Source organism: Haemaphysalis longicornis, unplaced genomic scaffold (genome assembly GCF_048455015.1).
Source record: "Haemaphysalis longicornis isolate Haplotype H1 unplaced genomic scaffold, Haemaphysalis longicornis Haplotype H1 scaffold_7, whole genome shotgun sequence".
In the NCBI taxonomy this organism is placed as follows: domain Eukaryota; kingdom Metazoa; phylum Arthropoda; class Arachnida; order Ixodida; family Ixodidae; genus Haemaphysalis; species Haemaphysalis longicornis.
The window spans coordinates 73027624-73285029 of NW_027526422.1; the positions used below are offsets into that span (position 1 = coordinate 73027624).

Genomic DNA, 257406 nt, shown 5'->3' on the forward strand with positions numbered 1-257406 from the left:
TTGTTAGAAGTGAAGCCGTCTTTTGGAAAATCGTCGTAGGCTGGTCTGCGTAAGACGGCTTTTTCCCATTGTGGGTTGCACCGTGAAGACTACTTGTAAACAGCTGGAACGCTGCGGAAGAAGACCACCGACGATGATCGGGTCGCAGATGTCAAGCGTCAGCGCGATGCCCACGGTGACTCGAAATACTGCGAGACGAAAAACAAGACGGTGCGGTTTGAGCGGGAATGTGAGTGAACCAATGCCCCACAAACAGCTCCGCTGGACATCCAACTTGGCAGAGTGGACTGGCACTGATTTTAAAAAAGAAAAACTAGATGACAATGCTTCCTCTAGTCGGACCTTGCTCCCGCACAAAATTATTTGCTTCCAAGAATACAAAGGAACACTGAAAAACATCGTTTTCAAGTTGCGTAGTAGGTGACAAGAAAACAATGGAGCAGCCAAAGGATATCTCTTTGCGAGAGTTCTACAACGTGCAGTCTTAACTGTCTAAAAATTCCCCGCATTTCCCCGAGGGGAAGAATGTGAAAGTGCGAATGCACGAGTTGAATTTGCGCGGTTCGGTAATGTTCGCGAAAGAGAGATCACACACACACACACAACTACAAAGAAAATTCCCCGCATTTCCCCGAGGGGAAGAATGTGAAAGTGCGAATGCACGAGTTGAATTTGCGCGGTTCGGTAATGTTCGCGAAAGAGAGATCACACACACACACACACAACTACAAAGAAAGAAAGATGCATTTATTCACAGACACCTATTTGTGTTGTCGTTGTACATGATTGCTAGAGCGGATCTCAGCTTTGAAATTTCGTGTCAGTACTCCTTTAAGCAGGTGCATTAGCCCTTTTCACGCCCGATTCTTGGCCAATCCCCCACGTGGGTATGTGCCATGTCAGCGGCCAGGCAGCGCGCGCCCATCTCCCCCCGTTGCCAAGGAAGACGAGGAGATTCCTGGCCAATCCCCCACGTGGGTATGTGCCATGTCAGCGGCGAGGCTGCGCGCGCCCATCTCCACGGGCGCGGACATCGCCGGTGGACGCAGGTTCAGGGTCGCTTACGAAGTGCATTCGCACTTAAAAAGCCGTTGGACGCGTGTGACCACCTTTTAAGGGCGAAGCCCCTTAGAGGTTAGGGCTGTCGGTGTCTTGTGTAGTCACGCTACTAAAACACGAGGACACTCGTGTTCCAACGCCTCCCACGAGAACTTAGCTTGTGTTAAAAGAAAAATGTACAATGAATGAAACCGGTTAAAAATAAAGTAACGTGATTTAAATATCTGTGGAACGCTCTCTGTCCGCTTCAGCAATCGTCTAGCACAAGCAGAAGCTGTTTGTAGGCGGGTTATAGTTTCTGTTACACTCAAATACCAACCGGCGACTTTAGGCCTGATCGGGTCGGGTGGCAGGTCGAAGCAAGAAAAGTAATATTTACGCAGTGCCTCGTTTATCCCCGAGGGCGAGCCCCCATGTGCGAGGCGCGGGCATTACAACCCGCTTTGCCGAAGTGTTCGGCGCCCAGCAGTTCGAGGAGTGCGCGTTGAACCGCGTTTGCGGGAACGCTCCAAGTGAACGAACGAAACATTTACGTCTTACTTTGTAGGAAGCAGGCGTGAAGGGGATGCGGCTTCCTACACTTATTTAGGTCACGTAGACCCGGCCAGAACGAGTGGCCGCCAAGCTGCTGAGTCCTTTCCTTTTATGAGGTTACGTCTCATTGCCGCCTCTCCGGCGGTGTACTGCCCCCTGCACACCCGGCGATCTCTCACACCGAAGAACGCCTATGGCGCTTAGTGCAAACGCACACCCTTCCTTGCCTCTCCCGCCTGCACCGCATGTGCCCCACTCTGTACTGCTCACCCCACTGCCCCGCGTGTGGGGTGGTCCAAACCATGGATCACCTCTTCTGGCAATGCCCCCAAAACCCATTCCCCCCATATCAAGATGGTGAGCACTGGGCGAGAGCGTTGGGCAGCTCGGATTCGGCGGTGCAAGAAGCCATCGTCGCCCGGGTTGCCAAAGTCACCGGGGACCTTCCTCCCTCGGTAACCACCCCTCCCCCGAATTAGCCCTTGCGGCAATAAAAGTTTTGTCTCTCTCTCTCTCGCGTTCCAACTGTGTCGCATGGAACTGCCCTCATGCCAGTCCACTCCGCAGATGATGATCGTGGTGCTGATGGGGACGATGGCGATGGTGACGCTAGAGGGCTCCCTCCCTAGCGCGTTAAGATGAAAAATCGATTACATGGGTGGCGCGAAACAAAAAATAAACTATGTGCAGGTAGATGTGTCCGCGGGCAATGTCCTTATGCTGTCCTAGTCGGTCCTGGAAGGGCGTCCTGTGAGTTTATTTCCCTCGGGGGGCCTTGCCTGGGAGTGGCGCAGAGGCCGCTAGCGGAAACAAGCGTCGTGTGGGGCGGAAGCTGCTAGCAGCGCCCAGCTCTGGGGTGGAGTGATGTTTCACAAAGCTGGAGTGCACTCTCCGGGCTACAAGGTGGTCCAGAGAAACGGGTGCAGATGGCTTTCGCGTGTAGGACGGCTCCGTACTGCCGCCAGCTTTGTTGTTCCACAGACCACGGCAGCATGTGCGGAGGGAGTGACGCAGTCGACGCCGTGTTCGTCTACGGATGAGTGACCAATGGGACATTGACCGCCGTGATAGCTCGAAGCTATGTGCGAAGGCCCATGATACACCTAGAAGGGTGGTGAATGCTTTGCGAACTCGAACGTGTTGCTGTCGAAGGTTGCGGGAAAAAATTGCCTCCGCGGAACTTCTCACTCCCGCACTGTCATGAAAGAAGCCATTTGACGGGGAGCAACAAGTCGGTCGCAAGGTGCATGATGTTTGTGTGGTCTAATGCGGCGTTGACGGCACGAAGCAGAAGACGCGGCGCCCGCAAGGGAAGAAACAGGTAAGAGTGCACGTGATGGATCACTCGGAGGCCGACTGCGGTCTTCTTTGTTCTGGTCCGCCTAACCCGTCAATGTTTTGGACACAGGTAGTTGGAGGGTATCCATCTTTGCTCGTTGAGCCCTTACTAGCCCAAGTGCTTCCTTGGAGGAGTCACGCGGCTCCTGCACATTCACCAAGACGGAAGACGTAATGTCATCACGGCAGATGATTGGTGCATCGATGGGAGTCTCGTCGGTGGCGCACTGTACATGTAGTGTATATCATTCAGGTGGCTGCGTTGCGAAGTACACGTTGTGGAGGGGTGTCAGGAAAGGGCTCACAGTGGGCTTAGATGGGGGTGGCGTCAACTGTGTAGGAAGGGAGGTCACCGCCTCGGTGCTCTGCGGGTCACCGGTGCCTTCTGGGGGTGTGGTAGTAGTGGACAAAGCAGACGGTGGTTGGTGAGCGTCTGCGATGGCGTCAGTGGCAAGTTTTGTCACTGATGGTGCGGCTGCAGCTCTGGATGTGGGGGCCAGGGGGACAACATTAGTGGCAGGGGACGACACCGATGGCGAAGAGCGTGCAATTAGCGGTGGCGATGCGTGCGCGGAGCGTGCGGGCACCTCTTCAACTGCAGGCCGAAACAGGTCGTCCCGAAAGACGTAGTGCGCGAGCACGGCAGCCCGACATCATCATAGGGCGTTTCGCTGGGTGGTGGTAGGGCGAGAACGCAGCGCAGCTCGAGGGGAAGCGTCTCTCAAAGGATGGAGTGCTTGAATGACTGTATGGTGACATAGTTCAGGGAGAACGTAGCCTCAAGCTTAATGAACCAACATTGGATGTTGCGTCGCTCCAATTCCGGTATCGGTGGGTCCCCCCACGTCACCATGTCGGTGTGCCGCTGGCCGGGTGACAGAAGCGGAACGTCCGGGCCACCAGTTTGTAGGAAGCAGGCGTGAAGCTTGCTTCTTACAGAGGGGTGACCTGGACTTCTATGACGTTTTGTCATAGCTATACGTGAACACGTCACTGATTGCTTGTGTTTTGCCTACGACAAAGTAGTAGGGGTCTATTGATCGAGATGTGTCATTGATGGCCTCTTCATAATGCGCCTGAATCCGGAATGTGCGGATTTAGAGAGGAAAGCAAACGCTTGCCACCAAACTAGACGTTCGCAACATCCCCAAGACCTCGGTGCAGTAACGAAGGCCCTTTCTAAGCACTTCAGGAATGAAAAATTCTATCCCTGTTCTCTGTGTAACCGCTTGTGCTTCCATGTCTATTTGAAACCGTTGCCAGATGCCTCTGCACTCAGCTTTAAACAGCGTTTCCGGGAGCGGACCTGGGGACATCTTGTGTGCTCAGCACGTTTCCGTTTCAGCGGAAACATGCTCAGCTCAGCGAAAACGCGCGTTGCGGTTCAGCGGAACCGCAACGCGCTATCCTCCTCAACCCCACATAGACACTCCTCAAGCTGTTAGCGTACAACAAAGTACAAGGACGCAGTCAAGCATGACAAGGCACGGCGCAAACGTCAGGATCCACCGCATGAGTCAACTCTGGAAGCTCCCGAGGAGGTAATAAAAATTGAAAAGCGGATTGCTACGCTCCAGGAAGAGGTCCAATGTCTTCGGCACCGAAGGACTCTTCTTTCCCGCTCTTCTCGGCGCTCAGCAACCACTTACTCTCGGTCGTCTGCTCCTGCTACGCCTGTCGCACCTGCGTCATTGCCAGCTGGCAAGCTGTCGCCAATCGAGCTCATCTGTTTTGTGGCGCAGCAACTGCAACAGCTCTCGTCCGTTTTGCTGACTCACCTTTCATCGTTGCAGTGATCCAAACGAACTACAATTGCGTGCTTCAGTGGTACTGCCGAGGACTCGCAAATACGGCCGGGGAGCTTCGCTACCGTATACTTATCGGAGGTCTCCCCGTTTGGGCTCTGCTCCTGCAAGAGACCAACCCGGGTACAACGGCTACACCTCGCCCACCATTCCGCATCGTCGGTGTATAACAGTGAATGAACCTCCAGACAAGGCTGCTGTCTATGTCGCCAACTGTTACCCCAGGCTCAGCCGAAATTAGAACCGTGGTGCAATGATGGCAGGAGGTAGTGGCCGTGTTAGTGCGCCTCCCTAAAACTGATATCATACTGGTGTCGTGTTACGTGCGCCCGCACAACAGACGTTCCCCCGTGTTGCTTCTCAATTGAATTGAAAATCTCCGCACGCACCCGGGGTGCGGAGTGCTGATAGGTGGAGATTTCAACACACCGCATCCGACTTGGGGATACCCCTACTCAAGCACACGAGGAGGTCTGGTGTTGGGCGCGTTCACCGATGCGCACTTTGTGCTCCTTAACCCGGTCGACACTCGAATTCGTCGACGTGACCACCCGCGCAGCCCTTCGTACTCCCCGGTCCTTTCTTGGTGGCTTGGAGCGCAGCCTGTATCTTTGGATCGGGAGCCGGACTGCTGGGGCAGTGATCATTATACCATCCGAATCGGCTTGGCTCCCGTTGTAAAACGTCCGCACCACCGCCGCTGCTGTGTCACAGACTGGGGCTTGTTTCGGAAAGGTATGAACACCTCAGTTAATGAAGACAGATCTGATCCCCTGTACGTGCTATGTGCCACCTTTTGGGAGGCCACGCGGACTTCTTGGATAGAAGAAAACAAGCGAACACCAGAACTACATCTCTTAAATTTTTGGGGTGCTCGCCGCCGAGCGGAACTGGCAGCCAATAGAGGTCCTTCAAATCCGGAATTGCGCACCTCGCTCACCGTCTTACGGCTGCAGCTCGCTGCCATGTGAAGTCTCTATCTCGGCAACGGTGGCTGGACTGGTGTGCCTCACTAGGGCCATCCTCTTCCACTGCGTCTATATTTCGCACGTTTCGTATTATGGAGCTCGGTGAACGCCCCCAAGAACCCGCTGCAACTGCGTGATTTCGCGTCTGGACGGACCCCGTGCCAGTTTGCTCAGCAAGTGGCCAAGGAGTTCTTCCCGAAGCACGACCAAGCTCCACCACCACTTGCCTGCTCACCTACTCTGCCACCAGAGGCTGGTTCGCCTCCCAGTCAGGAAGACCTTGACGGGATTCAGGCACCATTCACCATGGCTGAGTTTATGGCGGTTATAGACAAGGAGAAGTTACGCACAGCACCACGCCTGGGCGGTGTGACTTACGAAGCGTTCAAGGACACCGACGATCCCAGTCTACAGTGGCTACTCGACTGGCTGAACACTATCTGGGCCTCTGGTGACGTTCCGGTCGCCTTGAAGCACGCCGAAATAGTGCCGATAGCGAAACCCGGGAAGCCTCCTGACCATCTGAGGAATCTTCGCCAATCGCACTAACATCGACCGTCTGTAAGTTCCTTGAACGGATGCTAGCCACGCGCCTTACATGGTGGCTAGAACAATACGGACGGTATTGGGTTTCCTACGCACCTGGGCACAGAAGACGGCCTAGACCACCTCTCATCTATGGTGCTCCTAGGTGGCAGATCGAACAAAAGCCGTACCATCCTGGCTATGGACGTCCAAAAGGCCTATGACAACGTGAGTCACTCTGCAATTATCAGTATTCTACAGTGGCTCCTCCTTCCACCAGCAGTATGCCGTTTCGTTGCGTCTTTTCTTCAGATCCGCTCCTTCTCCATCCGCATTGGAAAAGAACGCGTCGGACACTTGGTTTCGAAACGAAGCGTGCCTCAACGCTCTGTGCTGCCTCCAGTGTTATTTAACGTGGCCATGCTGCCTTTGACATGGAAGCTGGCTGAAATACTGGACAGTTTCTGCCTCGTATATGCAGGCGATGTGACTGTGTGGTCTGTGCACAATCAACTGCACCGGCAACAGGCAGGTCTACAGGCTGCCTTGGACATTACTTCATGGTGGTGCTCAATGATTGGATTGAATCTGTCCCCTTCAAAGACTACATACATGTCAGTCACCAATCGTAGGGGCCGACGCCGGTTGTCGCAGACACCAATATGCCTGTCATTGAATGGGGAACCCCTGGATACTGCTGCTCATATTCATGTATTGGGGTTAGAAATAAGCGCAGCAGGTTTTGCAGCTTCATGGGTCCGTGCCACTCGAAAAAATGCTGCCACCATGTTACACTTGTTCCGCTGCATCGGCCATAAGTCAGGGGGTGCCTGCTCCCCGGTCTTGCGTGTATTAGTGCGGGCAGTCTTTCAGCCTCGTTTCGTCTACCAAGCCCAGTTCCAGCATCTCACTTTGCGCGACTTGGATAGTTTGGAAACCGCAAACAGGGAAGCAATGCGAGTCATCACCGGCCTTCCTCGTATGACCTGTATTCCAACCCTGAAAGCGGAGGCAGAAATTAACACATTGGACGAACTTGTACACCAGCGTCGATCGGCTCGTCTTATAAAAACTAAATCGATTCCTGCCGCCGCCGCCCTAGGGCACTACTATGACCCCGCATCACCTCTCATACCGCAGGCAGCTGAGCCACCACCATGGCACCACCCACAGGCCACCGACAACCAGGCTCTCGGGTGTATAAAAAGTATTCTTCCAGGGCAGCAGACCAACCCACCCCTCCTTATCGACACACCAGATGGCCTCCAGGCCCATGTAGATGCAGGGGTGAACAATGGCATCATCCACATGAGCCTAGTTTGCCCTGATATTTGTTTTCTGTGCATAACACCATCCAAATCACCAATGAATTTGTCTTGGTACTCCAAGGTTATTACAACATGCGGATTCTTGCTCTTGAAGGCTCTCACACATTACGTTATATTGCAAGCAGGGTGTAGAGGAAGGAATAGGAAAGATCTGCTGGCTTTAACTATTCAGTCTTGACTACCATGCCTTGCAGGTGTGCGAGCTGCACTTCAAACCGGAGTATCTGCTGACAACTACCTCGTACACAGATCAGAACGGCAGGACGATATAAGCTGTCATGGGCCTTACGAGGCTCAGTTAAGATGCAATACCAACGGTGTTTCCGAATAGCCCTTCTTATTTGTCTGACTGCGCACCCTCCCGTGAGGAGCCAGAGTCAAAGAGAAACCGCCTTGAAGATAATCAGCTCCAGGAAGCCATTCAGCTGTCAGTCGAATCCCATGAGGATGAAGAGCAGCAGAACACTGTGTCATCGTTTGAACAGCTGGTGTCGTTACTGCCAGGCTACGCAGTTTCTGATTTCTCGATCGTAAAGAAGCTGGAAACTGTCATTCTGTTCTTCCACGCTGATTATAATAGCGGGCAGCCTAGCGCAGTTGCGGATATTCCTTAAAAGCGGAGGAGCCTTAAGGTATTAAGCAGACCTGGTTGTCTTTGCCAGCTTGTTTTATACCATTTCTCCTCATGCGTACAAATTTGTGCGAAGCACTGGAAACCACGAGACACGAGCCTCATTATTGTAGACATCAGTACCTTAATACCTTAAGGCTCCTCCACCTTTAAGGAATATGCGCAACTGCGCTACCATGAATGAAAGGGCTTCTTTTTTCTCTCAAAAGGCCCTCGCTTGAAATGTCATCCAGAAGTGAGAAAAGGAGCTGAAAACAGGCTTCCCAGTTTTCATTTTTCGCGGCAATCCGCTGCTTTAAGTGTTCCAGTAAAGGTTCTTTCCTTTCGTTGTTGTTGAAGGTGGTGATGATCTGCGTTGGTGCCTGATGGTTGTGGCACTGATGACACGACGACGATGGTTGATGGAGGGGTTTTTCAAAACTGTATATTTAGGCGAGAGACATATACAGGATATTTACAGACTGAAGTAGACAGAGTAATAAATAAAGTGGGCTTCTAGGTCAGCTAAGACTTTGTGCCCGCGGCGCCCCTGTCAGGGACGGACCCTGACCTCCTCCCTAGCCTGACCTGGCTAGCCCGGCAATGCGCCGGCCGTGCATAGCACATTAAACCCTGAGGATTCAACCCCGAGACCTCGTGTCTCGTGGTTGTAGACATCAGTGTAAAATAATGAGGCTTTGCAGAGACTAAAATACGACTCTTGCAATGGAGCAAATAGGTCAAGGCTTCTTAAGGTACATAAAGAAACGAGCAAAGGTTTTGGAGCCACATGAATGATACGTTGTGGTGATGATGGACACATCCATCAGTACTTTGCGTACAAAGGTGGCTCACTTACAGGCATGGCCTCTAACTCATCGGAAGCAGCCAAAACTCACACATGTTCATGACACAATGCCTGCTTTAATCCCACAAGGATGTAGCCCACATTCTTCCTGTATTCAGGATTGACGCCTGCCAGTTCATCAAGTGCTTCGAAAAGTCATTTTACGCCTTGGAAAAGCCGGGCTCATGGTAGTGGAATTTGTGACTGACAACAATTCCATGAACAGGAAGGTAATGTCCATGTTTCCGACTCTTCACATCCCGCTGACTCTTCACAGCCCCTATTGTACGTTGTAGATTCAGTGCACTTATTAAAGTGCAGCACGAACAAATGGCTTAACCAAGAGCATCTGGGGACCTGCATTTTCTACCCCCAGTTCAACAGGACAAGTGCACCTGTTCCCGCCAACGGAGGCTCATTCAAGACCCTTCGAGACCGTCAAACGTCAGAACCATAGAGTCTTTCAAAGTTTGGATATTGATTAACGTACAAGGCTTTGCATCCCTCAAACCTTGAATGACAGAACGTGCAGCTGGCACTTAAGGTAATAGGTCCGTTTTTTGCAGAAGCCCTGAGAACTCTTGGAGCAGAGCTTAACTTGTTTCACGCCCCATGCCGCCCTCAAGAAACTGTCTTGTGAATCGTGCGCATTGAACCTCACAGCTGAAGAAAGGGAGCTACAACGGGACAGAAACATCCTTTTTGAAAATTTCTCCAGAGGTTCCCTGAAGTTTCCGCAGCCAGTGGTCGTGAATGCTGTTTTGCAGACGCAGCTTGCCTTGGAAAGCTGTCTGAAAAAAAAATGCCACCTGGTTCCATGCAACAGGAAACCAACGAGAATGGCTGCTCTGCTCATCGAAGCACTTCCTTTCGGACAACGAGGATTTGGATGTTTGCTTGAATGGACACCACCCGGACACGGTGCTTCACAATGTCTTGAACGCAGCCGCGAACACTCTGCTGAAGAACTACGTGAACATCAGAACAAACGAACTGAGCGAAAAAAAGGTGAAGAAGCAACAGAGGAAAGTGAGAACGCTTAAGTAACGCACTTGAAGGAAGCGAAAAAAAGTAGTAAGTGAACGTATGGTTAGAGACATCAGGTGTCGAAGATGATCAAAATAAAGGTGTGGAAAGAAAACCTGTGTACGCGTTTTTATTTCCAACAGAAAAAAATTCTAGTAAGCTAGGAGTAAGCAGACGCAGAACAGTGTGTTGCCCCTCCCATCAGCCATTTGTAAACATTTTAACAAGTTTTTCAGAGAGTAATCAAATGTTAACTGAGTGCCCTTGTTTAGTTAAAACGGCGCTAAATGTTGACAACGGGAACAGACCCATACAGATACACAGGGCGTTGCGCGTAAACAAATGTCGGTGGGCGATTTTTGCCGCGCGACTCGGTCAAGGTGTGTGACGTAACGAACATGGTGCAGAGGCCTTGAAATCTAGATGGCGTTGGTACTGCACACCGTACATCGGACAAAGCGGCCGATGTGTAAAAGACCGCCTAAGGGAACATTATCTTTCCATAAAGAATGACACCTGGTCGCACTCGCCCCACCACTGCCTCGAGTGTGGCAATTGATCCTTATAGGAAAACATTCAATATAGGAAATATTCGTGGCACTGTAGTGCGAGAACTGCATGAAGCGCATTTCACCCAAAAAAACAGCGCAGGCTATATCAGTGAAACATGGTTATCACTGTTTTTGAATGAGTACCGGTTTCTAGACAACATGCGGTAAAAAGAAGTGATTCTTGTCTTCCCCTGTGGCTAATTTCTTCTATCGTATCTTTTTAGATCTCGCGCTTTTGTTGGGTGTGTGTGTGTGTTTGTAGACAAGCTGCTTATACCACTGTCTTTCCTTGGAATAAATCAGTTGTTAGTACTAAGCGCATCTTTCTCGTCGTTATTCGTGTTTTCTGTCCAGGTTTTTAGCGCTCTTTCTCTTTAAGGTTGTTTTATTCGAAACATGTGGTGTTTTATAGTGCCCCCAGCGATGATCCGCCAAAAAACGATGCTTTTATCACTGAGAATTTAAACAATTTCAGCCAATATTTTGATTCTCCCGCTGAATCATTTTTTTCGGGCCGTCCGTGATCGCGTATCCAGGGAAGGTACCTAAGCGAACTTTGTTATGCTGACTACGATTGCAGTTAACCGCGAAACGCCTTATTTACCGTCACTTATTCTAGGTGGCGCTGCAATGCTGCTCAGGACAGCGGTCCGCACTAACTTTTTTTACCGGATTTGTATCTGGATAGTTATTGTTATGATGAATACTAATGGCTTCGTGAAGCATTGGGTATGTTCGAGAAAGAGAGTCAGAGAAGACAATGTCACTTATGCCACTCGGCCAGTGTAAGCTAAACGTACCCGACGGCTGTGCAGCTACTACCGGCATAGTGCCCGCAGTATGCGCTAATTCTTCTATGTTTGCATGTGTGCTCGTAACTTCTTTCCTTCACCTCACAATTCTTACTGCGATAAACTATTATCCACTAAATTTAAGCGCAAACAGCCCGTTCTGCAAGCTTACAAGCCCTGCCTAACATGCGTTTGCTTTTGCCAGCACCAGCCAATCCCACAACTGCCCATAATACGTCATAGGTTTTAGCACGGGATATAAAATAGTGGGTCGAATGGCAATTCTGTTTTTCACTTATTATAAAGTTCATTTTAGTGAAGTTTAGGTTAAAAGTGGTGACAGTGCTACTCTTACGCGGCAACCTTTCGAATGAACGAAACTTCATTCATGGCCCTTTTGAGCATGTGCAGGATAAGCTGTTCCTCCAGGTTTAGGTCGAGCTGAGCATGCAGCACGAGAGCAGTTGTCGCAGGTTTCTGCAGCAAGATATCTGATGGAGACAGCTGCAGGGAGGAACTCTCGGTGGTGGTGTGCTCGTCCATTGCTCCAGTAGGCAGAGCCCAAGGGATGGATGTTATGCAACCAGAATCTATAGCGAGCAGCGGAAGAAGCGAAGAGTCCAGCTCTGAATTTTCTTCGTTTGTCTGTTGCTTTCCTTGACTCAAGGCACGTAGACACGTGGGGTATTGGTAAAGGAATGGGAGGTCGAGTCATGTGAGTAAGGCAGTGGTGGTGGGCTTGTGGTGGAAAGCGCTGATGGGAAAGAGGGTCAGTGATCAGAGCCAGCAGTGAAGAAACATAGGGGGAGTTCATACCAAATGGTTTCAGTCCGTATGGTGGTCATAGAGAGGATGGGAATTCTTTATTGGCGCAACAAACAGTCCTCTTCAGTTTCTCCCGCTAGCACCCCTTGTCGCGTACTCACACATTCCATCTCTAGTTGTCAAAAGGCTTACCAAAACAGGGTGCAGCAGCATAAAACCTCAGCGCAGTGCTTTTTGGAGTTAGCCTCAACGTTACTACGAAATGCATGTCCATCGCAACAAACATGAGGTGAACTGACTTCGCGAAGTACGTGCAAAACAATTTTATTCGTTCAGGGCAAAAATTTTCACAGGAAATTAGTTTTTTTCTAGTCTGCTACAAGAGGGATCGCGTCAACAGGTTCGTTCTCTGCTGAGCTGACAGCAGAGATCCTCGCAGTAGGTTGGTTTCCTACTGCGTTCTCAACAGGAATTCCGGTAATATGGTCGCTTTCTCCTGCTATGTCAGCAGGTATCGGGAAACTAGGTTCGTTTCCTACCGTTATGTCGAGAGGGACTGGGGCAATATCTTCGCTGTTCACCGTGCTAACGAATCGGCGCATGAGGCGCATCATCGGTTCGTAGACTTGGCGTCTGGCGAACACTCCAAAGTTGAAATCGAGGTGCGTGAACCGCGGGTCAGGAACCTGCAGTTTGTTTGGAACAGGAATAATAAGCGTAGGCAAACAACTACGGATAGCAAAAATGGTTAGGCAATGACTTTCAACGGTCTGTTTTGGACGTTTTTGTAAGCCGTGTAGCGTTACGTTACGTTATTCTTCATTGCGTTGTTTGGGCTCAACCTTAAATTTTGTCGTCATGCGTTTGTGCAGCTAGCGCAAATACTTTTGTTTTTGTAGTTGTTATTTGCTGAAGTTTTATTAGCTTAGGCACAATATTCCTGTAGCATTTAGTTCCACGAAAAACTTTAAAAGTGGGAGTTTTATGCGAGCCTGTGTAAATCAAGTTTCGATTAAAAGGAGGAAGAGTATTCACTTATACTGGAGGATTAGCTGACGCACTCAAATATCCTTTCAAAATTTAGTCAGTGTATAAAAAAGGAAGTTTGAAAAAGTAAAAATTCAGGGTAGTCTAAAGTCAATAAACATCCCCGGTAGATATAACTTTTTAATCGTTCGCAATGTGCTGGTACCGGCCTCTTTATGAAGGATATGAAGGACCGTTGAGCAAGAAACACCTGTAACCCGTTGCAAAAAGTTTAGTAATACCAAACAACCTTTGCTCCTACAGCCTTCCGGTGGCGGCTCGTCTGCTAGCAAAGTCCACTCCCGTTGTCTTGCATGCAAACGCAGGCCACGCCGGTAAAGTACTTTTGTGTGCTGTAGAACATTCAATCCGTACGATTTACGTTACTGAACATCATAGGTTGATGATAGTTTTCACTTATTTGCTGGAGAAATCGTCTCCTTTTGTATGATGTGAACCCGTATTAGTTCATGCGAATTTGAAATGCAGTGACGCAAGTGCAAGGAAACCGGCGTCTTACCTGGTAACTTAGCACTACATTCGGTAGTTTTTCTTCCAGCTGGCGGACGTCCCTGAGGTCGCAGAACCAGTCATTCCGGCCGTAGAAGATGGCTACCGGAGCCGTCACTTTGGTCAAGTCGTATTCAGGAGGACGTCTCTGCAAATATATCGAGAAAGGAAACGCTGTACATTTATTTTAGTAGGACTTTGTACCTTGTTATGTACCTACATACACGATTTCTCACTCTATCGCCATGGGTGTCAGATCAAGTACTGAGCGCTACAACATCTAATTTGTGATCAAAGATAGGAGTCGCGGACACCACTAATGTGTTTTAGCGTGCTACAAACTACAGTTCGATACCTATTGACATTTGTTTTAACCACAAATATTTCCCAAAGCCGCAGCTGAATGATACACTGGCGGAAATCAGCGGTTTAAATGCTGTGACTCGGTCAGTGACAGCGATTACATCTAGGTCGGCAATATTATATTCTACGCGGTTCTTCTCACTACCATGTACACGTGGCAGTACATCCACCGCGTTGTGCGCGCAGCCTTGTTACTATTGTTACGAAGCAGTGCACCGCTGTGCTTCGAGCTTCCTGCAGCGTTCTTCTGCTTTGTGGCGGAGCCACCACTACACCGTCCTTCCGTGTGGGCGCCGCTGTGTCGGTGGCTCAGGCTTGCAACGTCAGCCAACGTATCCCAACAATCCGAAACATGCATGAGAAAGGGCGGATCGCTGGCGCCACGCTGAAGCCTCGCTGTCTGCTTGATTCAAACTTTGGCGGCGGCAAACGTCATGTGTGACTACACGTCAGAAGAACGCGGAGACCGTTGCGGAGACCTCCTCTCTCCCTTCTCTCGGACTCACCGTGCGTTACTACTACCGACACCTCACGAACACTGGAAAGACCGGTGTGTGTGTTTGTACCATGTCGCGCCGAGTGCAAAAGCAGGGGGAACGCTTGTTTAACGTTAGTGGATTGAATATAAATGCGAGCCTCAAGCGCCGAAGTGCATTCCTGTTGGAGCAGCGAATCAATGCTGTCCCTCTGCTCGAGTTCTGTACTGTAACCACGCCCGTCGGGGCATTGTTCCTGTCTTGCTTCGGCCCATCTCTGACCATGCAGTAAACCAGTTAAGTTTGGGTTCGGATTCTTGTCATCTTCATGGCAGCAGCATTTGCTGGCCATTCGCTTTACCACGCTACCACACGCATGACGAAGACGACGGAGTGCGGCTCGGGGCCGCCTGCCCGAATGCAACTACGGTTTGCCAGCGGTCGGATGGCAGCTTCGTAACACTATCCATAGTCATGCGTCCGTCCCAAGGTCAAGACACATGCTCGATTGATCATGCGCGGACGAAAAATGCCTTTGCAAGACGTAAGTTCTGGTGATTCAACCCACACTCTTTGTATTGCGAAGCAGGTGTTATAACAGCTCTGCCAAAAATTTGCCTTTTATAAAACCTTCAGTAAACTTATTAACGCCGTATATACCCTGGACAGCCGGAAAAATACGTTCAAAGAATCAATACGACAGAAAATGCGTCTGATGACTCGCTCTCGTCACACTTGGCAGCACATCGTTGTTCGAGAGACAGAAGAGAAAAAAATTCTTCATATAGGGCTCTTTTATGCGGGGCGGGTGACCAGCAGCCGCAGCTGCTCAGTGACCTTGACTACTCTGTCAATCAGTTTTTCTTGTGAGGCCTGGATTTTGGGGTATGCACCATGGGAACGTGTTGAATACAAATAAACTACACAAAGAACTACTAAAGGCAACGCACAAGAGCGGAGAAAAATGAACGGTGAAAACATCCTTGACTGGAACTTGGCTGTTTGCTAAAGGGGCCTAATTTTCTTTAATTTGAAGGGTGCCGCAAATTTGCCCCAATATCCCCGTGCCTCGTGCGTTTCTTCATCTGAGTCGTCGCCAGAGGGCGCTCACGGGCTTATACGCCTTGTGTACAGAATACTTCCGCTAAGACAAACATTAAAAAGCATGAGTTGTTGGCCGTCAGAGTGAGTAAATACCTTGTACAAAGACTGAGATCAGGTGAAAGCGGGATTCCTAATCTACAAGGATGTATGGAATGCCCTGTGATGAATTTATGCTATGAAATCGTGTGCCGAATAAGAATCCCAAAAATCCTTGGTCGTGTATTCACATAACCACACCGTATCCTCCTCAACAAATCCGCACCCCCTGCACCTACTGCCCACCCCCTGGATCTCTATACCACCTGATGAGATATAGTGCCAGCAGTCCCCATCTTTATCTCCCATACCAAACCTTAGCTCGGATCAGTGGGTGCACCTGCTGACAAATTCCGACCATGTGGAGCGAAAGAAGCACACTCCTACAAGACCACGGCATTCCGAGCAATCTCCGCACACAACGGGGCTGGTGCCCCTGCCATCTTGCGCCAAAATGCTCAAATGGAAAACTGCTCACTCCTCCGACTGCAGCAGACGTGTTCAGAAATTTCTCCGACCTTACAAATTTCCTGCGTATTGTGGGAAAGGTTGTCCTTCTTTTAGTGTTGGTAGCACGAAAGTGTCCTTCGAACCCGCTGGTACTCTATTCATGTGCGGTGCGCTGTCGGTAAATTGGTGGTAAAAGAAGGCTTTCTTGTTACGTTCTGGTAAAGTTTTCTTGGTTTTGTAAAAAAGAGGTGCTTGTAGAGAAGTGTCGCTAACGGTAGCTAAGGCACACCCTATTAAGTATAAATTGCGAGGGCAGACGACATAGTTACATAATCGTTCATCTGGCCATGGTGTAACCTTCCCCGACTCCAAATGTGTGTAACCTTACGTCTGACTTTGTATTCAGAGGACAGGAACGGCTCAATCTCTGAAGTAAACGAAAAACTAAATATTCACGTTCAGCTCCATGTTCCAGATACTGATGCTTCCACACAACTTAATCGGAAACAGGTTTTTCCGGCGCATCGGTTGATGACTAACGCGCCAAAGAACGCCCCAGTTATCTTGTTCACCCTACCGGCATAGGTGATAATGCGGTACTCACCGTAGAATAGGCTTATAACAAGTGCTATAATTAGGGTTTTGTAATCAGGCTTTGTGGTTTGTTAGAATTCCAATGATAATAAACAAACATTTCGCATAACGTACATTTCGCAGAGAAAATGAAAATAGTAACTCAAATAACACATGTTCGGGCTACTTTAGACCCGCGCCCACGCACACACGACCCATGACAAATACCGCACGCAGAATTCACCAAAAACGCAGAGCCACTACTTCACTTTAACAGCTGGGTGGCTCCTCCCTAATGTCAAGACCCACATCTGCACACATGGCACATACCAATGCTCATGGCTTCGGTCTGTTGTAGAGAGATAACTACAGCTACGAAACAGGGTCTTTGAAGAACCATTCGATGAGCTTGGGTGAGCTAACAGCTGTAGCTTCAGGTTGTATCATCTCGAGGCGATTGTTTGTTGTTTTTTGTTACTAAATCATTTACGCTATTGGAAGCTTTTATTTACAATTGAGATGAATAATATGTGGTTGTTTGAACTCTTTTACTGCACTTATTGTTTGTTTTCTTACTGGAGCCTGTAAAAATAAATTATAGCCAGCGTCTACCAATCGACGCATCGCACAAATATGCTAAGTTTGTATTGACGAGTTTTCACGAATGGTTGGACAATTGCATGTATACACACTGACACATACCCAGCTTTCTCACTCAAAATTTCGACCTCTCACGAACCAAGCAAAAGGTCCCCAGGAAAGTAATATTTAGCATGATGCAAAAAGTCAACGTAGAAATCTAAACTCCAAAGGACATTCCAGGATTAGGAATATTTTTTGCGTAATTCGCTGTCAAATCTTACTCCCCATGCATTTCTATGGGATAGTTTCCATGGCTATGGAGCTTAGTGGAAACGTGCTAGTCTTGAAACTGTGCACAAAGGAAGTTTTCTACCCCAATATTAGCTGCGCGAAAATATTTAATTTTCGCTAAATAACTGCAGAGTAATCACGGTTAAAAGATCGCCATGAGCGGGAAAGCTGCACATGTCTAAATAATTGTGCCCGCATCCTGATGAGCGTCCCGGTGACATAACATTCCCCTCCATGGAGTGCAGCCGCTACTGTGGAAAAGCATTTCAACAAAGCAATTCACTGAAGCTTACCTGACCATAAAACAGGAAGTTTTTCAGGCGGCCGTAGTCATACTTCTGGAAGCGCTTGCTCTGGATAAGCTGTTGGGACGAGAAAGAAAATTCGGCTGGCGAAAAATAATCAAAACAATAGTCGGCATTTTCGCTGAGGGTATAGCAATCCAACAAATACGCGTATGCCCCAATTTTCTTTACTTGTGCTGGTGAGCACTTCTTACGTATTTCGTGCTCCCTTAGCCTATTTGTACACCCGAAGCTGTTCGCGAAGAAATTGAATATACTTGGCAAACGTTGCAATACATATGTAAAAACAATAAATGAAAATACTTCAGTTCGGGAATAACGCTACGCATTTGTACACGTGGGCAGTCTTAAGTATTTCTGCGGAATTTCGCCTGCATACTTTACCTGACCGTAATGTGCAACGTTTTTGCAAGACGTCCCGGCAGGAAAATGGCTTATGATGACTGGCAGTCGGGTCTGAAAAAATGAAAGATAATTTCTTGTTGGCGTCCATAAAACGAATTCATATTGCGTAAGAATAACTGCAGTTCACATAAATTGCACTAAAACACCTTTTTCACTAAAAAACAATATTTCCCCAACTGAACATTCTTACGCACCGTAGGAACCCGCCGCAGGGATTCACTGGCTGAGGCTTTGTGCTACTGAGCCCAGGGAGGCGGGCGTGATGCTTGCCGAGCCGCCGGTTTTTTTTGTGAAGCGCAAACTAGAACACCCTGTGTAGATATTTTACGGCACGGTGAGTATTCCAAGGTAGCCAAATTGATCCGGAGTCCACCCCCCCCCCCTTACTAAGGGGGGCATTAAAGCCAGGGTGATAAGCAATTCGAGGTTCTCCATAGATGCTGTCCGACAACTATGGTGAAAACTTAAAATTGATAGAGATATTAAATTTATATTACAAAATTTACTATGATGCAGAACTCTATAAGGAAACAGGTTTGCACAAGTTGGCGCACCGGGCTTCGAACTAGACGAGAATAAACTCAAGCGGGGTCTATTCAAGCGGGACTCAAGAGAGGTCCGCAGCCTGCTCATGCGGCATTTGCCGTTCGGCAACGTATACCCAGAATGAACTTGTTTCGTTTTAGATGCGAAGAATCTTTTGATCGGGGGGATGTCCCGCGTCCGTGCCCCGTCCGCAGCGCCTCTGATGGTGATTGTGGCAGGATGCCCCTAGGGATTGGCCAACCAAAGAATTCATCACGAGATAGCTTCGCGTTCAACCACCGTCGTCATCTCCAGGTAGGGGAATCGCTGAAGAAGAAGCAAGAGAAGAAGACAAAGCTGCGAAGAGGAGGGCGTATACGTTGCTCTCAGCCGGTGCACCAACGTCAACAACCTTTACCTCACCAACGCTGACGGAGACTACCGATTCTATCACAAAGACGACAACATCGACAAGAACATGATGGACGAATTTCGGCGCCTCGAGAACCACCGCCTACTCACCGTAACACCACAATACTTGTGTGCCTTTGCCACCGGTGTGGACCCGGACGCGGAATTCCCTCTGGGGCTTCTAAACACCAGATCACTCAACAAAACGGCAACACAATGGAACCACACGGAAACCCCATGATGCTTCGCATCCTCATCATGGTTTCCCACGGGAAGATGGTGTAATTTTGTGTATTTACCTTTAATTTTTCTTTCCTTGCTCCTCAAGCTCTATTCGCTGCTTCTTAAATATCCTTTGTTTCGTTTTAAATCCCTTCTTCCTCAGTTCCCATGCTTAGGGTAGCCAACCGGACTGTAACTTGGCTAACCTCCCTGCTTTTTATGCACTGTATTATCCTCCATCCTCCTCCTTTCACCAGGCCTAACCATACTATGTACTGACGCCAACATTCCAAACAGTGTGGCTGCCACTTTCTTCCGAACTATCAGCCGCCACGCCCTCAACAAGAGGTCACGATTTAAGGTCGCCGAAACTCCGTCATCGTTCTGTGGGAAACTAATTGCGATACGAGATGCGGAACCATTGTACAGCCCGGAGCAGTAATCGTAACTCGAACCAATGCTCTTTAGGTGGATTAAATAATTCGCTTAGGCACTGGTAGCCCCACGCTGATCCAGAGAATTTACCATCATGCGGCCGATAATGATCACGAAATCCAAGTTGAGTGTATTCCGCGCCACATGCTGCCACCTCAATGCAAATCAGATGTCACAGCGCGAATAGCAACCTCTGTTCTATTGCCGTCTTCCCCAATATAGGGCTGGATAATGCCATCCCTCTGCTAATAACAGAAGAATACCTCCGGCGCCGCCCGTAAACTTTTATTCTACGTAGCGCTGTCGGGCTCAATCCTTGTCTTATACGTGCGAACGAGTAAGACAAGGTTGCGATTGGGAGGATTCGGGTAAGGGTGGCCCGAACCGCGGCCGTGCCCCCCTCCCCATGCCCCCATTTCGTAGCTGGTTGTTTCAAATCTCAATTCCCCTACCTGTTACTGCGGTGATGTGGCAGCCCACCTCCACCATTTATTGGGATGCTGTCTCGCCTTGCGTCGGACGAGAATGCGACATCTTGCGACAACGGCACTCCGCGTGGACCCGGCGTCACGTTACATTTCGTGGACAGATGGAGCCCTGGTATAGTTTTCTTCTAAACTTCATCAATGAAGTTAACGTTTTCAAGTTCGTTTGATCACCTTTCTCCATCAGGGCAAACTTTTATGTGCGCCCTGCGGAAACAGAAGAACTCAAAACAAAGCTGTTCAACAGTACCGTAGGTACATAGCACCGGAAAACGATACAAGAATTCGACCCCAAGGCATCAGAGTTTCACGTTGTGAAGGGCTTCAGACATGTCGCCTTCTCAACATACGCCAAGTACCACGTCCTCTGCAGCATGTCGGCCCCTTCAACGCGCTATCCAGAAGAAAAAAATGATTCGACATCTTGTCCTCGTGTAAGTGGATATCCAGCGAAGCTGTTGCAAATTCACAACACCCGCTGATGGGCTAGTATTGGTAGTACGAACAACTTTGTGGCGAACACAAAATCCACGCAAAATGGCCACTTAGTGTTTCGTTGATTGTGGAGTCTTAGTAGCAAACGAGTTTAAAGTTTCCTACGACAGAAGCCAGTGAGCAGCTGGTCTTGTCGTGTTTCACAATGTCAACAATAGAGTTGCCGATCCTGAACACTGGTATGTCTCGTTCTTGTTTCACCCTGTAGAGTGCTGATGCATGAAATGGTCGACATCCGTTTTAAATTTTCTAGAGGGATCATATAGTTCTATATTAGCATTCCGGCACTGCGCGTTACGCAAGAGATATTCGCACGCGTAGACGGTGGCATTGGTTTCGGGCTTCAGCACCAGCGGGTACAAGCGCGCAGCGCTATGTTTGTCGCATTGCGTGACTTTTGGGACTCATACAAAACGAAAAATCAAGTGTTGGGCAATGCAACCCTGCGGGCATACGTACTGCATTGGGGTGTGCAACACTGTGTACATTTTGCGTAAAAAAATGGAGCACGCTGACACTTACGTGTAAGACTTGAAAGTAGCGAAACTCTACGTAACCTTCACGACCATCCCGAAGGTTTAAATCCTTGATTGCAGCCGATTTGCGTCTTCCTCGCTGCTGGAACGACCTTCACTCCACCAGTGTTGCTACAAGTGTGTGAGCTTTCATTTCTTTCGATGTTTGGACAATGATTGGACATCACATTGGAGGGGCGTAGACTTTGACGCGTCTTTCTGATTCCGAGCAAGTGTTGCCACGATAACGGCGAACGCAGAGGCTCTCGTTCCGAGCAAGCATTGCTACGATTACTGTGAACGTTCGAGTTTTCTGTCTTTTTTTTTGCCAATCTTTGTCAATATCCTTAAGTGGGTATTCTAGCTTGACAAACGGGCTCTGGGGACGCTGGGCGGTAGCCGTGAAGTGCGCATACACGAGCGCTAGGCATTTTCTTGGTTTTATTTGTTGCCTGGCGGTCGCCGCGAGGTCCGCGCTCACGTGCACGCGCTCGGAAACTTCTCGGTATTTTTAACTGCAGACGCGAAAAATTTCGATTTTCCAACCAGATTCGCCATTAAAATCAGAATCACGAGTGTGTTTAATACACCACCACGGGTGAGTGCTTGGGTTACTCTAACGTTAAGCCTCATGTCCTGCCGAACTTCTAACGCACCACGTCAAGTTCCGGGTATACCCGCTAACGTCTTCAGGGCCCGAAAGCATGACGTTTGGTCTAACGTCCGGAAAATTCCGGATGAAAGCAATGGCTTGTGCGTCTGCCGCTGTGGGCTACTCGGTGTGGATGCAAAACTTTGGGTGTTTTTGCTCACACAGGGAAGCTGAAAAAAAATACACGGCCAACTGACAGCTGCAAGCAGTCAAAAGAAATAAAAATTGTAGGACAACCATGCAGTCTTTATGATGTAGTGGGCGCGAAATGGTTAACACGTGGACTCGTCGAGCCGATATGGCTGTATTATATGCGCGGCCATGTTGCACTTGATCGATGACGTCATGGCGTGCGTGATTATTCCTGGAAATGGTACTGCTTGGACGCCATGTGTTGGGGTAGTTTCGTTTCAGATTAGTCCCGCACCAACTGCTGCTGACGTATAAACATCATAGTCTAATTAATTAGCTTCAGCTTTTTCGCGGTTGCCCCTCCTACTTCTTTCACGCCATCTACACTGCCCATTATCGCCGTTCTTCGCCGAGGGCAATCACAGGTCCCTGGGCGCTGGGTTAGTCGCTACCTTGGCTGCCTTCGACGCCGCGTTCCGCCACTTCTGATCCTATTCAGCGCTGGATCTGCCTTGTCCGAACACGTTTCACCGATACTTCAGGTTCCATCTGCCTATACACCACACCGACTGAACTTAAACAAAAAAAGGCCGCCCATCTGCCGATTTCGCGGCAAATGTCAAATCTTCTGCCGCATCTGCCCCGTAAATGCGTCTCCTCTCTTCCCCGCCCACCTCTCATGCTCTTCCCCTCCCTTTCGATCCTGCCTCGGTAAACAAAGAGGAAGTTTGCTAAAGTCAATTCAATTTTCCCCCGTTCCGATGCTCGCGCCGTCTATTGGGACCTTCTTTTACTCTTGGAACACTGCCACGTGGCGTAGGATCGCGCGAGCTCTTTTTTGTGTTTTGGGGTAAAAATATTGTTTTCAACGTGTACTTTTTTATTCCCTATCGCAAAAATCAAGCAGCCGTGTATATTTAATTAAAACAACACTGCAAACACCAGTTGTGAGTTTGTTATGCCTCAAACATGGCTAATGCTTTTTTTTCGAGCAATATTGACAAGTATAAAATATGTGTCCAGATTCAGGGGTTCAGAAATGTTTTGCCTACATGAAACTCTCGTTCCAGTATTCTGTTAACTTTTGGCCGTAAGGCTGTTAACATTCCTGTATTCTGTTAACTTTTGGCCGTAAGACAGACAGACAGACAGACAGACAGACAGACACGTTCTGGTTGAAGTAGCCCAAGAAAGACTATCGTTTTTCAGTGTGTCGTGCAGCAGGTATCACGCACTTCTTAGGTGCAACCATTAGGTGGTACCTTCAGCGGCCCTACCTTTTCCACATCGACTTAGTCGCATCGTGCGCAGTGGTACGTCTGTGTCCTTCCATTAGGGCTATTCTTCTTTCCCAATTGCGCCTTTTTTTCTATCTACGTCGCTACGGCTGAAAGGCTTGACCAATCATCCTGGTTAGCACTCTGTTTGGGCAACCGTCCTTTGCTGATTGCTTAATTGCTACTTCCGCTAATAGCAGGCTGAAATATTTTGGCAGGCCGGAGAGCATGTCTTGACACCATGCTTCAAAGACAAATGCCACAACTCCCAGTCAGTATGCCCACGGGGAAACGTTGCGCTTTGGTGGTTCAGGGATTCCGTTCTAGTCTCGCATTCCGCAAGACATTGGCTCGAATCCCACCCAGAGCCAAAATTACGCAATATTGTCACGTAGCCAAATACGACGCAGCTGTCTTGAAGAAAAAACAAGTTTATTGGAGCGAACTTGTGCTCCCCTAACAACTCAAAGAATATACAGGCGGCGAAACAGCAGTCAACAAAGTGACGTGCGTAGACTGGTGTTGGCGATTAGAATGCCGCGGCATCTTCTCAGCGGGAATTAATCACTCGGCGCGAGGGTTTCTCAAATAGTCGAATTGTATCCAGAACACTGTAGATCAACGAAGATTATTCTAGCCTGTTCACATTCGTTCGGAACGCTCTCTATAAGAAGAGATAACACATGCGGCACAGAAAGAAAGAACGGAACACGCGCCTCCCTTGGCACAGAGACAACAGCGATAACACAGGCCGGCGCTGCCGGGCAGCTAAAGCAAAACACAAATAAACAAACCCAATGCATGGTTCACGGCAATATCCTTTCCAACGCAATTAGGCTTCTTGATTATAGGAGCTTCCCTAAGAAATAGGGCGCCGTTCTTAGAATTCGTTGAGGCCATCGTTATTCCTTGGGAGGCGGCCAATTTATGTGCCATTCGTCTGCCATTTTTTGCGACCTTTTTTTGTTGTTTTCTTCACCCTAAAGCCTGTGATTTCGACCTACACAGTTAAGTAATGCTTTCGAGTTAAAAAAAAGCTCAAACGCGGCTTTAGCGTGTACAGTGTCACTGCTGCGCCTAGGTGCTTGACCGCTCAAACTGCTCAAATCAAGCACATGTCGACTACTTAAAGTCCGCTACGTTCGTCTCCATACCATAGGGTCATATGTAGGTAGGTAGGTTAACTGGTTTATTCAGTGGAGAGCTTGGAAGCTAATATGGCCCAGGCTACTCCATTTTAACACAGGAAGAGTCTTAGACCCAGTTAAAGAAATCGCAAGTTCCCGACGAAGTTCATAACTTCTATATGGTGCCCATAAAATGTCCTCCTAGGTTCGCTTTCACGGATTCGCGGTGAAAGGTGCATACATTCAGTAAAGTATTCCAGTAATTCCAGTGATTCCAGTAAGCCAGTAATTCATAGTAAATAATTCAGTAAATGAAATCACAGCTTGTACACTGCAACCAGTGAAAACTACCGTAACTGTTAAACCGTGGCTTACCATGTTAAGGCTGCGTTCCTCCATTCCAGCAATCACAAACATGGCAGTTTCGCAGAAGCGCCGGCTGAATCGCCTGTTGCACGATGTTCTGGCTGCAAACTTCACGACCCGGCTGTTTTTCACGAAGTGGTGGCGGCCGAAGAAACCTAGCACCCGCTGCGATAAAAAGTGGGGAGAGCCGATGCACTGATACTTGGAACGACGCCAACACCCTGTTCACATGCAGAAGCTAATTGCACAAATTTCTTGCAGGAGATCTGAAATGGTGATCGCACTGGTACTTCGAAATAAAAGCACCGCGGTGAAGCTGATGCAGATGTTTTATTCGATTTTCACAATTCGCTATACTCGCGCTTTCTTGTACGACCGCCAAACGAATATGAATAGATATCCTGCAACGTGTCTGCTCAAAATATCGAGTATACGAACAAAGGTTGGTTCTGGTTTGACACAATGATTTCTAACAAAGGTTCAGTGAATTTGGTCCTCCGTCTCAGGATTCGTGGATACGCAGGCGACAATTCAAAAACTAATCGCGAGGGGGGGGGGGGGGATTTCATCTGCAATAATCGAGGGACTAAGTCGTGCGGGAAATGGCATTGACAACGAGCCCAACTTCTGGTTACGCCTGCAGCTCATTCTGTTGATCCTTAATACAACGTTAAAAGCAACAGGACAAAAGTGATGCTTACCTTTATGCTAGCTCCAATAGGAGCAAGAAGTCGCATAGGGGAGATCATGTATGTTACGGTCGTCACTGGTGCCAGGGCACAAAATAACGTAATCTGAAATGACAGCAGTACACATAGCAGATAGGAGACTGCGACATAGCAGATTGCGACATGTGGGCAGTGAGACCACTCGGCCACCGTGCTCTCTGGTAGCAAGAAAATGATTTCATCGCCCTATATATGCATAGGAAAGGGATGCCCATGCTTGTTAAAGTGAAATTAGAGAAAACACTCGTAACAGCACAATCATTGTAATCGAAATACCTTTTTTATTGAAGTGCAACGCAGTCATCACCAAAATAAAGGCATTTCAGATCAGAGAACTGGAGGAACGTCGACAGCTCGCTCCGCTTTAATGTGTAACATTCGATTCCCAGCCATCCTTATGCATGCAAAAAGCCGCAAAGGTAACCGTTATATAGCTACAGAATGGAAAGTTTGGGAGTTGGTAGGTATTCATGTTGAAATTTAACAGCGCAAGAAACGATGAGGGACACAGGAAAATTTCACTGTGTCCCTCTTCGTTTCTTGCGCTGTTAAATTTCAACATGAAGCTTAATATGGGTTTTCAATCCCCCTAGCTGTACAATCAAGCAACTATATTTTCATTATTTGATGCTGAATTTAAAAAAAACTAGACTATCAAGGTACTGAAAGGCAGTATGCTAAATTCGAATCACGTTAATTAAGAGTGCGGGGTTCTCACGGCCTGACTAATTGTGCTGAGTAAAAAGACAACTTGACGAAATATAAGAAGCGTGAGCCACCTTTTGATTGTATTCGGGTCTTTCTGAGAGAAGTCCAAAAAGTATCATGGTCCCTTGGGAGTGTCCCACGTAGAAAAGTCTTCTACTATTGGTCTTTTCGAGCACGTAATCAATCATCGCTGGTAGATCAAAGGTAATCATATCGTCAAAGCTGCGGACGAAACGAAAAAATGGTGGAATCATGTTGCCTTACGGTGGAAAAAGAGAATTCCGCAGCAGGAATTCTTGTTGGTTTTGTCTACAACAGCTGCATAAACGGTAATTGTTTTACGAGAGTTCCCCTACAACAAGAAGGAAATAAAATTGCGCTACAAGGACGGGGCGAAACAAAAGCTCGTAAAGGGTGGCTCGACAGATGTCACCGTGCTTGGCAGCCGCCACGTGCGGCTTTAATCCTTTACAAAGTTTTCTTTCCTTCTGCTGAGTCTGCCGTTTTCATCGTGCCCGAATAGCAGATTTATTCTTAGAAATATCGCATAATGTTATATCATACACAACAGGGGCGTCCCTAGTTAACAAAGTGGCTTTATCAAAACGCTCTCATTTGCTATCAAAACGCTCTCATTTGCAAGAGCGGCTGCTTGTTAAACTTTTCTTGGGAAAAAGGATTAATTCAGCTGTGTTTTACGATTTACAAAGGCCCAATGGGCTCGAAAAATGTCTCATGGAACTCAGTAGGGACACGCTCCCCAAAACACTTCAAGGTAGGTGGCCGGGCACTACTAACACAACTTGTAGTCTCTCTAGGTCAAATTAACGATTTACGAAATGAATCGCATTCACAAAGCTATGCAAAAATGCGACGGAATGTTCGAAAAGCTCGTAAAGGGTGGCTCGACTAATGTCACCGTGCTTGGCAGCCGTCACGTGCTGCTTTAATTCTTTACAGTTTTCTTTCTTTCTGCTGAGCATGCCTTTTTCATCGTGCCGAATAGTAGATTTATTCTTAGAAATATCGCACAAAGTTATATCATAAACAACTTTCCCCTTCTAGTAGGACGCGCAAGAGTTGAACTGGAAAGCAGTGTTTGAATAAAGTACGAGGAATGATTTATATGGAGATAAGTTCAATTATTTTGCGTCGAATAGTCTACTTCGGGAACAGGCTAACTAATTATTGTATTTACAACTTCCCCAAACAAACACGCAAAGCCCCCCCCCCCTTTTTGTGGCCGAGTTTATTCAAGTAAAGATCTTATAACCTCATGAAACTGATACCGCTAACAAGTACCAGCAATAGAAGTATGTGTGTGTGGCGTGGATCACTTTCTGGGACGTTAACTGGAGGTTCCAGCGAACACTGAACGACTTTCATTGCACTGACGAGGCATAAATAGGTGTTATCGCGGGTCAACATGCATCATATCAGTACGACGTAGCCTATTAGCGCCATTGAGGCTTAGAGGTCGCCCTTCACATGTGTTTTACAAGGTTCGAAGACAAGCTTCAAATGCATTATGAACAGCCACTTCATCAACAGCTAGTCAAAGTACGGCGCCTGTCAATAATTAATAGCCAGTAGTGCACCGCCACGTTATTGCAAGTACAAAAATGTGTGACAAAAATTGACGTACATACCAGAAATCCCAAAACTTGCTGTTTGTCTTGTCTAAACTGACGTGACTTGAGTACATGTTGCCGCGGATATTTCCCAACCAGACGTCATATCCAGCGTCGGCCAGAATGTAGGCTGAAAAAACAATGGAGTCCTTGTTTGCTTGCGGAATCTGTGCCACGTCCGCATACCAGGCCTGCAAATGAATGAAAACAGCCTGCGAAAAATACTTACTTTATGCCTTTAAACAGGACAACCCTGGTAAGATTTCAAACACTTCACGTCACAGAAAGCCACAACCCGTGACCACTTCGAATCCTTAATTTTTGCATCGGAACTTTTTAGCCACTAATATGGTTCCTATGTCAATTCTATGCCTGTTACAGTTGACTTTGTGAAATTAAAAATTTATAGCGTCATTTTTCGCCATTCTTTCCCTGCTTTGAATATACTTTTAGAGTATCTTACCGTAAAATAATGAATAAGAATGCGACAGTTGGTTGCAGATCTGTTGAAGGTGCGTAAGCGTTGATGCTCGACATCGCGTGCTCAACATTTGGCTTCGGTATTCGTTGATCGTCCGGGTCCATTCAAACTGACGCATGCCACCGCTGGGAGCCTACGCTTAGTTTTGGGCTCCTTCACCCGACGCCTCATTCGTCGTTTTTTACACGGCTCGCTTCGGCTTCTGGCTAGCGAGACTGCGCGTTACCGATACGCCGCCGATATCTTGCTCCTCCACTGCGCAAGCGAGCTCCGAAGGACAAGCTCTTGCCGGCCTTTGTTTGTTCATGCGAGAGAGATTCAGCCGGTTTGGGCACCCTATGTTTACGCATAAAATAAACAAAATGTTGCGCTCTGCTTGAACAGTTGAACATTTTCAATATTTGCGACGTTCAAATTACTCCAGAAGCCTCACTTGTGGTTTTGGTGACTGTCCAGGGTTTATGTCATGCGAAGCTGCATAATATGCCTAATGGGACTGTTTCCGGTCAGCGGATACGAATTTTTTCCATAGCTTGCCCCTTTGTCCCAATTGACTAGTTGAGAAAATTTGAACATCATTATTACGTGTTTGGAACTGCCATAGGCCGCCCTCTCCCGCCCTCTAAAACAAGAAGGCATTATTTGGGCAGTCCCACAAATACGCCAAAACGACTTGTAAACAACTGGCTACAGACACTCGATGAATGAGGGGTCCGTGCATGATAGTGTAGCCGTAGTCTTTGCATCATAGCATACTTATCATAGTAGATAGTAGCAGGTCTAGTTGGCCGACTCAATTTGAGTTAGACGCCTGTGCACCTCCCTAAGTGTGTGCATCTATCAGCGCAATAAGTAGCTTCCGATTGAACGTGGGATCGCACCGAGGCTCTGGTGAGGCAGATTGATGACCCAATCCGCGGCCGAGCACACTAGTCCGTGCTGAAGGAAGACGACTGGCCTCCTGCGTAGACCGGGGCCCATGAGACCCCATGGGATGCGGATGACGGTAAGAATGTAGCCATCTTCGGTTATCACATTATGCTCCTCCACTGGGTAGCCCTTGGCTGAGATGATCTCCGTCTGCATTGCATGAAAAAAAGTAAACCGCGATAGATTGATTAATTATGAAATGCTGCCGCTTTCGTTGCGGATTTTCCAGCTTCGAAGCAGTTTGCATACTTTTGTAAGACTGTTTATACATTTTAACTAGATGGTTTATGGTGATACTAATTGGTGCTGAATGTCACACAAGCATAAATAGTCTGTCATGCGACAACATAACTACAAAAAAATTCACAAATCCTTATGAACTAATATTGCAATTTTCAGAGTTACATAGAGCGATAAGGAATGATAACGCTAATGACAAAATGCCTTTCGCATGCACTAGTCGTCATGAAGCCGGTAGTTAGAGACTTGTCCGAATTAACTCAAACGCCCAATGGGTCAGGTACACGCACACGTCGTGGCAGCCGCAAGTACGAAGTGGAACTCATGTTTGTCCCGCATGAGAATTTTTCGCAATACACGCTTTGAATGCACCTCCAACAAACACGCCTAACCATATTCTCCCCGTCAAAATAGCTTTGTTCTGTCAAAGATATGAGACGGGAGGAGATGTTGAGAGCAGTACGTGAAACTAGGCCCGTCGTGGATATCGGTTTCCCAGCCATGGATATAAGGAGTGGTGTTCTCACGTGATAGCAACTGCATCACATAACAGCACCGGAGATTCGGTCATAGGTGTGATAACGTGCCATCGTGCGGCTGCATAATAATGCGATACGGCTGCTTAATTACTATTGTCATATTAGTAGAGAACACACGAGGATTCAGATTCATGGATAACACACGAGATAGGCCGAGTACAGCTAACGCGCGTTGAAACTTGCCCACTGCTTCCGAATCATAATCAAAGTTGCGGCAAAAAAAATTCGTGATATATGCCTTTTTTGGCATGTTGGGCCATCTCCAGTAAAAATGCGGCACATAATTACGATAAGTAGGCAATAGCCATAATAGCGGCCTTCGCGGCTTTTATGAGGCAAATCTACATGGTGTAATTGCTATTCAAACTTGCATCAGTGCAAAAATTAAAAGTCATATTGATTAGTTATGCGATGGGCTCATAAAAAATGCAAGCAGTTATATCTATCTTGGTCAGGTTGTTCGTGGAGAGGCGAGTTAGAAAAAAAAATTGGACGCAAAATGAGCATGGGATTGGCTGCCTTCCGTATTTTAAAAACGTGTTGAGTACGCTACCTCTTTCACAATAGAATTGAAGAACACCTCCCTCCAGAAACGGGGGTTCACGCGATGCTTGACCTCAGTGAAAACAAAAACGAAAAAATCAAAATGCAATTACCGGAATGAAAACGCAAGACCATCAATCAGCAAAAAAGCCCCTTTCATTTCGCTGAAGTTCACCTTAACGCAAATGTTCGGTATACGTTATTGTAGATCATTCTTCCGCAATTTTCGGGAACATCTACATTCTTCAGTTGCTGCCCGCTGTTCGAGGGGCGAACCACGCGCGGCCTACTCATGCCGCGCTGAAAGGTGAACTGTTTGATGGGAGCAAGTGACCGCACCTGCGATGTGGCGTGACGCGAGAAACGGTGCTTATTGGCTGCCATTGTGGCGTGAGGGCGGACACTTGTGCGGGCGCGCCACCAACTCCGCACGGCAAGCTTCAATAACCTATCTATCAGTTCCAACAGGGGCACAATAAATGCTTCATCCTTGCCCAACAGCCCCCAGTGGGTAAGTTCCAAGCACTCCAACGCTCATCATCATCATATAAGCTCCGCAGTAAAAACTTCAATGACGTCATCATCAACATAAGATCACGTGGATAAAGTTGGCTTTGCCACATGGCGTTTCTACGTACGGCATCACCTACAGCGCAAGTCCGCCAATACAAACTTTGCTTGAAAAGACACGCGTGCAACAAATATGTATTTCCGGTTACCATACGGAGTGGAAGCTTGTGAACCTACTAATTACCTCGAAAAAAACTTCAGGCCGGGTCGGCAAGCCACGGGAAAAACATTCTCGGGGGATAATCGTGCAGATATCTTAAAATTACTATTAGGCCCAAAATCTAGAAAAATTATTTGCTGTAAAGGGTTATTTCGCAATGAGCAAGTAGTCAACTTGAGTATAAAAACTCAAAAAATAGTTTGCACAACTGGTGTTACTTGTCGTAAAAACTGCTGCCGAAAAACTCAAAGACGATAGCTTTCATGGCTGCGAAACGTGGTAGATAAACGTGTTTAACTTGTATGCGGGCACGAATCAATCATTTGGCCTTAATATTCACTATGCAAAAATGCGTGTCATTACACGGAGTAACGTCACCGTAATCACACCTGAAAGAACAACGATGACACGGAAAGTTCCATCTCAGAAAACTGCGTCACAGATTAGACGTGTGTTGGGGAAGGAAGGAAGAAAGACTTTGTTGAATGCCTGCAACAGACACAGCGTGTACACTGCGCCCGGACGTGGCCACTCATCGATCCCGACGTCATCCCTACTCGGACAACCCCTTCGCTACTCGCTACGGGGTTGGACGCCGCTGCCCCGTAAGGGAGGGCGTCGCCCCGCAGCTTTCGCTCCGGTGCTGCTTTTCGAGGGCCGCCAGGACCTGCTGGACGGCTGATAGTTGGGTGTCCTTGTCACAACTGCGCACTGCTTCTTGGATCGGTCATGTAATGCGAACGACAGATGACCGGTGGACCATCCGTATAACGCAATTGTTACCAAGAGATTGCAGGGAAAACAGGAGTTGACAAAAGTCCTGATGGAGACATTAAGTCCAAAAATTTCTGGGAAGAGTGTGGATTCGTAAAACACGCGATAACAATGGCTGGAAATGTCCGGAACAACTTTTGTCCTGCAGTAGAATCACTGGAGTCTCTAGGCGACGTTAATATTTCATGTTCCTTGACCCAGAAAATGTTTTGGCTGGAGCAAAGTTGTATGTCGCCGTAATGAAATCTGAATGGTAGGTGTTAAATTTCCTTGTTCTTGTTCTTCGTCCTAGAAAAGAAAGTTTCAAGTTACCCTTCCTGCATCCTTGCTCTAAAAAACGGTGATTGCTAAAGTCCTGTGACAAAATAGCCTGATAAAAATACAGAAGACGCTTTTAATAGTCATAAAGAGTATGCGTACGAGGTTCGAACTTTGAAAGAATTTCTTCACAGGCCTCTTTCCTAGAACAAACAAGTGTTTGTCAAGCGGACGGCAAAAATTCATGAACTCGAGCGAACCAAGAATATTTGGCAAACCCGCCAGTAGGCATACTCCAATGCAACGTCAATTGGCGGGCACTGCAAAACTTGCAGAAAAACAGCAGGCGGTACGCTGGGGCGAAATCGCGAGGCTGAGACCTGTGTCAGGCCACACCCGCCTTTTGTCTTAGCCTCCTGTATGTTTCGCAGAGGAGTAAAAATCAAATCAAATCAGATAAAGTCAAACAGATCAAAATGTTCTACTCTTGAAACTTTGTATACTAATTAAGCCACGTTCTCTTACAACGCCTTGTTGCATCCACTCAACATGAATCCTCTTGCGGGCTGGTTCCTGCCAACTGACTTCTCTGACATGCTCAGGAAAATGGCTGCGTATAAATAGTCCTCCCGGCAAATTTTCGTTTTCTACGCAATTAGTAATGCCCCTGGAATCCACGAACCGGTATAAATTGGCTAAGCTGCTGACTCAAGCTGCGGCAAATTCGTTCTCTGGCTGCGGGAAATTTCTCCCTATTCGACATATTTGTGGCGTCATCGATCTTGAATTCCGCCTCTCATTGCCTTTTCGGTCACCACCATCTAATAATGCTGCGTGCGGTGTCTGACTTTCCATGAACAGTAAACTGCACCGGTAGAATTTATATTTGATTATTCTTGAAATACGAGGCATTCATTGCCCGAGGAGAATTTCTCCCTCTTGCAGGAGTGCACAGAAAGGAATTCCTAAGGAAGATTGATTGATTGATTGTAGGGTTAAAGCACCAACGCGACGCAGGCGATGAGGCGCGCCGTAGTGGAGGGCTCCGGATTAATTTCGACCACCTGGGGATGTTTAAAGTGCGTCGAAATCTCGTACACACGGGCGTTTTTGCTTTTCACAGAAAAGCGGCTGCCGCGGCCGGGAATCGAACCCGCGACCTAGTGCTCAGCAACGCAACGCCTTAGCCACTGAGCAACCGCGGCGGGTCTAAGGAAGAAATCCTGAAGTGTGTGCAATGGTAGGGGTATTAGTAGACAGTGCATGCACCGCATTATATAGTACCACCGTTCGCTATACCAAAGTTATACTGAGTGAGTGAGTGAGTGCTTTATTGATATAGAAAGTAGAAAAAAGGAAACTGGGGATATCTTGAACTCATTCTGCTTTAGTGCAGCCATTACATGCAAGCCGATGGTATAAGTTTAGAAACGTAACCAGGCAGCAAATTAAAACCGGCATTACCAGGCAAGAATGACTCCTTATTATATAGAGACATGTATTCCTGTGTGTCCTTTGGTCAGAGACTATTGTGGCCTATGTATTAGTTCAAGGCTTCATTATAACGAGTCTTCACAGAAACCACATATGTACCGGTCGCCGTTCTATTAAATATATGTATATGCTTACCACGTTCCGGCAGGCATCCAAGACGACCTTTCCTCTGCATTTCTCCAGCCGGTCACCAGTGCCTACGACCGACGTCAACAAAAGAGTAGCAAGCCCAGCTAGTGCCAGACCATTGGTTCTTGTGGCCAGGGCCGCTAGTCTGTCAATCCCCATGTCGTTGTAGGGAAATTCACGCAGAATTTTCCTTTGTTTAGTCTGTGGAATCAGCTCCTCTTCTCTCAGGTTGTCTGCACAAACCGCAATGCCGGGAGTTTCTTGTGCAAGCTTTTGCAAACAGTTTAAGTAGCCAAGTGAGAATACCGTGGATACTAATTTAAATTACTGCAGTTTTGAACTGCTCTGACAGGCGAAAAACAAAAATAGAAGCGAGGATTTGCATGAACTTCATTTGTGGGTGACGAGCAACTTCTTAAAGGATTTTTTTTGGCAGAATACTGTTTAGTGTAAGCAAAAAAAAAATCTGCAGAAATTCACAGAATAATCTACTAATGCGTTGCATCCTTATTCCTTTAGTCTTGAATGAGAGTTTCGTACAGCAAAAATTTTTGATTTGTTAAATCCTGCCAGACCTATTGCCTCCATTTACGCTATTATAATGATTACGGGTGAAACTTTCGCGAAGCTCGCTTTATCTATAGAGCGTGTTGAACCCAGCGTTTAGAGTAGAAACCTGATTCCGCTTTCCTCCTCACAGCCCCTTTCCTTATGCAACATTTTCCTTGTAGTTTTGTACCATTTCTTCACTGTTCTGATACATTGTTGCGCCTCTTGGATTGCCTGTGGGTTATCTCATGTTTTTTGGTTATCTTATGTATGCGCCCGGCCGTCAATGAGAATAAAAAGCAAGGATGCTCAAAACAGCACGCCACCATGTTTATCACCGGCAAAGTTGGCGCCATTTACAGCATTCCTTTGTCCCGCGGCAAATGTCACGTATATGTAGGTCAGAAGGGGCGCTGCTTAAATGATCGTCTGAGGAAGAACTGGGCAGCAGTGTCATTGCTTGCCGCAGAAGGCCATTTGGGCGACCATTGCAAGTGGTGTCCTGGGTGTGTCCCGACATTTGATGCCGCACGTGTTTTAGGCAGCCGGCGTGATCAAGTGAAAAGAGAGACTTGTGGGGCCTTCCATATTCACAGGGAGGCAGATAACTATCAGCGTGCCATCCATCGCTCTTACGGCAAAAGAGCTAAGCTTCTTGCAAGGGCGCATGCACGCGACGTATAGATTGGTACTGTGGGGTGGCACGCGTCTAGGACTGTATATTGTTTCGTTTAATTTGTAAGTTTCTTTCTTCTTCGTTTACTTTTGTTTTTAGCTTTCTCTGTTAGCAATATTTGTTATTACGTGTCCCAAGTAAAGCTGTTCAGTTGAAGTCTAGCGATTTCCCTGTTCGCTTCTCTCTCTAGGTCCCAGTCGTTTTTCGCTGGTAAAATGGTTCTATTTCTCACTCTAGTTTCCCATTTATATCCTTCCTTAGTCCGCTTCCTGGTGATCCGCGAATGAACATGAAATAAACTTCTATTCTTTATGCACGTAACTGGACTACATGCTCACCTGTAGCCTCAACCACTGTTATCGGGTTCGTGACTATCTTTCATTTTAGGGTCGACCCCTCTCTTTGCTTTCCTACGTTCTTCTCTTTATCTTGCCTTCCTACTTTCTTCTCTCTTTCAAATTTAAACCTCCTCCCTTGTGCAGCCTTCAGAAATACGGAACGAGAAAAATGAAGCGCGTATAGCCTGGCTTCGTTGGAAAAGCTTTTTGGATACTTCTCACCAAAATTATCTGGCGAAGCAGCATCTCATTCAACTTCCAGTAAGGATAAATTGCTTACTGATGCCTCTAACATGGCAAGTTTTACTCTGGCGGCGAGCATTGCAAGCCGGTGAGTTATTTGGGGAAATAAAGAATACTTGACTGGGGAACCTTGGCGGATTTGAAAACTTTCCTAGTATAAATAACAAGCCCGTAATACGAGAGTGACGACCAATGTTTTAGGTTCTTAAAGTCCACAATGTGCCCCACGACAATAGCGCTCTTACCTGTTGGGCAGCAGCTAGCGCACTTTTCGAATCCCGGCCTTGTTTGCGTAGAAGACGTGCCTGTTTCCATAAAGATAGTGTACATTATTTATGGCCACAAAGGGGTCGAAGCTTCAAAGCTTCGGACGGCACTTGTTTTTTAAGAAAACAGCACGCAGTGGCAGCGTATTTGTTGTATTCTTCTGTCCGAACTATCAAAGGAGCTCCGATGTAGCACCAGCCCTTGGTTCGCTGGCAAATAGAAACTATTCTCTTGTATATTGTTTTAGCAGAAAAATGTGTTCTTTACAAACAAATGTTTGTGCGATTTAGGGAATTCTTTGACAAGGGTAGTTAGCGTGAAGCTCAAGGAAAAGAAAGAAGAAAACTTTAATAAACAGGAAGACACAGAGGTCGTGCTGAGATAGTTCTCTGGCCAGGGCGGGAAGAGAAGAAGCCAAAGCGGGGATAAATAAGGTGATTATTGTGGAAAACATCGTTAATGCAGAGTGACGACCCAGTTGACGACCCAGTAGGGACTTCCGATGTGGACTCTCATGAAAATCCAAACATTACACAATAAGGATGAAGGGTGATGACTGTAGAAGAATTATAGCTGTCTGTGTCTGCGTGTCTGAAAGCAATGACACAAGCTCCGGAGAACATTCACCGTAGTGTCTTCAGATGTGAGTCGCGGTGGCGTTACTTTGTCGTCGAGGCGGTGTTTTGAAACGGAGCCGCTGCAGTCCCCATGAGTGTTCTCGAACGGCTAAAGGCCAGCTGAGAGAGCGATTCTTGCAGCGACGGCTTTAAAGCATGCTGTAGAATAAAAAGAAATACCGGTTCGGTTCGGGCTCTGGTTCGAGTGAAGTAATTTCGCGAACAGGTTAGCTAAGTTGAGTTACCAAGTGTGAAGAAAAATAAATTTTTAGTCGAAAGCAACAGTAAAGACAAGATACAAGTTTAGCCCATTGAAAAGAGTGAGTGCACTGTCCCCTTAAATTGCTGCCATTTTCTAGCCAGGTTAACTTTCCTGCCTTCCTTCTACACCCTTCCTTCCGTAACGTCAACTTCACTCAATTAGGCCTGAAAATGGAGGAAACAGAGTGACAATACGCAATCCACTTTCCCGCCAAGAGCCCACGTCGTGACAGGGTTGCCTTAGGCGGCAGTTTCCCACTAATGCAACCACCAAGAAACAGGACCGTATTATTTACTGGGGCCTTTAGTTCCGTGGAATCGTATAAGTTAAATGGTGCAAATAAATCAAAACACCACTAACGCTGTATTTTTCCTGGCAGGGCACTGCTGACTTGTTTTATAAAATTTGAAGATGTTCCGTTATTTATCTTCGGGGTGAAAACGCCGTAGTTCAAGGCCAGAATGAAGTTGAGTGAGCTCCCAAATGCTAGTTATATTTTGCCTTCGTGAACCCTCAGTCAACTTATGCCAAACATTTTGGGAAACACAACAGAGAAATGGTGCCGACGACTACGTTTGTGCTTTCGGCATCGACTTGCCTTCAACGCCAGAAATGGGTTTCACGAATATATAGGGAGGCTACCTGCATCCCCATAGATTCATTCCTTATAGAAAGGAACGTACTCGCTATTAATTTTTTTGACACCCAATATAACTCAGGGTACCTGGGCCGGTGGCTGTATCAGAAACAAATAAAATAAATGATTTCTGGTTATATTCATTGTGGAGCAATAATAAGGGTGCGTACCTGTCGTCGGTTCTGAAGGCGTTGATCAGGGTCAGTAAGGCGGGGTAGACGTAGCGCCTGTCCAAGACACTCAGCATGAAGTCGCCTGCCAGAAGTCAGGATCTATACCTGCAAAAATGGGTGTTCTAGAACGTGAGACATCGTACTGCGCTAGTAAAGCAAAGGCTCGAAGAAGGCAGTGCTATGGCGACATGGTCTTAACGATTTCCTGAGCGATACGGGCAAATCATATTTGAGTGGGCATCCGTTTAATTCTTACACAACCATACAGGGCCAAGGTACAACCAAATATGCGTAGAGAGGAGGATATTTGATGCCTTCTCCTTTGCGCTTTTCATGGTGTTTTCACCGATTTGCCGCTGCGCCAGCAATAGCGCCTAGCTGCCTGTCTCGTGTACCACGTGGAGGAAGGCTTCAATTGTGTCACTGTCTTCGATCGACCCTGGGCCAATAGCAATGATTCATCCTTAGGGACAACAATTATGTTGCGGTTTATGCGACATTCTGAACTAGACTAAACTTTGAAATTCTTTCATCGCGCACATGGCTACATCTGTGCGCGTTTGCGCCTTCATGTACGCTTTTTCTCCTATTTGTTGTTAAGCGCTCTGTGCTTCCTGGGCACCATTCGCTCTTCTTTTTTGCTGAACTTTATTTACAGTTTTTTCCTTGCATTTCATTGCGTGCCAGTTTTATTTACATTTGTTTCCTCTTTAATATTGTCTTCCAAATATATTACATTCACTTCACCGCATTGTAATCATCCAAATCTAGCGTAGCAAGCACTACAGCTAGCAGAGCTGACCTCTCCAGTCCACATTAAAAAGTTATCTGTCTCTCTTTTTGGACTTGCTTAGAACACCACCCAGATGACCTGCAAACAAGCGGGAGCGGGCTAAAAAATTACTGCGAATAAAAATTACGACACAGCGCATTTATTATTCATTTCGTGAAAAAAGACTCGGTCATGTTATTAGCTCGCCCTAGCCGACAGGTTAATATATTGAGATTTATTTACACTGCTGCTAATTTAACATCCCCTTTCAAAAAGACGGTGTAGCTGGAAGAACGGAAGGATTTGCTGAATGATGACACGCACTTTGTTTTGAATCTCTGATGTCCAACAATCTGTAAAAATGAATAAGATAAACTCGTGATGGTTATAAAATAAACATTAATGAGTGTTTAAGAGATCAGTTCTGCTTACTACAGTTGCACCAGGTTTGCTTACAGCAGAGGCTGAAAAATCGTACTGAAGTCGTCTCAGCTGTCAGTCCATGGTTTGTCTTACCAGAATGCCGTTTCAAACTGCTTTCGCTACCACTTTTTTTGGGGAGGAACTCGCTAAAAGGCAAGTGACCGATAGAAACCAGAATTTTCACATGCACCTACAACTCAACCGGGAACTATACATAGTAGGACACCTTTATTCAACCGTGTTGTGCCACCGAGGCTGTGGTTATGGCTGCGCCGGATATGCGACGCTTGTTCAGTTCAAGAGTGAAATCTACTGCGCATGCGCAGTCCTTCCGCGCTCTCACGCTCTGAGTGTTGCAGTATCGTATACGTAAACCACTGCAATAATATAGGAGGCCAATATTAGAACTTCATTTACAATATATGTGTATTGCAACATGAGTGAAATGTTGCGGCATAAACACTCCTTGTGTATTCAGTCTGAGCCGGCCGATACTGGGACCGCGCGTATAGTTGAAGCTGGGGTAGTTTAAAACAGTGTAGAATTTGAATGCTTACTCTTGCGCTGTGAAGGTTTTTATGGGGTTATTGTATATGGTACTAGCTGTTTACTAATTTTTGTGCACTCTTAAGTTCGCGTAGTTTTGACAGATAAGCCATACAAATAGCAGGTTCAGGCTCTGCTTAATCCAATTTTAGCACTGAGGGTACGAAGTGCGTACAACTGGTCTCAGAAAACTACTTCGCGTGCGTTCTGAGCATAACACATTTTGCTGCCCTAATTCGTTTAAATATTTGCATCTAATGTTCTAAACATTTTTTTTCTAGATTATTATTCATAGCTTGTCAGGAAGGCGTGTTTATAAAGCTTTATGGGGAAGGATCATGCCGGCGAATCAATGGGGAATGTTTAAGCCACCTGAGATCTGAGGATGACATCGTCGTGCTGAGTCAGACCGGTCAGAAGGCGCAAGAATTCTTAGAGAATCATATTCGATGGATTTCGTTGCTGAGATAAAGTTAAACACCGAAAAATAAAAAAAAGAGTCATGCTTAATAGTTATTTTTAAGTGGCGCTCTTTCAAGGTGGGTAACGAAATACAAGAAATACGAACAACTATATCAGTCTTTGTCAGGTTTGTGTGGACCCTACATACGAAAGAAAAATTGGATGCAGAATGAGCGTGGGGTTGGTTGCCTTGGGAATTCCGAGAATGTGTGCCGTAAGCTACGTTCCTTACATAAAAGACGCGTATGCAACCAATCTGCTCTTCCGGCTGATAATGATACGAAGAGGAAAGTCGTGAACTTACTTATTACTTTGAAAACAAAAAGGATAGGTCTGATAAACAAGCCATAGAAAGGAAAATTCCGATGTGACAATTATGTAGACATCCGCAGCTTTCTCGCTTAAAATACTGACAACTCAGAAACCTATTAAAACTATTGCTGGAAAGAGATATTTCACATCGAGCAAATATTCACCGTGGATATCAACACTGAAAAGAGTATTTTGCAAACATTTTATGTAGATATTGTGTTAGTTATCGTCAAAAGTTGCTGCCGAGACATATAAAGGCGATAGTTTCCACGGGAACAACGTGCTCAAATTAGAACTGGGCCCATAACATTCATTTTCCTTTAGTATTCCTTGTGTGAAAATACTTAGCACTGCGCTGAGTAACTAAGAGCAATCATTTCTTAAAGGGGTCCTGAAATACCTTCCGCCGATGCATGGATGTATATGTAACCAAATAAAGCAATGTATTAGCAAGCTCCTCCCGCAAAAATTTTGTTAAAGCGATGAGTATTAGCTGAGAAATCGTAAATAAAAAACCGCGCACTCTCGTCGCGCCGCGTTTCCTCCTCCTTTCGCTGTTGACGGCGCGCGAGCCTTCCCCCCTATGATGCTGCGCTCCTCAGCGGTGACGTACTTCCGCTATTGCGCTCCGCAGACTGCCGTCTGCTACGGGCAAGCTTTGTTGACACTATGAATTCCGCACTCCGCTCAAGGCTGGACAAGCGAACGAAAAATCTGGCCGCATGTGTGCGGCGGCCTGGCCTTGTCCTTTCGCGGTGTACGTTGCTGCAGTTGCTATCGGCGGCACGTGACTTTTTATCGGCGGCGAATTCGCAGCCGCTCGGGGAGGATCGTGCGCTCGGTCCCTTTCATGCACCGCGCACTGTTTATCCAAAAAGCGCCGTATCAGATGGGGCCCCGCTGGTGCCGGGTCTTATTTTTCGGCGGTGGTTATTCCTGCCGGCGGCATGTGAAAAAGACATTTTAAACCAATACAGAACCCCAGCACAAAACGCTTCAATCATGTGACCAGTTCAGCTTGGCGCGACGCGTGGTGGAGAGCAGCAACGTTGGCAAAACATGCTCCGGCGTGGCTCTGAGCTTTCTAGCGCTGGAGCGAGCGCCATTTCTTTGACAATCTCAAACGTCGGTTGTCTTGGCAACAAGGCGCAAACCGCTTCACAAGCCAGTTACGTTTATGTGATCCCGGTTCAGCTGGGGGCCCCACCTCGCGACATGTGGACACTGCAGGAGTACCGCTCACTCCCATTGGGAAGTGCGAGATGCGTTCGGCATTACAGGATGCGATGGTGTGTCTGTTGTGGACGCCTTTGTTTCGCGACGAAATGCGACATTGTGCTTCTGCGGGTGGATAGTGCTTCCCATGGTCTGGATTATCTTTCTCGAGCGACGTACGACTCAACCTTGCATGGGGTATGTGCAGTGTGCGTGGCTTGTGCGCCAGAGTTAAGTAACTTGCTGTTCGTCCCCGCAAACCGCGCGCGAGGTGAGTGCCGAATTTACGACGGGCAGGAGGGGGCAACCCATCGTCTGTCAATCGCGGTTCAGACTTGCAACGCACGTTGTGACGTTGTGTTCGTTCGAAACGCATCTCTGGATTGTTTTTAAGTTGAATAAAATGTATGCGTCAAACCCGGGCACTAGGCTCAGGGCGTTCTCTGCGATTGCACGAAAGAAGTGCAACAGGGCTTCAACGCTTTCTTTAGGAAACGTGCTCAGGTAAGAGAATATTCATGTCGTGTTATGGCCAAGGAGGTTGTATAAAACTTCTGGAGTGGAGATGGCGCTCAAAAACTGACGCCGACGGCCGCCATCTTGACGCGGGCAGAAAACTCGTTCCGTCGTAGCAGACGCATTGCACCCGTCGGATCATGTACTTGTTTTTGCATAGTGAACAAATGTAGCGCAGCAGAAACACAAGGGACGGAAAAGAATACACACGGATGAGCGCTCGTCCGCGTGTATTCTTTTCCGTCCCTTGTGTTTCTGCTGCGCTACATTTGTTCACTATGAATTACCAACTAGCCCAGTCTACAGCTTTACTTACTTGTTTTTGTGGCGGCTTACGTCACACCTTTGCTTCCGTTCTTTTTTTTGTTTTGTTTTGTTTTGTTTTGCAAGTTGATTTTCTTATGCGGCTAGCTTTAACCGCACCGAGTTTTTCTTGTGCGGTTTCATTTCGACGCACGTGGTTTCGGTTATCCTCCGCTCTTCGTGTTTCTAGTTAAGCGCTAGGCACGTCTCTTGCGCGTGCTCCGGTGGCCGCACACATCTGCTGATTGTTTACATTCTTGGGCGCAAACAACTAAAATACTCAGAAGCCACAATGACACTTTTTTTTCTGCCCCATGTGTTGTTCATTAGAGTTCTCTCTTGCCAAAAAGCGGTACTCATGTTCGTTCAATCGTCGTTCGCGGATGCAAGCTCCAAAGGAGTAGAAAGGAGAAATGGTCTGCTCGTTCGTCGCGTTCGGCTGTGTTAATCGCGCGACGAAGGCGTCGGGGATCACCTTTCATCTGTAAGTACTGAGGGTCTCTGTTTGTTTTGGGTCTCGAGGACATTACTAAAATTATAACGTTATAAGTGCACTTATATCGTTATAATACACACACACACATAGTGCACACTTGCCCGCCGTTTGTGCGTGATGTAAAGAGAAAGTTCGCTGTAGCACCTGCCCTCCGTTTACTGAGCATACCGTATACTCGCTTGTTTACGCAGGTATGCGAATGTTTTTGCTCGTAGTTGTGGTGGTCCTGTAGTCAGTTGACTGCGCAAAATCACATGTTTGTAAATATGTGGGCCGCATATTGTTTTTCCGCAGTAACGTAAATACAGAGTATTGCTCAGGCAGTTACCGTAAAAAATCAAGGCACTCTTGTTTAATATATTTCATTTTCATCCGGCCCTACGTGAATACTCAGACGTTTCTCGTTAGCGCTGTTTCGTAGAAGTCTGATGCCCCGCAATGCTCTCCCGCGTTCTTCGTCCTCGTGATTTTCTTATTAATAGCACGCTGCTCACGTACGAACGTGCGCGGTCAACGAGGTTGTGAATGTGATTGAGTAACCTCCTAGTTAAATTTCGCCTCTCCATCTTCTTGGCGAACTGATGGAGGCGAAATAGTGATGTTCTTTTGATGTGCGAGCCGAGAGGACGATCTCGACTCGCTCCGATGACCGACGACCGATGCTTGGAGCGGGTAAGGGATGAGGACTGCCTTCCTTGCTGGATATTAGGTTTATTTACATTATTTACATGACTCCACGTTTACATCACGTCAGAGTGACGGCTACATTGTCACTCTGACAGCAGCAGCCTGTTCGGCCGAGATCTATCCTGAACTAGATCCCCTCTCGACCGACCAGGCTGCTGCTGTCAGAGTGACAATGTAGCCGTCACTCTGACGTGATGTAAACGTGGAGTCATGTAAATAATGTAAATAAACCTAATATCCAGCAAGGAAGGCAGTCCTCATCCCTTACCCGCTCCAAGCATCGGTCGTCGGTCATCGGAGCGAGTCGAGATCGTCCTCTCGGCTCGCACATCAAAAGAACATCACTATTTCGCCTCCATCAGTTCGCCAAGAAGATGGAGAGGCGAAATTTAACTGGCGCAGTCGGCAGGATGACCACGACCATGGGCTGGAGCTGGTGGGGCATTGCGGAGAGACTCCTTCAACGCAAGGTTCGGCTCCGACCAACGACGAGCCAGACTCCAAGCATCGACGGGGCGACACCTCAGCGGGAGGCCTCGTGAGCTTCGGCTCAGTGCGGCAGCAGCCGCGATTCAACGGCAACGGGGCGACACCTCAGCGGGAGGCCTCGTGGGCTCCGGCCCAGGGCGGCGCAAGGCGCGGTTCAACGGGGCGACACCTGAGCGGGAGGCCTCGTGGGCTACGGCCCAGGGCGGCGAAAGCCGCGGTTCAACGGGGTGACACCTCAGCGGGAGGCCTCGTGGGCTCTGGCCCAGGGCGGCGTAAGCCGCGGTTCAACGGGGCGACACCTCAGCGGGAGGCCTCGTGGGCTTCGGCCCAGGGCGGCGTAAGCCGCGGTTCAACGGGGCGACACCTCAGCGGGAGGCCTCGTGGGCTCGGGCCCAGGGCGGCGTAAGCCGCGGTTCAACGGGGCGACACCTCAGCGGGAGGCCTCGGGGGCTCTGGCCCAGGGAGCACGGCCCCATCCCAGCGGCGAGAGCGGCGCATCGGGTCCACGAGCTGCTGCACCAGCGACACTGCGACTCGGCCGAACCCGGAGCGGGCACAGGTGGGCTCTGACTTACTTCCTCCGGGTTCACCATGGCCACTATGCTAACGGGATGCCGCGGCACCGACCGAAAGGTTAGTCCCATTGTGCTCGAGATTGAGGAGTTGAGAGCGGAGATAGCTCTCAAAAATGCCCAGCACGCTTTAGAAAAAGCAAGGCTAGCGGGTAGCCGGGGCGCGGGTAGCCCGTCCGCATGGGCAGCTGAAGAGCTTAGCGCTCAATTAGCCCAAGGGCGAGCGGAGATCGCTTATGAAAAAGCGAAGCTTCGCAAGATTGGTGGCCTCGAAGAGGACGCCAATGTCTTCACCGTGTTCGTTCCATCATGGGCGTTTCGAACGCCACAGGATGAGGAGAGTGGGAATGCAGTTGAGGGGGCTGAAACCACTCCAGTTGTAGAGAAACCCCTTAGCGTTCCCACTGCGAGAGATGAGATTACGGGACTGCGCGAGACAGCTGTCCCAGCTCCGGAAATTCTCTTTGTGGAGGCGCGCTATGTACAGCCGTCTGTCGCCGAGGCAGCGCAAGGGGCATGCAAGGGCAGCGGAACGGCGTGCCTGATTGTTGAGCTTCCGTGCGCAAAGCATGAAGGTGCAGGCGGCCCGCGGCGTCTTGCGCGTAGGGCGATTCCGACGGGCCCAAGAACGCGGAGTGCGGGGGCAGGTGTGGCGGCGCGGGTGCGACATCGTCGTACGCGCTACCGCCGAGTAGGGTGTTCCTTCTCTCCAGGGAGCACAGGACACCGCGAGCCGAACCAGGGTTCGTGTAGGATCAGCTGGTGGCGCACAACACGGAATCAGCTTCCGTGCGACGGTCGGTCAAGAGGGGATCTAGTTTAGTATAGATCTCGGCCGAACAGGCTGCTGCTGTCAGAGTGACAATGTAACTGTCACTCTGACCTGATGTAAACTTGGAGTAATGTAAATAATGTAAATAAACCTAATATCCAGCAAGGAAGGCAGTCCTCATCCCTCACCCGCTCCAAGCATCGGTCGTCGGTCATCGGAGCGAGTCGAGATCATCCTTTCGGCTCGCGCATCAAAAGAACATCCCTATTTCGCCTCCATCAGTTCGCCAAGAAGATGGAGAGGCGAAATTTAACTCTCCTGCACGTAGTTTTTTTATCAATAGCACGCTGCTATCGTGCGGACATGTGCTGTTAATGTAGTCGTGCGTTCAATGACGTAACCTTCTATATTTGAAAAATAAAAAAAGTCAGTGCGAGTGAGAAATGTAAGTGTGATGATCATGCTTTCTGTAAAGTACACACGAAATAAAAAAAAACCTGCTTTAATGAGCTTCAGTGTGTGCCTAATCCATTTTGCAAAATGCGATTGAAAAGCTGGAAATAGACACGCCGTGGTGGCTCAGTGGTTAAGGCATTGTACTGCTCATCTCTAGAACGCAAGTTCGATTCCAGGCCGTGGCGGCGGCTTTTCTGATGCAGGACAAAAGCGAAAACTCTTGTGTGTACGAGATTTCGGCGCGCGTTAAAGATCCCCAGGTGGTCAAATTTAATCCGGAGCCCTCCACTACGGCTCGCCTCATCGCCTGCGTTGCGCCGGCGCGTTAAATCAATCAATCAATCAATCAATCAATCAATCAATCAATCAATCAATCAATCAATCAATCAATCAATCAATCAATCAATCAATCAATCAATCAATCAATCAATCAATCAATCAATCAATCAAAAGTTCGTGCTTAATTTGGTCTTTTTCGGCAAGGGCAAAACTGGCCATGTTGTTTAAACCAGAAAACGTGCATGTGCAGCACACATAAAGATTGCAATATCCTGATGCATATGATTCCTTGCAGTACTGCCTAAAAACTATTGGAACCGCTAAACTATGTGTACAGAGCTTGCTTGGGTGAGAGCTGCGTTATTATGCATTATTCATTTATGAATAAGCGTTCATTATTCCACGCAATGCCGCTAAAAGAAGCAAGCGTCAAATAACAGCGCTGTCACGTGTCCTGCACTTTCAGCGTAAAATCACGGCCAATAGTAACCTTATACCGCGGCATCTCTTGCCATGGCGTGCACCATGCGGTAATTTTATTGTTAAGGGGGGCGGCCTATACCCTTAGTTATACAGAATAAACGCTTATTGAAATAAAAGCAGGGGTGGGGTCTTTAGCCAAGCGCTACGTGTTTTCCCGCGGCGACAGCTCTGTTCACCACGGTAAGATATACACACGCGAACTCGCTGCTTGAACAATATCTTACGTCCATACCATCCGCGTAGGGCAATATTCAGGCTGCCCTCAAATATCGCAATCGATAAACCAGCTTACCCATCGTTTTCTCCCTTGTAAAGCCAAAAAAACACGACGGCACTTAACGTCCCTGCCGGCTCAGCACCTTTTCTGCCCACGGCAATATGGCCGCGGACTGGTTCGCCCGGCTTCACCTCCCCGCGTTGCCCGCTATGGGCGGCCTCAACTCCGGAAGTTTTATACAACCTCCTTGGTTTTGGCCGTTTTGGATTCAATACACACGGTTAAGCCTTTGTGTACACTTGTTTCGTTTGTCGTAAAATGTCCAAGCACTCCAGCACTCCGCTGGCAGATCAGCCGGCGAGCCCAAGCTGAGCAGACGACTCATCTCTGGGCCGGAAGTGCGTGAAAAAGCCGCCCAATAGCAGGACGTCTAGCTTATGACGAACATCTGGGAATCGATGGTGTAGAAATGTGAAGATGGCGGCGTCCAAAAACACGAAGGAAAGGGTGAGAAAAAAGCGACAAACTTTGCAACAAAAGTGTGAGCTTTCCGCTGCGCGTAAAAGAGTAATATTTGGCACAGATGACGTTGACGACCCAATCTAACGATTGCGCTACTTCATCTATAGTGTGCTCAAAACGGCTTTCAGGGCCCCTTTAAAGAATTACGACGATCCGCCGGAGTAAATTGCGCCCCATACTAGGCAGAAAACACAGGTCAGAGTCGTAAATCTGCTTGAGCGGAAAAAAAAGTGTGTTTTGTGGAGGTCCTGCAACGCCAACGAACGACAGGTGGGGGACCATTCGTTTAACACAATTGTTATCAAGAGATTGCCGACGAAACTGGGGAATACAAAAGTTCTGATGGAAGTACTAAATTAAAAAAAAAATGAAGTGAATGACTGGACATGGCAAACACGTCACAGGAGTCGTTAGAAACCCTTGAAGAATCCATTGTTCTGCTGTCGACTCAGTGCGCTTCACATGACGTTAGTATATTTTTATTCGGCCACGAAGTTTTCTGACCGAAGGAAACATGTACGCCGGCGGAATGATCGCAGGAACCCTGCGTATTACGTAGAACGCCAGAGCTTATTTTTCGTCCTTCGAAAAAAATATTTTGAGGTCGGTAACTTGTCTGTCTCCTTACTCTAGAAAACGGCGCTTGCGAAATTTGTCATCCTCACAAAATACAGAACGAAGTTTCCATAAATACAAAGAAAGAGTGTGCGAACGGCTTATGAATTTTTAAACAGGTTTTTATAGTTTCACTTTGCTGTCACGATCTGTCCGTGCCCAATGTGCGACCCTAGGAAATTGTGAACTCGACAGAATAACAAATATTTCGCTAACCCGCCAGTGGACAGACTCCGATGTGACGTGAATATGGCGGTATTAATAACCCTTCCGGAGAATCAGCAGAATCGTACCATGGAAAAAATCTTGCAATATTGCCACTTTTTTTACTAAGCCACATATAAATCCCAACACCTTGTATCCATACAGAATCAAAGCTTTCCCGTGCTGGATCGTGCCAAGTTCCAACTTACTTCTCTCAGGGTATGCGTAATCATTTCAAGAAAGGTTTTTTTCCCTATACAGAATTGACAATTCCCAGGAATCAATGAAGCAGTATAAATTGGCTAAACCACTGACACATGAACGGGGTAATGCCTTCCCTTGCGGCTCAAAATTTCTGAAAATGTGACATGTTCTCGGCGATAGGCCTGCAGCATGAGGTTGTGCTACATACGTCCATGAATCCCTCCCATTTCCATTTTGTTACCACATTCCAAGAACGCAGCGGGCGGCGTCTTACTGCCAATGAGCAGTAGAAAAGACGGCACAGAGAAAAAGATCCTGTTAAAATTATTGTTCGATTATTGCTGAAATGCGAAGCATTCGTTGGCTTAGGAGAATCGCCCCCTATTAGAGCCCACAGAAAGGGATTCCTTGAGAGTGAAAAGGAACGCGTCATGTAGTGCGCGCTGTGTGATGAGTACCAGTACAGTAATATGCTCCACATTGGTCACAACATTCGCTTCACCACAGTACTACTTTTCTTGCAGTGGTGCGGTCTTTATAGGAAAGCCGGGGATCTGTTGTTAGAAACCCCACCAGCCAGAAAATTGGAGGCCAACCCGGCGAGAAGAGCTGCTAAATGGAAAAAGAATCCTCTAGTTCTATATGTTCAAGAGGCACACACATTCCAGGGTTTATACACTTAGTTCAAGGCCTCGGTATAACATGAAAGTAGAGAAATCGCGTATATACCAGTAGGCGCTGTGTGTGTTGATTTATACTTCCCACGTTCCTGCTTGCGTACGAGTCCAGTTTTCCTCTGAATTTCTCCAGCCGGTCATCAGCACCCACGACTGCCGCCAAGAAATTAGCGGCAAAGCACGCGAGTGCCAGATTTTTAGTTATTGTTGCCAGGGCCGCCATATCGCCCTTACCCAAACCACCTCCAAGATTATATTGACGGACTCGCAAGCCGCCTGCCGCAGGCTCTTGTCGGGACGGGTGGCCCCCGCCACAAACCGACTTTTGAATGAACATCCGCCTGCCCATCGGGTGGACATTGTGTGGACTCCCGCCCACTCTGCACTGACAGGCAACAATTTTGCTCATCAACAGGCTCGAGACCTCACTCACCGAGCCGCTGAGACCGGGGCTGTTTCCGCACCTCTCCTCACCTACCAAGATATCACCCAATACTACCGAACCACGAGACAGACCTTCCCTAGTCCTCACACATCTTTGACCAAAAGCTAAGAAATCACACTCAGATAAATTCAAGGAGGTACTTTTCCCCACCCCATCCGTATGCATTTACTCTTTCCTACACAGTACTCTGATAAGTGTAAATTCTGCCACGCACCAGGAACTCTGGCACACATATTATTTGACTGCACAAAAAACTCGGACCTTCCGCCTCTGAACCCGTCCCCTTCCCCTGAGCAGTGGAAGATACTGCTGTCCAGCTGTCGACCTGAGGACCAGCTCCTGCTTGTGACCAGGGCTACGGCAGCCGGAGGAACCACTCTCGCATTATTGCGTAATAAAGTTGTCTCTCTCTCTCTCTCTGCGAAAAGTGTTGAAGCCAAATTCCCGCGGAATTTTCTTTCGCTTATTATGTGGCCTCGACTCCTGTTCTCTGGGGTTAGCTGCACAAAGCGTAACTGGCGCGAGTTGGTTTCACGAAAGTTTGTACTATCCAAATCAGAATACCGTGTTTACTTTAGAACGCCATTAACATTCACTGTGTGTGTTCGTGCGAAACAAACGTGCCCACAGTCTTTTGACCTGAAGCTCTTCGATGAATGGCGCGGCATTACTCAAAGGGTTTCAGTAGGTCAATTACTGTGCCGTGTGAGCAGTTAATTTGTTCCACGTAGTACATACTCACTGCAAATGGACGCTTGATAGGATTGAACACCTACAGGCGCGGTGACGATAATGCTTGCCGTTTACACGCGTCTTTTCGATTTGATGACCTGTGAGAACTGGCTCAGACCGAGCAGCATTCCTTTAATCCAAATGAAGTTACAGTATACTGCGGCTGTCGTTTTCTCGTGAACAGTAAAGTTGTATAACAGTAATCCCGGGATCGTGTAGCGCTTAGTACGTGCGAAGTTGTAAAGCGACGCGTTGACGCCCTTTCATAGTTTGTACATTTGGTGGACCCACTCCTTGGCTTGATCGCTGGGTTGTCTGCTGCGGTAGTTGCGTCACAAAATCCGCGAACGACTGCAGCGGAGGTATGCGCACAACAGGCGCTCTTTATTAGGGATCAAAAAAGTATTGAATATTGCCAAACGTTTCCTTGAGCTGACCGATTGGGTGATGAGAAAACCTTCATCTTTGCGCCCCCAATTCCCAGATAGCGTGACGCTATTACCTCAGCTGGAATCTGAGTGGTAGAAAGCTTTAGGGAGTGTGTCCGCGAAGCGTATTTCCAAAGGCTTATCTGCAAAGCGCCCCACGTGACATGCGTATTCGCGCGGTACAGAACGTTCATTAAACAGGGTCATAGGACCCGCCCTGAACCTAAAGCGACCTAAATCATACCAAATCCCTATTCATAACAAAAAACGCGAATTATTGAGTTCTTTGCCAGTAAAAACAGAATTGAGTTTAGAAAAAAAAAAAAAAAACTCGCTAAAAAATTAAGTACATCTTTTGAGGCTCGAATCCACGTCGCCGGAGCAAGTACACATAACTCTACCTGGAGGCCACACAGCCCGAACGACGGGGTCGTTTTAGCAGCACCTCAATAGAACAGTACGCGCAGTAACACCACACACATCACGTGGGAAGCGATACGCATGTAAACACGCGTCCGCTAAAGGAGTGAACTGTAAGTGTGCCCCAGCCTCTCACCAGAGCGCTCAGTTGGTACGGAGCTGCACGCAGTCCTGTTTTTAACAGCGCAACTATTGTACGGCCATCGTCCTCGTCAGTCTTCTGTAGGTCGTGCGTCACGAAGGGGCACGGAGAAAGAACACGTATAGGAGACAAAACAGCCAGCTGCGGCAAGAGCAGGCGAGTGACCGGATATTCCCACAACGAAAACAGACCCGGACTACAAATCTTTGTAACTGCTGAGGCGAAGGAGACGGTAACGGAACCCGATCGATCAAATGATAGCGACCACAGTTCGTTCCGGGCTGCGCAGTGAAAATCCGATTGCGGCGGCCGCGCATTTTCTCCCGCAACCGATGCCGCTAGCTTAACCTAAGCCAATTGCTTGTGACGTTATCTGGTGCCCTAGAAAGAGCCATATTCCACTCCTGCCAGTTCCTTACTCCGTGCACAGGGGTAGGAGCAGGCTCCCAGAACGGCCGATGTCGTCGCAGAAATTGGTTCCCAGACCCACTGTTACAGGGCGCAGAGGTATGCAGGGTCGGGTTTCTCTCCCTCCCGCGAGGGTAGGGATTGGGGATGGAGCGTCTCGCCGCTGACATTTAGCTGCCGATTTTTTTGCGCGAACCGTAGAGTTTGCTCGGTGACAGCGCTGCCCTTCTAGGGCAAGCATCCGTTGACGTTAGGGTATACACAGGAGAACCACAGCTGCGCTGTTTCAGCAGATTTCGCATCGGGTGGAACTGGGTCTAAGTAACACATTTTTTTGTTATAAAGCTTTTGACTGCACTTTCAGGCGGTACAGTTCAGGGCAGAGCAAGTTGACCGATTACCCTGCGCTTTTCGAAGCGAAGGTGCGTCTTAAGTTAAAAAAATTCCTCTGACACTTAAACCTCCTTACGTGGTTCGACGGCGAACGGCTAAAGAGCATTGAAAACTTCTCGACCGCTACAAAGTGTGTGCTTAATTCTCTTTCTTCTATTTTTTTTTGTTTTTTGACGAAACTTAGACCGGAAAATTGGCCTCACGTCATGCTGCAGTTTCGCCACAGTTAGCGCTTTCCTCTACGTGCACCTGTCACGGCGTTCGCACAAGGCTAATACTGGTTACAATCTGTGGGCGGGCCGGTTTAGCCCTCTGGATTAGAGCACTTAGCAGCCGCTCCTCTGGCAATCCGGGTTCAAAGTGTTATATCTGGTTTAGCTGTACTTCGTCACTAAAATAATCATTTCTGCCAAGTTTAGAACAGTGAATACCCAATTGCAAACAATTAATACGTCCCGTAGCCAATATTGAAAAACGAAATATATGATGCTCCTGGTCACATTCACCGTTAGCACGAATTAAAACGAGGCACACAAAACAAAAAAAAAGTGTGAATGCGGGTCCTGATTTCTCGAGGAATTAATGTGTATAGATATGACCTAAAATCATTTTGGATTCCTCAGTAAGGATGAAGCACAGACTGACGCCTCTAACTGCATAAATTCCAGTCGTAGAAGCGATCATCGCCAGCATAAGATTTAGTTGGAAAAAATAAAGAAAGAACGCTTGATTTAGGAAAACTCCTATTCAGAACTTACGTAATACGTAATGTGCAGAGTGAATCCCGTAAAACTAGAGTTACGACTGAAGTTTAAGGTTTCACTACCTCACAAGACACCCCAGGACACGGATCCTGTTGCCTTTTGGACAGCAGCTTCCACATCTTTCAAATCTCAGCCCTGTTTGAGTAGAAGACATGTTTCTTACCGTAGACATATTGTCCATTATTCATAGAACAGAGCAGCCCAACTTCAAAGCTTCGGAAAAGAATTGTTTTGAAAAAAGAAACCTGCGCTCAGTGTCAGGTTCTTTGTTGCATCCCTGCGTCACAATTGTAAAATGACCCCCGATACAGCACGAGATCTTGGTTGACCGCTCAATTGAAACTATTGCGCTGTGTCGTCTCTTAGCAGAAAAAAAAAATGTTGTTGACTAAACAACTTTTACGCGAGCTGCTAATTCATTTTTGAAGGGTAAGTTGTGCACACCCCAAGGAAAAACTCCAAAGTACATGCTCGCTACGGTCTTATGATGTGATACCCGATGGCGTTACTTCGTCGTCTAGGCAGCGTTTTAGAACGTAGCTGCGCCACTCACCATCCAAGCTCACGAACCGCTGAAGGTCAGCTGAGCGAGTGGGCCTAGCAGCTACTGTTCTAAAGAAGGCCGTTGAGTGGAAACAATACCAGTTTGGGTTCGGTTCTTGTTCGCGTTACTTCATTTCCTGAATATGTTCGCTTAGTTAAAGTAGCAAAAGCGAAGAAAAATAAAAGTTTTAGCCCAGAGCAACCCTAAAGGTGAAGTTAAAGTTAAGTTCAATCAGAAGATTGCACTGCCCCTATAAAAGTGAGACGATTTGAGCGTCAACTTCAAATAAATCGGCCACAAAGTGAATAAAACGGATAATACAGTGACCATTCACCCGCCGCTTTCTCTTTCAGCGCCTTTGGTGTCACAGGGAATAGTTTATGCAACTGGCGGGAGCCGACTTAAGCCACCGCCAAGGAACATGACCATGCTATTTAATGGCGTCTTTAGTTTTGGTATCATAGTGCCACTGGAATGGTAACAAAACTTGATTACACTGCTTGCTCAAATTTTATTTTTTACCCTGCTATGGTACCGCAGACGTTGTGTAGCATTCATTTTGAAGATTGTTCTATACTTCTTATATTTTTTGGCAAAAACAGTCTTTTGAGGCCAAAGCGAACTTGAAAGAGTTACCAAATGAGTGTCTTCAAATAAGCAAGCTTGTATTTCGGTTTCGTGGTACCTTTAACGTCCGAAGATAGGCGTGTAAGAAAAAATCAAGAAGGAATAGCGCTGGAAATGTAATGTGGGGCCTTCGGCATTCAGCTCCCTTTCACGTCATCGAAGATGGAATGCTGCCTGCATTCCTATAGGTTCATCCTGCCCCTAACATGCCGTACTCACTTTTCTGTGTTCATGACTTGTAGCACCCAAGTCTACCCAATGTAAACCAGCATGTGGCCGCACAAGGAAAAAAATGAATGATTTCTGTTCATTTTATTTAAATAATGAGCAGTAATAGTGTTGTCTACTGGGCACGGAATCTGAAGGCATTCATCGTGGTCAGCAAGGCGGGGTAGACGTAGCGCCTGGCCAACACACTCAGAGTGAAGTCAACGTGCGAGAAATCAGGGTCCGCTACCTGCAAACAAATGAGCGTAGTAACGCGTGAGACAAGTTAATGTGCTGGAAATGCAAAAAACGCAAAGTTCCGCGGTGACGTCAGCATTAATAACGATTTCCTGAGCGATACATGCACATCACATTCGCGGGACATCAGTTTTATTCCTACACCTCCTTACATGGACAAAAGGAAACCCGATAGGTGTGGAGAGTGGGTAATTGTCTGTCTTTTCTGTGCTTGTCCTAGCGTTTTTGCAAAAAGATTGAATTTCAGTAAGCATGCAAGAAGGATTTAACAATCCGACAGCGTGGGTAATAACAGGTGCGTTAATAAAAAAAATATCTTTTTGACGGTTCTTACGTTTTCTGTTACAATAGCTACCAGAACGGCCAAGTGACTCATTTACAATTCTTTAATATCTGTTTAGTATGTACCTTAATTCATTCATGTACCTTAATTCATTCATCTCAGTAGTTACCTTTACTGAGCGTTATGCCTCGAGCCTACTTATAGCACTCCACTTAAAGTGTGACGCCATGTTTTAAATTTTCGACCTGCCCAGCAGGATTGCACTGAAGAATATAAAGGACAAGAGAAATTCCAAAAATCGTGAGAGCTTCAACTGTAAAAAAATGTGCATCTGATAGAAAGTCGTCGCGTTCGTCCATCTAGATGATTTGAGGTTAAATTCCAATGCATACCCATGCGCACCCTCCGTTATTTTTTCTGTTTCGTAGAAATGTCTAGATTTTGCTATCAGTAATACGGCAGCAAGCAGTTATAAAAAATTATTTTACTTCCGCGAATTAAAGCTGCCGTATCACGCGGAAACAGAAGATGGGCAAAGTAGTCCAATGCATCAAATCTGAGACGGAACCTAAGCACACAATTCGATGTTCGTAGGAAGTGGATCCCAGGCTGTACCTATTTACGTTATTCAAAAGCGGGGGCAAGTGCTTTGTTCACATATTATAGGTGTAGGCCTTGTTCATACTCCCCTATACATCTGCCAAGCGAGGGATCTATATGGCATGCCACTTCTAGCTAATTCTGCACATGGGCGTAAGTGATTGGTATATGCGATTCGATATAACAATATCCAATTTGACGGTTGACAAAACTCAGCGTAATTCTTCACACAAAAACGTGCCGCAATGTGCCAGTGTTTGCTATCTTCAGCCGAAAAGGCAGGATATTTGCCTAATGATCGGGGAAGGGAGCTGGTAAGTTATCTTTCAGTGTGGTTGTCCTCCCACTGTGAGGTCTGGAGAGTTAAGTGCATTGACAGTAAGGGACAGTTGCTCGTAGTGCTCACTACGCGACGGTCTTTTTGTTGCTCTCAACATTATTACTAAGCTTGTGCAATAGTGTCATCCGAACTATTGTGTGTCCATCGGGATATTCCTACTTCCTTTGTGCAATAAGAACGAGCCGACGTCTTTCTGCCTTTGAACTGGTGCTTTGGGGCCTCTAATGGCTTTCCTGTGCCACCCGGCTCAGTCTGTGGCTGCAATGATGCTGTGGCACATCCACTTTTTCTTTCTCTCCACTGTTCTCCTTCGATCGCTTTTTCAAACTCCGTTATTTTCTTCCTTTTTCCAACATCCGCACGCTTGCTTCGTCTCAAAGAACATTTCGTTCTTCTTGTAATATTTTGGGGACTTACAGGCCGCAGCTACGCGTTGACAATCATTCACGCCTTAGCCTTGGGCTGCGCAATAATTTCGACCACATGGGAGCATTTAAGGAGCGCCAAAATCTCATCACACGGCATTTCGTTTTTCGCCTCCATCAGAAAATTGGCTGCCACGTCCATGATCGAACCGGCGCCATCGTGCTCAGCAGCACTTCGCCTTAGCCCCTGAGCCATCCCCGCGGGCAAGGAACACTGGTTTTGTGAGCTTGTATGTTGAGATAATAGCGGTCACCCAGAGTGTTATTCAACAAAGTTATACGTGTCTGTCTGTCTGTCTGTCTGTCTGTCTGTCTGTCTGTCTGTCTGTCTGTCTGTCTGTCTGTCTGTCTGTCTGTCTGTCTGTCTGTCTGTCTGTCTGTCTGTCTGTCTGCCTGTCTGTCTGCCTGTCTGCCTGTCTGTCTGTCTGTCTGTCTGCGTCGGTACGTGTGTTGGGCGTGGTCGCGGGAGTGTGTGGTATGCGTGTGCGTGCATTGCGACACTGCGCAACTCAAGCGTGATGGATGCGGAATCCTGCAACGGAGACCACATTTGACCGCAACGGAGACCACAGTGGAATAGTTCACCTCATCATTCATCGGGATAAGCAAATGGGACCGAACTATTAGACTGACGACACAAGTGATTAAGCGTGAAGGCGATACGCCGAGCTCCGTTAGCTGGGTTGAAGGCTTGGGACTTGCAGAGGCCCCCCCCCCCTCCAGACGACTGGCAAACAATCAGGAGCGAGAAATGAAATTACCATTACTACGACTTACAATTTAGCGTGGCTATTATCCATTTCACGAAAATCGATTTACTGGTGTTATTAGAGAGCCCTAGAAGACAGGTTGAATGTAGTTAAGTTCGTATTAGTGCTAACTTGACAGCAGCTTTCCAAAACACCATCTAGCTGGCAGAGCAGTTGAAGATACGCAACGTTTAAGAACCTAACGAACGCTGTGATGTAAGTTTGTGAATTTGCGATATCCAATATTCTATCAGAAACGAAACAAATAAACTCACGATGGCTATGAAGGAACTCTAAACGATTCTTCGAAATTCCAGCCCATCTTACTAAGGCTGCCTTAGGCCTGCCTACGGCAGGGCTTGCGAAATTGTTTCGGAATCGTCTTAGTGGTCAATGCATAATTTGTCTAATGATAGGCATATCTGAACCCGATCTCAAGCAGTTTTTCTGGCCAGAACTCCGGAAGAAGCCACGAATAGGCGAGTGACCGGGACGAACTAGAATTTTCATATGCACCTACAAGTTGGCACAACTTCCTTTATAATACATATGTATGTTCATTGAAACGTGAGTTAAACGTTGCGTCATAAACATTGCGTCATAAATCCTCGGGAAATTCAGTCAAGGCCGGCTGGTATTTGGACTACACGCGCAATCGAAACTTCTGAGTTTTTCATTAAACACTGAACAATTTATATTCACATTCTTCCGCTATTCAAGTTTGTGTCAAGCGTGTAGGGGGGATCCCTGTTCACGAATTATCGTGCGCTTGTTTGGTCACGTAATTAGAAATCATAAGCCGTGTAATTGGAATCGCATTTAATAAAAACAGGCTGATTAAACATCCGCGGTTACTTATGTCTGATTGGTTGCAAGAACAGTCAATCAATAAGGTGTCGAATAGTGTTACGTTTCGGTCATGGTCTCACAGACGCGTGGTGATTACCTGGTATGTCAGCACAACGTTGGGCAGCGTATGCGCGAGCAAGCGAATGTCCTTGGGGTCGGCCATCCAGTCGTTCATGCTCCAGTAGATGGCGACTGGCGCTGTCACGCGCGACACGTCATAATCGGGGGGAGTCCACTGAAACAGAGAAGAAGCGAGACGAATGGATGGTGAGCCGGGCCTCCTTACCTTGCCCTTTTAACTACGATAGTCTTTATTGGGCTACTCACACAAGAAAATAGTGGTCTTAATGAATCTGTCCCTTGATTCAGCTTTCCGGCCAAACATGAGAAGAATACTTGAAAGACAAGTTTATATAGGCAAAACACTTCCAAACCCCTAAATATGAAAACCAACTCCATAATTCATCAATACATAGGTGGTATTGGTATTTTTAGTTTAATTAATTATACATGACGGCTGGATTTTCGGTATAGGAAATACAAAATACGTGTTATAAACAATAGTTTGACACGCAAATGCAAAACGAGTTCATGCGAGCCTGGCAGGGTTCTACATCGTGGCAGTGTTCCAGGTTCAACAACGTTCCATGAGATGGCGCGCGCGGGAAAATTGAATTGACTTTATCAATTCTCCTCAGTGTTTATCGGGGGGGGGGAGAGGGTGTAAGGTAGAAAGGAAGAGGAAGAGCTAGAGAGGAGAGCAGTGGAGAGAAGGAAGGCATTTACGTGGTAGGGGGGTGGGCGGCAGAAGAGTATTGTCTCTCGACGACCTTTGCAGTGAAGGAAGCAGATACGCCGCCAATTTTTCTTCGTCACAGCCCCCTACAATGAAGTTATCCGTCATCCAGGATTGGGTGTTTCGCGGGTACCCTAAATTCGGCATTCCTTAATATTACTTCTAAGCACATAACACCGCCAATTTCTATGACGGGCCTATATAATATGAAAGCGTAATTAAGGTAAACCCCGGTACATTTTTCTATTAACAAAAGCCATTGTGGATCGGTAGCTTTCTGTTTCCGATGATTGCTCGGTAGAAGTGTACCGCTGGTAGTCAACGCTGAAAACACACTGAACGCATGAACGAAAACGTATTAATTCGAAAAGAATAAATTAGGGTTATGTGAAAAACCCGGCGTCTGTAGCAGTAAAATGACTCCTAATTACACGTGACTGTGCGTTCCACAGGGCGTCCTTCCCATTATTAAAGCGAAGCTTGTGTTCTCAGTGATGGTGTCTGTAACGCGAAAACAGATGAAGTGAAAGAAAAAGACGCTTCCCATGGCAGGAATTCCACCTGGCATTCCGCCTTATGATGACGGCGTCTATCCGATTTCTGAAGGATTTCGAGAGGGGTGCATTGATGTCTAAAATTAAACCGGAAGATCCTGCATCCGGCCGTGTAAAGACGAATCTGATCAGTCACTAGAAAGCTTCGCGTTCAACCATCGTCGTCGTTAGACGCAGGAGTGCACGATTTTAAAGGCGCCACGAAGACAAAATACGATGTTGTATTATTTGAAAGAACTAGTATTTCATAACGCACTGAGCTGCATTAAGCCAGAAAAGGCGGTTTTGACACAAAAATTCGCAAGAAACATTGAATTACTTTCATATTTTCACTGCAGTGGTGCAATATGGGCAGGAGTAACGAGATATCTGGCAGCAATATAACATAGCGGTCAATGTGTTATTGCTGGTTATCCTTATAAAGATATAATAAATGCTGATAAGATGCCGAAGTCATGTTTCTGGGTGGTGGTTTAGGTTGGCGGCTGCCACTGGCCGAAACAAGATTAGGTTAAATAAAAATCCCTGAAAGGGGCTGGGGAGTAGTCACTGCTACATATGTTTTCTTAACCCGATTGTTTAGCTTCATTTGGCAACTGAATTGGTATATTTGTTATTAGAACAAATCATTTTCTTTATGAACCAAATATGCATTTTGTTTTCGTGGCTCCTTGAAAATAGGAAGGACAATGTTGCTAGGCAATGTTTGGGGCAGTGCTGGTGGCTGCTTTCGCCGTTCGGTGTCCGGCGGCAGCAATACCTTGCTAAGCACGAACGCACGAAGCTTACCCCAGCGGCGCTGGAGCCTCCAGCCAGCCAGGACGCTCTGAGCGGAAGCGGACTATTAAGCAATATTGTCCAAGTGATCCCCGTCGACAGCCAACTTGCAAAATCTAATGCTGTGTAACTCAAAAAAGAGTGAAACCTCCTGATAATCTCTGAAATAACCCACACAGACTTTGCAGCAAGATTCGAAAACATGGGCCACTGCAAAATTTAATAACATCGCTTTCGGCGCGAAACCCGCCGCAGCACTCAGCGGTGTTTATTAGAAAATTATTGAAACATTTTACTTATCCACCACACTTATTTTGCCACTCCACAGCGTTATGTTTACGCCAGCACTGTGAAGACGTGTACAGAAGTGCAATTGTACACACAGGCAATTGTATAGCTACTGTACAGCAGTGTACAGAACTAGGGGGTTTGATTATGTGCAGGATTTGGAAAGATAAATGCATTTTTAAAATATATTCTTGCTAAATTAGTTTGTTACTGGCAAGATGGCAAAGCCCGATTTCTAGGATTTGTGATATCCGCTGTTAAATCTTTATATTACATTATTGTATGTTTGTGAAGGTAGTGAACATATGACTTATGGTGTCCAGTATTCTCGCAGAGTGGAAACTTCTCTTCCGAGCTTTCTTACGGGACACCTTTATTCGCTGATAATCATAAAATTTTATACTGTATACTGCAATATCAAGGACCTACCTGTCCGTAAATTCGTTTGTTCTTGAACAGGCCGTAGTTGAACTTCCGGAACCGTTTGCATCGGAGCAGCTGAATAAAAAACGAACAATTAAAGAAATATTATTCTGGAACCATACATTCGGCACGCTTCTCTCCTGAAAACCCAAAATGAACCAGAAAACATTATATAAGAAATAACAAAGCGAAACGTCTCGCGTAGCATTAGGTTTTCAATTATATTCGCGAGACACTATATTTTTTGGGGGGTAAATATGGTCTCGTTAGTTCTGGGTCCAATTTAGAAATCGTAATTGTTGAATCTCCCCATAGGTATGAGTTGATCATTACCATTGTAATTATGAAATCCCCCGTGTCATTAAAGTGATCCGACCTTATTTCGGGCAGCCATGGACACGGTCTCGCTTCCGTCGTTCTTTCTCTATATTTTCTTGCCGTTAGGACCGGGAGAATGAACGCTGGCGACGAAGGAGACCACCGACGTCCCTTCTGGCTTCAGGTTCGTGGAACCCCGCTCCTTTGACTGTTGTTTACGCTGCTCAGCCCCGCCCTCAGCCGGAGGACAGCATGGCTGTCCCTGACCCCCTGGTGACGACCACTGAGATATAAGTCCACTATTGATAAGCTGCGCCAACAGCCACGCGTTCTTCGCGGCGCCGTTGCAAGACTGCTCAAGGCAGCCAACGAGCTTCTGGAAGCCCCCTGTACATCTTCGCATGACTTGCAAGAAGACATTGACCTCGTTGCAACCAAAAACACCGCACTGTACGAGATCGAAAGGAGAATCTTAGAACTGCTTGAACGTGACAAACTGGACCGGGACTACTTCAACGTGTTGGCGTGCCGAGGAGAAATATGCCGTGCCCTCGTGTAGCTGCGCGATGCTTTGAAAATCCCGAAGTAGCCCGGCATGACCGTCGCCATACGTGGCACATCCATCTAGCTAAGTTTCTTTCGATATGTGAGCATCTCCAACGGCGTTCGCGCGGCGACCTGTCGAAGCGACTTCACTTTGCAAGTTGTCCCACCAACGCTACAGGATAACACAGCTAAGGTGGCGCCTCCTGAACTGCAAAGGCTCGGGGACCATTTGCAGGCGACGTCCCGTGACCACACGGACTTTCTACATTCAGCGGCCAGAGGCTTTGACGTTCACGCCCATCATGCGGGGAAAACTTAGGGAGATCCCATTCTGCCGTTTTCCGTACATCGCGACGTCAGCAACCTCGACTTGTAATAGCAGAAGGCCAAGAGCTCGTCCACAGAAGAACTGCTCCAGGACGGCAGTGCACAAACCTGTTCAGTCCAACGCGACATGCGACGCGCAGAAGCGCTCTTTGCCCCAAAGAGAATGCGAGAATACGATAGAGACCAATACGCTGAACATTTAGTCCACTAGCGCCTCTGAAGTATCCGTCGAGAAACAAGCCATCGTAACAACCCAGGCTTCACCTTTCCGAAATGCCGACGTACATTCGAGCGTATGAAGGGACTATAAGCGTGGTGAACACGATAAAGCGGCTGTCGCAGTCAAGGAAGGTTCAGCGACGGCAACCCAAGCAGACGACGGAAAACGTGAATTCCAGGATGTGAAAGAAAAGGTTGAACTTCGACCGTGTAGGATCGAGTACATCTTTGTGCCCGACTTCATGAAAGGTAAACTCCTACCTCACCTTTTTGAAAGCCAGCTAGCTGTGTTCGCCAAAGTTTTCCAGGAGAGGGAACCTGAACACGAATATGAGTCCTTCCATGTTCCTGAAGATGGAAAGTCTGAGCCATCCTTAATGACCCTTTGTCGTCACAGCGAGTAGACACTGATGCCTGGCCCGAAAGCAGCCGATCCATATTTTGACTTGATTCCCATTAAGAAAATGCGCCCGCCACAATCGGAACCTGCTAAAGCGTAAACGCGGGGCAGGCATCAGACTGATCTGGATCCACCGCTGGATTCGCTGCATGAGAGCTGCAGGTACAGTGAACCATTGAGGTTACATGTGTGGGGTTCTACATTAACCACACTAGTGATTTCCCGCCCCGCAGCCATCCGCGCTCAGCAAACATGCCTTGCGAGCGCCGGCTGCGGACGGGTCCGTTGTTTGCGGAGGCAGACAGAGGCGGGAGGCGGCGAGGGCAAAACATCAATGGCAGCATTTATTGCAATGTGCAAATCAAACATACTGCATACAGACTAATCGTAGGCCATAACGGTAACACTGGGAGCGAGGCATTAAACAACGCTAGAGATCGAGATGGCTCGACTCGCCGATGGCATACCGGAGCAGCGGAGCGCGGCGGAGTGCGAGCGCGGTTGCAGTCTCCCAGCTCGTCCGGACGCGTCCCATTGTGGCGCGTTCCCCAGGTCAGGACCAGCGCGCCGAAACGTCCGCGCGCTACCGGATCCCCAAGACAAGAGAGCGTCCCCTCGTCATGCTACGTCCCACCAGACTTCGCTTTACGGTGGCGCTAGTATCGAGGAAGAACTGGTTCTCGGGTAAGGCAGAGGGGAAAAAGGTCAACGCCTCAACCAGGGCCAACCAGGTCAACCAGTCAACTGTCAACCAGTTGACAGTTGACCAGTCAACAGTCAAAGGTCAACCAGGGCGACAATAAACCGTCCGGTCGCTGGCGCCCTCCCGTATGGTTCCTGTCGCGTGAGCGAGGCGCGTGTGCACGCCGGCCGCGATGGGAAACTAGCCAGAAAGGGGTTCGCGTGAAAGTCGCGATCCCCACACATGACATCAGCTTCAGCAAAATAGGTGCTTGACTGAACGACTTTCCGGAAACGTCTTAACGAGCTTGGAGCCCATTTTGGTTTCAACAGCTTCACCTCTGCGGCGCTTGACTGTAGTCAAAGCTGCGAGACGGCGGATACACCTCTGGAGGCAAAAAAGAACAGCGTTTTCGGACAGCTTCTTAAAGATTGAAATTATAAACCCCAAAACTAATTGTTGGGATGTTGGTTTCTAGTTCGGCGTGCGTATAGCGTTTTTACTTATGACCAGATACAAAGGTTGCGAGGGCGGGAGTACGTTGAATCTCCCGATGGTTATGAGCTAGTCATTGTGGTCGTCATTATTAAATCACCCCTGTCATTAAAGTGATCAGCCCACATTTTGGGCAGCCGTGACCACGGTCTCGCTTCTGTCGTTCATCCGCTGTAGTAATAATTCTTCTCTGGAGTGAAGAAATGCCTCCGCATCGCCAGTGTGGAGTGAGGGAGTAAAGACTATTGAATCGCCTGCTGTGGTGTCCCTAATGGAGCACCATGACGCGGCCTACGTCATCCTGTCAAAGACCCTTTACTCGGCAGCCGCCTCTCTACTCCCCTCGAGGTCCTTCAGCCGCCCCTGAATGGGGGCCGAGCCCTCTCGGCTTTCGACCGGCTTCTGCCTTTCAAGGGCCGCCAAGATCAGCTGGACGGCCTGGATGGAAGAATTTCGCGGTTGCGGCGTGGTGTCGGCGGCGATGATGCGCTGCTAGCACTTGATGGCGCGTTCAGTTGCCTTTATTACATTCCGGGTAAACACAGAGAAACGCTTTCGAGGGGAATATTTCAGTGCACATAAAACTGACTTATACCTGTCGGTCGTATCTTAACTTCAGGCGGGGAAAATTAACCTCCTTCCCTCGGCTGAATGTGTGGATTGTAGTAAATATAACATGTCCACACACAAACACACTCCGAACATCGCACTGGCCAATCAGGACTACCGGCCCATTAAACATGACGGCTTCTGAACCGCGAGAAGTGCACCTTTGCTTTTTTGTACTTTTACACCGCCAACAGAAGCGATAATGCTGTGCCAACGCTGCTAAGCCTTTTCCTTCGGTGTGTTTTCGTTCACTGGAAGTGACAGTGTCGCGTAAGCCCGTGAAACAGGTAAAGTGAATGATCGCCTTGCAAACATTTCTTTCTTTGCTTGCCCTTGCGGTTCGTGGTCTTTTTTTTTTTAAGTCATAAAGCTTTCAGTGGCATTTCTTTGAAAAACTGCACACTTCAGAAACCACTTGTGGCACTGGCGAGGTCGTAAAAAATGTTGTATAAAGAGAGCTAGTAAACTTTCTTGATCAGACAGCTTGAAAAAAAGAAAAAAAAATCCAGCTCCAAGAATATATGGCCAAACGTCGACCACTTGATTCAATTATTTTCGATAGTGTGTATCTAGGTTTTGCAATTTTGCTTTAAAAAACATATCACAGCAGGGACGGCATAGAACCGCAGTCTAAATTTCCTATCGGGACCCTTTACCTGTCCATAGTGTACAACGTTCTTCAGAGACGTTCCAGAGGGCAAATGACTGGCGACGACTCCCATTCGACTCTGAAATATCGAAAAAAAAAACTTGTTGCACGGTTCCTTCATACTCATAAGGAAACACCGAGTTGAAAACATCGAGATGGTGCTTCCCTTCACTATGATAAGAATGAGGAAAATTTATTTATTTATTTATTTATTTATTTATTTATTTATTTATTTATTTATTTATTTATTTATTTTATTTATTTATTTATTTATTTGCAATACCCCTAAAGGCCGCCGTGAGTGGTTATTACATGGAGGGTTACATCAACACAGGTATTGTACCGGGGCAAGAAACAGTAAGGGACAGAAATGAAACAAAAGGGAACAGGAAGGTTCAAACTGAAAGCCCAAATAAATACACGTTGTAAGATTGAAAATAACGATAACCCAATGTTCAATATACATATTAACATTAAAAAATGCAGAAACTAAAAAAATGGAATCAAATTCTGTCGTGAGCACAGTGTACAACCAATCCTCACAACAAAAAAAGGAAATACAGAGCAAAAATAATTGGTCTACGTCTTGAAGGAAACCAATTACAAATATGATGTGAGAGCAAAACAATTCTACCTTAGCTCTTAGATTGGTCCCTCAACTTTCGTGTTTTCTTTATGAGTGGCGATATATGATGGTAGATTATTCCATGTGACTATGGTACGTGGAATGAAAGAAGAGTAAAATCAGATCAGCGGCAACTGTTGTGTTTAACTTTGAAGCAATGGTCGCGGCATGGAAAAATGACGGCAGGTGGCTCGACTAAATCATCGTGAAGTGACACGTGGCGATAAAAAGCTTATGAAATAGTGACGGGCGGCATAGTTGGCGACGATGTGTTACATAAGGAAGTACGGCGCGAACATTTCAGTGCTGTGACGCCAGAATTAGGTGAGTAGTCTTAATATATCAAGCGCAAGTGAGAAAGGCGCCCATGCACTCCGTAGAAGCGAAGCTATAAATTCCGGATGTGGTTCGCCATTGCCGCGTTGACGCTGCACCGCCCGCACCGCCGCACCTCGTGACCGCCGTTGTCGATTTAGCTGCGCTTCACGCAGTAGCTCGCGGCGAAGCACTGGTGGCGGCCCCTTAGGCCAGTGGTGTCAATAAAAGTTTTTATCTCTCTCTCTCTCTCTCTGCTAGGATAACACAGCCAATCGACCTCCTCTGACTTCGAACTCGGCTCCAGCCTCATTTCCTCGCGCATGCGCATAGCGTTGCCCAGGGGAGTTTTCTCTGTACACGTATACCACCTGATTTTAACTCGCCGAGTCGTATGAAGCTCCCCTTTCAAGATGCAGGTTTCACAGATCGTACACATTTCTCGGCTTTTCTCTCATGGCAGTGTTGGCGTCTGTTAGCAGTCTTGGTTCCCGGATGTCGCAAAGTTTCAAATTCCCATCTTCCATTGGCTCTGTTCTTTTTTTGCGTGCATATTCTTCGTAAAAAAACAGAGGTTAGGTCAGAATATCGTACCCAGATTTTGACGGGCGGACATTGGGTTGATTCCCTGGTCGAGAACAATGACTTATTCCATCACTACAAACGAAGTATCCGCATCAATATCGCGATATGTTTTTTTTTATATTCACTGTTCGGTGCCTTACCATGTTGTATCGGTGTGCTTCCATGCCCGAAAGAAAATACACGGGCTCCAGAACCAACCTCTTGGCTATTTTAGACTTGCAGATGGTTTTGCGCAGCCACTTGGTGAATTCGCACGCTCTGAACACGTCGTACATGCCTAACCTGGCGAGCAATCGCTGGGGAAAGAAATAGACAGTCCTTGTCACAACAGCGCGGAGGTCGGGCTTATGCCTTTGTCGAAAATTGCGACACACACGAACACTGACACGTACACGCACACACACACACGCCACATGCAAAAACAAAATTACTAAATTAAAAACACACACTGTATGCAGAATTAACATGCACACAGCTCATTTTCTTGTGAAACCAAAACTTGGAAGGCTGAAAACAGTACATGGCCGGAATGAAGCAAGTGAACAAAGAAATTACGTCGCGCTATTCCTCACTTGTCCTGCTTTAAAGGGGTCCTGAAAGAGACTTTTCCGACACATGCGTCTTCCCATTTTCAAATAATTCAGCGTTCTAGTAATCACCTCCTTCAAGAATTTTGTGGAAGCAATGAGTACTAGGGAAGATATTGCAAATCAAAAGAAGGGATCTTCACCGCGCCGCGATTCTCCCTCCTTTCGTTCACCTTCTCGCACCACGCGCGCTCGACAGCCCAAAATGCCTCGTTTCTTGGCGTCGTCTGCAAAAAAATTACGTCCACCTCCCCTCGCGGGAACCCTGGTATGATGCGACGCTGAGGGGGGTTCAAGCGCAAGCGGAGAGCAAACGTCGACCGAAAGGCCGCCGGAGAGCGGCACACCGGTTATATGCGCAGCGCGCCCGAAGGAGAGGAGACCGCGGAGAGAGTGCCGCGGCTATGACGCAACACAATCCAACACAATCCACTTTAATTCAATCCAAATCCAATCCAATCCAAGTCAAGCCAAGCCAAGCCAAACCAATCCAATCCAATCGAATCCAATCCAATGCCCCTCACGAGAGAGTGTTCGCTATCTGAGAGGAGAGGGGGAGAGTGGCTGCGGACAACAACGGACGCACGCGGACAACAACGGACGCACGCAGGAAGGACAGGGCCGCCGACAAGAGATGCTCTGAGCGTCGCATCTAAAACATCCGCCTGCGGGCGTCGTCTGCTGCTGCTGCGATGTTCTGCGCCGCAGAATCGCTTTGCGGCGGGGCTGTTTGACTTTCTTCGTTTTGTTTAGCTCTGGTTTTTATTATTTTGCTGATGCATCCTGCACGCCGCTCACGGCTGGAACAGCTTGCGGAAGAGATAGGGCGCTACTGTGACGGTTCCAAACCAGGCCGAAAGATTGCGCGAAAACAGACGACCCCGTCACCGCGCGTACGTGGCGACGGCTTGTGTTGGCCCCGCGGGAGTTTAGAACATGTGGCGAATGACTAAAGAATCGCCTCAAAATCTGTTAGAGTGAGCACGTACATGCGTTCCTAAGTGACCTGGGTTTCTATATTGTTAATTTGGCCGCTCGTTCGCGCCAGTGTCCAGTTTGGTCGCGCTGGGGTGACGCCACCCATGCGCGTACACATGAAGTATACTCGGGTACAAGTTAAATTAAGAACGGCAACGGAAGTTCCGCTGTGCCCAATCACCGCAGCCAGACGTTACTCCGCGCGGCGCAATTAGTGCGTTACAGGGAATATTTTGAACATGGCACGAGCCGTTTCCGTGAGTTTCCGGACTTCATATGCTATGAACCACTGCAGCGACAACAAACTATGCGTGAGAAAAGGCGATATTACGCATTACGAAAATATGATATTTAGACGATATTACGCATTCATAGCGACCTCCTTTCAAAAGGCCGCGCCCGTTGATTCCGGGTCCGTTGCTTAGGCGGAGTGGTAACGTACATGATCTATTGCCGTTCTTAACTTGTTCCCGAGTATTGTAATATTGAATTCCGTTATTCCAATCGGTTCTAAACATTTATAATGGTGACATAAAAGCAGCCAAAGGGTTGCTTGGTACGGGACATTTTTTTAGGGTACGTCTCGCATTCAACTCCCCTCTCCTCCTCCCCCCCTACTTTCCAGTAAATTTCTACGCGACCCTGGTTTATCAACTGCACAAGTGCGCCATAACCGATATTACGAGCGGGTTTGGAAAAGTAGTGTGAGCTTAGGGGCGGCGCCTGCCCCTTTGTACAAACCTGCATTTGATTCCACAAAACAAATATTCCACCCTCGCTTTTTTCCTTGATATCCTGAAGCCCTTCTTTTCTCTATAAAGGATCTTTGTTCATTTTTTTACGTGCTCAGTGCTGCCAATTGCGGATATGTTGACTCTTTGGTGGCGGCCGTGGCCTTATATCGCCCCCCCCCCTTCTCCCCCCCCCCCCCCCCAACCCACCTGTTGTCGGGTTTATGTGGAAGGAAGGAAACCATGTTTACTCTTAATAAAGACATATCAATTTCTCAAAATACGCACATCAGTGTTTCTTCTTCTGAAAGTACAATTGCCTTTTTTTATATACAAAGAACGTGTTTAAAATGGACAAATCGTGCCGATGGCTTAAACGATGCACTGACGTTTGATGTGGTAGTTCTACAGTCCTACCAAAAAGTTTGTTTTTGGATTACTGAATACGATACGCAAACCATGCCACTTAAACAATAACCACGCAAAAAAAAAATGTTATGCCGGTGTTCGAACCCGCGACGTTGCTCGATAGAGCGCGAGCCTTTACCCAACTGCGCCAAGACACAATGGGCGGTTGCTACGAAATAACCGGTATACTAGATCGAGAACCACCCTTTCTGTCAAATTCATGTTTTCTGCTTGATTTCAAGGATTCCATTTCTTGAACAACAGTTGCGTAGTAAGGTTCCATGTAGCGCCCACCATACATGATTTCCAGCAACAGGAGGAGGAGGAGGAATGCCTTTAATGAATGAAGAGAAGTCAGCCTGGCAGCGAGCTTGGCTTGCTACTCCACATGAACGTGAGATGTGCGAAAGTGAAGGGAAACGAAAACACAAAAACTCACACAGACACTAGAAAAGCAAATAAGCACACAAACTGACAAATGCAGGATCACGCACACGGCGCACAAACAGAAGTGAAGTTAAGGCACACATTCACAGAGTTTCGTTCAGGCCGGAGTCACGGAGAAATGACACCAAAGCCCGTGTACTCCGTGTTGCCGCGGCAGTTGAGTGCCAAGGACCAATGGCGTCACAAAGCTTCAATGGTGCATCAGCACGCAGTCCCAAAGTTGTCTTCCAGGTTAGCCGCGGGGTGTCATAACGGGGACACACACACAGAACATGTTCTATGTCCTCACAGACACTGCATACTTGACAGTGAGGGGAGGCAACTCGGCGCGTCTTGTGCAGGTAGTGGCTGGTAAAAGCGACGTTGAGGCGAATGCGGTGAACGACTCCTTCGTCGCGCTTTCCCAGGCCACACGGCATTCGAAAAGTGCAGGCGGGATCGATTCTGTATAGTGGCTGATAATTTTTTGTCCCGTCCGTCCATGTGGAGAGTTGTGACTGCCGCGCCACGGAGTACGCAAGTGTCGCGGCGTCACGTCTAGAGAAAGGAATCGGGATGATGACACTAGATTGGGTGTGGGCCGCGCAAGCTGTTTCGTCGGCCACCACATTCCCATTCACCCCACAATGTCCAGGTAGCCACTGTAACACTACCTCGTGAAGCATTCTGGCAGCTTGTGTATGCAGGGTGTGTATTTCGTGGGCCAGTTGCTCGCGCGGGAATGATGCTAGTTGCTGTAGCGCCGCCCGTGAATCTGTGAAAATCACCCACACAGAAGCTTCTTGCCCAAGAATGTACTGCAAAGCGGAGCGCAAGGCAGCAAGTTCTGAGGTCGTCGACGTTGTTTTGTGGCTTAACCTGGCCGCAATTGTGGTGCGCGTTGATGGAACCCAGATTCCGACAGCAGATGATGTGGCCGTCACCGATCCATCAGTGTAGATATGCTTGTGGTTAGGGTAGCAATTCCACATGTGCTCTAGAGTGAAGTACTTTAGGGCTGGAATTGGCAACCTTGATTTACTGCTGATGCCCGGTATTGTGGTGACGATTCGCCAGGGGGAGTACAACCAGGGCGGGAGATGAAGCGGCGCAGGGCACTTCTGACACAAGGGTGGTAGAGTGTCTTGTACCTCCAAAGCAGAGCTAGAACTCAGCGGATGTCCGTGGGCCCTAGTCGCCAGCCGCAGATGTAGGCGAAGCTGCTCCTCTTTCACCAGTACACTGGGTAAGAAGCGCCTAGACTCTCGTATGGTCCCCAGCGTAGAAGTTGTCTTCGGAAGACCCAGACAAAACCGCAGAGCTCGGGCCTGCATACTTTCTAACAGCCTTGTGTTGGACTTGGAAAGAGGGCCGAGTACTGGGAGGCTGTATCGGAGCAGTCCTTCACAGAGTGCCGTGTAGAGACGTAGGAGGGGCCCAGCAGAACAACCTCCTGAGCCGCTGGTCAGCATGCGTAGCACCTGAGCAAAGGAGCCCAGTTTCTCCTTCAGGAGACGAACGTGGGGGGACCACGTCATCGACCTGTCAAGTGTTACGCCCAGGAATCGGTGTGAGTCCACAAAGGGTATGGGGACCCCTGCCGCTGAAAGATGATAGCGGGAGACATCACGCCTGGTGAAGGCTATTGCCGCACATTTCCTAGCCGAGATTTCGAGGCCACGTCTCGTCAAAAAGTCCGCTATAGAATTGATGGCTTTTTGAAGGCGAGCTTGTAAAACTCGCCTGTTGCGGCCAGAGCTCCAGATGCAGATATCGTCAGCATAGAGCGATATTTCGACAGTGTGTGGCACGCACTTCTCAATTCCAATGAGGCTGATATTAAAGAGGGTTGGGCTTAAAATGCCGCCCTGTGGCACACCTCGCGTGACATTGTGAGGGGCTGTTTCGCCGTCTTTCGTGGACATAAAGACGGATCTGTCAGACAGATAATCGGATATCCACGCATACATGCGACCTCCAATGCCTACCGACTCCAATGCAGATCTTATTGCCTCATGTGCCACACAGTCAAAGGCTGCTTTAATGTCAATGAACACTGCTAGAGTGATGCGACGCTGGGCTTTCGCACTCTTAACGTCATTAACAAGGGCAAGCACGTTGTCGATGCTGCTGCGGGACTGTCTGAATCCAGTCATCTGTGGGGCATACACGTTCCGCTCTGTCAAGTCCCAGTCTAGGCGAGCAAGGACCATCTTCTCCATCAGCTTCCCCACGCAGCTCAGGAGTGCAATGGGGCGGTAAGACTCAATTTCCGTAGGGATTTTGCCGGGTTTGAGCACGGGAACAAGGCGACCGCGCTTCCAGCCCGGTTCGAGGCGGCCCGTTTCCCAGCTGTGGTTGTATGTGCCGAGAAGGAAGCGCTTAGCTTTGCCTCCAAGGTGTGACAGAGCTGCATAGCTTATGCCATCTGGGCCCGGTGCAGAAGCCTTGTTTACGGAAGACAAGGCAGCAAATAGTTCTGCCATTGTAAATGGCTTGTCCAGGACGGTCACACTTGCAGAGGGCGGAGAGACATCGGTCAATCTGGCAGGTAAGACTGGAGCCGACAAGGCTGTGACCTTCGCGCAGAAATCTTCGGCGACGTCTAGATCCCGGCGGTTCTGTCGCAAAGCGATACAGAGGAAAGGATGCAGAGCAGTAGGTGGTGCCCGTAGGCTGCGTACTAGGCTCCAAATTCTCGTAAGAGGTTTTCGGGGGTCTAATTTTGAGCAGAACGACTGCCATTCCCGCTTAGCCAGTTTCTTCATATGTCGCTGTACGTGCCTTTGTGCTCGTCTAGCGGCTTGCATATCTTCAGATGTTCGTGTTTTGCGAGCACGCCTTTCAGCCCTGCGACGCACCGCGCGGAGCCTTTGGTACTCCGCATCGGCCACAGAGAACCTCGAGGGTAGACGGAAAAACTTCATACAGGAGCTTCTCGCCCGTGTCATGGCGTCTATTAGGTCGCTGTATCCAGCAACAGCACTGCTAAGGCTGCGACTGCAATTTCGCCCTGCGGCAATACTGCTCGGCGTGCTTTTGTTTTACGCTTTACGCTAAAACTTCGGTCGATATTGATCCTGTATTACCTAATAAACCTTCCGTAACTCCTCTTCTGCTCTTAACAGAGCTTGTATATTCTACAAGCGTTGCTGGACGCACAGAAATACGCAGTTTGCAACTCCGGGAAACGAATTTTCACCAAAGCGAACGACCAAAGCGTCGTAAGCCGAAATACGGATCGCACTAGTGATAGTGTTGAGTTGTATGAATTTCATTGACCTTACTATGCTTACTATGCTCTAGTAACTAACACAACAGAACCGCATTCATTGCGGCACGAATGATGTCTAAGCGCAGTTTCAGCTTCACAATCGATTTCCGACGACCGTTTGGCCTAACGGTACTGTAGGTGTCTTCGGTAAGCGAGGCAGTCAGTCACCCCACGCAGACTGTCGATCAGCCGAAGAGTTCGTGTTACCGTCAGCGTCGTTTGACAATGCCGCCTGCCAACTCAGAAGTCGTCGTCGTCGTCGTGCCGTCGTCGTGTCGGCCTAGCCGACGCAGCTTAACGGGAAGCGTGGTAAAAGAGTAAAAAAAGATAAGTATGGACGAACACGATAGCGTTGAGCGTGCTGCAGGAAGCGCTAATTAACCAAATGCACCACCGCGACCAGTCGGCTCTGAGCAGGCGACGCTTCTATTCGCCGGAAGTGCGAGAAAAAGCAGGCCGATTGCAAGATCTCTGCTTTGTGACGCACGTGGGTGAATCGATGACGTAGATGCCGGAAGATAGCGGAGCCCCCAAACACTCAAACAAGGGTGGGAACGCCGTAACAAACTGTGCAACGAAACTGTGAGCTTCCCGTTGCACTAAAAAATGTCATACTTCGCACAGATGTCGTTGACCACCCAATCTAGCGACTGCTCTTGTTCATTTATTGTGCTTAAAACGCCTTTTGGGACCCCTTTAAGGCATTCAAACCAGGTACTAACCGGCCTTCTTGCTCACTATTCTAAATCACAACAGTGTAACAGCAAATGTTGACTACTGACCCTGGTTATTGCGGCGAATGGGAGTATCAGCCTGAAAGGAGACGTCAGGTGTGTTATTGAAGTGACCGGTGCGAGTGCTGAGAACAGTATGATCTGAAAAAAAGAAATGCCGGAAACTCAAAACATGGTTAATGCAAGAAAAGACGTTCTCGACTACTGGTACCTGTTTGACTCTGAACAAACAAGAAAAGAAATAACTCATCAGACCTTCTACTCTGTGAACAAGGACGAGCAGTGAAGCTCCAGCAAGGATGCGCGTTATTTTAAAGGGGAACGTCTTAAACAGTGCCCGTAACAAAGCACGTTTGTTTGTAGATTATGGTGGGGCATACTTCCTAGCTTATTAGCTAAGCAAAACTGGGAAGGACTACGATTTTATTCTAGGGAGAGACATGGAGCTGTTCGGTTCCCTCGCGTAGAAGTGCACTACAAACGCACGGGGTTTAGTTTGGGCACTTCCTAGATTGCGTCCCTGTCGTTCTTCAATCAAACTTGTCGTTCTTCAATCAAACATCATGTCTAATGGAAGAGGTCTGAATTTGCGGAGGATCACTCGCCTTTCTGTTGTACTCGGGTCGGTCGGAGAGCAGCCCAAAAAGTAGCAAGGTTCCTTGCGAGTGCCCCACATAGAAGAGTTTCTTACGTCGTGTTTTAAAGAGCACGTAGTCTATCATTGCCGGCAGGTCGAAGGCAATCATGTCATCAAAGCTGCGAAGTAATTGAAGAAACGATGGAAATTTTAGATCTCGGCAGTATTTCTCAGGATTTTTGACACACACATTCAACAAATACTCATACAATGGACGTGGGAACATGCGTACTTATTCGCTTACCAATTACGACGGACGTACAGACATAATATTTCGGACGAGAGAGAGTGAGCGAGAGAGAGAGAGAGAGAGAGAGAGAGAGAGAGAGAGAGAGAGAGAGAGAGAGAGAGAGAGAGAGAGAGAGAGAGAGAGAGAGAGAGAGAGAGAGAGAGAGGGGGGGGGGGGGGACTTTATTTTGAAACCTGTTTCCAAAGGACTGCTCGGCTTCTTGGTTGGGTTACAGTGTGTATGTTGTATTTGTTTGTCAGACTCCCAGTAATTAGGTAGAACAGATACACATATTACTGTACATACGAACTTGTACCCTTGGATACTACAAATGTGCGGGCATGGGAGCGCATTCGCATGAACGTGTTTAGTGGAAAAAATAGAGGCAACAGCGTCGATGCATGCATAATCTATATCCGTACGTCCATCTGGATGCCGTTACGTTCTCCCGTATATCCGTGTGTACGTCAACGCCATTTCGATCCTTCCGGCTACTCATATCTATTTCCGTGGCGTTGACCACAGTCGCCATTGGCGTAAGTCTGCGGAATCAGCTGTGTCGTCTGGTGCTTCCCGACTACATGTATTGCAGAGAATTGCCTGTGCTACATGGGGAAATGACCACGCCTCTATGGCCAAGCTACCTTAATTCCTGGTACTGAACCAAATACTCTATAAGCTGCCTCTATTATCGCACACAGACACACAGTGCGAGCGACGTCTCTTAGCATTTAACAAGAATAGGTTAAACTGATCTCTTGGCTTGCGTCACACTGCTTGTCTTCATGTCTGAGTCTCTCAGTGACCGGTGCACTTCCTGGCTTCTCAACGGTTGCTCATTCAAGTAATGTGTGTCGTTGAAAGCGACGCTGCACTAGAACCACTCAGGCGCTATTAATTGTAGCGGCCTTCTGAATATTTTGTGGGCGGCAAGTGTCTTCTACTCGAAACAACTACTTTGGTTTTGAAGATGCATTACGCAAGTCGCCCTCCTTCGAAACCCAATTCGTCGCCAATTCAGCAGTTCGATGCCAGTTCTTCAGCTTACTGCGGAATGCCCGGACCCCTACCTTTACGTCTCCTCGAGCGGGTCATTCATTTCGACTTCATGGCGAAATTCCAGCGGCTCATATAGCCGCTAGCAGCTGGGGCAACGAATCTGCTAACAGCCTATCGCGAAATGACCTATCATCTATTAGGCATTGTCTGCAGATGGCAATTCAAACAGGCGATAAGACCACTTTCATCCGCTGCGGCTTGCGCCACATCAATCTGCCTTGATGATGGACCTCAAACAGCCATAGCCTATCTGTAAGAAAAGCCGTCTAAAAACAGTCATTTGTAAGCTGTTCTGGCTGCGCATGGTCAGCATAGCTTCATTCTTTTAGGTCCCCTCATGCGCTGTGATTCCGACATAGGTTACTTCAATGTGGACTGTGTCAACTACAATATAAAGCGGTCTAAACTTTTTTTGAGGACGAAAGTGTGTTTTGGGCTACTTAAACCCGAATATTATGGTCTGTCTGTCTGTCTGTCTGTCTGTCTGTCTGTCTGTCTGTCTGTCTGTCTGTCGATTCAACCACCCGGCCAAAGTTATAAATATTAGAAAACGAGCTCGAAGTTTATAAAATAAAACATTAGGCATGTTTCAGGCTAAACATGAATAATTAACCGGTACCTGCAGTATTTTTTTCAATCTAGAATAGATTGGGGACGGAATTTTGTGATGGTATATAAAAATGCGCTTCCAAAACAATATTTTGACCCAAAAATACAGAAAGTCCTCACGGCTGAGCTTCCACCTGCTGCGGCGTTCCAAATCCGATAGCAGCAAAAGATTCCTATAAAAGGTGTTCCAGCTATCATGCACCAATATTTTAAAAAAGACTAATGGTGTAACTCGAAGAAAACCTAGTGCATAATGTTTGCAGTACTGTGGAGAAGCGGGCAGCATTTTTTTCGTTAATGAAACTTAACTAATAATTGTAATTAATTATCTAACTTGAGAAGTACTGTCCTAATCACTAAAGTGTCAATGAGGAACTTGTAGGTACCCGCGAGGGGCATCTAACTGCAGTATTTTCAGCGACGAAATAATTGCGTACTCATTTATTCTGACTGATAAAGAAAACCCGCAAAATATGAAAAATACCACGTAACGCCACCTCCGCGCGCATTAGAGCGCATCGTAAAGCGATGCCCTCAAACAGGCTGCCTCTGAGTTAGCCAGAACGAAATAAACAAAAGAAAGAAAGAAGAAATAGCGACCGAATTTGTGCCTTATCTGTACACGCGCCCCGCGATTCTTGCTGTTGCTGCTCCTTTCATGCATGTCATTATCAAGGTGATGCGCTGTCTCTACGGGCGGGTGACAGCTAGGCGAAGCAGTTGCTTTCAATCAGCTTATTTGGTGACGCTGCGTTACAATGCGCGCGGAAGCGCCGTCACATGGTATTTTTCCTATTTCGCGGATTTTCTTTATCAGTCAGAATAAATGTGCACGCAATTAGTTCGTCGCTGAAAATACCGCAGTTAGATGCCCCTCGTGGGTACCTACAAGTGCCTCATTGACACTTCAGTGATTAGGACAGTGCTTCTCAAATTATATAATTAATTACAAATAATTAGTTAGGTATCATTAACGAATAAATTACTGCCCGCTTTTGCACAGTACTGCAAACATTATGCACTAGGTTTTCTTCGAGTAACGCCATTGCTCTTTTTTAAATCTTGTTGCATGATAGCTGGGACACCCTGTATAAGGCAAGCGAGCAGTGGAACGCGGATAAATTGAATTGAATTGAACAAACCTCCACCGCGTTTATCGTTGGAGGAGTGAGACTAAAGGGGAAAAGCTTCGGAGGTGGGTGAGTGTAAGAAGGGAGGCATTTACTTGGCAGGGGGGGGGGGCAGAAGGCTAGCGTCTTTCGACGAAATTTGAACCGAAGTGAGCAGATACGCCGCCAATTTTCTTGCTGTACGGAGACTAGGAACGCCACATGCCGCACCAGATGGCATCATGCTGTTGAGGAGTCATTGGATTGTGTGATAAGACGTGTCTAAACTACTTATGTACATCAGGGGGGCCACAAAGCCAAGAGCTAAAAGATGAGATTTTGTGTTTTTAATAGGGTGCTGTCCGCTAAGCCGGAACAATTTCTGGCAATTTCTTGAAGGGCTTAGCAAAAAATTCCCCCGCATTTCCCCGAGGGGGAGAATGTGAAAGTGCGAATGCACGGTTGTCGGCCCGCTTGCGGCGCTTGCGCTCGGCCCCCGCAGCCCACCGCCTCGCCGCCTTCTCTTCCATCTCTTCCATCGTGTTTGTAGTATCACGTGTACACCACGCAGTTATCAAGCCGCTATAACGCCGCTGAGTCGCCAACGCACGCCGCTGACGACGTAGTTTGAATGCGTTAAAGATATAAGGCGCGTTACTAACACTGATATCAGCGTCGCGTCCGTGGCTGGAAGGGCCACGGACGCGACGCTGATATCAGTGTTAGTAACGCGCCTTATATCTTTAACGCATTCAAACTACGTCTCAGCCACCGACGGGGACGGTCATGTCGAGAGAAAGCTCCCCACGAGTAGGCGACGCACTCGCGTCGGACCGGTTTCCCCGGGACCCGCCGGCACCGTCCGCCTCGGCTGCCTACCGAACCCTACTGCCGCCGCTTCCCACCGGAAAGATGTCCGAAAACTCCCTGTTTCTGCATGGAGACCCGTCTGCACGGCCTTTCAGAGTGGAAGATTTCGCGTCCACACTTCGTGACATCACGGACCTACAGAAGATCGAATGCCTCGGTCCCTTTCAGTTTAATCACCTATGGATGGTGACATTCACATCTGAAGCGGACATGGAGGAGCTGGCAGCACGCACGGAGATCACAGTGAAAGGTAGGCGGTGCCTTGTGATCAACCCCAACCGCCGAGAAATCGCGGTAAGGGTGCACTGGGTACCGCCAAAAGTCCCAGACGAGCTGCTCATCCGGCAGTTCGAACGTTTTGGCCGAGTGCAAAGAGTGGTTCGTGAGGGGTGGCAGAAATCCGGCCTCACGCACATGACCGGCACCACGAAGATCTTCTACGTGATTCCCTCAACCCCGACATCCCTGGAGGCGATCCCCCATCAGGCGACTCTCAACGGTTGCCCCATTCTAATCGAGGTGCCCGGACGGCCGTCGCTCTGCCTCCGTTGCTTCCACACCGGACACTATCGGAAAAACTGCTCAACTCCATGGTGCCGCGCGTGCCGCGCTTACGGGCATGACGAGACTAACTGCACGCAGTCGTACGCGTCCAGAGCGAAGCAGAGAACGCCCGCGAGGAATCTCGAGGAGTACATGGACGCCGATGACATGGCGGCGATGATAAGCACCGAGAGACCTGAGGAAGCCGCTCACCCACCAACCCCTCTCCAGGCATCCCCGCACGTGCCTTCGCCTCCAGTCAACACCGACGTTCCGGCGCAAGAAGCAGGCCAGCTACACGAGGCAGAGGGGAAGAGAGAAGAGAAGAGCGAAGACAACGAGCCGTCCGGCCTCCGACCCTCAGTCAGCTCCGAGCCCAACGCGCACGCCGAGAGAGGGAACGGAAACGAGCCGCACCGCCCCCCACCCCTCGCAGCCGGGATTACCGCCGACAGGACGGTGGGAACAAAAGGGACAGAGGAGAATGCCAGCAGCGTCGACGACGTTCGCCCCCTTCCCCCCGAGGCGACCGGCAGGCAGAAGGAACCTCAACGAGGCCGCCCTAACACCAGGAAGCAAGTGGCCCCTTCCCAAACGCCTTGCAAGGAAAAGGAGGAGACGCCAGCGATTCCCGGCGCGAGTAGAGAAATGGTCAGCGACGGGGCCCACGAGAGCGGCGCGCCCCGTGAACTCAAGGAAACGGTCGCGGAGCGGGGTGGCGAAGCTTCCCTGACCAACGCCAAGCCCGCGGCGGACGGCGAGCAGCGGAGTGAGGACGCGAAACCCGCCGACGTTGAGGGAGAGGAGGCGGCCCTCCTGAACGACCAGCCAGGAGGGACCAGCTGTGACGACGCGGACGACGAGCTCCCGACGAAGGCCGCCGCAGCATCGCGCAAACCCGATAACATCACGGGAGTTGAGACGCGGCGGAAGGCACGCGGGAAACACGGCGGTGCAGTCACCAAAAAATCGAGCCAGGGAGATACCGGGTCAACGACCGCTGGGGGAAGCTCGACTAACGGACGGACTTGACGTCCTGACCTGTAAGCGCTTTTCACACCATGGCATCACACCAGAACGCAGTCACGCTTGCCACTTTAAATGTGGTAAGTCTAACCTCACAGAAAAAGAAACATTGGCTAGTTGACCTCCTGAATGAAAAAAAAATAGATGTGGCCTTTTTACAGGAAACCAAAATTGCCTCTCGAGAGGACGCTCAAAATTTTGTACGATTTTTCGGCCACCAGTTTTGGTGTTTTTACACCCTCACACCCACTCGAGCGGGTGGTACCGCAATTCTAATCCGGAAACACGAATTCTTAACAGTTATCGACTGCGAGCTGGCGAAGGACGGACGCTTTTGCTCCGTCGACGTCCTGGTGGGAGGGGAGCTTACACGCTTTGTGTGCGTCTATGCGCCTAACGATACGCAGGCGCGGACCGACTTCTTCTCTTCTATTCGGGACATCCTAGTGGTTCCGGGTCGTGTTTTCCTAGCGGGCGACTTTAACTGCGTTGTAAACGCCAGCGACAGAGCAGGTGCTAAGGGTGTAGTGGATGCGTCGGCGCGGATTTTGAAAGCGGTCCTTCGAGAGGGCGACCTGGCCGACGTGGCCCTTCAGCGTGGGTGGTCAACCACCCGCTTCACCAGATGGCGAGGCACGTCACAGGCCCGCCTTGACCGGGTTTACTTGACGGGGGACGCGTTGCCATTAGTGATCGATTACGCCGTCACTCCTGTCGCGTTCTCGGACCACGGCTTGGTGACATGTACCATCCGAGCTGAGCGTGAAATCAGAAAAAAAGCCGGCAGCCGTTGGCTGATGAACTCCACGGTCCTCGTACACGCGTCCTTCGTCGATCGCGTAAGAGGTGAAATTGAAGCAATGAGCACTGCACCCATTGATGGAGCTGCGTGGGAGCGCTTCAAACAGCACGTCAAAGATGCAGCAATCACAATCGGGCGACAGGAGGCGAGAGACAGAAGAGCGAAAGTAAATCGACTGGTGGAGTGCCTGCCCTCCCTCGTAGAAGCGGACGAGGAGAGGCCGGGGGAATTCTCTGAAGACATTCGTAACGTGAAAGACGACATCCGCACTGAGCTCGAAAAACGGTATTGGGGGGCTCTTGTGCGGAGCAGGGAGCAACGAGTGGAGTCCGAGGCACAACCATCGAAGCTTTTCGGCGCCTTCGAACGAGCAAAGACCGCCACTAAAAGGATTCTCGAGGTGAACCACGCCGGTGGTCTTGCTAGTGGGAGCGAGGAAGTGGAGACGGCCTTCAGTGAATACTACGCAAGGCTGTTTTCCCCGCACGCTCATATTGAGGCTCCTCCACCGGAAGTCACAGGCGCGCTGCCAACGGTTGCAGAGGACGTAAAGGCCACAATAAACGAACCCATATCGGTAGAAGAGGTCAAGCGCGCGATCAAGAAACTCTCAAAGAATAAGTCACCGGGGCCTAACGGCATAATCTCGGAATTCTATCAGGTGTTTCGTGAAGAGATCAGCCCGGTATTGGCGGCGGTCTTTGAAAACATCAAAAGCACAAAACTGCTACCACCCTCCATGCGGAGCAGTAACTTAGTACTCATTCCCAAAAAAACCTACCATAACACGCCACCCAACGTGGAAGACTTCAGGCCTATCAGTCTTCTGTCCACCGACTATAAAATCCTAGCCCGCATCCTGGCCCAACGCCTCGAGACAGCCCTCAGTAGTGTCGTGGGTCCTCACCAGACATGCGGGTTTAAGGGACGCTCCATCAACACCAACCTGCACCGCATGCGGACCATCTGTGAGGTGGCGGAATCAGGCATTCACCCCTTAGCTGTCCTACAACTCGACCTTAAAAAGGCATTCGACCAGGTTGACCACGCCTTCCTGTTCACGCTCCTCGGTCAATGTGGGGTAGGGGATACAATGGTCGAGTGGATAAAAATCTGCTACACCGCCATCACCACCAGCATCATCATAAACGGGTAGGTGGGGGCGCCCATCGACATCGGAAGGTCAGTCAGGCAGGGCTGCCCTATGTCCCCGATCCTTTTCGCATTGTATATTGAACCACTTTGCAGGATGGCAATAGCGTCCAAGTCAACCAAAGGCTTGGTTCTCGGCGACGAAGAGCTCAAGGTGTTGGCCTATGCGGACGATGTTGCGTTTGTGTGCTCCTCGAGAGAGCAGGCAGGGGAGGTCGTCGCACTGGCTGAGGCATTTTGTCGATTCTCGGGGGCCCAACTCAATCTTTTGAAGTCAGAGGGCGCATGGCTAGGGGAATGGCCCACCAAACCACAACTCTACGGAGTTCGATGGAGGGAGGCCATCACCCGCTACCTCGGGGTAAACCTAGAAAACCGCACAGCCACCGCCCCCAGGTGGCAGACGAAACTGGCAGCTGCTGGAAGGAACTTGGAACCCTGGAGAGCGCGACATATTGCCCTCTTATCTAGGGCACATGTCTGCAACGCCGTGGTATACCCAGCCATCTTGTAAGCGGCCCGAGTCTCGACCATTGACGCAGGCTCAGTGGCCAAGTTACATCGGTTGTTCGCTGTTTTTGTCTGGCGATCCACGTATGAGCCCATGCGCCACACCAACGTTTTCTGGAGCGCTGAAGCCAGGGGGCTTGGGCTCGTTAATGTAGAGCTTAAACTAACCGTGCAACGATTTTTGTACTTCCGAGATCACCGAGATGGCTTCCTCCAGGCGGCAGTGCAAAATGTAAGCGCTTTGCACCTCGCCCCTTGGCTCGCAACAACAGCGGAGCTCCTAAGTGGTGCCCGTGAAACAGGTTTTTACAGAGAAGTGGCGGGGGCGGTGGCCTTCTTACAGGAGCGATTCTCGTGGGAATACCTCTGCTCAGTGAAACCAAGGAAGCTGTATTGGGACCTCGTAGAGCAGACCCTCCCACCGCCCATGTACCGCCTGCCACCCCTTGGTCGGCCGAAAAGTGACGTCCTGCGGCGAGTACGGAAGCTCCCTATCCCGACCGGCTCGAAGGACTTTTTCTTCCGCTTTCACACGTGTATACTGCCTACCAAGGCAAGGCAGGAGGAACGCGGGTTTTTTTTGCCGGGAGGGGCCAACTGTCTGCTGTGCGGAGGGAGGGAAACGGCCGAGCACGTATTCATGAACTGTAACAAGTACGGCGTTCTACTTCTGGGATGAGCTGCAGTGCTCCTTCAACACGCGCTGGAGAATCACTTGGACAAATCTGAAGTTCCTAGACGCGGCCTCAGAACACCCGCTCCTTCGCGACTGTGTCCACGTAATAGGGCTCCACTCGCTATGGAGGGCGAGAGTCGACGCCGTCGAAGGTACTGAACGCCCCCGACCGGCGTGGCGACACTTCGTCCAAAAGGCACAATGGGCAATTGCCGCCCTCGACGGGGATGAGGCAGACTCCGAGCTACGCGACGCACTGGATCGGGGAACGCGAGCACTCATGGATTTCAACTCACAACAGCAGAGGAGATGGGACGCAATTTGAGGGCTAGCCCCGGGTAACGCTGGTGCCCAGTTATACCAAGAAATGGCTTTACCCAAGAGCTCTATTTTCTCCCTTCCCTCTATCCCGTTCACTTCAAACTTTGTGCAATGACACAGTAGCCCTGTTGGCAATCTCTCTTGCTTAAGTTTCACAAACGCTCTGTGACTTCGCGGGCAATACTCCCCGATTGGCTTACAGTTACTTGGCAAAGCATTCTGACCCTCTCCTCGCATGATAGCCGATCGCCTCATTTTTATGTTTAAGTGAAGCCATGTTCTGATGCGCTCGGAAACCACTGTAATCACTGCACACGGCTCTGTATATATTTGTAAATAAAGTTATTGTTACAAAAAAAAAAAAAAAAGTCGCGTCCGTGGCTTAGTCGGTAGAGCGTCGCGCTGCGGCCGCAAAGTCCTCGGATCGAAACCTGGCGCCGGATGCTGTTTTTTTTTATATAGAGAGGAGGACTGCGGACGCCGCCGCCGCCGGCGGCGGTGGAAGGTTTGGGGTCGCTTATAAAGTGCATTCGCACTTAAAAATGCTTAAAACTAATACTACTACGGCTACTATGGCTACAGCCAAGTAAGCGCGCACGCTCACTCTTGCTGTCGGAGAAGTTCTCTCGGAGCATTTATCTCCATTTACTCTATTTAATGATACAGGTGTTACTTCCACCAAATCTGAATTTTTCTTTGAATGAAGGCGTTACAAGGTTCGCCATTTTCGCTATTTTGGTATTTTTCTTATTTCGTGGTTTTTCAAAAATCTGTTTGACCAATTATCTCCTTTTACGCCATTACACTCATTTAAAAATAGAGCTTCTGCGAGATCTGCATTTTTTGAAAGGCAGGGCGTTACACGGTTCGCCATTGTCGCTATTTTTGTTTCTTTTTTTTTTTGTCAAAATTCCGTTCGACTGATTATCTCCACTTACGCTATTATAACCACTAAAGGTGGACATTCTGCGAAATCTGCAGGTTTGTGGAAATGCAGGCCGTTACACTGTTCGCCATGCTCAGTTTCTTTTTTAATTTTTTTATTATTTTGTATTACAAATATTTGTTAGACCAATTATCTCCATTTACGCTATTACAACGCTGAAATGTGGGACGTCCACGAAATCTACATTTTTGTGGAAATGCAAAGTGTTACACCGTTCGCCATTGTCGCTATTTTTTATATTTATTATATTTTTGGTTTTTCAAAATTATGTTAGACCAATTCACTCCATTTAAACTCTTATAACGATGAAAGGTGAAACTTCCGCGAAATCTGCCTTATTGTGGAAATGCAGGACGTTACATGGTCCTGGCGTTGGGGGTACTCGGCATAGAATGCCAAGCAATAAAATACAACTGGATGTTCAGTGCACAAAGCACCTAAAATCAGAACGAAATAAACACAATGGCACAAAACAATTGTGTGTTTATTCTGTGTCGTATTTTTTGCGCTCTAAGTTTAGATGACCTGCCCAAGCGTTGCCGTCCTACTGCTTGTGTGTCGGTGTGTTTATAGCGATCTAATTATTTATAAAAAATATACAATAACTCGCCGGACAGTGTGTCTCACTGAAGTTAAACAAAGCCTCAACAGTCCTCAACTGTTTTCTCTCCTGCTAGTTAGTGTACCGGAGAAGGAGGAGGAGAAAAGCGAACGGAAAGGACGAGAGGTTATCCGGATTGCGACTCGACACTGGTGAAGGTGTGTTGTGTGGATGAAAGAGAGGGCAGGCGAAAAAGAGGGGATAGGAACGGGGCCGCGCACTCTCTTTAGTCCCTTTGTGGGCACTATAGTTGTTCACCTAGGCTTGTGTCTTCATAAAACACAGAAGGGCTTTTGTTGCCTTCTCCGAAGTAACTTGTAGGGGTCGATGCCCTAGAATAGTCTGAGCGGTCGATTGTCCAATCGGCCGAGCTCGGCGGCCAAAACACGTCTTTCCGGTGAATACTGGGGGCAACAACACGCACATTTTCGATTGTCTCTTCAACCTCGCAGGCGTCCCAGTGGGCACTACTGGCCATCCTCATGAGGGAGAAGTAGGCTTTTGTGAGGGCCACTCCCAACCACAGTAGAGTGTGATCGAGACAGCCTACGCGGAAGACGGCGCTGCAGTCATTGGTCATGGTTGTGCAGCGCGGATGCACAAAGTCTGGTGTATTCCATTGACTAATGGAGGTCCTGCGCGCGAAAGCACCATCTTGCTTCTACTCAGTGTACAAGGTATAAAGCTAGAAGGGCTGGCTTTGTGCCGTACTTTGGCACGAACGGATTTCCGCTGATGTCAGACATGCACCACTAGGAAAGGAAAACAGCGCTCGTTTGGCGAGACAAAACGTGGAAAAAAACTTGTCTTCTTGTCATACACTAATTCGCCCAGACTCAGGCTTAGCAATCGTTGGTTTTGCGTTAAAAGCAGTGTGGAAGAAGCTTACCAAAAGTCCCAGAATTCACTACTTGTCTTAGAATATTTTACGTGACTACTGAAATCATTGCCACGCACATTTCCAAGCCAGACATCATATCCAGCATCGGCCAAAATGTACCCTGGAAAGAACAGAAATAATTTTGTCGGATTGGCACAGTAGTAAGTGCCAAGAAATAAATAAAATAACTTCAGCTGATCCTCCTTATGGAGATTAAGATGGTTTAAAGCAGATAAATATTCTATTACGTAAAGCCACTTGACATGATTGGAAAGTGAAGAAACATTCACTGCTGGATCTTTAAGTGTGACTGAGCAGCGCATCTGCCGGCCTGGCTAACTTCTGATCTGGCTTGGGACTGCTTCTGTCGTAACGACCGCGACAAGACATGGACATTGTTTTTACATATCCGTGCACGGTTTCAAAGCTTTGTTTCTTACCTAATCCCCCTTGTACTTATAGTTAACGTATCTCTGCCTGTTTTGCACATAACTCAAGTGCATTCTCAATAGCTCTCATCGCTAACTTCAACTTGCCCACTACGAGAGGCTATCCGTAGCAACATCCTCAGCGTTACCATTGTCATCGCGACGCTGTGCAGTTGCGTGGAAAAAGAAGAGAATGCGGTTGGTTCCAGGTTTCAACTCTGGCTTTGTGTATGCGTGCCTTTTCCTCGCGGCACCAGCCCGCCGGCTACAGGCGCCGGGCAAGCCGCGCGCGTGGTTGGTTCGCCTTGTTACATGACAGCAGCCCTACCTACAGTTTTGCTATAAACAAGTCTGATGTAATTTTAACGAAACCCGCAAAGAAATCGAGTGGACGCGTGGGGTACTGCATACGCAACTTAGTTATGCAACAGTCAATGGCCTCAAGAAAGGAATAAAGCAGCTACCTGCGGCATAATCATCAAACTATTACTTTACATTACACGCGATTTCCCACGTTGTTGAGATATCGAGGTTTAGTGGATCATCCCACTTCGTCCATCAGCACGTGCAGAACACTCATCCTCATCAATGCATGATATTTACAAAGAGGCGGCCTGTCAACCATCGGTAAACGAATGCAGTTGTAAACATTTGGGTCGAGGAGGAAGCAATAACTTCAAGTCCATGCTCTTTAATTAAGGAGGAAAGAATTTGCCCTTCTACAAGGCATTTAGAGATCGGTATAAAAAGAATTGTAAAACCTGAGTTAATAATTGCGTGTAAAACTCGTAGAGCACATTAGCTCTGAACAATAATACGACGACTGAGAAAAAAATGGAAGCGGGCAAGACAGCCAACAAAGAGGCGTCCGTAGCACATGTCAGGTAGGTACTAACGATTATGCGGGGGTTCCCACTGTGGGCACGTGCCAAGAGTATTCACGCGGGATGATGAGGACCCTTTACATTTATTTCGTATGAGACGAATTCCTGCTGTTTGTCACTTGTCTCAACTATGATACTTTCCAAGACTGAATAAGGGGGCGTGGGGTTATAAAGGGCAACGTCAATATCGATAGGCCGTAACAAATTATTCTTTGTCTCCGTAGCGTTGTAACAGTCGAGGAATCTACATATGGTAGCTCCACACCACATGAGGCAAGCGGATGGTGATGACGGTTCGTATGGGGTGTTCATTTAAGCAATCACAGAGAACAAATAAGGGCCCTTGGAAAATAGAATACGCAACAAAATTAACGAAATAAAGCATGCACACGTGAACTTACCTAGGCTTTGATGTGGCATATTAATCACCCAGTCAACTGAGGCGTCGAATAGACCATGCTGGAGGAATACGACTGGCCTACGATACATGCCGGGCCCTCTGCGGCCGTATGGAATTCTTTGAATGTTGAGAACGTAGCCATCCTTCGTCAGTACGACGTGTTCTTCCACAGGGTAGCCCTTGCTCCTAATTATTTCTGTCTATTTTGCACAAAGATGGAAAAATGGTGTAAACAGCATGCATACTGTGAGCTCCTAGAGTGTTATACCTTTGTGCAGGTCTGCGTTTGCAGGGCCTGATTGCCTTAAGTATGCCGGAGTTGCACTGTTCACGAATCACCTGAGTAGACCATGGCAGGTGAACCATGACAGAAGTTATTAAGAAACATCATGCGTAATGTAGCAGTGCAGTCAAACAAGAGTATAAACTATGAGCACGTCTAGTTGGTCCTTATCACATCGGCTGCCGTAAAGATTGAATTTACCTTACTATTTTTTCCTCGAATAGTTACCTTTGCTTCCAGGGCAAAGTGAACCTACAGTTGACAACCCTAGAAAGGATTACTGGTTCGTTTTCGAAACATTCATTTAAAAGCTTAGACATAATTAAATAAAAAAATTATGTTTAGAAGCATTAGTGCTTAGAAGGTTCGTTTTCGATAAATTTATTTCAAAGCTGAGACAAAGTTTAATCAAGGAATTTATGTTTAGAAGCATTGGTGTTTAGAAAACAACCCGAAGAAATCAAACGGACTTCTGCAGGATGGAATCGGACAGCCTTATGTTTGCGGATAGAACTTTAGTCCGTCCTAGCCTCATCCAACTATTTTAGTAGGAGGTATGCTCAGTTGCGAATTACAAACATAGTGTTTGTTTGGTGCATGTTCTGACTGCTGCCAGGTCTTCTTGGATATGTGAAGCAAAACATAAATACGTAACAAATACTTCAAGGGCTCCCATAGATAAAAATAGACGTGGGCGTAATTTTTGCGATAGCAAGAAAAATACCCCTTAAAAAGCGCGTTCAACAATGAAAAATAGTAAAAATTGAAATTAATTCAGCATACCTTCCTTGCGTCTGTCATGGTAGGAGGGCCGATACAAGAGAAGAACAGAGCAGTTGATAGGTGGGCGGGTGAGACAGGTGAGGCAGTTACGCGGGAGGGGCTGCAGAAGGTTATCGCCTTTTGACGACATTTCCAGCGAAGCGAGCAGACACGGAGGAAATTGTTTTTTGCTTACGCACAAGACAAATCCACGAAGAAACGGCTGGACACGGTTCCTCAATAAAATGCCCTAAATATTTTGCCGCTGCTCACGCTGTACAGAATACGTGAACCCTACGCAGCTGCCGATAACACGTACGTGTTGTGGATTCAAAAAAATTCATCAGCCAACCCGCCATCTGAAGGTGGATTGCCAGCGATGCTGCCGTCCGACCTACACGTACTTCCCACTTCCCACATACGATGACTGGAGAGAAGTGAAATTCGCAATTTTAAACGCCCATGCACCACCGCGAATCCTGTCGACTATTCCTCTACAGCTGCGTCGAGCACGAGTGCGTAAGTACCCAGGTAGTTGTTGAAAAGGGCAGCTGAGTTGAATTTACGCTAACAGTGAAGAGGTGGGTGGGTTAGAGTTAGATACACAGCTTTTGTCTCTCTAGCTCCTCCGGGTCCTCTTGTTTCCTCTGTTTGGATTCGAAGTAGATGTCTCTTTTTTATGTAAAGTAACCAGCCCGTAGAAGTTGTTAATGTGAAGGAAGTGGAGCCTTTAGTAGGCCTTTATCAAAGTAATTTGGAGACTAACGCACTTACCACGTTTCTGCAAGCATCCGGATCGGCGTCCATTTCACACTTTCGTTTTGGGGCGCCCTCCGTGCAAACCGTGCGTAACACAATTAAAGAGAAGCAAGTAAATGCCAGGCCGCTACTTTTTTTCCACATTTGCACCATGGCTCTCCCGTTCTTTATGCTTCACTCCCAAACGAAGGTAGCACTGCAGGAACGGGTAGCATCAGATTTAATATTTTTGCGTCCAAACGGGGAGGCAATGGGGCGAATTGCGTTCAAACGCTTTTAAAAATTGCAATTTGTGTTTGTTGCTATTACCTGTTGTTTTCGTGCCATTCACAGTAATATTGCCTCATAGTAATCTGTATTTGAATGTGTCCTTAACTGTCTTCAAGATAGCCCTCCTATTGTTCACGGAATACATTCATTTCGGAAATATGGTCATTATAAGTGACTCCAATGTTTCCGAATCGAACGCGGGTAGGCAGTGAGGTAAAAGTTGGGGTGCTTTTTTCGAACATGACAGCGATCACTTTGCATTTTGTTGCTCGTAGCTGCGTGATTATAATGCGAGGGCATTAAAAGGCCTATTGAGCAGGAAAGCCACAACCTGGCGTGTGCAGCCTTCATACGGCGCAGAAAGGGCCGACGTCATGAAGAAATGTAATTGAATTTAAAAAAGGCAATTACTAAACTTGGTACTGGACGGGAATGGAACTCAGGGTCTCTAGAAAGGACGTATACCCGACAACACTACAGTTTTTTTTTATCGGACCCACTTAAGCTTCATGGCTCCGTGTGACTAAAGATAGACCTAGTGAATGCTTTGGGGCCACACACATAGCATTCGCCGACAACTCGTACAGGAAGCTGTTGTTAACGTAACCACACGTTAAGGCTGAATGTCGGCCAAACAACATACCCACTTAGGTAGATTCGCCAGTGACCATGACAGCTACCGTTAGCCAATTCCTGCGTACTGTGCCGACAGTACACCCATTCGAAAGAAAAACAGCCGTTCCGTTTTCAGTAGGAAATTATTGCTTTCGCACTCACAAATAGGGGCAGAGATATCGTTGGAGTATTTTGAAGGTGATTTATACGAATTTGCATGTCTTTGCCTGTAACAACACCCCTTATTAGGCTAACGTTATCCTCGGTATTCATTTGCGTGGAATGCATGCAGGCAACCAAGTGTGCGCCGCCATATCTGTGGCCAAGCGTCTGTTGCTAGGCGACGTTGTGCGCACGGCCCGCAGATCAGGCACCCCTCTTCTCCTCCGTGCAAACGTGTGAATGCGCCCGTGGCCTCCGCGCCGCCGGCAGCCGATCGCCGAGGCCATGGTGCGCCATCACTCGTTACGTCGGGCTCCGCGGGATGGCGGCTTTGAGATTCTTATTAATGTGTTGTTTCTTTGTTGTTTTTTTTTTGGAAAAGAAACGCATCATCTAGACTCCAACGTATTTTATGGTATGGTCACTGTTTTTTATCGGCACGCTGTAAATGGAATCTGATTGTGCGGTTACCTTGTATTTCTTTCTACTAGCATTTGTGTTGATTTGCCTTTGCGGGTGTGTATGACGGAAACTGGTGCTAATACCTATGGTCAATTGTATTTATTTGCTTTTGTTACGCAGCCATCTTTGTTTCAATCTAAAAACGAAACTCTTTGGATCTGTTGTAAGTTGTTGTAGGGTAATCTTTCGTTGTATCTGTTGTTTTGATCCCTGCAATTGTTGTAAGTTGCATTGTGAAGCGTGCGTAAGTAGCTTTTTGTATTACTGTATAATGGTGTTATACAGATATTTTTTTTAATTTTGCTATTTTTGATGCAGCACTCGCTTTGTGTACTATCATGTTTCGTTTCTGTTGTGCCGCGGCTTCGCAACGGTCTCCCAGGCCCAGTCAAGCTGTTCGTTTTCAGCTTTTAGCCCTGGCGACCATCCAGACAATCTTTTTCTGGAAAATAAAGATGAATTTGAATTTGAATTTGAATTTGTCCAGCTAAGCACGACTGTGAAACACATGACTGTGTTTCACGTTACGAACTCTTCGCCGAACACAAAGAATTGCGTCGAGTTCACTGTGAGTGCGATTAAGAACATCTCTGTTGGCGCCACAGTTTAGAATCGGATTGGAACGGAGCAGATGACGCACGCCGGTGTCTTTTTTTTTCTTCGGCGTGCGGCCGCAGTGGCCCAGGCTGCGCCGTGTCCGTGGCGCATCGGCCATGTCTGTGGCCGTTTCCAGTGTTGCCAAGCGAAGAAATTGACCGCTAAACTTTTCAATGAATACCGCCTATACGCTTACGTGCATTGCTCGAGCTAAGGGCATCTCGCCTGGCTAGACGGCACAACTAGTGGGTGTGGCTGCCCAAGCACTATTTCTGACAGTGCTTGGGCAGCACTTGGGCAATTCTGGCCGACGAATTATCTCCACTTACCTTATTATAAAGACTGTAGGGGTTATTTCCGCCAAATCTGCGTATTTGTGGAAATTGAGGGCGTACTACTTTTGATTTATATTTTGAACGTTTTGTGCGGACATTTTTCGTTCATTCATCGGCTTTGTGGAGAGGAGTTGTATAAGGAGCATATTTTTAATTTTGCCAGATCATTTGTGAGCAAATTTAGGCTTCGTATTTTTGTTGTTTGTTGCTTTTTCAAAATTCTGTCCAACCAATTATCTTCATTTACGCCATTGTAAAGTTTATATTTATTATTTCCGCGAAATCTGCATTTTTTGAAAATGCAGGACGTAATACGGTTTGCCATCTGCGCCATTTATAACAGCGAAGCTGGTTAGCCACTCGTAATTTTTACTTTCCATAGCGTAAAATACCAAGAAAATGCAAAGCGAGCGCGCGTCAGCGCGTGCCTCACGGCTACCGCCCAGGAGGTAAATATTGGCCGAGTATCTGCTCCTTTTGTTGCAAATGTCGTCAAAAGACCATAGTCTTTGTAGACATTTGCCAAGGAAATGACCCCCATTGCTTTCCCGCTCACCTCTCATGCTGTTCCTGTACCGTCGCGCTCATCCCAAGGTAAACACACTAAAGGTTTGCTCAAGGCGATTTGAATTTACCGCGTTCCACTGCTACAGGGCGAGTTCCTCGATGCCAGCGCAGCAGTACGGCGGAGACGCGCGTGAATCGAGGCGGCCGACTTCAAGGTTTATAGAACCTCCTGGCCGTGCTCCACGTGCGTTCCAAGCAGAACGTGGAACCTAGCTAGTGGAACCTTTTGTTTCTGTCGCCGCCTGATTTTTCATATGCCGCCAGGAGGTGGCGCGGGCAACAGCAGGCGGCGGTTGTCTGCAGTAGATGTAGAATATCATTTGCTATCGAAAAACCAAGCAACCATAAATTTTTGTATAAAGGAACACTGTAAATATCTCTTGCGTACTAATTTCCTGTCTTATATTTGCGTAATGCCTTGTTCTCGTTCAACAAAGTTGACAAGTATGAACATATAAACCGGACTTAGACGTTTACATTTTGCTGTGAGTAGATAAGACTATTCAGCAATACCTGTTTTAGTTTGGCCGGGTGGCTGAATCGACTCACAGACAGACATAGAAATATTTCCCGTAAAAAGTTCGTATAAGGACTTATGAGATAACCTATTCCCTGTGCCACTGTACAGAACATTGTACATTGCAGGCCCAGGGTAAGATGTTCTTAAAAGGGTCAGAGGGATGCCAGTTCAGGGTGGGGCGAAGTCTTTCTTCTTTAAACTTCATACCGGACACTCACAGTTCAAACGTGGCTCCAAGATAAGGGGTTTGAAGTTATGTGGGGTACAGACTGCACAATTTGTAAGCAACCGGAAACAATAGACCACGTGTTCATACACTGCTGGATGGCAGTCCACTTTTGGGACGTCCTACAGCGAACACTCCGCAAAGAATATCCGAACACTCCACAAAGAATAAACGTATGTGTAACAAAAGGAGCAGCAATAAGAGCAATAAAGCCGTATGTCTATCGGAAAGCTGATATAAACGTGGAAAACGACAGTGGAGAACGGGGACATTGTGCGCGTAAAAATTTCTAAAGTGCTTCGACAGCAGGAAGGAGTCGACCTAATGCAAAAATCGGGGGGTACTTAGGATGGGTTCAATATTTCAGCGTTAACAAAAAAAAAAAACTGAAATCAAAATGTTTGTTCTGGGATACGATGGTACTAGATTTAGCCCTTTATTTCATGTGGCTGGGGCCGGGGTAAGAAAATGTGTAATTACTGCTACTGGCAAAGTGTTGCAAATTTACCTTGGCGTGCAATAATTGTAGGCGCTGCAACATGCAGCGCTTTAAAAGCAGATTTAGGTGTAGGAATTGCTGCCATAAGGACGAGAAAAAAACAGACGACTTTTTCTATAACAGTTCTTATTGACATTTTAAAATTTTGGTGAGTATTTCTTATAACTGCACCAAATTCTGAGATTGTACAGAAAAGCGTTTTATAGGTCCGTAACTTGATTGCGGAGCCGCTTGTAAAGTTTCCCGCAATACTCTTAGTACCTAAAACCTTTGTTCAAAGTAGAACTCAAGCTGAGAAATTAAAATTTTACTACCAGCAGTTGAATCACAGTTGCACAGGATGGTGTGGTCTCTCCTGGAATCAGCCATACAACGCTGGTTTCGTTTTCTCAGCTTTGTCCACAACACAAGCAGAATCAACAAAATTTTGAAGGCATAACTTTCACTTCGAATTGGTACATCAGTAATGCCTTGAGACGCTTATTTAGTCGACGTACTCGGGCATCGTGAATACACTAGGAGTTGAGCCCTAGTCAAGTCAAAGCCTGTTTTCCAGCCTACAATTACAGGACAAATTGATTGGAGGGCCATGTGAATATTTTTCCGCTACATGAAAGCGGTGGTACACTTACATCGTTTTTTTCCAATTTCTGGCGCTGATGGAGAATCCCTTGCTTGAAAATGTTCAAGAGATGATACTATGTAGAACGTAGACGGAGGGAATGCCCCGATCTGTCGAGATCTGGTGGAGGGCTTGCGCATCGCGACTAAATTCCGGCCCACACCGCATTGAGAGTGTAGGAGTTTTTCACGAGAAATAGGATAGCGACGCCTCTTCTACCGTGGCCCGGATCCCACACAAGTTTATTCATTCGAGTACAACAAAAGGACCCTGAAAGACAGCGCTTTCAAGATGTGCAGCAGGTAACAAAGAAAACAATAGAGCTGCTCAAGGCTGTGAATTTTTCAAGATATTCATGACGTTTTCAGCCGGGCAAGAAGCTACGGACAAAGGCACCTGTCCTTAAAAACGAAATTTTGCAGTTGAATAAATGTAAAAAGAAGTGTGTGTAATGAATCGAGGCAGAAAAATTTTGTTGTTATTTTTCAGAACATTTCTCCCTCCTCTGAAATCGGAGGTGATACAACAAGCAACATCCTTGAGCAATTAAAGTCCTTTAAGTAAACGCCGCAACAAACTCCGCGACGTTCAAGATATGTTTTTTTTACAGGGCCGTTCATTTTAGGCGCGAACACGACGCAGCGTGGCCGGGCATCGAAGCTAATCGGCGCAGGCGCATAGGGGCATTGAGGCGGGGCTTCGTGTCTTCTGCTAGCGCGGGAGCGCGCCGCACTTGCTTTTTTGGGAAGCAAGCATGTTTGTAGACTCTTGCTCAGCATTCTTGTAACGTCTTAGGGCGCTGCGACCCGTTGCGGGATAGCGCACTTCTCTCACTGCGCCGCGTTGTGTAGTTTCTGCGTACGGCAACCTGAGCGCTTCCTCTTTTCAGGAACGCGGTCCTAGTTAAATGCATGTATTGTTGAAGGCATTTCAGGCATGGTTTGCCTGTTGTTAGAGGGTTTAATGCCGCAAAACGGCTCTTGCTCCGAAAACGCTGTAGAGAAGTGCTCCGGATAACCACCCGAGGATCTTTACCGTGCACTGATACCATGCAGCAAACACGCGTTCTTCCATTTCGACTCTTTTGAAAAGCGGCACCTGCTACTGGGATCAAAAATTTCTCTCCCGGCTCAGTATAGCCAAGCACCCTAACCACTGAGCCACCGTGGCGGACCAGGTTAATTCCTGGCGGGTTTCTCAGGACTTACTGCACCCCAAAAGTAAAGAGGGTCAAGGAACAAAGCTTTATTTTCTGCGTGTGGTTTCTAAAGCAGATGGCCATATGACGTGATATGCCATCCGGCCCGCTTTTTTAACAGCAGAGCTGTTGTTACTGCCGTAAGTTTGCCGTTGCAGAAAAATAGACCACGAAAATTCCGAGCGCTCGTGGGCGCGTTCCTCGCGGTGACCGCCAAGTGTCCCTGTCACGTGCATTATATTTAGCAAAAATTAAAAAAAAAACTCCGAAACAACGAAGACCAAGACAATTCCGAGCGCTCGTGAGCGCGTGCCTTGCGGAGACCTCCGAGTCCCAGGATCGTGCAGTGGCTTTAGCAAAAAAAAAAAAAAAAAACTCCAACGCTGTCGTCAAGCGCTACAAACCATCTAAAAAACTCCATCGCTAATGCTGAAGATCTAATGCTAAAGATGAAAAGACACCCTGCTTGGGAGAAATCACCACGACCACCACACTCTCTGGAAGCCATTATGGATAATTGGAGACATGGCTACGAGTGTGCTAATCCTTCCCGAGACAAGTTGAAGATCCCTTCACCCCTGCTTAGAGTCCACGATGAAGAGATGGTGGAAGGATACAATGATGATGATGACTTTGCACCCACCACTCGGCGCGAAGAATACGACGTCTTTCATGCACATGACGACGATTACTAGCATCGCTACAATGCAAATAAGCAATGATATTCAAACCTAACGGTGTCCCACGATGCTCACCTACAATAGCTTCACTATTCAAGTCTTGCGCGTGAGTGCAAGCTTCCCTAAATTTTGTTTGATTAGAGTGTCATATGCTAAGTCTAGCTCGACAACGCCAGCAGATTGCTTGATGCGACCTTCGAATGTGATCAACGAACTCATGGAAATCGACGACAAATATCGTAAATAGGAAAAGAAATCAGCATAAGTTCAGTCTTCAATGCAAGTGTTTGTTTATATCTAAGGCATTGCTTGCATTATTAAGCACATGGAAAACGTATTGAAGATATTGGTTATTTTTCAATTCGGGGCGTTTGGCTAGGCAGTATGTGTGAGGACGGTAAAGAAAAGAATGCAGAAGTTGTGGACCTCAAGAACGGAGAAGCTGTTCCACAATTGTGTAGCATGGAACTGGTTACCACAGCTTCATTACTCACGTACGCCCATTGCGAGGAAGTGCGGGTCGTATCAGAAAGGAGTATACGTAGCATGTGGCAACAAAGGGAACATCCGCTGTGTCCCAGTAACTTCCAGGTAAGCAGCGCAAGCATTGGCATATTCATTATAATGTAGCAGACTAGAGTGGAAACAGTCCAAAACTCGGCCGGAGAGTAGAACGATTGGGCTGGGTGCGTGACCCGTTGACTGGGAGACTGCTTGAACCATTTGATGATGCGCGATATTCATATACAGTCTAGTCCACTTATAACAATATCCCAGTGCCAAGGAAATCCCATCGTTACAACAGATAATTGTTATAAGCGGGTTGCGAAATAAAAAGACGGAACACAGCTCAAAACCTTTTATTCGCATGCCAGCAAGGTCGTACTACTACTAATTTGCGGAAAAGAAGCCACAGTCGGTCACCTTTGTTTGCCGCGTGTGAAGCTAGCGCAAATCTTTTCCAAGATCATGTATGGGTGCTTCACCTAGCTGAGGTAAATGTCCTTGGCGGAAAGAAAGTCCCCGAGTGACGGTGTCACGCATTGGGCCTCATACGAATAGACTACCTGAGTAAGCTGCGCCACGCGTCATTAGAGTCTTCCCTGTTGCATTTTTTGTGCACAATATGTATAACCGGATTCAATCGTTATATCCGATATCGTGGCACTGGAGCATTGTAATAAGCAGTTTATTTTACCATAGAAAGAATACAAAAGTTGACGGTGCCATATCTGTTCATCGTTATATCCGATATATTTTAATAAACGGTATCGTTATAAGTGTACTGGACTGTATACGAAAAAACCCAACATACATCGGTACCAAAGTCGCGAGATTGAAACCGCGCGAATATATAATTGATGAAAACCGCCAAAGTTTTTTATCACGGGGTTTTCAACGCTGGAAACCGCGCGAATATATAATTAATGAAAAGTGCATTACAGTAATCGACAAGGCAGAGAGCCTGCTTGGAAGCGCATTTCGGCACCAAATCAGGACTTCACCGCAGGCACCCTAGGCTATCCTTCAAGACAGAGAACTTCTTTACTCAGGAGGGCAATGGAGAATGGAAGGGTATATTATTACCCGGTTCTCGCAAGTACAAAGAAAAAAACACGTTTTACACAATGCTGACTTCCTGGAAGAAGGTGACTGCAGCTGCGTGGAGGAGTTGCGAGCGCAGGAGAGCACGCCATGCTGAAAATCTCGCATTCCGTCGTTGTAAGAGAAGTGTTGTTAGTAAAAAATCTCCAGAAATTGAGACAATTGTCACTCATGCGTAGAATTCCTATGCCGGTTGTATGGAGTGTGAGTTGTTTACAGCAAAAGTTTTGCTTTTACGAAATCCTGTCCGACCAGTTATCTCCGTTTACTATATTATAACGATTACAGGTGCTACATGAAATCTACATTTTTTTGTAAATTAAAGACTTAACACGGCTGGCCATTTTCTGTATTTTAATATGTTCTTGTGATTTAGTTTTTGAAAATATCGTTCTGCTAATTACAGTCATTACGCTACTGTAATGATTACAGGTGTAACTTACACGAATTTTGGATTCTTGTGGAAATTCAGGGCGATAGACAGTTCGAAATTATTTACACTTTTTCAGATTTCTCCGATATTTATTTTTTCAAAATTTCGTTACACCAATTATCTTAATTCACGCTATTATAACTACTACAGGTGGAACTTCCGCGAAATCTGTATTTTTGTGGAAATTCAGGTCGTTGCACAGTTCGCCGCTTCTCGTATTTCTTTATTTTTTCTTATTTTTAGCGTTCCGAAAGTTGGTTCGAATAATTATCGCGACTTACGCCGTTATAACGAATACAGGTGGAACATCCGAACTTATGCATTATTGTAGCAATGCAGGGCGTTATACGCTTCGCCATTTTCCGTCATTTTTTAAATATTTTTTCTGACTTCTTGATTTTCCAAAATTACGTTCAACCAATTATCCCCATGAACGCTATTAAACGATTACATGTGTAAATTCTGCAAATTTGCGTTTTTGTGGGAACGCAGGGCATTCCACGGTTCGCCATTTTCAGTAGTTTTTATATATTTTTCTTATTTTTCAGTTCCTCAAAATTGCGTTTCTCAAAATTCCGTTTAAGATAACATAACGATTACACGTGGAACTTTCGCGAAATCTGTATTATTGTGGAAATTCAGCGTGTTAGTCTTCCTGACTTTGAGGTGTACTCGGAAAAGAATGCTACGGATTAAAATCGGTGAATTCTGATGTGCTAGTTGCGAATCACGTGTTGCGAATAATTGAAAACAAATACATGGTGAATAAATTGTTGTGAATACCAGTTTCCAATACACTGAAAACGATAAACAAAAGCGAACAGCTGGTACCAACAATCACCTTATTGTATGCTCAGTTGTACCGCTACTGCACCACTGCACGTGCTGAAGCAGAAGTGGGCATGATTACAAAGAAAACAGAAGGAGGTAAACAAGAATTACGCACATTGTTAATAAGGCGAGATATATAACATACATTGCGCATAAGGCGAGACCCATACGAGGCATATACAGTGAAAGCTTGCCAGCTTGAACCACCAGGGGACTCCATCTCAGTTCTAATTGATGAAATTTCGAACTAATGAAAGTGACAAAATTTGGCTGATGAATACAATACTTCCTAATTAGGTACTTGAGCGCAGCGGGAACTGGAGTCTTCTCAATGACGGCGCATAGGTACTGTATGCTTTGACGGCTGTGCGCACCTCGGATTCTGGAGTCGGTGGCGCTGAGGCTCTGCTGGGGCAGCACTTACATCGTCTCAGAAAGTGACGGCGTCATCGGCGAACGCACCACACCGCGAGTTCCTTTGGCATTAAGCTACGTGCACACTACCGTTGAATTTGTTGCGCCGCGCTGCCTACGGCCGCCAGCGGCGTCGCGCCGCAGCCATCACCCGCAGTGCGGGCGACGCCGCTGGTGGCCGTCGGCAGGGCGGCACGGCAAGTTTGGCGCTAGTGTGCCCGTACCTTTAGAGAGTTTTAGCGTAGCGGCTAGCGTGCGCTACGCTACTGTCGGTGGGTACCGGGGCCCGATTGGGCTCGTTCCCTGGGTACGAGCGGAAGAGGGAAGCCGCCAGATCTGCATTTTAGTGAGAATGATGGGCGTCACACTGTTTTACGCTCTTTTCGCTATTTTCGTTGCGTATTTTGAACGTTTATTTTCATACGTTTTTTTATTCTTCAGTTTGCGGGAGAAATGTATTAGATTCTTATCTTTGATTTTGTCAGGTCATTTTTGTTGAAACATTTCCTCTTCATTTTTCTTATTTTTCGTGCTGTCAAATTTTCTCCAACCGATTATCTCCATTTATACTATCATTACGACTAAAGGTAGAAATTCCGACAAATATACTTTTTTGTGGAAATGCAGGGCGTTACACGCTTTTCCCCGTTTTCGCCGCTTTATTTCGTAGTTTGAGCGTTGTTTTACGGATCATTTTTTGTTTATTCTTCGGTTTTGGGGGAGACATATAACATGCATATTTTTTATTTGATCAGGTCAGTTTTGGTAACGTTTTATTTCTTCTATTTCTCTTATTTCTTGGTTTCTCAAAACTCTCTACCAACAACTACCTCCATTTACGCTGTTGTAACGACCCGCCGCGGTGGCTCAGTGGCTAAGGCGTTGCGCTGCTGAGCACGAGGTCGCGGGTTCGATTCCCGGCCGCGGCGGCCGCTTTTCTGATGGAGGCGAAAAGCAAAAACGCCCGTGTGTACGAGATTTCGGCGCACGATAAAGGTGGTCAAAATTAAAGGTGGTCAAAATTAATCCGGAGCCCTGCACTACGGCGCGCCTCATCGCCTGCGTTGCGTCGGCGCGTTAAACCCCAAAATCAATCAATCAACGTTGTTGTAACGATTAAAAATAGAATTTCCGCCAAACCAGCCTTTTCATGGAAATGCACGGCGTTGAACGGTTTTTCGGCTTTTGGTCATTGTTTAATTTGGACTGGGAGCGTAGTCTTGCTGACATTTTTTGTTTATTCTTTGGTTTTTGTGGACATATTTAAGATGCATTTTTTTTATTTTGTCAGAGTAATATCGGTAAAACTTTGTCTTTTTTATATTTCTTATATTTCATTTATTCAAGATAGATCTGAGGAATCATTTATATCTACGCTATTATAACGATTAAAGGTAGCACTTCCGCCATCTCTGCATTTTCGTAGAAATGGCGGGCTTCACACTGTTTCGCGCCTTTTTCACCATTCTTTTTTTTCGGTTTTGATCGTTGCTTTGGGGACTTTTATTGTTTATTTATTGGTATGGGAGGCAGATGAATAAGAGTCATATTTTTTATTTTGTGTGCGCATTTTTGGTAATTTTTTTATTTTCCCTGTTTTTTCAAAATTCCACCCGACCAATTAATTATCTCGATTTACGTTATTATAAAAATTCAAGGCGAAACCAGCCAAATCTGCATGTTTGTGCAAATCCAGGGCGTTACGCGGTTTTGCGCTTTTTTCGCTATTTTTTATTGTGTGTTCGGAACGCTCCTTCGAAGACCCTTCTCATATATTCTGCGGTTTGGGGGGCAGGTATATATAATGCATATCTTCGATTGTGTCAGATGATTATTGATAAAAACTTGTTTTTTTGTTAGCTCTATTTTTTATTTCTCAAAACGTTTTCCGACCAATGATCTCTATTTACGCTATTACAACGATTAAAGGTTGAATTTCTTCAAATCTGCATTTTCGTGAAAATTCACGACGTTGCGCGGTTTCTCGCCTTTTTTGCCATTTTTATATAGCATTTTTAGCGTTGTTTTTAAGACTATTTTGCTTATTCTTTGGCTTTTGGGTAAGATGTATAAGATTCACATTTCAGCTTTGTGATATCAATTATGCTAAAATTTTAGTTCTTCTAGTTTTCTTATTTCTTGGTTTTTCAAAATTATGTCCAACCAAAGATCTCTATTTACTCTATTATAGCGATTAGATGTGGAACTTCCGCCAAATCGGTATTTTCCAGGAAATGCAGGCTGTTACGCGGTCCCGGCATGGTGGGTACTTGGCGAAGAATGTTACGTATGAAATTAGCGCAAGCAGAACAACCTTGCACTACGACTGGCAGCTTCGAAAAAAAAAACATAATAAAACGCAAAGGCACTTCATCGCTATTATGGTATAAATTTAAATCATTGGTGAAAAGAACCAAAGGGAAGCTTAAAACAATACATATTCCAACGTCTTTTGCTGCTCATAGCCTTATCTGACACTTAAGTAATTGCAAGAGTGGAAGCGTGTTCATGTGGGGGATTCATATTCGACACAAATGTACAGCGCAATGTTTTTTTTTTGCGCTGTACAGCTGTCTTTTGAGCTGTGAGTGCATCTGTGTTATAAAAAACTTACACTCTACACAAGCTGCTAGACAAGGCACACATTGGTAGACAATTATTTGAATTTCTGCATATTTTTTATTACGTAGACTTCAATGAAGCTTGGCCGCAAATAATCGCACAGTTCTAATTATCATAAATGCGAATTACTGAAGTTCAAATTAACGAGCCCTCTGTATGTAACAGAAGGAACAATAAAAGCCATGAAATGGTGTGTCTATCGGAAGGAGTGACTATCTACGCGTGAAACGATTTGTAGCGATGACACAGATACTACCACTACTACCACCACTACCACTACTACCACTACTACTACTACCACTACCACCACTACTACCACTACTACTACTACTTCTACTACTGCTGCTACTACTGCTACTGCTACTACTACTACTACTACTACTACGACCACTACCACCACTACTGCTACTACTGCTACTACTACTACTACTACTACTACTACTACTACTATTACTACTGTTGCTGCTGCTGCTGCTACTACTACTATTACCACCACTACTACTACCACTACTGCCACTACTACCACCACTACCACTACTACTACTACTACTACTACCACTACTACTACTACTACTACTACTACTACTACTACTACTACCACCACTACTACCACTATTACTACCACTACTACCACCGCTACCACCACTACTACTACTACTACCACTACTACCGCTACTACTACAACTACTACTACTACTACTACTACTACTACTGCTACTACTACTACTACTACTACTACTACTACTACTACTACTACTATTACTACTACTACAAATTCAGAGCAACAATTCTGCTTTGAAACGATTATGTCCCTAAACATTTTTGGTTATAAGATCAAATCAATGGTTGCAGTCCACGAAAGACGCCGGACTTTTGGAATGCTACTGGAAAAAAAATTACGTGTGCGCTTAGAACTTTATAAGACAGAGAACGAGAAGGCCTTAGCTGGAGTTTCTCTCGATCTATTGTTAAACATTTTCGTTCCACTTTCAAATTTTCGTCGTGGGACCGTTGGGGTTGGGTAGCTTCATTTATAGACGCTTCCTCCCTAGACGGTTAAAAAAAGCGGCACTTCCAACTATTGTAACCTATTTCGCGCTGGAGTATTTTCTCAGTCTCCCCCGACCATCAATAGGGCCTGGTGGGTCGTCCCCAAAAGAAATCTGAAATTAAGCTCTGAGCCCAGGTGGCGTAGTAGACAAGGCGTGTCCACAACCTTCTGCGATTCGTCTCTCTTTCTCAGTACCCTACTAGTACCCTACTACGACGCTGCTGCTTCAATTTCCTGGCTCATGCTCCTTCGCCTAGCGTCCCCTCCTTCCGCGGCTGCTGTTACCTGCACGCGCTGCCTCGCTCGCCCTGCGGTGCTACGGTGTACCTGGTATGGTGTTATGGTGTACCTCACATTTGGTGTACCTCAGAACAGATTTGTGTACCTCACACGTTCCATGAAACATAGTTGTCGCAGGCTTTCGCCTTGCATACAGCTGTAAAAACAAGACTGTGTCGTGTACGTCTGCGTACTTGACGCAGACTGTGTACGTACAGTCTTTGTCAAAATTTTGTGGGCCACGGCGACCGTGGCCGGAGCAGGCGCGCAGCCGAGCAGGGGCGCTGCACTTGCCACTGCCGGCTGGTTACGCGGCTAAAGAGAGTGAGGGGAACTTTCTCGCTTCCTTTCTTAGCACGATAAGTGCACCGAGGCCGGTTTCTCAGAGCAGGCGCACTTCGCTTCAGCGCAGGCACTCTGCGCAGCTCTAATCGCGCCGGACACGGCAACCGCAAAAGCAAGAGCAAAAGTTCCCCTCGCTCTCTTTATCCCCGCAACCAGCTCCAGCCGACAGCGGCAGGCGCAGCGCCCCTGCTCGGCCGCGCGCCTGCTCCGGCCATGGTCGCCATGGCCCACAAAATTTTGACAAAGACTGTACGTTGGGCTGCGTCGTGTACGTCTGTTGCGCGACATTATAATTTTAAATGCAGAGCATTTCAGTAACTCACGATGTCACCCGCGTTGACGTCCGCAGTCCGCACCGCACCCCTCCCTACTATATAAAAAAAAAATACTATCCGGCGCCCGGTTTCGATCCCTCGACCCTGCAGGCGGAACAAAATGTACATGGTACTCTACCCACTGCGCCACAAAGCCGACACAGAATGGGACGCTACGAACGCGCCTTATATCGTTGACTCATTCAAATTACTGCTGACGAGCGCTCTCTCGTCAGCAGTTGCCACAAGTGCAACAACATTAACGTAACGCAAACTACTTAACGTCGTGCGCCCCCGGAAATGCTCTGCATTTGATCGTGCCCCTCGCAAGGGGGATGTTTCACTGCGCCTTCTCGCGGTCGCGGGACCCGTGGCGCCATCTGGCGGAGGCGCGGCACAACTCGTAGCACTTTCTTTGAAAAAGCGCCTCGAAAGCGCGGCAAATATGAAATAGGGATGACGCGCTTTCGAGGCAATCCGCCGACGCGGCTGCTTTGTGTACGGACTCGGCGGCGAGCGTCCCGGGATTCTTTTTTAACGCAGTGTCTTCCAAGTAGTGTCAAGCACAAACTAGCCCGCCTTAGCCGAATTGCTCTGTCCGCTACAGGCGGAAGTCACAGCAAACTGCGCTACTTTTGATCGTCAATGCCTCGGAGCGTCACCGCTACCGTTTGTGTGCTTAAAAGGGGCCCTGAAAGGCGTTTTGAGCACACTAAATGAACTAGCGCAATCGTGAGATTGGGTCGTCAACGTCATATGTGCCAAGTATTACTCTTTTACGCGCAGCGGAAAGCTCACACTTTTGTTGCAAAGTTTGTCTCTTTTTTCTCACCCTTCCCTTCCTGTTTTTGGACGCCGCCATCTTCACATGTCTACGTCATCGATTCCCAGATGTTCGTCATGAGCTAGACATCCTGCTATTGGGCGGCTTTTTCACGCACTTCTGGCAAAGAGGTGAGTCGTCTGCTCAGCATCGGCTCACCGACTGATCTGCCAACGGAGTGCCGGAGTGCTTGGACATTTTACGACAAACGAAACAAGTGTAAACAAACGCTTAACCCCCTGTATTGAATGCAACACGGCCATAACACGACATGGATATTCTCTTACCTGAGTACGTTCCATAAAGAAAGCGTTGAAACCCCATGGCACTTCTTTCGTGCAATTGCAGAGAACGCCCCGAGCCGAATGCCCGGGTTTGACGCATACATTTCATTCAACTTCAAAACAATCCAGAGATGCGTTTCGAACGAACACAACGTCACAACATGCGTTGCAAGTCTGAACCGCGATTGACAAACGATGAGTTGCCTCATCGTGCCCGTCATAAATTCGGCACTCACATCGCGCGCAGTTTGGGGGGACGAACAGCAAGTCATCTCGTCGCACAAGCCGAGATGGCTTATAGCCACGCACACTGCATATACCCCATGCGAGGATGAGTCGTACGTCGCTCGAGAAAGATAATCCAGTCCATGGAAAGAACTATCCACCCGCAGAAGCACAACGTCGCATTTCATCGCGAAACAAAGGCGTCCACAACACACACACACCATCGCCTCCTGTAATGCCAAACGGATCTCGCACTTCCCAATGGGAGTGAGTGGTACGCCTGCAGTGTCCACATGTCGCGAGGTGGGGCCCCAAGCTGAACCGGGATCACGCAACCGTAACTGACTTCTGGAGCGGTTTGTGCCTTGTTGCCAAGGCAACCGATGTTTGGGATTGTCAAAGAAACGGCGCTCGCTCCAGCGCTAGAAAGCTCAGAGCCGCGGCGGTGCATGCATGTTTTGCCAATGTTGCCGCTCTCCACCACGCGTCACCCCAAGCTGAACTGGTCACATGATTGAAGCGTTTTGTGCACGGGTTCTGTATCGGTTTAAAATGTCTTTTTCACATGCCGCCGGCAGGAATTACCACCACCGCAAAACAAGACCCGGCACCAGCGGGGCCACATCTGATACGGCGCTTTTTGGATAAACAGTGCGCGGCGCATCTCAAAGGGAACGATCGCACGATCCTCCCCGTGCGGCTGCGAGTTCGCCGCTGATAGAGAGTCACGTACTGCCGATACCAACTGCAGCAACGTACACCGCGAAAGGGCAAGGCCAGGCCACCGCACACATGCGGCCAGATTTTGCTTTCTCTTTTCCAGCCTTGAGCGCAGTGCGGGATTCATGGTGTCAACAAAGCTTGGCCGTAGCAGACGGCAGTATGAGCAGCGCAACATGAGCGCAGCATCATGGGAGGGAAAGCTCGCGCGCCGTCAACAGCGAAGGATACTTTGAAAGGAGGAGGAAACGCGGTGCGACGATAATGCGCGGTTTTTGATTTACGATTTCTCAGCTAATACTCATCGCTTTAACAAATTTCTTGCGGGAGGAGATTGCTAATGCAATGCTTTATTTGGTCACATGTACATCCATGCATCGGCGGACGGTATTTTAGGGCCCCTTTAATTAAATGGGTGCGCCTGGGAGAGCATGCCCACGTCGTGGATTAGCCGTGAAGAAGGTGCTTGAGTGAAGTGAACGAGACAGTGAGCGTAGAAAAAATATTGTTTCTTCTTATCAAGTCAGCGCCCCCTCTCGGTTTGCGTCTTCCCTCTTTTTTGTGCGGAAAGCCTGACGCACGACGAACATGTGGGGCGGAATAAGACCTCGGCTTTCTGTTCTGCGTTTTGGCGTAAGACACAACGCCATTAAGAAGGGCATGGACGTCGGAACAAAGCTGAGGGGGAGGGACCTAATGAAGCACGTGCTGGAAATAATTTTTAATCGTTTTCGTCATGAGGTGAACTACTACCAAGTAATGGGACAACAGGGCTTTCTTCCGGTGCGCCATCAACAAGGTTTCGGGCACTGTCTTCGCGTTCTATCACGCTGTCAAAAGATGGTGGGCCAATAGGCCCGTTTTCCGCCCTGTTGAGGAAGTGGCGCATGAAGAGCAACATCGGTTCGTAGACTTGGCACCTAGCGAGCACTCCCAAGTTGAACTCGAGGTGCGTGAACCGGGGATCAGGAACCTGCAGTTTAGAAAGCACACGGGCATAAGCAGAGTTTTTAACAAACAGTCTTTAATGAACTAAATAAGAGAGTATAATGTTCGCGGCGCTGGTACCGTGTGAAACGATGGCCTTAAGTGAGATGCTCTAAGTAGTTTTGTAACCCACGGTGCAGGCTAGGCGCAGCGGCTTTCGGCGGCCTGGAGGTCACCTGATTTAGGTGACCTCCATTAGCGAAGAGGCGTGCAGCTTAATTTAGATGCACGCCTCATCGCTTTACATCGCTGCCGCTTTAAAATTGTGACCGCATCTAGTGCAGCTTGGAAAAATGCTAAAATAGAGTTTGCGTTTGTTAATCACCTTTTACTGTATGTTCATTGGCTTAGAAGGTGTAGCATTAGCGTTCACGGCGGGCACTTACAAAGGAATTTTGCGTATTACCAGCCTGTATGAAGCAAAGCTTGACGGAAATGCGCAATTTTATCCCATTGTATTTGAGAGTCATTTATCTACATCAATTTGCTTTCCAAGAACTTTTCAGGGTGATATAAAATTAGCTTACAAAACATAGAGGTGGAAGGAAGGGGAATGGGTGATAATCATCCATGCTATCTATATGCGCGCGTAATCTTTTGCATTGAGCTAGTTTTGGTTTCTTTATAAAGAACATAAAAAATGGGGAGCTGGTCTGCAAGTTAGAAAAGAGCACTACACCATCAGGAGAAAGACACACTAAGAATCTGCTGTTAAACGTTCTTATAACAACCTCTGCACCTGCGGCCTGCCAATGGCGGAGAGCTTGATAGAGAAATGCACCACTGTTGTTTTAAATGCACGAAGCCACCGACGCTTCTTAAGCGTTCTTGTTTTAAGTGCAGAGCACTTGAGGGGCTCGCCTTGTCGTAGTAGCTCGCTCGCTGGACCCAAGTAGAGCCCCATGGCGTTCCGTCGTAGCGGCTGTGGTCGCGGCGCCACCCAGAGGCTTCGAAAGCGAATCGGCTAATATAGTCATAAGCGTTCCAAGCTCGTGAATCGCTGGCGCTTGTGATACAACTTCCCGTTGTTTAGCGCAAAGAAAACTGTAGGTACATTTGAGGCAAAATATACGTAATTAACCGGAAGTTCCCGCGTTCATTTAGTTAGGAACGCTTGTTAGGTTGTTTTTTACCACAGTAAGCGAAAAAAAAGTGGCAGCGCAATGCCGACACGTTCTTAAGGAAAAGCAAGCGCAAAAAGAACAGAACTCTCGCTGGCGCAGCTTCAGTCAAGGGGCGCACGAGCACTGCGTAGGCGGGAAATTTGATTTGCATTGGATGGTAGCAGTAAGTGGATAACGGCGCTGCAGCCCATTATAGCGAACCACTGCTCTGCACTTCCGAAAGCTTTCACTTTGAGTGGAACGGCTTTAATTTTTGTGGGACGGGCTACCCGTGCAACCCACGCCGGTGAACTTGCATTGTTCTTGAAATCTCGTTCCTATTGGTTGGTCAGATTATCTCTTCAGTAGGCGGCTAGCCATTTTAATGCATTCGAATTCAAAATAAACCAGACATAATGGCGAAAAAACCCGTATTTCACCTGGTAACTTAGAACGACGTTCGGTAGTTTCTGATGCAACTGGCGGACGTCCTTGAGATTGCAGAACCAGTCATTTAGGGCGTAGAACAGGGCCACCGGAGCCGTCACTTTCGTCAGGTCGTACTCGGTAGGACGTCTCTGATAAATATATATAAAAAAGGAAGAGTGGCAAGTTTAGTAATTATTGTATTTTGTCGCTTTTTACTTGTTTTGAGTACGCAAGTAATCATCATTATGCAAGTTCCCTTTCTAAAAGCTGCAGAATTTAATTTGTAATCCAAGATATGCTCGAAGTAATTACCACCATCACGAGGTTTCAGGGTTCTTCCACCAGACTCTCTCTACCTAGCGACACTTATTGTAAGCAGAAATAGTCCAGGAAAACCGGAGTTGCGAATGTCAGGGTTGGAAAGTGATGTTTTCAATGCTATGACTTGGTGAGTAACCGCTATTACAGTGATCTCCCGAGGAGGAGGAGTAAACTTTATTTGGACCAATGATAAGGTAATTTTTGCACACTTGGATAATGGGGACCTTACCCCGGATGCGCCTGGACAGTCCGTCTCTGGCGGGCCCTTTCTACCAGCTGAAGCTAGATGCCGGGGTCTGGACTGCCTGCTCATGACTTGGGGTGAGTGACTAACGAAGGAAGCAAGGAAGGAAGGAAGGAAGGAAGGAAGGAAGGAAGGAAGGTAACGATGGAGGGAGGGACGAGAGAAGGTAAGTTGGGAGGGAAGGAAGAAAGGAAGGAAGGAAGGAAACGAGGGAGAGAGGGATGGAAGAAGGGAAGATGGGAGAGAAGGAAGAAGGGAAAGAAGGAAGGAAGAAAGGAAACTAACATGAATAAAGTCTAGTTAGCTATCCCCACGTATGAAAGATAAAATGGGAAAAAAAGTGCAAGCAAAGAAAAGAGAAAGTTTGGCTGGTATTCCCAGCGTGATGGCACTAAACGTTTAAGTTCAGTAGTTATCACTGGAATTTTTCATTCTATAGTGTTGTGTTTAAGTTCGTCTCCCGCAGGAAACGTATGAGCTTCTTCGTCCCCGTCTGGGCTGATGACAGAAAAGACCAATGACAAAATCTCAGAAAATGGCCTCCAAGAGTACAGGTTGCGCAGTGCTGATGACAGATTCATTCAGACAAGTATCATTCCCCTAAAACATGGCGCATCGTCTAGGCCATGCCGAAACATTCACACTCTTCAGTTTCTGCCATTCCTGTCAAGTAGGATTAAGCATTTGTGAATGCCACGCCTAGCAAGATCCGGCAAAGATGAATTCTGTCGTACGTCGGCGGCTTAGAGGAAGGGGACGTTGCAGGTGCGGGCCAAGGGCTCCCATACGTGCACAGGTGAGTTTTTTTGGTCGTCCATTTCAGGAAGTGAGAGAGAGAATAACCTTTTTTATTAGCAAAAATGTTTGCGGGTGGTTTTCTTATTTTAGGACCCCGTTAATGGTGGCGCTACGACCCTTTCCACCAACCAAAGCTCGTCGTCCGAACTGGAACTGGACAGCACGCCCTCCCACTGGTCATGAGACAGACGAAGAATACTGTGTGACTTTGATTTTTTTGACGCTCCAACAGTAGATGGTAGAGCATGCCAGGTTCGCTACAAAACTGACAGAAAGCGGAATACTGGGTAGGATACGTTAGGTGCAGTTTTGTCGAGTGGGGAAACGTATTTGTAGAAAGCAGCCTGGACTTTCATTAGGGATTCGTGCTCCGGGGAGTAAACCCTGCGCTCGACCATGTAATGCTTAGTGATCTAGTGGTAGGTGAGCAGTGGGCTCGAAACCTCTTTCCTCGTCGTTCACTTCTCCTTCCGTGTTGCCCCCTCTCCGCTCTCCCGACGATTTAACTAACTACCTCCTCCATCCTGGAATCTGCAGCACTCAAACTCTTCTGCCGGCTGACGACCACCGACGTGACACTATCGCTCATCGAGCTTTCAGGACACTGATTGTACAAGTTCCGTACCATCAAACTTCTCAGGACCATGATTTCACCTGGCATGAACTTCGATCGGCTGCTCGAAAAATAAACATCAAATCGGCTCCTCAATTGAGGCCGGCTCCTTAAAGGGGCACTGACACAAAAATTTAGCATCTTGTTTTTTTCGTTGCGATAAGTAGCTAGTGACCTACTTATAACCTGTAGAAACCTCATTTGCTTCAGCGTGCGACGGTTGTTTAATTAGAGGCATTTTCAATGCGGCCAGTCGCAGTTTCGGTTTCAGCGAGTGCCGCGAAACGATGGATTTTGTGGATTTTGTGTGAACAAAGCTGACCACGTGACCGTCGGAGGGATATCACAGAGCAGAGCCGCCGTAGCACTGTCGAATCCGCATCGACGGCAGTTTCTGCGAATGCCCCCACGTACTGATCTCGTGAGGCGCTTAATCATAAAGCGACCGTGGATGTGACGCAGGCGCTGCGAGTGCAAATGCTACCGCGGCTAAAGAACGACGCGCGACGCTCGAGGCGGTGGGTGGCAAGACGCGCGCTGGGAGCAGCCGGCCGGTCTGCCTACAGGTCCGCCTACAGATGTGTTCGGCTCAGCACTGCGGCGGATATTCGAGTGCCGCTCTCGTAAGCGGTGCAGATGACAATTTTTAATGCAACCCGCCATCGCATCATTAACTCCTTTCTCATGTAAGCCACTATGGTCGGGACTTGGGGACAATTTCGTGCAGCGGTAACAAGCTATCACTCGAGCTACCTGCGCCGGCCTGGGCCACTTCGCGGCCGTGGCCGCCGCCTGCACAGCGACCGTGCGGCTAGCTCAGTGGGCTTTTCGTGCTTCCGGCGCGTTTTCGCATCCAATGGTAATAAACAGTAATAGAAACAGAGTGCCTGGAATCGCTGTAGAACTTTGGTCGCGGCCAGCTGCCTGATTAGCTGACGAAATCACGGCGCCTCCGCTGCCAAGGATCGGGTCGTTCGTTCTCGAGAGCAGAAGCTCCGCCCTCCGGCCCTCGGATTGGAGCGGCGAGCCGGGCGAGCCCGCGTAAAACGCCGGTAGTGCGGAAGCGGCAAACACAAACTCGTGACGTGTTTGGATGTTGTTTATTTACAATTGCGCGTGGTCCTCTGCTGGCTGCTCGGTTGCGTTTCGCACACTTCAAAATTGATTTTAAATATGTTCTAGGCTGTATTCGCCGCTGATATTTTGCAGATGATGTATATGTGTTCCCACCAATCTATCTCCGACGTTATCTTGCCTTCAAAATTTTGTGTCAGTGCCCCTTTAAGCCGGCCTCAAGATGATACTTCATCGTACAGGACCATCTATATTTCTTCCTTGCTTGGTGAGCTTATAGAGCGCATGCGCAATGGATGCCTTTACTTCTTTCTACACGAGTCGAGTCTGCTGCACGTGAACCAGTACGGTTTCAAGCAAGGCCAAAGTAGCATCTCAGCGCTGCACTCTCTACGCTCGCGCCTTCAGACTTGGCGTGACGAAGGATCATTGGTCCTCCTTATATATTTGGATTTCAAGGGGGCATTTGGTTCCGTCTGGAACCCGTATTTGCTGCATTTTTTGCCAACACACGGGTGCCGTTCGAACATTTATAGCCTGTTCCAGTCCCTTTTACACGAAAGGGTAATTCATTACAATGGTCATGCTGGGTGCATGCGGGCGCAAACAGTGAGAGGTAGCCCGCAAGGCTCGCCGCTCAGTCCCCCACTGTGGAATATTGTGATCCACTACCTACTTTTCCTTCCTGTATCGCCGGATGTACACCTGCATGCTTAGGCTGAAGACACAGTCGTTGTAGTCAAGGGTAAGAAGCGGCGGGCGATCCGAGCGTCTTGCCAATGCGACCCTTGAGCGAGTGTCAAAATGTGCACGCTCAGCTAAGTTGCAACTCAACTCCACCCAGTGTACTTGACTCCTGATTTTTAAAGGAGAGCGGGGAGTGCAGCGGAAGCCGACAATCAAGCTGGGCGGCTCAACATTGCAGCAGGTCACAGTATTAGTGCTACAGGGAGACGTCTTTGACGGGCACTTGACGTGCGTTACCCACACGAATGACGCCCGTGGCCGAAATGAAAAGATGCAAACTGCACTCATCGACTTTGCGATGTTCCACTCATTTTAGACCGAAACCACCTCCGGGTCCTCTACCTCTGCATTGTTCTGCCTGCCATCACTTATGCAGCACCGGCATGGTGGGGTGACAGGCAGCATCATTAGCTAAGGCCAGGATTCACCCCTTGATGCGCTCTCCGCTTTTTGTAGTGACCAGCGCATACACTACCACCCGTGAAGCAGCACTGGAGGTGTTGGACAATTCACTTATATTGTCAATGTTTTTGGACATTGAAACGCGTCTTTTCAATTTGTTTCACCTTAAACGGCCTGTTAATTCGTCAAATACACGTATTTCTCCCACGTAGGTGGACCACCCTCTAGCCTGAACATGCTGTCATCCTGCTCTTCGTTTGGTAGTTCCGCACAACAGAATTGACTACGAAACGGCTTCACGACTCTTTACAAGTCCAGGGTTACACGCGTACACGGACGGCTCCTTCACCATGACATGCGCTGGTGCCGCACTCATCGTGTCAGTGCTCTGTACGTTAAAGTAACAGCCCAACGCTTCTGGATTAGCCCTCCCACAAGCTCCTATGATGCGGAAGCAATGGCTCTACATCTTATATTCCTTTACCTTCGGAATAGACGCCCTCGAGCACTATTTTCACCTATACCGACTGTTCATCCCTACTTCTTGCTCTCGAAAGACCCCTCAACACCTCGGACACTATTCCCCAAATTCAGAACAGCTACAGATTATTGGTTTCGTCTGTTGCCGTCTTCCTGTTTCCCATTCTTGGACAGATTAGGGGTGTGGGGAAATGAGCTTGCCGACTTCGTTGCCAAAGCTGCGGACACCATGGGTGAAGAGCGGGAGCACGTGCTTCAAAGAACATAGCAAGGAAGAGGCTTTTGCGTGCTGGTCGGTTAGAGTGGCAGCAGCGATGGAACACAGACAACGCTGACACTGAGCAACAACCACGCTGGGCTCCCAGCGAGCCCGCTATACCGCACTTCTTTCCTCCGCCCAGGCGACTCGCCTACATAGTTACAGGACGTGGCCGTTTCCCGCACTATTAGGTGCGAAGCATCTCAATGGTCGGGGCTATGTCCCCCCCTTGTCGTTGTCGTTCTCCATTGTCGTTCTCCATTGTCATTCTCCATTAACCCTTACTCCCACCTGTTCCCAATCCAACGTTCTGAATACTTCTTGTAAGCATGCTGTGAATAACATTGGAGAGATTGTGTCTCCTTGTCTGACACCCTTCCTTATAGGTATTTTACTGCTCTCCCTATGGAGGATGATGGTAGCTGTAGACCCATTATAGATATCCTCTAGTATTCTTACATAATGCTCATCTACCCCTTGGTTCCGTAATGCCTGAATGACTGCTGGGATTTCGACCGACTCAAATGCTTTCTCATACTCTACGAAGGCTATATATACGGATTGAGTACACTCCGCGCATTTCTTTATCACCTGCCGTCGTGTGAATATCGTCTATTGTTGAATAACCTTTACGGAACCCGGCTTGTTCTTTAGGTTGACTGAAATCTAAGGTCGCAGAGATTCTGTTAGTGATTACCTTGGACAGTAAGCTGATCGGCCTGTAATTTTTCAAGTCCATGTCACCTTTCACTCTTAATCTGGTTCCACGTAAGATCCACTTAGTAACTGGAACTTTTTTGCAAAAAAGTTCCAGTTATATATTTGGAACCGTGTTCCACATATCCTGAAAGTTAAGTGGAACAGTGCACCACATATTTTTGCAACTAAATTATGTGGATCGGTGTTCCAAATACAAGTATGCGGATCACTGTTCCAAATAAAAGGGTAGTCTAAGTTACTGGAACATTGATCCATGTAAAATGATTATGGAATTTATCCGGTGCGCCGTTCCAGGTACCTTCAGGCCAGCTGTTTATATAAAACGGTGTTCCTATAGACATTGGGAAGCTGTCTATGGGACTCCACTTTTCCAATATTTCTGCTTTCCTGTCGGTATACACTGAGGTCATATGCCAGGCTGGCGGATGCATTGGTATCAGCAGGAAACCGCAAGCACCATTTTAACACAGCCTTGATATATGACCCGCAGTGCTACCAACAATTGGAAAACAGAAACCACCGCAGCAGTGTGGTCCCTGACAGTTCCCAACAGTTGCCTATCGGAGCACAGTTCTATATAAAAGTTGGTCTGAGGCACCTAGACCGGCACACAGTCTTTGGCTTCACCCGCAGAATCCTGTTCTGGGTTTCAGCTGCGTGTAAAAGAAACAATATACTTGCATTAAAACACGCACGCAACCAACTAATATGACTCATACACTGCTTTTCAACATACTATAAAACTTTATTGGGTGTTAGTATGATACATTTCAGATTTGAATAGCTGTCTATTTTAAATTGCACAGAAAATGACCAACGTACAAGGAATAAATACCATAACGATAACACTAGGCTCCAAGTGGCATTTTCACATATTAACCTTTACTCAAAAACATGGTTAATAAAGACGGTATTAGGGGCAACTGCTTCACAAATAAATAGACGTGTGCGTCTACCGCGGCACTGACACAGACATTATACAACAGTGAGCATCAAATATGCTGTCTTATCAGATAAACCAAGGTAATTCGAAGGCGGAATGACTCATTGCGCTTGCCATACTATGTTTACGCATAACTGTTTGGGAAAATGCAGTTTGCTATTAAATTGTAGGGAAAGGCATAAAAACAAGCCGTACACGGTTGTATTATCACAAACCTACACTGCAGTGCAAGAGTTTAGGAAAACAACGCTCGAGCCAAGATTAACGATAAAACATTTTGACACGAGAGGTCACATGTGGCAGTATGCCACCATTAAAACATGATTATTAAAGATAGTAGTTTCCTGACACCAGACGTAAGTGTAACATCAAGCTATTTGTAGGCAACATAGACTTTATGAGCATCCTGAAAAGGCCTTTGACTTAAGGCATGTTACTTGCCCAAACAATTTGTAGTTGTTTAAAATAATTCATCCCAAGAAGTCTCACAAAAGCCAGTGTGAATCTTACATAATTTTGCAAACCAGGTAGCTGGAAGCATGTTACTCATATTAAAATTTAACAAGCAGACTAATTATATACGTCATCAATTCAAGCGGGAACAAGTCAGACATCCTTAAGAACCAAAGAAGCCAGCGTTTAAAAATACAGGTGGCCAGTTTTACAAAGGAGACTTGAAAGCATTTTTTCCAGCCTCAACATTTTACCTTAGGTGAAATTCACAGTTGCGTGCTATAACCCCCCCCCCCCCCCGTCTTGCTATCAGTGTAATTGTGACCAAAGCCCTGCTTCTGCCAAGCAAGAAATGCAGCTTTGTTCAAAGAAGAAAACTTGTTCAAGCCAAATACGCACATTTTCAATTCTTCTAGGTCATGGGTGTAAGCTCACATCCGGTACTAAAATTTATCAATGAAGGCGGAAGCCATCTGCGTAAATAATCACTGTCACTTTTGCATCAGCAGCAGCACTGCCATGAAAAAAAATATCATGAGCTACACTTGAATAAGGACGTTACAATGCGATGCCATGAATTACATTAACACCCACTATAGATTCAAAGGCAGCCTGCGCATTGTGCCAATGATGAAAAATAAGGCACGACTTCAGTGTTCAGTTGACATGAAACTTGCATGTGCCAGTAACTTAAACCTCTTCATCTGATTTCATCCCCTTCATGCCTTTCATCTGACCTCCTTTATGCCTTTAAAGAGATACTTTAACCTCTACCAATAATATAAAATCCCAAGTAGAGCTGAACACTTCAAGTATTTCAACAGAGACTCCAACCTAAATGACACCAGGCCGCTGCCAAACTTCTCGTGCTTTCCAAGAACTCCCTGCAAAAGTCCCGAGAACTCTCCAAAGGCACACAACCATATGAACATGATGACACGATGAAAAAGATGACATATGCGGCGAAGAGGATGACCACATCCTGAAGTGACAATGCAGGAGGCGAATCCGTGATGTGTTTCTTGCGGGCAACATTGATGCCGCCAGTCCCTTCTCTCAGAATAACCGGGCCTCGAGAAGACTTACTGCTCACCTCATGTACCTTCAAGGAAACAAGAAATTTTTGTTACATGGTTGCTTTAAATGAGCGAGTTGCTTAGGCCCTTTCATAACACAGTAATTAATTTAAAATCAGTGATTTCTTGGGTTTTTTTGGGAGTGCTGTTAAAGGTGAAAGTGCGCTAAACAATATCACCACAGACAATGAATGAAATTGCCCTGATTCTGGAAAGTATCTAACTTTGCTGCCTCGGTATCCTGAATATAAGGTTTTTTTATCCTTGAGACGTTTCGTTTATAATCAAATAATAATTACTATAATCACCTTCCGGCATTATATTTTACACACCTTCTCTCTGCAAAAAATGCTCTCTGTACTGTATAATGTGCTTCCTAGAATGCTGTAGTGAGGCTGGCTTATTATAACTTACAGCTAAACGATGTTTCTACCACAAAGAAATAAATGGCCAGTCATAGGAAATTATAAATATCGCACTGTGGCAGAAATTTTTTGTGGAATTAGTTCCACCTAAAATATTTCCCTCTCGATATGTATTACCTCCATGGTTCGTAGTGGTATGAGGCAGAAGTTGAGTTTCTAATGCTGAACTAGGCTGTTGCTCAATTTTCTTATAAATCGCAACTACAGCACATTTTCTTGCAGACGTCACTTTCTGTGCTCTAAACAATTCCCTTAAAAAATTACTCCTTATTTAACCTCCTGTCAAAATCCAATGCAAGCATTACTTATGCTACGCCTGTATTTGGGAGTATTATTGGTGCTACGGGCGTATTAAAAGCGGGAAATTTAAATCGGCAGTTGCCACCGTATTGTATCAGCAACCACGTTGGGCGTGTCCGTGGTGCTGGCAAATCACAGCAACAACTCTCAAGGTGTAAAAGCTAAATATTTACAAAACTAAAATACAAAATAGTGTTTTTTTTTTGCCACTGTTGGAGCATCCGTAATAGGCGGAATGTGAACACAATGGCCAATATTGGCGTTCATGATAACTTATTAACAGTGAGATTTTATTACGATGAACAGACCCAGAAATTGAGTCTCGCAAAAACAAAATGCCAGCTTACCCAACCAAAATTAAGACCCGGGTGTTTCTGCCAGGGCCGTCTCAAAGTGCACTTCCAGGAAAGTTTCGCTGACGTGTTCAGAAAAGCTCGTACTGTCACATTGAGCCACAGGCCAAGCTGTCACTGAAAAGAAGTTTCAAACCATTAGTTATAAAGAAACTACCTAAAAACGCGCCACGAAAGACCCAAAAATGGCAGTGCGTACTTACTTGTAGAATGCAATGATTTCGTCCCGTGCAAGAGCTCTAATGTGTTGCCTTCTGATGATACACTTCCAAGAAGGGGTCCAAATACAATTAAAATGGCCTTATGCATTCCTTGTACCGCTGTTTTAAATCTATCTTCGCCCTATTGCCTAGAAAATAAACAGTACAAAAATATCAGATAATAAATTTATGCCTTGCTTTACCCAAGGAGCACGAGAAAATATTGAACAATGTCTGATTCGTTCCACGAAAGTAGAATGTCTTTTTTACAGCGGAAGCCCTGATAATCTTTTCTTGCTAAACAATTTGAGATATGAAAATATTTGAACATACTTTAAGCTCACCTGTCCTTGGTCTATGCGAACTGGTGAATATCTACACAATATGCACGACTCAAAAGTACTCTTTTGTGGCTTATGAGCTCCACAGGGCATTCATAATCCGCCACACTCTCCCCGACGACCCATCAGCATGCCAAAGATGTCTTCAGCCAGTGAATGCCACAACCATGACTTCGCAGGAGCATGTAAAGAAAAGAAATAATTTGTTTTCATTTTTTTTGCAGAGGAACAAACACATTTGTCACAACCTATCAGTGGAGGGCCAAATGTCTCCACAGTCAGCCATATACTCTTTCTGAACAGGTCATACAGTATGAATACAGAATGTAGCAATCTGCTTTTGGAGTACAATTTCTACGTTCAAAGGAGAACAGAAATGGATTAATGTTTGGTGCACATCATGATGCAACAACTTTGCACCCGAGCGTTTTGAAAATTATTCCAACTCTCGAGCTTCCACTGACATTGATAGGATAAAATGGCAGGAATGGATTATTTTTAAACTTACTTTGTGACGTTAAAACTTCTAATAGTCCATACGTGAGTTTTATGGGTAATTATTCTGAGGTCTCAGGTTACCACTGACATTGACAGCATAGAAACGGCACCACAGTTTCTGCGTGTTTCCACCTGCCTTCCCCTCCACAAAAGGAACGTTTTGTTACTACGCTACTGCTCAGACAACCACTTCCTTGCATTTCACTACACGTCAGGGAGCCAACTAACGTTGACTAGTGTAAATAGATCATCTGAATTCATCGAAGGCATTGGAAGAAACAAGGAACAACTACACACACAGCACAGATAAAAAGCAGTGCTACCGCCAACGCCTTGAACGCACATCAACATTAGGCGGAATAGCTTGATTAGCACAGTAAATTTATGGCTCTCAGAAGACCAACACAACGCAATTAACCCGGAAGTTTGAAAATACCGATAAGTCTAAAGACAGACGCTCCGACAAACATGTTGTGTAGTGTGTGCGCGTGAAACAATAGCGTGCGACTAACCGAGAAGATTCAGTACCGCTGACAGGTACAGCAACCGTCAATATACAACTAAGCAACACCACACCATAAGGGGACATGCAGACTCGAGAAATGCGCGCACCAGCCACTTTCTAAATAGCACTAGCTAACCTACGCAGTCATAAATGTCAAGCCGACTCCGACCCACAAATACACAAGCTATAATGAATAACGGCAGCAAACGTTTCTCGCATCGAACAGGCAGCGGAGCGGCACGTTTATCGGACGCAGTGATGAACAAGTCAAAGAACAACAACCGTTACCAGAACATAAATAAGCAGCACTGACCTTTTTTGCGCCTCCCGGCAAAACTTGACTTCGTCGAACAGTAAATACAGACCGAGGACATGAAGAAATCCGCAGTTTCACGCCACAACCAAACTGGTAACCGTTCCCGCCAGTCTGACCGACAGTTCATTTAGTACATCAGGCGCATAACGCGAGCAATCGAGAAAACCGCCATAGAACGCCACTAGTGGCGCTGCATGCGGAAGAACAAAATCTAGCTTCCGTAAACGTTGAGACGTAGGGGCGCTGCTGTCGTAAAAAGTGTTCACGCAGTCCCGTTTTTTCCTCATCGTCGTCGTACCCGTTGCCGTCCCACTATACCATGCATCAACGCAAGCGGCGCTGCCAGGCGCTGCCCTGTATTCTTTCCTCCATGCTGTCAACGCATGCGCACGGCATGCCGCACCGAAGTGGCGGTCGTTTCGTAATCGTTTCGGCCAACTTTTTCTTCCTCCGTGCCTTTGGCATGGATGCACGCCGTGGCCAGTGACCAGTCTGCGGAAGAGATCACAAGCTCGGCACCCTTGATCGCTTATATTTGCTTCGGAAAATGGGAGTAGGCGTCTAAGCGGACGTCTACGCGGCTCTGAGGCTGGAACAAAGAGCTCAGATATTAGCCAATTTAACACGTTAGTTGGGCTAAAGGTGTTTCTCTCCGCGGGCCGTGAGCGCGTGCGGTATGTGTGCATACACTTTGATGACAGCTTTATTTCGTTCTTTGCAGTGAAAACAAAACGACGCTTCTTTATTGACTGCGTTCTCTTGACAAAAAGTCTTTCCAATATCAATAATATATTCTGCGACGCTCTTTGATACCCACGTTATAGAAAACTACTTCCGCATAGTGAATCCAGTGTGATTACTCGCTAATACATCTACCCGTTTTCCAGCAGTTTTTCTTCATGAACACCAATAGTGCAGGAAAAGAGCAACGGGGGGACCAGCAGGAGAAGGCAGGTCATTCGGTGAACTTGAATTACTACGGCAAGTAACAACATTAGGGTAACACTGCGAATTTTCGCGATACTGCAATGCATAATTTGAAATAAGAATGTCATTTCAGTATAAATATATAGAATGTAAGGCAGATGCCGCGGGGTAGATTTAGTTCTCCGGGTTTTGTGTCATTCTCCTCCTGCAAAGAGGCTTTCGTTTTTGCTTGTGAAAATTACTAGCCGGGACGAGACAAAATACAAAAACTTCTAATCATATAACTGCATGCGTAGCATGATGTGTGTGGTGTAAAATGTGACGCAGTCGGTTACCATTATGTATGTACCCCATCACAACATAAGTAACGTGGACTAAGTACCATTGAGCGCGTACTACACCACAGCGAGATGATGACTGAGTGTTGAACAAAAACTGCCGTTTCTGCGAAGCTTTGTAAACAAATGCATAAAATGTAATGGCCTCAACAAGAATTTCGTAATGAAGATGTTCACAAAAGCACCACGAATTCTTCAGCGCTATAGCAGCTATGGCTTTGCCCGAACGGCATATGGAGTAAGGGAAGACGTTTAGTCCTTCTCAAATTGAAGTCACTGGTAATTTTGTACTTGACGCCTCAAATTAGAAAAATACGATGTTCACGAAAGCGGTTTGGGCGCCGCAGAACACCTGGAAATGGGTTCCTGCAATTTCTTCTTTTGCCTAAGATATCCTCCTCTCGACATTTTTAATGTTTTGTACGGCGGTGACAAAAAAGTGGGATTTCGTTTTCTGTCAAAGGACATCACTAAAACTACAGCTTAGCCGTAATATGAAAGTTAACTGCTTCAAGGCAGTTTCACAGATGTCGGCGAAGTTCATTATATTTTATGTGCGGTGTGCGCGTGTATATTAAACGCGCACGTGCATCTTGGGTCAAGAAGCACCTAATATATATGCGGTTCATTGTTCCAGTTGATGCATGAAAGAGTGTATACTTCACTGCCGTGCACGAGTTATGTGGAACCAGACACGAGCAAAAAATATACAAACGCATTCTCCCAACCGTTTACTGGGACATAAGTGGAACAGTAACCGGAACCGCCGACATCGCATGACCCAATTTCTTCGGTTCCAGATAAAAACCACGAACATAAAGAAAACAAGCTGACGGTTCCAGATAAGATCCACCTATATGCCTCGTTCCATTTATTCTTTCGTTCGGATCCACATAAAATATATGGATCACCCTTTTTAACTGGAACTTATATGGAACCAGATTAAGAGTGTTGTTATTGATTAGGATGATATTCGCGTTCTTCCAAGATTCCCGTACACTTGCGGTCATTAGGCATTGCGTATACAGGTTTGCCAGTTTTTCAAGTTCAATTTACCCGCCATCCTTCAAGAGGTCTGCTGTTATCTGATCCTCAGCAGGTGCTTTGCCCCCTTTCATTTCTTTCAAAGCCTTCCTTACTACTTCGGTCGTTACTGGTGGTGTGTCTATCTCCTCTGAACTACTTTCTCGTTCGGCATTATACTGGATGTCCAGGCTACTGTACAGATCCCTATAGAACTTCTCGTCCACTGTGACTATTTTATCCCTATTTGTGATGACAAAGCCTTGACTATCTTTCAGTGCATATATCTGATTTTCCCCATGACAAGACGCGTTTTCACTGCTTTCAGGCTACCTCCGTTTATTAGAGCGTATTCGATCCTCTCCATATTATACTTTCGGGTGTCAGCTGTCTTACGCTTATTGATTTACTTTGAAAGCTCCGCTAGTTCTATTCTGTCAGCTGGGGTGGAGATTGTCATGGTTTGCCGTTTCCTAATTTGATCTTTCGTCTACTGGGAACTTTTACCAGTATCCTGTCTAGCTATCGTGCCCCCGACTTCTATTGCACACTCCGTGATAATGCGTGTAAGGTTGTCGCTGGCTTCCTGTGTCGTAAGCTCGGCTTCCTCGGTAAGAGCTGAATGTCGGTTCTGCAGCGCGATCCTGAATTCTTCTACTTGAGGCCTTACTGTTAGCTCATTAATCGCCTTCTTTCGTACTAGCTTGTTACGGTCGCTCCTCAAATCTAGCCTAATTCGACATCTTACCACACGGTGGTCACTACACCCTACCCTTTTGAGCACTTCCACATCCTTCACGACGCCAGGGTTTTCGCATAATATGAAGTTATCGCGTAATATCGCCTTCACAGACCATACGGCGGTCATAATCAAAGCGGAACGCCAACCACAGCCCGACGTCACCTACGTTGAACATGATGATGATAATGCTTAAATAAAGACAAACTCATACCACGCCCAACGTCTCTCTCTCTTTAATGTCTCTCCACTCTAACACCCCCCCCCCCTCCTCCAATAGAATTATACCATCTTCCCGTAGGGGAACCCTGAGTAGTATGCGAAACAACCATAGGCTCAACGAATTTCCCATTTTGTAGTTCCGGTAAGTGAAAAGTGTGGTATTTACCATGAAAACCAAACGGTAAGTATAACGGTAGCTACGTACCTCAACCTCACGGAAACAACTAACAGAAAACTAATGGGCACTTGAATCGACCCCATGCCTACTTCGCATACTACTCAGGGTTCCCCTACGGGAAGATGGTGTAATTTGTTTTTTCAACAGGATACACTTGCTCCCTGAAACAGGTGTTATTGTGGACAGCTTGCCTCTTCAGTGAGCCAATACCTACGGTCTTGCACTAGGACAGCCCTATTGTAACCCGACCTAAACTTGTCGTCCGTTTGCCCCTGGAACCTCCACATTTGCGACAAGCCTTGGAATTTTCTCGGGCTGTGCAAAACTTTATCGAGTTTGCCGATTTTGTTAGCAAGAACATGGCAGACGTCTCGCGCTCGTGAAACGGGCTCCGAAGCGATGTGTGTTGTTTGGGGGGTGTAGTCCGTGCCTCTGCGATTGTCAGTCTTCATTTGCGGCCTCTTCCAATGGAATTAAGGTGCGGTGGGTGGTTGCTCCTTGTGCTGAAGTGGACAGCTTGTGCTCATCCTCAGATCATCTCGGCGGTACCGTTGCGTGAATTCGCAAATACGGATACTCCCTCTAGCAGCTGTGATTGTTAGAGTTTAGGACCTCTTCAAACTGCATTTTTTCGCTCCTGGGCTCTTTTCGTGTTGTGATTTTTATATGTTTTGGTGTTCTTACTAAAAAACTAATTTGTTTTTTCTTAAATATACATTTTTGGCCCTTGCTCTGTTCATTTATATCTAATTCGCTGTGAACGTAGCATTGCTTTGCTGGTGTGGGCGTGGTTTCCAACTTTTTTATTACTGTCTTTTGGGATGGGGGAACACGGAAGGAATTTGAATTTGTTCCCGGCGGGTAGCTCTCGGAATGTATTATGGGCGGTGTTATTGCCCTGGAGAATCGAAAGGAAGTGAGTCAAATATTTTGACTCGCCCGTGAACCGGACGCTGAAGGAGAATGTTTAAAGCAGATTTGGATATTTTTCCGCCGTTGTAGTTTCGGCATGCCTGTTGGGAGTCTCTTATAATTGTATTGCATTCGTATTAGAGATGGCCTTGGCAATGGCAGCCTGTCGTGCTTGCTCAGTGGTTCGTGCAGGGTACGGCGATGTTCGTAATGTGCGTGGGGGAGGTTGCACAACGGCAGTCATTGATACCCTTCTGGCGTAGTCTGGCACATCTGTATAGGCCATGCGGCCCCTGTTGTCACTGACCTTTCCGGGGGCACGGACTCTGGCTTCTCTTCTGCCTGCATGGTGGATCGGATGCACGTTACTGCAGTATTCTCTCTCACTTAGCTTGGAGCCTCCCGATAATGTCTCTTTATAGGGGACGTAATTCCTAGTTCGTTAACGGTAGTCGCACTTGGATGCATACCAAACCGACGGCAGTGTCCGTACTTTCGTTGCTGACAATGCCGCAGTGACTGGGGAGCCACTGAAAGGTGACAATCATAATCACGCCTGGGTAGATTATCGGAAATCCTTAATTAATACTTCTGTTAGTAGCTGTTAGTCTGTTCATGGGGTTCTCGCTGCAGGGCTGACTGGAGCGACTAAAGTTCAGGTTTTGTGAAATGGGAACACTTTCAGGTCTTGTGGTATAATGTTCAGATTTTGGGATAGAATTTGCAGGTGGCGAAGCAGGAAAAGAGGTGCATGGCGTAGAGGAGTGCCATGTGGTTATTCTGGCTTCAATTTGTCTGAGTGTGAAGGTAGGGTCTACCTCCATCAAATTCGAGTGGGGCGATGCCAGAGCGTGATGTTCAAGGAGGTAGTGTTGCAGTATACCTATATGTGATCGAGGCACGGGTTATCGTCTACAGACGATGATGACGAGGGTCGGAGGGCGGCAATGCCTGGTAGATATGCCCGTGGCGAGCGTCATGCCGAGCTTACTTTGATAAGAAACACCCATTTCTCTGCACGATGAAGATCTCTACTACTATTATAATACATGAATGCCCCAGAGAACAGGGAATATACAGGTCAGGGAATTGGGGATTGATTACACTGTGCGGAGCGCTGAGGCTGCAATACGGCCGTTGGGGCAGAGCCCGGAGGCAGCTAGAGCGCAAGTAACAATAGTGACAGAACCTTAAACAGTATCAGCTGTAAGAGTTAGGACCATCTGTTCTGTGGTTGTTGAGCCTTTGGCGACTACGGTTCCGGTGGTGAGTTGGTTTCCTAGGTAGTCAATTCGAGTAACTGCTTAGACTGGCTTAGTGTGATATTTGGCTGAGTCATTGTAGCGGGTTTACATATTTTATTTCCACTTAACTTTATTCGGCGAGAAGTAATACGAGAGCATACGCACGATACTGAGCGGACCCATAGCCGAGAGCTAGTCGAGGGTCCAACGAGATGAATACGTACAGGTGTTGTTTGTGACAAACTACTAAAATAAGTTCTGATATCGAAATAGTTGTACGAAATAACGGTAATGATACATCCTTATAGCATGGCACACATGCATCAAAATACTTACGGCACAGTCACTATATGTTAACGGATGTACTAAATGTTTCTGACGCACAATGGCACATACACTACGAATTTCAGAGAAATATAATTAAAGGAACAATATCGCAGTACAATCCACAGAGTCATTAAAATCTACAGAGTATATAGACTGGATCTAACACATGTTTCAAGGCTAGAGAAAAAGGGGGTAATTGATAATTTACGGTAAATTACTCCATGTCTCAACGCCAGAAAAATGTTCGGATTTTACTTGAAGGATCCTGTGCCGAGCTCAGATGCCGGTTTGACGGAGAGCTTATGTGGGACCCGGGTACATATTATTGGGTACTGGGGCGCCTGAGCTAGAAGTACGATGTTGTAGTGGCGTGGTGAGTGTGTGTTTGTAGGTGTGGGAAGTTGGTTGCCTAGGCCATGGAGTAGGTGCAACGAGTGGATTAAAGGTTGAGTCGTTCAATTCAGTTAACCTGATGGTCTTCACGGAGTTTGTCCCAGGTGTTTCGAATTTCAATTTCGCAAAATGTGGCCGAGGAATTCGTCACTGGGCGCGGTAGTGCTAATATATATAGCCATGGGGTACAAGGATTTTCAGTTATCTATTTCACGTTATTGAAGAGCCGAGTATGGTGCACTGCTCATGACGCGGTTGGCTCCTAGTAGGGCTCGGATTATACGCATGAGTTCGTTTTCTTGCAGCTCTCGTCTACTAAACTTTTTACGCCCATGTTAAGTATACGGACATCAACGCACACTAACAAAGATCGTAATTGTGTGCGCATACAGACGACATAACACACACTGGAGGCCTATTAATCACCTCCACAGCGAAACATGTCAGCGAAACAGCTTAGTGAAGCTCACCTGGCCGTAATGTCGAAGGTTTTTCAGCCACCCGTAGTCATATTTCTGAAAGCGCCTGCTCTGGATCAGCTGTTTGGAGCAGAAAGAAAAGGCAACCGATGAATTAAAAGTAATAAAAAGAATCCAGGATATATATCGAGGGTATTTAAATTCAAGAAACACGCATCCGTCATTCCATCATGGTGGTTGTAAACAGTTTTACGTATTTTGTGCGCGCTTAGCCTACTTGAGCACTTAAAAGTGGTTGCGAAGAAATAAGTCATATGGCTAGGTAATTTCGCTTAGTCATTATCGCTACCTCACCATAGAATTGCGCCAAATCATCTGTTGTGCTAGTGAAACACGTCTTCCCCAGCCAAACTAACATCGACAAGGCTGAAATTCTTGTTGTCTAAAATCATCGACAACGCTTTAACTACCCCACATGTCAATACCGCTCCCTTTTTTCCGACTGCCTCAGAATCCAATACGTTGGCGCCGGGGGAACCTCGTGGGCCTCTTAAACTCTGCTTCCCTGCACACCTTTTATCAAACTGGAAACAATATGTTCGCGTAATCGTCGGTAAGGCTGCTCCCCTTGGAGAGTTGGTACGCTATAGTGCTTATTTCATGCTTATAGCTTTTTTTAGATGTTCTGCATCATGCATCGCAACAGTCAAAAATCACAGCACAATCGAAGAAAATAAAATACAAACCACCATATTTCCCTGACTTTGAGCATAGTCGCCAAAATATAGGGTATGAGGAATGCAAGCAAAATGAAATTAAACCTTCATACCATGCCCATAAGATTTCTACAAACCCGCCGCGGTGGCTCAGTGGCTAAGGCGTTGCGCTGCTGAGCACGAGGTCGCGGGTTCGATTCCCGGCCACGGCGGCCGCTTTTCTGATGGAGGCGAAAAGCAAAAACGCCCATGTGTACGAGATTTCGGCGCACTTTAAACATCCCCAGGTGGTCGAAATTAATCCGGAGCCTTCCACTACGGCGTGCCTCATCGCCTGCGTTGCGTCGGCGCGTTAAACCCCACAATCAATCAAATCAAGATTTCTACAAGTGTTGTGCAACAATTTAGGAAGCCTGGTGCGTCGTATGCAGCATGCGCGTGTTTTGTAAGTGATTGTGCACTTCCAGCTGTGTAGTTGTTACAAGTACAACATAGCCACCCACACATTTAGTATTCGAGTGCTCCACTGTGATATCAGATACCATTGAACTGAAAAAAGGATTTAGATGCTCAGCAACAACCGAAGCGCAAGGAAACTATATTGTTGAATTATATTTATGTCCCCTTGAAAATAATAGGGATACACATTGCGCACTTTTTATGGGCAGATATGCTCGGAATTACGTTTTTCTTCGCAAAAATTATTTCTAAGGTTGATGATTTCACTTAGAGCACAAGCAGGCGCAAATATTGCAAAACAGACAAAGCAAGCGGGGCACCGTCGAAAACAAGGAAAAAAGACAACCGTTTGTTGGCCGTTTTGTTCTGATGTATTTTCCGTAATGACACGCCACGGTGGCTTACCGGCTAACGTATTTTGCTGTTGAGCCAAAGGCCGCGGGTTCGATCACGTTAAAGATCCCCTGCAGGCGGTCAAAATCATTCCTGAGCCCTCCGCTGCGACCCCTCTCATAGCCGGTTTATAGCAACGGCATGTTAAACCCCATAGTTTGAACATTTTTTTTCTTAAAATGCTTTTCAGTCGGTAAATTCAAGCTTATGTCTGTACGTGCTTCAGCCATGCCAAATGGCAGCAATATTTATCTCTCACATTGTTTTTCTGCCATTTAAGTCGCCTAATGTACACTGCCATCTATTTTGCAACGTGATACAAGCTCGTTACAATAACAGAACTCTCTCCCCCTAATTACCGCTGCCTCCATTGCCAGTTTTTATTCTATCAATATCACCGTAAATGAACCCTAAATAGGGCACTTCAAGGTACAACGTTCAAATGCATCACTTATTTTTTCAGAGAGGCCGCCATCTTCGTTTCACATACAGCAAAGACTCGTCATAACGAAGTCCCCGGAACATGAAACTCTATTCGTTATAAGCGACATGTTGTTAAAACAGGGGATGATTACCCTCTACTTGCACGGCGGAAGTAACCTCAATGACGTTTAACTGTGGTTACTAAACTTTAACCGCGGTTATCGCAAACTGCGGTTTTGGCTGTTACACGCGAAATTTATTGTGTCGACAGCGTCCACGTGGTTGTGAGCGTAACAAAAATAATTCCACAAACTTTTAACCTCCCGATAAAAAACAAAAAGAAATTACACCATCTTCCCGCGAGGGGAACCATGGGGTAGATGCGACGCATCGGGGGTTTCCGTTGCGTTTCCGTTGTTAGCGTGTCCATTGTTGTTGTGTGTCCATATTTTACGCAGCATGTTCACCCCCGATGCGTCGCATCTACCCCATGGTTCCCTTCGCGGGAAGATGGTGCAAATTTTTATCGGGGTGGCCGGTGCTTGTTATGGTTGCGCCGACCATCGCGATAGCAGGCCTGTTAGTCTCCATTCAAATCATCGGTGGTCATCGGAGGATGTCATCTGCGGAGCGGCGGCGGAACAACTGAGCGGAGTGGCGCAGTTACCGCGTTTATATGCAGCGGAATGAGAGAGAGCAGCGCATAGCAGCGCATGCGCATGTGTTAACCGAGCGCAAGCTGCGCGCTAACCCGCACTGACGCACGTACAGCTGGGACGGGGACGGAGCGAGCGCCGGCGAGCGCTAGCGCGCAGCTGGCGCGGCGAGGAGAATGGGGGAGGGCTGCGGACTACGTCGGACGACGCCGGAGGGACAATTAAGGCGAGTGAAAGAGATGCGTCGCATCTAAAACACAGTGTAGAAAAAAAAATATCGTTAAGACAGTTGCTTCAGACCAACGTGACGCACTCCCGCGCGGCTAGGGAGGGGCTTCCCCAACAGCTCACAACCGGCTTAGGTTTTCTCGGGTCGGCTCGGTGTTGGGAACTTTAGTCTTAGCATCGCGGTGGATATTTGACCCCCGCTATCTCTACAACTGCGAATTGCAATACATAGCACAATTTTTCACCATACTAACATCCACTTTCTCGCATGTGGAAGTTCTTTTCCGTGATCAGATTGATTTCGCAGGGCGGCGACAAGCTGTTGCTGCCGTGGTCTGTGCCGGTTCGAGCCGCTTCCAGTGCCGTGCGCGCAGACGTGCCGGCGTGTTTGCAGGCACGGCCGACGTGCTCGCGTACTGTTTCCGAGTGCTGAAAACGCTTCATTTTTCCTTGCTCCCCCCCCCCCCCCCCGCCCTTTTTTTTGGTGAGCGACGAGCGGAATTTACAAATTTAGTACGGCTTTTGTAGTAGTTGATCGGGTGGATCGGGATACGAGCCGCTGCTCACGGGCAGCTGCGCTGACTGCGAGAGTGTCGCAAAGAAGGTAAGCGCCTCTTGGGCGCAGCTTTGGGGCGCCCGGTACTTGAGAGCCTTCGTCTCCTCCGAACGCCAGGTGACTTTTTAAATGCAGAGCATTTCTTTACCTCACAATGTAACCCGTCCGTTGGCGATCGGCGTCCGCAGCCAGCCAGCACGTGCGCCCCTCCCCCGCTCCTCCTCGCTCTCAACAACAGGTGCGGGCGCGCATGCGCGTGCTCCGGCGCTGAAAGAGGTGTTGCAGCAGCAGGTGCTACCTCCTCTCCCTCTACTGCGCGCGCTACGAATATAAAGCGGGTATCGTTCCGGCTCACTCCATTCTACTCCTGCGCTCTGTTCTGCTTAATCTCGAGTTTGGTCGTCGTCGAAGTTCATAAGCGATGGAAGCAACACCTTCAACCAGTACCGCGACGCGAGCCAACGTCAGCGTTGCAGTAGCAGTTCAAGACATCGTGCCATCCTCTTCATCAACGGCGGCAGAAGACAAGGCGGTGAGACGGCGCGCTGCCGACGCCGAACTTCGTGCACGACAAGCCGCGGCCAAACGTCAACGTCGGGCCGCGGATCCTTCGCTCGGGCAACGAGACGTGTCGGCGCAACGCGAGCGTCGAGCTGCGGATCCCGAGCGCAAACGATGGTCTGGTGAAGCGCAGCAACATCTTTGCGTGGCTGAAACACCTGGAAACGACCGAGCTGTACCGGAGGCTGGGCGTGCGCATCAACTGGAGCCCTCCCGAGAGGGATAATAAGAAAGAAAAGAAAAGAAACTAAAGAAAAGAGATTTAGTTTCCAAGGTGCTATCCCAATAAAATGGCAGGGTTTGAGCCTGCCTCCATGTCGTATACGAGACAAGGAGCTAGCTGCAGTTTTTCACGCAGCAGCGAATCAGGCAGATGCACAACAAGTAGTTTATGGTCTCACGCCCAGCACCAATCGCGGTCGACTGCCCTCCCGAGAGGGATAATAAGAAAGAACAGAATAATAATAAAGATCCAACCGATTGCCCCGCAGAGAGGGTGGGGTGCAAACGATGGCAATAAATAACACGTTACGTACTTGCGTCTCTCTCTCTCTCTCTCTCTCTCTCTCTCTCTCTCTCTCTCTCTCTCTCTCTCTCTCTCTCTCTCTCTTTCTCTCTCTCGTCTCGCAACCCAACTACACAACCCCTACGACAACAACAACTACAACTACCACCGCCAACTACCACAACCAACGCCACGTCACCACCCCCAATGCTCAGCATTTACTCGTGTCCCTCGCGCGGGGGCATGCGACGGAGGTTTGTTTTTCGCCTCCGTTGATGCGCCGCCACTAGCTCAGTTTGCGTTAACCATGGTTAGCAGGGTAACAGCAGTTCCGTCTGTCGTGTAACGCAGCAAACTGGTTTTGTATCACTGCGGTTTGCTTAACTGTGGTTAGCTGTGCCCGTGAAATTAGGGTATACTCTCTATGCATAGCAGTCGGGACCATGAAACACGTCGAGTAAGGCTATATTTTGAGGAAAACGATTTGTTCGAACGAGGGCTAACTGTATACCTAGTGAAGCCACGCGGGAGCACACCACGCACGCGCGCGTGCATGCGCAGGCATACGCAAGGACGCAGACAGACAGACAGACAGACAGACAGACAGACAGACAGACAGACAGACAGACAGACAGACAGACAGACAGACAGACAGACAGACAGACAGAGACAGTGCAAGTAAAACGTAACAAAACCCGTATGTGCAGAAGGATTTCCAGTCTACAATCAATTAGTAAAGTAAAGGGAAAATGTTTCTGTTAAAAAATTACCTAGTATCTTCTTGCTTTACTTGAAATGACGCCATAAGACAGAGTTTCTGCCGATATGGCCCCGTAATACCCTCTCTCCCTCCACCAGCTAATGCCCTTCCTCTCTGCGTTTGCGCAGCCCAATATCGTACCCCACACTTCGTTCCACTACCTCTCGCTTCCCTTCATGTACGCCGCCTGTTAATAGGTTTCCGGTAAAAAGCGCAACGGCTCATGCGTACGTCGTCTGCTACCGCCACTTCAAGTTCGAGATTTCTCCTTCCCTCCCGTATGCCGCCGGCTTTCCCGCGCGTGTGTGCGCGTTGTTTATTCGTCACACAGTGCGTAGTTTTTAGAGAAGCCCCCAGTAGAATTAATCGTTGTTATTCATTACATGCGCGATGCATGAACGTTTTTTTCTTCGGTGAAACCAGATAAACAACACGCACACACGCGCCTGAAAGCCGCCGGCATACGGAAGGTCAGGAGAGCTCTCGAACCGAAAGTGGCGGGGCTACGCGGGAGCAGACAATGTATCTTGAGGCTTTGCGCTTTTTACCAGTCACTTTTCCTTACCCTCTACCTCACATTCCCTTGCGTCTCTTCCCCTCCCTTCCCGCCTGTCTTTTTCCTAACCTATTCTTAATGATCTTCCCGGTATTCCCCTCGCTCTATGTCTCCGTTTTCCCTCTCTTTCCCCCACTAAGCTTCTTTTTTTGTTTTGTCTGGTAATCCGGCGAAGCATGTTCACAATACCCTAGAAGGGAAAGTAGCCGCCCTCATCACTGCACTAAGGGCAGGGTTGCCCCGTCAACTTAAGGCCGCATGGTCCTGGCTGATATTGGGCTTCGTTCGCCATGATTAGCCAATAAACGCGGAATGGCTGACGCTCTCTTTTGCATACTCTTCTGGTTAAACCAGTTTCCGTCGCTTCGTTTAACTTCGCATATAATACAGGTTTTAGCGAAAAGAAAATGCGCAAGATGTGCCACTTGAAAAGGGCTTGAGCTGAAAAAAAAAGCAGAACACCAGCGGCATCACAGTCGATGCCTCCTGTTCCCGCGAGTCTGTAATATTTTCGTGTCCCTAAATGTGCGAAATCGTAGGTGATTGTGCCAAAACTATTTTGTTTGATTTACCTGAGCGTAATGTGCAAGATTTTTGGTAGAAGCCCCCTCGGGAAAATGGTTCATAATAACTGGCAGGCGGGTCTGCAAAACAAAAACAAAAAACGAGAAAAATGTTTGTTGACGTTCATACGATGAAGTCATGTTGGCATAGGACCTCCTGTTTGATAAGTTAAAAAAAACGGCAGCACACACTGTGAAAAATACTCCATGTACACCAAAAGAGTCGCTGGCTGTTCGGCAAATTTCAGTGAACAACAGGAACTGGCGGCCCACATCATCAGAGCCCTCAGCGGCTGCCGGGACCGAGGCGGCTGATTCGTTCCCACCATCCCGCGACCAATAAGGTTTTTATCTATCTATCCCTGAAATCGGCATTCTTGGGTAATATGAGTCGTCGCAATTCTCGAGGTTGCGTCATAAAGGGAGCATTTTTAAGCAAAAAAAGATCCACTTCACCAATGACGCGCCCATTGAGCAGGTACTGTCGGTCGTAAGACCTTTCAAGTGTTCGGATGATTGCGCCTCTAATCCCTATCCAAAGGAACAGAGAAGAACGCCGAATCCTTAACGGTACCCCGCAACACTTTTTTCAACTTTTTTTGAAATCTTAGTGCTTGCAGAACGTAGTCACACAACACACCCAGTACTTAGATTGGGGAGCGCAAAGTACCTCAGCCAAAAATTGCTGCTTTATGCCCATCAGATAACTTGTCAACTCGCCCAAAAGATTTTGCTCTCTTTCCCGGTCTTGACGTTCTTTCACAGCTCGAATTACGTCACTAAGGCCATGTAGCGGCTGTTGGCCGGTTTTTCTTCGGTTGCAGCAATGAACGCTTTTCGATAGCAACATAAAAAACGCCACAAAAACAAAGCAAAAATGGAAGGCTTATCTGGTATGACGAGCAAATCACGCAGCGCGGCTCCGTACTGGCGATAACTATAGCTTTCGCAGTGCTTCGAGACGCGAAGGAAACAGTGAAAGCGCTTATCCGAAGCGTTGCAGGGTCCCTTTAAAGAAGGCACTCAAGAAAACACGCACACAAAAAGAGATGCATAATTACATGCAGGCGTATTTGTGTTGCCTATTTCTAAAGGTTCCAAAACGACTAATTCAGATATTAAAATCATTCATTGCCTCTTATGTACGGGATGTTGTCTGGCTCCTTATTGTGTTAAAGGTTCCTCGTACAGGCGTCCGATAACGAATTTTGGTGTTTATTAAAATTTCACTAGGAACCGATTGGGCTCGTTGGAATCTCGGCCCGGCCTTCAACAGCATATCTCTTAAAGAAGCAGGCATTGCTCCGCTTTTGCACATTGAGGTACCGTCTCCATTCCTCCTGCGGTTATACAGTACGTGCTCTGCGAAAATGGTTGGTTTGGCCGGTAGCAACAAGGGCTCAGAGAGGAGACGTGCAGGCGGAAAAGTGCGTCGCTGATTCCCATTTTAGAAAGGTGACGATTCTGATGACGTCAAGAAAGCGACGACCATGGTGAGTGCGTAAATAGGTCGCTTGGCCAGACCCCGGCGACACCAAGAAATATGAAAGAAAAATGATATACTAAATTTTTTCAGCATAACTGGTACCTTCCCTGGTGCATTGCGAGCTATTCAAAGAAGGGTACACTTAAAAGGCAGCCTTACCATGTTAACGCCTCGTTCCTCCATTCCCGTAATCACAAATAAGGGAATTTCGCATAAGCGCTGGCTGAATTTCCACCTGCAAGTTGTTCTGGCAACAAACTTCATCAGCTTGGTGTTTTGCACGAAGTAGGGGCGACCGAAGAAACGTAGCACCCCCTACGGGAAAAGGTAAGGAAGGGTGACGCTCAGATATTTGGAATGGCACCAACAGTTCCGAATCGAATTATATTAGCTGAACTGCTCCAATTCCTACATAAATGCTCCAATTCCTACCTAAGATCTCAAGTGACAATTAGTTTGCTAATTAGGTGAAAAAGCACAGCCCGATAGGCAGTACTGGCAGTCTGGTGTGAATGTCAGAATTCGCAGTACACACATGCACACCCACGCGTGCCTTCGCATGCTCACGCACAATCACACGCACGCATAAGCAGGCCCATACACGCACATGAACGCACACAAATATGATTACACACCACATATAGTACCTGCACAAAAGTGAAGGGTCGGTATGGAGGCTAGTTGAGGTTCAACAGTGTGGGTTGTAAGATGAGCGCTGTGAGCTCATCTCCATGAGTTGTATCGCTGCGCCATGAGTTGTGACGAATTTGACGATTTTAAAGTAATTGGTGCGGTAAGTGCCATTGATTGGGGCAAAGTTGCCTATGTTAAATTAATTGGGACGGTAAAAATTCTGTGCAGATAATCTGGATAATATACCCATGCGTAAATTAGGTGTTGACTGCGGACGCATTTTAATATGCTCGGGCCAGTTACTCCATTCCACAGCAAAAAATGTCATAAGAACAGGAAACTCAGTACTTACACCTAAGGTATTTCCGAAGGGAGCAAAAACACGTATAGGGGACGTCATGTATCCGATGGTGGTTACCGGGGCCAGCGCACAAAATAATTTAATCTGAAATGAGAGCAGTACATGAGCCTTGGGACCAGAGCATGTCGGTTGCAATGAACAGCTCGTTCAGATATTTATTCGAAACGTTGGGAGTGTGGAAGTCCGAAATTTTTGTCAGCTTCAAAATTGCCGCCCGAAATATTGCAGTGCATTTACTCAAGTTGTTCTGGGCTTCTTCTGCAAAACATTTCGTGTCACCATAGTCTACGGTGAAATTTAAGAAAAACACGTGGGAAAAAGTTTCAGAGGGCTTCTACGTTTAAACCTTTAGGTGTACCCCCTGCAGCATTTAACATTTATGCTCTCCAAGAACTTAAGGTCAGCTGACAGATTGAGACTAGCTGAAACGGTCGCGGAGCAGCAAAGGCAGAGGCTGTCTCCGCTTGTGTAGTTTCAAAGTGTTTCTTCTGGACAGCCTGCCGAAATTACCAAATTGGCCGAATTTCTTCATCAGCACTTCGCATCCTCAAAAACTGCTCAACGACCCCTGACATCCGCATCGTCTGGGCTCCTGGACACGCCGCAATCCCCGGCAATGAAGCGGCTCACGCCGCGGCTCGCGATATCATACACCGAGCCATTGCCGACGTTGGCCAATGTTTACCCCCTCACGATCAACCCCACCCACTGAGTGGCTACACGGAGATTCTCGCGCATTACCGGCAAACTCGCCGTCGTCTCCCACCACCACACTGGCGCCTCTCCAGAGAGGACGCTACAACTTGGCGGCGGCTCCAAACGAATATGTATCCACATCCCACCCGTCTCCACCTCATCTTCCCCACCCAACAACCTTCCCTCTGCGCTTACTGTCCCCAGCCTGGCACCCTCTACCACATCATATGGGAGTGCCAACGAACTCCAGACTTGCCCCCCCTTTCCAACCCAACCTTCGAGCAGTGGAGGGCTTCCCTGGCCAGCCCGGACCCGGATATCCAGCTTAAGTTGGTGACCCGAGCACGGACGGCCAGCCGAAGTCAAGGCATCCCGGACTAGGGACGCCTTCCACGGGGCGACGCCCACACATCAGCCTCTGCTGGAGAAATAAATTTTTTTCTCTCTCTCTCTCTGGACTGTCCAGACAAGACGGAGCGTTTCGGTTTCTCTGCAACGCTTCGCCACATGCGGCATTTATCGTTTGTCAGAAAGAACTTGGGGTGACGACCGGGTCGCGGCTAATGCGAAAAGTAATTTCCAGATTGGTATGAATTAACATTATCTTATGTTTTCAGGTTTTCATAACGTACAAGTAGGACACACTTTATTTATTTGCGCTCGTATTCTCCACCTTAAATGATCATTGGTTTTCGAGAATCTGACGTTATTTCTTTTCAGCTTTTGCAGTTCAGTTATCAGATTTTGGCGCAGGAAGATGTTGTGATGATGAAGCGCTTTCGCATACGCTTGTTGAGCACGGTGACTACGGACGCCTAGTGCCCATACAAAATCACTTAATGAAGCTGGTAACCAGGTTGATATGCAACCGCTAAGTGCTACACTGCGCGGCACGTTGTCACCGGGGCGAGTCTTTCGCCGCGCGGTCGTCGCAAGAAAATGTCCTTATCACCAACTTCGTGCACATAATAGGAATGTCCACGTTTCCTTAGCGTGAAAATGTCTCTAACTAGTTGTCGAGCAGTCTCTCTCTCTCCCCCTGTTTCTCTCCACTTTATTCGGTCACTCCCCCTCTACTTCTATTCCCCTGCACTGTGTTGTATGCAGGTGAGCTCCCTGCCGAGCTCAAAATATCCCCACTGCATTTCATTTCCTTTTATTCTACGACAAACCCCAACAACCCAGACCACTCCGCAAATGTGATGCCTCCCACAGCACGGGGCGTCCAATTGGAAAGCCAATGTTTGTGTGCGTGCCATTCGCGCGCAGTCCCCGTAAAAGCATTCCGTCTCCTGAAACAAGGAAGGAGTTTGCGAGGTAAAATTCCTTTAGAGAGCACAGGGAATCGCCACCAACCACAGGTGGCGGAGGTGTTTTCACGTATTTGCCAAGCTGCTTGCCTAATTTACCAAACCGCGAACGAAGTGCAACGTCACTGGCAGGTGGTGAGCGATGCTGTCTGTAGGAGCGTCGCGTTGTTCCAGAAATCAGTTCGGCTAAGGTCACATATGTTGCACGATCAGCAAATCCAGGAGACAGAAAAAGAGAAGTTTGGGAGAACGGTGGACACAATCCGCTGGAGTGTATACTTGGGATATTTCTTGTTGTTGCAAATGAAGAGTAATCTGTGTCGTTACCCGACTGCACGTAAGGTTAGACAAATGTTGAACGTGCCACTTGTATTTGGGTTCTATTAGTAACAGACATAGCATTTTCCCAGGCAACTGAGAAATTAGCGAAATCGAGCCGCTGACCTCCTCTAGCGGTATGCAACCATTAGTTCAAGTCAAATCGGTGCCTAGGGGACGTACCAGCCGGCCTATTAATCAATGTATTTAAATGCCAATACCCCCAAGTACCCTCAAAACAGGTTTCAAAGAAATCTGCTTCTATGGCATTCAACTGACGCACGTGCACTCTCACGAAGCAGATCGACGTCTGAACTTTTGATAACTGCTCAGAAACACCTGGGCATATCGCCGCGAGACACCTGGACATATATCCGGGGTAGGGTTCGATGGTGACCTAGGGGTATAATTGCCCATTGCCGACTAGAGAGCACCGGATACCCCGCCACTCACCGCACCTTGGGAAAGTGGTATTCACTAGCCTGCCGTCCATTTCAATCCTACACATTGCCGCACCAGGTGGCGTGCCGTCATTGCTATTCTATAGGTGGACCCCCTAAAAGTCGACAGCCCACTTCGAGCACTAGAAATCACTTCCTTCGATCAATGGAAGACCATGATACTGAATTCAAACACGGGGCTTCAACTCCACATCGTCCTTACAGCCGAAGATGCCGTCAGAGTCCAAGGACTTGACAACCGTCTGAGGGGGAAAGAAGGATGAGGACTCTCATCTCACTTCTCTCCTCACCCCCCTTCTCGGGCACAATAAAGTTACGCACTCAATCACTCACTCGCTTAGCTTTGACCTTGTAAGTGCGCCGAAATATCGACTCACGCATGTTTTTAGTGTTCGCCTGCATTAGAAAAACTGCACTGTCCAGGAATCAAACTCACGACTCAGTAGCACAACCCTTTTGTCAGCAAGTTGCCGCAAGCAGTAGGATTGTAATTTAGGTGACTAGTACGAAATCCCGGGATACCAAAGACTTACCAGAAATTGAAGCCAATATTTCGTGCTTCCCTGATCTTCGTAGGATATATTATCCTTGCAGTTCATTTTGATCCCAACGAAGAGCACAAGCATAGGCCTTGTGAAGCCGGCCACGTTGTGACATATTCTGACTTTTTCCCGTAAAACCTTTCCGCTCTTATTTTCTCCTGGTCGATATTTAGCTCTCTTTCTTTTTATAGCATCATCATCATAAGCAGTAGCTAGCTCAGGTGCACTATGGGACGAAGGCCTCTTCCTTCGACCTCCAACCGCTCCTGCCCCCACTATACCACTGAAGTTCCGTACTTCATCCCTCCATTGTGTTATTGGCCTTCCCTTCTTCTATACAGCCCAGCCGGTGTGTAACCGATGGCCAGTCTGAGGAACCAAGAGCCGGAAAAGCAGCCCGCAAGGCAGCGCTTTCGGGTGCACGAGTCGCGTGTTCTCCAGTTTGCCTTCCTGTAAACTCAGTGCGCCGAGTGCTTTCACGTATCAGTCGTTAAACCCTTGCCTTGTCACGTGGTTCGTTTGCGCTGAACCTCGTGCACAGATGGCCCAGCCGCCGCTGGGTAAGAAGGCACACGCTAAGCAGCGATTTCGACCTCGCCTGGTCACGTGGTACCGTAGCAACGATATGCTCCGTGCGAACGAAACGATAAGGAAAGCGCAGCTTGCGCGCCGGCGGCTGAATTGACACGCGATAAATGACCTTGAAAGATGTAGCGTAATAGAACTTTGGCTCTAAAAGTGTCGAAAAATATCTGATGCAGAAGTAGGGCAAATGCCCATCCTTGTAACCAAAGCCAAACCGATTCCTGGGCTTTGTTGCGTAGCGACTTTGTCCATATAATACGCTTCTTAATGCCAGAGATCCCTAGACCACTGAGAGGAGAATATTTGATGTAATACGTAATATTTATTCTGTATATTCGAACAACTTATGTAACAGGCAAATGCATTAAATGGATAATAAAACAACCCGGCAGCTGCAACGTGATAACAGAGGATTTAGGACTGTTGATTCCTACTGTTTTGTGTATATGACGAACACCGAAGCAATTACACTGTTTAATGGCTTTGAATCCGCCTAATAGCAGAATAAGATGGCTATATATTTATTAAGTGCATTTGGAGTTATTAAAAATACCGATCCCAAACATCACTTGCTGCAATGAATCTTACAGGTAGTATTGTACTTTACAAATACAACATATAGACGCAAGTCTTCTCAATTCCTAATCGAATATACACAGTAAGAAAACACCGGGCCAGAAAGAAAGACAACACGTGCCTTTTGATTATACTCAGGTCTTTCTGAGAGAAGTCCGAAAAGAGTCATAGTCCCCTGCGAGTGTCCAACGTAGAAGAGTCTCTTCCTGCGGGTCACTTCCAGCACGTAATCGAGCATCGCCGGTAGATCGAACGCAATCATGTCGTCAATGCTGTGGAGGGAATGAACAAAAGGCTGCATGTGGCCATTTGCAACTCGAGAAAAGCAGTATAAAGGTGGTAGCACTTGTCTTTACAGACGATAACCTTTATTGTGTTACCTGAACACGAAAACATTGGTCTGTCTGTCTGTCTGTCTGTCTGTCTGTCTGTCTGTCTGTCTGTCTGTCTGCCTGCCTGCCTGTCTGTCTGTCTGTCTGTCTGTCTGTCTGTCTGTCTGTCTGTCTGTCTGTCACTCGGTTCACCGCCCTGCAAAAAAACAACAGCCTACAGAAGCAGAATATTTGCACACAAAGTAGATGGTATATGCGGAAAGGCCGGTCGGTCCCGTGCTGTCCTATCTGCCCAGTGCTCATTTTTCACTCCTGCTGTTTCTGCTGTTTCGTCTGTTTCAACGCTGCTTCGTTCTGGAATATGAACTTTCACGGACTTCTCTAACTTGCTACCCTGCGGTTCCGGGAAGTCCGGTCATCACTTTGATTCCCGGAATAGGGAGCCCCTCCTACTTTATGGCTTATGAAAGTTTCGTACTGCTACTGCTAGTGCTAGTGCTACTGGTTCTGAAGAAGATTTTGGGGGGTTGGAGGCGGGAGGTTAAAGGGCCTCTTCCCAAAAGAGATGGATCTCGCGATTCACGCGTCGAATCACATTTCCAGTTTGCAATCGCCCAATCCGTTATACGATTCCGCAGCTTAGCCGACTTCAGAACGATGTCTGGTGGACAGGCGGAACGGAGACGTATTCATGGTGACGCAAACGTCCCTGATAGCAGGTACCTCAAAATGAAATCCAGTGATCAGAGCAATATACAATGACTGGGCGTTAAGTCAAGCACACTTTTAACAAGATTTTGCCTCACACTTTCGAAAGTGTGACTGCTAACAAATTACCCGAGGTGTTCAAACAATCGAATTCCCTCGTAGTATTTACGTCAGCGCTGTAGGATTCCTTGCATGTTACAACTGAAGAAAAGGCGTACACCGCTGTTATTTAAACGCGTCACCTGCTAATATATCGGAGTGAGTCGTTAGTACGCATGCCTCCTATAAGTGGTTCAGGACGATGGACGATTCCAGAGAGCATATAGCGATTTCAATAACAGCGACATAAAAAAAGGAGCGGGAGAAAGTGTATTCCACAAACAGCGTGACCCTTGGTGCTTGCTTTATGCACTCCCTCGGAAAACAAGGATTGGGTGGGAAGGTAGCTGGTAAATCCTCGCTACTGCAGCTGTTTTCCTTCTCTTGTCTATAAATTTGCCCCAGTCTTATTGGGAAAAAGCTTTATTTTTAATTCCACCAAAATTGTATTTAGTGTGCATGGTCGCTTTAAACTATAAACATATTTTTCAAACTTTGGTAATAAATTGACTCCCAGAACCGGTTCGTCTTGTGATTCATTCTACCCAGAGCTTAACCTTAGCGAAATAAATTTCCCCGAACATGAAACGTGACCGAGGAGGTCTTTCTTACGGTTGGACACAGTAGTATGCGCTAACCATATTCACGCACGCCAGAGCTTAATGCGTCAGACACACAATTTTTGATAGTTGTCTCCAAAATTATATCACAGGCCTAAATACACATTACGAAGGCCCTGTAGTGTTTGACAGTCATTAAGGTATAGAGCTCGCTCTTCGCGGGGCGGGGGGGAGGTGGCGGGGGGTTCAAAAGTGGAAAAAAGAAAAGCTTCGAATAAATTTTCGCCCCGAACTTTTTCTAAATGTACTGAATGCACAGTGCGTTTCAGAAAATTTTGAACCACGAAAATACTCTTCAGAAAACTGGAAATACAAATTCCGTCTGAGGAGGCACGATGTACGTACGTGAAATCCCAAAACCGCCTCCTTTCCTTGCTGAAGCTTATGTGGCTCGAGTAACTGGTTCCCCGGTAATTTCCCATCCAGACGTCATAACCGGCATCGGCTAGAATGTACCCTGCGAAAAGATTCGAGCCCTTGTTTGCTTCACTGCCATCTACTCAGTAACGACACTGCATCTGCGTCAGGAACGCATACCATGTACGTAACCGAACTGAATTTTTCGAAAATCTTGGCTAAATACTCATTACTCACCGTAAATAGGATCGAGCCTGGAATGACTTTAAGCACTTGCTGCCACAGCAAGACACAACCCTTTACCACCTTATATCATTCCTGTTAGACGTGGGCAATTTTAGCCAGGAATGATGCCCTCCTGAACTTGCTTCATTTGCTTCTAGAGGAGATGGGTTCACTGTGTCGTTTTTCACCGCTCTTGCGCAGGTCTTGAATATGTACGAAAGTATTTTAAGAATCATTAAGTAAAAAACGAAGAAATTCCGCGCGCCAGTGAAGTGTCCTTACGCGCTTTGAAGGTAAAAGCTTGGCGATACTTTTCAGGGACTATCTGCTGTTGCGTGGTAATGACGTCTCTATTTTCGTTTGGTTTCTTCGTGATTTGGAGCGAATTACTTCAACAGGCACAGTGATGACACTTCATGTCGTAGCTTCCCAATAATTAAAGTTCTGTGTGTCTAGAATGTAGGCTACATTCACTTCCCACGTGCAACGCATTACAACTTTTGGCCACCGCTAGCATCTGGCTGAGAAAGCACGGTCGTAACGCACACTACTGCTACTGTAGAGACCTATAATCAAATCCCATACGAACTCGAATATGTTTTTATGTACTTTTAGCAGCAGCCGCCACTGTCTGGACAGAACAACAACAACAACAATACCGGGTTTTAGCAGAGAAGCTGTTTAGGAAATCGTAATTTTTCATGTCCACAGTTAAGAATACCAAGAAACTGCCGAGCGCGCGCACGTGCCTAGCGCTCGTGTGTGCGTGCCTCACGACGACCGCCCTTCGTCCTTTGCGCACGTTTGTCAAGCCAAGCATACCCACTTAAGGAGATGGGGCATGACTGGCCTAAAAACAGAACTCCAGCGTTCGCCTCAATCATGGCAACATTTACTCGCAAAGAGAAAGACACGTCATGACTTACGCCCCTCCAAGGTGGTGTCCAATGATTGTCACTTCCAGAAAAAGATGACTAAAGCTCACACTTATAGCAAGATTGATGGAGTAAAGGTCATTGCGGCAGCGAAGACTAAGCAAATCGGCGGCAATCGTGGACGTAAACCTGCGTGATGGTCATTAAGGTTGCGTACAGCTACGCTACCTTCCAGTCTTGCGCGTTAATGTGAGCTTGCTACTAAGGGGCGATTGCGTAAAGTTGGGAAACTTTATAGCCGATTCCCTTGATCAGTCATGTAAGCACGGATCAGTCATGTTTTCGGTGACCCCGTAAACGTTGTAACTCGTCTAGGCGTGTTCGACGTTGGGCCTCGGTATCCGTTTACGACCTCGGTTTGTGCATGCTGGTCAAAGCTCTCCTTTATGTGCCCCCTTCATTTTCTTCCCCTTCACACCAAAGCCCCAAACGACATTTTCCACACGTTGCGATTCCGCTCAGAGGCTTCGGAGACCGCGCGTCGGCGACCCGTCGCTGACGCCACGCTCCTTCGCTGCTCTGGCGCACCAGAGGTCTCACACATACCGGAGGTTTCACCTACACTTCTCGTATCTCAGAGCTGGCCAGTATCAGCTTCCCATGTAAATGAATGAATAATGGAAAATTTCACCCTTTCTTTGCACAGTCCCACATTCTCAAACATTTTCTACGTGCTGAGGTACTCTAGGTGCACTATGGCGATATGTACCACCCGCCGCCAACTCGTTTAGTATAAGCTGTTTCAGGCAGCGGCTTTTAATTTTAAGTAGAACTGGTACGCGTGCCAGGGTATGGAGTCATGATGCGCGAAATTTGAGAGGTAACTATCCGCAGTTTATTTCATGGGAAGCGGTGCTAGGGGCTGTTGGCGGTGACACTTCAGATGAGCGTAACCGGCATCACACAATCATGGTAGGACTATGGCCCCAAGGAACAGCGGCCAGTAGCGTTTTAATGGTGGAATTGCTATTCAAAAGAGTAGGCAGTTTTTTTCTCTGTGGCTGTAACGTCTGACACGCTTTCTGAATGAGAAAAAAAAAGCTATATAATTAAGAAAAAATCCCGGGCCATCTCCAGTAACCTAAAGCCTGGGAAGGGCCAAGCCTGCAGCAAATAAGTGTATTCTTGGCGCCTCGGCGTTTTTGCCAACGGAGATGAAACCATTGGGTGGTAGAGGTACACAGCTTGCTGTGAACGTCTCTTTTCTTTGAAGCAAGAAGCTCTCCAGCGTGATGCGTAAAAAAAATGTCGCGGTGTTTTTCTCGCACTCGTTACGTTCTAATTCGAGGCATAAATGAATCTCCGGTGTTTTAGTACCGTGGCTATATAAAACGACGATTACGACGACGACTACGACAGGAGACGGCAGCAGCCACACACATAAGGACCTTCATCCCCTAAAAATCCCGCGCCATTTCCTCTAATGTGAAACCTGGGGGCGGTCGACGCATGCATGCAGCGTATAAGTGTATTCTTGGCGCTTTGGGGTTCTTGCCCATGGAGATGAAACCATTGAGGGTAGAGGTATATAGCTTTGCTGTAAATCTAATGTCTTTGAAGCACGAAGCACGAAGCGATAAAGCGCCAGGCTTTGGAAAATGAGTGCGCCGGTGTGTTCTTTTAGTACTCGTTTTTCCCACGAAGATAAAACATTGTTGCGCTAGGCGTTGTAATATGAGTGTCCCGGTGTGTTCTTTTAGTAGGCACCAGGTACTAGCACCAGGTTCTAGCACCAGGCGTGGGAAAACGAGTGTCCCGGTGTTTTAGTATCGCGACTACATGATATTACGACGACATGAGACGGCGATGACATTGCACGGCAACAGCCCGAGTCCCTAAGGGACCTCGCCCTTAAAAAGTTCCGACGATAGTTGTAAATACGTTTCATACTTTTTTTCCCGCGCCCCACATTCATACACATCATGGTTTATGAAAGGTACTGAATTCGTGTAGGGAGGTACTTGGCGTTAAAATAAAATAATCGTAAAACTTGTCATCAGACTCCTGGCCTGCTAAAAATACTCTGTAGCCGTATGGGGCTTTACCATGAGTTATCTTGAATCACTTTTTCTACCAGTCTTGTGACTACTTGATTTGTACCGCCTTTCTGGTGTGCTGACTGCGTTAAGATTTACCAATTACTCTCAAGTGCTGTGCAATACAACCTTCCTTCCAAAATTACAACAGGTTTGTCGCTAGAGCAGGTCTCACCTGCAGGCTCCACGAAGAACCCGCTAAGGAACACCCTCATTCGTTGTATATGAATCGCACGTTGTTCGGCAGCTCATTCTGTAGTCTAACCGAACTTATTCACTTCATTAACCAAGTGTCCGAAAAGGTTGGAGAACGGCCCATATCGACGTAAACACGTTATCAGCCCTTTCTGAACAGTAGGACGGTTGCAAACTGGGCCAGTGGGAAAGACATCCTTGGAAGAAACCAGCGCGAACTTAAACAGAGACGAAGGAAGTGAAGCGGCTGTCCTTGTGTTTCACTTCGTCCGTCTCTGTTCAAGTTCACGCTGGTTTTATCCAAGAATGTCGCTCTGAAGAGTGGCAAGCGTTCTTTTCACCTTGGTGATGGCACTCGAAGGGATTCATTATATTCCACAACACTGCGATTCACAATGAGAGTGGTTGCAAAAAAGGGCAACACAACCCGTTACACCGAAGAACACGAATGTACGTCGTTGAAATAAATAATGTACTGTGGTGAATGTTCAAACGTATTACGTTTTGTGCCACGGCGCTGTCTCTAATTCTTTGAAGGACGTGTCGGGTATGTTTGCAGGAAGTGCACACCGCGCTTCCAAGAATAGTTATCTCAGGTCATCGTTTCACATTTTCCGAGCAACCCTCAAAATGTGAACGTTTTAGTTAACATTTCATGGAAATTTGTGTCTAGGGACACCTTAGGATAATTCAGCAAAACTCGACGAACACACAAAAAAATGCCACAGACACAGCTCTGTGGAGGGATTGGCACAGCCGCGGCGGGCGTTCGTACTGTGAGAGCAACCTAGATCTCGTCGTTAGTATCATTTGGGTTGTCTGGCAAGGCCGTATCGAGATACCCTAAAGAAAAGATTTTCGATCAAGTTTCACTCCATGCGTTATATCTATCGGCATTGCCGAGGACCCCGGTCAATTGGCATCGGTTTCTCATATTTAGTCGCACAGCCCCTGGTCGTGTCATTTCGATCATCGTGAGCAACACGTGTGCACGAGCGGTGCATGTCAACAGTGAAACGTCAACAGTGAATCAGGTATACCAGAAACTGAAGAAGAACCACAAGCTAGTAGCTGTAGGTGGTACAGCGCTTAAAATAGGACACAGAAAGAAAAGACAGACACGGGCACTCAGCCCCCAGCAGCCGTGTCAGTGCCCGTCAGCGCCCATGTCGGTCTTTTCTTCCTGTGTCCTGCCTTCATTGTTGTTAAATCTAGACATGTATCAACTCGCCCAAGTTCAAACTTCCCTGTACTAGCTCTAGTTGGCTGACTATTCGACATGAGACCTTAGGGCACCGCATGACATGTACGACAATCAGCGTTACTGATTGGCGTCCGATTCAAGCTGGATCTCACCCAGGCTCTGATGAGGCAGATTGATGACCCAATCTGCGGATGAGCACAGTAGTCCGTGCTGTAGGAAGACGACTGGCCTCCTTAGATTGCCGCGGCCCATGCGTCCAAACGGGATGCGGAAAACTGTCAGTATGTAGCCATCTTCGGTTACCACGTAACGTTCTTCCACGGGGTATCCTTTGGACGAAATAATCTCCGTCTGCAAAAAGAAAGGCGTGGTGGCGCAAAAAGGAAAAAATTGTGCCGTTAATTCGTAGCGCATTTTTCACTTGGTGAGCGGTTTCATTTATTTGTTGTTATTTATTATTTTCATTCATTCATTCATTCATTCATTCATTCATTCATTCATTCATTCATTCATTCATTCATTCATTCATTCATTCATTCGTTCGTTCGTTCGTTCGTTCGTTCGTTCGTTCGTTCGTTCGTTCGTTCGTTCGTTCGTTCGTTCATTCATTCATTCATTCATTCATTCATTCATTCATTCATTCATTCATTCATTCATTCATTCATTCAAGATAGCTTACATGCCCGTGGGGGCCTGTAAGGTATCTTGAATAACATAGAGTAAGGGGGAGCACATAATATAGACACCACTAGGCAGAACTGCCAACGGATAATAAGCCAACTGCATCACACGCACACACGCGCACACGCACGCACGCACGCACGCACGCACGCACGCGCACAAATTCGAACATGCGCAATCCTCGAAACATCAAGTCGCGTTAACAGAAATCTTCTTTGATAAAAAATAAACCGTATCATACAGAACGCGATACGCTTGTAAATGCACTTTGCAGTTTCGGACGCTTGCCGAAGGTCAGAAACAGATTACTAGTGAAAAAATATAAACACACTAAATTTATGTTAAAATCAAAGCCACACAATACTCAGACACAAGACGCCGAAAGGTTACATAGCATCACACAGAAGCGATATCATCGGGCAGATCGTTCGAAAGGCGTATAGTGCGTAGGAGGGAGGATGAATTAAAAGCATGTGTGACCCGCCGTGGTGGCTCAGTGGCTAAGTAGTCGTGATGCTGAGCCCAAGGACGCGGGTTCGATTCTTGGTCGCGGTGGCCGCTTTTCTGATGGAGGCGAAAAGCAAAAAGACGCCCGTATGTACGAGATTTTGGCGCACGCTAAAGAACCCCAGTTGGTCAAAATTAATCCGGAGCACTCCACTACGGCGCGCCTCATCACCAGCGCTGCGTCGGCGCGTTCAAGGGGCCCTGAAAGGCGTTTTGAGCACACTAAATTGACTAGCGCAATCGTTAGATTGGGTCGTCAACATCATCTGTGCCAAGTATTATTCTTTTACGCGCAGCGGAAAGCTCACACTTTTGTTGCAAAGTTTGTCGCTTTTTTCTCACCCTTTCCTTTCTGTTTTTGGACGCCGCCATCTTCACATGTCTACATCATCGATTCCCAGATGTTCGTCATGAGCCAGACATCCTTCTATTGGGCGGCTTTTTCACGCACTTCCGGCAAAGGGATGAGTCGTCTGCTCAGCGTCGGCTCGCCGGCTGATCTGCCAGCGGAGTGCCGGAGTGCTTGGACATTTTACGACAAACCAAACAAGTGTAAACAAATGCTTAACTGTTTGTATTGAATGCAACAGGGCCATAACACGACATGAATATTCTCTTACTTGAGTACGTTCCATAAAGAAAGCGTTGAAGTCCCGTGGCACTTCTTTCTTGCAATCGCAGAGAACGCCTTGAGCCGAATGGCCGGGTTTGACGCATACATTTTATTCAACTTCCAAAGAATCCAGAGATGCGTTTCGAACGAACACAAAGTCACAACATACGTTGCAAGTCCGAACCGCTATTGACAGACGATGGGTTGCCTCCTCCTGCCCCTCGTAAATTCGGCACTCACCTCGCGCGCGGTTTGCGGGGACGAACAGCAAGTCACTTAACTCTGGCGCACAAGCCGAGATGGCTTTTAGCCACGCACACTGCACATACCCCATGCGAGGTTGAGTCGTACGCCGCTTGAGAAAGATAATCCAGACCATGGGACGCACTATCCACCCGCACAAGCACAACGTCGCATTTCATCGCGAAACAATGGCGTCCACAACACACACACCATCACCTCCTGTAATGCCAAAGGCATCTCGCACTTCCAAATGGGAGTGAGTAGTATGCCTGCAGTGCCCATATGCCGCGAGGTGGGGCGCCAAGCTAAACCGGGATCACGCAACCGTAACTGACTTCTAGAGCGGTTTGTGCCTTGTTGCCAGGGCAACCGATGTTTGATATTGTCAAAGAAATGGTGCTCGCTCCAGCGCGAGGAAGCTCAGAGCCGTGGCGGAGCATGTTTTGCCAACGTTGCCGCTCTCCACCACGCGTTGCCCCAAGCTGAACTGGCGTTTCGTGCACGGGTTCTGTATCGGTTTAAAATGTCTTTTTCACATGCCGCCGGCAGGAATTACCACCGCCACGAAATAAGACCCTGCACCACCGGGGCCACATCTGATACGGCGCTTTTTGGATAAACAGTGCGCTGTGCATCCAAGGGAGCGAGGGCAGGATCCTCCCCGTGCGGCTGCGAGTTCGCCGCCGATAAAAAGTCGCGTGCCGCCGATAGCAAAGTTCTGCAGCAACGTACACCGCGAAAGGGCAAGGCCAGGCCGCCGCACACATGGGGCCAGATTTTTCGTTCGCTTTTCCAGCCTTGAGCGGATTGCGGGATTCATGGTGTCAACAAAGCTCGCCCGTAGCAGACGGCTGTGTGAGCAGCGCAATAGCGGAAGTACGTCACCGCCGAGGAGCGCAGCATCATGGGAGGGAAGGCTCGCTCGCCGTCAACAGCGGAGAGTAAGTTGAAAGGAGGAGGAAACGCGGCGCGACGATAATGCGCGGTTTTTGATTTACGATTTCTCAGCTAATACTCATCGCTTCACCAAAATTCTTGCGGGAGGCGATTGCTAATACATTGCTTTATTTGGTTACATGTACATCCACGCATCGGCGGAAGGTATTTCAGGACCCCTTTAAACCCTACAAATCATCATAAAAGCGTGTGTGGCTCCGTAAATGCGCGAAAAGCTGTAGTGGTTGTACAGTCGACGTGACGTGATAGATGGGCGTCGAAGATTAAATGACGTTGTTGTCGTGGTGTTTGCACCGTTGGATGGTAATATTTATCCATTTCGACCACATTTTCTTCGCTGGTTGCTAATTATGGTCAAATTCGTGAGAACATAATAAGAAAAAAATGCGCAAGCGATTATTGGCCGACATTGCGGAAGGCATAACTGTGCGGACAATAACGAACGATGAGGAACCGACAATTCTTATGTCGGGATGCCCTTTTGCATGAGTCAGTCAGCATGATTCCTATATTTTCGTAAATTTACCATCTCTTCCTAAATAAAGTTTGGAGAAGCGCGAAAACTAAAAGTGCGTCCAATCGGTTGTCAAACATTAAAGCACCAAGATTGCAAACGAAGAATGAACCCATGCTACAATTTTTGGGGTTTCTTGGTAAACCCATCTATGAACAATGTAAATGTGTGCCCATACGGGGTTTATGAGATAAAGGCATAGTATTGTACTCCTTCTTTGTGATCGATGCGTGTATTGCCTTATCTAGAACCGTTCCTTAATCGCGGTTTTGAAGTGACTCTTTGCCATAATGGCCGCCCGGCTTCACGCAAGTGCCGTGTGTCCGAGTAGATCTTATCAGAGCTTTTCAGTCTACAAACCGGTCTATGGAAAAATGCATTAGTTTTTTGACAGAACGGCACAGGTCCCACTGAGAAAGCTTTCGTTTTAATATGCTGAAAGTTAACCCTGCACCACCAGTGGTTTGATGGTGAGCGGATTTGTTACTCAGGCGAAAGGAGCAAAACGTTACTCAAATATGTTACGCAGGATCATTCCCAGGAATACGCGCTTTGAACCCTTAGCAACGCAGTCGACCAGTTATGCCTGCGCTATCACAATCGTTTTGTTTTGCGTTTGTATTGAGACTGGGCACATGATATGACCAGTGACACTTGGCTTATCCTGGATTTTGATTGCTCAACATGAGTGCAAAATCAGCAGCACGAAGAACGAGGTTCTGGCGCGATAGGAAATGGATGACATCTTAACGTGGGTAAGATATTGGGTCATACGTGGGGTTATATGTCATCAAGGGCCCTCTTCTCGACGCACTGAATTTCCCGTGAACTGTGATTTTGCCGGAACTCTTTTGTGATTGGCTTTCAAGTTAGGTCACGTGCTTCCGGTTGACACAGCAGTTGTGTGGGCTGTCGTCATTTTGAGGTTTCATGATGTTCACTGGCAACAGTTCTAAAGTTTTGTGCATTTTCTGGTTGTGTGCATTGTTTGTACCGCCTTTATAGTTGCCTGGTCACGCATTGTGTTTTTCTACTTTTTTTTCCTCTCATTTTCTCCTTTAATATGTGCCGCTGTCCTTTCTTTCCCTTTCATTTCCCGTATCCCCTCCCCCCTGAGTAGGGTAGCCAACCGGACAGTATTCCGGTTAACCTCCCTGCCTTTCCTGTACTACTCCTTCCTTCCTACTAAAGTTTGCCTTATTTCTTTCTACGTAAAGTGCATAATGTTTGGCCGGAAAATGAAAAACTGCAAACGTAGCGGACATGACAACCTAGGCCTGTCTCTGCTGTTCAACAACAATACGGCTTCTTTGTCCCGCCCTCTATGTGATTGGTTGACAAGGCGGGACGTATTTTAAACAGTTGGCGGGAACGCTTACGTCCCACATTGTCAGTTTCAGCCTGCGTAGAAGTGACGTGCTCCAACGTAACAGCTTTCAAATGGAGGTTGCTGTAGGGCAAAAAATTTCACCGACCTTCGGCGCCGTGAAATCCCCGTTAATTTGCAGCAGGCGCAGTTTCGCATGATGCGTGGTTTAAAACTATTTTATAGCGCTAGAAATCATATCTTTGACTCTTTCCAAGTAAGGAATAATGGCGCATAAAAATAACGCCCCGCCTTTTTTATGTTTGGCAATAAAATAGCAAATATTTTTTTTGGCGTAACAGTAACGTACAAGCCTCTCCATCAGAAAGAACCCAAAGCATGGCATTTATCCACACTCCTCCTAGTAAGCCGGTGTGTCACGTGATCGAAAAAAAAAACAAAAAACAAAAAAAACGGACTGTTTTATTCATTACTGCCCTGATTGGGGTCGAGCTTGACGAATAAGTCAATCGGCGGCATCAGTATGCTCCGCCGTTATCAGGCGTAGCGTTTCGCTGCCCTTACCGTGTCATACAACTGATGGCCGCGGCGGTCTTTTTCTGGAATCATGCCATTAGGGAGTTGTAGCTGACCGTTTTCCACGGTCCGCTCCGCTCCGATAGCAAGCGGGAGAGCCATTGCGCATGCGTTGCGCCTTTGGCCGCGAACGGCATTGGCTCCAGTTGGGCTGAGCGTGCCGCTTATGCCGGAGCGGACCGTCGAAAACGGTTAGCTAAAACTCTCTATAAACTTGTAACATAGGGCCCTATTCCCGACTGTATAAATTCACGGTGAATCGGCCATGTTTTTTTTGCGTAAGGATAACGTAAGGAATCGGACTGTGCGTCTGAAAGTGGCTTATAGGGCATTCTGTAGTGCATGAAGCCGCTTGCCTCCTTGTTTTCCTTTCAATTCCTTGGATGCACTGGGGCGAAATGGCGAAATAGAAAAATAAAATAACGTAAGGAATCAGTGACGTAATGCACGTATAGCTATGACGACATGCAGTGTAATTTGGCGGCCTACTCATAAAGATTACAACTAAGGTATGAAATATTGTACATAAAAGATATAAAAAAATTCCCCCGCATTTCCCCGAGGGGGAGAATGTGAAAGTGCGAATGCACGGTTGTCGGCCCGCTTGCGGCGCTTGCGCTCGGCCCCCGCAGCCCACCGCCTCGCCGCCTTCTCTTCCATCTCTTCCATCGGGTTTGTAGTATCACGTGTACACCACGCAGTTATCAAGCCGCTGAGTCGCCAACGCACGCCGCTGACGACGTAGTTTGAATGCGTTAAAGATATAAGGCGCGTCACTAACACTGACATCAGCGTCGCGTCCGTGGCTTGGTCGGTAGAGCGTCGCGCTGCGGCCGCAAAGTCCTCGGATCGAAACCTGGCGCCGGATGCTGTTTCTTTTTCAAATATAGAGGAGCACTGCGGACGCCAACGCCGCCGGCGGTGGATGGTTTGGGGTCGCTTATAAAGTGCATTCGCACTTAAAACATTTGGCATGTATTATAAAAATAAGCACGGGACCTGAGGCTGGCAAGGGAAACATTTTTCTGCAGGTCAAAATTGGCGTTAACCCAACAAGGCGATTAAGTAACGTTGATCCAAAAGCGAGCGAAGGGCGGGTGTTTGAGCTACAGTGTCTAGTTGAGCTAATGAACATCAGAGGGTTTTTTCAATGTACCTGTTTATTTTTTTCAATCGCTTTTAGTAACATAGTTGAGCTCTCTGCTTCAATGCAAGGTTTGATGCGTTATCACCTCCCCGGCCGCTGCTGTCGCCACGCTACATGTGCTGCTATGTAACAAGTTTATGGCGTGATCAAAGAAAAACACGGCCGTGACCATCGGTTATATGACGCTTAAGGGCAGCGAAGCGCTATGCCCGATAACCGCGGAGTGTACCAATTCAGCCGATTAAGCATTCGTCAAGCTCGGCTTCAATCCGAGCAGTAATGAAAAAAAAAAACAGTCACTTTTTTTTTGTTATTTTTCTCTTGAGTTCGAACATGTGCCCCAGCAGTTTACTGGGAGGAGTGTGGACAAATGCTAGACATTGAGTTCTCTTGGTCATGGAGGGGCTTGTACCGCCCTCTTACGTTGCTGTTACGCCAAACAAATAATTTTTATTTTATTCCCAAACGTGAAAATAAAATACGGCACGTTATTTGTATACTCCGTTATACCTTACTTGGAAACAATCAAAACTGTTATTTCGTTTGGTAGAAAACAGCTTTAAACCGCGCGTCATGCGAAACTGCGCTTGCTGCACATCCACGGCGTCAAAGCTTGGTGAAATATTGTGCCATATTTCACGGCTACATCAGCCGCCGTTTCTACGCTGTTACGTAGCATTACGTCACTTTACGCAGGCTGAAGTTGCCAACGCGGGACGTAATCGTTCCTGCCAACTGTTTTTAATTACGTCACGCCTTTTCAGCCAATCACGCAGAGGACGTGGCATATAAGCCGTATTGTTGTTGCATAGCAAAGGCAGGCCTATGTTGTCATGTCCGCTGCATTTATTCTTGTTTTTCATTGCCGGCCAAGAATTATGAGAATTCAGTAAAGAGAGATAAGGAAAACTTTAGAACTGGGGCCGAATTCTCTAAAACGACGGGGCGTCGTTTTGAAACGACAGGGTAGCGCCATGCAAATGCATGTGTTCTGGGGTTGGGGCCGTCGCTTTGTGGTTCTCTGCAGGTAGAGTGAGCCGCAGAAAAGCGCTGTGGCAAGGGCGCGAAGCGACAAGTGAAACGACAGGGGAAGGGGGGGGTGGACGATGGGGGGGGGGGGGGGGGCAGTGGGTGTCGCTTCGCGCCCTTGCCACAACGCTTTTCTGCGGCTCACTCTACCTGCAGAGAACCCCAAAGCGACGGCCCCAACCCCAGAACACATGCATTTGCATGGCGCTACCCTGTCGTTTCAAAACGACGCCACGTCGTTTTAGAGAATTCGGCCCCTGGTGACCCTAAACGTAATGAAACGTCAAAATGACGAAAGCACACACAACCGCTTTATCAAACGGAAGCATGCGATAAAAATTAAAAGCCAATTAAAATGAACTTCTGGCAAATTCACAGTTCACTGCGAATTTGTGCCGTCGAGAATAGGGCCCATACAAGAATAGGATAGTGTGGCGGTGTTGACGGCCGGTTGGGTGCTAGTGCGACAAAGCCTGCATTGATGCAGATAGCTCAACTATGTTACTAAAAACGATTGAAAAAAAAATAAATACCGTAAAAAAGATTGTGTGATGTTCTTTAGCTCAACATCCACCTTTCGCTCACTTTTGGGCCAATGTTTCTTGGTCGCCTTGCGGAGTAAACGCCAATTTTGCCCTGAAGAAATGTGTTTCCTTGGCAGCCTCAGCTGCCGTGTTAAGTTTTATAATACACGCCAAGTATTTTTATATATTTTATGAGCAATATGCGATACCTTGATTGTGATATTTATGAGTGAAGCGTCCAGTCACACTGCATGTCGTCATAGCTATACGTTCAAAAGGTCACTGATTGCTCACGTTGTGCTTACGCAAGAAGCTTGGCGAATTCCCTGTGAATTTATGCAGTCGATAATTTGGCCCCAAGGGTGGCGAACGGGGCGATTCCACACGAGGTCAAACGTGCCTGTGCACTCGCATTGGTTGTGCTTCTAACCTTGTGATTGGTTATGCGCACGCCTGTAAAAAACCTGAAAGTGAACTTTGGTTTCCTAACACGTATGTATAGTTTGATTAAAAAGCTGTAAAACTATCGCGAATGACATACTGTTCCGGCAGCTGCAGTTTTTAGAGCAAAACTCGGCTACACCATCCTGTCGCAATGTCCTGGAGCTGCCGGGCCGAAACTGGGGCAGGTATGACGTCACGCCACGTGATACGCCAGGAAGAGGCGTCGCATGTGCGCTCGGTCGGAGGCTCGACGCTGCGGAACGACGTGACGAGACAACGGTTTCCCAGCTGCTTCGCCAACGCTTGGTGGTTCAGTCGAAACATGCCTGGCGTGCTCCTGCCGGATTTCAAGTGCGGAAGTGTGAACTAGCTTTCACGAAACACTGTGTGCACCACTGTTGTAAACAAAGCAAAACAAACCTCCCGCTCGTGATAACTAGGTTTACAAGTGTTAAACGTCACCCGTTGTCCTTAACATTGTGGGCAGGCGCACAGCAAGGCGTAATTGTTCTGTTTAAAATTAGTTTAACAGCAGAAACTACTTCACATTGTAGTAAGCACACAGAAAAGTTTGTGATCTGGAATGAACAAGGAGTAAAAAATAAATTTTTTACATTAGGCCAGACGCTAGATTGTTGCTAACTTCGACGCCCCCTATCTTAGTGTTGGCGAAAGTTGAACTGATAAGTAGCGGCGGCCAGGTAATTATTAACAGATACGTAAAAGATGGCTTGTCAAAAAAACATAAAAATACGCAAAGAACAATTAACTTTGATGCATTTTCAAAAATGATTCAATAAAAGCAAAAATGCCACCGTTGATTTTGCTCTAAATTAGGGAAACGAGACTCCTCACGTGCAACCACAACGCAGTAAAAAAATTTTTGGTCGCCCATCTACTGGTTTGGCTGCGAGTGTTGTCGAAACACTGTAGCCTTCGCCCCCCCCCCTCCCCCCTCCCCCCCCCCGCCCCCTGCCTCTCTGGCTCGTAACTGCGCGTGCTCTCTCTGCTTTCCCATCCCTGACGCTCTTCCCCTCAACCATGATGGGTGCATTGTAGGTTTATCCAATCTAACTACAGTTTCGCGTGTTCGCGCTGCTCGGGCGACATATGTTGGGACAGCACGCACATTTGTTTTATTTTCTGCTTTTCTGCTACATATTGAGCAAGCTTCAGCCCACATCTTTTGTGTCATTGACTGCTTTTGTCGCGCCCAAATTTGTTACTGTTTTCTAACGCTTAGTTTTCCAATTGCTTTCTTAAAAATAAAACATATTTGTTTTTTTAATAAACGAACCCTATGTCTCTTCGTTATGTACTATATACGCTTTGCTTCAATTTTGTCCGAGGTGTTCTTAGCGCGGAATAATGCTGACGTGTATGAGCCTTGACTTTGTTTTAAATAACGCGCTTGGGTATATTTCGTGTTCAATCATTCTTTTTCTTCGGATGACAGGCACGTGGAAAGGCAGGCGCAGAGGCAGGCAGACAAGAACCATCGCGTTTAGATAGCAGAAAAAGACTACTGTCTTTAAAAGATGTCGCTTTATTTAGTTCTTACTGAAGTTACAAGCTCGGCCGCTGAATCGAGTGACATTGTGACAGGCAGGAAGCCGAAAATTTCCGCTTTTAGCTAACCAGAAAGAGGCTGTCGTTTTTAAAGGTGTGGCATTGTTTCCATCTTCCTGAATTTTTATATGGCCGAAAGTCGTGCTTCGAGAGGCACGTTTGTGGGACGTTGCTGCATCTTCATTTCTGAATTTAAGAGTTTATAAAGCAGTGCCCGCTTGCATTCGGGCGCAACACTAGGGCGAACGCTCATACTTTTACGGCGTACTTAAAGGCAAAGGCGTATTTTGCAGTTTTCTTTACTTGCTACTTTGACTGAAGATGCGCTTATGTGGCAACGCCCTTGACCAAGTCCCGGCGGGAAGCCTGCCTTTGCGCTCGTTACTCTTCTTTAGAAAAAAAAAATTCCGGGTATCTGGTGTCCCTGGCACGTTCATTAGGTTAACGGACTTCGCTCCGGCAAACTAAACCACTCCTTACTGCTTTAGAGCGGTCCCTGCAAGAAAACCGGCGATATGAAGGTGGAGAGGCATCAAGCTGGCCATTGAAACCATGAATACTCGGCAGGAAGTGTCATTTACAAAATTAAATCCAGCATACACGTACGTCGTCGGCCCAAACACTTTCGGGGTATACAAAATCAATGCATGTGTTGGTTACAATGAGAAGTTTGCACAGCAATCATATATATGCTTCACGGCGCCGTCCATTAAATGCATGTTCACATTCAATGTATACTCACCAGGTTACGGCAGGCGTCCAAGTCGACTTTACCCCTGCATTTTCTTAACGGGTCGTCATCTGCCGCTACTGACACCAACAAAACTGCAGTGAAGCAAGCGAGTGCCACATCCCCAGTTCTAGATGCCAGGAACGATAGTCTGGCCACCCCCATGTGTTGAGGTCAAATGCTTACGGTATTATTCGTTGTGCAATTCGTGGCCTTAAAGGATCTGCAAAAATCGCAAAATTGTAAGTTGATGTTACAGTATGTTAGACTATCGAAACGAAATTACCTTATTTCCTCGATAGGAGTGCCAATAGTAAAATATCATTCACAGTTTTAATATACTGTTAATCAGAAACAGCATCCCAGGCACACTCGGCATGAAGAATATTCGTGGGTGACAAAGAATAGCACAAATGTTTTGAGTATGCAATAAAGTATCGCGTGAACAAAAAATAAAATGAGGCCAACAATTTCATATTTCATTGAGAAGGCGCCGGAATCTAGACCCTGCGGTGCTAGAAAGTAAAGCACACGCAAGCCATCGATGTAGACGTGCGAAATATCTAATGCATATCAGCGCAGCAGCCATAACCTTTCAGCAGCAACTCAGGGAGAACGCAATCTGCCCGTGCATACATGGTTTTAGGTGACCGCTGGTGGTTCAGCGACGATTTGATACCATTGCTAAATGCGTGTGCACGTGTGTTAGAGACCGCGCTACCGGAAGCTATCTAAGCCCATTCCGCCGAAAAGTACGTGTTCACATCTATAGCAGAACTGTAAAATGCCATCCTCTTCGACGCGAAATAAATTCACGTGTCTGAGTAAATCACCGGTATTACCACTATAAAATATGGTTAGTGATTGTCCGACGGCCCAGAGCGTTTGGTTTGTTTACACAGGTCGCCTACTTCAGGGCGGTGGACAACCCGGAATGTAATAGTTGTATGTGCAGTCGTATAGAGTAAAGAGCAAATGAAAACGAGCGCCAAGCCAATGATGGGCGGCGAATATCGGATAAAATAGCATGTAGTGAACCTGTCAAGGATATGGTACATGTACTGAACAGTAGTAACATCATCCTATCACAAAGTCGAGAAAACATCAGCGCAGCGAAGGAAAATTTTGACTTCTACTTGAAATGCTCCGTAGATTGCAACAAGGCGAAGGTAAACAGCTAATTCTTTGCGCCATCGGTTGCAATAACGGTTGTCAAGTTTTGTACTAATGAATGAATTTTGTATTCTGCCCCTACGGATACCTGTGAAGATCAAGGCTTCGTGAAACGTGGATGCTTAGTGGATGCAAAAAAAAATTCTGCTTGTCTTAATAACGTAAATTCTGCCATTTTTGGCCACCTCTTACCGCTTTTCCTCTCAATGAATCTGTGAACTCATTTGCAATGTGCGCCAGTCATGGGCATACGCAGCTCAGGTAAGCAAACTCAATTTTTTTCACATGATGCAGTCCATGCTCTTCAATGTCACCATAAATAAGGACAGATCTGATCTAGTGTGACTTTTCTTCTCGAGGAAATTAGACAAAGGAGGAACTTTTCGAGGAAATTAGACAAAGTCGTAATGCCGTTTTAGGGTAAGCACTCCTAACTGTACTCCAGCAAATGAGCAGCGTCATTCATTCTATGCACACAGAGCGTAGTGCACTTCGTTAGCCAAGTGTGCTCTGTGGAGGTATTGTGGGGCTTGTTGGTTACGAGTGATCCACACAAGCTTTGGTTAAGTAAACTTCGCTTTCCTATAAAAAAGATCGAGGTGCTTCAAATGTATGAAAAAGATCTCCTATCCCCAAGATGTGTCTGCTCTGCTGTCGAACAGCCGCCCAAAGAGAATTGTGCCAATGTTTTAGAGGCCAAAAAGCGCAAAAATAACAATAGGTTAATTGAGAAAATACCCATGTTCTTTTCAATCACCTCACAATACAAACAGTGCTAGAAATGCATGTCTATTAATGGTACCCATCTAAAGCCATCAAAACAAACTTTGGTCATTATTATGAAGCGCTATACTTAACTGGGCATCATCTGAAAAAAATTATTTTCCGATCATAGAGTGGTGAAAGCCTTACGACAATGAACCATGAACATCCACACAGGCAGTATCAGAGGGCCAAAGTAAACTTTGTTTGCATAGATACACTCTTAATATGGCAAAAGATGAGTCGCCCGCAGTATGAAAGAGAAAATGCGAGCCCTGAATAATGTTGACCTTGATGAAATATTGCTTTATATCTGAGCAACAAATATTCGAGTACTGGTCAAACATAAAAGCTGGTCAGGCAGTGTCCCATTCTTGTGAGAACGAACATACTGATGCCGAGAACGCCGCAAATGGCACTCGTGGCAACAGGATTTTACCTGAGGGAGCAAGAATTTCTTGATTACAGAAAACTATTCCCATTCTAAACTCACCTGATATGAGAAGAGAAAGCCTGTAAAACTACATGCAGTGACGAGAACTGTAATAGCTTTCTTAAATCCGGAAGACTTTCCCCCCATACACGTCATTTTTTTTTTTTTTTTTTTTGCTGGAGCTAGCAACTATTTCAGACTTCAGCCATTTGTGTATAACCAATAATACGCAAAGCTCTGAATTGTAGTTGGACAATCGTTTCTAACAAAACCGTACACAATTTTAGATTCTTTGTTCCATGCTTGAATCATAACTGTCATCCGACCACGGATGCAGCGAGTGTTGTTGCTCAGCTGCTGCTTTAAAATTATTCGGCTGAGTAACCTTCGAGCAGGAAGAAGGAGTTCTTGACTAACAAAAGACGAGCCGAGTGAGCGGTTTTGTGTGTTCATATGGGTTCCTAAACTCTTTAGCGCATCTTCTAGCTCTGTGCAGACCTCCAAAGTCTTAGCTACAACAATAAGCAGGCACCGGCTTAGAGTAGAGCGGCGCCTTACAGAAGTCCCCTCTGCAGTCAGCGAGGCGGAATTCTCTTGATTAGATAAGCAGTGATGATCACCCACGGGGGATAAGCCGGTGGGTAAAGTGAGCCGGTGATGTGTGCATTGGTGGCCACCGGATACTTTGATGCTAACACATTTGAGGATTGTACGATATTCTTAACATTTCTTGCTGTCGCGCATCAGTTAAAATTGATAGCGACTCTTTACAAGAACTACTACAGTAAAAGCTCGTTAATTGGAACTCGAAGGAGGCGATAAAATTGTCCGAATGAATGAACATCGCGCCACACTGCGCGGTAACAACACAAAGAGGCTAACTCTGGACTCGTTATCGCGAACTACGCGCTACTAAACGTTTGTGGCAGGTGATTTCGGGAACAATAACACTCTTTGTGCTTGAAAGCACGTTTATTTACATTGCAGGGTCGAGTCAATCAAAATTCAAAGTAATCGTCCTCTACGAAAACGAAATAAGCTGTTGCAGCAGCGTAGCGCGCGCGCTACGCGGTTGTTTTTGTTTTTAATTTCCTTGTTTTGAATGTCTAGCAAATTTGGTTTGGTTTGGATTTGCAGCCCATTGTAATCACTCTGGGCCCACTTCCTGTGCGAGGAGCGATAGAAACCAGGGGATCCCAGTTCGAATGAACTGTTCTGGATACCGACGCGTTGGAACTATCGGGAGTTTTAACCCATTGAAATATACAGGCCTGTGCCGCTACCAGGGCGTCAGTTTGAATTAACTGTAAGTTGAAATTAACCGAGTTAGGATTAACGATCTTTAACTGTATATACCACATTTACTGAAAAATAGGGAAGCTTACACGAAAATACAATGTAAGCCGCCGGAATTTTTTGACTACCAGGTTTTACGGGCACAAAGAGTTGGTAATTTTATGGTTGCTTTAGTTTTATTTCGCTTTACCCAACTCTTCTAATTCCCTGGCTTCAGTCGCAGCAGCCTGACACACAAAGTTCAATCAACTCAGTTCTAAAAGTTACAGAGCAAAGCTACATTTACTAGGCCTTCATGTATGAAACATCAGAGCGTTGATTCGTTGATCATGCAGTGTTTTGAATGGTGCTGCTAGATCCACTATGAGTGTTCTAGCGAAGCAGTGCCCAATAGTTGAAAAAACGAGACTGTATGCACCAGTTTTTTGGGCACCCTTATTTGCAGAAGGCGGTTGAGAGCCCACCGCTTTCCCTATAAAATCTACCTACAGTGCACGCTGGGGATTCGATTAACGATTCTCAATTGCCGCACCTATCTTGAAGTGCCCAGGGAGTGACCCAGTGCCTGATTGTCTGTGCCAACGTTTTTCAGAGCCCGCACTAAAATGCATCCCATATCCCTGTGACATTTGAAGCCTCGCAGGTAATACGCTGTGCCCGGCAGTCATGAAACACTTCAACATTTTTTTCACCGGCCTCTGTCAGTACTGTGGAGAAGCCACCGACATCTACCAAATGGTATGGGCATGCCAGAAGAATCCTTCCCTTCCCCCAACCCCAACCCCAAAGGAGAGGACTCGTTGGAGGCCCTGGTCGGCTTGATGCATCTATACCGGCTTAGGAAGCCCTGGTTCAGCCTTCTCAGAGAGCGGTCACAAGCAATGGAGTTCCCGAATAGGGACTACACCTAGTATTGTGAGGGGAAGGTTGTACACTAGGAACGGCTCTCTTCAGCTGTCTCCAACTCTTCACCTCTAACTCTCAGACATAGCAGGCAATAAATGTGTCTCCACCACCACCTGCTTTTGCCGCAATCAGCGCAACCTGCCACACTTCGCTGCGTTTTCTTGCTCGTCCGGAATCCCTTTTACCAAATAGTCTTGATTCTGAGGCTTCACAATCCGACAGAAAGACATTGCCTGGAAGCGCTTTTTCTTGGCTGCCGTCGGGTGAAGCCGAGGGTTCGAAAGTCTGGCACATTCATTAGCATTTTCTTTTTCCAGCGCCCTTGATGGACAAGTTTCATAACCCCGCGAAAACTATGCTCGAGGGTGGGGACATATGCTCCCGTGCATAACAGTCAGTTACAGTCCCTTTGTTTCGCGTTCTTCACTTATTTTTTTCGTGAGTTAAAGAAAAAGCCGAATTATAGCTAACAAAAATTACCCAACGAAAAGCGGCACAACAGCCGACTTCGTAACTTCCGCAAGATTCAAAACACCACACTTAGGTGATCCTCGATACGGACGCGTCTATTATGTACAGTGCGTAACACCTTTGTTTATAACAGCGAGTTTGACTTCAACAAGTTATCTCTGAAATCTGCGCACCAAACGCTTTACCAATACGTTGAAGACAAAAGTGGTGGGCTTAAGCACCGAATCCTTGTCGAGCGAGGCAAGATAAGGCTGCAGGCAAGAATGCTCAGCAATAGACAAGTGCGTCGCCCTCTGTACATTCAATCCACGTGTCTCATAAAACTTCGGTAAATTCAACGGCGGATCCTGCCCTTTTCATAAAGCGTAAATAAAGGAACACTCAGTCAACAGTACCGCTGAGGAATGAAAGACATGTAATGAGTGACATTTTGAGACCCGCCTTTACTGTGTTGGTAAGAAATCTGAATTTTAAAAGCAAAACACCAGCGTTGTTTTGTTAGACTGTATTTTCAAAACAACAGTTCCGCGTGACGACCACTGTTTGTTTGGGCACGCTTAAGAAAGTCTCATCTTTCGTCACGGCTTCCACCTGAAAGACGGTCAGCTGAAAGCTGATGCTATTTCAAGGTGAATGGACGTATGTCCCGACGCTCTGCATTTCATCGCCCGTCAAGAGCTCTCTTCCCGTCTGTGCTTCGAGTGCTACAGGTCATCCTTTTTGCCATTGCACCAGGAGCCTATCGAAGTGAAACTCGACAAGGTACCGTGTTGCAAGGCCGCTTTACGGGCACCCTTTCGCCGCCGGCGACGGCTTCGCTAAGCCTACACCATGGAACCGCCGTCGACGACCGCCGGCCAGGTTGCGCCGACACCACCGCCATCTGATGACTATATACAACAACAGGCGACGCCGATTCAAGCAGAAATGCCGCCGCGGTTACCACTGCAACATGAACGGCAAGCACATGCCGATCTCGAAGCAACTCCTGGCGCGAGCTATGAGGCTTGCCGCGAAGGGCCCCACCAGCATCGGCGCGAACGCTCGAGGAAAAAATTGGCCGCGTATCTGCTCCTTTTGTTGCAAATGTCGACAAACAACGCTAGTCTTTATCGGCTTTTGCCGAGTAAACGCCTCCCTTCGCTTTCCCGCTCACCTCTCATGTTGTTCCTGCGGCGTCGCGCTCTTGCCAAGGTAAAGACGCCAAAGGTTTGCTTAAATCATTTTAAATTTACCGCCTTGCACTGCTCCAGGCCAGGTGTCTCGACGCCAACGCTGACGTACGGCGGAGACGCGCGTGAATCGAAGTACCCTACTACAACGTTTATAGAACCACGTTGCCCTACTGCACGCGCGTTCCAAGCAGAACGTGGAACCTATCTAGTGGAACCATTCGTAACCGCTGCCGCTTCATTTCTTAAAATGCCGCCAGAAGCAATAGTGGCGCGGGCGACAGTAGGTGACGGCGGAGTGAATTTTTTTCTGCAGTTGATGAAGTATTTATTTCGCAAAAATCAAGCCTGTATGATTTTTTATAAAGGAACCCTGCAAATATCACTTCTGTATTAATTTGTTGTCTTGTAAGTTGTATTGGCGTAATGTCTTGTTCTTCTTCAACAAATGTTGACAAGTATGAACATTACACCGGACTTAGACGGGTAGATTTAGGTGTGACTATATAAGACTACTGCGCAGGCCTTGTTTTACTTTGGCCGGTTGGCTGAATCGAGTCCCAGACAGACAGACAGACAGCAGACAGACAGACAGACAGACAGACAGACAGACAGACAGACAGACCAAAGTTTCTGGGTTTAAGTAGCCCAAGAAAGACTATCATCTTTAAGACAAGCAACGCTATGGGAGGAACCGCAGCGCTCGTCGCAACTGCCACGAGAGGAGAGGCTCTTCGTGCGCCTCACAGTAGTACAACGGAAAAAAGGACGCACTGCGACCTCCTGACGCATTGGGCTCAAGAAAATGAATCGGCCATCTCAAGTGACGAAGGCGGCATGGAAACATACGTCACAAAAGAGCACGCCGAGGAATGCGGCCATAAGGTTACAGTTTCTAACCCAACCATGAAAGTCACTAGTGCACATCCCAACAACGCTGTGCTCACCACTACATCACAGAGGCGGACTGGTCTGCAACCGATTTTAACGTGTGCGACGGGGACGGTGTTCACACCGGAGGAGCTTACTAGGTTCAAAAACGGCGTAAACGTAAGCAACTAAATCCCAATTCTGAACCTCAAGTGGAAACGTACATCCTCGTCATACGCCCGCGCGCCCACGCGAATCTCAGCACTTTACCAACTAAGAACACCTCCACTTCGCCATCATCTCCGCAGCACCCGCAGAGAAAGTTACAAGACCCATGACGTACAGATTTCATCCTGCGTCGAACACAATTACGGTACTGGCTCATGACAAAAAACAAGCCGATGCCCTAAAAAAACTGACGAACCTCGAAATCCGGGGCAAGCAGATTGCTGTGCAAGTCCACCAGGCTCCCGGACGAGATATGTGCCGTGGGGTGATCTATAACATCGTCTGCAGAGAAAGCAACGCTGGACTAAAGGCGGCGTTGACGTGCAACCGTCAGAGTATACTTGACGCACGCCCAATGGGCACCCGTGGAGCATGCCTGTTGACGTTTGAGGGACGACGCCCACCTAAATCTGTGATTTATTATGGCCGCATTTCTCGTGTCACGGTCTACGAACCCAAATCGGTCGTATGCAGTCGCTGTCACCGGTTCGGCCACAAGAAAGACGTGTGCCCTCACCAGGCAGTAGGTGACACATGCGGCAAGAACCACGGGAACGATACCTTTGCCGTCACTAAATGCAAGGAAGCAAATATATTGACCTATTGACCTGCCGCAACTGTAAGAATCAGGGACATATGGCTACCGACCCAAAATGTCCGAAGGCTGATGCTGAAATAGCCGCAAAACGCCGAGCGCGTTCACAGACCAGAAGAACAGATACCGTCCCCTTCGATCACCGAGTGGTGGCAGAACACCCGGTCAATGCGATGCGGAGTTAGCAGATCATGCCTCATTTGAGCGCACCACTACGGCGATGCCATCATCAGCAAATGGCGCAGCGCACGGACAGCAGGAACGTTCGAGCTACTCGCAACCGGCACATGTTGAACGTAAACGGCACGTCTCCTACGCTGCGGCGGCCACAACACCCAGCCAGCTCGAAGAGACTGCAAACACATCAAGTAATGCTACAAAGGAACAACCCCCACTTAAGGGCATCCTGCAAGAGGAAACCACTATTCAAGCCGAGTTGGAAAAGCTCGCGCAAGAAGCAGATGACCTTCGACGACGACTTGAAGAAACGGAAGCGCGGCATACCGCCCTCCTCAAGCGACTCCTCAAAAATATGACATAAACACTTATCGCGTGCCCCGCTTTCTACGCTCGTTGCTCCAGATACTGTTTTTCTTTTTCTGAGAGTGCAACAGATGGCCTGCTGACTTAGTTTTCATCAAGCCGTTCAATCTCGAGTGCCTCGATTACCTCTAGCGTATGACTGTCCTTCCCTCTAGCAATGACTGAGAACTCCCCGAACAGCGGCACGCAGGCGCAATCTTTGCAGTGCGCAGCTAGGTGGCCCGAAACAGCCGTCTTTCCTACGAGGTTTTTATGCTCTCTCAGCCTATCGTTAAGCCTTAACGATAGGCGAGGCGCGCGATAAGTGTTTATGTCATATTTTTTTGGGCCTTGTTATTGGATGTGTGTTGGTTTATATGTCTTTCATGGCGAAATAAAAAAAATGAGTTGTAGTTAAGCGCTTGTCCTGTCTTCTCTACCTTGTGTGTCGTGGTATTTGTGCGCTGTTAACCCTTTATGTTACGGACCCCCAAGCTTGGCAAACGAAACCAGGGATACCAGACAAGATGTTCCCTTTATAGAAATATATCCCCCGTAGATGTACGTCTTCGGGGCAAACACTGGCAGGATATGCAATCAAAGGTTATAATGGAACATTCGCAGAGCGACCATACTTCTCGGTGCTGTACATTAAATGCCTGCTCACATTTGATGCATGCTCACCAGGTAAGAGCAGGCGTCCAAGTGCACTTTTCCTCTGCGTTTCCTTAGCCGGCCGCTACGGACGCGAACAAAGCAGCAGTGAAGCAAGCAAGTGCCAATCCCTGGTTCTTGATGCCGGGGACGCTAGTCTGCCCATCCTCATGCGTGTAAGCCAAATTGTTGTGTACTTTTTCGTTTAATTCGTGGCACGGACTCCTGTATCCGGAAGTATCTGCAGAAAGCTCAATGCTGTTGATGTCTTTGAAAAATGTTCGACTATCGAAACGAGAATGTCTTGCACCCTCATTAAAGCGACCGTTTAGAACTGCGTTGACAGCTTTATTTCCGTATACGTCAGAAACAGCTACTTAATGCAGACTCTGCAGTGAAGGCCAATCGTGGGTGACCAGAAATGGCTCAAAGGTTTTCAGCATGAAAAATATTGTCTCGGGTGAGCAGAAATGAAACCAAGGCAATTAACTACATAATAAGTACTACATATTAAGTTACAAAGGCGGCGGAACCTAGACCCCGCGGTGGTAGAAAGGAATGGAGACGATCGCCCATGATATAGACGCACGCAACGTCTGAAGCATATCAGCGCCGCAGCCATAGCCTCTCCGAAGCAATTCAGGGACAGCGCATTCTATTCTTGCATCCGTGTTCTTAGGTGACCGCTGGGTTCAGTAGCGATTTGATGCCGTTGTTATATGCGTGTGAACCTGGGCTACCGAAAGCGGATGTAAGCAAAATTCGCGTGTTGAGAACGTGTTGAAATCCCTAGCGGAACAGGTAAATGCCATCCTCCTCAACGTGAGATATACAGGGTGATCAAAATTAAGTCGACCGGTTTTTAAAAATTAGGCGCTTAAATTTACGTAGTAAGGTTAATCGCCCAAGGGGACACATAATCAGGTAGTAATTATTGATGTCGGTGGGCTAATTAACTAAAATTGAATAATTAACTTTTAGTGGCTGCAGTAAGCAGGCATGTTTGCATTGAAAAGTTAGATGCAAGTGCATTTCTACGCAGTTTAATTTAGCAGAACTGTTCTAGCGCATCCGTGCTCAGAGATATCGAACTGCGAAGTTTCATTGCCGTTCGCATGATTACGCATGCAAGACAGTGAGATCCGGCGCAAAGCTCCTTAGGTTTGGGACGTGCCTGCTGTGTACGGTGTTTAATTTGACACGGGGTGGAGGCATAAACAAAAGTGATAACTGGCACCTTTTCAGTCTTGGCTGGCGTTATCGCAATCTGCAGTCGCCCGAGCTACTATCGAAACACAGAACAAAGGGGCGGAGCTTTGCGCCGGTCTTCACTGTCTAGCAAGCGTAATCATGCGATCGGCAATTAAACGTCGCAGTTCCATATCTCAGAGTAGGGATGCGCTAGAAGAATTCTGCCAAATGAAGCTGCGTATAAACTCGATTGCGTATAACTTTTCAGTACAAATACGACTGCTTACTGCAGCCACTAAAAAGTTAATTATTCAATTTCAGTCAATTATAGCACCGGCATCAATAATCACCCCCTTATTCTGTGTCCCCCTGGGCGTGTAACCTCACTGGCGAGGTGTTCTTCACGCAAATCTAAGTGTGTATTAAAAAAAACTGTCTCCTTAATTTAGATCACCCTGCATGCGCATATGTAAGTAAACTACCGGGATTACAACCGGTCAATATGGTGAGGGAAGGTCGACCCCACAACACGATGGGTGTATAAACAAAGATCACCAAATGCAGTGCCATGAACAATCCAAAATTTAGTCGTATTAGCGTGTGCACTCGTATAGCGTAAAGGCATCGAAGGCAAATGAGCGAAGAGTAAATGATAAACGGTGAATATACGATAAAGGAGCGGTTAGTGAACCTGGACGCGATATGGGATACGTACTGAACTTCAGTAGCATCATCGTATCACAGTTATGAAAACATCAGCGCTGCGAAGGGAAAATTTGACTTCCACTTGGAATGCAACCGTATATTGCAACAAAGCAAAGTAAACAGCTAATTCGTGGCGCCATCGGTGAAAGGTTTCTCAACTTCAGAAGTAATGTATAAATTCAGTCTTTCGTGTCTACGCAAACTAGTCCTGATCTCTTTTTTTAGCGCAGTCAGAAAAAATCCTTTATCAAAGGACCATCCATGCTGTGTGGATACCGAAAAAATTGGCTCCAATCCATGCTGTGAAGGCGGTTAGGAAGCAAAGCTTTAAACGACACCCATAACAATTGCCCAACCGACGCCACTTGAATTCACACACATTGCTCTACAAAGGGGGAAACCAGAGATTCTGCCAGCCGTTACCTGGCATTCGCGGGGGCGGCATCCCGAACAGAACGGCTTCGGCCATGCCCGGGCTAGGGTAGCGGACGCCGCCGCTGTAGCCCGGCCGTGCATCGGCAGAAAGAAAACGGAGAGGAGCGTCTTTCAAAGGGTGAGACAGCGGAACCTAGCGACCCTGTTGTGCTAGCTCGGGGCTACACCACCGGGCTACACAAGCGCACACACCGAAACAATTCGGCATGTGAACGTAGTGATTCCCATTTATGCCGATTTAAACTAGTTAGTATGTTTGATAATTGCGAGAAATCTTAGGGAACTCTTATAATTGCTATTTGTCAGTACCGGTTGCTCCTTTCTCCTTTTGCAATACCTCATAAAACACAATTGAATTTAAGAGGAAAATACACCAACCAAGCGCGTTTATTCAAAGCGGTCCCAACGTTTAGGAGCCAACTCGGCTCCTGCATCAGGGGTGACTATGTACCAACAAAAAGCAGCGGTTATATAGCTGTCTTCTTCTTTTTCTTTTTTCTTACTGGATTCTTGCCCTTGTGCGTCGGAGGCCGTGGGCGTAGATGGTGGGAAGGGCTCCGAGGGATCTATAAACCCGATGTGCCCCTCCGGCCTATTGTGGAGTTCACAACTTCACCACTTCGAGCCGTGTCCAACTTCCTTCATCAGGTTCTCTTCCCTTTCGTCGGCAAAACGTCCATCCACGTCAAGAACGCCAGCCACTTCGTCAAACTTGTCTCCGAAGTGCCGATCGACCGTGGGGACAGACTCGTCTCTTTTGACGTCGTGTCGCTTTTCACCAGCGTCCCTGTTTCCCTGGCCGTCGCAACCGCCACTAGTGCCCTCGAGAATGACGACAGCCTGAGCTCTAGGACCTGCCTCAGCGTCGGCGAGATAACGCAACTTCTGCAGTTCTGCCTGCAAAGCACATATTTCTGCTACAAGCAGGAATATTTCAGGCAAGTAAGTGGAACTGCGATGGGGGCAGCTATTTCCGTGACCACAGCCAACCTTGTAATGGAAAAAATTGAAAGGACCGTTCTGGAAAATTTCCCCGAAAAGCCCAAGGTGTTTCTCCGGTACGTGGACGACTGCTTTTGTGTCATCAAAGAAACAACAGCAGACAACTTCCTGTCGCAGCTAAATTCGATCGAACCAGCCATCCAATTCACCATGGAAAAAATTTCCCCGCATTTCCCCGAGGGGAAGAATGTGAAAGTGCGAATGCAGCAGTTGAATTTGCGCGGTTCGGTAATATTCGCGAAAGAGAGATTACACACACACACACAACTACAAAGAAAGAAAGATGCATTTATTCACAGACACCTATTTGTGTTGTCGTTGTACTTGATTGCTAGAGCGGATCTCAGCTTTGAAATTTCGTGTCAGTACTCCTTTAAGCGGGTGCATTAGCCCTTCTCACGCCCGATTCCTGGCCAATCCCCCACGTGGGTATGTGCCATGCACAGACACCTATTTGTGTTGTCGTTGTACTTGATTGCTAGAGCGGATCTCAGCTTTGAAATTTCGTGTCAGTACTCCTTTAAGCGGGTGCATTAGCCCTTCTCACGCCCGATTCCTGGCCAATCCCCCACGTGGGTATGTGCCATGTCAGCGGCCAGGCAGCGCGCGCCCATCTCCCCCCGTTGCCAAGAAAGACGAGGAGATTCCTGGCCAATCCCCCAAGTGGGTATGTGCCATGTCAGCGGCCATGCAGCGCGCGCCCATCTGCCCCCGTTGCCAAGGAAGACGAGGAGCGCGCGCACCCGCAGCTGTTGCTATGTGGACGGACGGCGGTCACCGGAATTCAGGGTCGCTTATAAAGTGCATTCGCACTTAAAAGAAACGAATAGCACCTTACCATTTCTCGACGTTTTGATAAAAAGACAGCAAGACGGACTAAATTTCACAGTATACAGGAAATCCACCCACACCGGCCGCTACCTGGTATTCGATTCCTGCCACCCAAATTCCCACAAATCATTTGTGGCCTCACCTCTCTTACTTAGAGCCAGAACTATATGCTCAATAGAAGAAGACCGGAAGAAAGAAAAAGCCGTAACCGCTGACCTGAAGAAAAATGGATACACCAGCAACTTCATACGACGCGTCAAACGCCGTCTCCCTCAGCCGGGCTGCAACCAAGGAAATTCCTCTGTACGTACGCCGCCGGTCAATAACCCCTCTCTTGTCTCCGCCGTCTGCCCCCCCATCCCCTCGGCACACCGACCCACCCATATTTCCGTCCCCTATGTTAAAGGAACGAGTGAAACATTATCCCGCATTCTTCGCAAGGAAGGCATTGTCATCTCCCACAAGCCAGTGTCAACTCTTGGACGGCTCATACCTTGACCTAAAGAGCGACCGCCAAAAGAAAAATCCCAAGGGGTCGTCTACAAAATTGCTTGCGCACAATGCCCCGTTAGTTATGTTGGGGAGACCATGAACTTCCCGGAACGCCTCCGCCAACACAAAAACGACGTTGGCAAGTCCGTCACTCAGCGCAGTGCATTGGCCGAGCACTGCGAAAAAGCTGACGACAGGATTAACTTTGACGGCGCGCAGGTGATTGGCACCGAAACCGATTACTCACAAAGATTACTGCTTTAGTCCTGGCACATACAAGAGAACCGGCAAGGCCTGAATAGATCCCTCGGAGCCCTTCCCACCATCTACGCCCACGGCCTCTGACGCGCAAGGGCAAGAATCCAGTAAGAAAAAAGAAAAAGAAAAAGAAGACACCTATATAACCGCTGCTTCTTGTTTGTACATAGTCACCCCTGATGAAGGAGCCGAGTTGGCTCCGAAACGTTGGGACCGCTTTGAATAAACGCCCTTGGTTGGTGTTTTTGCCTCTTAAGTTTAACCCAACCAGACAGAGTTCTGTCGAAGATGTTCACATACAAATATATTTGTATTCACCAATTTAGAAAATGAAGTCCCATTTTTAGCAAGCGGTGCGCAAATGGTAGCGTTTCTCTCGCCGCCAAATGTCTGTACGTGGTCTCTGCATTTTCTTTTTCCGCCCTGCAAACAAATCCTTTGGTATCTTTGCCATACGGTCAGTTAATTCCGTCGGGTCCGGGTTACCCAGGAGGTGCTGTCGAACAAGTTAATCAAGTCGTGCGAATTAAGCGCGCAATGGACGTGAAGCTGAGCCAAGACAGGCCCAAAACAACTTTCGCTAAAGCACACGACAAAGCCGAAGGAATGATTCCCACCATCGCACCCACCGGCGCGCAGGGAACGCTCGGTAATATAGCGCGCGTTCGCCGCGCCATCTACACTGTGCTCCGTGAGTGAAAACCGCCCTCCCCCTCTTCAGCTGCGTTTGGAGTTTTTTGTACCGCGCGCCGCGAAGGAAGTGTTGGCTGGTGAAGGTACAAAGCTTTGCTTTAAAATTTTGGCTTGTTTTTAAAATACGTAAATTTTGCTATTTTGGGCTTCTCTTACAATTTTTGTACTCGGTCAATCATGAACGCGCTTGGATTGCGCGTCAGTGATCGGCCCACGCAGCACATGTGAAAACAATCAACTTTTTTCCACACGGTGTGGCCCATCATAAGTCATCATAAATAAAACACACTTTACCTAGCCCTTGGAGGATTACGTATTGATCTGCATTGTCAAAATCCTTTCAGGTTGTCTAGTAAATGTTTTCGTGGTGTTCTACAGAGGATCCTGCGTAGAAGCCAAGGGGAGTTCTGGGTGCGCGATTAGGTAGAAAACAAGTCTGCGATGAATGGTGCCAGGCTGTCTTCTCCAAATGGTATTTTAGTCGGTTGTACATGAGCCTCTCAATTAGTTTACAAATGGTAAGCGTCAGGGCTATTGGTCAAAGGTTTTCTTGTTTTTTTTTTGTTCTTCGACGTTTGGAGATTGAAGTTTGGCGGTTCATGACAACGCGCTTGCATCGCCCTTGCTCGAGCGGTGGCTGTAGGACAAATCACGTGTGGGCTGCCTGCGTAGTCCACCAAAAACAGATGCAGAACATCCACATCCTCTACCAAACTACGGTGAGAACCATAACACGGCGCCCAAGACATTTCTGTATTCACATCTTACAGCAAGCAACCCCACTTCCGGCCAACTTCAGTCTAGTCCAAGAAACTGAACTCTGACATGAACAAGATTTGACCCGACCTGTGAAGGAAAAGCGCTTTAGCGGTAGGATCTGTCGGCTTGTCAAGGTGACCGTTCCCTGTTGCCTTGCTCGGGGAACCACCCACCCTCGCTTCTGTGCGGCGAAGACCCATTGCTTGCCAGGACAAAGAAGTAAGAGGACGGTATAGCCGCAAACTCGCTCAAGACAAGGTTCTGGACAAGTTGGATATCTTTATCGTTGACTCCGCTGACAGATCTGAGGCAGTTTAGCCGGGTTAGGTAGCCGGGTTATGTCCCCAACTACCCGCTCTGAATCGCACAAGAATCACCGATGCGCACAGGCTTGCAACAGAAGCCGAACCGTTCCAATTTCTTGACACAATGCAGCAGTTGCTATGGTCGGAGATGAATGTCAACACCAAATATGGGCTCATCACGGATTCGCACACTGCCGTACAGGAGGAGATAAGCGAGGCGTCCAAAACTATCATAACCGCCAACAACACAATCGTACTATTCCAGGCTCTGAAAGAGTAAACCTGCAACCGAGACTTGCCTGGACTCCAGGCCAAACGGCCAGCGCGTATGGCAACGAGCACGCACATGATGCTGCCAGGGAATGCTTACTCACAACACCTCCCCAAGTCTCCCCACTCGAACGACATGGTACCTCTATCGAGAGAAATTACGGCAAGAAGGTCGCAAACGCATTGACAAAACTACGCCGTCCGGGTTCCTGACTGATGACAACCACCTCAAGAGGCAAGAAAATATCTTTATAATAAGATTTATGGCTTACGCAATCGAAGCGTGCACGCCAGACATCATGCGTAAATGGTTCATTGCAGCCACGTCCTCTACATCGGCATCCACGTGCACCTAACTCTGGCGCACACGGCCGACCTCTACCATTTAATCTGGCGCTACACAAGCTTCGGCAGAGGTAGGGATGCCTTACTCAAAGAATGGCAAACCTATATTGGCCTCAATGTCCATCTTGGAATATCGCGCAGCGAACCATCTATAACCAGGGAAATTGGGCGCTATGTGCTGAAAAAGCGCTCTCTTTGGAGCTGTATGAGGCCTGCCTGACAAACCTCCCAAATTAGCATACATGGCTGACGGCAAGAAAACGTGTCGCTTAGATATTCGTTTTCTATAATCCCTAACCCCTTGACCTGTGAGCCTCCTCTTAATAAAGACAATCAATCAGTCGATTTCAGTTAGGTTGATGACATTTCATCTATGCTGATGAACATACTGATGACAGGAACACCAAAAAAGGTCCTTGTGGCAGCAGGTTTTTATTAAGGGAACAAAAACCTTTTGCTTATGGAAAACTATTCCCATTCGAGAACACACCTGATATTGGAAGGACAGGCCCGTAAAAATACAGTGACGACCAGACTATTGGCTTTCTAAAGTCACAGGACCGAGTCCCCACCCATAGAGCGTTATTTTCTTTTCTGGCGGCAGCTAGCATGTTTCAAATTACAGCCTTTATGTGCAACCAAAAATATGAAAAGCTCTGAATTGTCGTTAGACAATCGGTTCGAACAAAAACCACATGCAGTTTGAGGTTATTTGTTCTACCCTTGGATCATAACCTTCCTCCGACAATCGATGGAGCACGTACTGGCGGTTGGCTGATGCTTTAAAATTGTTCGGCTGAGCAAACTCATGGCAGAATTTTGAGGCGTATAATTTCACCTGACTATATCAATTTAAAAATAAATGCTGTTTGTATACTTTGTCCTAGCACACACAAAGCGTTCTTGGCTAAGAAAATACGAGCTGAGTGAGCGCTTTTGTGTTTTCATATGGGTTCCTCAACTCACCACGGTGTCTTCTAGCGCTGTGCAGACCTCCAAAGTCTTAGCTATAACAAATGACAAAGTACCAGCTTAGACCCGAGCGGCGGCTTACGGACGTCCCCACTGCAGTCAGTGAGGGGGAATGCTCTTGATTAGATAAGCAGTGCAAATCCCCCACGGAAGATAAGCCGGTGGATGGTGAGAACCAGCGCTCTGTGCATTGGTGGTCACCGGATACTTTGATGCTAACCCATTCGAGGACTGTACGTTATTCTTAATGTTTTTTGATGTCACGCTTCAGTGAAAATCGATAGTGACTCTTGACGAGGCCTACTGTGTACCATAATTACTGAAAATGTACGAAGCTTACACGAAAGGACGTCGTAAGACTCCCTAATTTATTGACTTCCAAGGTTTACGAACACAACTTCTTGGTACTTTTGTGTCTGATTTAGTTTTCGTTCGTTTTACCCAACTCGTTCACTTACCTGGTATTAGTCACCCCAGCACTAAACACAAAACTCAGTCAGCTTAATCCAAAAGTTACAACGTTTAAGTCTTGATAAGTGAGACATCATAGCGTCATTTCGTTTTTCACGAAGTAGTTTGAATGATGCCACTGGATTCCCTATGGGTGTGCTCGAACCGCTGCAGGGAAGTTGAGAAAACGATACTAGGAGCACGAGGCTTATAGGAAACCTTATTTCCACAGAGGCGGGTGACAGCGGACCATTTCCTTTATAAAATCTACCTGCAGTTCACTCTAGGGCTTCGATAAATGATTAGCAATTGTAGGAACCAGTGTGGACGTGCCCAGTGCACGACCGAGTGCTTGACGTGCTGTGCCAGAGTTTCGCATGATAACCAATAAAGTGTGTCCCATATTCCTGTTATATTTGAAATGGCGCTGCTAATACTCTGTGCCCGGCAGTCATTAAACACTTCGATATTTTTTTCTCTGGCCTCTGGAAGTACTGTGAGAAGGTGGCCGACACCTACAACATGGTGTGGGCATGCCATAACAACCCTGTCTTCTCCCTAACCCCAACCCCAAAAGAGAAAACTGGGAGGCGACGCTGCTCAGATACGTGGACCTTTCATCCCCAAGTAGGCTTGGTTCAGCCTGCTCAGACAGAAGTAAGGACCGATGAATAGGGACTCCATCGAGTATTTTGAGGGGAGGGTTGTCTACTAGGGACAACTCTCGTAATGCTAACTCTCTAATATACCAGACAATAAGTGTATCCACCACCGCCTGCTTTTTGCGGCAATCGCTTCACCTAGCCTTTCGGTGGCGGCGTTTTCTTGCTTGTGCACATTCTTTTACACAATATTCTTGATCCAAAGGTTTCGTACCCCGAGAAAAAGATGTTCCCTGGAAAGGCTATTAGGGCTGCCTTCGGCGCAAGCCGATGGTTAGAAAAACTGGCATATCCGTGTTCCGATGGGATTTTTTTTTAATACACCCTTTATAGACGAGCTTCACAACCCCGCGGCAAGTATGTTCGAGAGTGAGGACATACCCTCACGTATAGAATAGTCAGCTACGGTTCACTTGTTCAGGTTCTTTACTTTTTTCTTTCTTCAGCTAAAGGAAAAGCAGAATTGTAGCTAACAAAATTTATCTAACGAAAAGCGGCAGAACAGCCGAGTTCGACCTCCAGAAGGTTCAATAACCTTACATAGATACTCTTAGACAGAGTTTTGTCTATCATGTGCACTGTGCAACACACTTGCCTATAACAGTGAGCTCAACTTCTGCAAATTACCTCTGAGAAGTGCGCAAACGGACGTTTTAAAAGTACGTTGAGGACAAAAGTTGTGGCTCAAACTTTCCAACCGCGAGTAGTTTTCTCCAAATCTTTTTCGAGGGAATCAGGATAAGGCTGGTGGCACGAGAGCTGTGTTATGGACAATTGTGTTGCCCTCTGTACATACAATCCACGTTTATTAGAAAATCTCGTTGTATTCAATAGAAGATCCTGTACCTTTCATAGCATGTAAATTCGAGAACTCTCACTCAACAGTACCGCTGTTGAAGGAAGCCCCATTGTCACTGAGAGTTTGATATACGCCTTTAGTATGTTGGTAAGACATATGAAGTTCAAAAATAGAAGCAGCAGCATCGTTTGGTTAGAATGTATTTTCAAAACAACCGTTGTGCGTGAAGACCACTGTCTGTTTGCGGCTTGTTATGAAAGTGACACCTATTGTTTTGCCTTACCAGCCCAAAGACGCTAAAACAAACGCGTATGCTATTTTCGAGTAACAGCATTTAAAACGAAACGATGGAGGAAAACACATACACCGCATTCCGGAGAGTGTATTTAACTCAGTAGTGTCGTTTCCAGGGCTGTTTCATCGAAGTAGCGTCAATCACCATCTAGCGAGCCTTACTTTACTTGTTGAGGCACACGTCGCAGCAATAGGCGCTTCCTTGATCGCCTTCAACGCCTCGCAGCCTTGCCGCAAACGATTGTGCACCGACTGACACTGACTGGTGCGGCCTGCTTGACATAACCACGTGGTGGATTGATCATGAAACGGGAGGCTGAGCTAACTTAGCGAGAGAGAGAGAGAGAGAGAGAGAGCTCTTTAATGTGGGCTGGAGAGGTCAGCTCTGCTAGCGGCAGTGCTTGCTACGCCAGATGGGGATGATTACAATGCAGTGAAGTGAATGTGAGAAATCGGGAAAGCAGCAATAGAGAGGAAACAAAAGTTGAATAAAAATGGCACGCAATGTAGTGCAAGGAAAAAACTCGAAATAAAGTTAAGCAAAAGACAAGAAAAATTGAGCGAATGGAGCCCAGGAACGCAGAGCGCCTAACAAGGAAAAGGAATCAAACTTAGCGAGGCAGCGGACTCAGCACAATACAGTCTTCGTATTTTCGCGCCAGCGCCCTCTGTCTACCCACATCTTTGATGTAATTGTCGAAATTTACCCACGAGTAACGTCCATCTGAGGCAGCATAAGACATCAGTACCTGTTTTCTGGTGTTAGGTACGCCAGGAATTATTTTTTATTCATTTAAGGAGGAATGATGAACAGGAAATTGGACAATAGGCCCGTCTTCTACCGGGTTGGCAACGGTGACGGGGCTGATATAGACGTCTTCGTTTGGGCTGTCATCTGCAGTTCGGGATATATGTTCGTTTTGCACCGTGTTGTTAACAGGCACCAGGTCAAAAAATTCGTTTTCTACCGTTCTGCTAACGAAATTTGGTACTGTATGATACATTTGCACCCTGCCGCTGTAGCCCTGCATGAAGCGCATCATGGGTTCGTAGACTTCCCGCCTGGCGTGCACTCCCAAGTTAAAGTCGAGCTGCGAGAACCGGCGATCAGAAACCTGCAGGGAAGTAAGCAAGCAGACATAAGCAATTTTAAGAACAGCGCTAATAAAGAGCGGCTACAATAATTGTGTGGCCATAAACTCTTAGACAATGTCTTTGAATGAGCTGTTATAGGTTTTTAGTAGATCATGATGCAGGCACTGGCGCAGTTGACGCTGGCTACGGGGAGGTCATTTGATTACCGTGCATGGCTCCTGAGGTTCTCGTGGTCGCAACCTTGATACGGGACTGGCATCTCCTGAAGCCTGGAAAAATGCTAATGTAGGGTATGCGTTGTTTTAATCGGTTTCTCCCAGATCTTGGCTGGATTGGGAGTGATATATTCGTAGCCTTTGCTTTCGCTGTGTAGAAGTACTGGTCCAGCTTGCAAATGAAGCCTGAGTAGACTAGGTTTTGATTAAAATGCGGAATTACATCCTTTAGCACGTAAAAGTTAGCTCATAAACATAAATTTGCTTCTGAAAAATTTTCACATTTATATAAATATACTTTACAAAACGTAGAAGGAAAACATTCCCCGCATTTCCCCGAGGGGAAGAATGTGAAAGTGCGAATGCACGAGTTGAATTTGCGCGGTTCGGTAATGTTCGCGAAAGAGAGATCACACACACACACACAACTACAAAGAAAGAAAGATGCATTTATTCACAGACACCAATTTGTGTTGTCGCTGTACTTGATTGCTAGAGCGGATCTCAGCTTTGAAATTTCGTGTCAGTACTCCTTTAAGCAGGTGCATTAGCCCTTCTCACGCCCGATTCTTGGCCAATCCCCCACGTGGATATGTGCCATGTCAGCGGCCAGGCAGCGCGCGCCCATCTCCCCCCGTTGGCAAGGAAGACGAGGAGATTCCTGGCCAATCCCCCACGTGGGTATGTGCTATGTCAGCGGCCAGGCTGCACGCGCCCATCTCCACGTGCGCGGACATCGCCGGTGGACGCAGGTTCAGGGTCGCTTAAGAAGTGCATGGCACTTAAAATAAGTCCGAGGGGTACAAACATCCACGGTATCTGTGCCCTTATCTTTTGCATCACTTTAGTTCCACCTTATTGATGAAGGACCTCAAAAAAGGAGGATGTGATCTCCATATTTGAAAAGAGGTATGCCACCACAAGGAACACACACCGGCAGTCTGCTGTGAAAAGTTTTCTAAACACCCTTTGTCGCTATAGCCTGCCGGTGGTGGTGCGCGTGATAGCCAGATCCCCACACCTTGTCTTGCATACACAAAGTCAACCAACCACGCCGCTAAAGCACTGCTGGGACTCGGCAACCATACAATGAATGGCTGTGAAGGCCAGATGTTTTTAAATTCTTGCAGTTATTCGTTTCTAATTTATCTCTTTGGTATGTTGGCAACTCATTTGAGTGGGTGCCAGTTTCGAATAAAGCAGATGCAAGTACAACAAAGACAGCATCCAACCTTGTGATTTAACACGACGTTCGGCAGTTTTTCTTGCAAATGGCGGATGTCCTTGAGATTGCAGAACACGTCATTGACGCTGTAGAACAGCGCCGCGGGAGCCGTCACTTGCGTCAAGTCGTATTCCGGAGGACGTATCTGAGAAATATTTGAAGAAAAAAAAGATGTTCAAATTTATTTTAACAAGGAACTGTTTAAGCTTGAACTCATTCCTTGAGGATCATTAGCAGAAAACTATCATTATCTGCAAATTAGAGAGGGAGAACATTTTAGGCCAAGAGGTCTAAGGGAAAGTGGCGACATGTCAGGAGCCCACCACGAGGCCACGAGGGCGGACCTTTGCACCGTGAATCCCGCAATCTAAGCACAGGACCATTCCAAACTTCCGGTAAGTAGGCGGTTAGAAGCAGCGGGGAACAATAACATATGCAGCCAATTGGAAATAAATAAACACTTCCTGTGGTCGGAATCAAACCTGTCTCCCTCGCGTTATGAAATTGGCAACTATTCGATTGCGCTGTCATTTCGTTCGGGGCGCTCAGCCTTTTCTTTGGTAACAAAAGACTTACTAGTGCTAGTTGGTTGAGCATGCTGAGTAATTTAGGCGCTAAACAACGGGGACCAGAAGAGACACGTAGGCACAGACAAGCCAGCACTTTCGACTAAACTCTATTCGTAAAAACCCTAGGTTAAATGCACTGTTTTGACGTCAGGAAAACGTCACACCAACACCGTGTGTGAACCTACACGTGTCCATCTAAGAACTCAATTTCTTGGAGTGATTATTCGATACTAATGCACTTGTTTCCGCCTTATGAATTATGCGTATTCAACCTAGGGTTTTCTCAAAAAGTTTAGTTCTAAGTGGCGCCTTGTCTGCGTCTGCGTGTTTCTTCTGCTCCCTGTTGTTTGGCGCCTCGAATTATTCAGTATTTCTTTTGGGTTCATTGCGTGGGTATTGCCTCTTGACTTTGGCCTAGTTGAAGTCGACTTTGGCGTCGGATTTTGGCCGTTTGGATTGTGTGCTTTATAAGGGTGGATTGTGGGCTTTGATTTAGCTTAGTTTGCATGAAGAAAGGTTCGCATTTAAACCCTTTGAGTTTGTTGCGTAGGCGTTGGCTTTGGACATTGGCCGAGTTGAAGTGGACTCTGGCGTCGGACTTTGGCAGTTTGAATTTTGGGCTTAAGGGTGGAATGTGGGCTTTAATTGAACTTTGTTTGCATAGAGAAAGGTTCGCTTTTTAACCATCTCTCTCTTTAAAAAGGGAAGACCTTAGAAAAGCCGAGTTCAGGCTAGTGAGCTCTTTTTGGCTTCAGAGGGCCCTGGTTTTCTTTTCAGATACATCCCGTACTTTTTATAGGACTTGCCGTGATAAATAAGGCGTTATTCTGAGCATTCACTGGCATCTTTTGATCGTTTGAGTGGTCTGCTATTTTTTGCAGCGCTTTTAGCGATCTTGTGTACAATTAACGTTGGATTTTCAGCCTATAGAGTTAACTCGTGCGGTCGTAATAAAGCGTGCATTACCTTTGTTTGGACTATACATAATTTATCCTACAACACACAAGTCGACACCGAAGCAATGTTACAGAAGCAGCATCGAATGATGTGCGCTACGGCACGTACGTCGGGACTACAATGCACTTACATACAGGTAGACGTGCATGAAGAATCTCAAAAACCCATAGAAAATGAACTGGGGGAAATAAATAAGCGGTTTTACTGTGGGCCGAGGAAAAGATGTAAAAAAGAAACCTCTGCCCGAACCCGGTTTCTTTGCTGAATACGCTTCATTTCTCAACATGTAAAGCATAACCTTTGAGTATATGGCAACTTTGCACCCAATTTCTGGTGCTTAGAGTAGCTCTCTACCAAGAGTTTCACCGTGCAGGGTGGCACGTTACAATGCATTCTAAGCGGGCATTCAGATTTGCACAAAAGCAACAGTATCAGTTCTCGCTCGCCAGAGCGAGTGAAGACTGAGAACAAGGAATCAGTGACGCTTCAAAATGGCTGCGCATCCACATGGAAGTATAAAATGTCCCTTCCGCGAAATGGCTCATCGTGTGCCGTAAAAAGATACCACAAATACTGAGCCGTACATACATTTCAGGCAGCATGATCTGCGAATCCTCTGCTTCCACGGAGGCGACAATCTGATCTCCCTCTCCTGTAGGAAAAAGCATCTTTCCTTCTGTCAGGCCATTAGGTGTCTACTTCAGTGCGTCAGGGGACGTAAATGCCCCCTGAACCTGTTGGCACGAGCGGTTGTATCACTCGCGTAATTAAATGGGCACCTGCTTCATGTGCCGGGAGCTGTTGGTAAAGTAAAACTTTTCTGGGCTTTGTAGTGAACGGGTATTCTCAAAAAAGTGTAGCTAGGACATGTTTAATTCACACCGCATCCCTTACAAAGTTAGAGCGCGGGTAAGAGAAAGGCAATAGTTAAGCTGAGTGGTTGTAGGTGCATCGCCGCCGAGTGGACGCAATCTTATTCGGTCAGCAGGCAGGAACAGCTCAATCAATGACGTTAACTAAATTCTGGACAATCAGTTTGTTATTAAGGCTACCTAAACGAGCTTCTTCCCTACTGACTCTAAAACAAGTTTATGTAGTGAAGCGCCACGCGAGTAGAGCCCCAAAGACCATCCACAGCCGCTGAACCTTGTTATCATGCCGACGTGGATTGTTGTGACGCGCTCAGCGTAGAAGGCTGATAAGGTTTAATCAGTAATTTTGTGTTCAATTAGTGTGGCTTGTTGCAAGGCCCAGTATCCTAAAGAAAACTTTATCATCACCTAGCACATGGCGTTGCTGCTCAAGATCCATGCCCACGCACTTATTGGCCATGGCAAATATCCCTATGCGTAAATTGACAAAAATGAAAACTCCAGTACCTCAGAGTTGTATCTAGGCGGTTATTTCCTCGAAACCAATATTTAAATATGCACAAATGCATATGTCCATGATTAAAGTTTCTGTGTTATCAACTACACATAATGAAATCTTGTCCTTAGTGAACCAGCCTAATCCGTCGCTCTAGGTCTAGGACCTTTAGGTGATTGTGATTGCCACATGTTACTCCTATCAGCTAGCCTAATTGATAGTTCTGTTGCAATTTGCACGCTTAGTTTCGGCGATAGCGATCCTTCAGATGTATTTCTTGTAATCACATTCATGGTGCTCTCAGAAATAATTTATAGACACCCCCTTCATAACTTGTAGACGGACGCACAAGTGTATATATGCGAACTTTTAATGGCTATCTTTTCACGCCCAATTAAAATATCCGTAAATAAACGCACAGAAACAAATACGATAATTTTGTGCAGTACTAATGAAAACATTCAACCTGGGCCTGTAGTCTACTCTACCAAATGTCCTCACGTGGTAAAAGCATGTTAAATAATCAAAAGGAAGATTACTGAAGCTCACCTGACCGTAAACGCGAAGGTTTCTTAGTAAGCCATAGCCATACTTCTGAAAGCGCCTACTCCGGAACAGCTGTAAGGAGAAGAAATAAAATCGACCAACCAATTAAAAAAGCTATAAAAGGAACGCAGCATTTTTTTCAAAAGTGTACCCAGTCCAACAAACATGCTGCAGTTATTTAATGATGGTTGTAAGCACTTTCCCATATTTTGTGCATACCTAGCCCACTTTGGAACTTGAGATGGCTGCGAAGAAATGGCACTTGCGAACTAGGTATTTTCGATTAGTCTTTATCCTTCGCTCACTTTAAAATACGCACAGTCATATGTCATCTGAAAGGGATCCAGTTTCTCCAGCCAGACGTGCACTGACAACGCTGAAGTGCTCACGCTGCAAAACACACCGAAACGCCTAAACTGACTGAGCGCCACCGCATTGTAGATGGAGCTTCCGCTCTCTTCCCTAAATTCTTCTAGTTAAAGCGGTTTGATTTCTTTTAATTGGTTTCGGAGAGGGAACGGGCTTGACGGCCACAGCGCGAGATTGACCATTCACGAACGATTTGAGCTAAACGACGGGTAACACCCGTGGTCGATGTCTCTCTGCGTACGTGAAACATGTCAAAACATGGCTAGGAAACAATCTGCCGCGAGACTTTAATGCTTTCGCATTCGTACATGTGAGCAGTTTCAGGTGCCCAACCCGAAACTTGTAAGTCACCTGAGCGAAGTGCGCAAGATTTTTGGTAGAAGTCCCCGCAGGCACATGGCTTATGAGAACCGGCAGTCGGGTCTGAAATAGACGAGAAGTGTGTTTTAGGCAGCTATACAATGATCCCACATTGCACAACAATAACCTGTTTAAGCAGATAACAAAATGGCATTAAAGGGGCCCTAAATGGCCTTCCAAAGGTCACCGCTTCACTCGCGCAATCGCTAGAGTACCCATTCACGACAACGTATACCAAATATTACACCTCTGCGTAAAGTAGGGGCAGTACAAACACGCACAAAAGGTCGTTTCTTTCTTTCCTTGTTTACCTACCGCTTCCTCGCCGTCATACTGGCCATACTGCCTCGCTCTGACGTAGTCCTGGCTCTTACGCAGCCTCTATGTCGCAAGAAGCACTGGACAGTACGGCGCCGCTGTTTGTGGGCCCCTTAAAATGCTGTAGCCCATCACCGTTCCCGTCTCTGGGGGAAAGGCGGCTGCGGTCCCGGCGAGGGGCGCTCCGGCACCCACCGGTGGCACGGCGTATCATTGTAGGGACGAATGTCGATCGTCGCTATCCGTCACACGAGCTTAGCCGAGTTTGTAGATAAAGCGCGTCGTTTACATGGAATGAAAAGCGCTGAAAAACACGGAGATTCTCTGCATTTGGAAACGTTGCTACACGCGCGACCGCGGCAAACATCTGCCTACACGGCTGACCCACGGCTCACACAAGGAGCCCACTTCGCGGTGTATGCACGATACATCATACACCGCAGCGGCTTAAACTTATCACCTCCCGGCAGAGCGACACTATTGCTGAAATGCGTGAGAGGGGGTGATAGTGCTGGGAAAGATTGCTCTGGTGATCGTCGTTGGCGCGGCTTCGTAAAGCGGTGACTGCGGCCATGCTAAGCCTTTTCGGAGCGTCAGGGCCATTGGGGCCTTGGAGCGAGGTGTTCGCCGTGACAGTCTCCCCAGTTATAGCTAAGCATATATGTCCAGAAGTGTATACCAGTGATCTGTGCAAACTGTGTAATAGAGACAGAGCCACGGAGGCCCATGTCTTATGGGACTGCCGAACTCATCCAGAAGAAGCGAAATGCACCACGCTCCCGCCGCAGCTTACAGCAGCAGCGAGAGATGTCAATTACAACTCACAACTCCAGGCCGTCCAGCTGGTGATGGCTGCCCTGAACCGTCAACGGCCTGAAAGTGCTCCTCCAACAGAGGACGCGCAAGTAAGCCTTGACAGGGGCCCAGCTATCACGACGTCCTAGGCCGCGTCCCCGCAGCAGGTGTTTTCCCAATAAAGTTGTTTCCTCCTCCTCCTCCGCCGTGACAGTGCCGCATGCGGAAACACCAGCGTGTCGCTAGTTGTAGGTGTAAATCGTCAATTACCGTCGTGAGCGATCACGTTGTGTTTGGGACCTCCCAACCTGGCCTTGAAACGCCTATTCTAAAACTGACGGGCCGACGTGACCACGGCCGACGTGAGGAGCACCGTCTTGGGAGGTTCGATCGAGTGGCCCGACCGGCTCCTCTCGGCAGTTGAAGGAGGAGCCTACGCTGCTAAAAACAGCGTGACATACCGCCGAGCAGAGCCAATGACTGCGCGCATCTCGAACCTTTCCCTGTTTCTCTAGGTTTTCTTGCACCTGGTCGGTGACGTCGTCACCGCTCCCAAAGTGCTTTGCATTCGTCATGAGAGAGGAAGAGCTTCAGGCCTTATTGCTGGTCTTTCTTAATGAACGATAACTCGGCTAATTCTCAACGCCTTAAACCCTTTCTTTTTTGTGGCAGGACGTTCATTGGATAGTACTGCAACCTTTAGAACACTATTTAGGGCTCCTTTAAAATAGCCTCAGAGATTTTTTCGGAAATTAACAGTCCTGGGCTACATGTGTCGTTGCCGTGCTGGCGGTTGCGGCAACAAAAGGGACGACTGGTACGCAAGCAGCCCTCCACTCCAGCGATGACCTGTGACTGGGGCAGGGAGAAATACACCACCATGAGACCTTTCAGGTGCTTGAAAGATTACACTTCTAATATTTTTTGTAAGTGATAGACAAGAGCTTGTAATGTAAAAAAATGAAGCAAGCTCACGAAGGTACGTTTAAGTTCACGGCCATCACTTTCATGCTCACGACCTTCACAAAGGTTGAAGTCCACGATTGCAGCCGATTTGCTTCTTCTTCTTCATTGTTGCTATAAGTGTGAGCGTATTTTTTTTTTTGGAAATTATAACAATTATAAATCATCTTGGAGGGGCGTACGATATGTCGCATTTTTCTCGTTCCGAGCAAGTGTTACCACGATTACGGCGAATGCTGGAGTCTTCCTCGTTCTGAGCAAGTGTTGCCACGATTGCGGTAAACGAAGGAATTTTTTTGGCCAATCTTGGCCAATCTCCCTAGGTGGGTATGCTTGGCTTCACAAGCGTGCGCCGGGGACGCTGGGCGGTCTCTGTGAGGCACGCACACCGCGCGCTCGCCATTTTCTGGGTTTTTTAACTGCCGGGCGGTCTCCGCGAAGCATGGGCCACGGCCGCTCGATGGAAACTAGTTTCCATCGAGCGGCCGTGCATGGGCTAACGTGCGCGCGCTGGGCAATTTATTGGCATTTTTAACTGTGGACACGAACAATTACGATTTTCTAAACAGCTGAGGTGTTGGAGTCAAAAACTTATACTTTCTTCTAATGACGTCATCTTCCTATTTTGGCCCGTTTCTGAACATGTTTGTACTCAATCGATCTGTGACCTCGTTTGAAATGTGAGCCATGGTGATGGCCGCAGAGAGCTTGTCTTAACATAAGCAATGTTTTTTTTCAGTGAAACGGTCTGTCTTTTTCGCAGTCATGACCAAACCAAAATCAACAATTTCAAGGCGCTGCCCAGTTTCCTCAAAACTAGAAGGAATATTTTCGAAGAAAGTATTTAAATTAAGCACGCATGGGTGCTTGATTTTTTGATAGGAAATAAAAAATACGTACTTAAAAAAGGTTTGACCTAAAATTACAAAACGCGCTCACGGCGCCATCTCGCGGCAGTGTTTTAAGCTCAACAGTAACAAAAGGCTCCAGCAGACGGCATGAGTGGTGGAACGCGCCAAAATTGAGTCGACTTGAGCAATCGTGGCTGGAGAGAAACCGGAGGAAAATAGCATGAGAGGGGAATGGGAAAGAAAAGAGATTCATTTTTATGGCAGGGGAAGCAGAAGACTATCGTCTTTCGACGACATTTACAGCGAAGTGTGCACATTCGCGGCCTATTTATTTTTATTCAATTCGGATGGGAAGAGTGGGGGGAGCTATCCTTTATTGCGGGTACGCATTTTCATTACCCTTAGATTGATTACGTGGGTGGACAGAAATGAGTTATAGGCACCGTATAACCCTGTTAAATCCCTGTTAAAACCCTGTTAAATCCCTGTTAAAACCCTGTTTAAACCCTGTTAAAACCCTGTTATATCAGAACGGTTCAGGCGAACAAGCATACTGCAGAGCATCAGAAGATTACAGAAACTAAATAATCTCCAATGCCCTTATATGAAACTCAACTAGAGCTTGGAGTGGGCTTGGTGGGTATGGTGACAGGGGGTGGTGTAAAGAGCAAGACGAAAGTGCACGAAAGGGGAAAAGGAAATTACTGGGTTCAACGCAATTTCTTCCTGTGTGTCTTTCTCGTGTGTCTTCACCACTTAACCTTGAGGCTGTCCCACAGGTGCACACGAAACCATAGAATTCAAGTAAAACATGGCACGTTCATCATAATCATGAAGTTTTATTTTAACCCCATGGATGTGCGTTACGGTCTAAGTGCCACCCTGTGTCCCGTCGCGGTAGCGGCCCATGATCTCTAGCAGTTTGTCGTAGACTTGGCTCCTCGCAGTTATTCCAATGGAGAAGTCGAGGTGCGTGAAGAGTGGGTCCGGCACCTGTGAGAGTTCGCACTGAAATTTAGCTAGGCAGCATGAATGGCAAAGAGACAGCTGTGCGACATATGTGGTCTTGTTTGCCGAAACAAAACTCACAAAAACAGCAAGGAGTAACAGTGGTTAAAATTTGGACACACGCGAGGAACTGTAACCAGGACGTTTACTTATGTATGGGTAAGGGAGTTGCCTTCATCAATCAGAGTAAGGGTCTTAATATGAGGAAGGCAAGTCACTTGCCGATGCGCTAGTATTAGTCTTTGTGATTGTGTTTCTCGTGTGCCGGACTCATAAATATATATATATATATATATATATATATATATATATATATATATATATATATATATATATAGAGAGAGAGAGAGAGAGAGAGAGAGAGAGAGAGAGTAGTAGAACTTTCAAGATGGTAGAGAACACAAGAGAAGAAAAACTTCGAACAAGGTAAAACCACGATTGTGGCCTACGTTTCAGCAAAGAGAACTTGCTTTCCTCAGGGCAAGCAAGTATATAAATATATATACATATATATAAATATATATATATAGTAAGGAAATGAGGGGCTCGTTGAGGAAATACAGAATGATAGGTCGGCAGTCTACAATGCCAAAGGAGGCATATGGGTGTGGTTAGGCTCTTTTCTTTTTCACTACGGTTAATTAAGTAAACTTTTTTTTATACAGAAGAAAGAAAGAAAGAAAAACACGCGCCCAGAGTGGGGACCGAACCCACGCCTTTCGATTACATGTCGAATGCCTTACCAATTCGGCTATCTGGGCGACTGTGTTCTCCTTCACTTTCTGGGCTATTTATATATACTAGAAGTGTATCTGACGCTTGAGGAGGGTAGCCAGCGCCACTCTGACTACACGGGGAGAAGGGGACCTTCTTTTCAACCCCCGGGGCGTGACTCGAACGTCTACAGCCTGTCATGAGCGGGTTACTGGCGGGAAGCCCTCTTATGCTACCTAGGCATCAAGGCTGCCAGAATCGAGACCCTCGCTAGGCTTTCGCAGAATAATATAGTAAGGAAATGAGGGGCTCGTTGAGGAAATACAGAATGATAGGTCGGCAGTCTACAATGCCAAATGAGGCATAGGGGTGTGGTTAGGCTCTTTTCTTTTTCACTACGGTTAATTAACTAAACATTTTTTTATACAGAAGAAAGAAAGAAAGAAAAACACGCGCCCAGAGTGGGGACCGAACCCACGCCCCGGGGGTTGAAAAGAAGGTCCCCTTCTCCCCGTGTAGTCAGAGTGGCGCTGGCTACCACCCTCAAGCGTCAGATACACTTCTAGTATATATAAATAGCCCAGAAAGTGAAGGAGAACACAGTCGCCCAGATAGCCGAATTGGTAAGGCATTCGACATGTAATCGAAAGGCGTGGGTTCGGTCCCCACGCTGGGCGCGTGTTTTTCTTTCTTTCTTTCTTCTGTATAAAAAAATGTTTACTTAATTAACCGTAGTGAAAAAGAAAAGAGCCTTACCACACCCCTATGCCTCCTTTGGCATTGTAGACTGCCGACGTATCATTCTGTATATATATATATATATATATATATATATATATATATATATATATATATATATATATATATATATATGTATATATGTATATATGTATATGTATATGTATATGTATATATATATGTATATATATATATATATATATATATATATATATATATATATATATATATATATAACAGTGCAGGGCTTGAACCAGCCTTGAAAAAGGCTGGTTCCCAGCCGAAACGTCGTATTAAATATTGTTATGTTTTTCGTGGTGACTCTAATTTAATATATATATATATATATATATATATATATAGTTATATATTTATAAACTTCGTACAAGCAAGCGTTCTCACACTAGTGCCAACGTTTCTACACGAAGAGTCATTTTGAAGGCCTCAGGTATCATCTATGGCACACTCTATACGTAAATAGAAAATGAGTTGGAGAGAAAAGAACCTGGCGTTTGAGGTGCATGACCAAAGCTGAAACCAGGCAGTTCGAGAGAACCCCGCAGCTCCAGGGGATGGCGATATGTCTTCCACATCATCTTCTTGTGATGCTTATTACCATGACACCGCTAGCGCACATGAACCGTAATGGATTGGCAATGGTCCAGCGGTTTCTGCTACATATTACCAATCTCCACTACAATATATAGGTGTATGGGCGCGTTATATTGATTATGTCCATTTACAACCGACGAAGCATGTTTCGCTCTTGCTTTGAATGCTGACTGCTTAAGTTGACCTCGTTATCGTTCTGTAGCCTGAATATTCACAGCTTCGTGCAACGTTTCGGGTTGCTCGCTTGCGGGTACATCATGCCGCTAGGACTAAATTATGGTGTGTTTGAGTGCTAATGCAGTGTCAGCTTCCATACAGACGCTGCTGGCATTCGTTTTAATAGATTCCAGCATCGGCGATGCTGGCATCTCATTAGGCTTTGCCAGTCTGGTAAAATGTGATCTCGTCCATGCCAGCAAAATAAACGCTCAGATCAGCATACCATTCAAACAATCTTGGTTGACTGTCAAGTGATGTCAGTCTTACGATTTCACGCCTGGTTTGTGTTGCGCACTGAAATCCCTTCCCCCAGTCTCCTCCGGACTTTTACTCTTTGTAAGAACATCCTCGGTCTCAAGGGAAACTTCTCCTCCTCTCTCGAGCCACTCACACCACTCCCCTGCTGCTTTTACACTCCCAGGATTCAAGGTCCCTTGATGCCCTACTTGGAGAAACGCGTAAGCAGATGGCGGATAACTGCTCTTCGGTCAACAAACCGTGCCTTCCCTCCTTATTTATCATCTATCTTCCTTGTTTACCCATACGAGATAAATTTGCCCCTTCCTCTCTCCACTCACAAACCATTGTTCGTTGCTGCCATTGTCACTTTTACCACCTCTACGCTTAGGGCACTTCCGTTCTTCCTTGACTGTGATTTCAATCTGCTTTGTAGTTTGCCTAGTCGAGTTTATAAAATTGCCTTCTCGGTGTTTTGGAATTGCTGTGACATTGCATTGGCGGGAAGCGCGGACTAACACGGGGTCAAGAGGAGAAATCAAAAACACAGACGACACGAAACGCTATCAACTGCAAATAACGTGGTAAGAGAGTTTAGAGCTTAGAGAGTTTAGAGACAGAGAGTTAGGGACCTTTATGCCGTGACACCGAAAACCTTACCAGTGGGTTACACCAACGGACGGAAGGCTAAGGAGTTAGCAGCGGCGGGAAACAAAATAAAAAAAAACGCCTCCGGGGGTTGGAATCGAAGCTGGGTACCTGGCGTTATGAAACTGGCGTCTATGCGATTGAGCTAACTTCTTTTTTCTTTACTGCATGGAAAACTGCAATTATTACAGCCTACATCCAATAAGATGCAAAACTGAAATTATTACAGCCTAGAGAACCAATCAGTCATCCAAGAAGATGCACATCACTGTAGCTGAAATAAGCCGTAACTCCATTCATAACTCCATTCCGGGCGTCATAACACCATTACGGGCGCACCGCATTTTCTTTGGGTTCGTAGCGCGGGCGTTGGCTCTCAGTTTGGCCGCGGGTTTTAGGGCGTGCTAACGCGGTACACTTCGGGGAGAGCTTGGCAGATATAAGAGATAAATGATCGGGGACTGCCAGTCATGGGGAACTTTGAGCGGCAATTTTGAAAATGAATGTGTCGTGCAACCACCTGGTCTCTCACCGAGCGAAAGGTGCCGCCAGCTCTGTTTTTTCCCGAACCGTGCACCAGTAGCGCAAGCTCCACCAATTGTTCGTCGCCATTAAAAGTTTTGAGCACAAGTTGAAAGTGAATTATGGCAGACTTTGTACCCACACGTCAATGAAGAGTTTATAAAATCAGATAGACCACCTGTATATTTCAGACAACACTTAAAACAATAGTTAGGACAACATGCGTTGGTTATGTAGTTCAACAAGGGCTCGGAATTCCCCATGACTGAAAGAAGCGCGCAAAAAATAGTATAGATGTGTCACTGACGTCATTTGGTACACTGAATAACCCTCAACGACGCTTGTCATTCGATTGACCGCATTAACCAGCGTGCCAAGCTTCGTAAGAACGTATAACTTGGGGTGGAAGACAATTATTTTTAAGTGCAGAGCAGTTTATGGGCTCACCTTGTCGCCTTAGGTCGCTAATGGTCGATGCAACTGCCGGAATCAGGCAGTCGCATCGGACTCAAGTTAATGGACGCAAGTAGAGCCTAGTGTACGGGGGTCAGGGAGACACGCTGAGGCTTCGACAACCAGGCGGTTTAAATAGTCATAACCGTTCAAACCTCGTGAACCGGAGGCGCTTGTCACACATCTCCCAGTTATTTAGGGCAAAGAAAACTGCAGGTATATTTCAGGCAAAATTTGTGTATGTAACCGGCAGCCCCCGCATTCATTTAGTTTGGACCGCTCATTGGGTTTCTTTTTACGATAGTAAGCGAAAAAAATCGGCCGCGCAGGAAATGGCACGTTCGAAATGGCGTAGAAAGGCTCCAGCCACGTAAGAAAAAAATGGTGCGTTCGCAATACCGCAGAAAGGCTCCGGCAATGGAAATTAAAGCAAGTGCAAAAAGAACAAAACTCCCGCTGCCGCAGTTTCAGACAACGGGGCACGCGAGCACTGTGAAGGCGGGGAATTTGAAATGCAGCGGTGGGCGGATAACGGCGCTGCAGCCCATTATGGCGAATGACTGCTCTGCACTTCCGACAGCTTTCACACGGAGTGGAATGGCTTTATTTTTTTTCACTTCTAGGACTCCTGTAGTACTTCATATGCTTCCGGCAGGAAAATACTGAGAAACGAGCTAGAGACTTTGTGTCAAAGATTACGTCACCTGGTAATCGAGTACGACTTTGGGAAGCTTTTTGGCGAGCCCCCTGACGTCCTCGGGAGTGGCGATCCAGTCATTTAAGCCCCAAAACAGGCCCACGGGTACATTCACGCTAGAGACGTTGTACTCTGGCGGGCGTTCCTGCGGATAAAAGCATAAAGGAATGTAGAATAAAGCATTTATCTGGATGCACGACGTTGTACGTTCAGCACGCTGGAAGCTCCATGTTTCATGTGATATTATAGTTCTGCTTACGCCTTTCGACACTACGAGCATTATGTGAGAACTGTTGTTATTCGCCGAAAGTCGAGCATCTAGGATGGTGGTTTTTGGAAGTGGTTGTGCCCACAACCTTTTGTGTGTTATAAAGTGGAGTGTTACTGAACTGCCAAAGGGGAAGGTCCTGCTTCACGTCACATATGGTAAAAACGGTTAGCTCAACCCGGAAAGTCAGTCGCAAACTAGTTTTTTGCGTGCATTGTGTCTATATACGCACTGCAGTAATGTCCTGTGAGCTTTCAAACGAGGCCGCGTGTGCATTAAGGAAAACCCACGAAAAATGCACACGACACTCTGAAAAACTTACATATCTGCATTTCCATTAAGTCATACGAGAATAAAAAGGAAGCTAGGGGTCCAAAATGATTATTGCAGAAGTCTTAACGGGCGATGTAAAATTCATTCGCTGACATAAATTTTGGGAACTATAGTGTTTGTAAGAAAACATATCAATATTTTGATTTCCTGCAATACTACTGTAAACTATGATATATGTATTACAAAGCGTTTGCGATGAATTAATGTGGCAACAAAAATTTTTCATCCGTAGCAACGTGATCTGCAGCGAAATCGGTTACATTGAAAAGCTAAATAATTATGCGAAACAATAGGGCGTCCGAAGGGGTGTTTAGTGGATGTTTATCTATACGTTTTTGCCCCTACTAAAGAAGACCTCTGAATTATTCAAAGGCGATAGCCTTCCTTAGGCTACCCAAGCCCGGAAATCTCTGTCTCTCTGTCTGTCTGTCTGTCTGTCTGTCTGTCTGTCTGTCTGTCTGTCTGTCTGTCTGTCTGTTCATTCGTTCAACCACTCAGCAAAAGTTAAAGGATGCTCAAACGTAAAGGCTATATAGGCAGGGTTACAAACTACTAAAACTCCTGTCAATGTTCTTACATGTCCAAACTATTCTCCGGAAAGGTTACTTCAGGCCGATGTGAGGCAAATCGTGAGCAGGCAACCGAGATCACACGTGTGCTTCTAAATGAAAATACATGTTGCGTTGATTTTTACACCAGCAAATGAAAAGGAAACAGACTAAAAACGGCGTCGAAGACAGGTGGGATAAAAGCAAACCGAAGCCAATGCATGTGCTCTATCCATGTTCCAATAAGAGGAAAAAACAACAAGTAAGGGCGTGGTGTCCGAACAGATGGCGGGCGACCAGCAAAAATGCGTGAGAATGGAATTGAGTTGAACAAACCCCTATTGATTTCGCAACGCGAGAGGAACGAGATGGAGGGGAGAACGTGAAAGGTAAGGGAGGGAGAGAGAAGTGGGGTGGTACGGGGAAGATGTCGACGAGCGCTATAGTATTTTGAGCACATTTGCAAAGAAGCTGGCAGATAAGCTGCCTTTTCTTCGTCCCCTTTTATTTTGCGCTGGAAGAAGCTATAGACGACCTCTAGACATTGACGCAACGCATTCATGAGGACCGACAATAGTGAAATGGCTCAAACGAGCTACGACGGTCTCTATTCACGTTGTCTCAATGGCGCCTCGAGTATCTCCTTGGAAGGTCGTTTCCGTATACGCCTTCTGAGTATGCTAATATTGTTACCTCATGCTCTAGACGTGGGCTTGCAAAGCGCAGAACTTTCACAGGAACTTTTGCCTAACTTAATGTGGTGGGCGTTCTTGTGCCCAACTCTAAAATGTCTGCCAACAGCATCTTCTTTTGCTAGAACTGTAAGGAAGGGCAGACAACAAGCAATTTGTCTATGCATTATGCTATAGATTTTTCAAGGGTTGCGTTCGTAGTTCTTTGCTTTTTTTTGCCAACGGAACATCTTGAAGTCACCAATGGCACGTCGAAGCTTTCAGTGGTAGTATTCACCAGCGTTTTTGGCTCTGCGTCCTTTTATTTAACAGGTATGCATGACACTCTCAGTAGGTACACAAAGCTTCAAATTTGAAGGAGATGGTGCTGCTATTTTAAAACCTCGCATGGTTTGTCGACGGTCAACCTAAAAAGGCTGCACCTGTATCTGACGTTCCACAAACCCAGGCATCGAAAAGGGCCCTGAGCCCGGCCGGAAAGGGGGGGGGGGGGGAAGAACACCACGGGGCAATTGAGGGAACGCGGTAGATAGCATGAAGGGGCGTAACGCTTTGAGATCACACGTTGCGAACACTTATAGTGGAAAGGCAAAGCCACACGTATCGGGAATGCCGCAGTCATTACTCGAAAGTGTAGTCTCCCCTCGGGTAGGTAGATTTTGCCTCTGTGGTCTGAGATCAACAGTTGGGTTAAAGGCCCGAGATCGAAAGTTCTTGTTTGGAAGCTCAATACATGACGATCAGCCAGCAAAAAATGAAGCACAGAGACGGGCCGTAGATGAGGGCGATGCCCTCCCATTAGAATGAGCACTACTTGAAATGTGCTCCCAGGTTCCACAATTCATATATTTAGCACAAAGCCCAAAAACGGACAGGGTAAGGCAGGTTCTTACACCCGCGCGACCGGTGCGCTGCAATAAAAGCCGGGATATCGGCTATCGCAAATTTTAGCCAGTGGAGTGGCAATAAAAAGTTTTCAGTTTGAGAGAGAAAGAGAGAGAAAAAAAACTTTATTTTGAGCAATAGCAAAGGCGAACTGTTAGGAACGAACAAGCGAAGAGCACATTTACAGTCACGGGTGGGCCGTCGGGCTTTTGCTTAACCACCTTATGCATGTTCCATCTCACGTAAAGCCACCAATAAGCGGTTCTTTTTAGTCATTACAACGTGCAACTTGAGCGAAAAAGTTACTGATGATACCCTCGATGAAACCGCTGTGCTCCACTTCTACATAAAAAAATAAGGTAAGCCTCCTCCGCAATTCGCTGCTCAGGTTATAGAGAAACTGGTATCACGATATTGTTGCCCTTTCTGGAAGGGTTTCTCACTTTTGTTATCAGCAGGCGATCATATAGCTGACTAAAGCAACTACAATGTGCATTTCCACTGCAATACCTTATGTGTCTTAAGGTTTACCTTGACATTCTTGGCCTTTATAGGAGAACGTCGGCGCCCTGATGAAGTTTATTCTCACTATAGAAGCGAGAAAGCGGACAACTTTACTGATCTGTATGCAGCCAACCCATAAGGTACGTGAACTCTGCTGTTTTGCTGCTGTAGTTTTGACGGACTGCTGCAAAACATTTTTACAACTCCTCCGAGGCCTCTACTTCCGTCCAATTAAACTGAAGGGACACCTTAGCTGGCACAGGCCACACTACAATACACATCTGCTGAAAGACATCCCATACTGTTCGCGACCCCAAGATGTAATGGCCTTGCAACCAAAAGCGTGTCCATCAGTGTTCTTCTTCGAACCACAGAGAAGCACACTACCTGTGCGAAGCTCTCGCGCCGTGACCAGCACAAATGAGCTACAAGTGAAGCCACTCTGCTCTTAAGAACCCTAAACACTCGCGGACTTCAAAAAACTGGCATGTGAGAGAGAGAGAGAGAGAGAGAGAGAGAGAGAGAGAGAGAGAGAGAGAGAGAGAGAGAGAGGGGTACTTTAAGAAACGGGCTAGTGAAGCTTGGTAGCCAAAGACCGCAGAGCTTCGGCGACTATGGCCATCCGACTTGTGAGCTCCTCATGGATATCAAGGTTGAGCCACTCCACGCTTCTATCCACTGAACTAGGTAGGGGATAAGAGGAAAGAAGTCAAATTTGCATGACACCATGGGATGTACTCTGGCTCGTTCTCCGCACTGCTGGCAGAACACTGTGGGATATAGTGAGGGGTGACTGCCATGAATATGGCTACACAAGGGCAGGATTCAGTGACGCGCTCCCGTTTCAATGCAGCAGCAACATACGCTTAATTAATCGAAAAATCCTGCTTTGTTGACCGCCAACAGGGGATGCTACCTAGATTCTTCGTGGATGCAGCGCAACGCATGGAGGCATGTCGTGGCACATGAGGTGAAGAGGTGCGCCACACCCGAGGAGTACGCTGATCCTGAGGATGTAGTGGCGGGAAGTAAGGAGGACTGCGTTTATATCATAAACAACTAAAATAAAACATACTAAAACCACATGAGTCATTCCACTTCGTGAAGGTGGAGGAGCAACGAAAGTGAGGTGGAGCAGAGGTTTGAATAAATGCACGACACTCCTTACGGAAGTTGGTCTGTGATTATAGTGATTCCTCGGCGTCATTCGATCTGGCTGAATTTTCTGTAATTGGAAAGTAGTCGTATCTATTTTCGGTAAAAAATCTGGGCATGGCAAGCTTTGAACAGACAGTCTGCACGTACAGCACACTTGAAAACTTTTTCGACACCCTGGTGTCAGCGAGTCCGGACTATAATACGAGAGAAGTAAAATTTCTAAGTTACAATGGCGTCCTTGTAGTAGCAAGAAAGCAAGCAAGCAAGCAAACAAAGAAAAACCAACCACCCAACCAACAAACCAAAAAGCGCAGACATACAAACGCCCTGCGCTATCTAGCACCTCGCGCTTCAAAGACACGTAAATAAGGTTGGCTTTTCCGCGCGCTGTTTTGTGAGGACGCAGAACAACAACTCATCGGACCCTAGCCATAAGCAGCTTGCCTTTGTAAACGACGTTAAGCAAACCTTTAGTGCGCTTACCTTGGGATGAACGCGACGGAACAGGAACAGCATGAGAGGTGAGCGGGAAAGCGAAGGGGGGCATTTCCTTGGCAAATGTCTACATTTGCATCGAAATGTCTACATTTGCAACGAAAGGAGCAGATACGCGGCCATTTTTTTTTCAATCTGTCTTTGGAATCTCCCTATTTCTATTGCCTATTTCTACGCCTTCTGGTTTGTGTACTTGTGTGTTTTGTTGCCGCTGTGTGGTCGCGTCCGGCTGCTTTATCTCAGTTGGAAGCAGTGCACGCATTTCCACTTCTTTCTTGTATGGGCCGCGAGGCTAGCTAATTTGATAGGAAGACTGTATCCCCTTGTCGTGAATATTCGACTTTCATGGCTAATGTTCTAGATCTGATTCGATGGTTCTCGAAGGATTTACGCCGTAGGCTAAATGCTCGAAAGGCAAACACCGCGGCATTCGATTCACCGCCGCCAGTCTGTGCACGTCCCTTCGTGTACTGCTTCCATGTCACTTGTAATATTTTTACAGGAGCACAAATTCGCTCCAAATTATCTTTGTTCCTTGAAGAAACTTCCGTCCTCCTTGGCTACGCTGCACTGTAAAGGCGTGTTTTCCGCCCCCTGTTGCAGAGAATTGCACAGCAAGAAACATTATGTGCAACAATCATATATATAGTAAACGGCAGTTAGGACTGCGTCTGTTAAGCCAAACGTCGCTTTTGCTGTACAACGTGTAAACACTTATCGTTTTATGGAATAAATGATAAAGCATGTGTTTAAGACAGACCGTGTCCGGTCTACAGTGCTATTAAGACGAAATTTCGCAGGGACCGCAACCACTGACAAACTTGGACAGACAATAAGGCAGTTTCAGGGGAAACCACGCCACCGGAAAAAAGCAAGAAAAGAAAGAAAAACAAGGGACTCCTGCGTAGCTGTTTTCGGGGTGGTCTAAGAAATTCTTGGCAAAATCTGCTCCTGTCCCAGAGAGATTTTTTGAAGAAGCCGTTGAGATGCTTTTGAAGGAAATTTTTCACGACGATGAGTACGCTAGCACGGAGCCTGCACCCATGATGGGTTTAGAGGCGGGTACTTGCTTCGATTCTGTAGTTCCGTTCTTCTAGCAGTGCGAAGGCCGAAAGAGTTTTTTACCACATTGGGAGTGATCCCGCCATCGGGAACGCAGGCCAATTTACACCGGGACGATGAAAGTCATCAGGGCGTGGTTGAAATGAAGCAAGAGTGGTTGAGGACACAGTTTTTTTTTGCGAATTTGAGCTGAGCAAAGGCTTTCCCAAAGTTCATATTCCGAAGAAGCCGCATTACTCTCCACCTCGCCACCACCGACGCCTCTTTCACAAGCTTTATGCCCTCGCCATTACGCATGCCTCTTTCTCAAGTTGCGCAATCTGCAGATAACGGCGCTAGCGTCGTTATTAGCAGTCGCACTTTGACTCGCTATTGAGCTGACGCGTGTCGTTCGTTCGCAGGAAGAACAGTAGGAATTGAAAGGGCGTCGGCGCGCCAAGTTGCGGGTGGGAAGGGGGCTCTTAGCACAACGTTCAGCTGCGAAATACACTGAAGTGAGGACTGTTTGTGCTCTTGGATATTCCGCATAGAGTGCTGCGAACCCTTATGTGAAAATATGTTGGCTCTCACTACTGTCAAGATGGCAAGATGACGGATCGGGGCGCCTCGGTTTTGAGCTATTGGCGAGCTACTCTCATCTGCATACGCGGACGCGCGCAGGTTTGCATAAACGTTAGTAATTTTACATATTTTCAAAAGAGTGTATTTGTCTCCTGTAGGGAGAGTTTTCCATTCATTGTAATTAAAGATAGTTTCTTGCTGTACACGAGTAGTATCCCAAAAGGAAGGCAGCAGGTCAGTAGTTGCGCTCTAACGATACACTCCTGCAGAATGTACACCTTGCCTGCTAAGGTTACATTTTTTTAACTTACCTGCCCATACAGCTGTCGGTTGCCGGCCGGTCCATGATCGTACTTCTGGAAGTGTTTCTGCTGGACTAGCTGCTTAAAAGAAAAAGAAAGATATTAATTGAGTCCCTGTATAGTTTTCTCAAACACAGGAGCTTGATGTGATTTATTCCTACTTTGTTCTGAAGCCACGATCGCTTTGATATTTTATAGGCAGTATTTCGTGCCCTGAAATGTTTCGATAATGCTCTGAAACCGCTGAAATATAATTAGGAAATTGTGCAGAAAACGGCGCGTATCGCTTCGCGGAAAGTGCGCCGTCACAGCTGATGTAGTATTCAGGGAGATTTTATGGTTCGAGTGATGTTAGGGAGAAGTACAAGTTACATGCCGCGGTGGCTCAGTGGCTAAGGCGTTGCGCTGCTGAGCACGAGGTCGCGAGTTAGATTCACGGCCGCAGCGGCCGCTTTTCTGATGGAGGCAAAAAGCAAAAACGCCCGTGTGTGGTCCCCCCCAGGTGGTCAAAATTAATCCGGAGCCCTCCACTACGGCGCGCCTCATCGCCTGCGTTGTGTCGGCGCGTTAAACCCCACAATCAATCAATCAACCAATCAATCAATCAATCAATCAATCAATCAATCAATCAATCAGTCAGTCAATCAATCAATCGTGAAGTACAAGGTTATTTTAAACATATATCTTTGCGAATGGGAAAGTGGCTGTAGATGAACACAAGCATAACAAACTGGACATGGTTTGCAACCGCCAAAAATATATTTTCAAGGATCTGAAAGTGCTGTGAAATTAGCACATGCATCAGCGATGCTCAACCGGACAAAGCTAGGTAACGAACACAGGTATACGCCCAGAATTCCATGTGATGATACGAACTGTTACTGACAGGGAGTGACACAAGTTTCTGCCTCTCGGTATTTCTCTGTAACCTCAGGTATATAGTATTTTCACCGAGGTTCTCTTTAGGCAGTATAGTCGTTTCTAACAGCTTTTGCGCCACTGCGGCACTTGCAGCTTGAAAAGAATCCGACTACTGGGTGGTCTTGCAGAGTAACCTCCGATCACTGAATAATGACACATACATGAAGTAAACGTAAATAATTCGGCCGCCTGCCCAGAAAAAGCTAAAATTAAGCTCCTCGCGACAGCTCTATTTCAGGCTACTTGGAGCCATAGATCACTTGTTACAACACTGTGCTGGTCAGTACAAGAGCTTGCGTTTTGTTCTTAGTAGCGGAGGCTGGATTGCTTGCGTAGACCAGAAACGACAACGCCTGTAGGTATGTGGCGTCGGCAAACGTTAAATATAGTCAGGCAGACAAAATACGTCAATAAACAACCATGACGCTCCTCAGACTCGTGTTGTACCTACGGATAGTACAACCCCAACTTTCAATTAATCCTTCCAAGCTAAACCTAATCGCTTTATTCGAACTGCGTGCGCATGGTTGTCGTCTCGCATCCATTCAGGCCACCGAGACCTGTGAAACGTGCTGGGCCGGGGTTGTTCAAAACAGCCTCTTGCGATCGCTATTTCGTGCTTCGCGGTGGTTTTGTAGAGGTCCCTTCCAAAGAATCTCAACTGAACTTCCATTTTTTACGAGGATTTCACTAGGTTATAATAAGATATCTGAATAATTGTACACACTTTTAAATGAAAAAAAATATATAATATTCCTGCTGGTAAGAGCTTCCTGCATTCAGGTGAACTGGTTATCTAAAAATCTTTTCATTAAAGAGTAATGTGCGGTACTAAAAAAGCCATAGATAATTGTCATCGACTTGACGGAAATAACATTTAAATCGAGTATATATACTGTAGAGCTTGGTGCGATCTAGAGGCACAACTTATGCAGCTTTCCTCTTAATTCTCATTCTACAACTAAGTATCAACCTTCCGACATATCTTTCCGCTACAGAATTGCAGGATATTTTCACACCTGCCCCATGTGTTTCTTTTTTCCAGAGATCTGAATATATCAGCAGGGGAGTCCACTGGATGAAGTCAGTTAACTTTCTGCACATTAACTAGCTTGAAAGACGCTGCTTTTGCGTCAGCGCATTTTCGTGAAGATGCCGCGTTTTCACTGTCTTTGCCGTGGCATCTCATATTGTAGATAGAAGCATGCCAGAATGAACAAGTTCCAGGCGTTATACTGTTGCACCAGATTTTAAAAGGATGCGATTGAGTACTCTGTAAAAACTAAAAAAAAAAACAACGGAGCCTTGTCCTGCATTGCAAGGAAGATGCTGAATCGGGACGAAGCCTAAACACTGAGATGGTCTAAGCGACAAGAAGTGTAATAACACACAAATAAAGGCTTCCTTAAAGGAGCCATGAAGAGAAAACAAAAGTTTGTTTTATTCGAAAGATTAGGTGTTTCATAGTACCCCAAGCGCTTTCCCGGAAGCAAATGATGCTTTATTCACTGAGAAATAAGGCAATTTAAGCCAAAATTTTAAATCTCCCGCTAAAATTGAACATTCCGTGACGTGTACAATGGCGTCATAGAGCCGGTCCATGAAACAGATACTTAGTATGTCGACTCCATATAGCACCCACACGCGGGAGTCGATCGAGACGGCGGCCATTTTAAAAATACTAGTAAAACCTAGTGCACCCGCAGCCCTAGTCATGGAATCGCCTGATCCGGAGAACAAAACTCTCGCCGAGGAGCTCGGGCTTGCATTTAACAACCTCACACCACAAAAACGCTCAATGCTTCTAAGTGCACGAGCGGCAAGAGTTGTGGGATACGCGGTGGACGGGAAAGCGACCATTCCGCGATAGCCACAACAGACGAACGCCCAGCCGTCGGCACCGCTGCCTCGTCAGCCCCGTCGCGACGGACGAATATAGACTGGTACGTATGTGCCGTATTTTGATTACGGTTAATAATAGTTCAATTTCAGTAGCACTATCACTTATGCCAGTTGGCCGGTGTCGTGTATGGAAAGCCGTTCGCGCGAGCTCTCTGCTTCGACCAGAAAGATACGAACGTCAATGCGCGGTGTTTACGGCATTTTTTTCCCCAAGGTCAGAGCGATTTGACGAAGTCGGCGACGAGCGCCAGCATGTCCCAGGAGTGAGCTAACGTAAGGGTCCCTGCCGTAACTGAACAAACTGAAGTTTTCAGTGGTTGTAAACTGGAAACGAGCTCGTAACGACAGCAGCAAGCCAACACCATTCGAAACTTACGCGACGACTGGCACTATCTCGTCGCTTCTTGCTGTTCCTTACTCCCCTCGTTTCTATTTTTACCTTTGCTGGTTGGCGATATGACGGCCAACCTCCTGTGAAGGGATTACGATACGAAGCAAGGTCGCGGCTGTGCGTGCTGGAACGGTTCGTTGGCCCCGAAGAGCCTCGAACCCGAAAATTCGTCTGCGCGACGGCGAGATGTCGAGCTCGGCCGCGGCGCTAGTTTCGTACGCATTGGCGCACACGCTTGCGAGTTCGTTCGGACCTTCAACCGTTTACTCCACCGTTCTTTGTCATAAAAAGAATGTGCAGTATGTTTCACGGGCATTTAGCTCGCTATGCAAGCTGTAAGCCCTGCCTAACATGCGTTTGCTTTTGCCGGCCTCCGCCAATCGCAGAGCTTAGCCCATGTGACGGCATAGGTTCTGTTGCGGAAAATGAGCTGGTGGGTCGCATGGTCATTTCCTTTTTTCCTAATTATGTAGCTTATTTGAGCGAAGTTTGCGTTATAAGTGGTGTCGCTATGGTTCTAACGAGGCAATCTTTCGAATGAACCAAACTTGTGTTTTCTCTTCATGGCTCCTTTAAGAAACTCACCTGACACAAGTGAACCATGTTTTTGGATGAAGTTCCCGCTGGCACATGGCTTATAATCACCGGCAGTCGGGACTGAAAAGGGAATTTCGCTTTATCGTAGCACATGTTGGCGAACCGTAAGCGCGATTTTTGGGTCAATTTTTGTGTGTGTGTGCGTTGCCATTCAGGCGTCACCGTTCGGACATCGCCGTGTCTTTCAAGCTCTTTCGTTCTGTTCCAAAATAAACTACTATCCGTCGTATGGAGGCTACTTCAAACGAACTCATATCCAAACCCCGTTATGTATAGCTACTGCTATCCAGGGCAATATTCTGACAAATGCCATAAATCTAAAGAAAAGGCAGATCCAGCACATATGCTATGTGCCTGCCCGCAGGCGGCTATACCCGCGCGCAGAATCATTCGGGCGGAGCAACGGGAGACCGTGTTGCTCAGCCACGACCCAGCGGATCAAGTCTGGGACGTCCAGCTGGCCGAAGACACTGCTAGAGCCCAAGGGCTCTTGGCCGACGCCTAGGATCACCACCCTCTCACAATAAAGTTATTTCTCTCTCTCTATCTACCGTAACAAAGAGCGTAAAAACCTTTCCCAAATACAAATATTGGTGGAACAGATCAGACACGTCAATGCTCCTCAGCCCGAAAAATAAGGGAGGCATGTTTGAGGCTGAAAGCAGGTACATAGCTATCAGGCCAGCGTGATTTATTTGATAAACGCACGTTAAATTGATATTTACAAAAACTTATGAAAAAAATCAGAAACGCTCTCAAGACTGCTGCTATGTGTGAATGCGGATGCATTACTGCATTTTATTTCAAAATTGCGATCCGCTACCTCTAGCGGCATGTATATCCAAATTTTGCTGTGGTCTCTTCCAAAAAATGTATTCGCCGCCACATGAATATACGTCTGGCGTATAATCCTTCCCTCGTAACGTTTGCCTTTTAGGCTGGGGGGGGGGGGGGGGGGGGGGGGGGTTAGCCGCCGTGACTGCCTGATTTTTTGGTCTCCGTAAGGAATTTTTGTGATCCTTTAGATCTTCTTAAGCGCACTTACGCATCCGACCACGTTTTTAAACTGCGGCTGAGGGAGATACTTCAAAGTCCGTCGCAGTAAAGACAGCAGAGACAGCAGCAAATCCAGAGGGATGCGATTGTCTTCCCATTTGCGTCGCCAAGTCCTTTTCTCGTTCCGTAATTTACTTCTCTCTATTTTTCTTCTACATCACCCTCGTAAGTCCTTCGTGTACGCTATTAGCGTCGGCGTGCTCTGCTACTTCTGACATTAGCATCGCCACATTACTCCTGCAGGACTTTGTACATGTATTTAACACAGGTCTCCAAGTCGAAATGCACAACTCATAACTCTGTGGGCCTATATATCTACGGGCTTTTAAGACGCTACTTTTAAGTCTAAGGCCCGAACGCTTTCCCTTTACGTGCTCTTTGAGTTAGTTGTCCACGTCGTACGCTATGCATGTTGGAATCGTATTCTTGAGCGATAGGTTAGAATCCCAGATCGAAACTGACGCATGCGCAGAATTCCCTTTTCTTTACTCTCATTCCCTGCTGAGTCGGCTATTTTGTAACCAAATCTTGTTTACTCCACTTCCTAATTTTCTGGCGATAGGAATTTATGCTTTCGCGCCAAATCGGGGCCGGGGGGGGGGGGGGGGGGGGCAGGAGGCACTTTGAAAGACAAGTTGAAAGCGCCAGAAAACCATGTGATCTCGGTATGAGTCGGGCCAGTAAGAACACTCGGTTGGTTTTATTTCCGCAAATCTGGCTACCTTGGTATCGTCTACGCTTATTAGAAAAACAAAAAGTGTCACGAATTACGGCTGCCTGCGTGAACCGCAACGCTGGCCACTTCATGCTTTCAGCAGTTCTCCCCGCTTAGGAAAAGCTTACTAAACCTCTTCCCCGACAACCTCACAACTATTTATGCAATTCAACATTTCAGAATACTTGAGGCTGTAGGCGAAAGAAGAGACAGGGGATAGATGTTTCCGCGCCCAGGGAACAACATCGTTGACTGACTTTGATCGTTTTTCAGCACAGTGGTCGTGTTCTGACATGTAAGGCTGTCGGCCAACTTCTGAATCAAAATACATGCCAAGTTAATGTGTATGGGAGGGCAAATCGCATACTTCGCAGCATTTTTGAGGGAGGCAGTATGAGTAATGTATGTTAAGCATGGCGCACCTGGGATCATGACCCTCACGACCTACCACGCCAGCAGTCTTTCATGTCCACGCAACGCCTCAAAGGTTACAAGATTACTGACAGCCTTCGCAAAAGTTTTCTTTGCAATGGCCTCTTTTCATATGTTATTTCGCCTGTTCCGATGGTCTTACCTCGTTGAGGGTTCGCGCTGTCATCCCAGTGATAAACGTTATGACCTCTGTGCAGATCCCACGGGTTTGCTCTTCATTGCATATTGTCCTGGCCGCCACCTTCACGATGTCCGTGTTCTGCAGAAAGCTATGCTCTCCGAGGAGGTCGAGGAATGACTGCAACAGGCGTGGTATATTTAGCCTCGAGCGTGCGCAAGAATTGTGTTTTCAGTATATATGTTAAACGGGGCCATATATTCGAACTTTTTTGGTGCCGCATATGGATCAAAACGCTAATAAATGCTTAACGATGAAATGAAAGCGAGTGCTGCTGTAGAACGACAAAAACTAAATGCGCCATGACCTCTGAATTGTTCATGTATGTGGGGAGTATTCACGCGAGAATGTATTTCTTGAGAGTCGCGTGGCCAGGCCACCGAAAAGAAGATTGTAAATGCGGGGTAACGCGGGCCAGTTGCTACATAATGCTTATAAGGGCATGGAGACAAAACACAAGCTTGTCTCATTCGAAAGATTTTGTGTTTCATAGTGCCACTAGCGCTTGTCCGGCAGAAAACTATGCCGTAATCACAGAGAAATTATTAATTTAGGTCAAAATTTTCGTTCTCCCGCCAAATCGTGTATTTTCGTTACGTCTGCCATGATGTCATGAGGGAGGGTATGTAAACGAACTTCCAGGGCGTCATTAGGCTCGGCAGCCCTGCTTACCGTCAGTCTCCCAGATGGCGCTACCATTGTCAGCCGCAGACATTTGTCCGCCCTTGCATTGTTTTTGACCGTATTTGCTCCTGGCTTGTTTTTGTTACGGTAGAAAGTAATCGTTTCGTGAAACATGGTGTATTCTCGAAAATTGGGTCACATAATTCAACGTCGCTTACACTAATCGGCCAGTGTCCTGTAAGACAACTCCAAAGCGGTGGGCTGCTGTGCAGCTAAAAAAAAAAAAAAACATCGTGCGCCCAGTACCAACAGATGTGCGCATGGGTACTTCTATGTTTACATGTATTTTCGTAACTTCCATTGTTTACCCCACCATTCTTACTGCTGTAAGATGAATATGCATTCCAATTTGAGCGTAAATAACTCCTTCGGCAAGCTTATAGGCCCTCCGTAATTTGCGTTTGCGTGTGCCAGCCTTATCCACTCGCTCAGCTGGGATATAACATCATAGGTTCTGTTGCGAGCGATGAGCTACTAGGTCGCATGGTCATTCCCCTTTTTTCCTTATTATATAGCTTATTTGAACAAAGTGTGCGTTAAAAGTGGCGTCAGTATGATTCCAACAAGGCAATCTTTCAAATGAACCCAACTTGTGTTTTGTCTGCATGGCCCCTTTAAAGAGAAAAGAGGCTACACACTCAGCGCTGCGTGTGTCTAGTCTCCTCTTTGTCCTCTCTTTAAAGAGGACGTTGCGCCCATTCATATACGAATGACTTCACGGAATAATTAGGCTGTTACGGGTAAAAAAAAAAGAAGACGAGGAGTTAAGGGAGGGAGCTATCATAACCATCCGTTAAATAAATATGAGGTGTCAAGAACCATGGCGCGGGGTTTTGTTTCTTCGCATTTTGGTACCGTGTTGTTGGATGAACAACGGCCCTTGTAATTTACATGCTGCCGCAGTGCGACTTCGAGCACGCGATTCCTGGGAAACGCAGTGATCCAGCAATGCTAGACGCCTTGCCCTTAATTAAGCGCCGTCCGCCATGTCTGGTTGGCCGGCTCACCTAGTTTATACTCGTGGAAACCCGAAGGGTCAAACATCAGCGCGGCGGCAGGCCACTTTCTTTGACAATACTGACCCCGCAGAAGCCAGCGAAGTGCTGGGCCCACTTCAAACACTTAAGTACACTCTTCGGGCGCAGACTTCTGACGTAAGCAAAAACAGATCGACCTAGTGCAGCCTAACCCCCTGACCAGGAAACCCTGGACCTTAAATTCTACGCAAGGTATCAGGAATGGTGCGTTCTTGGGCTAAATAAAATCGCTGCGGTTTAGAACGTTGGATATATATGCCAAGCAAAAGCTTGGCTTAGTCTGGTTGAGTCTTGGTTTCGCTTGGTTAACCTTTGATTAAGGTGTATTGCTGACCACGTCTCAAAGCCATTCCGTTCCGTGCAACGCTAACAGAAAGAGGCCGGGCGAACGCGGCGTTCATTCATGGCGAACCCAACGATCCTCTTCGCCGGGTGCGAGACGAGTCCCGTTGCTCGAAACGACCCAGCGCCGCATGCATGGGAGGCTGCGCGGGTGGTTGGCTGCCTCGTCCGCCGCGGCGGTGGCGACCGCTGTCGGCGGCCGCAGGCGCCAACAGGGGTACCGGCGAATCATGCGATGCGCTACGACAGGTGTGAAGCCGGGGGTGTGTCTCCGATCAAACGGTAATTTGCGCATCTTTCACGAAATCGCTGGACGAAAGTAGTAAAGCTTTCATTTAAAAAACTCCCACCTCCCCTCGCGGGAACCCCTGTGTAGATGCGACGCATAGGGGGTTCACGTTGCAGCGTTGGACAGCGGAGGAAGGGCGCTGGAACGATGGAGCGGAGCGGCGCAGGCACCGCGTTTATAGCATAACGGTGAGGGGACGCGCCGGCGCCAGTGCGTCTGCCGCGGCTATGACGCAACACAATCCAACACAATCCACTTTAATTCAATCCAATCCAAATCCAAGCCAAGCCAAGCCAAGCCAATCCAAGCCAATCCAATCGAATCCATTCCAATGCCCCTCGCGAGAGAGTGTTCGCTATCGGAGAGGAGAGGGGGTGAGCGGCGGAGAGCGAAGCTGACGCGGTGAGGAGAATGGGGGAGGGGTGGGCGCCGACAACAACGACGCCGACGCCGACGCCGGATGCAGGGAAGACAAGGCTGGTGAATGAGATGCCTTCGCATCTAAAAAAGCACCAGACGGCACCTAACCTCTTTTACCAGTGTTGAAAGCGAAGGCATTTATGTCAATTTGGACGCGGCTGAGCGCTGCGAGTAATGTTTTTGAGTTCTTCTGCAGGCTGTATTTTCGAGGTTTCGATTGCAGTTTGCATAGCTATTTTTCGCATTATCAGGCCAGACGACATTTCCGAGAATACTACTGCCGCCCTTAGTGGCCTAGCTCGCCGGTGACTGTTGCGGCGCTGGATGTGGCCTGAGCATTGTTGCTTGACAACTTGTCGCTGCAAACATACACCTGTCGGTGGGCCCGCCACCACACCGCTCTCCGCTTTCCACGGTGATCTGGTCATGACCAGCCGTTGCGGAGCAGCGCAGTCCTTTTTTGTGTGATTTATTGCTGCGAGCACGCGCTATGCAACGTTTTGTAGTCAGTTGGGTTTAGGAACCGCTGTCTTTACAGATGCCACTCACGCGAGCTTTACCCCTTGACGGCCCATCTATTGCTTTAGTACGAAAAATTGTTTTGGCTGACACTGGCAGGATGGTTGAACATAATGCCTGACCATTTAATGGAGGAGCTGATGTGAAGAATGCGCATTTCAGACTCACCTTTATCTCATTCGCAAATGGAACCAGCGCTCGCACTGGTGACTTCAAGTATGTGGCGGTTGTAACTGGTGCCAATGCGCAAAATAGCCTAATCTGAAATAAAAGGTGCAAGACACGGATTTATAAAAGCATAGACATGGTGCGAAAGCAGAGTAGGGATGAAATGGCTATATCAGAACTTCATTTGGACCCGCCGCGGTGGCTCAGTGGCTACGGCGTTGCGCTGCTGAGCACAAGGTCGTGGGTTCGATTCCCGGCCGCGGTGGCCGCTTTTCTGATGGAGGCAAAAAGCAAAAACGCCCGTGTGTACGAGATTTCGGCGTACGTTAAAGATCCCCAGGTGGTCAAAATTAATCCGGAGCCCTCCACTACGGAGCGCCTCATCGCCTGCAGTGCGTCGGCGCGTTAAACCCCACAATCAATCAATCAAATCAAAGAACTTCATTTAGCTTGAAAGCTTGTGCTTTTACGCGTGCGGGGACGCGTTAATCAAGGACTGAAAAAAGCTAAAGCTTTTTGCCAGTAATGATCAAAGTATCGTGCCCAGGGCCACTTGTTCTGAAGCGAGATGCGATAACAGCTTTGCTAAAACTATTTTTTGGCCGCTTCTGGTCAAGAGGTCCAATGAGTCAAGAGGTCCAACGAGACAAGAGGTCCAATAGTCACGTGACAGCCGAGTCGAGAGGTCCAACGCGTCAAGAGGTCCAATTTGGGTCAAGAGGTCCAACGGGTCGAGAGGTCGAACGCCGACACACCCTGTCAATTACTACTCTTTGAGAGCTATGCTAGTTATTTTACTCGACAAAGGTGTAATGAGGAATGTTTATTGAAACAGAAACGCACAGTCACAGGAACCATTTATTGAACAGTTGAATGATATTAAAATGGAATGACATGTCCGCAACAATCAAGTAAACACAAACTTTGAAGAAGCACCCTATAAAGTGACGTGCACGGTCGAGCGTCATCGACTAAAATGTGGCGGTGTTTGCCCGGTGAGCATCTAGTTTTCAGCTTTATGATATCCCGAACAATCAAATTGGATCGGAAACGTTGTTCACCAAAGAGACGTTTGATAGACAAAGGTATCGAAAGGGGGAAACCATCTTCATATTAAACAAGGTCGCCCAGCGCGGCGCACATTAAACAGATGAAATCTCGGCTCAGCTCTAAAAAGTTATAATATTAGCCTGGCGCGGCCAGGCGCTGTTAAAAAAAGGCAAGACATGCTCGCGGCAATATATGCATTCGGAGTGTTTTAAATTGCAAAGTTGTTAAAAATCATTACTGTTTTCATCGCTTGGGCAGAAACAGCAATTGCTACTCAATGCACATGAGTAAATTTAGTTTGCATTCTCACTAACCTTTCTTTGATAGTCAGGTCTTTCCGACAGAAATCCGAACAACACCTGATTTCCTTGGGAGTGCCCCACGTAAATGAGATTTTCTTGCTGGGTAGCATTCAGCACGTAGTCGATCATCGCAGGTACATCCATGTGGATCATTTCATCAAAGCTGGAAAATTGGAAGAAATTCAGTTAAAGTACAGACATAAAGGACTACACAGACACAGACATAATGGACTACACAGTTGGATATTGAGCACTGGCTCATCCCCGACGAAACTGCGCACGAAGTTTCTCAATGTAATAGATTATGTTGTTTTGAATTGAAATTCTGTTACTCAATATCTTCTTGCTAATTTGCACGATCCGAAAGTTCAGTATATTCTTCAGTACTCATTAAAGCTTTCTTTCTCTCTCTCTGTCGCTCCCTCTCTCTCTTTCTCGAGTATATTATGCTTAGTGGCTCCGAGCGGGAAGACGACCCGTTTTCACATACATCACGTGACATGCAAGTGATATTTTGGTCTTCTTCTTTAATGACCTTCCCCAGGGTCTTCACTCTTTATGATGCATCCAGTCACGAAATAGAGGTCAGGTAAGCTTGTACACTGATCGCGTCAGTTATAAAATCGTTATTGACCTAAACACTTTCATTGTGGAAATATTTCAAACCTCTATAGCGATCTAAGTATAGCGAACAGCTTCATTATTGCTTCATTTACACTGTCATCGTCAAGATTAAAACTTCTAAGCCCCTTAAACACCTGCTAAACACTCATTGAACGCAGTACGAAAGCCCAACAAAGTAGCACGAAATCCCTAGCATTCATCCAAGGGCACTCGCCGCTGGCAACTGACAGGGCCATGAAAGCACGCATACAGAACCCGCATTCAACAGGCTACAACGGCCCGTACACACTTACATCTCCCTAAACGAACGGCGGGGGGGGGGGGGGGGGGGGAGTTTTTGAAGAATTATGAGGCCGCCTCGCTGACTGTCGCGGCCGGTACGCGGGAGCGACTAGTTACGAGGGAACAGAACTAGTCGCGTAGGTGACAGCGACTAGTTATTTTCCAGGTATAAATCGATGGTCGTCGTGGACCATTACATGATCATTTCCAGCAGCGCGAAAGGATGATACGAGACGGAGAACACACACGGCACCCGCCGCGGTTGCTGAGTGGCTAAGGCGTTTTGCTGCTCAGCACGAGGGTGTGGGTTCGATTCCCGGCCGTGGCGCCTGCTTTTATGATGGAGGCCAAAAGCAGAAACGGTCGTGTGCACGAGATTTCGGCGCACGTTAAAGATCCCCAGGCGGTGAAACTTTGTCCGGAGCCCTCCACGACGGCTCGCCTCATCGCCTGCGTTGCGTCGGCGCGTTAAACCCTACATCAATCAATCAAGAACACACAGGGCCAGCGCTTACTAACTGAATGATTTATTCACAAAGGTAAAGAACAAAGATGCGCGTGCAAGTAACACAGATGGAAACAATAATAATAGATATCACACCGATGAAATCACAATTGGTCAAGTAATGCCACCTCACAATCAAGCAGTGCGATTGAAGGTGAGCTAACGCAATTGTCACCATTTTTCCAGATAGTGGAGGCATATTCTAGTTCCCTTGTGCGGGTACTGGCATGTGCGAACTCGATACTTGCGCGGCAATATTTAAAGGAGCAGCCATGCCTGTGACAATGGTGCCCCCGCACACGAACGTTAACGCTGCGCTCCGTCTGCCCCGAATAGACCTTGCCGCACGTCAAAGGGAGCGAATAAACTACGTTGCGTTTGCACGCAACGAACTGGTTTTTGTGTTTTACACCCCAACAGCAATATTAACCTTACCCGCAAAGAGCCACAAAGCCTCTGTGACGGAATTGGTAAGAAGTTGGGGGGCGGGGGTAAAGTGAATAGTCAACCGGACCAAAACTCCGTGCAAACGCAACGTCTTTTTTTTTCTCTGCCCACGGGAAGTAGTTGTCTGATTGGTAACCATCGCGTGATGGTTACGAATCAGACATGGGCTCCTACGGGATGCGTGTACTTACTTAATGCCCCAAGAGATGGCGCTATTAGAACGTGTGGAAATTGAACTGAATTTTACTACCTGAGAGATGTATTCTAAAAAATTCCGCACGCCTTTGTCTCTGCCTATTAAGACAAAGTCGTGAATTCGTTTTTTGTAGAATTTTATGACCAGCATTTGTAAGCAAAAACTAAGTAGATATATAACAACGGGATGAACAGTTAGTGAGAAATCTGTAAGAACGCGTAATTTTCTGAAAGTCCTAGTTCTTTCCATTAGGTGGCGGCTAATGAAAAATCTTGCAAAAGAGTTTTTGGACATTTGTATGGGCTTCCTATATATCAACAAAAACTTGTTCGATACCACAATGGGCCTCAAACAAAAAAAAATTCTGGAAAAATTTTTGAGCGCTTTTTACTCTTTAAGGGGTGTAGTTTAAAAAAAAACTCAGGCATTTTTAGTTCCTACACCATAACAGGAATGTGCTCTTGAAATTTGAAGCCTATAGAAACAGCAGTTTGGCTTGGAGTTCCCATCACCTGTTAAGCCTTTACGGTCAGTGAGGGGTGTAATTTCAAAAAATCTTTTCCCACCTTTCGTAACGGTGTCGCAGGGCGAAATCCTTATAACTGGTTAGTGCATTTAATCAACAAACATTTACCACAAAGACCAATGAGATGCATCCTTCAGTAACACGTATTTTGGGGAATAGTTACAATGAACTAATTTGCACCGAACTGCAGTTTCGCACCATTAGTGTTAGTTAGGGCAACGGAGCAAGAATGCTCCGTGGTTAAGGCAAAGCCCTAAAACTGCATTCTGCATTTTAGATATTCTCACGCGCCACATATTTCTGGAGAGAGCCCTTCGAAATCTAAACGGGAAAGCAAGAAGATCCAGAATCTAAAAAAAAACACAATCTTCCCGTTTTCTTGCGTCAGGACCATAATTTTCGAACGTCTCGCCTAAGTGAGCCCCTGCACCATGATAAAAATGTCTTCCGCAGTTTCAAGTATCTGTATGTCCAGCAGTTTTGGCTGATCGTTGGTGAATCAGTCAGTCAGTCGGGCGTTGCATTTTGTTAATATAGGTGTATGCATGAAGGAATGTATTTTATTTTTGCTGAAGCATTTGCTCAAAGGGCCGGTAAGAGTGCCCTGTACAGTTATTATCGTACTTTTTATTCGTGTAGCCACATAACCTGTAAGTTAGCCGCGCTGTTAGCCACCCATCCACAATAATATTTGCAAGTTACCACATTTATCGTCATCGAGGCAGAACTCTTATACTTACGTGAATTCCCAGAACATATCGTCTTCCTTCGTTAGGTTAAGGTGACTGGAGTAGGTGTTGCCGCGCACATTTCCCATCCACACATCATATCCGGCGTCGGCTAGGATGTATCCTGAAAACGTAGTGATTTGTTTAGGATTAAAATCCAAAATCTCCGTAAGCGTTCGTTCTCTTGATATTTCACTTGATCCGCGAATTTCTTTCTTCGCTCGCTATTCCGCGGTGAGTGCGTATTCCCGTATGACTTTTATTAAAATTCTTGGAAAACAGGATAGATATTTATACAAAAATGCCTGAAATAGCTTTGCGTTATTGTTACACGTTTAGTCGCCCGACGTCAAGTAGGTGCTGACAACTCATGGCTATGTACCCAGGGATGCAGAATTAACAAGTTGTAACAAAGATAATTCGCGAAAATGAAACGCCGTGATTCGAAGCGATGTATTCCTAGCTTTCGATTTCAAAACCACAAGAAATGTGAAGCTGTTTTCATGCGGCTGCTTGAGAAGCAATGACACGCGAAAGAAAGCTGAGTTCTTTTTTTGACATTTGGAACTAAACTCTACTTCCTTCCGACTTTCCTTTCTTCTCGTGCTGTGTACTGTTTATACCTGTGTCGTTAAATTTTTTGCAGGTTATAGATTCTGTCTGTATCGCCTGATTTTGAGCTATACAGGCTCGCGTTAGGTGTTCCATTGGGATGCCGCCCCATCTTGCCCTCTAAACAACAGCCACTTGTTTCTTTCCCTTTTCGGAAACACCTAGTATGAAATAACCAGGTGGATTCGTACCAAGATTCTCGTCTGGTATGTTGAGGACAAAGTCTGTCGACGAGCCAAGCAGAGAGTGCAGAAGGAAGACGATTGGCCTCCCGTTCGTACCAGGGCTAGCGCGGCCATTGGGTATGCGGATGACCTTGAGGACGTAGCCGTCGCTCGTCACCGCATTGTGCTCCTGTACTGGGTAGCCCTTCGAACTGATGATTTCGGTCTGCGGCAGCAGCCAGGGAAACGACGTGCGGATGAGACACAGAAAAAAAATTAGCCCCAATCCACCCTGTGAGTGTGGTTGGAAAGCAAAGCTATAAACGGCACCCACAACGATTACCCATGCGACGTCACTTAAATTCACTCGCGTTGCTCTACGAATAGTGAAACCAGAGAGAAGTGAAATGCACTTAACCAAACTATTTATTACTTCAAAGAGATAATCATGGTAAGGTTGAAACAATGCATGATGCATGAACGGTGGTTGGTTGAGTTGTATTCGTGTAGCACATGAGTGGAAACTCTTTTTTCTAAAATTAAAGCAAGCTCAAAGCCGGCGTTAGACGATCTTAGTTCGCCGTTTCTGCCGCTGATGGAGGCGACGAGACCGGCGGCAGAGACGAAGGAGGAGCAGATGGAGGAGGAAATACTTCTATGCAGATTTCTGGATGGTTCAGAGTGCCGCCCAGGGGAGTGGTTCCTTCTTCACTGGAGCCCATATGCAGTCCGCCAGCCTGTGCTCTGTCCACCAGATGAAGCTGGGTAGGCAGAGATGGGCTGAACTGAAGCATCTCCCATTGCTCTTGTTGGGTAGTTGACGGAAAGAGCGGAAGGTTCTCCGGGCTAAAGTAGCACACCCCGATTATGTGGCGGAGTGTTCCTACTTCTGAGAAACATTTACATTCAGCGTCGTAGCGATTCGGGTGCATTAAGTGAAGACGCGTCGGGTGTATGAAGGGTTAGGATTGTATGAGCCGTTGGGTAATTCGCTGTTCTCTGGAAATGTCAGGGTAAGGCGAAGGTAGGGTCTGTCTCTGAAGGCCATAACACTGGGTTATCTCCCTGAACGCGACAAGTCGGGGACTGTCCTAGTGCAGCTCCATAGCACGTGGGTTGAAACCACGGGCTTGTTAATGGGCGTATTCGTTGCCCTCCATGGAAGCGTGAGCGGGTGTCCAGATGAGCTGGATGGAACCGTTTGAGAAGTGGATTTTTATCACACGCAGAGCACGTCGGGACATCCAACCCGACTGGTAATTCCGGTAGGCTTGTTAGGAATCGGTTACTACCTTCCTAACCCCTGGTTGAGTGAGAGCCAAGGCGATGGCTGCCTCTTCTGCTACCATCATATGCCTTGGGTCTTAAGTGAGGCACACGCAAGGAGGTTGGTTGTGGAGCGTGATGGCGTACTACTTCTCTCGATATTGGGAGGCGTCAGTGTAGATAACTGCATGATACCCACAGAGGGTGGTGTTAGCGCTTGAGCCCGTGCACGTCGGCGACCATCATCATGTGAGGGGTTCATATTTCTAAGCAAAGGGAGCATCTTTAGTTCTTGTCGCCAGGAGTGTGGGAGTACATCAAGCAGAATGACATTCTGTGCTGCCCCGCCAATATGGTGAAGAATGCGGCGACCCACCGCTGTTTTGCCCATTCGGAGCTTCCGGTTAGAAAGATGGCCCTCTATCAGCTCTTCCACCGTGTTGTGAAGCAGCCTCTCTGTGGACACACTCAGGGGAATACCAATGGCCGGCTCATTCGCCTTTCTAATCATTATATAAAGCATCTTTATGTCCTCCTTGCCCAGAAGGAGACAGGGGTTTGACGTAAGTCATTCTCGAGGGGACAAACGCTTGAATTAATCTAAAGGTATCGGATTCCTTGAGGCCTCGTTTCTTTGTGGCAACTCGCCAGATTATGTGTATGATTTGATTGATGCTGCATTTGAGGTGCGGCAAGGTTACGCCACTCTTGGGGTTGGCCTGGTCATGCAGGCCCAGGATCTTGATGCTGGGGCTTAGAGTGATGGCCTGGCAATCAAGGAGCATTTGAATGTGTCCCTTGATGTGTCGTTTGGCGTGAGGGCGTACGACAGGGAGCTGTGATTTGCTACGTGAACACTGGAGGCCACAGGCTTTAGCACATTGGCGTACTAGAAGTGAGATGCCATGAGCTGGTGTGAGCTTCCTTTAAATTTTGTTGCTCTTATACTCTTAGCACATGTTCAATGCGCGCACATGGCCGCAAGACGTGCCGTGGGCGGACCGCACAGCGGCGCGAGAGGTCGCGTGACGCTATCACGTGACATTGAGCGAGAATGCAGTAAGGTAAACCCGTAGATGTGCTTGGTGAGTGCACCACATGTCTCCCCCGTCTCCGCGAGGGCTAGTTTCTAAATGGTAAGACAACGGGCTCTCGCTTTGTTATTCTATTGGTCCCAGGTTGGATTCCTGGCGGTGCCAGTAAATATTTTTATTTGTTCGCGGGAGTTTTCTGTTGACCCCAATGGTCGCGAAAAAACCCTTGGGGGTAGAGGTAAAAAGCTTTCCTTCAAAAAAGTTGCAGGGTACATCTACGTTTAGGTCTTAAGATGTAAGACGTGATAGCGTTACCTTGACGTTGATGGAGACCTTCGAACGGAGCTGCGTCATCCGCCATTCATGCTCTCTGGGCGCTGAAGTTCAACCTAACGAAACTAGGAGCAGCGCCCTTACGAGGGACAAGGAGCTTATCTGCGTAGAAGCGGGAATTGTTGAAACCACGTATCCTTCCGGCCTTCTGCGCCGCAGTATCATTCTCGGCAAGCCTACCGTCCCGCCTTCTCATTTCCAAATTCGGTTTTAAGCAACCACGACCGATTACAGCTACACGCGCGAGCTCTCTTTTGGGTGCGCAGATCTACCTCCCGTTTGACGGCGCATGCTATGGCATTTCTCTCATAGCATCCGCCGTAGCATCGTTGCCCTTCTTCTCACCCTCCAGTTAACCTTTGCACCTGGCTGCCTTAGTCGTAGTTTCCGGTTGGCAGTGGTGACGTATTTCCGTGGACCCTTGATGAGCACGGCTGATAGCGGACCGGCAGTGGGCCCGACAAAATCGAGAAATGAGCGTACTAACGCTATCGCGTTAACATTCACCGTCTCATCTACTTGTTTACGTGTCCAGGCTGTTGTGAACATCTTTGATTGATTGATTGATTGATTGATTGATTGATTGATTGATTGATTGATTGATTGATTGATTGATTGATTGATTGATTGATTGATTGTAGGGTTTAAAGCGCCGACGCAACGCAGGCGACGAGGCGCGCCGTAGTGAAGGGCTCCGGATTAATTTTGACCGCCTGGGGATCTTTAACGTGCGGCGAAATCTCGCACACACGGGTGTTTTTGCTTTTCGCCTCCATCAGAAAAGCGGCCGCCGCGGACGGGAATTGAACCAGCGCCCTCGTGCTTAGCAGCGCAACGCCGTAGCCACGGAGCCAGCGCGGCGGGTTGTTGTGAACATCTGGTAGCACATTGTGGTCCCTGACATAAATGGTAATTTCGGGATATTTAAAGCTTGCCTCCGATAGGTCGCAAATTTGAAGATTACATTTAACGTGCGCGCAAATGGCGTACCCAGGTATGTATAAAATAAAATGTGCTAAAAACGCCTGGTGTACTAACAGCCCACTGCGATTAAGGTTGGGGCTAGGCATTGCTGGGAGGACCACTCTTACATGCGGGCTTAGAAACACAAAAAAAGCTCCATATTTTGTTGCGGAGAAAAATTGAGATTTTACCATCCGGCTGATTACTCATGCGGACAACAAAGAGATGATGAATTGAGACCGACTCCTCATGAACCCCCCTGGGGGTCACCCGCAGTCCATTGTCTAGGGCGATGGATTACAAACCAACCTATCGAAACCCGCGGAGACACACACACAAGTACAAGCTGCTATTGCTTAAGAAAAGCCAAATAATTACTTCGACAATAAAAAGAATTGAAAGGCTGATTTTACGGGATCGTTTTTGTGGATAATACATACCACGTTCCTGCAAGCGTCCATGTCCACCTTTCCAATGCAGGTTTCAGGCGGGGCATTGCTGGCTGCTGCCCTGAGCAGAGACTGTGAATGCAAGCAGATGACGGCGAAGAAGGTGCTCAACGTTGTTATCTGAGCCATGGCGTCTCATTCAGCAGAGTGATGGTTCGCCTCCTTCCTAAAGAAATCACAAGTTCCACTTAACATCTCCGGGGAATGAACTGATTTGAAAGTCGGCAGTGTCTGATTATTCTTTCGCAACCCTGGAGTAGCTTTTGCGTGGTTGCCAGATTTGAAAACTAAAGTAGCTTAACTTCTGCAGCGTCAGTGTCATCCTTTCGTAGGATGACAGAAATATTGGGTTTAGTTAAATCTACTCATGCTTGCGCATAGCTGAATGTTCCACGCTTAAGCACGCGACAGATAAAAAACTCATCTATTAAAAAGTGCTGGACTTGTCCTCTTCCGGTATACTACAGTGCCGTGAATTTAAATGTACCACCCAGAAGAGGGGCATTACTGTAGAAAATTCCGAAAGTGGGGAAGCAGGTATCGCTTCTACGTACACTTAACCATGTAAAATTTTTGTGTGCGTCCCGGAGTGTGAATGCTGAAAGAGAATTGACGGAGTTTGGCTAAGTCCTTTTGCACAAAAATCAGTGTCAAATGGCGTACGTATGCCATGCCATACGAGAACATCAACTTATACATAGTACAAAAGACATGTTTACGCTGTCACCGGTGGTAGGCTCTGGATCGGTGTTTATTTCGGTCGAACTGATTTGTCATGATATGCTGGGTGCCAAACATGTTCATCTTAGTGAACGCAAGGGAAAACGACCCTGCTTACGGGCAGCACATATCTATGAAAGCCAACTGGAACAATTAGAAGTTATTAGCATGGGCGTCCGAAAGGGGGGGCAAGGGGGGGCAACTGCCCCCCCTTGGAAATTCGGATATTTTTATGCACTACAAAAAAGCTGCGCAGCTTCGTTGGCGCATAATTAAAACAACATTGCCCTGAAGGATGGAAGAGAGGAGAGAACGACACCGACGTTCTCTCCTTCGTCTCGTCCTTTAGCGCAAAGTTTTTAAAATTATGTACGTGAACCAACTAGCGCAACAATCCACGCGACTCAAATGATTAGCACACTCAGGTCCTGCGTATCCGTATGGAACGCCCTTCAGGACTGCGGTCAACATTGCACTTTAGACACTGACTGACATTGCCGGTCATGTGACGGCAGTGAAACAGACTGCCTGTGCTGGCTATTGAAGATAGCGAACAATTCTGAAAGGTTTGAAGTTTTTCTTTTAAATGCAGAGCATTTCTTTAACTCACGATGTCACCCGTTCTAGTTAGTTGTCCGTAGTAGTCCGCACCCCTCCCCCTGCACTATATAAAAAAATAATACTTACCGGCGCCTGGTTTCGATCCCACGACCCTGCGGGCCGAACGCAAGGTACATGATGCTCTACCCACTGCGCCACAAAGCCGACACAGAATGGAGGGCTACGAACGCGCCTTATATCCTTGACTCATTCAAACTACGTCAAGAAGCTGCTGATACAGAAGCAGCAAGAACAAGAACAACTTCAACAATGACGTCTCCCATCGACTCCCTCGAATGGGGGGACTAACTCAACCAGAGGCATCTAGACGTCGACGACGCAACAACAACAGCCAGAGAAGAAAAGAGAGAGAAGAGAAGAGAAGAATAATAATCATACCCACCTGCTAATCAATGATGTCACGTGACCACGTAATTACGTCTCCTCATTTAATTACAATACAACAACCAACACCAACAAGTGCAACAACATTAACGTAACGCAAACTACTTAACGTCGTGCGCCCCCGGAAATGCTCTGCATTTGATCGTGCCCCTCGCGAGGGGGATGTTTTTTTTTTTTTACTCTAGATTTATGCAGTCTTACCGCAAGAACTTCCGTTTTCGGACAAAGTTGCAGCTATATCTAGCAAAACATCTTCACCGCTACACTTTGTAGGGAGAGTGTAACATCCTGCCGTGCCGTCCCATCACCTTGTACACCCCTTCCTTCGAAATTGCGAAATTTCGGCACCACCCAAGCCCCGAAACAAAACCTATAAATCAGCCCCTCAAAATGCTTGTATGCCTGTACTGCATTGAAAGCCAGGGAGGCAAATAGTATCTTTATTGCTTGAGCCATTTCAACAGACTTCATCACACATGTCATCGCGCAATTTGCCCAGAAAAACCGGAGGTGTCTGTAGTTGCTATTCAAGGAATATTGACGGAGTGCACTTCTATGTATGTGAATGTATTGTGCTGTGTGCTGGTGATCACTTGGCGTGATTCGAGAACCCTCACGCAGCGATACTGGCCACTCTTCTTCACAAAGTGACAGTAACTTTTTGCATTTTCTTTATTACCCTAATTTCTTTGTTCGGTAATAAAATCCAATGTATATCCTCCAAGTCTGGTTCTAATTCGCTGTTTGTACTTTTTGTAACCACAAATAGCGCCTTTTTGGTGCTATCCAACCGTACCCCCCCCCCCCCCCCCCCCGCTAATGGGCGCCTCCCCTTGCAAAAAGTTCTGCGGACGCCCTTGGTTATTAGCGCAGTCGCCTGCACTGCCATGCCTGAAGCCAACCTTTGTGACCCCCACTGTGGCGCACATATTTTTTTCACGTTACCTTGAATGCTCGCAGCACGATAGCAGGCAGCCTTGCTTATTGTTTTTTGTGATGTGCTCTTCACCATACCGGAAAAAGTAAAGATAACGAGAAAGCTAAATTACAGCTGAAACTGTTTATTTTTAAGCAAACACGACACTACTGGTTGTCGAAAGAGAGCCAAAGAGCTACTAGAGCTGGTAAATTTAAGCGAAAACCAAACGTTATCGAACCTTAAGCGCCCTCTTAAGCTAGGGGGAGGGAAGAAGTGACAGTTGCTGATAACAGGGGCACAAAACCCTGGCGAAACATTGATGAACTTTCTTGCGACACCTCCTTAGTTATTCTATATCTACCTTTCCGAAACTTTAAGCATCACCAATGCACAGCTGCATCGGCAAGCGTCATTGCAGTAATTTGAGGTTAGTAGCTTCCTTGTTGGCTTCCTTGTTGGCTTCCAGATTCCTTGTTGGCCGTATTTTGTGAAGGTTCACAGTTGCAAAATTTATCTTCTATTAGCTTTCATAAAAACCAAAGCCCCTTCTTAAGAAAAAAATCGTTAAAACACGAAGGTGCTTTGGCCGTTTCGGAATGCCGCAATCGGATAGACGTCGTCTTCGGAACGGGAGGGACCCAGGTTACATTCTTTTTCTTTATTTGTGATAGAATGCCCGTTGGCATAAAAATAACTTATTTACAAGTATAGATAGCACCCATCTCTCGAAGGAAGTCAAAAAGGGAGCGGTGGTGGGGCCCCCAGAGCCATCGCTGGAGGTCGGGGGGTCTTCCAGGTAAGAGGCCTGTGTCTCTCAAGTGTCGCTTTCTAACTGAGTCCAGTGAAGGACACGCCCATACTAGATGGTCCGCATCAGCTTGTTCGGCAGGAGCTATGCAGAAGGGGCAGGTGTCATCGAACGGGGCATGGTAGCGGGGAGGCGACGCCCGGGTCACAGCAAGTGAAAGCGCCACTCCAACGCGAAGTCTGCGCAGCATAACCTCTTCCCAGCGAGCAAATCTACTGGGGAGGTCCGTTCCACACGGTGGGATGAGGGCACGTGTGGCGCGACGCAGATCGTCCTTCCGCTGAAGAAACGTTTCTACCAGACAGGGTGTTAACATTGGCAGCGGCCGAGGAATATACGTATGGTGACAAGCCCTACACTCTAATCCTGGTAACCCATAATGTAACTTCTAAAGGGATGTAACCTGTAAAATAAAGGTTACAATGGATCCATTTTGATGTTTTCTTTATCCCAGTCCATTCTAAGGGTTACAAGCGTGAAGTTAAAAGCGGTTTATAGGTTACATGAATGATTTATAGGTTACATCAACAAAATCTGACATGTAACCTTTACGTTGTAACCTATAAAACGTCCTGTAACCTATAAGAGATGCTCGTCGCGCCTTCTCCCCAGACAGCCGTTGATTTCTCTGTTGCATGACGGGATATAGAGAAATGGCGGCGCCCGCAGTCCCGGTGGCCGCGTTTTCGCGCCCCTCGAGCCTTTTTACCGCTGTGATACCCCTACAATGAAGCGAGGATTGCTGTTACAAGACTTATTTGTCGGCTTTGTGTCGCGGAGGCTGCGGCGAGCCCATTTGTGACTGGCAACGCTACACGGCCCGTTCTTCTACGACCAGCGTCAAGTTCGCATGTTGGACCAATGCCCCGGCGCCAGTGAAAGCGAACTCGGTGAGTATATTCCCGTAACGGTTTCCGTGTTTTCATTGGATGTATCTTTTCGCTGGGGGCTTTTCAATTTGAAATTGCAGCATTCGAGAGGGATTTTCGTTACCCGACTGGTTGCTTCGCTGGACGTTTTCTGTTGCCCGCGACGGCAATTGAATGAAATCGCGGGCTTACGTTCGTTGCGTCAGACTAGAGCGGACGATCCTGAAAGCCCGTACATTATTACAGATAACGCCGCTCGTGACCTGCTTTCTGCTCTGCGTGTCTTCGTCATGTGTTGAGCGTTTTGTTTACGCTGTTGGCTGCATCGGGCGCACTTGACGAGTTATTGACCCATGTAATTGTCAGGTAGCTCTGCTTGAATATTTGAATTTTTTCCCAATAAAGTCTTATATTATCGTACTATTCTCTGGGTATTATCATTTTGTTTCAGCCATCGGGAAATATTCATTTTTCTCGCTGCATATATTCGGAATGGTGCCTAGTTTATTGGCCTTGTAGTAATATATCCGATAAACACAAGGTGTGTGCTGCAGAAAAGTAGTCCACTAAATGCTGCCCGAAATTTTTCCTTGAGTGGGTAAATTTGGTGTTAGTCATTTCGAGGTAGCGGGGTATTTTCACCATGTTTAGTGGGTTTATTATTCCCATTCGCACAAATCAGTCCTTCATTTATTCGCGTGGTATTGCAGGGCAAATGGTTGTCTCGCGTGATACTAGTGTAGTGCAGTAAAGTGACTTTACAGAATGGTCGTATGTATGAGCCAGCATGCAGGCTGCTCGATTGTTGTTGTTTTTTGATGATACAGAAATTGTGACGAATTACACAGAGACAAGTGCAGGTGTGAAAATGGGTGCTGCACCCTCGTCGGTTACTGGCTGTTCGAAAAGTGTGGTTGCATCTGGCTACCTATGCTATGTCTTATGAGCACTACTATTTTTCTTGCAGGCAGTGTTCCTTGAGCAGACAACCGGGACTTCTCTGCGTATGACACAAGTTGAAATGAAGTCTGATTTCCGTGGAAACAACGGTATAAAAATGCAATAACTAAAACTCATTCATTCAAATATTCTTTGTAAAGATGGCACCCAGGCCTGCACAGACAAAAGTAGGATTCTCTTGTAAAAATGCGAGGCCTTACTTCAAGTGTTATGATGTTATATTTCGTATCTTATTTTGCCTCATGCTTACTGACTCTTTCTATCAGTTCGTTACTACATGAACTTTATGAATTCACATAACGATTTTCTCAGCATGGAGCTTTGTAGTTTTTCAGCAACTCTACCTATTCTATAAGATGCGTGGTTTTGCAGAGCCAACAAGAAGAACTCTTTTTCCAAAAGAGCTCTTTAAAAAGCTCTAGTTGTTAGTGAGGGCTTGTGCTGTGTTCTTCTCTTCGTCTTGTCAAGTTTGAGGTGTTCTTTCATTATGAATGTATACCAACTGCCCAGCTCTAAAGCCTATTACATTTTAACCCAAATAACCCTTTGAGTCATTACAGGTACAGACCTCCCGGGAATGCCACTTGAAGATCGCTGCAAATTCTAGATGTATCCTCTCCCACAACACATTTGGACGGAGAAAAAATGTAAGTTGCCGATTCCTTTTTACGAATAGCCGAGGAAGAAACCACCGGTAGAAGAACACCTTACTGAAATGAAAAACGTTTTGGCTTCCACGTGGGATCCTCGTTCAAAATGAAACTGCCAGTACAAGGGGGGGGGGGGGGGGAGGGAGATGTTTAAGTACAGCCAAAAATGTGACGCAGATAGCGTCAGCATCGTGAAAGCACGTTTCCTGGGTTTAGTGCGACGTTCGCTCTGTTGCGTGTACTAGTGATTCCACATGAAGGCACGGAAATGTTTTTGCTTTCTCTTTTGCAAACGTATGTAAGTTTATCTCGTAGCCCAAAGTTTCTGCCTGTTCTGGGTGAGCATGCAGAAACATTTTGCGAGATAAACAGGAACACGGCACGATTAAAATTTGGGAAGGTTGGCCGGTATGACTATTGTGGCTTCGCGTTGTTCTGAACAATGCGGCCAAATCACTCTGTGTAACGATTACTGAAATGATCTGAAATTATTTGAAAGGCCGTAAATAACTCTTTCTCTGGTGTGGCCCTTCATTTCATTCTCTGGTCTCCGTCTTCATTTTCGTGCAATATATTTTTCGTACTTCACATGGCTGTGATTTAGTGTGAGGGGCTTATGGTTGCACTGGATTTTGTTCTTTTTCTGAAATTTTCTGTAGATGGCTCTTCAAGGTGGGGAAATCCAAGTGACGGCCCCTCACATTTATAACTCCATCTGCGGCAGCAGGGAACAAGTCATTCAGATGACCTCGGGGAAATCTTCAGCGTGCCCTGATTTTGTGCCTGCTTGTGTACTACTTAAATTGCGAAGCTTATCTCTGAATTTTTCCAAGTGCCTTTTTTCATGCAGGAAATTATAGATCCCATTTAAAGTTTGTCCAAAAGATATAGATTGCAATCGGCCTAGAAACTTGTTAGTGCTGCATAAAAAACGATAACTTGGCGTGGGAATCACAACTCAGGTGGAACTGTAGAGAGGAACCTAAGAGGGAAGTGTAAAGATGGATTCGTAAAGACAAGTGAATTCCAAGTGTAATATTAGACTCTGAGTGAATCAGAGAATGCAGGGAACATAGCCATAAACACTGCTTTGTATGAAACAGTGAATTTGTAATAAATGTTCTTTCTACTTTCCCACATTCTGCGTTTTTTCTGTGGGGAACCATGACAATAACGCCGTACTGGGAAAGTGCACCTCTGAGAACCATCTTATAAATGTAGCTCAAACTCGAATTCGTCTGAAATTGTTCAATTGCAGTACCAAAAAATTCGAAATACTTTGCATACATCCGTGCAAATATTGAGGTAAATAATCTGTATATTTGGCCATGTTTGTGAAGCTGTTCACGCAACATTTATTAAATAGGTTTAATAAGGATATATGAATAAACCGAGTTTTACCTGGAAGTCTAAAGCAATATAGGAAACAACCAGTCCGGCCAGGAATCCGCACTCGTCTAATACTCATTAAGGAACGATAATTACATTGGGGTGGTTCGCAGCTTTGCTTTTAAATAAATAGCCCACAGGTGTTTTATAATAATAAATGTGAATGTTCAAAACTACTGATGTCAAACGTCTTAAAATGTGATCCTGTGAAATGCGCAAATATGTGTGCATGTACTGCAATTCTCTTTTGATAATCATGGCCTAAGTTGTCAGACAGGAATTTTTGGCTTAAGGCTATGTTATCATAACTTTGGCGTCCTTTTGGCGTATGCTATCAAGTGCATGTTTCCACTAAAGCTTGGTTTCACTAAAGCCTAATGTTGTTTAACTAAAGCTAAAATTAATGCCCGCAATTTACTAAAAGACCTATCATGCATGTTTGATACTGGTTTCTTAAACGGCACAAAGCTGATGCAAACATCAAATTTAGTTATGCCTGTTGTGAGACCTAATCCTTGCCAATACTCAAAGATTTTTGGGTGACAAACTTGGTAACGATTATCGAACAGGTAATGCAATGCATATATATTGAGACAACATTTTCAAGCTTTTTAGCACAGCAATTTTAGGAATTATAAAAGTAACGTCTCCTTTAGACCCAGCCGTGTGGCCGGCAGTTTGTTCAAGGGACGAACAAAAGACACCCGACGCAAAAGTTTAGACGGCGCAATGGACAGCATGGTCGCACATATCGTCTTCCACTAACGCGATATTTGTTTACCACGCGGGAAATGCGCCTTCGGGGCGTCGCCACTGCGGCGCCGGCAAAAGCGCGCCTGGCGTGCAACATGACACCTTCCAGGTGTGTGGCCTTGGACGGCGGTAGATGTAACTTATATAAAGGTATACATGCTGAAAGGGGAAAAGTAACCCATAACTGAGTAACCCTTACGTGTATACGTATATAAGGGTTACGAAGATATAGGTTACATTTGTACCTTATAAATTATAGGTTACAAAAATTCGAAAATGTATACCTCTATTAAGGGTTACCCAGCTTAGAGTGTATCCGCCGCAATTGAGCGTGGAGTGTATTCCGCCTAACCCGCAACAGCCTGAGAGGGTAGGGGTACGTGTCTAGTAGTGTGTGGATGTCCCTTGAAATTGTGCAATTGTTGGATACATGGCGTAAATCCCATATCGCTACCGTGGAGTCCGTATAAAGATGTAGGATGGCATGCACGGGGGCGTGCTGTGGGCCGGTGATAGTTCCTGTAGGCCATCCCGGATGGCTGTGAGCTCCGCCAGTAGAGATGGCAGGGTGCGGATGGTTTGGTACAGGCAAGTTTGAGAGGCGTCAGGATAGAGGGGTCACTGTATCGCAGTAGATAAAACGTCATCCTACAGAGGTTAGATTCCTAGCACGGGAAGCATTTTTCTTGGGCGCTTAATGCGAATTCGCTTATGATCATCATCATCGTCTTGTGAAACCCCTGTGTTGAAAGTTGGCTCTTCTAGAGGGACTTTATTATTCCGCAAATTAGGTTTCTAATTGCTCTCGTGGAGTCCTAAAACAGCAAAAAATGTAATGGCTCTGACACCGAAAGGCAAACACAAAATAATATGAACCTCGGCCCATCCGGGACTGGAAGGAAACGAAAAAGCGGACTCCCTCGCGAGGCAAATCATGGACCGCGGAGAGTCTGAGCAATTATACGCCCTTCCTCCATACAGTGCGGCTACCGACCGACTGCGGTTACGCCGACCAACCAGAAAAACAATGCCGACACCTCACCTTCTACTAGGCGCAGAGGAGGCCAGAAATCTTAGGAAAATCCAGACCAATACCTACCCACAAAAGTCCAGATTAGCACTTATGTTTCCGGATAAGTATAACGAAGAATGCCATAAATGCCATCACAAGGCAGACCTCTTTCACACTATGTGGAGCTGCCCGACCATATGGCAACAGGATAACTACGACACATCAATAGAGTGCTGGGAAGCGGCACTGTCCAGCTCGGACCTCTCCAGTCAGCGAAAACTGATGGAAAGAGCCAAGCTAGGGGCTTTCGCTACTGGAGTCCCGGAAATTGGATTCCACACTTAACTCCACCCCCTACCCTTCTACCTTTGTTGTGAATAAAGTTTACTACTAATGCTACTACTGGAGGGACTTTTGGCGCGACATGGAGCGCCATCAGTAAGCGCAAAAACTTCGCGTCAGAAGATTTCCTTCGTTTGAACTCCTATGTAGTAACACCTGCTACCTAGGGATCCCCCAACAAAATCATGTGTATAATTTATACAGCCACGTCATGCTACCTCCTAGTTACACTATCAGCGGCTGTAGGTCGGGGCTATCCACTAGAACGCCCTCCGTTCTTCATTGGTCCGCTCTTTTTTGTGGACTTTCATTTTATTAACACTGCAGGAAAAGCTTGTTTTGTAGAAAACTCGCATGCAGTTTTGTACACTTATTGAAGAGACACTCCCACCAAAAATTTATTTAACATCTCCTGCCGCGTGCATATCAGCCTCAGCGGCTGCCTGTTTCCATTTCTGACGCAATCAATCCGCGACTGCATACCAACCGAAAAATGTACATGCCTACTACAGTTCCCCTCAACGTCATTGTTTATTTAAAGGTACCTTGTAAATAGTTAAAATTATATGTTCTGCTCTTCATCAATATAATAATCATCGTCATCGCATTCATCTGGAGTAGCAAGCAAGGCAGCTTAGCTCGACTGACATCAACAGTTTCAACAGTTTCATTAAAGATCGTTCTCTCTCTCTCTCTCTCTCTCTCTCTCTCTCTCTCTCTCTCTCTCTCTCTCTCTCTCTCTCTCTCTCTCTCTCTCTCTCTCGCTCGCTCGCTCGCTCTCTCGCTCCCTCTCTTTCTCTCTCTCTACTCTCTCTCTCTCTCTCTGTCTCTCTAAAGATACAGCGTCGTTGTTCGCGTGACCATGTTTTGGCCTGTGGTAAGAATTTTTCCCCACTCTTAAATGGGACCGGAGTGTCAGCGACCATTTCTATTCGCAGTGGCTATAAACTTTGATCCTAACCTTGTTTACTGCGCTGCCCATTAGGCTCTTTTGGAGGGCGTTTGTACACTGTTGAATTAATAACACAATCCAGTAGTTACGAAAAGCCTTCATGGACTTTCGAACAGATGCGCACACACCCTATCAGCTGTATTTGTATGAAATTATGCGCTTGCGTAATATTTTTACCATTACACTGGGACGCTGTTGCAAGTACCGCATTATGAAGAAGAGGACACGGCGAAGGTGTTACTCAGCCGAAAAAATAAACGAGGATGTCGCATCATTAGACACGTTTTAGAAATAACGGTGCGAACACCGGGAAGAGGAGGAGGGGATGGCGGTGCCTGTTTTGCAGTGTTGAGATATACTTATTGGCTATTGATTTAAGCCCATTCTGTGCAGTGATTCCACAATTTTGCCCTCATAATAATGTATGACCGATTTGGGATGACCAACCAGCGCTACCCACAATCTACGAGTACGCAACAGGCACTAGGTTACCAGGCAGTAAAAAGACAGGTACAAACTGAATGTTATCTTCATCCTATCTCAGATCAAGGTCTGATGTCAAGATTCAAAAATGTTTTTTTGCGAAGTAAGGCCAGCAACGATCGACTGAAACTTTTTTTTGTCACACGTCCATTACGCTGGCGTCCATTTCCATGTAAATGTAACTGGAATTTTAAATCCGGACATCAATTGTCCCCGAGTTTCCTCTCATTCTTCAACGCAACGTGCTAGACATGACGTTCGTCCCGGCTCAGGTACCCCTGGGCCTAAGAGTGCCAATAAAGCGGAAGCTCATCGGCGAGCCACGAGAAAGATACGCGCCTTTGAAGCTGAGCGATTCAACGAACGGTGGCTTTTTCTACAACCGCGCCATGTACAATACACAAAATTCAGATTATTGCAACACAAAATGGATAACAATTACTTGTCTATCAACAAAAAAAGCAGGTCACGTTACCCTACAACACTGTTGTCATCGGCAAGCTTACGGGAAGACCACAAGGTGGAATAGGTTCCTGCAAAGAAAACTTCCATGTCCACCTAATTTCCAGCTGAACGGCTGTAACGCGGAGCATTAGAGCTTTCTCAAAAAACTTCCAAGTTACACAAAAGTTCGTCCTCATCCTATACTCAAGACCGGGGCTACTGCAGCAATCTTGGGCAGTCGCTCAACCAACCATGCCAACCGGGAAGCTCGGTTTTTGTGCCACGGAAGCGCGTTCTACGACACGGAGAAAAGCACAAGTGTTAGTCAAGCAACCCCGAAGGCGTATTAAGTTTATGCAACAAAACATCTCACGTCCACGTCAACGAAATGTCGAATTTTCTTTTAGAGGACGTGTGATCTCTCTGCAGCTGTTCTTCGAACTGTTAAGATAGATTTTAATGCTCGTATGAAATGAGCGCATACAAGAGCGAATTTGGGAAACCGTTTTTTACTTGCGCTTGTGACAACGGGATGTGATAAAGCTTGAACTGACCCAATGCCTGCCCCCAATCATGTGAAAAATTCTAGACATCTGGAATCAGACGTGTTGGACTGCGGATCTTCTCCTTTTTTGCTGTATAGCACCACCCCACGTAATCAGACAGCACAACTTGACACAATGAAGAGAGATCTTCTTTCCGAGGTGACAGTTTCTTTTAACAGCGTCTTTGAGAAGTAAAACGACAAATCGAGCGCCAGACGAGAAGAGCTGCGGTCTTTGGAGCATGAATTCGGCAAAGGCGAGAATTTTACGAGCAGGGTCCAGCTGCTTTGATGTGCAGCGTCCTTGATGAATGAGCTCATTCTTTGAACCCCCGAAATGCAATGACAGGACTCTCTAACGCAAAAATAGAAGTGACATAGAACGACCGCAGGACCCGCGGCTTTATATCAAGCAAAACGACTGACTCATGCGCCTAGTACCACGTCTAACCACTATCGCCGCCACTTCCTTATCCACTACGTTGCGGCTTTCAAGACGACAATGTATCTTTAAGACCGACTGATGAAATGCTAGTGCTTTTGAGTTATATTCTTTGAAAATTAGATAAGCGCTGTGCCACAGCCACAGAGACCTCTGCGTGTCCGCCTTTCAATATCCTTACACGCGGACACATTCCGTTTATTAGCCGACTCATCAGACGTAAACACTATTTCTTCAGCCGCGATTTCGGCTGGAGTGTCTGGGCAGTCATACGCTCAAATATCCACCAGCTAGTTGTGCAATATAGGTTCTCTGAAGAGGATGCAGGTATACCGACACAGAAATATTTCACACATGCCAGTGATCCGGTCTCCCAGGCATGACAGCACACTGAATACATCGCCGTTTACCCTTAGTCTATAGTTTTGACCACTGTAGAACGTAGGTTGATCCTTAGACCTAGACCGTCACTTACACGCATGTTGTTTCCACGAAGCTACGATTGAGCCGAAGGCTATGCAAATCCGAAGTGCCAACAACGGGCAATGCGGGGCGACGTGTTTCCGTGGCGAACATTAGAAAAAGGAAAGCTTCCGTCCTATATTATTGCAAAGACACCCTCGTCCTAGTAAAGTTTGCGCAAGTGCGAAAAGCATTGGAAAAAGGAAAGCTTCTGTCCTATATTGTTGCAAAGACACCCTCGTCCTAGTAAATGTTGAACAAGTGCGATGGAGGGCACCCTCTAGGTTCATTCACAGCTAAGCCTCCACCTCCTGCACTGCAGGTCGACAGCGTAAATTCGGTCGCTTACACAGAGACTGTTAAGCGCCGCCACAGCTACACTCACAGGCCATCGTTCGAACAAAGCTTGCGTCCTTCAAACAACCATATGCTCAGTGCACGCAGCGAGGTTTTTCATTTTGATACATGTTTTCGACACCTTTTGGCTGCCTATTTGGCACACGGTGGTGACGTCATATATTCGAACTGAGCTGTGTTGTACCACGGTGACAATGCTTTCAAGTCATCGTTGTTGCGGGGAATAACGCAGAAAAATTGGTGTTAATATATCCGGGTGAGTTCTTCTTAAGATATGATTTAAATTTATAGTAAAGACATGGGAACTGTGATACGAATTGATAATCCTGATATTTTCTTTGATTATTGATTGAGCTTTGTACACGACCTAATCCCTGTCCGAAATAAGGTGAGTGAAATTCCGTTAAGCCTGGTTAGATTTATTGGAGGAAAAGTTGGGAATAAGAGAACTACACTTACAACAAATGTTGGTAGTCGTATTGAAAGGGTAATTGTATTGCAGCTCCCCTGCGGTACAAAGCCGAAGTAAACTTTCAAATCACATCTAAAATATACCCCTTATTTAAACTCCAAATGTGCTTATACCTTTCGAATATCACCTGCAACATTATTTCGGTGCAGCTCCAGTACGTGTCAGAACAAATATAAAAATGCGGTATCCTAAAAAATAAAAGGCTTCGATTGCAAAATCAGGCATTCACGCAACATAAATACAGGACCAAGTAGGTCCTTCACAAACTCATCCCTGGGAAAAACATAAGATGTCGCCATTTTTTTTTCAAGGATACCACGACAAGTAAATTCTGAAAGCCCACACGGTTCACAAGAGAATGAAAGTAAGAGTCACTAGGACGGAAGCTGAATTACCGACCACTAAAAGTCGCCTGGGCGTAGGAATAACTCTTAACGGCGGCCTGTAGACAATTTAGAAATTACAGAGGGGCTTCGAACATTTTACGCGGACAGTTTAGTGGCGGGGTTAACCCCTCCCCCCTCCCCCCCCCCAACACACACACACACACACACAAAAAACTCCCCCCACCTCCCCGAAGGGGATCGTGCGGAAATGCGAATGCATTGGATGCACCGATGAGTGCGCTGCGAGTAATTATTATTAATGGCGTAATTAATGAAAAGAGACGAGAGTGTGAACGTAACCATTTATTCATTCATCAGCACCTGTTTGTGTTATCGTTGTACCTGACGGCCACAATCACCGCCTTGTGGTCGCTAGACTTCACCGACTTCCATCGCTATCAAGGCGCCAGTCGGCAAGCAGTCGCGGAGAGAGGCGCGCGCTCCACTGCATTTATATATATTTTTCCGAGTGCAGCGAGCGGAGAGAGGGTACGCGGAGAGGAGAGAGAGGGACCCGCGCAACACGCCCGCCCCGCGCGCGAGCTCTCTCCGCCGAGCTCCGCGATGCGAGCGCCCTCACACGCCCGAGCGCGCTCCTCCTCTCCACTCACTCTCCGCTACTCCGCCCGAGCTCCGCGATGCGAGCGCCCTCACACGCAGAGCGCGCTCCTCCTCTCCCCTTGCCCTCCGCTACTCCCGCCCGAGCTACCACCTTCTCCGGTTGCTAGGCGCGCCACAGCTGTTGCTAGGCGCACGCCGGCCAACGCACGACAACCCCCGACTAAGAAATGCATTCGCATTTAAAAACTGCAGAAATTCGGAGAACTGTCTACTAATGCTTAGCATTCTTATGCCGCCTGTCTAGGGTGTGACTTCTTTACAGCCAAAAATAGCTATGAGTAGCGAAAGACGTTAGATTGTTTTATTTTTTTCAAGTTTTCAATTGTTTCTTTTCGCAATGATGTAAATGTATACGATGATAAAGATTAACTGCTTTTACTTCACTAATTATGTTTTTTTTCTTTCGAAAATGCAAGGTGCACTGCAGTGTTGGCCCGTTTACGCTATTTTTTCTTTGTACTTGAAACGTTCTTTTGCAGACTTTTTTCGTTTATCCTTCGGTTTTGGGTGGAAATGTATAAGGTGCATATTTTTGATTTTGCCAGAACATATTTGTGAAAACTTTATTCTTGCTAGTTTTTTAAATTCTCTTCGGCTAATTATCGCCGTTTACTGTCTTCTAAAGCTTGACGGTGTTACTTCCACCAAATTTGCATTTTTATAGAAATGAAGGGTGTTACACTGTTCGGCATTTTCGGTATTTCTTTATTCGTATCTTGACCGTTCATTTGTGGACTTTTTTCATTTATTCTTCGGGTTGTAGGGGAGATTTATTATAAGCATATTGTTTTATATTGTCGTATCATTTTTGTGGAAATGTTATTTTTGTTATTTACTTCTTGGTTTCTCAAAATTCTGTCCTACGAAATATCTTCATTTATTCTACTACAACAATTAAAGGTGTTACTTTCCCCAAATCTTCATTTTTGTGTAAATGCACGGCGCTACACTTTCCTGGCTCTGGGGGTACTCGACAAAGAACTCTATGCATTAAAATCATTTTTTGTAATTATGAGAGATGCGAAGAGACGCGCCCTCAAGGCGCGTAGCGAAATAATTGAAGAAGTGGTGATTATATCTTACTTGGGTACGTTATGAAAGCTGATGCAGTCGCAAAAAAGTTAACCGTAAAATGGGCTTCGCTGGGATGCTATCGCTAGGTGTTCTAAAAACCTCATGAGTAAGCTACGTTTGTCACTAAAAAAGGTAGTTCACACCAGTGCGTACTTGAAGTGGTGACATGTGTAAGAAACTTGGTGTCCTACTACGCCCCATGATAAAAAACTACTGCAGGCCCAATCTGCCATGGAAACAAGAATTTAAGGGAAATGCTTAAAAATAATATAACAGCTGTGTAGATAGAGAACGCACTCGCGTAGAAGACATTCCAGTTACATCAAGTGAAAGCAGTGCGGCCGAGGAGGATTTCAATATGGGATAAGAGACAACAGATGGGCCATCCTTTCAATGGAAGAGGTGCCAAGGAGTGGGAAAAAAATATGCAAAGTAAAGACTCGACAGAGGAATCAACTAAAAAAATTCGAAGGCAAAAAAAAAATTAACTCCGTATACTCACGATAGAATGGCTGGAAATCGTTGAAGCCTCGAAGCGGTTGAAGCCTGGAAGCCTGGATGCCTGGCTGGAAGCCTTCGGGCTGTTGCAGGCACAGTCAGGCCTATTGTGATGATGATGTACTTGTATTAATATAAGTCCAGCTCGTTGTGCTACGCCAAGAGACACGATTTTCGGAGCAGCCCTGTATTCTTTCGGTCTCCACGACGGGCTCTTGACGACTGGCTCACGGGCTGCAGGCTTCCCGAAAAAACAACACAGGATGTCGCTTATCTAATGTGAAGGCCCGTGGTAGCGTTCGAGCGGTGGTATCGGCGCTTGGTGATTCGTTTTTTATTATCTTGTTAATCTATTTGTTCTCATTTAAAAAACGTTTGTATTTTGTTTACGGGCATGTGCCACATGTTGGCACCAATAGCAGATGTGTGAATTTCGGGTCACTGATCGTCGGCTTCCGCCGCCCACGTCCGATTGCAAACTTAGCAGGTGCGAATTTAAGTTTTCCGACGGCACGCTCAACGCTGCACAGGCCAAGGCACGCAAGCAACTCAAAACCAATACCTACTCGAACACAATGGCCTGTAGTCCCTTCCATCGAGAAATCCCCTCGGATAAACCCAAACACTGCGGCCACCGCGCATAACTTCCGCACATTGCATAGAAATGCCATAAGGAACCATGGAACAAGACCTACCCCCCTTCCCACCGTAGACATCAAACACATCGGGCACCGGGAGTCCCTGAGGCGTGGCTCTGATCCCCTAATGCAGCCGCCAGGAATCAAAATCTTCTAGCTGACAAACGAGGCCGAGAAATTCAAGCTTCCTATTTCTGGACGAATCTCTGAGCCGTATTCAGAGTCCCTCCTCCACTTCATTTGCTCCCTGCACTCGGCTGAGGAGATGACTCCGCAATGCTTATGCACAGGCAAATCGATTTCAAGGATCGAGTAAGGGAAGGTCTCAGAATACCAGGGTATGTCTCGCTCCTTCAACGAATCGGATCCTTTGTCTTTTGTCTTTTATTGTTTGTCTTTTACTGCCACTGTACTCGAGTCTCGCTGCTCTTCTCTTTCCGCTGCACATTAGCGCGGATACACACGGGTTTATGCGCTGCTTGCGCACGTAGATTTTCCACCTCTTCACGCTCAACGGACGCACGTAAAACTTGTCGACCTTTACTCCACTGAAAAGCATCGATATCGGTGAAAGTATTAGCGAGTTTTAGCATGGCGTTGGCTGCATTTGCGTGCAGTTCCAGGACGCTGCGTTGGGATGGCGAGGAGGTTACACCCCTTCATTCGGTTTCGCGTAGCTATACACTGACTCTTACAGCACCTTCTATTAAATGTAAGGCGAAGCGATGATTTACGCTGCCTTCGCCACCTCCAATTTTCAAGCGACTAGCCTATCCAGCCAGATGAGCAGCTAGAGGGGGGGGGGAACAACATCTTTATTTGCCGGCTAAAAGGTCACGGTGGCTCTCCCTCGCTAGGAGGGGGGTGCCGGCCGTGACTGCTGGCGTGTGATCACCGCCAGCGCAAACTGCGCGGCGGCTTTCTGTGCGGCCTTGTCTGTCTCGCGCACCGCACGCGCGAGATGGGGCGGTAGTATGTTTGTTTCCTCTTCCGCGTCGTTGCACTCCCACATCATGTGGGTCATGGTCGCCCTCGCGGCCCCGCACACCGCGCACTGGTCCGTCATGAATCGTTCGGGCGTGACATGCACGGCCCACACCGGGGTCCACGTCGCTCCCACTTGGAGTTGTCGGAGGAGCGCCGCCTCCTGCCGGGTGAGGTCCGGGTGCGGCGCAGGGTAGCGTTTACGTTGCTCCCTGTGCCATTCCAGGACCCCTCCATACGTTGTAATCGGTGCGGGCTCCTGTTCTTCCAACCCCGCGTCTTCTGCGTTGTCGTTGTCTCTGGCGGCGTTGTTTTCCTTGGCCGCACGAGGTGACGCGGCGCGCGGGCCGACGGGGCGTCCGGTTAGCGCCCTCGCCGCCCTGTCCGCGTCCTCGTTGCGGTTGCGAACGGGTCCCACGCTGCCCATGTGGGCCGGGAACCATCGTAAGGTTATCGGCGTCCGTGAGTCCAGGGCTCCGCACACCCTCACTGCGTTCGCACACACTTGGTTCCTTGCGAAATTGGCGATAGCCTCCCTCGAGTCACTTAGCACCGTCGTGCATCCTCTGGCGGTTGCCGCCAGCGCTATGGCCGTTTCCTCCGCCTCCGTGGCCGTCTCGACACGCACGCTGCACGCCGCGACGACTCTGCCGGTGGTTGCTTGCACGACCGCCGCCGTGTAGGCACGTCGGTGGTTGTCGGGGTATCGGGCCACGTCGACGTACAATGCGCCGGCGTCGTCGTCGTACGTCTCTGCCAGGGTGCGAGCCCTGGCCAGGCGACGCTCATGGTTCTCTGTTGGATCCATGTGCCGTGGGATCGGTGCGACGCGGATGCTGTCGCGGGCCTCGCGCGCCAGCGGCAGCCGTCTCTTGCTCTCCCGCAGCCTCGTTTCGTGTCCTACCGCGACAAGAATGGCCCTGCCCGTGCGCGTGGTTTCCAGTCTGGCTATCTGCGCCGTTGCTTGCGCCTCTATAATCTCGCTCAGCGTATTGTGCAAGCCTAAGTCAAGCATGTTCTGTGTGTTTGTGTGGGTGTATAAGCCCAGCGCAGCTTTGTATGCCCGGCGTATGAGAGCGTCGAGCTTATTGCGTTCGGCCGTGGTCCAGTTGTGAAAGGCAGCCACGTACGCCAAGTGGTTTATGACGAACGACTGGACCAGCCTGAGCGTGCTGCGTTCCTTCATGCCGGCGTGCCTGTTGGCAATCTTCTTGACGAGGCCGACTGCTCGGCTTGCTTTGATTTGCAGTTGCTTGACGGTGTGAGCGTTGCGTCGGTGTTCGTGGATGTGTAGTCCGAGGACTCTGATGGTCTCTACCTCGGGTATGGCCGATCCGTCGCCCGTGCGCACTTGGATGTTTCCCGCCTTCCCGTTCCTGGGGCTTCGCGGGGCCTTCAGGATTAGTAGCTCCGACTTGGCGGGGGAGCATTGCAGCCCCGTTCCCTCGAGCTGGTCTTCGACCGCTTTCACCGCGCATTGGAGCGAGTCTTCGATCTCTCCGTCGCTGCCGCCCGGCACCCAGATGGTGATGTCGTCGGCGTAGATTGTGTGGTGGACGTTGGGAGCGGTGCCGAGGCGTTCCGCAACCCCGATCATCACCAGGTTGAATAGCGTCGGAGAGATCACCGCTCCTTGCGGCGTGCCCACGCTGCCCAACGTTTTCGTTGGTAGTTCTAAGTCTCCGGCCACGATGGTCGTTGTGCGTGCCGTGAGGAAGTCTCTGATGTAGGCAAACGTCCTCCTTCCCATGTTGAGGCGGGACACCTGCCGTAGTATGGCGTCGTGGCGAACGTTGTCGAAGGCGCCTTTTAGGTCCAGGCCCAGGACGGCGGCGTTGTCTACGGATCTCTTATTATCAATAATATCGTGCTTCAGAAGCAGCATGGCGTCTTGCGTGCTGAGGCCCGCACGGAAGCCGAGCATCGTGTTGGGATAGTGCTCGCCGTCCTCGAGATACCTTTGCCATCGGTTAAGTAGTACATGCTCCAGCACCTTGCCCACGCACGACGTGAGCGAGATGGGACGCAGGTTCTCGATGTCTGGCGGCTTGCCCGGCTTGGGTATTAGCACCGTGCGAGCCTCCTTCCACTTGGGGGGTAAGGTGCCGCTCCGCCAGCACGCGTTGTAGAACGTCGTGAGCGCGGTGATGGCCTCGTCGCTCAGGTTTCGTAGTTCCTTGTTGGACACGCCGTCCGGGCCGGCCGCCGACTTGCCGTTGAGCTTTTGCAGGACCGCACGCACCTCCCACTCTTCGATGTCGGCGTCGAGCGCCTCGTTGGGCTCGCCCTCGTAGTCCGGTAGCGGAGTCGGCGGCGTGGCCGGCAGGTACTTAGCGTCCAGTCTGCGCCGCACCTCGTCGTCCCCTAGCTCCCTGCGAGCCTTGAGGAGGGTGCGCGCCAGGACGTGCTGCTGCTCCCCTTTGGTCTTACTCTCGTCGAGGAGGTGGCGCAGCAGCTTCCAAGTCCTACTCTTGTGTAACTGTCCGTCGGCCTCTTGGCATACGGCGTGCCAACGTTGGCGGTTGAGCGCTGCGCAGTGCTTTTCGATTTCCTTGTTAAGGAGCGCCACGCGCTTGCGAAGCGTTCGGTTGCGTTTCTGAGTTCGCCATCGGCGTTTCAACGAGTCGCGCGCCTCGATGAGGTGCGCGAGCCGGCTGTCTACCTCGTTGACTTCCTCCTCGGCTTCGAGCTCGGTGGTGGCCCTCTTTGCTTCCCGGCGGATCGCCTCCGTCCACCTCTCTATGTCGTCTATGACGTTGGGTACGTTCACAAGGTTGGTCCGGAATGCGTTCCAGTCTGTGTGCTTGTGTGTGCGTTTGGGGCTCGCCCTGCCTTTTAACGGAACGGTTAGCTCGAGAAGACAGTGATCGCTGCCGAGCGTCTCGGTGGTGTTTCTCCACTTCACCTTCGCGTTGTTACTGAAGGCGAGGTCCGGGTTAGTGTCCCGGTGCACCGACGTCGGGGCGTGTCTGGTCGGGATCGAAACGTCGTTGACGAGGTGGTAGCCGGCCGCTTGCGTTTCCGTCAGCAGACTCTTTCCTTTTGCCGTGTCGTGGCCGTAGCCCCATTCCGTGTGCGGCGCGTTAAAGTCGCCGCAGAGCAGCGTCGTGTGGTCTTCGGCGAGCCGCTTGAGCTTCCCCACGATTGTTCCGTATCGTTGTTGCGCGTACCGGGGTTTCGCGTATGCGTTGGTGACGTAGACGTGCTCCTTCTTGCTGCCGCGGCCGACCACCAGCTCCACGGTTAGGTACTCGACGTTCGCGGTGTGCGCGAGCGTATGCTCCAGGCTCGTTATGCCTTTCTTGACGAACGTGCAGACCCCGCCGCTCACTCGGGCTCCGCGTTCCGGGCCCTTGGGGTGTGCTAGGGCGTAGGTGCGGTACCCCGGCAGTGTCGGGGCTAGAGTTTCTCACAATTATCAAACAAAGTGCGGACAAACACCGTCGCGGTAAATTGAACAAGAAATTGTCGCAGCTTGCACTACTGGTGCAAAGCTACAGAAACAGCGTAGCTTGCGGCCCCACCTAGCTTATTTTTGGTTCGGCTTAGTTCCTGCGTGGTTATGCTTCGATAATGGGTCGAGTTTTCTGCGTGGTGTCGACGTTAGCTCCCCGAAGAGCAATGAGCATTCGGTAATTAGGGCATGTACAAGGTACGCGATAACATAGCTCCTGGTTTTCTGCCACTCGCTGACGTTTCGCCGTCGCTTCACCGGCGCGTTATTGGTGATTAGACGAAGTCATCACATCCGTTCTCAAGTAGCGGCGCGGCAGCCTTCACGCCACGGTTCCTCTCCTTCGGGAGGGACCCTCTTCTGTCGCCACATCTCTCTTATCGTAGGAGACTCGGCTAATGCCCCGCACATGAATTTCCGAACTTTCCGGAAAACCCGGATCATTTTTTCCGCGGACTTTAACATCTCTCCCAAAGTGGACCGCGTTAGCACGCACTAGAACCGGCGGCAACTTGCTTCGCGATCTCGGCGTCTGTAGTCCGAGCGGTTGTGTGCTTCCCACTTCAGGCGTGTGCGCACGTGAACTGGCGAGGAGAAGAGCACGCAAGAGATCACGCCACGAACGCTGGTCAGAGTGTTCTCGAAGGTCGAGTGGTGCCGGCGCGCGCGATGGCGTCATAGCTGGGCGAGACATGGCTCGTATACGCAACTGCGCGAAGGTCGTGCCGGGCGCCTCTTTTTGCTATTTTTTGTTAACGCCAACGGAACAGAGTCAAGCGTAAACAGCTCTGCTTTTAGAAACGGGAAAGACATGGAACGGATATCTATATATATATATAGATGCATCCATGATTCAATGCCTCCATGAGGGAGGCATTGAACCTCCTGGCCCATGTTTTGCGCAATCACACACAGCGGCCTAAAACAAAAGACTGGGTTTGACGTATATATTCCCAGAGATAATTCGTTTTGAACAAACTCAGCGCCACGGCATGCCGTGCGAGGTCAAAGCGCCAGAATAACAGGCAATCGGCGGTCTTCGTCCCATCGTAACTCTAGCAATCAATTCCTGTAATTTGCGAGGTCATAGGGAAAGCCATTTAATTTACAGTATATGAGACTTAAAACTGCGTGGAGTTCATCCGACATATTTTCATTTGTATATTATTTATTTTTTATTTTTTTTCTCATCCGGCGTAGCAAGCCTTGTGCCGCGGCTGAGCTAACATCACCACTCCCATTAAATTTTTTTTTCTCTCTCTCTTTCTTCCTTCTTAGGCAAGTCGAGGATACCTTTAAACACGTGCACTGAACACAGCCGGTATGTAGCTGAGCGGTAGCTAGGAAAATTAATTCCGAACGTGGCAAGCACAGTCCACTCGCAGAAGCACAACGTCGCATAACGTCGTGAAGAGAACGCGTCCTCAGCACACGTATAGCTTGAGCTGCCGGTCGTGCTGCAGGAGGCTCGTCCGGGCAGTCAGAGATGTCACGTTGGTTTTGTGCACAATAAGAACAACGTGCAAACGACACAAGTCTAAACCGACTGCAGCAAAAAAAAAAAAAAAAAAAAAAACAATAGAAGGAACCTCGCACTCACGCGTAAGACTTGAAGGTATACCGAAGGTGTACGCTACCTTCACGACTATCACGAAGGTTTAAGCGAACGATTGCAGCCGATTTGCTTCTGCTTAGCTCTTGCAATGGCATTGACTCCAGCATTGTTGCTGTAGGTGTGAGCTTCTTCAATTTGTTTGGATGTCATAGCCATGCGCCGTCACCCTGGGTGCGCGTACGTTAGGACATGTCTTTCTCGTTCCGAGGAAGCCTTGCCACAAATATGGTGAACGCTGGAGGTTTTTTTTAGCCAATCTTGACGAATATCACCAAGTGTGTGTGCTTGGCTTGACAAACGTGCGCCGGGGACGCTGGGCGGTCGTCCTGATGCACGCACACACAAGCGCTAGACATTTTTCGGTTGAATGGAGCCTAACAATTCTGCTATCGCCCGCGCAACCGTAACAAGCACCGATGACTGTGATAACAGGAATGCTAGCACCACTGAAGACAAGGCCGCGTGTTAAATGAAGAATACATCATACGCGTTCCTCAGACGTTTCACGCAATTAGAGAATCAACCCAACGGAAACACCAAGTGAACCCCCAAGATGTGTCGCATCTCCACAGGGTTCCCCTCGCGGGACGGTGGGGTAATTTTTATTTGAAATTTTGTCCCACCGATTATCTCCATTTACGCGCTTATAAGGACTACAGGTGTTAGTTCCGCCAAATCTGCCTTTTTGTGTAGATTAAGGGTAAATTTTGCGTAAATTAAACATGCTTCGCTGTTTCTGCTACCATCAACTGCGGCACGTGCAGTTGCTTGTGGCCCTAACCTGTGCGGCGGGATCAGAAATCCCCGGGTCATAGTTATTCCCACGGATGACCGCGCACGGAAGCACGCGCCTCATCAGGAGTGCCCGGCGTCATTTAGGCTTCCGCATGGCGTTCAGAAAAAAATAAGAAGAAAACAGTTCACGTGAATCTGCGCCTCAAGGGGGGAGCGCCAGACAGCTCGCGCAAAAGACGCCCAGTTCGCGAAGCTGGTTGCCGCCGGTTCAAGCGTGTGCTGACGCGTGCCTCTTTGAGGGAAATGTGAAAGCCTGCGGACAAAACGATCCGGCCACCACAGTCATGCACAAAGAAGACGGCACTATAAATGGATATGACGATGAGTACTACAACCACGGTGAAAAGCTACGAAGGAACATGTAATTCAAACCTAATGCAATGCGCGGTGATGTTTCCTGAGGGAAACACCACTTGTGCTTACAGAAGGAAATCCTCCAGCTTCGCTATGCTTCAAGCCTAGGGCGACTTAGCGCAAGCTTCGCCCATTTTTCTTTCTATTTTTCGTTTTTTTTTTTTGGTGTTTCGGAATTCTGTCCCACCTATTATATATAAAAGTTAGAGCAGTTGCTACCGCTAAATCTGCATTTTTTGTGAAAGTCCAGAGCGTACACTGTCCGTCATTGTGGCTTTTTTATATTTTTCGTTTTCTTTTTTTTTTCTTGAAATTCTGATCTAGCAAATATCTCGACGCTATTACAACGATTATAGGTGTGAATTCCGGCAAATCTGCATTTTTGTGACAATACAGGGTGTTGAACGGTTCTCCATTTTGGCTATTTTTTACTATTTTTCTAATTTTTGTTTTTCGAAATTGTGTTAGACGAATGATCTCTATTTACGACATTAGAGCGATTGAAGGTGTTACTTTCGCCAAATCTGCATCTTTGTGGAAATGCACGGCGTTACATGGCTTGCTATTTTCGCAGTTTTATTCAATTGCTAATTTTTTTTTTCAAAGTTCTGTTCTACAAATTATCTCCTTTTACGCTTTATAAACGAGTATATTTGTTCCGCCAAATCTGTATATTTCTGAGAATCCAGGGTGTTGCACGGTTCGCCATTTTCGCTATGTTTCCCATTTTTGTTGTTTCCTGATTTATCGAAATTCTAATCGACGAATTATCCCTATTTAAGCTATTATAACGATTACAGGCGTTACTTCCGCTAAACCTGCTTTTTTTGTGGAAATGCAGGGCGTTACACTGTTTGCCATTCTCGCTATATTTTTTTCTATTATTCTCATCTTTCGGTTTTTCAAAATTCTGTTTGACCATTGATTCTCAGTTGCGCTATTTTAACCACTGCAGGTGACAATTCCCTCAAATCTGCATTTTTGTGGAAAGGTACGCATCGCTATTTTCATTATATTTTTCTATTCCTTGGTGTTTTGATCTTTTCAAAATTTTGTTCGACCAATTATTTTCGTTGACGCTATTTAAAACGATTATATTTGTTACTTCCGCCAAATCTGCGTTTTTTGTGGAAATGGAGGGCGTTACATGGTTCACTATTTTCTGGATGCCTTTAAAGGAGCCATGAAGACAAAATACAAGTTGGGTTTATTAGAAAGACTGCTTAGTCCCGATAACATAGATACCAATATCATCGCAATCTTCGAAAAAATAACGGAGATATTAAAGAAAACGTGTGAAGCAGTCGCGACCCCCTAGCCAATTTCCCGCAACTTTTCTATGACGTCACGGAATCTTGTTTGTGCGATTGGCGGCTGCCTAACTGACCTGTCGCGACGACAGATGACTGGACGTCTGTAATGGGGCCTCTAGTTCCATTTGACCGCATCACTTGAATGCCAACGTGCAGTTAACGCACTGAAAATTATGTTTTATTGTTGGCCCGTGTGACGTCATTCTTGCTCATAATACGTCACTGTGGCGCAACATTTGAAAGTTTTTAACTACTTCTTGCTTTTTTTTCGTAAAAAAAAACTTCTTTTGTGACTCTAATGCAGCTGAGCGATATACTGAATCCTAGTTCTTTCAAATTAAACGAAGTTGTGTTTTCTCTTCATGGCTCTTAAGGAATTGCGCCCAGTCTATGAGACTGCAAAATCAATCGGGAGAAATAGAATAGTGCGCGACGCGTTACAGGGGAATATTTCGGGCCGTGAGTATAATATGCCAACCGAACCGCTTGCCACGGAACAGTAATAATATGGAAGCTACTGCACGTGTTATTGGTCAGCTTGTCGAAGTAATTCCTGCAGTAGACGGAGAAACTAAAACGAAGATACTCCAAGATTATGCAGCTGCAAATAAACCGGTCAAAGTAATTCCCTCCCAAGGATGAAGAAACGAAAGAGAAGAAAAGGACGCAATTACAATGCAGCAGTAAGAAGTCTTTAATAAGTATCACCAGGCTTTCGCCCTCAAAGCACGCAAGCAGACTTCAGTGCCCTGAAGAATTTTCGTGCATTTGCATTAAAATAGCCACGATGAACTTGCTGTCAGAATAGAATGTAGACACTCAGAAAGGAAAAAAGGCAAGATAACAAATAACATGAAGGACACATTCGAAATAGTGGTGAACATCTATACAAATCTGTGGGCTTACCACCCTGCAACAGAAAACAGCTCTGAAATCACTAACATCACCGGGCACCCTCCAAGCGTACCTGCAGATAAGGTGGCAGTTGCTGTCCAGGTAATGAAACAAAAAAGGCAATGCCGCAGGTGACGATACTTGCAGCCGTCCTATTATATCATCTGCAGTCACTGTGGTAAAAAAATCTTGCACAGGTATTCTCACAATGACCTAGGCTTTAAATGTAGCGCAGGCACCGGAAACTTCCGAACCTATATATAATACATAAAAAAGGTTGCGGATGATGAGTAAGAGCTTAATAATTCTATGCCCGTGGATCTACACCCTGTTACTCACGAGTTAATCACGCAAGCAATACCAAAGTCCTGCAAAATAAAGACTATGGTAATACTTATACCAGAGTCCTTCAATGCTTAAGCGACACCTTCAGCTTCCAACAATAAATAGAACAGGTCCGTTTTAGGGAGGGTCTCTGAATTACAAACCATATTCCTGGTTTTAACCAGATAATAGAAGTATCTCCGCATTAGGAGGAACTTTGAATATGGCGTTACAGATAACGAAAAGGTATTTTATTCAGTACCCACCGCCTTAGTGATTTAAACATCACGAAATTGGGGTGATGATGAGCTTGACATAGGGCTACTGAACCCATTTATACAGGTCGAAGGGGGGTAATAGTGATTCATAGGAGGACTAGAAAGTTCCCTATGAAGAGTAACAGTAAAAAGAACGGGGTATTGTTTCTTCGAATATATCTATAACCTGTCCTAAAGGGATGTACGATAGCTATTTAATAGGCGAAAATCCGAGGTATAAGAATCAACGTAAAATACATAAGAAATTTGAGGCTCACGCAGCATTCAGTCTAGTTCAGTAAAACCGGTCGGAAGTTACAGAACATGGTACGAAAATTGTGCTCCAAAAGATTACTTGCGGCGTTATTAATCAACAGGAAGAAAATTAAAAAAAAAGGGTTTTGAAACACTCTAGTGTCACTATTTCAAAACAGGTAGCAAAATAATTGAATAAGCAAATTGAGATATCTAGCTCGGGCAAGATATTAGGGCTGATGCAAATCCCACAAGAGAAATTATTCGAAGGATAATTGTGGGGTGGGTTGCATTCGGTAGGCATTCTGAAATCCTCAGCAGAAAGCTACGTCTGTCAGTAGCAAATCTTGTACACCACCAATGTGTACTTCCAGTGGGGTGGAGACTTGAGCTCTCACTGAGCTCGGCAGCAAACTTAGATCGGCCCAGTGGACTACAGAATGATTATTGTTAGAGCTAACACACCTAGAGATGAAAACTCGTGGTAGAGATGGCTGGAGACGTTTGAGAAAGGCCTTCCCCCTGCTGTGAACACAATCTGTTTGATGATGATGATAATTCGGCCCTTTTATTGGCATAAGCGCAATGGGCTCCGTCGCGTCTGGACGCGCAATTTTCATAGCGAAGTATTGTTACAATTTTTACCATTAAATGAGGCTAGCGCTCCCGACGTCTGACTCATGGTCGGCAGGCGTTCCGAAAAAGAAATTACCGGATGTAGTTTCGCTAATTATATTGCAGGGGTACTGCTCGAGCGGGAGGTGCGGCATTTTTTTATTCTTTGTTATATTGCGTATTTCGCTTTTTGATAAATGTTTGAATTTATGTTCACATCGCGTTGGAATGTGCCATTTATTTGCACCTAGAGCAGCTGCGTTTAGTTCGGGTCACTGTTCGTCGATTTCCGCCTATCATCTTTTTTTACTACCTTCGACATCTGCCAGCTGACACTCAGTTCGCTATTTGCCATTTTTTGTCGCTCAGTACGCGGCTCGTTAATTTCCGATTCCCGACTTAACGGATATACACCGGTTTCTGCGCCTCTCGTGCTTGTCGTTTATAAATCACTTCACGCTTAACGGTCGCACGTAAAGCTTGACGTCGTTTACGCTGCTGAAGACCTCGACGAGCATGAAGCTAAGAACCCACATCGGTGAAAGCACTGGCCCGTCTACACTGTCAAACTATTGCGATGTGGTGTAGTCTATAGCCACAGCACGCTCCCAAAGTCCGCATAGGCTAAAACCCGACTATTCATACTCTAACACCCACTCCATATTGTTCTCCTCTTTGCACTCTGTTCAGCTTCTTCAACACGTGCAGCAGCCGCTTTACCTAGCAGCTCAAGGGGATTAAACTTATCTCTCCTCAGCGAGTCGCCTGTGTATAGCTGTATTCATTTGATTGCGTGCATGCAGCCCGCTTTATCGGCTTCCTAATGCTACGAAAAAAGGCACTTATTTTTACAAAGTGAGGTACCTAGATCTTTCACGCTAAAAGATAACACTACCCCTTTTGTAACCACTTCAGAGATACGTAATGGCACAAGCCGGTGGGGAGAGTTACAATGCTTGACTGCTGCCATATTGTTACAGCAGGTTGAGCTAAAATGACAGAATACCAAAATAGTCGCCAGAAGTAATCCAAATCTAAAGAGCGTAGAGCTGTATGCGAGCTCCGGTCCGTGATCCTTAAAGGGACACTGAAGTGATTTGTAAACATTGCGGGATTACGAGCGGAAATTGTAGTCCGGAGTCCCTTGGCCCTGTTTCGACAACTCTGAGCGCGTTTACGCGAATTTATTTAGTAGACAAATCAATTCAAAAATTCTGTCCTCCTCTCTGCACCCTCGCCCATTTTCTGTGGAGTTTTCGTGTGACGTCAGGAGGAGAGAAGCTGGCAATTGGTTGCTCTATTGCACGGCTCGCCGGCCTTCCGACAGAGTCAGTCGGCCCAGCGTTTCATCCGCCGGCCGTCGCGACGGGTCGTCGCAATTCGTTCACTCAGTTTAAACGAAGCCAGGACACGTCTGTGAACAAAAGGATGTGCCTTTGTTTACTTTGTTAGTTTGTACACTGTATCTAGCTCCAAGTCAAGGTCGCGTTTCATCCGCCGGCTGTCGACGGGTCGTCGCAATTCGTTCATCAGTTGAAACGAAGCCAGGACACGTTTGTGAACGGAAGGATGTGCCTTTCCTTACTTTGTTAGTTTGTACACTGTATCTAGCTCCAAGTCAAGGTCGCTTCACACAAGGGTTGCACAAGCGCACATGCGACGCTTCGCTGACTGGTACGCCAGTAGGAAAATATAAGGCCACTGAAGGCGGGAGAAGTGTCAGCGAAGTCAATATAGGTACTGAGGAAATAAAATTAACTGAAAATGTTACCGTACAGCGTAAAACTAGGAATCAGGAAGCACTTTTTTGCGCTCGGCGAACAAGCACAGCGGTCAGCAGCATGACTACGCATCTGCGAACGCTTTTCCGTCTAAGAAATGCAATTGCTAGACGTGAGATATTGTGCAAACTTGGGGGACGTTTACTGCACGAGCGCAATTCAACAAATAGTCACCTAAGCTGCTTGAAATGCTAAAACTAAATAAAAGTGTAAAATGGTTATACACTATATACCTTATATTTCAAACTTCAGCAGCGCTCGGCACAATGTTGAGATGTAATATGTTGTAAATTGTCAGACAGGCAATAAATAAACAAAAGCCCGTGTCCAAGTGGTCTGGGGCGCTAGGTATGCTATTGAAACTGTTTTGCAAGTCACCAGTTCGAATCCCCGGGGGTACATTATTTTTTTTTATAAGTTGACTTTTTCGTTTCCGGCCGATGTTTTCTATACTGAGTTCACCCTGTTTTGGCCGTAACGTTCACTGCTCCACGAACTAGTTCACAGAACGCGCGCAGGCTGACACTGGCGCGCTAGCGAGTTCTCGTTGGCATTTTGTTGCCATAGCACCGACTGTTTGCGGGCAGTGGGCACAGGCCAAAAACAAGACCCTTGGCCTGGTAGTAACACGCTTTTTACGACACAGGCATGAGTGAGGCAAGCTCCAAATATGGGGGGAAAGCGCATGGCATTTGAGCGTCTGCGGGGACGCGGAGGGCGTTCATCCACTGCGTAGGCCTCGGCTAGTGATTGCTACGATTCCAAGCCGTCCTGGGAGGCTTATCTTATGCATTTTACAGCCGACAATATCGCAGAAGTATGGTACGAAGATTACTGAGTTATCGAGAATGCCCATCCAACGATGCCGTTGGATGTCAAGCATGTTGTTTTACAGAACCGAAACCGAAACTTGTTTGAATGCCAACCAATCACGGTGCGTCTCCTCCCGTCGTCACAGCCTTTAGTTGGTGCGGCCGCCGCAAACCGCGCATGGTAGTTTTTCTTCTTTCGCGCTTTGTAAAATAATTATCGACTTGTCAACCGGATAAACGATGAAAAGTGTGCTAAGTTTTAGCCAGTCTACGCAGTGCAAGCAAAAACGGGAGCTTGACAAATTCACTTCAGTGTCCCTTTAAAGCATAGTTATTCGGGAATTATTATCGCTACCACCGTTTATGACATTCAGCTGTGTTAGCGTTTAGTATATGTTCGCGCTGTTTGTTGAATACGTTTCATAAAATACGCGGTTGAGTCTGAGCCAGTGTTGGTGTTCATCAACCGCAACAACAGCAACCCGATGACTGTATACGAAACTGCGCTGTCTTACTAGATGTATACACCGTTAACCCAGATTAGCAGGACTTCCCGCAGAGAGGGCAAGTAGCAGTATGTATGCATGAGCACGCTATTTTTCCCATAAATGTTGAGTTGGATATATACCTTACTACCGATATGAATAATCTGTGTAAATGTTAACGTCGTCGTATCACGGTAACGAATTTGCAAACAGATCACTTCTCCAAACCGCAACGCTTTTGAGGCATGTCTATGCTCAAACGATGGGATCGAGTAGAGTAGATTAAAAAACAAATTATGAATGTAGTAACGACGATGCGGGCATTACCTGGCCAAAGCGAACCATGTTTGTGTAGAGGTTCCCACAGGCACGTACAGTCTTTGTCAAAATTTTCTAGGCCATGCCTAAACTGCACAGGCTGCGAAAATCTAATGTCCGAGCTTACGTCCCGAGCGAGGCTGAAACGTTTTATGCCGAAAAGCTCAAGAAAACTACTGGCTTTGATACTGTCAAACATAGTTTTTTTTTGAAATTTATAGGTGAAGCTAGTTCCTTGAGTTCTTTGTAGTCCAGAAGGCTTATGACAGGCCTTGAAAATTTTGACAAAGAGCATAGATTACTTTAAAGACCAAAACGCAATCTTTGTCTCGGTCTCCTTTCCTTGCATTTTTTTTATCTTCGGTGCTATACCAAGCAGGTGCCTATACGCCACAGACAATATACCAGCGAAATATGCCACTTTTTTGCCAAAATGATACAGATTTAATTAAACTCCTCTGGATATGCATTACGATCTAAGCGCCACTGTTTGTTTGTCATGTTAAGGTAGTGGTCCATGAGCTCTATCAACTTCTCGAACACTTCGCTCTTCTCGGTTACTACAATGCAGAAACCGAGGTGCGTGAAGAGCGCGTCCGGAACCTCCGAGTGGTCACACCGAAATTCAACCAGGCAGCTTGAAGGCGAAAGAGAAATGTGCGTGGTGTGTGTGTTCTGCGCTGTATACAGTTCCAGAAAACGCACGCATGCAGCGCGAAATATAAGCTGCTCTTACGTTATCGTACATGGCAGCCTTGTGTCCGGGAATGCAAGACAATTTAAATATTTGTTATTTGGTTGGTTCCGCTTCCTCACCATACATGGCAGGCTACATTAGAGCTGTATACTCATTATTTCCCCTCTTTCTTACACGGTGTCCCATATCCATACTGATCTCTAGCCATTATATCTGCAACATACGTTGCAGCCAACGCTGTATAACAAATATAACAAACTAACGATAAGTCTGCGAAATCTGTTTGAGATGATAACACGGGTGTGATGGAAGGCTCATTTTTAGTATCGATAATGGTATAACTGCAAGTGTTAATCTTCAGTGCATTTCTCAGCATCAATGAAGAAATGACTGGAATTTACTTTCGTCGAGAATTATTGCTTTGCATTGCATATTGTTGTTTCTGTCCACCATTGAGTATCATTTTACCCTTTTTAGTTTGCAAAGATATAAACAAGAAAAAGAAATACTCCATCTACCCTGCAGTCCATGGGAGGATGTAAAACGAGTCTATACCTGAGGGCAAACTTTTCGGTCGTAGAAGTGATGATGTGATTTTGATTGTAGGATTTAACGCGCCGATGCAACGCAGGAGTTGAAGCGCGCTGTAGTGGAGGCCTCCGGATTAATTTTGACCGCGTGGGAACCTTCAGGTGCTCCAAAAGTGCGTGCAAACGAGCGTTTTTTTTTTTTTCGCCTCCATCAGAAAAGCGGCCGCCGCGGCGGGGAGTCAAACCCGTGTCTTCGTTCTCAGCAGCACAACGCCTTAATCACTCCAACGTTTGAGCACGAAAGTTTTATTTATTACTTGCCTGATTCCAATTATTTGCTTAGAAAATTTTATTTATTACCTATTCACCTCGTCTATAAATGTCAGACCTAAAAAACTACTTGCCATTGTAGCTAGCAATTTTTTTTAGCCGTGTTATGCGCGAAGCCTCTGCTTTGTCATATAAGGCTATCGGCAAAAATGGCGCAAGTTTTACTGTTACAGGGCCTTTCAAAGTGCACGTTAAAGCAAATCCAATTGCCTTGGTGGTTCACCGGGGTCTGGTCTTCGCAATACTTGCAAACCGCGAGACCTTCTCTTCTTGAGGGCAGATGTATATTTACACCTGAGTTTGTTTCCGTAGAAAAAAAAAAGCTCAAAAATAGAACGAGGTTTGTTGATGGAGCCATCTGGGGCGGTATTCTCGAGTTTTGTCCCTTTTGCGTCCCTTTCAAAAGTGTCTCTTTTCGCAAGCCCTGATTGGCTAAAAACAAACAACCGGAAGTGGCGTAACGCAAGCGCAACAAACCTACTGCCAACGCCAACTGTTTAACCGGAAGTACGTCACAATGAAAGGGACTCAAAAGGGACGTTTTCTAAAGGGACAGTTACGAGAACACCGCCCCTGGTCCATTGACTAATTTCCGCCCGCGTTTGTCTTCCTGATGACCCCAATTAACCTCCGCGCCAATCCCGCCAAAATTACAGAACTTTGGAGAGGAAAAAAAAGTATTTGTTTGTACCGTTTTTAACTACCATTGGTGTTAGGTAGGCCTCCGGAAAGCAATTATTGAAGTGCGACCTAGAGACCAAGCATCAAAACTTGGTCGCGTGTCAGCTTGCTTCCCTTTACATGTCATCAAAAGACAACAGCCACAAAACTACCTCTCCTTCCGCTCCCCTTCCAGATCCCCCGTCACGCTCTCTTCTTACTGTTTCGCTCCTGTAATGATGAATCCAAAGGGGGTTTGCTCAATTAAATTCAATTATTTCGCACTCGCACGGCTCGCGCATCATCCTTTCATGCGTTTTGTTTCCTTTGTTCTTTGGCTTGGGCGTCTCAATCACGAAGCCATTTTTTTTTGTTATGGGGTAATGAATTGCTTCCAATGCGTATATTTTACTTGATAACGAAAAAATCACGACCTTTTCTATTTTAATTAAAAAAACTCGGGAAAGTATCAGTTTGTATTATGTTTTGCTTCAGAAGTTCAGTTGTACCTAATGTTTTCTTTTTGCCGAGGAATGTTGACAAAAACTAGGTGTGCAAGTAGATTTTGGAATTTTGAAAAGTCTCGCTTATATGATCCTTCTCCGGGAATACTCGTAACTGTTTGCCGGGCGGCTGCACAGAGAGACAGACAGACAGACAGACAGACAGACAGACAGACAGACAGACAGACAGACAGACATACATACATACAGAGAGACAGACAGACAGACAGACAGACAGACAGACAGACAGACAGACAGACAGACAGACAGACAGACAGACAGACAGACAGACAGACAGACAGACCATAAATTTCGCATTTAGTTACCCAAAAGCACGACAATTTCTTGTCCCTGAAATAGCACCACCTATTAATCGAGCGCGACATTGGGGAGACTCTGGGAGAGCCACCTGGCGTCCTCGAGAGTGGCGATCCCGCCGTTTAAGCCTCAACACAGGCCCACGGCAACATTAATGTGCGACACGTTGTGCTCGGGCGGCCGTTCCTGTTGAGAAAAAACACGAAGATCCAATGACGCATCCATCTGTACGCAGAACACTCTGTGTTCAGCGCGCTGGAAGCTTCATGTTTGATTCCATATCATAGTTCCGCTTTCGCCTTCTGCCACTAGGTGCATTTTGCGGGCACTGTTGTTACTACCAGAGAGTCTAGAATCTAGGGCAGTAGTAGTTTGCAAGAGTGATAGTGCGCAGAACCTCTTATGTGGTATAAAGTGGCGTTACCCCACTGTGGCAGGGGAGGCGATGCGATGTTTACACGTGACGTATTGTGAAAGCAATTACTAAAGTGTGGAAGTCGGTCGCAACTCGTTTTGCGGTGAGTCCGAGGTTAGAGCCCTCCTGCGGTGTTCTGCGAAGTTACCAACGACGCATGGCATCAATTCACAAAAAGGCACACGGCGTCTATTGTAAAGCGTCCAGTCCGCGTTGACGTACAGTCCTAGCAGAATCAAAGTGAAACAGAGGGCACGAACGCGGTCTTGCGGATAAGTGCACGGTCAATTTAAAATGGTTTAGCGTAACTTTGAGTGTCGGAGGATCCTGATGTGGAAAACCGCGGTATGTGGAATGAAAGATTAATCTTTTCGCCGTCGCTAACAACACAAACGAATTATTATTATAAAACATAAAGCATAGGCTTAGAATTGATGGGAAAACAAAAAAGCCTCTTCGGCCGGAACATGACCGACACCGGAAGCTGTTTCAAATGAATGGGTTGTTTGACTGCGGCGTTTAATGCGTTGACGCAACGCAGGCGATTAGGCGCGCCGTAGTGGAGCGCCCCGGAATTATTTTGACCACCTGGGGATCTTTAACGTGCGCCGCAATCTCGTACACACGGGCATTTTCGCTTTCCGTCTCCATCAGAAAAGCGGCCACCGCGGCTGGGAATAGAACACGCGTCCCTACCCTCAGAAAATGAATGGGTCTAATTACGGAAAGAAAAGGCGGGTCAGGAGTAGTGTATATCGGATGGTTATTAGGACGTATTTGCAGTAGCTAATGAACACGTCTGTATCAGACACTATACACGTGCAAGGTCTACGTGCACATGTGCCTGTGGCGCTACGTTACATGTATGCACATTTGGTCTCTCCTTGATTTGCACACTTTTGTTTTGCGCTAAGCGAAGCTGTAGACGAGCTCTAGGTATTGACGCAACGCATTCAGAGCCACCGATGATAGTGAAAGGGCTCAAATGAGCTGCTGCGGCCTCTATTCACGTTCATCTCAATGGCGCGAGGGATATCTCCCCGGAAATCCGTTTGCGCATACGTTTTTTTAGTTGGGTAATTGTTGCTTGCTGCTGATTACGTAGACTCGCTAAGCGATGAACTTTCACAGGAACTTCCCTCACAAGGGATTCCGGTGAGCATGCTGGCGCCTATCTCCGTAAACGTCTGCAAAAAACAGCGTTGGACAAAAAAGTAATGAACGATAGATGAGAGGTGTTCGCTATACATTAGGCGATTGGTTTCTCGAGGCGGACGCTCGAATTGCTTTACCTTTCTTGCCAACCGAAGATATATCTCAGTCACCTCTGGCAAGACGTAACACCGAATGGTAAGCTTCGCCAAAATTCGTGGTGTTGCGTCCTTTTATTTTTCAAATATGTGTTCATGACATGAAATTGTCATCAGCGGCTGTTTAACAAACTCGCATGTTTTCACATCTGCCAGCCTGAAAAAATAGTGGGGATGGTGAGAACTTCCTAAGAATGTTAAGGCAAAATGATATTTGGACATTCTGTCGATCTCCCGTTGAAGTTTCTGTTGAATATTCAGTTGCCGTCTTATGGCCGCTTCCCTATCCTCATCCACTACCCTTTCTGCCAACGGCGATAGAGAGGAGCGGCATTTCGAGGTGGTCGGGCCTATTCCGCCGTGGCGTACTTTATCGGTCTTTCTGCGCTCGCGACTAGTGCCTGGTTAGTCGTCACTCATACCGATTTTTGAAGGAAGCTCGGAGCACACTCGGCAACATCTGTTAGGCGCTTCAAGAACGTTCTACGGTCGGCAACCTCTCATAAAACTCTCCTCCTGCGCGGCTATATTCCTTTCCTGGGGCGCGCTCGCACTTTCTGCGCGATTTTGTGTCGTCACAGAGCACGCGCTTAACCCTTTGATACCCAGCGTTGCTCAGAAGCAACAACCCAAACAACACTCTTCTTTCCTAGCTTTGTGGGGTTTTGGACATTTAACTCCATGTGTTGACATACGAAGGTACTCGGGCCTTCATAAAGCGAAAGAGAGGGCAGCACGTACTTTTGCCCGATAAAAAACAGGACCTATTTATGGGTGTCGACTCGCATCGATCCCGGCGGCTTGACGACAGGTAAGCGAAATTGTGCAATTTTATTCTTTTCACAATGGTAGCAACCACCTTTAATCTTGTGGTTTCCAATTAAATAATAAACCCCGCGAATGAAGGTAGCTTTCGTGTTCAACAGATATATGGCGCGGCAAGTGCCCGGTTGCTCATGAGTACCTCCTCTGTCCGTCCGTCCTAATGCATTTTTTCTGATTTCATATTTGTTATGTTTGGAGTCCTTTTAAATTATAAAATTCTTTCATAAAATTTAGACGAAATTTTAGACGGAAATTTTAGAAGGCGAAAGCCTTCACAGAAAGGCTTTCCTATTGGCTTATTCCTATATCCTTATTCAACCTATCTAATAAGTGTTGCGTGAACAGCTTCCCAAACATGCCCAAGTATACAGATTCTTTACCTGAATATTTGCGTGGATGTATGCGAAGTATTTTGAATTGTTTGGATACTGACATTTAACAATTGTAAACGAATTCTAATTTGAGCTAAATTTATGACATGGTCCTCAGACGTGCACTTTCCCGGTACAGCGTTATTGTCATGGTTCCGCACAGAAAAAAACACACATTGTTCGAAAGTAGAAAGAACATTTATTACAAAATCACTGTTTCATACAAACCAGTGTTTATGGATATATTCGCTACATTTTTCCTGTCTCTCAGAGTCAGTAATATTACACTCGGAATTCCTTCGCCTTTACGAATCCATCTTTACACTTCCCTCTTAGGTTCCTCTTTGCAATTTCACCTGAGTAGTGATTTCCACGCCAAGTTATCTCTTTTTATGCAGCACAGACAGGTTTTTTGGCTGATTGCAATCTGTCTTTTGGACAAACTTTCAATGGGATCTAAAATTTCTTGCATGAAAAAAGGCACTTGGAAAAATTCAGAGATAAGCTTCGCAATTTAACTATTACAGAAGCAGGCACAAAACCAGGGCACGCTGAAGATTTCCCGAGGTCATCTGAATAACTTGTTCTGCCGTAGATGGAGGTGTACATGTGAGGGGCCGTCACTTCGGTTTCCCCGCTTTGAAGAGCCATCTACAGAAAATTTCAGAAAAAGAACAAAATCCAGTGCAAGCATAAACCCCTCACACCAAATTACGGGCATGTGAAGTACAAAAAATATATTGCAAGGAGATAAAGACGCAAACCAGAGAATGAAATAAAGGCCACACAAGAGATAGAGTGTTTTACGGCCTTTTAAAAAATTCCACATCACTTCAGTAATCGTGACACAGAGTCATTTGGCCGCATTTGGCCGCACACCAGGCGAAGCCACTGTAGTCATACCGGCCAACCGTCCAGAGATTTAATCGTGCCGTGTTCCACTTTATCTCGCGCAATGTTTCTGCATGCTCACCCAGAACAGGCAGAAACTTTGGGCTACGACATTAACTGGGGCGCCACACGTATACCTTTGCTAAAAGAGAAAACAAAAACATGTCCGTTCCAAAAGGCAAACAAAACGCAAAACGCAAAGAGAAAACAAAAACATTTCCAAAAACGCAAAATAGCGCACGTCGCACTAAATCCCGGAAACGGGCTTTCCCCATGCTGACGCCGTATGCGTCCCGTTTTTGGCTGTACTTAAACATTCCCCCCCCCCCCCCCCCCCTTCGCAATAGCAGTTTTATTTTGAAAAAGTATTCCATTTGGAAGCCGAAAAGTCTTTCATTTCAGGAAAGTGTTCTAATCGGTGGCTTCTTTCTCGGCTATTCGTAAAAAAGGAATCGCCAACTGACATTTTTTCTTCGTCTAGGGGCCCTATTCTAGACTGCACAAATTCCCGGGAAATTCACCATGTTTTTTTTGTTTTTTTGCATAAGCACAACGTAAGCAATCAGTGACGTGATGCACGATGCTTCATTCATAAAGATCTCACCTAAGGTGTAATATACTGCTCATAAAAGATAAAAAAAAAAAAACATTTGACACGCATCATAAAAATTTAGACGGTAGCTGAGGTTGGCAAGGGAAACACATTTCTGCAGGTCAAAATTGGCGTCAACACCACAAGGCGATCGAGTAACGTTGATCCAAAAGCGAGCGAAAGGCGAATGTCGAGCTAAGGAACATAACACCATTTTTTGCCGTATCTACTTATTTCTTTCAATCGTTTTTAGTAACATAGTTGAGCTCTCACCTTCAATGCAAGCTTTGTTGCGTTATCGCCTTCCCGAACGCCACCGCCGCCATGCTATCGTCTGCTGCTACTTACAAGTTTATGGCGTGATCAGAAAAAAAGACGGCCGCGACCGTCGCCTGTATGACACATAAGAGCAGCGAAGCGCTACGCCTGATAACCCCGGAGCGCACCGATGTCGCCGATTCACTCATTCATCAGCGCGGTAATGAACAAGAGCGTCACTTTTCTTTGTTATTTTTCTCTTGTGTTCGATCATGTGACCCAGCAGCTTACTAGGAGGAGCGTGGACAAATACCATGCATTTGGTTTTCTTGGTCATGCAGAGGCTTGTACTGCCCCCTTATGTTGCGGTTACGCCAAAGAAATAATTTTTATTTTATTGCCAAAAGAAAAGCAGCATTGTACACGTTATTTGTATGCTCCGTGATCGATGTCTTGGAAACAGTCGAACTATTATTTATTCCGGTAGAAAACATTCTTTAAACCTGCTGCAAATTCGCGGACATTTCGCGGCGCTGAAGGTGGGGGAAATTTTTTGCCCTATTTCGCTACAAAAACAGCCGTCATTCGATGCCATAATCAAAAAAACCCCGGGACAGGCTGCGATCTTAGTGCATAATTCCTGCCGAGCGGTACAACACCGCTGGGATGGCGCTTGCAATGAAACCAGAGAAGTCATCATTGCACGTATTACACCCCCGGGCGGGAAACCTATGTTGATTGCGTCGGTGTATTATAAACCGAACTCGGGCGCCATCCCTTCCAATCTGTATGACTGGATACCGCATCTCCTCTCTCTTAATTTTTCAGGCCCCATCA

General features: G+C 47.0%; 4 protein-coding genes and 1 long non-coding RNA gene across 10 annotated transcripts; all 5 read right to left on the bottom strand.

Annotated features, from left to right (window-relative positions):
- Positions 1-12455: 12455 nt before the first annotated feature.
- On the bottom strand, positions 12456-52928 carry LOC144145940 (lipase member K-like). 6 transcript variants are annotated; one of them, XM_077677807.1, is made up of 13 exons: positions 52806-52928; positions 37855-37962; positions 36796-36944; positions 34102-34328; positions 29340-29538; positions 27996-28107; positions 26418-26568; positions 25612-25704; positions 24920-25075; positions 18248-18319; positions 17852-17920; positions 13694-13831; positions 12456-12833 (listed from the first exon to the last, which is right to left on the bottom strand). In XM_077677807.1, exons 4-13 carry the CDS (start codon positions 34252-34254, stop codon positions 12516-12518), a joined length of 1461 nt encoding a protein of 486 aa, XP_077533933.1. In that variant the 5' UTR covers positions 34255-34328; positions 36796-36944; positions 37855-37962; positions 52806-52928; the 3' UTR covers positions 12456-12515. The 6 variants fall into 6 exon arrangements, with proteins under 6 accessions (XP_077533933.1, XP_077533936.1, XP_077533932.1 ...); XM_077677810.1 differs by having other exon boundaries at positions 52874-52906; XM_077677806.1 differs by lacking the exon at positions 52806-52928 and adding an exon at positions 51241-51310.
- A 1380-nt stretch (positions 52929-54308) lies between these two features.
- On the bottom strand, positions 54309-87316 carry LOC144145942 (gastric triacylglycerol lipase-like). Its single transcript, XM_077677812.1, has 9 exons — positions 87123-87316; positions 85419-85530; positions 74045-74195; positions 73488-73580; positions 66442-66597; positions 64784-64855; positions 60538-60606; positions 57791-57928; positions 54309-54439 (listed from the first exon to the last, which is right to left on the bottom strand). Exons 1-9 carry the CDS (start codon positions 87208-87210, stop codon positions 54326-54328), a joined length of 993 nt encoding a protein of 330 aa, XP_077533938.1. The 5' UTR covers positions 87211-87316; the 3' UTR covers positions 54309-54325.
- Positions 87317-106325: 19009 nt separating this feature from the next.
- LOC144146347 (lipase member K-like) lies at positions 106326-159360 on the bottom strand. Its single transcript, XM_077678303.1, has 11 exons — positions 159278-159360; positions 156862-157072; positions 146141-146339; positions 141382-141493; positions 139399-139549; positions 134781-134873; positions 133955-134110; positions 132319-132390; positions 125985-126053; positions 108155-108292; positions 106326-106597 (listed from the first exon to the last, which is right to left on the bottom strand). Exons 2-11 carry the CDS (start codon positions 157012-157014, stop codon positions 106346-106348), a joined length of 1395 nt encoding a protein of 464 aa, XP_077534429.1. The 5' UTR covers positions 157015-157072; positions 159278-159360; the 3' UTR covers positions 106326-106345.
- LOC144145943 (uncharacterized) lies at positions 114971-117694 on the bottom strand. The gene is made up of 3 exons (XR_013317632.1): positions 117555-117694; positions 117346-117468; positions 114971-116299 (listed from the first exon to the last, which is right to left on the bottom strand). It is a non-coding gene; the product is annotated as an uncharacterized LOC144145943 (long non-coding RNA).
- Positions 159361-168874: 9514 nt separating the features above from the next.
- On the bottom strand, positions 168875-217942 carry LOC144146349 (lipase member K-like). The gene is made up of 11 exons (XM_077678304.1): positions 217805-217942; positions 213796-213994; positions 213005-213116; positions 209697-209847; positions 208333-208425; positions 198691-198759; positions 191881-192018; positions 183090-183161; positions 178937-179074; positions 177405-177509; positions 168875-169159 (listed from the first exon to the last, which is right to left on the bottom strand). The coding sequence occupies exons 1-11, from the start codon at positions 217940-217942 to the stop codon at positions 168875-168877; spliced, it is 1500 nt and encodes a 499-aa protein (XP_077534430.1).
- Between the last annotated feature and the right edge of the window lie 39464 nt (positions 217943-257406).

Bases quoted from the DNA above. Each gene is read 5' to 3' on its own strand.
- LOC144145940 (XM_077677805.1), bottom strand. From the start codon at position 34,254: ATGGGGATTGACAGACTAGCGGCCCTGGCCACAAGAACCAATGGTCTG. The intron at 29,539-34,101 runs GTAAGCATATAC...CATGCAATGCAG, and splicing joins TGGATGCCTGCCGGAACGTG to ACGGAGATCATCTCAGCCAA. The intron at 13,832-17,851 runs GTAAGCTTCAGT...ATATATTTGCAG, and splicing joins ACTTCCTGTTTTATGGTCAG to AGACGTCCTCCTGAATACGA.
- LOC144145942 (XM_077677812.1), bottom strand. From the start codon at position 87,210: ATGTATCGTAGGCCAGTCGTATTCCTCCAGCATGGTCTATTCGACGCC. The intron at 85,531-87,122 runs GTAAGTTCACGT...TGTTCTTTCCAG, and splicing joins TATGCCACATCAAAGCCTAG to GGTACATTTTGGCCGATGCT. The intron at 64,856-66,441 runs GTAAGGCACCGA...TCGATATTTCAG, and splicing joins AAGCACACCGATACAACATG to AGTCGAATGGGAGTCGTCGC.
- LOC144146347 (XM_077678303.1), bottom strand. From the start codon at position 157,014: ATGGGGGTGGCCAGACTATCGTTCCTGGCATCTAGAACTGGGGATGTG. The intron at 134,874-139,398 runs GCACGTGTTGTC...CTCTCATTTCAG, and splicing joins GACCTGAGTATAATCAAAAG to ATTAAATTATTTTGTGCGCT. The intron at 108,293-125,984 runs GTGAGCTTCACT...TATATTTATCAG, and splicing joins ACCTTCGACATTACGGCCAG to AGACGTCCTACCGAGTACGA.
- LOC144146349 (XM_077678304.1), bottom strand. From the start codon at position 217,942: ATGGCTCAGATAACAACGTTGAGCACCTTCTTCGCCGTCATCTGCTTG. The intron at 213,995-217,804 runs GTATGTATTATC...CTGCTGCCGCAG, and splicing joins TGGACGCTTGCAGGAACGTG to ACCGAAATCATCAGTTCGAA. The intron at 198,760-208,332 runs GTGAGTCTGAAA...TCTTTTAAGCAG, and splicing joins CATTTGCGAATGAGATAAAG to CTAGTCCAGCAGAAACACTT.